The sequence below is a fragment of the Microcebus murinus genome, chromosome 12 (assembly GCF_040939455.1).
Source record: "Microcebus murinus isolate Inina chromosome 12, M.murinus_Inina_mat1.0, whole genome shotgun sequence".
Lineage (NCBI taxonomy): Eukaryota > Metazoa > Chordata > Mammalia > Primates > Cheirogaleidae > Microcebus > Microcebus murinus.
The window spans coordinates 87151437-87363928 of record NC_134115.1 but is presented as its reverse complement, the minus strand read 5'-3'; the positions used below and the strand labels follow the sequence as shown (position 1 = coordinate 87363928).

The 212492-nt window shown below is 47.3% G+C and overlaps 7 protein-coding genes, 1 long non-coding RNA gene and 1 other non-coding gene across 38 annotated transcripts; 3 read left to right on the top strand and 6 right to left on the bottom strand.

The window, feature by feature from the left end:
* The first annotated feature begins 3628 nt into the window (after positions 1 to 3628).
* On the top strand, positions 3629 to 31049 carry ZER1 (zyg-11 related cell cycle regulator). 4 transcript variants are annotated; one of them, XM_076009104.1, is made up of 16 exons: positions 3629 to 3757; positions 13707 to 13958; positions 15267 to 15417; positions 15653 to 16089; positions 16386 to 16562; positions 17349 to 17463; positions 17621 to 17767; positions 18051 to 18218; positions 21811 to 22026; positions 22724 to 22765; positions 22911 to 23030; positions 24346 to 24461; positions 24801 to 24989; positions 25938 to 26035; positions 27309 to 27411; positions 29401 to 31049. In XM_076009104.1, exons 2-16 carry the CDS (start codon positions 13801 to 13803, stop codon positions 29456 to 29458), a joined length of 2295 nt encoding a protein of 764 aa, XP_075865219.1. In that variant the 5' UTR covers positions 3629 to 3757; positions 13707 to 13800; the 3' UTR covers positions 29459 to 31049. The 4 variants fall into 4 exon arrangements, with proteins under 4 accessions (XP_075865219.1, XP_012627606.1, XP_012627609.1 ...); XM_012772152.2 differs by having other exon boundaries at positions 18051 to 18224; XM_012772155.2 differs by having other exon boundaries at positions 3629 to 3991.
* On the bottom strand, positions 8279 to 36438 carry LOC142874324 (uncharacterized). The gene is made up of 3 exons (XR_012922147.1): positions 36219 to 36438; positions 9580 to 9859; positions 8279 to 8748 (listed from the first exon to the last, which is right to left on the bottom strand). It is a non-coding gene; the product is annotated as an uncharacterized LOC142874324 (long non-coding RNA).
* Positions 36439 to 36506: 68 nt separating this feature from the next.
* Positions 36507 to 39660, top strand: ZDHHC12 (zDHHC palmitoyltransferase 12). Of its 2 annotated transcripts, none has more exons than XM_012772157.2 (5): positions 36507 to 36668; positions 37953 to 38089; positions 38455 to 38532; positions 38733 to 38896; positions 39037 to 39660. In XM_012772157.2, the coding sequence occupies exons 1-5, from the start codon at positions 36569 to 36571 to the stop codon at positions 39356 to 39358; spliced, it is 801 nt and encodes a 266-aa protein (XP_012627611.1). In that variant the 5' UTR covers positions 36507 to 36568; the 3' UTR covers positions 39359 to 39660. The 2 variants fall into 2 exon arrangements, with proteins under 2 accessions (XP_012627611.1, XP_012627610.1); XM_012772156.3 differs by having other exon boundaries at positions 38730 to 38896.
* Positions 39661 to 39773: 113 nt separating this feature from the next.
* PKN3 (protein kinase N3) lies at positions 39774 to 51030 on the bottom strand. Of its 3 annotated transcripts, none has more exons than XM_012772149.3 (22): positions 50667 to 51030; positions 48570 to 48810; positions 48238 to 48383; positions 47647 to 47758; positions 47449 to 47576; positions 47085 to 47268; positions 44870 to 45016; positions 44680 to 44789; positions 44432 to 44575; positions 44004 to 44079; positions 43753 to 43921; positions 43495 to 43597; positions 43312 to 43379; positions 42940 to 43003; positions 42721 to 42812; positions 42093 to 42269; positions 41398 to 41460; positions 41180 to 41256; positions 40598 to 40740; positions 40409 to 40516; positions 40204 to 40284; positions 39774 to 40091 (listed from the first exon to the last, which is right to left on the bottom strand). In XM_012772149.3, the coding sequence occupies exons 1-22, from the start codon at positions 50688 to 50690 to the stop codon at positions 39879 to 39881; spliced, it is 2670 nt and encodes an 889-aa protein (XP_012627603.2). In that variant the 5' UTR covers positions 50691 to 51030; the 3' UTR covers positions 39774 to 39878. The 3 variants fall into 3 exon arrangements, with proteins under 3 accessions (XP_012627603.2, XP_020145102.2, XP_012627604.2); XM_020289513.2 differs by having other exon boundaries at positions 40248 to 40284; XM_012772150.3 differs by lacking the exon at positions 50667 to 51030 and adding an exon at positions 49625 to 50239.
* Positions 51031 to 56779: 5749 nt separating this feature from the next.
* Positions 56780 to 68887, bottom strand: SET (SET nuclear proto-oncogene). 2 transcript variants are annotated; one of them, XM_076009101.1, is made up of 8 exons: positions 68659 to 68887; positions 62542 to 62599; positions 61734 to 61876; positions 60763 to 60866; positions 60544 to 60657; positions 59463 to 59633; positions 59204 to 59350; positions 56780 to 58515 (listed from the first exon to the last, which is right to left on the bottom strand). In XM_076009101.1, the coding sequence occupies exons 1-8, from the start codon at positions 68768 to 68770 to the stop codon at positions 58492 to 58494; spliced, it is 873 nt and encodes a 290-aa protein (XP_075865216.1). In that variant the 5' UTR covers positions 68771 to 68887; the 3' UTR covers positions 56780 to 58491. The 2 variants fall into 2 exon arrangements, with proteins under 2 accessions (XP_075865216.1, XP_075865217.1); XM_076009102.1 differs by lacking the exon at positions 68659 to 68887 and adding an exon at positions 64143 to 64576.
* A 12326-nt stretch (positions 68888 to 81213) lies between these two features.
* Positions 81214 to 99174, top strand: DYNC2I2 (dynein 2 intermediate chain 2). Its single transcript, XM_012772148.3, has 9 exons — positions 81214 to 81522; positions 88903 to 89151; positions 95437 to 95546; positions 96195 to 96352; positions 96934 to 97043; positions 97469 to 97636; positions 97852 to 98084; positions 98400 to 98557; positions 98831 to 99174. Exons 2-9 carry the CDS (start codon positions 89005 to 89007, stop codon positions 99067 to 99069), a joined length of 1323 nt encoding a protein of 440 aa, XP_012627602.1. The 5' UTR covers positions 81214 to 81522; positions 88903 to 89004; the 3' UTR covers positions 99070 to 99174.
* LOC142874667 (U6 spliceosomal RNA) lies at positions 87254 to 87362 on the bottom strand. The gene has a single exon (XR_012922322.1). It is a non-coding gene; the product is annotated as a U6 spliceosomal RNA (small nuclear RNA).
* On the bottom strand, positions 99164 to 167289 carry SPTAN1 (spectrin alpha, non-erythrocytic 1). Of its 23 annotated transcripts, XM_076009085.1 has the most exons (59): positions 167187 to 167289; positions 164231 to 164281; positions 156417 to 156656; positions 154761 to 154886; positions 150315 to 150455; positions 149812 to 149958; positions 148310 to 148443; positions 147991 to 148135; positions 147760 to 147914; positions 147001 to 147136; positions 145730 to 145831; positions 144432 to 144569; positions 143723 to 143833; positions 143072 to 143149; positions 142770 to 142925; positions 142331 to 142535; positions 141640 to 141821; positions 140753 to 140996; positions 140443 to 140565; positions 139676 to 139893; positions 137548 to 137640; positions 137065 to 137199; positions 135928 to 136076; positions 134817 to 134876; positions 133476 to 133674; positions 131113 to 131217; positions 130306 to 130329; positions 128822 to 128857; positions 126171 to 126218; positions 125375 to 125466; positions 124916 to 125060; positions 124620 to 124801; positions 121871 to 121970; positions 121533 to 121730; positions 121307 to 121453; positions 120160 to 120263; positions 119852 to 120014; positions 119451 to 119465; positions 117470 to 117601; positions 117104 to 117241; positions 115994 to 116098; positions 113072 to 113280; positions 112085 to 112205; positions 111743 to 111864; positions 111249 to 111381; positions 109036 to 109134; positions 107391 to 107550; positions 106689 to 106765; positions 105696 to 105905; positions 105005 to 105301; positions 104423 to 104535; positions 103641 to 103658; positions 102434 to 102496; positions 101245 to 101299; positions 100596 to 100792; positions 100362 to 100415; positions 100134 to 100280; positions 99899 to 100046; positions 99164 to 99635 (listed from the first exon to the last, which is right to left on the bottom strand). In XM_076009085.1, the coding sequence occupies exons 2-59, from the start codon at positions 164261 to 164263 to the stop codon at positions 99510 to 99512; spliced, it is 7533 nt and encodes a 2510-aa protein (XP_075865200.1). In that variant the 5' UTR covers positions 164264 to 164281; positions 167187 to 167289; the 3' UTR covers positions 99164 to 99509. The 23 variants fall into 23 exon arrangements, with proteins under 23 accessions (XP_075865200.1, XP_012627594.1, XP_075865201.1 ...); XM_012772140.2 differs by lacking the exon at positions 102434 to 102496; XM_076009086.1 differs by lacking the exon at positions 119451 to 119465.
* Positions 167290 to 176391: 9102 nt separating this feature from the next.
* Positions 176392 to 209962, bottom strand: GLE1 (GLE1 RNA export mediator). The gene is made up of 16 exons (XM_020289512.2): positions 209789 to 209962; positions 201187 to 201408; positions 199227 to 199337; positions 195408 to 195556; positions 195097 to 195157; positions 194596 to 194850; positions 188694 to 188925; positions 188011 to 188123; positions 187812 to 187881; positions 183774 to 183916; positions 183478 to 183668; positions 182139 to 182268; positions 181162 to 181266; positions 179855 to 179937; positions 178918 to 178981; positions 176392 to 177846 (listed from the first exon to the last, which is right to left on the bottom strand). The coding sequence occupies exons 1-16, from the start codon at positions 209885 to 209887 to the stop codon at positions 177778 to 177780; spliced, it is 2097 nt and encodes a 698-aa protein (XP_020145101.2). The 5' UTR covers positions 209888 to 209962; the 3' UTR covers positions 176392 to 177777.
* Positions 209963 to 212492: the final 2530 nt, after the last annotated feature.

Genomic DNA, 212492 nt, shown 5'->3' with positions numbered 1-212492 from the left:
AGGCGTGAGCCACAGCGCCCGGCCTTCCAGCTTTCTTTTAACTACTGTTAATGTGGTTTATCAGTCAAGATCCAATTAGGATAAATAAACACAGTAATTTAAATGGAAAAAGGTTAATGTAAAGATCTATTAATAATAACAAAGGATTGGAATTGCAAAGGATTGATTAGTAGGAAATAAAGAGAATTCTAAAGAACACAGGAATAACAGATATTAGGAGCAGCCAATACCCTTAGGGCTATGATCCAGACCTCGTTGGAAAGGACAGGGCCAGGGCCATGGCTCACTGAATGGCAGTAAAGTCATTGTGGTGCTGCACTGTTGGGACTTTCTGGAAATCCTATCTCTGGAACTTGTTGGAACTTGTAGGTGTGGTGCCATGTCACAGAACTTTCCAGAAATCAGCCTTCTAAGATGCTTAGGAAAGCTGATTACAGGGAGGCATCTCACCAGAGGCTCCCCTCTAAAAATAATGCCTAAGTTGAGTGTCGGGAGAAGTTTGTGGCTGTTGGCAACAAAGTAATAGGCAGGTACTCCGTAGAAGCATGTCTAGCCAGGACCCCATAACTAGGAAGAAAAACCCCTTCCGTGCAGGAAAAACATGTAAAGGACCCAAATCCATTTTCTCAGAGCAGGCAATGAAGAGTTAATTTGGAGCTCAGGGACAATATATTGATAACTGGAACACAATGCATATCTTTTTCCGTCCTTTGACTTTTATTTAAACAGCTTTGAGATAAATTCATATACCATATAATTCACCCATCTGAAGTGTATAATGCAATGGTTTTTGTATATTACATTATTAATTTTTTTAAATTTTAGTAAAACACATATAACATAAAATTTGCCCTTTTACTGTTTTTAGGTGTACAATTCAGCAACATTAATTACACTCACAATATTATGCAACCATCACTACTATATATTTCCAATATTTTTCATTATCCCACATAGAAACTCTGTAACCATTAAGCAATAACACCCTATTCCCCATCCTCACAGCCCCTGGTTATGTCTAGTCTACTTTCACTTTCTATGAATTTGCTACCTTATACAAGTGGAATCATACAGTATTTGTCCTTTTGTGTCTGGCTATGTTACTTAGCACATTGTCTCTAAGGTCTATCCATGTTGTAACATATAAAAGAACTTAATTCCTTACAACTAATTAATCACAACCAGTTAGAGATTCTTTTGTTCCTTCTCCACTCTCACTGCTTCACTTGACCAGGAAAAAAAAAAAAGAACTTAATTCCTTTTTATGGCTGAATAATATTCTATGATATGTATATGCAACATTAGGTTTTATCCATTCATCTGTTGATGGTCATGTGGGTTGTTTTCATCTGTTAGTTATTGTTAATAGTGCTGCAATGAACATCCATATACAAGTATCTGTCCCTGCTTTCAATGCCTAGGAGTAGAATTGTTGAGTCATATGGTAATTCTATGTTTAGCTTTTTGAGGAACTGCCATACTATCTTCCATAGCAGCTGCACCATTTTACATTCCCTCGAACACATATGCAGTTTCCAATCTCTTCACATCTTTGCCAGGAATTATTATTGTCTTCTTTTTTTTTTTTTTTTTTTGTGGAGACGAAGTTTCATTCTGTTGCCCAAGCTGGTCTTGAACTCCTGGTCTCAAGCAATACTGCTGCCTTGGCCTTCCAAAATGCTGGGATTACAGGCATGAGCCACTGCTCACAGCTGTATGCTTCTCTTTGATCTAATGACTTCTTTCCTTTGGGTGGACTTTTTTAACAAGCATGTCTTACTTTGGTAATTTGAAATCATCAATAATTTTTTTTTTTTTTTTTTTTGAGACAGAGTCTCACTCTGTTGCCCAGGCTAGAGTGCCGTGGCATCAGCCTAGCTCACAGCAACCTCAAACTCCTGGGCTCAAGTGATCCTTCTGCCTTAGCCTCCTGAGTAGCTGGGACTACAGTCATGCGCCACCATGCCCGGCTAATTTTTTTCTCTATATATATTAATTGGCCAATTAATTTCTTTCTATTTATAGTAGAGACGAGGTCTCACTCTTGCTCAGGCTAGTTTCAAACTCCTGACTTTGAGAGCAATCCGCCCGTGTCGGCCTCCCAGAGTGCTAGGATCATCAATAATGTTTTTAAAGCATTCAAGATTGTGAGAAAGTTATACATGGTCAGATTGAAAGATTATGCAAAAAATTAGTTATTAGAATGGAGGGGGGTAGAAAAAAAGAAGAAAGGCCAGTTGCAGCTCACGCCTATAATCCTAGCACTGTGGGAGGCTGAGGAGGGAGGATCACTTAAGGTCAGGAGTTCAAGACCAGCCAGAGCAAGAGTGAGACCCCATCTCTATATCTGTATATATAAAAAAAAATAGAATGGAGATAAGGGCCCTTTCAATGAAGGGTTCCTCAAGATAGTAGCAGCTTGGACTATTAGAAAGTTCTTTCTCATCTTGAGCTGAGATCTAACTCCTTGTAGCAGCAACCGAATTACAATCAACAAATAATCTAAGGCTGGGCACAGTGGCTATTCCCAAGGGTGTGGCAGGAGGATCCCTTGAGCCCAGGAGTGTGAGATTACAGTCCGCTATGATCAAGTCACTGCACTCCAGCCTGGGCAACAGAGTGAGACCCTGTCTCTAACAACAACAACAACAAAAAAAATGCAAAGAAAAAGAAAGTAGTTAATATCTTAACTGAGACGAGAAGGTAGAGAAGGAGCATGCTGGATATAGATGGTAGCAAGAAGAGTGTTTAGTCACAAAGGAATTATTTGAGCCCATGGGAGAGAGGGGAGTCATTGTAAGAACCAAAATGGCTTTAAGCTGTCAGGTTGGAGAATGGAATGAGGAGGTAAGTTGAGGAGAAGAAGAGGTGGAAAGGGGGACCAGGCAGGTCATGAAAGTCTTTGTCTATGCTAAAGGTTATCAGAGGGATGCCCTCATCAGATTTATAGGAAAAATCACTCTGGGACCGTGGAATGGTGGAGGTTGTGAGGGGAAGGAGCAGGAAGTTCTGTTAGGAGGCTGTTGCGGAAATCTAGAGAAGAAATGACAGTAGACAGAAGTTAGCACCACTAGGGGAGGAGAGCAGGGGCTGGTTTAAGAAATCTTTAGGACTTGGTGATTGCACGAGGGGCTGAGGGAAATGCAGGGGTCGACGCCCACTCCCAATTTCTCATGTGAAAGCTCGGTTGCCGAGGGGGCCCATTCTCTAGATGTAGGTGTAGGAGCACGTTTAGGGGGAGGTAACGACAGCGTCTGGCCGTGAGTGTGGAGAACCCGAGAGATGTTCAGTAGGGCGCTGGATGAAGGGGGCTGGTGCTCGGAGTCAGTCCTGTCCTTAAGCAGCCTAGACTCCAGCGAACGGCTGCGCCAGAGTGGGAACCCAGGGTCACACGAGCGGGCTCCTCGGGGGCCAAGGGACGCCCCTGGAGGGCGCGTGCTCTGAGCGGGAGGGGGGGCGGGGGCGGGCGCTGCGCTCGCCCTTCCACCCGCAGGCCGGGCCGGGGGCCGGGAGGAGGGCGCCCGCGGGGCCCCGGAACCTTCTGCCGCCGCTGCCCGCGTTCGCCGCGGGAGTCGTCGGGGGAACCCGTTCGCTGTTGCTAAGGGGCGGCCCCGGAAGTGACGCTCCCGGGGTTTGTTGACAGCGGAGGCGGCGGCGGCTGCAAGCTCCGAGCTGTAGGAGCCGGATCGGGGGAGGGGCCGGGCCCGGGAGCCAGCACCAGGCGACCCACAGCCCCGCCGGCAGCCCTAAGGGCGAGGTAACGGCCGCGGGGTCCGCGTCGCGACCCCCTCCCGCCCGGGGCTCCAATCCCCAGAATCCCAAGCTCCGCCCCGCCGACCCGGTCTCCCCCGGACCCCGGCCCTAGCCTGACGAGATCCCCAATCTCCTGAGGCGCTCTGGCCCCGGACTCTCCCGGGCTCCATCCTCTGCTCCTCCTCGCCTACGAAGCATCCTATCTGCCTCCCAACGCAGAGGGCAGACCCATCCCAGGGTAGGTCCCGGACCCCGGGCCAGGGAATGTACCTGCGTCCCCCTCCTTCGCCTCCTGCCTCCGGGGCCTAAGCATCGCCGCTGCAACCACTTGCAGAGGTCCATCTAGGCCAATGGTGGGAGGGTTCCCTTCTCCATCCCTGCCGCCAGGTCTGAGAAACGTGCCTTTAAAACTGAGCTCCCTTCCTCCAGAAAAAAAATGACGCCCTGTCGGATGCACCTACAAGATGGGGGATAGATGTAGGGTTGAAAGCGCCAGCCTCTGCCCCTCCTACCTGTTGGATGAGCTTTAAGTTCCCCCAGAGCAGTGCTTAAAAGCTCAGGGACGACTTGGATTCTGAATCAGCTCCCAAAAGGGATGACAAGGTGCAGGGAAATCGAACAGGATGGGAAAGGAAGGATGGTATTGCCACCTGAGGGCCAAGGGAGCCCGATAGGTGAGTTGAAAGTGAAACAGACTATGCTGACCACTACAGCTTTGTGGGTGGAACTTGACTTGTCTGCTCTTTGACCGAAGGAGTCCAAGATTTCCAGCCTTTGCCTGTGCTTATCAGTCCATTTGTTTTTTAAGGGGGAGGAGGGATGCCTGATGCCTTGGGAAAATCCTCCTATATGATATTTCCCACAGAAAGTTTCTCTTCAGGGTTCAAACTGGCTAGGATAAGCATGGAAGACAGCTTTGAAAAGGGGCACAGGAGGCTATACTTAGAGCAGGAGGTGGTTGCCAGATATGAAGGGCCTCTCTAGTTTGGTTCACTTGTTCATTTAGCAAATAATGAACATATAATATGTAGGATGGTAATAAGTGCCATGGAAAAAAATAAAGCAGGAAGAACCATAGGGAGGGCCAGAGAGTGGGAGTCCCCTTTGTATAGAAGAAGGTCAGAGAAAGTCTCTAATAAGATGCCCTTTGAACAGAGATGAGTGAGGGAGCAAGTCATGCAGCTGCCTAGTGTCAGAACATTCAACAGCAAGTGCAAAGGTCCTGCGGTGGTGTGCCTGTTGACTTTAAGAAACACCAAGAGTGGTGCTGGAGCAGAGTGAAGGAGGGGAAGAGTGGTTGGCAAGGAAGTCATAGAACAGTAGGGAGGATGTCAGGGGCTGTCTGTGTGATGTAGGGTCATAGGATATCTAATGGGGCACCCTTTCAGAACTGTGCTTGTTGAAGTGTCTGGTGGTTGGAGAAAATACAGATTTGTTTTAGATGACAAGTGGCTATTGTGCTCTGGCCTTGTGTTATAAGTACCCTTTTTCCGTCTTTGTAATGACCATTGATGGAATAAATAAAAGAAGCACGTCCATAGAGCAGGATTTGATGTGCTGCTGCTTCATGGTTGTAAGTGTGTGGGCAAGGGACCTTTTTCTACCTTAGTCCTCACTTCTATACAAGAGGACTGTTGAGCTAAACAAGATCATACGCTGATTTGCTTAGTGCAGTATTTTGCACAGAGAAAGTACTCAATATATAGCAGTCATGATGATGAGGATGGTGTGACAATCAGGAATGTTTTCGTGTTTCTGCCTCAGAGTCTTTCCTTTTAGCACCAGCTGGTGCTGTCACCAGCTCTGGCTACTTCCCTGAGCTAGTAAGATTTGGGGAAATATTGGGGAGACAAGGTAGAAACTTCCTGACACCCCTCAGTGGTAATAGTGTTTGCATATTCTACAGGGATCATGGTGGCTTTTTTTGATAGCAGTGGAAGGTGATAGGAGCTTTTTTAAAAGAATCCAGCAAATCCCCATTCTGCCACATAAAATAGGCAAAATGATGGTGTTCAAATGAATGTGGCTTGGAGACAGATTGGGAAGGGCAGTGTATGCTGGGCCTAGATGTGTGGGTGGGGTGTGCATGGCGAATGTGAGGGTGGAGATTATTGATCCTGAAGTGCCTGGCAGAGGCTGAGGTTTTGCAGCCTGCCTTATGGGGAGCAGAACCATGGTTGCTCTACTTCCTCACCTCCCAAGCCCAGACTATATCATCAGGCCTGGGTCACAGGCTGAGCAGGACAACTGGGCCAGAGGATTTGAACATGAAAGGTCAGAACACTTAGAAGCTGAGAGCCAGCATGTTAGAGCAGGCTGTTGTGGGTAAGGGCCCCAGACCAGTGACCTAGAGATCTTGTTCAAGCCCCAGCTCTGCTGCTGGCTCACTGTGTGAACTCAGAACTCAGGTAAGTTCCATCCTCTTTTTCTTTTTCTTTTTTTTGAGACAGAGTCTCACTCTGTTGCCTGGGCTAGAGTGCCGTGGTGTCAGCAACCTCAAACTCCTGGCTCAAGCCTCAGCCTTCCAAGTAGCTGCAACTATAAGCATGCACCACCATGCCAGGCTAATTTTTTCTATGTATTTTTAGTTGGCCGATTAATTTCTTTCTATTTTTAGTAGAGAGGGGATCTCGCTCTTGCTCAGGCTGGTCTCAAACTCCTGACCTCGAACGATCCTCCCACCTCAGCCTCCCAGAGTGCTAGGATTACAGGTGTGAGCCACCACGCCTGGCCAAGTTCCATCCTCTCTGGACCTCAGTTTTCCTGTCCATACACTGAAAATGATGGCTTTCTCCTACCTCCTGCTAAATCTGAAGGCTACTGAGAGGATGAAATGAGACACAGGTTGTGAAAGAATTAGCTGGACTCTCAAGCACTCTACAAAAGGTGAAGAATGGTTCTTATTATCATTAGTGCCACCTGTATTCTGCAGATACATTTTGAAGGCACACCAGGTGGAGGGCTGCTCTTGGCACCATTGGTTTTTTGCTTGGCTCAGTACCTCAGCTGTTCTTAGTCCTGAAATGTTCATTCAGAGACCCCTGTCAGTTCATGTATTTGGGGACCAATGTCTTATATCTAGTTCAATAACCAAAGCTGATTTTCCAGGTTCAGAAATGAGAAAGGTCTAAACATTATCTTTAGGAACATCACTGATTCATAATTATTGGTTACCACCTTCCTGCTGTTATTTCATAACATCTCCCCAGCAACCCCACAAGACAGGTGCCATTCACAGCACAGTGTCAGATACTGACCTTGATAAATATTGAGGCTGGAAAATATTGGCTTGTAGAGCTGAGGCTCCCTCACCTGCAACTAGCCATTCACACACTCATTATGTAATTGAGACCCCAGGAGTCACAAAGCATCCCTGCCCTCAGGAAGCTTCCAATCTTGTGGCCAAAAAATGTCATATGCCCAGGGCATGGTTGCCAGCAATACCAGATCATCTGTGCTCAGTGCAGACACTCAGAGCTGTAAGGAATCAGCGGAGGCTGGTGCAACAGGAGGGAAAGCTGAGTCTTGGAGAAACAGTTCCTGCCCATAGCATAAAGGTAAAGAGCCCAAGCTTTACAGTTGGGCACTTACTGTATAAGTCATTGCATATCTTTGAACCATAGTTTCTTCATCTGGGAAACAAAATGATAACATGTCCATCATGGGTTATCTGTGGCTTCAAGGAGAATATGCACAGAAATCTCAAAACACTGGGTCTTGAACTAATGAATACATGCATACATATCTGTTTGCACACATACAAAGTCTGTGGCAAATTATGTAGCCACTCAGCCTCAGCTGCCTCTTCTGGAAGTTGTAGATTATAATAACTTCTGCCTCATTTGGTGTTGAGAGAATGAAATGAATTAATGCTTATCAAGTACTTAGCAGAGTTCTGGGTATCTACTTGGTACTCAGAATGGGTTGATCATTAATATATTTGATTACAAGAATAGAACCCAGGCAGTCTGATTCCTAGCCTAACTCAGCCTCCCCAAGGCCTCTCTGCCTCCGGGTGGCACCAGCAGCCACCTAGCTGGGATGTGCATCCCTCCCTCATTCCATTTCTGCATCTTTCTAACATAACCTGCCCTGAAGATTTAGTCTCTGCAGATTTTTCAGGCTAGGTGACACCTGGTCACCCCTGCCCCCTGGAGACCCACACACTTGCCCTGACTCCCCTCACAGCAGTCTCACACCCCCAGTTTCTGGCCCATGATCTACTCCCTCCTGGAAAGCGTCCAGCCTCTGTAAATAGGGCATTTGTTTGGGTTTTCCCCCCAGCTCCTGGGTTAATCTTTCACAGGGTGGGCATTGCTCCAAGGCTCAGAGCTTCTGGCTCCTCCAGCTGCTCTGTACCCTGGGTGTCAGGACACTGGTAAGGTCCCATCTTCCCTCCTCTGGACCTCAGTTTCTCTTTCTCCCTCTGTTGTTTCGCCGGATGGACTGAAGACAGAATGATTTGGTGAGAAGCGTGGGTTTGCTTTAGGTTTGCATCCCACTCCTGTCAGTTTTGTGATCTCAGGCAAGCTTCTTATTAGTTGTGTGTACCTGTGTCTTCATCAGAAAATGGGGTAGCAATCTCTATCTCATAGTGCTATGGTGAGGTAATTCTAGTGACAGCAAACCTTTGTTATGTTAAATGCCAGGCACAAATCTGCATGGAGGGGCTGTGGAAGATACAGCTGTGTGCCCACAAGCAGACACAGGTCCTGTCCTGCCAGAAATCATGGGCTGGGGGATGGGTCAGCAGACAAATTGTTATGCAAATGATTAATTAGCTACAAGTAGAGGCTGTGAGGAAATATCTTTTCATTGGTTAAATAAGAGAATGTATGAAATAAAGCCTGTAAGGAGCTTAGGGCCACATCTGGAAGTGTCCAACATGGAAGTGGTACAGTGGTAGCTGCTGCTGCTGTTTTTCTCCCTCTTCTCTTCCCCCTCCCCCCTCCCCCAGGATGTCGTAAGTTCAAGCTGGATCCAGTTTTAGAGAACCTGCAAGAAAAAAGATGGAGAAAGACACAGGCTTCTTCCAATGTGGTGGTCTGTCGTAATCAGAGGCTCTCTGTCCCCAGTTGCCAGAATTCCAGACGGCCAGTGCCCACCCTGAGAATGAGAACCCCTAAGGGGTAGAGTGGGTAGAGATGGCTGCCTCTGGTAGGTGCCAGGCCTACAGCTGAATAGGCACAAGTGTTGGAGTGTTGCAGCCCTCAGGCCTCTCTGCCTCAGTGCCAAGATGAGGACAGCTTCTTCCTCCTCCAGCTCACCCCAGCCCTGAACAGCAGGGTCAGCCCTGCTAAAGGGAGGTTAACAGATGGTACCATCTGCCCACGTTGTCTTTTGGGGGCTTTGGGTGGCCTTGGTGACTGACATGGTAGTTTCTTCCACCTGGGCAGCAGGGTTAAGGCAGAGTAGCTACCTGGGAAACTGGGCTCAGGCCTGCAGGAAAGGCAAAGCCCTGGTGGCTCTTTCATTCAGAGTTGTGAGGTTCATCTGCAGCCACTGGGTGGGAGAATACAAGATCGTGCACTCCCTCCCAGGCCTCGTGCGGATCCCAGCCTGTGAATCCTTCACTGTCTCTTCCACAGGCCTTTGTTAGAGGCTTACTGTGTGGCAGGCCCCATGTGGGGTGCTGAGTGCTTCCTTTGTTCATTTTCAGTCACGGAACTGGGCCCGTGCTGCCCACATCCCATGCACCCCCTCTCCTTTCAGCCTGGGTATTTCTTTCCTTCTTCCCCAGAGTGCCTTTCCCTTCTCTTCCCACAACGAGAGTTAAACTAGGACTTATCTTTTGGGTCTCAGCTGAAACATCACTTCTAAAGATACCTGCTCTGACTCCTGGGTCCAGGGCAGGTTCTCCAGATGGGCACTCAGAGCCTCAGGTCCCTCTTTCTCCTTCAGAATCCTCGTCACAGTCACGTGATATCCATTTGCATGCTTTTCAGGTGAATACGGTGGATGTCTGTCTCCCTCCAGAGCTGGTTTGCAAGGACCTGTCTGCCTTGCTCACCGTTGGACCCCCAGTGCTCAGTAGGTAGTTACTGAGTGAACAGGCCCAGGGATGCCAAACAAAACAGGCTGGTTCTGCCCTCATGGAGCTGGCTATCTGTCAAGGAAGCGGATGATTAAAGCAGCATCAGTACAAAGCGTTCGTTGCTGTGGTAGGGCCTGTGGGGCACACAGCAGGAACACCCTGGCAGGTCAGGGATGGCTTCCCAGAGGAAGTAGCTTTAACACTGGGACCACAGGCATCAGTTGAATTTGGATGGGCGCCATTGAAAGAGAACAGACTTTGCAAAGGTCTGAAGGTGACCTGTGCCTAGGGCCCATTGCCAGTGCGGTGAAGGAGCCCAGGCTGGCTGGAATAGGGGGTCAGTGGGGACCAAGTAGGCCAGAAAGCTGGTTCTAATTCTGGAGGCCCTGCTAGACGAGATTGGACTTGTCGCTTTCCAGCAGGGCGAGGTCTCCGCGCCAGTAGCACTCCCTCTGGCTCCAGTTTCCCAAGCAGGCGAGGCTGCTGGGCTCTTAAAGATCTGGAAGTAAATGAAGGCAGAGGAAAGCCATGCCCTTTGTGCCCTCCCTCAAGGGTTTCACGTTGCCAGTGGGACAGGTAACACAATAGGCCTTGTCGTGGGAAACCCAGACCTGGGAAATAATTACTCCATGCTTGACACCATGCTAAGCCCTTTTGATATTATTCTGTGTAACCTTCACACAGTGCCGTGGATAGGGGCCTGTGTTGCCACTGTTTTACTAGAGAAAAACATACTGACGCACAGACACTTGCTCACGTGGCAGGGCTGAGACTTGAAGCTAGGCCTGTGTGACTCCAGAACTCATATATAGCACAGTCACCAGTAAGTGGTGGTGCCACACTTAAACTCCAAAGCCCAAAGTGCCCTGTGGCCTCCACTGGCTGTGCTAAGCTGCCTGAAAGGGTCACATGTGGACATGTGGACATGGAGACTGCAAGAAGCCAGGGCAATGCTGGGCCTCAAACGCCTTCAGAACCCTGTAAGGCATGATGCGAGGGGATCCAAGAGACCGGGTTCAAATGCCAGTTTGAACAGAGTAGCCTTGTCTCTGTGAGCTTGAGTTTCCTCACCTACAAGATGGGATCATAACCGCCATTGGTTATGTACTTAGTCTGTGTCAGGCCTGGGACTAAGCATTTTCCCAATACCGTCTCCCTTGCTGCAGCATCCCTGTGAAGTAGAGATGATTATCCCCACTTTCTAGATGTGGAAACAGAGGTCAGGTAATTTACTAGTGAATTGTGGAACCGAGTCAAAGCCTAAATCTGTCGGACTACAGAGCCTGTAATTTTTTAAAAAACTAATTTTTTTAATTAAAAAAATTTTTCGATACAGGATCTCTCTCTGTTGCCCAGGCTGGAGTGCAGTGGCATTGTCATAGCTCACAGCAACCTCAAACTCTGGGCTCAGGCAGTCGCCTTGCCTTAGCCTCCCGAGTAGCTGGCACTACAGGCGTGCATACCACACCCAGCTAAAAAACTTTTTTGAGGTATAACATACATAAAGAAAGATGAACAAAATGTGAGTGTAGAGTCTGATGAATTTCCACAAGTGAGCATAGTGTCCAAGCACTCCCAGAAGCCACTTCTGCCACCTTCTAATTCCAGCATACCTGCAAAGGTAGTCACTGCCCTGATGCTAACACCATAGATTAGTTTTGCCTGTTTTTTTCCCCACCTCTGATGTAGACCCTGGTAGGAAAATGTTGGTTTGGGATTAATTTATGACTGTTCGTCATCTTATAAATGGCTTATTGTTTCCTCATTTGAATGTGAAGGTTCAGTTTTCATTCTCTGTAGCCACTTATCTTAGCTGGAGTTATACTGTCAGTTGGATTATCACTTGACTGATCCCTGGCCCCCTTCTAAATATGAACCTCTTTGGTGTCCTAACAATTTTCTTAACTTCAATTATAATGTACATTTGTAAAAGTACGTACATCATGATATACAGCTGCATGGTTATTCACAAGTGAATACGCCTGCATATCCAGCACTCAGATTAAAGACCTGAGTGCTGGGTGCTAGGTGCTCATTGTCACCCAGAAACCCCCTTGCAGTCACCCCCCAAGTAACCACAATCCTGATTTCTCCCACCACACATGAGATTCCCCTGTTTTTGAACTTAATAGAGTAAAACTTAAATGGATTGCTACAGTATATATTATTTTGTTTCTGGCTTCTTTCACTAAACATTTTGAAGTTCATCCAAGCTGTTAACAGTGTATTGTACAATCTCATTGCAATGAGTATTTCATCAGTGAATACACCATAATTATCCATTCCAGGCCGGGCACGGTGGCTCATGCCTATAATCCTAGCAGTCTGGGATGTTTAGGCAGGTTTAGGTTTACTCAAGATTAGGAGTTCAAAACCAGCCCAAGCAAGAGTGAGACCCCATCTCTACTAAAACAATAGAAAGAAATTAATTGGCCAGCTAATATATATAGAAAAAAATTAGCCGGGCATGGTGGCGCATGCCTGTAGTCCCAGCTACTTGGGAGACTGAGGCAGGAGGATTGCTTGAGCCCAGGAGTTTGAGGTTGCTGTGAGCTAGGCTGACACCACGGCACTCTAGCCCAGGCAATAGAGCCAGACTCTGTCTCAAAAAAAAAAAAAAAATTATCAACTCCAGCGTCAGTGGACATTCAGGTTCTTTTCTGTTTGGTGCCATTACAAACAGTGCTGCTGCGAACATTCTAGGATACATCTTTTGGTGCACATTTACATATATAACATATATAACTATGAGTGGAATTGCAAAACATGTTCAACTTTAGTAAATAATGTTCAATATTATTTGTACTCCCAGTTCACACTGATTTATACTCCACCAGCAGTGCGTGAGACTTCTCATTGTTCTTTATCGTCACCAATGCTGGGTATTGCCTATGGTGTTGCTGTCATTGTTTTCAATTGAGCCGGCTGGTGGGTGGGAAATGGCATCTTATTGTGGTTTTACTGTGCATTTCCCTGAGAGTAATGAAGCCAAGTGCTTTTCATATGTTTACTGCCCATTTCACTATCCCCCTTTATGAAATGCCTGTTCAAATCGTTTGCCCATTTTTTTTTTTTTTTTTGAGACAGAGTCTCACTCTGTTGCCCGGGCTAGCGTGCCATGGCGTCAGCCTAGCTCACAGCAACCTCAAACTCCTGGGCTCAAGCAATCCTGCCTTAGCCTCCTGAGTAGCTGGGACTACAAGCATGTGCCACCATGCCCGGCTAATTTTTTATATATGTATTTTTAGTTGTCCAGATAATTTCTTTCTATTTTTTTAGTAGAGATGGGGTCTGACAGTTGCTCAGGCTGGTCTCAAACTCCTGAACTCAAATGATCCACCTACCTTAGCCTCCCAGAGTGCTAGGATTATAGGCGTGAGCCACCAAACCTGGCCCAGAGTTTTTAATTGTTCCAATTTAACAATTTCTTTCTCTTTATGTGGAATCATTGCCTACTCTAAAGCCATAACAATTTAAAAAAAAAAAAAAAAGGTACACTCCTGTATATTCTTCTTGAAAACTTGTTTTATCTTTCACATTTAGGTCTATCATCTAACTCAAATTAATTTTTGTATATTCATAAGCAGATGTTTCTTCACTTCAGTGCATATCAGTTTTCATTTTCTACCTTATGGTTAGTGTTTTTTTGTTTTTTGTTTTGAGACTGGGTCTCACTCTGTTGCCTGGGCTAGGGTGCAGTGATGTCATCATAGCTCACTGCAGCCTCAGACTCCTGGGCTCAAGTGATCCTCCTGCCTCGGCCATTCCAGTAACTGGGAGTACAGGCCTGGCCCTACTAAACTGCTAATTTGAGTATGATTTCCAGAGCCTCAGTTTCCCTACTCAGAGAGTAGACATAGGGCAGCCAATGGCTCTGGCCCTTACGTGCATTTCAGTTGGCTTCTTTCCCATTTCCCAGGCTGCAGCTCTGCCAATGATCTTGTGAGTGTTGGGGAATCACTGTTGCCCCTAGGGGCCCTTGTCCTGGAGTGTCCCACCTGCCTGCCCCCAGCATGGCGTCCGACACTCCTGAGTCGCTGATGGCCCTCTGTACTGACTTCTGCTTGCGCAACCTGGATGGCACCCTAGGCTACCTGCTGGACAAGGAGACTCTGCGGCTACATCCAGACATCTTCTTGCCCAGCGAGATCTGTGACCAGCTGGTCAATGAGTGAGCAAGGCCCGGGCTGGGGGCAGGGGCGGGTCTTAGCATGAGCGTGTGTGGAGAAATTGGGACTGTGTGTGTACCACATGGGAACAGCTGTAAATACAAAAGTGTGAGGGTGTGTGTGCACATGGATGTCCATGGCTATGTGAAAGAGTGGCGTGTCCATAACCTTAAAGGTATATATGTGTGTGTGTTGGTATGTGTGTGGAGGGCGGTGCACATAAGGGAATGGGTATGTGTACATTCATAGGCTTATGCAGCACAGAGTATGTCTGAGTGTGAAACTGCATGTGTGCAGTTAGGGATGTGATAGTGTAAAAACCTTCGTATAGATGAGAGCGTTATGTGCCATTCCACGTGTGTGTGTGCATATCTGCATGCTCATGCACTCGCCTGTGCCTGTGAACCAAGTAAGCATGGATGTGAATGGGTCTACATGCCAGTGCCAGTATAATGGATCCATGACCAGGGATGGAATCTTCCAGAAGATCTTTATGTGGCTCCTCCAAGGGACTCCCCATGATAGGCGCTCTTAGAAGCATGCAGTGTGTTCACCTGACACTGGGAGCTCAGTCCAGATGCCCGGAGGGAAATTATTAGTCCAAATGCTTGCATAAGAAAGCGAGAGCCTGCGTGGGACCTGAGGGCAGAGCTGGACTGCTCTGAACATTTGCTGTGGGTCAGGCACGAGGTTGGACACTTTACAGATGAGAGTTATGTCCATTTTACAGATAAAGAAACTGAGGTCTGAGAAGTTCAGTTTCTTGTGTGAAGTTGTCCAGGTAGGGACAGCCAGGATTTAGATTCCAGAGTGTTTGAATCCAAAACCTTTTCCAACAGACCAGGATTCGTGCATGAGTTAGTACCTCAACAGGGCTTACCTGTACCCAGCTGGGAACCCCAAACCTCTCGGCTTAATTTTTCCATTTGAAAGGGTCCCAGGAGGGGCTTAAGGAAGGTGATGCATATGCCTTGGGGGTGGGGCTGCTGCCACTCAGTGTGCATGGAGGGTGTGGGACAGGCATGTGCATTTGGAGAGTGGGCATCGGTGTTTGTGTTTGTTATGGGAATATCTAGGGTTCTGGAGGGAAGAGTTCAGGATTTGCGATTAATAAGAGGCCCTGCAACTCCAGGGGGTCACCCAGAGAGCTACCTTTAGATTCCTAGTTCCTGGGCACCCTTAATCTCACCTGTAATGTAGTCAGGATCCAACCAGCTACTATGGGGAGGAGGAAGAGAATGCTTCAGGGAGGGAGGGTTTGTGAATTGAAGGGAAGACCCTCCCATGAGCCAGGCCTACTCCTCTCCCAGGTATGTGGAGCTGGTCAACGCTGCCTGCAACTTTGAGCCACACGAGAGCTTCTTCACCCTCTTCTCAGACCCCCGAAGCACCCGCCTCACCCGCATCCACCTCCGGGAGGACCTGGTTCAGGACCAGGACCTGGAAGCCATTCGCAAGCAGGTGAGCCCTAAACCACCAGGCACCAGGGCTGGCCACACGGGCTGGCCAGAGAGGGCCAAGCACTGAGCAGGGGCAGGGCCGGGGCCTCCAGCACACCCCTCCCTAGGGTCCTCCATTGCTTTCTTCAACTGTGCAGACCCCCTTCCCAGCCCACCCGGAGCCCAGGGCAAGGCCTGGGGTGGCAGTGTGGGAAGCAGTGGTGACAGTGGTAATGACGGAGCTATGCCTGCCACAGGACCTGGTGGAGCTGTACCTGACCAACTGCGAGAAGCTGTCTGCCAAGAGCCTACAGACACTGAGGAGCTTTAGCCACACCCTGGTGTCCTTAAGCCTCTTTGGCTGTGCCAACATATTCTATGAGGAGGAGAACCCAGGGGGCTGTGAAGACGAGTGTCTCGTCAACCCCACCTGCCAGGTGCTGGTTAAGGACTTCACCTTCGAGGGCTTTAGCCGCCTCCGCTTCCTCAACTTGGGCCGCATGATCGATGGGGTCCCTGTGGAGTCCCTGCTGCGACCACTCAACTCGCTGGCTGCTTTGGACCTCTCAGGCATTCAGACAAGCGACGCTGCCTTCCTAACCCAGTGGAAAGACAGCCTGGTATCCCTCGTGCTCTACAACATGGACCTATCGGATGACCACATCCGTGTCATTGTCCAGCTGCACAAGCTGCGGTGAGCTGCTGGCCCAGAGCTCACCAGGGAGGGTGGGCAGGGAGGTGGGTATTGTCAGTCCCATGAGATTCAGGAGCCTCTGGCCAGGCAGAGGGTAGGGATGGAAGAGACAGTCCCATTCCTCAAATCCAATATTTCAGCTGGATTTGGGCTATTCAGGCTTTTTTTCCAGAATGTCCTGGAGCAGTTGTGGCAGGCATGGGCCTTCCCCTGCTACGGACTGAAGGAGCAGGGGTCTCCAAGGCAGCCCCACCCTGTACCCAGCTCCTGACCCGTGCCCTCACCCCAATCTCCAGACACCTGGACATTTCCCGAGACCGCCTCTCCAGCTACTACAAGTTTAAGCTGACTCGGAAGGTGCTGAGCCTCTTTGTGCAGAAGCTGGGGAACCTGATGTCCTTGGACATCTCTGGCCACATGATCCTGGAAAACTGCAGCATCTCCAAGATGGAAGAGGAAGCAGGGCAGACCAGGTAGGGACCCACCCTCCACGGTTGCTAGCAGGGAGTCATTCAACAAGCCTTTGAATTGCCAAGTGTTGTGCTGCATGCTAGAGATAAAGAACAAACCAGGCTCTGCCCTCTCAGAGTCTGTGTGAGCTGGTGGGGACACAAAGCTGTGGTGGGAAGTACAGGGCTCTGGAGTTGCCCTGAGGATCAGAAACAAAAGAGGAGGAATGGCATCTGGGCTGTCTTGAAAGCTCATTCTGAGTCTGCTAGGGAGGGGTGTGCCAGTACCTGGAACAGCATGTGCAAAGGCTAGAAGGTGGGAATGTGAGGAGCTGCTAGGAAATTACTAGACGCTCAGACTGACCAGAGCACAGTGTGGTGGTTATAAGTGGTGAGGCTGGCAGCATCTATCACCTGTCAGGCATTGCTGTAGGTAGACTGGCTCCTGGGTTGGTTGGTTGGTTGATTGGGAGCTCTGATCAAACTTTACCAGCTGTGACTGGCCATAAACCCTAGCCCCAGCCATGCTTTAATGATGTTTAAGTTATGGGTTTGCCCCTTCATGACTGTTGGTGAAACCTAAAGGTGACACATCCTTATTAGAGTGGAAAATAATATTTTCTAAAGATGGTTGCAATAACACTACATCCCACATGTTCCTCTACAATGTGACCTTGACCCCTACACATAAAAGGGATGAGGTTGGCGGGGCTAGAAGAGAGAATATTGAGTAAATGCCAAGCTACCCCCAGGGAGGCCCAGCTCAGGCCTAGGCCCCAAGCCACTGACCCCAGCCCCCTCTTTCTCCAGCATCGAACCTTCCAAGAGCAGCATCATGCCTTTCCGGGCTCTGAAAAGGCCACTGCAGTTCCTCGGGCTCTTCGAGACCTCCCTGTGCCGCCTCACGCACATTCCGGCCTACAAAGTGAGAGGCAGGAGGGGAGGAATCAGGGAGCCCTGGGAGAAGGGAAGTGGCTGGGCTGGGCGACCAGTGTGTCAGCTCTGGAGCTACAGACTGGGCTGGGATGTGGAATCCCACCCCCTGGCCTCTTCTGGGTTGTTCTGAGAATGTCCCATTTCAGGTAAGTGGTGACAAAAATGAGGAGCAGGTGCTGAATGCCATTGAGGCCTATACAGAGCACCGGCCTGAGATCACGTCCCGGGCCATCAACCTGCTCTTTGACATCGCACGCATCGAGCGCTGTAACCAGCTGCTGCGGGCCCTGAAGGTTAGTCCAAACCCAGGGACCCTCAGCTTCTGTCCAGCCCTACCTGGAGGGTGCTGGACTTGGCTGAGCTATGTCCCCAGAGCCCCTGGCCCCATAGCCCTTGAGCTATTCAGCACTGGCCATGTTCAGGCCCTACCCTAGTCCCCACTCCTGTCTGGGTGAGCAAGACTGGCACAAGCCCTGCCCTAGAGAACCTGTTCAAGCCCCTCCCAGAGCCCAGGCCTGTCCTTGTACAACTTTCACGGCACTTGCCAGCCCAGGCTCCTACCCTGTCTTCACATAGCTGGTCATCACAGCCCTCAAGTGCCACAAGTATGACAAGAACATCCAAGTAACGGGCAGTGCTGCCCTCTTCTACCTGACCAATTCCGAGTACCGTTCAGAGCAGAGCGTCAAGCTGCGCCGGCAGGTCATCCAGGTGGTGCTGAATGGCATGGAATCCTACCAGGAGGTGACGGTGAGCCCCCTGCCCACCACGGCCTGCATGCTCTGGCCCAGCTGCCCCTTGCCTATGGCCCTGTACTGCCACAGGGGCTCACCTGGCTCTATGCTGCCTCCCTCCCAGCTCCCCTGTCCCCTGGCACTCAGGCCCAGCCCCACCTGCAGTCCACTATCCCAGCCACCCTCCACCCTCTTCCACCTGCTCCACGTGGAAGCTCAAGGCCCTGGCCTCCTGCCTCTGAGCCTCTGCCCCGGCTGCCTCTTCAGCCCTTCTGCCCCATAACACTGTTCTGGGGGGTATTTTTTCTAATAGCTGCTTTTTAAAAAAAGTAATAAAAAATTTTACCATAGAAAAATTATAACTACAACTGGGTGTGGTGGCTCACACCTATAATCCTAGCACTTTGGGAGGCTGAGGCAGGAGGATCACTTGAAGCCAGGAGTTTGAGACCAGCCTGAGCAAGAGCAAGACCCCATCTCTACAGAAAAATTGCCCAGGTGTGGTGGCTCATGCCTGTAGTCCTAGCACTCTGGGAGGCCAAGGCAGGAGGATCATTTGAGGTCAGGAGTTAGAGATCATTCTGAGCAAGAGCAAGACCCTGTCCCTACTAAAAATAGATAATTTTTTTTTTTTTTGAGACAGAGTCTCACTCTGTCACCTGGGCTAGAGTGCTGTGGCGTCAGCCTAGCTCACAGCAACCTCAAACTCCTGGGCTCAAGCAATCCTTCTGCCTCAGCCTCCCAAGTAGCTGAGATTACAGGCATGTGCTACCATACCTGGTTAACTTTTTTTTTTTTTTTTTTTTTGAGACAGAGTCTCACTTTGTTGCCCAGGCTAGAGTGAGTGCCGTGGCGTCAACCTAGCTCACAGTAACCTCAAACTCCTGGGCTCAAGCAATCCTCCTGCCTCAGCCTCCCAAGTAGCTGGGACTACAGGCATGCACCACCATGCCCGGCTAATTTTTTCTATATATATTAGTTGGCCAATTAATTTCTATCTATTTATAGTAGAGACGGGGTCTCACTCTTGCTCAGCTGGTTTCGAACTCCTGACCTTAAGCAATCCGCCCGCCTCGGCCTCCCAGAGAGCTAGGATGACAGGCGTGAGCCCCTGTGCCCAGCAACATTTCTATTTTTAGTAGAACTGGGGGTCTCACTCTTGATCAGGCTGGTCTCAAACTCCTGACCTCAAGTGATCCTCCCACCTTGGACTCACAGAGTGCTAGGATTATAGGCTTTAGCCACTGCAGCCAGCCAAAAGTAGATAAAATTAACCAGGCATGGGCTGCAGTTATTGAATCAGCCCCCGTGGTTGAACATTTAGGTTGCTTTTTAATCTTTTGCTCCCTCAAATAATGCTTTGCTGACTATACTTAAGTGATTATCCTTATAATATATTTCTATAAGTAGAATTGCAGGAGCAATATGTATGTGTATTTGTCAAGCATTTGGTATGTATTACCGAATTGTCCTCCAGAAGGGCCATGGTGGGGACATAGCCTCTGCAGAAATGGGAATACCCACTTCTCCACTGCCTCGCCAACTCCAAATTCTGGAGTGGTTGTTCTTTCTTCATTGAGATCGATTTTGTAATCAGGCAAAAGGGATGTCTTTTTTGTTTTTGTTCTTGTAATGAAAAAAAAATAGACTAGTTAGAGACTCCCAAATTAATTAATAAAAACTATTAAAGAAATGGAAATTAAAATAACAAGGTAACACATTTCATCTTAAGAGATGTGGTGATACCCAGCGTCAACACGACAAAGGTGGGGGAAGAGCACTCTCGTACACTTTCCACTGGTGAAGGGTGAATCGTACAACCTTTTTGCTGGGCAACCAGCAGAACTTGCCAAAATTGCAAATGCATTTACCCTTCAACCTAGGCATTCCACAGTTAGAAATGTTCTTAGAAGAAAAAGATATACATACATTCACCCTTGCTTAACTGGAAATCAGAGGAAACTGTTTGAGGACCAGGAACCTGGAAAGGTCACATGTGGTCCATCCACATGATGGGATATTACGGCAGAATCTATACATCCTAACGTAGAAATACGTCCTTTACGTATTGATAACTGAAGAGAAATTCTGGACCAATATATAATAATATCTGTTTTTGTACTTCCTTTCCTCTAATATATGTTTATATTTGCATGATGGAAAATCTAGAAAGATGTACATCAAACTTTTAATGGTGATTACTTCTCAGAAATGAAATGGAAGATTTTAACTTTCTGCTCAAATAGTATAATATTATTTGAACTTTTTACAGTAACTATTGCTTTTATAATTTTTTTTTTCATCTAAGCATCAAGCAAGTATGCTTTTATAATTTAAAATAAACTTTTTCTCAAATTTCTAAAATTGAGGGAAAGGACAAAAAAATCAAGAGCGATATCTTCTAAATTACATGATTAATAAAGTATGATGAACTTCCAATATCTAATAAGAAAGGAAGGAAGGAAATTAAATTACAAGGAAATTGTGCTGAGAATGTTATAAAAAAAATCAATAAACCTGCAGACAGTGCAAAGAGAAATTGAGGATGTGGAGCAGCTAGAGTTCTCATGCACTGCTGGTAGGAGTGTAAACTAGTACAACCACTTTGGAAGACAGGCTGGTATTATCTAGTAAAGTTGAAGACATGCACACCTTGTAACCCAGAAATGCCACCAGGCATGCATGCCTTAGAGAAGCCCATGCCCATGGACACCTGGGTGCAGGTATAATGCATCATTCACAGGAGCCAACCCTTGAAGTCACCCAGACATCCATCAGCAGAATGGGTAAAAAATCAGGTTATCATCATGATGGAATACTATACTGCAAATGAAGAACTGAGTGCATTTCAGCTACATATAACAACAGCTGATCTTGCAAACCCATAGAATCACCCATATAGAAAAGCAGGGATAGCCGGGCGCGGTGGCTCACGCCTGTAATCCTAGCTCTCTGGGAGGCCGAGGCGGGCGGATTGCTCAAGGTCAGGAGTTCAAAACCAGCCTGAGCAAGAGCGAGACCCCGTCTCTACTATAAATAGAAAGAAATTAATTGGCCAACTGATATGTATATAAAAAATTAGCCGGGCATGGTGGCTCATGCCTGTAGTCCCAGCTACTTGGGAGGCTGAGGCAGAAGGATCGCTCGAGCCCAGGAGTTTGAGGTTGCTGTGAGCGAGGCTGACGCCACGGCACTCACTCTAGCCTGGACAACAAAGCGAGACTCTGTCTCAAAAAAAAAAAAAAAAAGAAAAGCAGGGATAGCGGTTCCCCCTAGTGGGATGCAGGGGCCTATGATCAGGAAGGGACGCATGGTGACTTCTGGGTGTTGGCAATGTTCTGTTTCTTGACCCAGGTGATGGTTACATGGTGTTCACTTTATAATTATTTGTAAAACTGTCCATTTGGGTTTTATGCATTCTTCTGTATGAATATTTCACATTAAAAAAAATATTTTTAAAAAGAACCTTGTAGCCTCCTCTTCCAGAAAGTCTTCATGGACCACCACAGCTCTGGATGATCTCATGCCTCTACAGAGCCCCTCCAGCTCTGTTCCCAAGTCTGACCCTGAATGTGCCCCACTTGTCTCCTGTCCTGGCCCAGGTGCAGAGGAACTGCTGCCTGACCCTCTGCAACTTCAGCATCCCCGAGGAGCTAGAATTCCAGTACCGCCGGGTAAACGAGCTCCTGCTCAGCATCCTCAACCCCACACGGCAGGACGAGTCGATCCAGCGCATTGCCGTGCACCTGTGCAATGCCCTGGTCTGCCAGGTGGACAACGACCACAAGGAGGCTGTGGGCAAGATGGGCTTTGTTGTGGTACGTGCAGGCAAGCTGTCCTCCACGCCCCCTGTCCTGAGCCCCACTGCTGTAGCTGTCTCCACCACTCTCCACAGCTCTGCTTTGAGTGAGAGCCTCAGAGGCCACCTGGATCTGGCAGTCAGGGTAGGGAGGAGAGTATGCTGAGGCATGAAGGATTTGGGCTGGACCAAAAGAATTTTTTAACAGTAATATCACTTATGACCCTGTAGATTTCTTCCACCTAGAACATGCTGTCATCCTCTCCCAGCACCCTCTGATTTTGCAAGCTCCTCAGGGAAAGACACTGCGCTCTTCTTCCATCCTTGTGTCTGCAGCACTCCCCAGTGAAGGGCCTAGAGCACAGTGAAGAGATGATAAATATTGCTAGTGAAAGGAAGGAAAGAATGAGGAAGGAACTAAAGAGTGTCTAGTCTCCTCCTCTCATTTTCTTGCTGGGGAAGCTCAAGCCCAAAGGCCCACAGGGAGTCAGCGCAGAGCCAAGGCCAGCACCCTGGCCTCCTGATACCAAGTACCAAGGGTCTGTGGAGTGGACATCTTCAAAGAGCCTCCCAAAGGGATACGGAGATTTGATCTTGGCAGGATGTGTGAACAGGAATCAGCTCACTGACCCTCCTCCCTCCATCTTGGGTTCTAGGGGGATGTGGTATTTCTTGAGCTCTGACCTAGTCTAGCAAGTTCTTTTCTCTGCCCACAGACCATGCTGAAGCTGATTCAGAAGAAGCTTCTGGACAAGATAGTAAGTCAGGTCTTCGTGGAGCTACTCTGCCCTTTCCCCAGCCCAAGAGGGGACTGGTTTGGCCCTGGGAGATGTCTATGTTTTGTCAGGGAACCCCCTTCACTGGGTGCTGTGAGTCTCAGTGGAGCCCTGCCCTTCCCCGCAGTGTGACCAGGTGATGGAGTTCTCCTGGAGTGCCCTGTGGAACATCACGGACGAGACGCCTGACAACTGCGAGATGTTCCTCAACTTCAATGGCATGAAGCTCTTCCTGGACTGCCTGAAGGTAGTGCCCCCCCTCCAGTGGCATCAGCCACCTCAGCTGCCCACACAGCCTCTCTTCTGTCCCTAGGCTCCCCAACCAAATCTGTTAGCACCCTTCACCCATGGTTCCCACAGAAAGGCAGCAGGGGCCACCTCACAGGCCCACCAGCCCAGGATTTGCTGCTAACAGAAGCTCCAGAGACCCTCCCTGACCCAGATGGCCTGGCGGGACCCTCTTGAGAGCTGTCCCTCCAAGGGAAAACCCCACTCTTATCTTCTCAGCAGTGATTTCTCAGACTGCCCACAGCTGGCTGTAAGTCCACTGTGATAGGAGCTGGACAGAATTCTGTCCACTAGGATGGTCTGTTCCTTCTAAAAAACTCATCCTCTATTTTCTTTTGTTTTTTGTTTTGTTTTATTTTTTAGAGATAGGGTCTTGTTCTGTCACCCAGGCTGGAGTGCAGTGGCCTGATCATAGCTCACTGCAACGTGGAACTCCTGAGCTCAAGCGATCCTCCCACCTGAGCCTCCTAAGTAGCTAGGACTACAGGCATGCACCACCACACTGGACTAATTTTTTTATTTTTATTTTCTTTTTTTAGAGATAGGGTCTCACTATGTTGCCAGGCCTGGTCTCAAACTCCTGGCCTCAAGTGATTCATCTGCTATTTTCCTCTGTAGTTTCTAAGGAGATTCCCTTAAACTAATATTAATATTTTGTGCTTTGGTAAATAGAACCATGTCTGTACCATAGGTCAGATCTCTACTCAGCCTTTGTCTTGTGGCAAGGAACCTCCAACTTTTTAACCCCTTATTGTGTGTACCCAGCACTGTCCTAAGTACACTGGAAGTTAGGGGGGCAGTATATATATATATATATTCCCCCCTCTTTGTTGAATTGAAATGGCCAGACATCCATGAAAAGTTTTTTGTTTTTTTTTTGAGACAGAGTCTCGCTTTGTTGCCCAGGCTAGAGTGAGTACCCTGGCGTCAGCCTTGCTCACAGCAACCTCCCACTCCTGGGCTCAGGCAATCCTCCTGCCTCAGCCTCCCAAGTAACTGGGACTAATGCCATGTGCCACCATGCCTGTCTAATTTTTACTTGCCCAGCTAATTTTTTTCAATTTTTTTTTTTAGTAGAGACAGGGGTCTCACTCTTGCTCAGGCTGGTCTTGAACTGCTGAGCTTAAGCAAGCCTCCCGTCTCGGCCTCCCAGAGTGCTAGGATTACAAGCGTGAGCCACTGTGCCTGGCCCATGAAACTTTAAAGTTAACAATACCATACACTAAGTAATTAAGTACTAATTGATGTGGGTCCAATGGCTCTCATTTTCCCAGGAATTCCCAGAGAAGCAGGAACTACATCGGAATATGCTGGGACTCTTGGGGAATGTGGCAGAGGTCAAGGAGCTGCGGCCTCAGCTAATGACTTCCCAATTCATCAGTGTCTTCAGGTTGGTACTTTTTGCCTTGTTACCTTTTTGCCTTAGCTGCCACAATGCTCAGAGCTCTAGTCTGTGCTCAGTTACAGCAACTCTTCTTAACCTATGTTTCTATTATAAATATTGCCTTTCCTCAGTAATTTGGTTTCTTATTTATTCAACCCTCCATCAATGGTCCTCTTGTAACTGTATCTAAGTGACCTCAAATCCCTTTTAGAAGTAGGCTGGGTATAAACAAGTGATAAATAAATAGTACCTCTGGCATCTGGTTTATGAGTTGGGTATCTAACAACTAGTATCTGAAGAAGGCCTGAGGGAGTGGGCCCCATTTCTCTCTCTTCCTCCCGGCAGCAACCTGCTAGAGAGCAAGGCCGACGGGATCGAGGTTTCCTACAATGCCTGTGGCGTCCTCTCCCACATCATGTTTGATGGGCCTGAGGCCTGGGGCGTCTGTGAACCCCAGCGGGAGGAGGTGGAGGAGCGCATGTGGGCAGCCATCCAGAGCTGGGACATCAACTCACGGAGAAATATCAATTACAGGTGCGGGGGCGGGGTGGGTAGGGAGTGGACATGCACTGCGGCAGGCCGAGCATCCCAGCCAGGAACAGTCAAAGCGCCCTGCCTCTTTCTGCTCCTCTGCCTGGTTTTTCTCACTCATTGAGGCATAAGGACAAAGAGCATAAGGGCACAGACCTCACCTATATTTTTCAGGCACGACACGTGCATATACCCAAAGCCTGCTCTTTACAAACATTCAATACACGTGTATCTGTGGGGAGAAAGAAGAAGAAAGTTCAGACACAACAGGAGAGAGAACCCCTGTTGACATTTTGATGTCTGTCCATCAGCAGTGTTTCTGTGCACAGATTTCACTACTTTAAGTCAAGCTGGCACCAATTCCTACTGTATTGTGACTGAATGTCCAGTTACCAGGCCTGGGTCTCCTGTGTCATTTTAGGATGGTGTCACTTTCTACATGCCATCCCTACTGATGGGCATTTCAGTTGGAAACCCATATTGGGAGAAACGGGCTCGTGCTTGTGGGTTCGCCGACACTCCAAGCACTATAGATTGTGGGGAGAAGAGAAGAGGAATCCCTGGCCCAGAGGTTTCACACGCACATTCCGGGTTTTGGACCCTGACTCCAGGGTGGCCCATAGAAGAGCGATCACACTTGCTTCTGTGCCCAGTGAACTCTCCCCTCCTACCCCGGCTGGGTCTCTCTTCCTAGCGGAGGTGCCCAGCTTTCTGCCCTACCTAATCTGGTCCTTCCTGCCTCCCTCACATGCTCATGTGCTCATCCTGTCTCCCAAGGGAGCTCCCCTGCGGAGCCCCCAGTGGGGTGAAGGGCCAGGTGTCCCTTCTCCCTGGCATCCTACTGGCCCCTCGGTTGGTTGGTCTTCAGGATCCTTCAGGGAGGAGAAACCTGAGTCAAGACATACTGCCCTGCCCCAGCATCAGAAGTGACCTTGATTTCTCTTTCTGCAGGTCGTTTGAGCCGATTCTCCGCCTCCTTCCCCAGGGCATCTCTCCTGTCAGCCAGCACTGGGCAACCTGGGCCCTATACAACCTCGTGTCTGTCTACCGTGAGTGCCCACTGCCCTGGGTTCAGACACCTGCCCATTGGAACACAGCTGTGCCCTCAGGGAGCCCATATCGGGGAGGGAGCACTGAGAGCTGCTGTCAGCTTCTGTGCCTCAGAGCAAACCCCCCTTTCCCACATCTATGGGAAGCCCCGCCTAATGGCTGCCCTGCCTCATTACCAAAGCCGGCCTGGCAAGCAAGGCGGCCCAGGCAGTGGTCCCCCACAGCTTTCTTCATACCTCCTGCTTCCCTATGAGGGAACAGTTAAAAATCTCATGTCGTGGCTCACGCTGTAACCCTAGCACTCTGGAAGGCCGAGGTGGGTGGATCATTTGCTCTCAGGAGTTTGAGACCAGCCTGAGGAAGAGCGAGACTCCATCTCTACTAAAAATAGAAAGAAATTAGTTGGACAGCTAAAAATAAATAGAAAAAAAATTAGCCAGGCATGGTGGTATGCCTGTAGTCCCAGCTACTTGGGAGGCTAAGGCAGGAGGATTGCTTGAGACTAGGAGTTTGAGGTTGCTGTGAGCTAGGCTGACGCCACGGCACTCTAGCCTGGGCAACAGAGTGAGACTGTCTCAAAAAAAAAAATCTCATGTCAGCCCAGTGCTGTGGCACACACCAGTAGTCCCAGCTATTTGGGGGCTGAGGCAGGAGGATGGCTTGAGGGAGTTTGAGGCCTTGCTGAGCTGTGAATAGTCACTACATAGGCTCCACCCTGGGCAACTAGCTAGACCTTGCCTCTAAAAGAATTTTTTTTTTTAATTAAGAAGAAATCCCTATGCTTTCCTCATGACAGAACACCACTAGCTGGTTCCAAGCTGTCCAGCCACCAGAATGACCAGTGGTGTTTCAGTAAACATACAAATAAATTCAGGTCTCTGAATCAATATCCAGGGGCAGGGATATTCTTAGGAATCTGTGTTTTTACAGAGGCTTCTCAGAGGATCATCATGTTTAGCAGCCACTGGTTTTGGGTGATATTTTCCATAGGACAAGCTCTGAAAAAAAATGCAGCAACCTCAAACCAAAGTAGGAAAAAGCCTTTTCCAGCAATTAACCACCTGCTTCCCCCCTGCTGGATACAGGAGCTTCCAACGGGAGCTGGGCCCCGGGGCTCATGCCACTCCTATCACTGTCCTTCCACCCAGGCCCTGTCTTCAGTTACCCCCCACCCCCCATCCCCGCCCAGTCCTCACAAGGGTGGGTTTCTAGGCCTCAGGTTGGTAGAAGGAAGACCTATCCTGGTCACCTGCTGCCTTCTCCTACCCACAGCTGACAAGTACTGCCCCCTGCTGATCAAAGAAGGTGGGATGCCCCTTCTGAGGGACATGATCAAGATGGCGACAGCACGGCAGGAGACCAAGGAAATGGCCCGGTAAGAGATCAGCATGTGTTTCTGCTTGGAGCCTTGATTTGGTAGAGTGAGGGACACAGCAGGGGCCCTCCGGTGGTTAAGAATGGCTGAAGTTCCCAGGGGCAACTCAGGGTAGATGTGGAGGTGGACAGTGTACTGATGTCCAGCTGGAGCCTCTCCAAGTGTCATCTTGGCCACAATGTGTCTGGGAACTAGATGATCAAGCTCTGAACAGAGCATCATTGCCCTCATCTGTAAGCTTAGTTTTCTTTTATTCTCCCCCAAATCCATCCTCTTATTACTAGAAATTAGCAAGTCAGGTCAGAACTTTTCATTATTTTTGGCCAAAGACATCTCAACTAAAGAGAGGACACAGTGTGGTAATATGCATGCTAGAGACAAGATGGGACAGAGTGCAAGTGAGTTTCTGAGTGTGGAGGTCACAGACCCGGCAGAGTCGCCACCTTCCATTGCTGTGTGGGTTTCATTGCAGTGCCCAAACATCACGGGCTCTGATTCTCGTGTTACCAGGGCACAAGAGAGACTCTCAGGGATGCCGTGTGTCAGAATCAGTGGTAACGGTCTTGCTTTCTCTAGGATCCAGAGTAGGGAGGGAGAAGGGAGTATAGTCACGTTGACCCCAATAGACTTTTGTCATAGTTCTAAACATGGTATAGAGGAAAAAGGTCACAGGGAGGAGAGGCCTGGAGCTCAGAGACTCCCCAGAGGGTGACTCACTGGGCTGGGGGGCGGTAGGGGTGTCAGCGGGTCCTGCCATTATTTTTGGCAGAGACACTACTTAAACATTAATTGACAGACTCATCTCAGTTTGGGAATAGTAACATGAGTGGTTCTTAAACTTAATCTCCCTAAAGAATTGTCTGGAAAGTTTTTTTTTTTAAGAGATAAGGTGGGGTCTCACTCTGTCGCCCAGGCTGGAGTGCAGTGGTACGATCATAGCTCACTGTAGCCTCAAACTCCTGAGCTCAAGTGATCCTCCTGCCTCAGCCTCCTGAGTTGCTGGGACTACAGGCGTGAGCCATGGGGCCTAGCTGGAAAGACTGTTAAAGACACACAGACCCCACCCCTAGGTTTTCTTTTCCAGTGGGTCTGGGAGGTGGGCCTGGGAATGTTCATAGTTAACGGGGATCCCAGGAAATTTGTGAAGTACTAGGTAAGACTGGCCAGCAACCTACTCCAGTCACTTTGAACATTTCTCTAAGGTCTGACATGGGTGTCTGAGCCAGCTGGCCTGACAGTGAGGAACGAATGACCCTGGAGGACACTTAGGGGAAGGCTCTCAGCCTGTCTACAGCTCACTGTCCCAATCTGGGCACTCACTTCCTACTAGGCACTAGGGCACCCTTTAGCACATGGAGGCTACAGTGAGTCCCTTCTCAACCCAGAGGCTTAGTGTTGGAAGGGGAAGTTCACACCTGGCAGCGATGGGCAGCAACTCCCAGCAGTCAGGCTGGGGTGGGTGAGGTCAAGCTCTGAGCTGGAGTGCTGGGGCCTGGCTGCCATGGGTGGCAGGGCCCTTGTGGGAGCACAGCTGCCCTTGCCCCAGCCTGGACCTGCTGCTGGATCACGGCCTCTGGGTAAATCTGATGTGCAGCCAGTTTGGGGACCACTACAAGACTTCCAGAAAGAGAAAGGTTTGGTGTGCAGGGAAAATGAAGAAGGAAGATGTTGCTAAAGAAAGGACCAAAGGGTTTTTAGAAGTCAGGCCTGAGCTGATTTGGGGACCCCCTGTCCACAGATGCCCTGAGACTGGGAGGGAGGGGCACAGGAAGGAAGGAGGGGAGGGGGCGGGGTGGGGCGGTTATGGGAGTCATGGCCACAGGTGCTGTTCCCTGGGCACTCTGCACGTGCCGTTCACCCTAGGCATCCTTTGGCTGGCATCAGCATCACTATTAACACGTGTTTTAGCCCAGCAGCCCGATCACCCAGGCGGGCCAGGCTCGCCCCAGCCGAGCCCACTCTCCAATCCTGTCTCCCCGTTGTCTCCAGCAAGGTGATTGAGCACTGCAGTAACTTTAAAGAGGAGAACATGGACACGTCCAGATAGAGGCCTCCGCCCCACTGCTCTGGACCACAGGCCGGGAGGAAGCAGGCTTGAGCCGCCCAGATGGCAGACCCCCTTCAGGGGCCTCCCACGGGACGAAGAGACACAGGGGACTTTTGCACAACCGACGCTTTTCCTTAACATTAGTGAGATATATATATTATATATATATATTATTTTTTTTGGTTAGGAAGTGTGAAGTTTTGTGTGTATGATTTCTGTACAAAAACAAAAGAAACACTCCCTGAGTCCTGCAGCTTCCTTGGCCATTCTCAGACCCAACTCAAAGCCTCCATCGCTGCCACACTCACTCCTACCCCATCCAGACTAAATGCCTATGATGTTGTGAGTGTGTGGTCCATCTCCAGTAAACTCAGGCCTCAGCCTGGCTTCCTGTTATGAGGGGAGCAGGCCTTTCCCAGCCTACTCCGACATCCTAACCCCGCCCAGCCCGAGAGCCCCGTCTCAGCTCCTGGGCGTGGCTGATGGGGTTTGGGGATTAAAACTAACCCCACTGGGTCTCCCAAATGCCTTGGTGCTCCCAGCTGTGGGCCATCTGGGGCAAGAAAGTGAGCTGTTCCTAGGCCCAGATCCAGGCAGCCCTGCCCCAGAGGACCCTCAAGGAGCGGGGGCGCCCAGTGGCCCAGCTGCTCTTGGGCCAGGCCTGCCTGAGGCCACGCTGCTACGGAGGCTGCCTCCTAGTCTCCCACCAGGTCCCAGGCTGTGGAAGGCCCCAGCCCAGGGGTGGTCAGAACTCAGAGGCAGATTCCACTGCCCATTCTGCCAAACACATCCAGAACCTGTCCCCAGCTCTGGACGCCAGCACCTCCTGGGGCCAGGGGCCTGCTGCCTCGCTCCAGAGCCCTCATCTGCCCGCAGCACCCGAGGGGCCCAGGCACTCCCACCAGCAGAACTGAGCCTGCCTCGCCCAGCCCAGCCTGCCTGGCTGCCCTGAGGACCCCACACCTCTCTCAGAGGCAGGAGGTCCCCTCTCCAGCCTTTCACTCACAGCGGCCACAGCCAGCCACCTCCAGACCAGCACTTGGACTGCTCTGCAGTGGCCGCTCAGCCCTTCCCACCCTGCCCTAGGCTTTACCGTGGAAACCTGCGTGCCGTGTTTCAGAGAAGTGTGAGAGGCAGCTGTGTCCCTCAATACCCTGTGCTTCTTTCTCGGCGTAACTCTGAATTGCTTCACATCAACACACTTGCGGAGCGTGGACATGGGGAACAGAGCTGACCCTGGAGGCAGCCTCCAGGCAATGGCTTTTTCTTCCTGCTTCCTTCCTGGGTTTGTGTTTGGACTCGCCCAGCATTTCTGCTCCAGGTAGAATAGGCCAAGTGAACAGCCCCCCGGAGAGCCACTCGGCCTTTTTCTCCTGGAGCCTCTCCCTCCTGGCCCTGGGACGGGGGCAGCAGCCCTGCATTCCCCCAGCTTAGCAGGTGGCCTGCATCTGTCCTCCCTTCCATCCCATGCTGGAGGCCCCAGCCAGACCCTGGGCAGAGCTCACATCACATCACTTTCCCACCTGGGGCCTGGTGAAATGTCTGTACTTTGGGGATGTCACAGAAATACATTTTTGTGCAAAGTGGAGAAGAGAGCGTCTTTTTTGTGGAAGGGGTGGGGGGTGCTATCCTGGCTTCCAGGCTCAGGAGAGGGGGTTGGGTGGCCTGCTGCAGGGGAGCCTGAGGTGTGGGCCATGCCATTCTGTGGTGGGGAAGGGTGCATTTGGTGGGTTTGTGTGCCCGGCCCACAAGGCCAATCAACTGCGGGCTGGGGACAGATGGCAGAGTGGGCTGGAGTACCTGTTTCCTCCACATTCTCTTCATACCCTGCCCAGACGCGGAGACACAGCTGGCAGCCAGACCCACAGGGCCCTGCCTCTGGCTTGGGCAGGTGGGAGGGACAGATGGTAAATACGAGGTTACTCTGTGGGACAGCGGGAGAAGGCGCCCCCTGCAGGCTGGCGGAGCAGAGTGGGAGGTCAGGGAAGCCTGGAGGGAGCTGGCAGTGGCAACACCCTGGGGACTGAGGGAGGAGCCAGCATGCTTTTCCACCCCCACCCCCAACCCCTGCAAGTCTGGGAGGCTGCTCACAAGAGGAGGCAGCTGAGCTGAATCCAGCAGCAAGACAGGGGCTGCAAGCCTGGACTGAGGAGCCTGGGAAAGAGCATTCTAGACAGGGGGTCCTGCCAGGGAGGAGAGCGAAGGAGCCCCGTGTGGCTGCAGCAGGTTGAAGGAATGAGGGTTGAGCAGGAGGGGCCAAATCCTAAGGTGACCAGACTGGGTTGGCCCAAGACAGTTCTGGTTTACACCTGTGGTCCCACTGTAACCATCCATAGTGTCATCTCTTATTCTCAAAGGTGCCCTGGCTGGAATAATAAACCATATGGTCACGTTCCTTACAGGCCATGGGGAGGGACAGTTGTTGGTGGATTTAATCTGGGAGCATGAGGACCTGATTAAAACTCCTCCCACCTCCAGTGTAGAACACAGCCCCGTCTTCTTGCCCTCTTTTTCCCTGCAGCAGGGCCTGAACCAGGCCTTTCTCCCCTCTGGGTGACAGCCCCCTGCCACTGGCCACCCACAGGACCTGGGTGGAAAGGGCATTAGGAGCAGTGGTTTGCCTTGGAATCCTGGTGGGTGGACCGTGCCTGGGAGGGAACAAGGGCAGTGCCTGACAGGTGCCTCCAATGGCAGCTGACGTTGCTGGACCCTGATCCGTGCGCCTGGCCCTGTGCTAAGCGCTTTATGTGTTAATGCATCCTGCTTCCTCATCATCCTCACAACAACCCATTTTACAGATAAGGACACTAAGGCTCAGAGAGGTGAGATGATTTCTTGCCTCATGGTTGCCACAGTAAAGAGGAGAGAAAACGAGAGTTCCCAAAATGTGCCAGGTGCTCCTCCCCTTGCTCCCAGCCCTGGCACCTGCCATTTCCTGTGGGGGAACATTCTAGTTCCTGCTCACCCCATCACAACACCTACTTATCATGGGGCTGAAATTGCTTTGTCTGCCTCCACCACTGGACTGTGACCAACAAGCTACATAAAGGCTCTGCTGTGGCCCAGCACATAGCACAGAACTTGGCCACACTAAAGCCTCTCATTAAAAACTTGCCAAGACGTGTGCAGTGGCACACACCTGTTGTCTCAGCTACCCAGGAGGGAGGCTGATGCGGAAGGACTGTTAGAGGCCAAAAGTTCTAGGCTGCGGTGAGCTATGATCTTACTTGTGAATAGCCACTGCATTCCAGCCTGGGCAATATAACGAGACTCTGTCTCTAAAAAATAAAAATAAAAAAAAACTTACCAGATTCCCTGGTGGTCTAGGGGTTAGGAAAAGAGAAAAACAAAAAAACTTCCAGGTGAACTGAATTGCTTTAGCCTGTTTGTGATGCTATAACAAAATACCTGAAACTGGGTGATATATAAAGAACAGAAACTGGCCGGGCGCGGTGGCTCACGCCTGTAATCCTAGCTCTTGGGAGGCCGAGGCAGGCGGATTGCTCAAGGTCAGGAGTTCAAAACCAGCCTGAGCAAGAGCAAGACCCTGTCTCTACTATAAATAGAAAGAAATTAATTGGCCAACTGATATATATATAAAAAAAAAAATTAGCCGGGCATGGTGGCGCATGCCTGTAGTCCCAGCTACTCAGGAGGCTGAGGCAGAAGGATCGCTCGAGCCCAGGAGATTGAGGTTGCTGTGAGCTAGGCTGACGCCATGGCACTCACTCTAGCCTGGGCAACAAAGTGAGACTCTGTCTCAAAAAAAAAAACAAAAAAAAACAAACAAAAAAAAAACTAGAAAAAAAAAAAAAAAGAACAGAAACTTATTTCTACAAGTTCAGATCAAGGCGTCAGCAGGAAGGACTGGTGTCTGGTGAGGGTCGCTCTCTGCTCCCAAGATGGTGCCTTGTTGCTGCATCCGCCAGAGCAGAGGAAGACAGTGTCCCGACACAGAGGAGGGACAGAAGGGCAAGAAGAGGACAATTGCTGTGTCTTCACATAGTAGAAGAGCAGAGTCCAAGATCCAAAGGGCCTAAACTAATTCTCTCCAGCCCTTTGATAAGGCTCTAATCCATCATGAGGGCACAAGGCCCCGATTCTCATTACCACCACAATGGGGATTACGTTTCAGCCCAGGAATTTTGGAGGGGACACATATAAACCACATCGGGAGGACTTTGGGATATTCACTACAGCCCAGGGTCCAATCATCTGTTTCACAAAGGAAGAAATTATATCTTGCCACTTAGCCACCTCAAACATGACTACCTCTCCAAAAGTAGACTAACGTCTAAACAAGAAAGCCATTTTACTGAGTCTCCTGAGAACTGGAATCAGCGCAAATCTCTAAGCGAAGCCTGATGTCAGGCAAAGGATGCTCAGGGACACAATCTGAGGAACAAGGTTGTGAGTAGCCAGGGTCATCAAACTATAGTCACACAACATCACCCTCTCCACCGGGCAGACCTGCGCAAACCCCCACCCAAGATGCACCCAGCTGCTTGCCTGTCCTATTACCTCCAAAACTGCAATTGACTTATTTCATGTCTCTGCCCCAGCAAGATGTGAGCTCTCTGAAGGAAGGGGTCAGTCTGGACCCTGGACCAGTTAGGGTGCTTTAGGTGCAGGCAACAGAAACCCACCCTGGATGTCAGGATGTGGCAGAGCTCACAGAACCAAAGGACAAATAGGTCTACCAGGTCTCAGGAGGGACACGCCTCAGGGTGGCTTGGATCAGCCTCCCAGGACCCCACAGCTGGCCTCTTCAGGGTACTGCCATCAGGTGATAAATCCTTCCCAGCTGCTCTCCTTCCTGTGTTCAAGATTCAAGAAAGACTGGCCAGCTTGGGGGCTGTGCCCCACATCACTGGGGGTGGGGAGGTTTGATGCTCTGACAGTACCACTAAGGTTGTGCCAGATAGAGGAGGACTATTCCCCAAAGAATAGTCTAAGTACTAGCACCAGATCAGGGGAGAATAGATGCCAGGTGGGTGTGTGCCCAGTGTCTAGATTCTCTCCTTGACCAAACTCTAGCCAGGCTCCTCTAAGCCCTCTTCTTAACTAGTCCTCAACATTGACCTATAAAAATGACAGACTCGGCTGGGCGTGGTGACTCATGCCTGTAATCCTAGCACTCTGAAAGGCCGAGGCGGGCGGATTGCTCGAGGTCAGGAGTTCAAAACCAGCCTGAGCAAGACCCTGTTTCTACTATAAATAGAAAGAAATTAATTGACCAACTAAAATATATATATATACAAAAAATTAGCCAGGCATGGTGGCGCATGCCTGTAGTCCCAGCTACTCGGGAGGCTGAGGCAGCAGGATTGCTTGAGCCCAGGAGTTTGAGGTTGCTGTGAGCTAGGCTGACGCCACGGCACTCACTCTAGCCTGGGCAACAAAGTGAGACTCTGTCTCAAAAAAAACACAAAAAACAAAACAAAAAAAACCCCTACAGACTCTTAGCACAAATGATCTCATCCATCCCCTCCCAACACATTAAAAGACTTAAAAACTGCCATAACTAGCAGTTACCTCTACACACAGAAGTTGAGTTAGTTCCCACTGAGCCCTGTTCCCTATTGCGATAGTATGTTATTGCGATAGTATGTTACTGATTAAAATCAGTCCTTACCACTTTAGCGTCCAGCCTGTCCCATGGAAACTTCAGAATTATTTGTTGAGTGGATGATGTGCTAGAGGTCCCCACTCAGCACGTTAAGTCACAATCCCATTGCCGCTATCAAGAATGAGTTGCAATGGCAGACACCAACTCAAACACCCACTCAGGTTCTTCAAAGGTGGGAAGTTATTGACTAATACAACCGGGAACCTGGAGTGATTGTTGGCTTCAGGCATAGATGGATCTAGATGGCCCAGACAATGCTGTTAGTGCCACCTGTCGACTGTTCTTAGCGCTGCTTGTCTCTGTTCTTTATCAGTTGGGTCATTCTCTCCTACCACAGACAGGCTCTCCTCACATGATGTAAAGATGGTTCTCAATTGCCCTTATATCCTGCTCCTTATGTGTGAGATCCAAAAAATGCCCCTTTTCCTCTCAGGATCTATATGGTAATCACATGGAATGACTGTGATTGGCCCTGCTCACTCACAGGCCCACACCCTGCCTCCCACCACCCTTGGGGTGAGGGGCAGCCCCTCCAGAACAACATGGGATGGGAAAAGCCAGCTCCCCAACAGAAAAAGGGATGTGGAGCTGTCAACATCGTCAGAGGGGTACGCCGCAGGAACTGGGACGGGCCAATCAGCGCAGGCAGAGATGGATGCTGGTGTCGGTGGGAGGTGCCTGGGAAAGGCAGGGCTGAATGCAGAAGGCCCAGGGACACAGGGAAGAACAGCCTGGAGCCTCCCGCAGGGAAAGTCAGCCTGGCAGGGTGTAGGTGGTGGCTTAGAGCAGGGAAGACAGGACAGTCCTATGCTAAGACAATGCACTTCCATCATTTAATTCCTCCAACCACCTTACTGTCATCCTCCTTATCGAGATAGCAAGTAGAGCTCAGAGAGGTTCAGTAACTTGCCCAAGGTCACACAGGTAGGAAGGGGCAGCGCTGGTATTTCTAACTCCCACCCAAGTTAGGCCACGCACTTTTCCCATCCGTTTGCAATATCTGAAAATGAATCGAAACGAGGTAAGGATGTCACCACTGAGCAACCCTGGGCGAGCCCTGCCCCTCTCGAGGCCTGAGTCATCACGTCTTCGACATGGGCACAATTTTGCCTCCCGAGCTACAGCACGCACCTGGACCTCCGAAGCACCCAGGAAGCTGCACGCATGCGCGAGGCCGTCGGGGCGGATCCCAGGGGAGCGGGCGGAGACGCGCGCCTGCTCCCGGGCTTTCAAAAGTTACCTGCTGGTGGGGGCGGGAGTCGGGGGAGTTACCGGCTGCGCGCGCGCCGGCCCCGCCCTCAGCCTCTGCAGGCACCTGTTGGCTTGAGGGCGCCCTCGGCCGCAGCTGCCACCCAATAGGCAGCCTCCCTGAGCCAGCCCCGCCCACCTCCAGGAGCCACCAATCCCCGGCTGGCCACGGCCCCCCTCGGAGGGCCCGCCCCTCTGGGCGCTTCTTCCGGGTGGGGCCCCGGGCCGAGGCGATGGCGCCTTGGGCGCTCCTCAGCCCTGGGGTCCTAGTGCGGACCGGGCACACCGTGCTGACCTGGGGGATCACGCTGGTGCTCTTCCTGCACGATACCGGTGAGCTGGACCCCGCGCCACCCCGGACCCGCCCGCCCCCCAGACATTGGGGTCCCACAGGGGCCCCCGCCTGATCCCCAGAGATCCTGAGATTGATCCGATCTCTGCCAGCTCCTGAAGCCCCCTCCCCATCTACCGTTCCAAGAGCCACCTGCTCTCCGCCTGATACCCTGTTGATCCCTAATTAATCTCAGCGTCTTCCTGATCACTGCCAGGTGCCCTGTGCATCCCAGGACCCATCTGGCGCCCACTGGGTCCGAGCCCCGTCTCCCCTGATCCTTCCAGGAATTGACTCCCAACCTTTTCATCCATGAGATTAGGAGGATCAACTAGATTCAAGCACTGGCACCCCCCACACACACCCGTCTGCACCGCTACAGCCACTAGCTGCCCAAGTCCATAGGGGAGTAGTCTGTCTCCCATCTTTCTGTGGTAGCGCCCATTCCCCCTCCCATCTTTCCCCTCAGTAGCCCCCTACCCAGCCCCTCCATGCTCCAGCCTCGGCCCCTGGACTGGGGGCCCCTCTCACTTTGCTCCCAAGACCTCAAATTTCCTTCACTGCCTTCGCCCATTAGCCTAAAACCTTGCTCAGATCTCATCAGAAGACACCCTCTCAACCCTCCCCCTCTTTCCTTCTCTGCTCTCTTTTACAACCAAGGGGCACCAGAGTTGTCCACACTCTGCTGATGTCCCCTCATTCCTCACCACCTCCCCCCGACCCTGCTTCCTCCAAATCTCTAGTCACTCCCATAGGCTTAAACCCAGACTGGACCCTTCCTGGCCTGGGCTCCCCTCATGCCCCTCTGCGGCATCTGAGCCCACCGGCTCCACCCTCCTACGTCTCTGTCTCCTGTATGTCAGACCTGTCCAGCCTCTCCCCGTCAGAGAGCCAGAGACCCAGGATCCCTCCTCCCTCTCTACCATATCCATTCGGATCTGGTCCCCTTCATCCCTCCTCTCCCCCTTCCTGCCAGACCTTGTTCAGCCACCATCTTCTTCCTCTTTGCCAGACCCTGTAGCCAGGCTTCCCCCTGACCCATCTTTTCTCCAGCAGTGGCAGGGCTTTCAGAAAACAGATCTTGCCCTATAACCTTCCATGGTTCCCTATTACCCTCCAGATAAAGTGCAGATGAACTGCTGGCCACACATGGCCACCCATGGAACCCCAACTCCAGCCCTTTGCTTGGCCAGGAGTGCATTTCCCCACCACCAGCTGCACCCCAGCCCCACTCCCTCCTGTTCTGCCCCGGCTCCAGCCTCACTGTCCTCCTCTTGCCCCTCCAGAGCTGCGGCAATGGGAAGAGCAGGGGGAGCTGCTCCTGCCTCTCACCTTCCTGCTCCTGGTGCTGGGCTCCTTGCTGCTCTACCTGGCTGTGTCACTCATGGACCCAGGCTACGTGAATGTTCAGCCCCAGCCCCAGGTAACCAGGGCCCCTGTGGGCCTGAACCCCTTCTTCCATCAGCAGGGACCCAAGGCCCCACTAACGGTCTCCATGCCAGGCTCTGTGCTGCAGGCTCTTGGGGGGCATCTCAGTGAATCCCCTTGCCAGCCCTAGAACCCCATCCCGTGATGAGGAAACCACTGAGGCCCAGAGGGGGGAAGCTACTTGCAAACATTACACAGCCTGGCTCAGTCCAGGGCCCTCTGCCCCATCCCACACCTCCATTCAGCATAGGATGGACTCAAAACTCTCCACAGGCAGAGCTAAGTTGGCCCCAAGGGAGATGCCCACCTGTGCCATCTGCCCCAAGAGGACCCCATCTTACACCCTGCCCTCATTTTCAGGAGGACCCTAAGGAGGAGCAGACAGCCATGGTTCTTCAGGCCATCCCTCTTCGGCGCTGTAGATACTGCCTGGTGCTGGTGGGTGATGCCGGGAGCCCCGTGGGAGGGGTCAGGGCAAAGCTGAGACTCCCTGACCTCCTCCCGCCCTGTGCCGTGGTCTCATGGCTCCTCCAAACCTCCCAGATTCAGGCCCTGATCCCTGGCCCTCCCCTCCCCCCAGTGGTGGGCCCACAGTGGGGCAGGCATCAGGCTCCAGCTGTCCTCTGTGCCCACAGCAGCCCCTGCGGGCCCGGCACTGCCGTGAGTGCCGCCGCTGCGTCCGCCGCTATGACCACCACTGCCCCTGGATGGAGAACTGCGTGGGGGAACGCAACCACCCACTCTTCGTGGTCTACCTGGCGCTGCAGCTGGTGGTGCTTCTGTGGGGCCTATACCTGGCATGGTAGGTGCCACCGCCACCACCTGGGGGAGGGTGGGCAGTGTGCACCCACACGTGTGCACAGAGCCAGGGCTCCTGGGGCCCAGCACAGGGAGGGTGGGCTCCCCTGCCCGCCCCTAGCTCCGTCCCTGTCGGTCCTGCAGGTCAGGCCTCCGGTTCTTCCAGCCCTGGGGGCTGTGGCTGCGGTCCAGCGGGCTCCTGTTTGCCACCTTCCTATTGCTGTCTCTCTTCACATTGGTGGCCGGCCTGCTCTTGGCCTCACACGTCTACCTGGTGGCCAGCAACACCACCACCTGGGAGTTCATCTCCTCACACCGCATAGCCTACCTCCGCCAGCGCCCCGGCAACCCCTTTGACCTCGGCCTGGCCCGCAACCTGGCCCACTTCTTCTGCGGGTGGCCCTCAGGGTCCTGGGAGACCCTCTGGGCTGAGGAGGAAGAGGAGGGCAGCAGCCCAGCTGTTTAGGCTCACTGGAGGCAGGGCAGCTAGCTTGTGCCTGAAAACCAGAGGGGCTGTAGCCACTGGGGGCGGCTCTTGGGGACCTGGGGCTGTTCACTCCTGTGCACTCCTGCTTCAAGACAGACTCCCCGCCTCTGGGCAGCTCTGCCTTCCACAGGACGAAGGGGAAGAAGAGGACCTGTGGGGAACACAGGCCCAAACAGACGCCGGGCTCCCCCTAACCCCAGGCCAGGCTGCCTCCAAGCACAGTTTTACAAATTTAATAATCCATAAAGCAAGTCAAGTATTAAAAAGACAAACCAAACCCCTCCTTACTGTGGTGCCCCTGCTGGTCCGGGTCTCGCTGGGAGGCACAGGAGCGGGTGGGCAGCAGGGGGCAGTGACACACTTCATCTAGTAACACTGAGCAAAGCTGCCACCATCAGTCCCAAGGGCATATAAATAGCAGGCAAGGCCTGGGCCTCCGGGCAGCCAGAGCACAGGCTCTAACCATCTGGGCAGGGGGCGGGGGCGTCGGGAGCAGCCCTCAGGTCTCCAGGAATCGCTCTGACACGAAGTCAAAGTCCCGGAAGGCGGCCTGCTGGCGGGCACTGAGGGCGCTGCGGGGCGCAGGTGGGGTCAGGGCAGGCGGCAGCCCCGTGAACTCGCCCTCAAAGTAGCGCAGGTCTGCAGGGCCGCAGAGCGTGGGCACGAAGGGGGGCCGGACGGTGCGAGCGAGCAGCGCTGGCCAGTCGGTGGTCTGGGGGCAAGGGCAGAGGTGCCTGAGGTGGCAGGAATGGCAGCCCCCAGGGGTCAGTCCGTGCCACCCACCCTGCCAGGCACTGGGGAACACGGCTGCCCCAGCCACTCACCCTAAAGAAAGGCTGGATCTTGATCTCCTCGGCATCCTGCTCACCCGCCCCCAGGCGCTTCTCCGGGCACTTCTGGAGGAGCTGGGCAAAAGGACAGGTGCTCACTTGGGGTGGCCCCAGGCACTGCCCGTCTCCACTGGTGCCGCAAGGGGGCTGGGCCACAGGGCCCCAAGGGGGGGCAGCAGGGGGCCCCTGCAGTGCTCACCTTCTGAATGAGCTCGAGCCCCTGCACCGACAGAAAGCGGGGGTATGGGGCATCCGAGTTGACAATGGAGTCAAACACTTCCTCCTCGGTGTCCCCTGGGAATGGGCACTGTAGAGATGGGGGCTCAGCAGGGTGCCTGGGCCACCCACCCCCAGATCTGGAGGCCCGGCAGCCCGCTGCAGTGCGCACCTCGCCCACCAGCATCTCGTAGAGCAGCACGCCCAGCCCCCACCAGTCCACAGCCCGCGTGTACGCCTCCTGGGTCAGCACTTCGGGGGCCAGGAACTCTGGGGTGCCACAGAAGGTGCTTGTCCGGTCCCCGAAGCCAATCCCTGCAAACCAACACGCACACCAATGCCTGCTGGGCGTGTCCCGTTCACAGGAACCTCTGTGCTAGGAACCCAACCCTATGCCAAGCCCTACCCGGCACCTGACGAGGTGGGGACGGTTACAGTGCCATTTGACTGCATGAGGAGGCGGAGTCTCAGCCAAGCTCACATGCCAAGGTCCCACAGAAGGCAAGACCCAATGCCCAGACCCGACCACAGGCTCTCCCTCAGGCCAAGTGTTGGTGGGGCCCTTTAAAAGCCTCTAGGGCTAGGAAGCAGGGGCCAATGTGGCCGGCTGTTCCCTAGAACGAGGGTGGGGGAGTACCAGGGAATCCGTAGGTGGGGACGGGATTTCCTGGGAGATGTCCCCTGCCCACCACCCTGCCAGCCCGTGTCAGGTAGGTAATGCTGGAGGACATGGGTCCTGACAGGTGACCCTCACCTTCCTTGCACAGCCCAAAATCTGCGATCTTCAGGAAGCCCTGAGCGTCCAGCAGAAGATTATCCAACTTCAGGTCCCTGAGTGTAAGGGGGCATGTCAAAGTGGCTTAGAAGGGCTGAGACCTGGGGAACAGAAAATGTCCCCAGAGCAGCCCAGGAGGGCAGCATCTGCCTCTCTCCCGCCTCACTTCCCCCGGGCACCTGCCGGACCAAAGCTACCTGTAAATGATCTTCTTCTCGTGTAAGAACTGCAGCCCCAGGACCACACAGGCCAGGTAGAAGCTGGAGGGGTGGTAGATGGGTGAATTCAGGCCCAGGACAGACACCAGGGAAGCCATGGCCTGGGGACACCTGGATGTCCTAGCCAGAGTCCAGACATGGGAGAGAGACTGGGACAAACATCCTGCCTGGGCCCTGGGCCTGGGGGGGCTCAAGGTTGTCACAAGGTTGCTACACACTTACAACCTATCCTTCCTGGGCCCTTCGGTTGTGCCAGGAACCAGGCCAAGGTCCTGCGTCCTCCCAGCAGCCTGCGGTTGATGCTTATTGTGCCTATTTTTCAGATGAGGATCTGAGACTCCAGGTAAGTGACCTGCCTAGGGTCACGCAGCCAGAGGCAGGGCTGATGTGTCAGTTTAGGTCTAACTCCAGAGCCTGCGCTGGAGGGAAAAAATAACTCCAGCGGCCAGTCCCCGTGCCAGGCAATTTATAAACACTACTCTCGTCTGTGCAACAACCCTGTGAAACAGTCATTACAAGCCCGATTCGGGGCTTCATAAATGGAAGCCCAGGGGCAGGAATGCTGAGGCCTCCTCTGCTGACGGGCACTCGGGAGGCAGGAGGAGGAAGGGAGCAGCTCTGGGGACCCAGGGGAAGTTTTCTGGAAGAAGCAGGCAGGAGGAAGGGGAACCCACCAGGCCTGGGGCTCAGGAAAGACGTCCTCGTGGATCTGCATCATGAGGTCACCACCGGGCACAAACTCAGTCACGAAGCAGGCGTGGCTGGAGGTCTGGAAGCAGGCGAGAAGGGAGAGCAGGAAGGGGTGCCCCGCATAGCCCACTGCCTCCAGGATCCGCTTCTCACAGTACAGGCTGCAGGGGGCATGGGGTCTTAGAGGGAAGGAAACCCTCCCCCAGCTGTACCCTGCCCCCCCCACGACACCACTGGCTCGCTGGGCCCTCACAGTGCTCAGTGGGTAGAGTGGTGGTTTCTTTTTTTTTTTTTTTTTTTTTTCTTAACAGCATGTTTTAGAAACATAGAGTGGTGGTTTCTAAATATCAAGGGCTCACATGGGTCATGGAACCTGCATAACCACTAATGCCCCCATTTTACAGAACAGCAAACTGAGGTGCTGAGAGAAGAAGGAACCTGCCCAAGGGGACATAGCTGCAAGCACCAAAAAGAGGACACAGGCCTGCCTGGTCCCATAGCATCACCACTTCAAAGCCCCAGGAACCTTCAGCTGCCTTCTGGGTGCTCAAAGCCCAGGCCAGCCATCCAGGGTGTCTTCCAGGGCCAACGACCCCCAGCCCGGCTACGCACCTCTCTACCTCATCCCGGCCGAGCACCTCCAGCTTCTTCAGTGCTTTGATGGCGTAGTATTTCCCTGTCTCCTTTAACTGGACCAGGAGGACCTGGGGACCAGGGAAGGGTTGGACTCCAGGTGGGCTGCACAGGGGCCTTCCTCACCCCCACAGGTTAATGTCCTCCTGGTTGATGTGCCGAGACCCCCACCCCACTGCACCCTCCTCAGCCCACTACCTTCCCGAAGTGGCCCCGGCCAAGCACGGCCAAGCAGCGGAAGTCCTGAAGTCGGGGTGGTTTTCTGCAAGAGAGAGGGCACAGGAAGCCCCCAGGACAAGGGCTGTGCCTCCACCCAGAGCCACTCCAAGCCCTCCATGCCCAGTTCCAGGCTGTCCCCAGCTATGGCGCTTGAGGAAGAGCCCTGCTCTTCTAGAGGTGAGCACCCCTAGAACAGCGGATCCCGGAGTCTGGCACGCAGCTGGAGCTCAAAACGTGGGTTCAGCAAGTAAGGACCTGAGAGCCAGCCAGTGTGCACACCCAAGGAGCCACCGAGCCACGCATGAATGGGGACACCAATGCTCAACTACGATGCGCACCAGATGGGGGTACCTGGCAGGGGGGGCTGGTGGAGACGGCCCGAGTCCAGTCCTGGGCTCCATGTGGGGGCGTTTGATGCGCTGCGAGGGCAGAGCGGCTCAGGCAGGGCAGGGCTGGGCTGCCTCCCCTCCTCCCCTCCAGCCTGCCAGCCCCTCCCAGGCGGCCCCAGGGTCTATGAGACCCCCCACCCCTCACCGGGGTCTCCTCGGGGGTCGGCTCCTGGGGCAGGTAGAGGCGCGGGGGCTTGGGTGGGGCCTTCATCTCTTCTGCCAAGGGGGTCTTCTTGGGCAGGAAATTGCTGTGGGAGGGAAGCAGGCACATGGCCAGCACAGGCATATGGAATAGCTGGGGGGACACGCCACCATGCAGAGACAGACAGACAGGGTAGCAGCAGGGATAGACGCGGCCTGAACCTGGAGAGAAGCGTGCAGTCCAGGCAAGGCGGCTCCTCACCTGGGGGAGGCAGGGTCGGAGGCCCCCCGGGGTGTAGTCGGGGTCTGAGGGCACCCTTTGGGGGGGCTGATTGTGCTTGGGGAGCTGCAGGGGGGCAGCAGGCTCATGACCAAACGCCCCCAGGCCGCCATGCTGAGGTTCATCTGGGAAGCCCTCAGGAAGTCCTGGCCTGGGGACAAGGGGGAGCTCAGTCCAGGGCCCCTGGGGGCCCAGCCCCGCTCCCCACACGCAGAGCCCCACGCCCGCCACACCTCTGCATTTAGAGAAAACACGTTTCTGCCTCTGCAGCCGGGGCCGCCTCTCAATGACAGGATCACGGAAGGTCACCTGCAGGGCCAGAGGGCAGGGTTGAGGACTGGCCCCCTCCCACCCCATCTGCCATGGCACTTCCAAGCTCCCAGTTTCAACAGATGCAAGAGCCAGAAAAACGGCTTCAATGTCTTCGTTGGTGCGAGGAGAGAAACAGGCCCAGAGAATACAAGCTCTTGTCCAGGGTCACAGCTGAGACAGGCAGTTAGGACAAGGGTGCAGGCCTCTAGATGCGGCCCCATAGGGGCGAGAGAGGCTGGGAGTCCTTATTCCTGGAGACCACCCTCTCTGGTCCAGTCTCGATCCCTACACCCTCCTCACCCTGTGCACCCAGGGGCCCACCCGGTCAGAGGGCATGGGCAGTGAGCACCTGGGCAAAGAGCCGCCCCTGTGGTACCAGGCTGAGGGACAGCTGGTGACAAGTATTGTCCAGGAAGTCCTCGAGTCTCAGGAAGGCCACGCCACACAGCTGCCGCCAGTCTCGCCAATGCACCCCGATCTCCAGCTCGCGGGCCTACACAGGGGGGCCGGGCTGAGGCTGGGGCACCCCACGATCCCTGACCTGGGCAGCTCCACCCCATCCCATGGTCACCCCAACCATGCAAAGGCCAGCCTTACTCGCTCCAGTGGGATGACAAAGGTCTGGTCCCAGGACTGCTCGGCGACCTGCCCCCAGCCTGTCTGGCCCACAGCGCGGTTGTCCACCTTCAGCACGGCCAGCACCTCGCCTGCAGGGCCAGAGCTGCGGATCAGAGCAGGCCTAGGGCAGGGGTCCCCTGCAGCCCCGCATAGCTCCTTCCCCACTCACGGGCCAGCTCGCCTCCACCACGATGTTGCCGTGCTCTGGTCCGAAGCCAGCCCTCGGAGGGGCTGCCAGCCAGCCCGGCCACCGGAGAACGTCCAGGCACAGCTGTCAGCAGCTGCTCACAGCCCAGGAGGCGGACCTGCAGCGTCCCTGCGGGAGGGGGGCATCGTCAGATACCATCTTCCCACTGCCTCCACCAATGCGCCCTGACGTCCTAGGAATGCCTCCACCAGTGCGCCCTGATGTCCTAGGAATGCCTCCACCAGTGCGCCCTGACGTCCTAGGAATGCCTCCACCAATGCGCCCTGATGTCCTAGGAATGCCACTCTCACCAGGAGGTGGCTGCATCCAGACCCTACCCACATTAGGCTGTAGTAGCCACCTGCCATCCTCGGGCAGAACAACTGGCTCTCCCCTGCACGTGCGAGGGCAGCAGGGACACAGGTGCGGAGCCACAGCATGAGGCAGGATGCTGCCTAGGGCCCAGAGAGCACCGTGGCAGGGACAAGAGCTTGGGGCAGGGAGCAGGAAGCCTGACCTCCTGTGCTGTCCCACCTGTCCTAGGCCTCAGCTTCTCCACTTGAAAAAGGAGAGGTAAGTCCCAACTCTGCCCCACCTCCCCCAGAGGTGCGAAACACGCTTCGCCAACCAAGTAAGTGCATTTTCAGGGTCCCTAGAGTTTTGGGTTTTTTTGAGACAGAGTCTGGCTCTGTTGCCTGGGCTAGAGTGCTGTGGCATCAGCCTAGTTCACAGCAACCTCAAATTCCTGGGTTCAAGGGATACTCCTGCCTCAGCCTCCCAAGTAGCGGGGACTACAGGCATGTGCCACCATGCCCAGGTAATTTTTTCTATATATTTTTAGTTGGCCAATTAATTTCTTTCTATTTTTAGTAGAGACGGGGTCTCGCTCTTTGTTTTTTTTTGTTGTTGTTGTTGTTAACCAGAGCATGTGGACGGGGTCTCGCTCTTGCTCAGGATGGTGTCAAACTCCTGACTTTGAGTGATCCTCCTGCCTCAGCCTCAGAGTGCTAGGATTACAGGGGTGAGCCACCACACCTGGCTAATTTTTTCTATATATATATTTTTCAGTTGTCCAGATAATTTCTTTCTATTTTTAGTAGAGACAGGGTCTCGCTCTTGCTCAGGCTGGTCTCAAACTCCTGACCTTGAGTGATCCACCCAACTTGGCCTCCCAGAGTGCTAAGATTACAGTCATGAGCCACTGTGCCCAGCCGGTCCCTAGAGTTTTATCTCTCAAAGGGTATAGGAAGCAGTGGGAATCTAGCAGCTTTTGAAGATACAAAGTGGACCCAAGAGCACTGTTTAAGGAGTCCAGGCCTGGGGGTTACACTCAGAGAGCCCTTATAAACAAGGCAGGTGTTCAGAGTAGGAAGACTTTAGAAAGACTCAAGGGACTGGGGCATTTAACCAGGAGGTAGGGTAGGGTCGCCGCAAGTAGTTGGATTCCAGGCCTTTTATCAACCTGTTCCCTCCCCTTGCCCAACTCGTCTCCTTGGCCACTTAAGTACCTCTACAGGTCCTTCAAAGCCAAACTCAAGCACCGCTTCCTCCAGGAAGCATTCCTTGATTCCCCAAGGCCAGGTGAGGGGTCCCATGCAGCCCCTGCACTTCCTCTTCTCAGCTCTGCTGCTGGTGGAAGGGGCCGTCTGCCCTGCACCCGTGTTCTGCGCAGGCAGCCGCTGGCCCTCCTGGCTCGCACTATATCTCAGGCAGCAAGCTCAGGCCTGCAAAGCCCAAGCTCTCAGGTTATTTGTTGATTGCTACAAGAAGACACACCTCAGCTCAACATAGGAAAAAACTTTCTAATAGTCTGAGCTGCCAACGACTGGGTACCAAGGCCTCCAGGTCTGTGGGCTCCCTAATGCTAGCACTTAAAGCATTATTACAGTTATTCATTTAAAAAATAGCTACATTTTCCCAGTGCAGACTCTGCCAGGCACTGCGCTTAGCACTTCATGTGCAACAAGTCACTGTACTTTCACAGCAACCCTATGAGGGAGGTGCTATGAATATAATCATTCCCATTTTACAGATGGATAAACAGGTTCAGAGAGGGGATGTCAGTTGCCCAAGGTCCCACAGCTAGTCGGTGGTGATGCCAGGATTAGAATTCCTCCCCGAAGTGCTTCTCCACTGTGCTTCTGGGTCCTCCCCAAAAAGGAAGGAGAGCTCTGAAGTGGGAGGGACTGCCGGCTACCTGTCAGGGCGGTGGGTTTCACAAGTGTCCCCGAGGGTGGGGGGCTCCCAGGCACCGCAGTCTGCAGCTCCCGGGCCACTCTGCTGCGCAGAGGGTGAGCAGGCGGCAGTCCCTCCAGCAGCTGCTCCAGGGCCAGCCGAAGAAGATCCAGTTTCTGGGAGGACTCCTGGAGCTGGGCCTGGGCCTGCAGAGGGGACACAGGCAGGGGCAGGCCCATGGGATACATGGGGTGGCAGTGGCCCAGGCCACCCAGAGATGCCATCCACATGACATCTCCATGAAAGGCGCCTCCTGCCACTGCAGAGGGTGGTGCGAGAACAGGCAGACCCTCAGAGAAGGCGGCAGGTAGGGGCCGGGGCCTGACCTCGGCCAGCGCCTTGCGGTCCTGTGCTCTCCGGCTACCCAGCAGCTTCACCACGTTCTTGGCGCCCTCGGCCACAGCAGCCTCCACGCGCAGTCGGTGCTGCAGCTCTTCTGCCAGCAGCTCAGGGCCTGGGGGAGGAGGACAGCCCTCAGGCCCTGCCCGGCCCTGCCCGGCCCTGCCGCCTTCTCGAGGCCTCACCTGGCTCAGGGGACCCGCTGGCCTCCAAGCTGCTGATCTTCATCCGCAGCAGGGCCACCTTCAGCTGGCTGTCCCGCAGCATCTGCTGGGCGGCTGCCAGGAGCTTCTTCTCCTGCGGGGCCAAGACGTATGTCCCAGCAGACCGGTTCTCAGCCAGAGCGCCCCCGTCAGACCAGGGACGGGAGCCGAGCCTCCCTCGGTAGGCTAGAGTCAAGCTTCCCTGGCCAGGCCGGCTGCAGGGGCAGAGCCTTCTCCATCAGTGACAAGAGCTGGGCCTAAGCCTCCCCCGTCCGATCAGGGCCGGGGCCAAGCCTTCTTGTCAGACACGGACTGGGGCTCCCCACGTCTTACTGGGAGGTGGGACTGGGCACTGGACTGGGATCCCAGTGGACTGGTGCAGGGCCTTCTCTGTTGGTCTTGGGCTCAGGGCCACACCTTCCTGCCCAGCTGGGGTTGGGGTGGCATTTCCCCCAGCAGACTGACCTACAGGTCCATGGCTGGCTGCAGAGCTGCCCCTCCCTAATATCTGACAGCCAAGTCTCACCAGAGGGGGGCCTGGGGCTTGCCTCCCCCATCAGGCCGGGGCCTCACCTTGGGGGTGCCACTGGCACACGTGTGGGTCATGTTCTCAGCCCCCTGCTTCACCTTCAGCTCCACCTGCAGCTGCCTCCGTAGAACCTCCAGGTGCCGAGCCCTGGGCTGCTCGGTCCTCGGCCGGGGGCCCAAGCCCAGAGGGTCTGCCACAGGGAGTGTTCCCATCACCTACAGCCCAGACGCATGGCCTAGCTGTCCCCTCCCTCCACTCCTGGGCTGTCAGCGGGGGCTCCAGGAGGAGGCTGGGGAGGCAAGGCAGTCTCCACCCAGGGCCAGGGCCTGGGCAGCCTGCAGCCTCCCGTCCTGAGGGGTCTCAGCTCCTCACTCACCAGCCTGGCCAGGCCCGGGGCCAGGCAGCAGGATGCGGGCGTGCAGCTCCCGCAGTTCGCCGTGCAGCTGCTCCAGGCGGCGGTTGGAGGAGCGCAGCAGCTGCTGCACGTGGCCCAGGTGGCGGCGGTCTGTGGCCACCCGCCGCAGGTTCTCCACACCTTCCTTGATTTTCAGCTCCTTCTGGATGGCCCGACGGATCGCCTCTTTCTCATCCTCCAAAGGCTGCTGGCCCGGCCCAGGCTGCAGAAGGGCGGAGAGGAGGCATGGGGTACAGCCCCGCCAGCAGCCCCTGCTCCCTGCAGATGGAGAGGACGAAGGGGCCGCACCCAGGACCGACGCACACAGGGCTTGGGAAGCATCTCTGCCCTCCGAATGGAAAGCCCAAGGCCACTCACATAACCCATGCTCCTGTCCTCTGCCGTTTAGAGAAGGGGAAGGGGAAACTGCTAATGGTTATGCGATGCTCACTAGGTGCCAGGTTCTGTTCCAAAAGCGTGGCGTATATTACCTCCTCACTCCGCCAGCAGCCCCACCGCATAGCAGCAGTTACTATGCTTATTTTAGAGAGGAGGAAACTGAGACCCAGAGAGGTGAAGTAACTTGCCACAGTCGAGACAGAGGAGAGGCCACCCTCTTGGGGCTGGTGGGGACAGACACCAGCCTCTCCCTGCCAGCCATGCGGGGCTGGGCTGTTCTAAGTCTGGGAGCCGGAGTAAAATCTGGGAGCCAGAAGAAGCGCAGCGCTGAGAAGGGCTTCACCCAAAATCACCTGGAGAAGATAGCCAGTGGCCTGTGAGGCCAGGGCTTGTTCCCCACATCCCAATGCCACAGGTGGCAAAGCAGAGGAACAGAGAGGGACTGGGCCCACTCCCAGCTTGGCTCCTGGGGGGAAGTAGACGTCTCTCACTGCCTCAGCCCAGGCTGGAGCCAGGAAGAGGAAAACCTCCTTTCCAGAGGCCGACATTTCAAACCAGCTAGTGCCAAAGGTGACCGCAGGCTGGGGTGACCCATGATGCCCCTCCCAACACAGACTCTTGCAGGGACCCCACCTTACCTCTCTGTGTTCCATCTCCTGAGCCTAGTGGAAAGGGTGGCGACCCCAGCTTCAGGGACCCCCCATCCCAGGCCCTGGGTCGCTGGCTGAGCTGCCAGAGGGCAAGGGCGAGGCTCAGGAAATCCTTTGACCGCCCTAGGCAAGAGGGCCAGAGCCAAAGGCCAGAGCAGACAAAGATCCCATGGAGCTAGAGGCCCGGCCACCAAGGTCCTGAGTCACCCAGCCACCCGCTGCAGGGCGGAGGCTTGCAGGAAATCGGAAAATGTGTACAAGCCTTGGCTGGAACAGGGGGAGGCACCTCCGGAGGAAGGGTATGGGAGGGGGTAGACCCAGCCTGAAGGCTCCCTAAGCGACTGGGGTGGGAGCACTCAAGCAGTCTCAGTCTACCACACCTTACCCCCAACACGGCCCAGTGTGTGCCCTGTCTGCTCTGGGCTGGAATCCTGACCACACACACCTCCTCCTCTCTGCTCCCCGCTGGGACCCTATCTTGTACACAAATGTCCCCGCCCACCCCCAGTTGCTCTGGGACAGGACAACCCGTCTTCCTGCACAGTAACAGACAAATGGACACACACAGCCTTAGCACTTTGGGCCGGCGCGCACCTACTGCCAGCTCTGGGCAGAAACCGCAGGCCCCTGGGAATTCTGGAACTCTGTGTACCCGAAGGTTCCCGCCCCCGCGCCTCTAGTGCGCCGGGAAGGACGCCCCAGGAGCGCACACGCGTCCCTCCCCCCCGCCCCCCAGCCCTTTGCTTTCGCGCTAATTCCCGTCGGCCTCAGAGTCCCACCTGGAAGAATCGATTTTAGGAAACTCTGGGGCCCACCCTGGGAGCCCACCCTGCGGATCAGATGCGCCACGGCCGGGTCTGACTCGGGACCCCAGGCTGACCCGGAGTCGGTTCCAGGGCCCGTGACCGACCTGACCCGCGCGCGCAGGGCTGCCCTGCGGAGCTGTCGCGGGGCCAGGGCGAGGGCTGGGAAGGGCGTGGGGCGGGCTGGGGGCGCGGCGAACGAGGCTTCCCGCCCCCGGCCCGTTCACCTGCCGCGGCGCCCCCTGCTCCATGGCGCCGCTCGGGCCCTCCAGGCGACCACTCGGGTTCCGGAAGCCGCGGCCCCTCCGCGGGACTTTCAAACTTGAAACTTCCCGGGAAGCGGCGCTGGAGACGAGGGATCGGGCGCCCCCTCCCGAGGCCCGCGGGCCCTCCGGGCACCTGGCGCCAGCGCCGCCTCTCGGCCGCGCGGGACGCCGCCGCAGAGCCCGCTCCTGGGGTCCGAGGCCGCAGCACGTCTCCCGGATCCGAAACTCCGCGGGATGCCGGGCTCAGTACCGCGTCTTCTGCGGCCGTCTTCAGTTCCCGCTCGGCGTGGCACTGGCCTCTGCCCCGGCACGGGAGCGCGGGAGGGGCACCCCGGCCGGTCCTGCGGCCGAGCCCCGCCGCGCGCTCAGGGGGGCCGGCCCGGGCGGCGACAGCGCCCCCTGCCGGCGCCGGGGCGCGGCCCGTGTCGTGGGTCCACCCCCGCGGGGAATGAGCCCCTAACCCCGGCGCTCCACGGCCCGGCCGCCGCCCCTACCGCGCTGGGGCCCCTCGACCAGGCCCTTCACGTCTCTCTCCGTCTCAGATGTCGTGGGTGCAAAATGGGCTCCTCCCAAACTGTCGTCCCCTCAGAGTGGTTGGCCCTACCTAGATAGTATTCACAAGAAGGGATCCCTCAGGGAAACATAAAGCCTCACCCAAATTATGGCAAATTATGGACGAATGAACTAAATGCCTCTCAGGCTCATCACTTAACTGGACTGAGCTTGCTGGTTCAGCCAGAGCGACGGTTCCAACTTTGCGCTAAAAAGCCCATCTAAACAGGAGAAAAGACACTGACACCTTGTGAAGTAGCCACTGTCTCGGGAAAGTGATGACTAGCCCGCATGGGGTGTGCTGGCAATGGCGTGACAGTCTGGGGATCCTGGTTCTTCACTGCCTCTTCTACGGTGTCCCGGCATCCTGTGCTTACCAGCCTTTGTGCCAGGATCACACTGGAAGGAGCCCCCTCTAAGGGGTCAGAGAGTGACGAAGGGTCAAATATTGACCCTGACTTGGAACAGCTACCGTCCAGCACTGTTACCAAAGGAAGCCACCTGTTTTACTTCACAGTGATCAACTCACTCACGAGGGGCTGGAGAAGGTGAAGCTGGCCAGCTGTGGACAATGCTGGGTTGTCCTGCAGCAGGAAATGGACCAGGTGGCATCAGTGTAAGCAGAGGCGGCTTGGTTCTGTGAGACACGCCCAGGTCTCATAATCAAAGGCAAAATGTGACAAGCTCACACATCAGAGTTGTTGAGGGCTAGACATTAACACAAGCACCTGGCACATAGTAGGCTCTTTAAAATGAGGATTTGATAATCAAGCTGTCTTGAGGTGAAAGTTATTACCCATCATTTGGGAGTAAAAAAAGCTTCAGCTTCTCACCACAGCGCATCAAAAGCCCATTAATCAAACTAGCAAGCCTCCGCCCCTTTTACCAACTCCCCAATGGTGCCACAGTCCAGCTAGCTAATTCACATTTAAAAATATGTATTTGACTTGGTAAGTAAATGTCAATTCTAGAAGCCAAGTGGGTAATCTGATCAGACAGCGGGAGAGTGTTCACTTCTCATCTCAAGGTCCATTTAGCTGGGAAGCTGAATTCGATGGTTTTCCAAGTTTGCTGAGAAGTGTCTGTTTCACTGTTACACTAAGGGAAAGCAGTTCAATGGTAGCAAAATTCATCTAATGCACCCAGGCTGGGCAAACCAGCAGGGAAACAAAGTCCTGCTCTGCTGAATGAGTCTGACCAGATACCTGCATCTTACATACTCCATGAGATTGGAATTCTTAGGGAAATGTAAGTTCATGTTCAACATCCAATGGATAGTGAATAGTTGAAACCAACTCTCCAGCTAATTGGCCTATAAAACTGTAAAACTGGCCTGGTGCAGTGGCTCACGCCTGTAATCATAGCTTTCTGGGAGGCCGAGGCGGGATAATCGAGCAAGAAGGTCAGGAGTTCAAGACCAGCCTGAGCAAGAGTGAGACCCTGTCTCTACTAAAAATAGAAAGAAATTAATCAGCCAACTAAAAATATATAAAGAAAAAATTAGCCGGGCATGGTGGCGCATGCCTGTAGTCCCAGCTACTCGGGAGGCTGAGGCAGCAGGATTGCTTGAGCCCAAGAGTTTGAGGTTGCTGTGAGCTAGGCTGACGCCACGGCACTCTAACACGGGCAACAGAGTGAGACTCTGTTTCAAAAATAAATAAAATAGGCCGGGCACGGTGGCTCATGCCTGTAATCCTAGCTCTCTGGGAGGCCAAGGCGGGCGGATCGCTCAAGATCAGGAGTTCAAAACCAGCCTGAGCAAGACCCTGTCTCTACTATAAATAGAAAGAAATTAATTGGCCAACTGATATAAAAAAAAAAATTAGCCGGGCATGGTGGCACATGCCTGTAGTCCCAGCTACTCGGGAGGCTGAGGCAGAAGGATCGCTAGAGCCCAGGAGTTTGAGGTTGCTGTGAGCTAGGCTGACGCCATGGCACTCACTCTATCCTGGACAACAAACCGAGACTCTGTCTCAAAAATAAATAAATAAATAAATAAATAAAATAAAACTGCAAAACAGTTAACCTGAAAGGAATCTAAAACTTCCTAGCAGGAAATGTTTCCCCTTTCCATAAACACAATGTTTTCCCTTCTCAGTATTGCAACTAGTCCATCTACACTTAGATTTGTCTCTGGGCAGAATCTGAGCTCACTTCACCAACTACACCCTCCACTTTATTTTTGAAACAGAGTCTCGCTTTGTTGCCCAGGCTAGAGTGAGTGCCGTGGCGTCAGCCTAGCTCACAGCAACCTCAAACTCCTGGGCTCAAGCAATCCTCCTGCCTCAGCCTCCCGAGTAGCTGGGACTACAGGCATGCGCCACCATGCCCGGCTAATTTTTTCTATATACATTAATTGGCCAATTAATTTCTTTCTATTTTTTTATAGTAGAGACAGGGTCTCGCTCAGGCTGGTTTCGAACTCCTGACCTGGAGCAATCCTCCCGCCTCTGCCTCCCAGAGTGTTAAGATTACAGGCGTGAGCCACTGCACCTGGCCAAATGTCCTCTTTAAACAATTGGAATAGTTATTCACTCATCTCTTAAAGAATTTGCGAGACCCTGTCTCTACTAAAAATAGAAAGAAATTAATTGGCCAACTAATATAGAAAAAAATTAGCCAGGCATGGTGGCGCATGCCTGGCTAATTTGAGTTTGAGGTTGCTGTGAGCTAGGCCGACACCACAGCACTCACTCTAGCTTGGGCAACAGAGCGAAACTCTGTCTCAAAAAAAAAAACCAGTAGTGATAGATTATCAGATGAACCCAGAAACACAATTGTTTAGGAATTTTTTGACAGTCAAAAATCCATGCCAGGCCGGGCGCGGTGGCTCACGCCTGTAATCCTGGCACTCTGGGAGGCCGAGGCGGGCGGATTGGTCAAGGTCAGGAGTTCAGAACCAGCCTGAGCAAGAGTGAGACCCCCGTCTCTACTATAAATAGAAAGAAATTAATTGGCCAACTAATATATATAGAAAAAATTAGCCGGGCATGGTGGCACATGCCTGTAGTCCTAGCTACTCGGGAGGCTGAGGCAGGAGGATTGCTTGAGCCCAGGAGTTTGAGGTTGCCGTGAGCTAGGCTGATGCCACGGCACTCACTCTAACCTGTACAACAAAGCGAGACTGTCTCAAAAATAAATAAATAAATAAATAAAATCCATGCCAGAGTAAAAAACTCCTCTACTTTTTGGGAGTCAAGCAGCTAACACAAGTGAAACAAGCAGGGCAGATGTGAAGCAAATCTGTCAGCCAAACAAAATGTCTAAGTACTCTGTGGACCATTTAAACTCTACATTTTTGGGAGGCTGAGGCAGGAGGATCATTTGATCCTGAGAGTTAGAGGTTGCAGTGAGCTTAGCGAGACCCTGTCTTAAAATAAATGCTATTAATAAATTTTACAAGCCGGAGATGGGTGAAATTTTTTAAGAGCCTATTAATGGAGGTCAGGGAATCCAGTTAAAATTAAGGCTTTTTGAAATCACTGGAGAAACAAGACCTGCAAGGATAGTCTAAAACAAAACATTCCTTCCTTCCAGTTTTTTTTTAAGATGGTCTTGGCGGGGCGTGGTGGCTCATGCCTGTAATTCTAGCACTCAGAGGCCCAGGCGAGAGGCTTGCTTGAGCTCAGGAGTTCGAGACCAGTCAGAGCAAAAGCGAGACCTCGTCTCTATTAAAAATAGAAAAAAATTAATCAGGCACTAAAAGTAGAAACAAAAAATTAGCCAGGTGTTGCGGCTCATGCCTGTAGTCCCAGCTACTTAGGAAACTGAGGCAAGAGGAACCCTTGAGCCCAGGAGTTGGAGGTTGCTGTGAGCTAGGCTGATGCCAGGGCACTCTAGCCTGGGCAACATAGTAAGACTATCTCAAAAATAAAGACAGGGTCTTGCTCTGTCACACTGGCTATCATGCAGTGGCATGATCCAAGCTTACTACAACCTCAAACTCCCAGGTTCAAGCAATCCTCCCACCTCCCCAGAGTGCTAGGACTACAGGTGTGAGCCACTGCACCCAACCACTTCCTTAAGGTTTTGAAACTAAATGTTAAGGATACCTTGCAAACTACTGTCCTCTATTCCAATTCATGTGGTTTTTAAATTCCCCTCATGAGCCGAGTATGGCACAGCTTTGGAAGAGCACAGCCCCTTCCCAGAGAATTACCTCAATGGCCATTATTTGCTCCTTTTTTTTAAATGTCCTTGAGCAAAGGAGCATGCACACTTGCTTAAGGTCCAGTCCAACAATTCCTATTGCAATTGGGCACAAGGCACACTGGCTACTCTGCAGGAATTTTCCTGGGTGCTATGGTTGTCATTTTGCTTTCTCACAGCCTAGTCCTCTTTTACAAGATTTGCAGAAACAGGATAATCTAGAGAGTGAAGCAACAGTTGGGAGCAAACAATTGCCTTAAAGGGATCCCAATTTGTGACATTTCCCAAAAGGAACATTATATTTGATTGTAACCTATACCCTAACAGCTCTAGAATCTCACCAGCTCATAAAACCACCAGCTGTGCTAAGCTGTAACTTTGTGAAACAATATTACAGGTTTAAGTATTAATATTAGCGCAAGACTAGCAAGACTACAGTATTGCCCCTTATCCATGGGGGATAATTCCTAGGCCACCCCCAGGGGCCACCTGAAGCCACGGATACTATCAACCCCTATGTATTTTTTGAACTCCTGACCTCGAGCAATCCGCCCGCCTCGGCCTCCCAGAGAGCTAGGATTACAGGCGCCTGGCCACTGCATGTATTTTTTCCTATTCACACATACCTATGATAAAATTTACAAAGTATTATGGTAAAATTTACAAATTATAGTATTGTCCTCAAGGTATAGGGCTAAAAACAAATTTACAAACTAGGCACAGTAGGAAATTGACAATTTTAACAATAAACTGTAATAAGTTATGTGAATGCAGTCTTCTCTGAATATTTTAAGACCACAGTTAACCATGCATAACTGAAACCTGGGATGAGAGACAACTGTGATTTTCTTCCTAGGGAAAAGTCCTTTTGAGACTTCAAAATACTATACCCTTTCCCTCAAACTGTTTCCTAAGTTTCAAATAAATCAGAATTTGTCCACTTTATACTGACCAGCTTGAAGTTTTTTCTATAGATACACCTATGATTACTGCTAAGCTATCTGACAAAGTTTTATTTTTGGTTTTATGGAGATATCATCTCACTGTATTGTCTGTGGTACAGGGCAGTGCCACCATTATAGCTCACAGTAAGCTCAAAGGGATGAGGCTCAAGTGATCCTCCTGCCTCAGCCTCCCTAACTGGGACCACAGGCATATGCCACTCCACCTAATTTTTGCATTTTTGATACAGACAGAATCCTACTGGCCTCAAGTGATCCTCCCCAAGTGCTGGGATTATAGGCATGAGCCACTGTGCCTGGCTTCAGTTTTTCCCCTGCCCCAGTAACCATGAATATGAACAAGGCAAAAAACTAGCTTATCGTCTAAATCCAACAGCAAGTAACATTTCTCTACAAAACAAGGAGAATGACCCCAGTCCAAAAAAAATCTTTATGTTCCTTTATTGGAGCAAGATTCCTGATTGGTATACAGTGATGTATTTACTAAACAGAGACCTGTGCAGAAATTACATACTATCCATCTAGACAGGTTTTTGTTACACTTTGCCTATTGATGGAATAGTTCCATTTATAAAGTTTTATACATCAAAAAGCTTTGAATTTGACCAGGCTGTCCATTAATTCACCTCTGAAAAAGTGGCATTTAATTTCAGCTACTATATTTTACAGCATTAAAAAGCTTATGCATTAGGGAGCTTCTCTGCACAATGGCATTGAGCAGACAGAGTTCATACCACCCAGATTCACAGTCAGAGAGCTTTATGCTAGAGAGAGATGGGACTTAGACAAAGTGACTCCTAACCACCAACATGGCCTTCTTACTCTGACAGCCTATTTTCTTGACCACATTTTACAAAGCCAATGAAGACATGCCAGTAACTGCCCCATGCATAACTTGGCATTAGAGCACCAGGTCTGTTTGATGGTGGTGGCAGGCACTATTTTATACCCAGCTAAAAGGCCCATTTTAAAAACTGTCAATTGGAGATAAAAATCAAGGGCACATTTGAGCATTCTGATATCCCAAATAACATATTTTCAGAAACCATGGCAATTGTATCCGTGTTGCCTAGCCGCGGACACATTTAATACATTGATTCAAATCCCTTTACTCAATCCACATAGCCCTGAGGTCATCCTGCAAAGTGCGTATCAAAAAATACGAAGTTAGGGTGACAAAGTTTGACAATGATGCTATACAAGTCAAACTTAGATCATAGAAAGTACATCTATTCTGAGAGAAAAGCATCAAATCCTTTGTGTACACATTTAGTTTTATTGTAACAAAGCAACTTGTACACTTTTAACGTTTAAAACTCAGCATCATCTTTCCTTTCCAGTGAAACAAAAAGAAAATTTAAAAATAAACAGGAACAAAATTACAATAGAGAATGTCAATTCCAAATAATATCCTACATGTTCTGCTGATTCTCCCATCGAGTGGCAGGGCTCAAGTCATCATTAGGAGAGAATTTATTTTAAAAGTGTCATCTTAAACTGCAAGGATGTCCGTTAAACATCACAATTAAACATGCCAAAGGAGAAGCCATGTTGTCAAAATGCCCACTTAACCCACCCAAACATCTCAAACCCACCCTTTGCTGACCTTCTATAACCCCATTTTTTTAAGTTTTTTTTTCTTTTTTTAAACAAGAGAAAGTAGACAGATACATGTTGGTAAATGCTAACTGTCCATATTCACATAGAGACACAGTGTACTCTCTGAGCCCAATATACAGAGAAAGGAGGAAAAAAGCTAGAATTCTATGCACTACTACACAGGGGCCTAGCACCCTCCAGCTTCCAGCAGAGCGAAGGGAGCAGGTTTTTCTTTTTTCCCACAGAGCTCGGTGGTGTTGATCCATACAGTTTTTGTTGAGACAGGAAGGGATAAAAATGAATTTGGAACAGAAAGGGGTAGAGATTCTTTTCCCATTGTATTCTGCAAGGTATTTTCCCCCAAAATAAGTTGAGAACCATGGTGTAGAGAAAAGAGACCTCAAGAACAGGGCCACTGAGCACAAGAGGAAAAAAAAAAAAAAAAAAAAAAAAAAGACTGCAACTTGCTCCCAGGGACTGGAGAAAATTTTAAAAAAGGAAGGTTGGAATCCATCAGTGTTCTGTTAGTCATCTTCTCCTTCATCCTCCTGAAAGAAAAGGTGGGCAGGGCAGTTAATCTTCATGGTTAATTCTAAAATCACTCACTAGCTTCCACAAGGATCATAATGGACCCCACAGAACATGATGACAATATGCTCCAGGGGGACTCAATTTACTCACTAAACCTATGTATAAATCTGCAAACTGACTGAAAGACCCAGTAATATTGTTTCAGATCAATTAGTAATGTCAGCTCTAACCAAATCATCATTAGGTACATTTCAGAACAGATAATCCAAACTAAAACCAATGTATCCCGATTTGACTATTTAAGAATTGTGTATGTCCAAAACATGGAAAGCTTTGTTGTTTAGAAGATAACTCAGAATATGACCAGCTACATACACTTTCACTGAGTATTGGCTAGGGAAAGACAAGGTTGGGTGATCATAAAAACCAACCAGAAAAACAGAACAAGTTAAATCATTAATACATACAACTGTATTAACTCCCCTAAAATAAAAAAAAAAAGAAAAAAAAAAAGTAAATCATTAATACAATGAATGAGCTTATCAAACATTTCCTTGATTCCTGGACAATAAAATAATGTATTATTCCACGAACTCCCACAATCAGCTCCAAGTCAGTTCCATTATACTATATATATAACCCCCAAAATAACACATTGATTTCTTCAAAAGTTATCTTTTTGGGTTTAGCCAAATTTTCTTTTACCTCTCCTTCCTCTCCTTCATCATCATCTTCATCTTCTTCACCTTCATCCTCATCCCCTTCTTCATCAATATCTTCCAAGCCTTCTTCTTCCTCATCATCATCATCATCTTCTTCTCCTTCCCCCTCTTCATCATCCATATCAGGAACCTTAAAAAAGCAAGTTACCTTACAAACCCATTTAAAACAAACAAACAAACAAACAAACAAACAAACAAATGACACAAGTATAACCTTGACTAAATGAACATTCTCAACTCACCAAGTAGTATTGTAATGGATTTGGCCAAATATCATCTTTGATGACCTCTCCTAATTCATCTGCACCTGCATCAGAATGGTCAGTAAACCAGGTAAAGAAGCTCTCTGGTTCTTCATGCTGCCTCTTCCTGCTGGCTTTATTCTGTGTTTGACTGGAACGTTTCGTCAAGTCCTAAAAAATGGAAAGAACTTTTGATACAATTTCTCCACAACAACTCCAGTAATTTAAAAAATAAGACTTTCCCCAAAAGATAGATATCAGCATACTACCTACACTATCATAATTATCTAAGAGCAACTGTAAAATTGTACAGCAGGTAAAAAGAAAGAAGTCTTAGAATCAGGACCACAATATTGTTTTCCCTGGAAGAGAAGGCAACAAATTTGAATTTTTCATAAATTAGTTCTACTCAAACAACCACAATACAGTTATGAATATTTAAAATATATTTTACTGGCCGGGCGCTGTGGCTCACGCCTGTAATCCTAGCTCTTGGGAGGCTGAGGCGGGCGGATTGCTCAAGGTCAGGAGTTCAAAACCAGCCTGAGCAAGAGCGAGACCCCGTCTCTACTATAAAATAGAAAGAAATTAATTGGCCAACTGATATATATATAAAAAATTAGCCGGGCATGGTGGCACATGCCTGTAGTCCCAGCTACTCGGGAGGCTGAGGCAGAAGGATCACTCGAGCCCAGGAGTTTGAGGTTGCTGTGAGCTAGGCTGACGCCACGGCACTCACTCTAGCCTGGACAACAAAGCGAGACTCTGTCTCAAAAAAAATAAAATAAAATAAAATAAAATAAAATATATTTTACTGCTTAATGAAAATGTACATGGATTTTGGGAAATGGCAAGCCATTTAAAGAGTTTAATCGCATTGTAGAAAAAAACTTAGTCATTTATTCCAATTGTTAAACGTACACTATAATCTAATGACAACTGTAAGCTATTGTAGTATTTGGCTTCAACACACTGGAATTTTTAACACATTACATTACCAAAGCACCACGTACAGGTTAAGTGGTTCAACTAAACCAAAATATGTAAAATGATATTTATGTTCAACTTCTTTGGAGCATACCTTTCCAGATTTCCATTTGATTTCAGTGGACTTTGAAGATGGATCACCACTCTCATTCAGATGAAATTCTTTGGAGAGAACTTTATTTTCGAAGTAAGGATTTTCATCAAAATACTGTAATAAATAATCGGAGGATTAGAAATCAATATAAACAACTCTTCTAACCAAAGCTAAAGTCAATTTCCATCATGGCAAAAAAGATAAGTCATGGATACTTACAAAATCTATTCTGTAACCTGATTTAATATCTTCAAATTCTGTCACTTCAACTCTGGTCAAATAATGCAGTGCCTCTTCGTCCTCCTCCCCAAGCAGTGCAGACACTAGACCAGAAAAGTATAGGTCAGTCAAATTTCCAATAAGGAAACATTAACAAACAACTTTGGTGATCCCTTATAAATTTCCCAAAATTTGCTGCACACAGTGGCATAAGACAATAATCCCAGCTACTCAAGAGGCTGGAACAGAAAGATCTCTTCTTGAGCCCAGAGTTAGGAGTACAGCCTGGGCAACATAACAAGCCCCCATCTCGTTAAAAATTCCAAGTCCAGGCCGGGCGTGGTGGCTCACACCTGTAATCCTAGCTCTCTGGGAGGCCGAGGAGGGCAGATTGCTCAAGGTCAGGAGTTCAAAACCAGCCTGAGCAAGAGCGAGACCCCGTCTCTACTATAAATAGAAAGAAATTAATTGGCCAACTGATATATATATAAAAAATTAGCCGGGCATGGTGGCACATGCCTGTAGTCCCAGCTACTCGGGAGGCTGAGGCAGGAGGATTGCCTGAGCCCAGGAGTTTGAGGTTGCTGTGAGCTAGGCTGACGCCACGGCACTCACTCTAGCCTGGACAACAAAGTAAGACTCTGTCTCAAAAAAAAAAAAAAAAAAAAAAAAAAAAAAAAATTCCAAGTCCAAACTCAGTGAGCATCTTTGGTTTTATAAACCTACTATTCACTAAAGGCAAATTGTTCAGTGTCAAGATGTCACTATCTTTCATCAAGCAATTAAATGGAGTTCCAAGTTAGAGAATTACCTCTTCTAAACAGACAAAAAGCATTAATTCCAAGTCTTCTCTCTTCTTTGAGGGTTTCAACCTCTGCATGCAACTCAGCATGCTGGACTAAGTCCTCACCAAGGTTCCTCCAAAAAATAAGCACCCTATGTCCTTTAATAATGCTCTGTCCACAGCATACCTTGTGGATGGTTGACGAATGTTGTTACCCAAAAATTTGGGATTTTGGCGATCAACTCTGACCTCTTCTGAAAAAATGGTTGGCGGAGTTTGTTATATTTCTGTTCTACTTTCAAAATCTCCTCACTGGCTTGTTCATTAAGTCTGAAGTAAATGAAAAGGCATGTTGACAATGATGGTATTTGACAAATAGAAAAACTGATAAACTACAGGATGTATATTTACTCTTATTAGCTTTAGAACTGTACAAAGTACCTATTACATAATATTCTTATCTCCTAAGTTTATAGTTACAGACTAAAAGTTAAAACTAAGATGGCAATCTTACCTGCTTTATCAATAGGCACTCAATAATGAACTGCTCTTAAGAGTGCCCAAACTGAGCATTCTGGTAACATTGTGTATTTACTTCATCTACTCTATTTCCAGGCAAACTTCAATTCTATTTCCCTCAGGCAGGATTTTTCTAGATGAAGCTGCTAATCAAGTAACAAAGTTATAATGCAAGTTAGAGCAACATTGATGCCACACTGCTAAACTATCAGAAGTCCTACACTGCAATTCAGACAATTTGTAGCCTTTGAAAACAAACCCAATCTTTGCAAGGTCAATGTACTTTCATCAAAAACTTTTGTGGGTGTACAAATATTTCACAGAAAAATAATAACACTGAATCTACATAGTACTTCCAACCAAGTTATAATCATCTCCCCTTAGCCAGTCGATACAGATCTGACCAGTTTCAATGATCTGACCATGCTATTAGATGCATCTCAGAAAATTTCTCCAAATTAAGAAAAAAATGTTACCTGTCTATTTCATTTTGTACTTCATCAATATGTTCAATTGCTTCCTGCTGCTCTTTTTCTGTAAGAAAAAGGATCATAAAACTTAATTCTAATTAGAAGACAAATTTAACTAGTTTCTCAGATGTTAAAAAGACTGTCTGGGATACCTAAAATTACATCTTAATAAAGCTGTTAAACAGTGCTTACTACAAAGTATGCTCTCCACATGCTCACGTATATAGTTGACAAATTACTTTTTAATTAAAAGACCATTCGCAAATCACATCATCTGCTAGGTTACTCAGAAAACATTTTCCTGTAGTACTTAAGAGTTCCATTACAAGAGACCAATCAGTAAGATTTCTATTATTCAGAAATCTTGTTTATTATTTAGCAGATTATGCACTTGTAATACAATAGTACCACTTGCTAACTAGAATATGGAAACTAACTCATGGCAATGACACCTTAGGCCACCATCATCTATCCCAATCATAAAACCACTTTCCATACAAAGTTGAAGATTTTCCTCAATACCTATTACAAAGAAGACAACAGACACACCTACAAAGACAGGAAAGGCACTCACTCTGAACTATCCCACCATCCTAAACACTCAACCTTTGCCTTCCTAGAACCCCAGAATTTGAATCTCAATTTTCCAACACATCCAATGCAGTTCAGGCGGGCTGACTTCAGATTCAGCCCCACTCAATTTTGGAGCACACGATTACTGGGAACTACGAGGTCAGAAATCTACGATGCACGGAAGAGAGAGGGAGAAAAGGGGGTGTGCTCTGGAATAGGTGCCCTTTTGTCCTGTAAGGACTACAAGCCCCACAAAGCTAAGTGGGTGTGAAGGGGCCTGATCGCGCAGTTCATTTCCGGTAACCAACCCGGGATTGGCAGCCCCCCTGCCGAGAGCCTTCCCGGCAAAGGATAGGTTTCCCAAGAGCCATTTTAAAGACCCCCAGTCCCCTGGCCGCCGCTCCAAGCTGCTCCGCACGCTGGCGCGACGGGGTGGCCGCCCCACGTGGGGAGAGCGCCCAGGCCGGCCGGAGCATCCTCCCGGCCGGCCCAAGCCCAGCGTTCGGCCGGCCGCGTGCTCCCCCGCGCCCCCACCCCGCCCCAGCTCGAGGCAGAAGCCCCGCCGAGGCCAGCCTCCGGGCGGGGGTGCCGGGGCGGCCGCCGCTGCGGGCCGGGCGGGAAGGGGAGCCGCGCGGGAGGCCGGGCTCGGGGCCGCGTCCGGCCGCACCATGTGGCGGCGGCGGCGGCTGATGGGAGCGAGGCATCATGGCGGAGCACAATAAAGAGAGGCTTCTCGGGAGGGAGGGAGGGGGAGGAGAGCGAGGGAGGGGGGAGAGGAAGGGGGGGTCTCCTCCGCCCGCGCCGAGCAGGCCGCAGCGCCCCCGTCTCGCAGCGCCGGCCGCCGCCACGGCGCCACCCAGGTCCCCGGCCCCGCCGCGCACATAAAAGGGCGCCGAGCCCGCGGGCCGCGGCCCGGCTGCGCCGCCCCCCGCCCGGCGCCCCCCGTGCGCCCCGGGCCCCGCGGCGGCCTGCGGGCCGGAGCGGGCGGCGAAGATGGCGGCGCGGGCCGGCCCCCGGCCTCGCCTGCTCCTCACCTGAGGTCTCGTCGGCCCCGTCGTGGTTGGAGTTGAGCTCCTTTTTACTGACTTTGGCCGCCGGCGCCGACATGGTGCTGCTCCGCGGTCGGGGGGGGAGCGGGGAGGGGGAGAGAAGGGAAGGCGAAGGGGGCGGGCAGGCGGCTTCCCCTCACGCCACACGCGCGGGCGCTCGCTCGGTCCGGCCGCCTCCTCCCGGCGCTCGCTCGCTCGGTCGCTCTCCCTCCCCCTCTCTCGCTCGCGCGCGCTGTCCCCGCGGCCTGACGACGAGGGAGGGGCTGGGGCGGCGTGCCGGGCCCCGGCCGGGGCTCCTGCTTACGGAGGGGAGGCGGCGGCGGGCGGCTCGGCTCTCTCACTCGCGCTCCGCGCTCCAGCTCGCTGCTCGCTCTCCCCAGCCGCCTCCTCCTCCACCACCTCCTCCTCACGGCGAGGGGCGGGCGGCAGAGCGCAGGCGCGCCAGGCTCCGCGCGCACGCCCCGCCCCCGGCCGGAGAGGCTCGCGCCGCGTCGCCATTGGCCGGGGCGCCGGGACGAGGGGGCGGAGCGGCGGCGAGGAGACACAGGCCGGGCCAAGAGGCGGGAGGAAGGAGCGCCGCGACGTACGGGCCGGCCCCCGCGCCGCGCTCCCCTCCCCCGCTTTCCCCTTCTCCAGCCCGACCCGGGACATTTGCGCGCGGCGGGCGCGCGGCGGCCCGAGGGGCGGGGCCTCGCACGGCTGCGCGCGGGCCCCAGGGCGGCGCGTCACGTGGTGGCGGAGTGGCTTCCCTTCTCCACGGGGCGCGGAGGGGCGCCCGGAGAGGGGTGTCCACAGCCCCCAGAAGTGCGGGCCTCGTGGTAGCCCGCCTTAGCCTCGGGATGCCGAGCGCCACCCGGCGCCCTGGCTCGGGAAGGGGGCACCCCCGTCCTGGATTCCAGGTGGGGACGCTGCGGTTGGACGCAAACTCGGGCTTGAGTGTCCATTCTGCTCCCAGGGCCATCCTGGCTTTTAGTCCGTGCTCTGCCCAGCGGGCTATGTATCCTTGGGCAGGTCACCTTTCCTCTCTGAACCCATTTCTGTTATGAAATTATAAACATTGTGTCAGTTGTGACACTTAAGCTGCGCTACACTTAAACTAGAAGTGCTGCGAAGAAGGGGAGGTGCCACATTCAAACGCGGGTCCTTTTTGGGGAAACTCGGTCCCTAGTGCTCCCAAGAAACCACACTGAGTGCTAAGTGCAAGTCCCAGCAGGGCATGGCATAGGCGGTGTTCCGTACCCTTCACCACATCAGAGATGAACCGGGACAGCAAGGCCTGCTTTAGAGGCAATGCCCTGAACCACGAAGTGGGGCACAGGCATTTCTGTTTAATGCTTTCCATATAATGCGATGCACCACACTCTGCTACCTCCCCTCAAGGGCCCCAGTACAGGGATCACAAAAAGCCTGAAATCTCTCCCTGGGTGTTTGTAACCAGAATTTGGAGTTGGATTATTTGCCTTCCAGCACTCACATTTTACAATCAGCTCTTAAGCTCAAGCAGTGTCTTTAATGTTCAAGACAGTCCATGGTGGGTGATTGATAAATGTTAAATAAATGGCATACAGTCAATGGGCAGAGTATGCAAACAACCGTCTTCTTGAAACATTCCCCCAAACCCAGCAATTCATGTAATCCTTCCCCTCCAAACTATCTCAACTGGAAAAGCTCTTTAAAAGAAGAATTATTAACACCAATGATAAACTGGTAAAATGTTTGACAACCAGTTCCCAAGGAAGAGAAACAAAGAAACAAAAGCCCCTGATTTGTAGCATTCGTTGATTTCAGTGATGCTTTCAGCATAGCCAATTTCAAGCTGCTACTCTGAGGTCAGGAAACAGTTGCAAAGAAATATCACAATTGGTTCTAGCAAGAAGGCTCTGCTCTGCCCTGCGACTGCAGCATGTACCATGGGCCACAGGCTGTGATGACCACAAGCATTTCTGCTTCTGCTCCCTTACTCCTCACAAAACACAAGGTAGATTTTAGTATCCTCGTTTCATTGATAAACTAAACTTTGAAGCAAAGTGACAGAACCAAGACTTTAAACCAGGCTGTTGACAAAACCCTTACCCTAAAACAGTGTTTTTCAATTTTTAAAAATGTGACCAACAGTAAGAAGTACATTTAACATCATGACCCAGTACACACAAAACAATATTTACCCTAAGGGTGATATGACTGTAATTTTGTATTAGATTTTTTGTAATGCAGGTCTCACCCCACTAAATTGATTTCATGAATGGAAAGAAACTCAGTCTGAAAAACACTGTGCTGAGGACTGCTGCTTCCATCCACAAAGCCTGCTCCCCAGCGTGGTAACCACTGAGCCCCAGCATCTCCTAAGTGCCTGATCTACCTGCTCCCCACACATCTGTAGGGGTCCCAGGGAACCTTGTAATGCCTCCTGCCTACCCAATGGGCTTCCAAAAAGGCGCTTTTCTAACCTTCCCCACTACCCTTGCAGCCATCCCACTCCTCTTCCTGTCCTTTCCCACAGCACTTCTCCAGATGAATGCAAGGAGCACACGAAAGTGGAAGAGAAAGCAAAAGGGCAAGAGTGCTGAACAAGGGAGTGGCCTGGGCACACTAAGAGGTCATTCACGGTCTCTCCTGCTCTGCAACACCAGCAGCTCTGCAGTCTGTCCTTGGCCTCTCACCTCTCAGAATTCCTCCCACTCCTTCCCTTCCCAGCTTCCTTTGAATAGAGAACCCCACAGCCAGAAAGATGCTGGCAGTCCCCACAGTGCTGCAATGTCCCAAGGGCTGACAGGGCAATCTTCCACTAGGATGGCCTTGAGTGCCCCCAACCCCTCATACACCTCCTTTGAGCCTCCTTTTCCAGATGTGTGAAATAGGAATGTCCACAGCTCACTGCTGTCCTAAGGGCAGTAGGGGCAGAGAAGTGATTGGCACAGTGCTTGGCAGATCATCAGTGCCAACTGAGCAGCCAGAACTGTCACTTGGATTTAGATGAATCACCTCAGAGGGACAGTGAATGGTCTTCCCGTCCCTTCTGGTTCTGTTAATTCTTGTGGGAAGCTAAATGGAAGGACCAGGTGGACTCACCCACATTTTGCTGTCCACAAGTGAAAAGGAATTTACTGCCCATCACTAGAACGCTGATTATGTGCCAGTCGCTGTCTTAGTGCTCTTCCTAAATTAAAGCCTCACAGCAAGCCTGGACATAGGTACTGTTGAAGCCACTTTCCAGTGGAGGAAATAAGCACGGATTGTGTCTTATGTTGCTTGCTGGAGAAGGTAGGTTTAAACCCTGGCAGTCCCCACACTGGGGCATCAGCTGGGCAGGAGGTCTTTGCATCCCATTTGGAAGGCAAGGGACTGAGACCCAGTAAAGTGACACAGCTCCACAGGAGCACGGAGACTAGGACTCCTAGTCCAGTGCTCCTTCCACAAATGTGGCTGACCCTCAAGCCAAATCAGTGCTTCCTGGCTGCTTTTGTATCTTGTACCAATCCAAACTCAACCCAAAAAGGGCCCACCACATCGTTTAGGGATGTTATTAGGAAGACCTAATTACAACAACAGTCAACTTTGTCTCCAGCTCTAGGCTGTGTCTGCGAAATACAACCCCCACCTCCAAGTTTAGTGGTCTAATGGGGGAAGAGCAGGCAGGAAACTGATGATTACAATGTAATGACACCAGGGCCAGGACAGAGAGAAGCTGGGCAGAAGAGGGCTCCCAATGACCAGGAACTGAGTTCACAGGGGAATGCCTGCAAGAAATGGCTTTCTGGCCGAGAGCTGGAGGGTGTGCACAGGAGAGTAATCCTTACAGAGGACAAATGGGTGTACAGGCCCCAAGGAGACAGTGTAGACTCCCAGGAGGGGAGGAAAGGTTGAGAGTACCAGAGGGAGGCCTCCAGACTGAGAGTGTGACCAGGAGCCATTGGGAGGGACCAGGTGGGTGGCCCCGGCGACTCTTAGCACCTGGAGGGCAATGGGGAGGAAAGGGAGGGTTTTAAGCCAGGGACTGGGCCACAGGATTGGCTTTGCTTAGCCCAGATGGCAGGAGGAGGAAGCTGGAAGCCAAGAGGAGGAGGTGGCAGTAATTCAGGCCACAGTTGTGGGCCGCCGGCGGCACAAGACAGAGGTGGACGGGTATGAGTGGGATTGAGGAGGTAGAGCCACCAGGGATCGGGGATTTGGCTGGACGTGGAGGGTGAAGAAGAGGCCTCCGCCTGGCTGGTGGTGCCGCCTGCCAAGACAGGGAGCCCCGGGAGAGAGTTTGGAGGCTGGGAGACAAGCGCAGGGCCAGTGGTGCGTTGGGGGCAGGGATGAGCTCCCACGTGCTCCGGGTCTCCCAGTTTCACCCCTTCCGTTCTTTCTTCACATAAACCTGGTACACCTACCCCAAGCTTAAAACCGTTCAGGGGAGTTTGGGGTCACATCTCAAGAGGAATTAGGGAGCGTTAAAAGTTACAGCGTCAATCTTTGCAAATCCCCTAAATTTCCAATAAAATGTAATGCAGAAGCATACCTTTCTTCTTCGGCAAGCCCGGAGAGGCCGAGGCGTCCTCTGGCTTCGGGGCAGCAGGCGGTCTTGGTTTCTTCTTCTGAGGCGGGAGCGGAGACTGGCGTTTGGGGGCCATGCTGCCAGGAAACGCCAAGAACCACACCGAGGTATGCGTGCTGGGCTGCAAGGAGCTCAGGAAATTGAGGCAGCCCCAGGTGCTGGGGGTTTAAATCTGCTCTGGAGCCGCCCTGCCTGGAGGGGATATTTACATGACAGTGGGACAGACGCCCCATGCCCCCTCCCCCAGCCCCATTCCTTCCCACCACCCTCCAATCAGGATAAACTTCTTTTAGTTGCCCTTTGCCCCACTCAGCAGGAGCACTCTTGGCTTTAGAGGAGGGGGCAGGTTCTTCCTGGTTCTGTGCTGTCCACATCTCCTGGTCTTCACCGGAAACACCAGCAGCCCATCTCCGGTTCCCAATCCCGCAGGTAGGCAGGCCTGCCCCTGTGGAGAACTTGGCCTTTTCTTTTTCTCCTTTGGCCTCCAGAGGATTTAAACACATGGCGCTGCCTCACCTCACCCTGGGACATTCCTCAGTCACCCCCACCCCCACCCCAATGTCTGGCTAACGCCTTCCTAACCTCCCGGTCTCTGATTGGAGGGAAAGGCTTGTCAATCAAGAATTACAAAGGGGGGAAAAAGCAAATACCCTTGAGAAGAGTGGAAGCATCCATCCATTCTTCTTCACATACTCCAGAGAACAGAGATTAAGAGCTAGAGGGCATCTTATCTGGGGAGGAGGAGGTCAGAACCCCCAGTGCCTTTGGGGGCCTGTAGATTGGTACAACCACTCTGGAAAACTGGGCCAGGTCTGCCAGAGCTGACTGTGTGTGCTCCCTTACCCAGCAGTCCTCCCACTATATCCTCAGCAGAAAGGCATACACATGTGCCGATATATGTACAAACATGTTCACAATAGCAATTCCTAATAGCCAAAATCTGGAAACAGTACAAATGTCTGTTGGGGGGTAGGATGAGTACATTGTAAGATATTCATTCAAGGGAATGTTATAAAAGCTATGAAAATAAATGAACTACAGCTACACAGAATGATGTGAATGAAGCCTCCAAACATAATGTTGAGTGGACAACACAAGATACAAAATAGTATACACTGTGATTTCATTTGTATGAAGTACAAAAACAGGTAAAACGAATATATGCTGTTAGAAGCGTAGTGTGTTTTGAGTATGCTTGACTTGAGGCAGTAAGGGGGTGTGTCGCAGGGATGTCACTAAACGGGGACATGAAGGGCCTCTGAGATCCTGGTGACGCTCAGTTCCTCGATGGGGTCTTACTACAACTGTGTATGGATTTATGAGCCCTGGTTTTGTTGGGGGTTTTTTTTGTTTGTTTGTTTTGTTTTTTGAGATAGAGTCTTACTTTGTTGCCCAGGCTAGAGTGAGTGCCATGGCGTCAGCCTAGCTCACAGCAACCTCAAACTCCTGGGCTCAAGCAATCCTTCTGCCTCAGCCTCCCGAGTAGCTGGGACTACAGGCATGCACCACCATGCCTGGCTGATTTTTTCTCTATATATTAGTTGGCCAATTAATTTCTTTCTATTTCTAGTAGAGACGGGGGTCTCGCTCTTGCTCAGGCTGATTTCGAACTCCTGACCTCGAGCAATCCACCTGCCTAGGCCTCCCAGAGTGCTAGGATTGCAGGCATGAGCCACCACATCCGGCCTGTTGTGGGTTTTTTTGTGGGCAGAGAAAGGTCTCACTCTGGCACCCTGGCTAGAATGCAATGGTGTCATAGCTCACTGCAACCTCAAACTCTTGGGCTCTTGCTCTTGCTCAGACTGGTCTTGAACTCTTCATCTCAAGCAATCCTCCTGCCTTGGCCTACCAGAGTGCTAGGATTACAGGCGTGAGCCAGTGAGCCACCAATATTTGTTTCTGTGTGTTGTATCCTATTAGTTACCGTTTTAAAATAATAAAAAAAAAATTTATACCATTGAGGTTTGTGTAATAATTACACTTTTTTTTATTTTTTATTTTTATTTTTTTTTAAGCTAGTCAAGCGTGGTTGTGGGGAATAATTACACTTTTAACAAAATGAATGTCAATACTGATAAAGAGCTGAGCTCTCTCTGGTGGAGGACTCAACCCATGGCCTCAAGCAATCTTCCTGCCTCAGCTTCCCAAAGTGCTGGAATTACTGGCTTGAGCTACTTCATCTCTACCACATTTTTTATTGCTTTTATTTTTTTGGTTGAGTAAATATGCTTTGTTTTATTTAAGCCTCAACAGTGAAAATGTAGGCTGTTCCTATTGTTTGGTCATTATAAACAACACTGTGATGTACATCCAGCAGCTAAATCTTGGCACATATACATAACTATTTCCTTAGAATACATTCTTAGAACTACAATTGTTGAGTGAAAAGTGTGTAAAATAGTAAGGGATTTTAACTTGTTACCAAATTGTCTAGTTGCTGTCCTGCAGTATTTGTATATATTTCACTGAAATTAGCCTCATTCCCTGAACTTCATATTTGGTAGGTGGAAAAGTTTATCTCAGAGTTGGTATTACTGATAAAATTGAACAATTTTTCATATGCTTCTTTTTTTTTTTTTTTTTTTCTCATAGGCCACAAGCAGGAATCATATGCTTCTTGACTGATGGTATTTCTTCTTTTGTAATTTGCCCGTTCATGTCAATTTGCTCAATTTTCTATTAGGGTGTTTATCTTTTCTTTATTATTAAGTGTAATTTATATATTATGTATACATGGCCAAGACGGGTAGATGGCTCAAGGTCAGGAGTTCGAAACCAGCCTGAGCAAGAGCGAGACCCCGTCTCTACTATAAATAGAAAGAAATTAATGGCCAACTAATATATACAGAAAAAATTAGCCGGGCATGGTGGCGCATGCCTGTGGTCCCAGCTACTCAGGAGGCTGAGGCAGGATTGCTTGAGCCCAGGAGTTTGAGGTTGCTGTGAGCTAGGCTGATGCCATGGCACTCACTCTAGCCTGGGCAACAAAGTGAGACCCCGTCTCAAAAAAAAAGAAAAAGACATGCCTGTGTACTGACTGAGATTATAGTCCATGTCAAAAACTGTGATAAGTATGAACAAAACTCTATAGGTCTGGAGAAAATGGAACAAATAAATCTATTGGCAGAATCAAAGAAGTTTAAACTGGGTCATTAAGAATGAATTGATAGAAGGGGATTTCGTTTTGAGATGATGAAAGTGTTCTAAAATCGACTGTGGTGATATTTGCATAATTCTGTGAATATACTAAAAATCATGGAATTGTACACTTTAAATCAGCAAATTGTATAGTATATAAAATATATGTCAATAAAGGTGTTAAGCCGGGCGCGGTGGCTCACGCCTGTAATCCTAGCACTCTGGGAGGCTGAGGCGGGCGGATTGCTCGAGGTCAGGAGTTCGAAACCAGCCTGAGCAAGAGCGAGACCCCGTCTCTACTATAAATAGAAAGAAATTAATTGGCCAACTAATATATATATAAAATTAGCCAGGCATGGTGGCGCATGCCTGTAGTCCCAGCTACTCGGGAGGCTGAGGCAGCAGGATCGCTTGAGCCCAGGAGTTTGAGGTTGCTGTGAGCTAGCCTGACGCCACGGCACTCACTCTAGCCTGGGCAACAAGCGAGACTCTGTCTCAAAAAAAATAAAAAAATAAAAAATAAAGGTGTTAAAATAGGCCAGGCATGGTGGTTCATGCCTGTAATCCTAGCACTCTGGGAGGCCAAGGCGGGCGGATTGCTCGAGGTCAGGAGTTCAAAACCAGCATGAGCGAGACCCCGTTTCTACTATAAAAATAGAAAGAAATTAATTGGCCAACTAATTTTATATATATATAATTAGCTGGACATGGTGGTGCATGCCTGTAGTCCCAGCTACTTGGGAAGCTGAAGCAGCAGGATTGCTTGAGCCCAGGAGTTTGAGATTGCTATGGGCTAGGCTGATGCCACGGCACTCACTCTAGCCTGATGCCATGGCACTCACTCTAGCCTGGGCAACAAAGCGAGACTCTGTCTAAAGAAAAAAAAAGAAGAAGTTGGAGGCCAGATGTGGTGGCTCACACCTGTTATCCTAGCCCTTTGGGAGGCTGAGGGGAGAGGATTGCTTGAACCCATTAATCTGAGAGCAGCCTGGGCTGTATCACAAGACCCCAGCTCTACAAAAATAAAAATTAGCTGGGCATGATGGTGCACCTGTAGTCTCAGCTACTCCAGAGGAAGATCCCTTGACCCTAGGAATTCCAGGCTGCAGTGAACTAAGATTGTGCCACTGCTCTCAAGCCTGGGTGATACAGCAAGATCTCATTTCAAATAATATTTAGATAGCTATATCTACATATTTATATACACTTAAGTCTGTTTCTGGACTTAATTGATGTCTATGATTATTCCAGTATCAGTTCTACATTTTTCTTTTTTTTTTTATAGAAAGAGTCTCCTTCTATGGCTGGGCATAGAATGCAGGTGGAGTGGAGTCATCATAGCTCACAGCAACCTCAAACTCCTGGGCTTAAGCCATCCTCTTGCCTCAGCCTCCGGGAGTAGCTGGGACTACAGATGTGTGCCACATCGCCAGACTAATTTTTCTTTCTTTTCTTTCTTTCTTTCTTTTTTTTTTTTTTTTTTGAGACAGAGTCTTGCTCTGTTGCCTGGGCTAGAGTGCTGTGGCATCAGCCTGGCTCACAGCAACCTCAGACTCCTGGGCTCAAGCAATCCTTCTGCCTCAGCCTCTCGAGTAGCTGGTACTACAGGCATGCGCCACCATGCCCGGCTAATTTTTTTCTATATATTTTTAGTTGTCCAATTAATTCTTTCTATTTTTAATTGAGACAGGGTCTCACTCTTGCTCAGGCTGGTCTCAAACTCCTGAGCTCAAACGATCCACCCACTTTGGCCTCCCAGAGTGCTAGGATTACAGGTGTGAGCCACCAGGCCCAGCTGAGATAACTGATTTAAATGGCACTGTGTATCTAAATTTTAGTTCCCTTCCTAAAAACAAAACTATATACTCAGCTGCATGGTGAATCATTCCTTGTTTCTGAACTTCAGTTGGTTGTTTAATCTGTACAATGGGAACTGTAAGCCCTATATCTTGGAATCACGAACATCCTGTTGCTTCATCTCCACTGTCCACCTGTAGGGTCACACCAGCCCCTAAACACAAAGAGCATGTGCAGAACAGGCACTTTAGTTATGGCTGCTAGTTAACATACTCATTCAGGTGCCAGAGTCGTTTAATCTTCACAATGACCAGGTGCGGTAACTATTGTTATCCTCCCACTTTATGTGCATTTGTTCAATCGGGCACATGCTTACTGAGGACCTATGCTGGATGGGCACTGGCTGGGCCCTGGTGAATTTAGGCACAGGACACAATGGTCCTAGAGCAGGGGGGCTGGGAAGACACAGACCATAGAGCCCAAGACAAAGGTGAATGCAGAAGACCAAGTCAAGAGCCTCCAAGAAGGCAGCCGACCAGGGGTGCTAAGGCAGATAACAAGGAAGGCCTCTCAGTCAAGTTTTCAGTAGGTCTAAGAAGATACTACTCGGCCGGGTGTGGTGGCTCATGCCTGTAATCCTAGCACTCCCAGAGGCCGAGGCGGGTGGATCAATCAAGGTCAGGAGTTCGAAACCAGCCTGAGCAAGAGCGAGACCCCATCTCTACTAAAAATAGAAAGAAATTGGCCAACTAAAAATATATAGAAAAAATTATCCAGGCATAGTGGCGCATGCCTGTAGTCCCAACTACTCAAGAGGCTGAGGCAGAAGGATTGCTTGAGCTTAGGAGTCTGAGGTTGCTGTGAGCTAGGCTGATGCCATGGCACTCTAGCCCAGGTAACAGAGTGAGATTCTGTCTCAAAAAAAAAAAAAGAAGAAGAAGAAGAAGATAATACTCCATTTGAGACTCAAAAAATAAGAAGGAGAGTCAGATGTGGTGGTGCCTGTAGTCTTAGCTACTCCGGAGATTGAGGCGGGAGCATGCCTTGAGCCCAGGAGTTTGAGGCTGCAGTGAGCTATGATGATGCCATTGTACTCCAGCCTGGGCCACAGAGTGAAACCCAGTCTCTGAAAAAACAAACAAACAAACAAAAAAAGAATTAAAAAGAAAAAAAAAGGAGCCAATGCCTCACAGAGCTGGAAGGCAAGCATTCCAGATTCCAGGCAGAGGGAACTGTGGCACAGAGAGGGATAGGAAGGGCATGAGGTTACACAGCACAGCAAAAAAGAGCCAAGATTTGAAAACCTCATGCCAGAGCCCTGACTCTCATCAGTGACTTCATGAATACAAGAGCTGCTATCCTGGGGGGGGGGGTCACATGCAGGATGGTCCTAATAAAAATCATGCTTGCTTGCTTGCTCCTGGGTGGATGGATTCATTCTGCAGCTGTGCTTGAGTTTGGGAGAAGGATTTATCATTCAGGCCCCAGCTTGGAAAGGGGCAGGAGATAATGGAGTTCCACCTGGTTGTCCCTCCCTTGCTTCCCCAATTCCAGCTCTGAGAGAGCTGTTTAATGAGTTTATTAAGGCCCCTTTGTCTTCAGTCTTGAGAGCTGGGGCCTTTCCAGGTGGGGGCCGGCTGAGGGGAGGACTAGGCGGAAGTGAAGCCAAGATGGATGGTGAGAGGGTGGAGACTGGAAGGGAATCTTGGACCCTGAAGGGATTGAATTGTCTTCTCAAATGTCACCTCCTCTAAGAGGCCTTCCTAGTCTGCCCTGGATAAAATTGTTGTTCCCAGAGACACCTTTTTCCTTCTTGGGTACCCTCCCCATTTTAGTTTTCTTCTGGCACTTGGCTCATAGTAGGCATTTGATTAATATTTGTTGAATAAAACAGTTATTTGTGCTCTTCCTTTAAGAGGCATAGGGTTGGGCCTTTTATCATCTCTGCCTTCCCACCCCTCCATCCATCTCCCCAGTGGTGAACACCACCTGGCAATAATGACCCTATAATTCTTGCAAACACCTTTCATGCTGTAATTATTTTATTTGTACAATGGCAACTCTCAGGTAGTAAATTTCAAGAAAGCTGGGCTGCTGGGTAGTACAGCCAGCTCCCAAGCACAGTGCCTGACACCTAGGTGCTGGATAGTCATTTACTGAGTGAAAGAGTAAATGAATGAATGAATGAATGAATGCATAGTTGGTAAAGGCATCCCAAGGCTAAGCTGGGAAGCCTGCCTGGGTGACTTTGAGGTAATGCCAACTAGCCAGAACTCCATGGGACTTTTCAAAGTAGCCCTTCACTAATACTGCTTTAACTTTAAGTAGTCCTGAAATATCTCTTAAGTAGGTCTTAAACTTCCAAGCACAAAAGAATCACCAGGGAAACCCCAGAGCCCACCTTAGAGGTAGTGGATTAGCATTTCTGGGATAAGGGATTCTACATTGCTCACAATTCATTCTTCACAGGCATCTTTTAAAAATACATACACTGCGGAGGCAGGAGGACTGCTTGAACCCAGGGGTTTGAGGTTGCAATGAGCTATGATGGTGCCAATGTACTTTAGCCCTGGAGACAGAGCAGAACCCTATCTCAAAAACAAAACAAAAAAATTGGGTTAATCCCCCAACTGCATGAGAGGCTCTGAAGTCTCCATGCCCCTGTCTGCAAGCTCCTGAGGGCTCCCAGTCCATGCATATAATTAGTGGGAACTTGGGGAAGACAGCACTTATTTGGATGGCCAATCATATATATATATATATATATATGTGCATGTATGTGTGTGCACCTTAGTGTGTGTATGTGTGAATGCATTGAGAACCTACCCTGTGCCTGGTGTTACCCAGAACTAATCCAGCCCTTTTTTTTTTTTTCTTTTTTTGAGACAGAGTCTCACTCTGTTGCTCGAGGTAGAGTGCTGTGGCATCAACCTAGCTCACAGCAACCTCAAACTCCTGGGCTCAAGCGATCTTTCTGCCTCAGCCTCCCGAGTAGCTGGCCCCACAGGCGTACACCACCATGGCCGGCTAATTTTTTCTATATATTTTTAGTTGGGCAATTAATTTCTTTCTATTTTTAGTAGAGATGGGGTTTCCCTCTTGCTCAGGCTGGTTTCGAACTCCTGACCTTGAGCAATCCACCAGCCTCAGCCTCCCACAGTGCTAGGATTACAGGCATGAACCACTGTTCCTGGCTGGGCCCGTTTTTTTTTTTTTTAAGGTCCAGCTTCCCTTTCCGTGGTCTCTCTGATCCCCCAATGGTGTTGGTGGTAATACTTATGTCAATAATTAACAAATAATATGTACTAATAACATGCTAGGGCATGCTTTGTGTGTGTTCCAAGTGTTAATTTATTCAGTCCTATTTCAGCCTGATGAGATAGGCCCTAGTATCCCACTTTTACAAACAAGAAAATTGAGGAACAGAATCACAGAATGATTTAAGAAAGGAGTGTTAGCTTTTTTTTTTTTTTTTTTTTTTTGAGATAAGGTCTTGCTCTGTCACTCAGGGTGGAGTACAGTGCTGGGCCTGATTCACTGTGCCCAGTCCAAGCATTGGCTTTTAAACCAGGGAGTCCTGGATTTTCATCTAGTCTACACCACTCATCAGCTCTGCACAACCTTGAGCAAGTCATTAAAGTCCTCTGGGCCTTCATTCCTTCCCACATTTGTGAAACATAGGTGGTAATAACACCTGACCTATCAAGACATCATGAGGATTTATGTCAAGTGCTTAGCACAGTGAGAATTCCATTTACTAGGAGGTGTTATTATAATTCTTTCATGCTTGACACGTGGTATAGATGTTCAAAAGTTGACTTGTTGGCCGGGCGCTGTGGCTCACGCCTGTAATCCTAGCACTCTGGGAAGCCGAGGTGGGTGGATCATTTGAGCTCAGGAGTTCGACATCAGCTTGAGCAAGAGTGAGACCCCATCTCTACTAAGAATAGAAAGAAATTAATTGGCCAACTAAAAATATATAGAAAAAATTAGCCGGGCATGGTGGCACAGGCCTGTAGTCCCAGCTACTCGGGAGGCTGAGGCAGAAGGATCGCTTAAGTCCAGGAATTTGAGGTTGCTGTGAGCTAGGCTAATGCCACAGCACTCTAGCTCAGGCAATGGAGTGAGACTCTGTCTCAAAAAAAAAAAAAAAAAAAAAAAAAAAAAAGTTGACTTGTTTACTAAATAGAACTGCATGCACCTAAAATAATTGCTACCAGGGTTGTAAAATGGGGAAGCCTTCTTCTTTGACTTTTTGCAAGAGCTACCATGAAGGCATTTGAACATTCTCTGACTGTATATTGACTGAACTTTTTGTATGAAATACATAGAGGTAGAAAGCAAGATGTTCCAGGAAATGGCCTGTTAGGCAGAGTAAAGCGCAGTGGAAATTTAAAAGGGCCTCTAACCTGCCTGTTGGGCCAGAAACTGCCCTACTGAGAGTTAGATGTTCATTCAGTTACTTTTTTTTTTTTTTTTTTTGAGACAGAGTCTCACTGTGTTGCCCAGGCTAGAGTGCTGTGGTGTCAGCCTAGCTCACAGCAACCTCAAACTCCTGAGTTCAAGCAATCCGCTGTCTCAGCCTCCCAAGTAGCTGGGACTACAGGCATACACCACCATGCCCAGCTAATTTTTTCTATATATAGTTTTAGTTGGGCAATTAATTTCTTTCTATTTTTAGTAGAGAAGAGGTCTCACTCTTGCTCAGGCTAGTCTCAAACTGCTGACCTTGAGCAATCCTCCCACCTCGGCCTCCCAGCGTGCTAGGTTTACAGGTGTGAGCCACTGTGCCTGGCCTATGCAGTTATTGTTTATTTGTTGCCAAGCACAGTGCTGGGCTCCGGAGACAGCTGTGGCCCCGTGTTGGTGGAGCTGATGCACGGAGACAAAGACTTGCATTAATACCTTGTTGCGGCTGGGCATGGTGGCTCACGCCTGTAATCCTATCACTCTGGGAGGCCGAGGCAGGAGGATCGATCAAGGTCAGGAATTTGAGACCAGCCTGTGCAAGAGCGAGACCCCATCTCTACTAAAAATAGAAATAAATTAATTGCCCAACTAAAAATACATAGAAAAAATTAGCCAGCCATGGCGGTGCAGTCCTGTAGTCCCAGCTACTCGGGAGTCTGAGGCAGTAGGATTGCTTGAGCCCAGGGGTTTGAGGTTGCTGTGAGTCAGGCTGACGCCATGGCACTCACTCTAGCCTGGGCAACAAAGTGAGACTGTCTCAAAACAAAAAACAAAAATGTTGTTGCTTAATTACAGTCATGAGGAGTGCTCTGGAGGAGAGGAACTCTCCTTGAGAACAAATGACGGGGACTTAGGATCTGCTCCCCTGAAGAAGTAACACTTAGAGGAGGCCTGAAGATTGGGATGGCAGGGAGAAACTTCCCAGATGAAGGAAGGTGCAAGGAGGCCTGAGACTGGGCAGGAAGAGTTTGAACCTCAGAACAATCAATCAGAATGGGCCAGGGTGCCTGCTGCTTCAGAATGGGAGAGAATGAGGTGGTAGAAACACCATGGAGCCACTTGCTCTTGCCATCCAGCCCTTCCTGTCTCAGGCATTTAAGCCTGCTTAAAGTTTTCCCACCCTGGAAATGTTTCTCCAAAGTCCCACCCACCCAAGGTATAATACTCTCTCCCTCACAGCTAAGCTTTTCTTTGTTCATTCATTCATTCATGCACTCCTTTTTTTCCCCACAAAAAAGCTATGAAAAACTTAAACACTACAAACAGAGAGAAATAAAACTTAAATTACCCGGAGGCAACTGCTATTGACATTTAGGATCTATCCTTCCAAGTTTGTTCAAAGACATATTTTTTAAGCATTAAAAAAAAAAAAAAGAAAAAACAATAGGATACATTTGTATGTAAATTGTGTTTTACAAAACTTTAACACATTTAAACATTCAAATACATTTAAACATCTATGTAACAACATTTTTAATGGTCACTTGAGAATCTGTACTATGTGTCAAAAATATGCACCCAAATGCCTACTGTCCATTCATTCTCAAATATTTAGTGGACACCTGTTGTGTGCAAGGACTTCTAGGCTGACTACAGTGTTTTACTGTTATAATAATAATGCTATTAATAAATGATGTGTTGCTGAATATGCCTGGGGCTCAACATTTGTGCAAATCTGTAACTGTTAAATTCACACCTGCCTCTTGCTCCTCCCAATTTCTCTGCTTTCTCCTTTCCTTCCTTGACCTTCTGCAGGCTGGCTTGTGTCCCCACTATGCCACTGAAATTATTCTCAACAAGGCCACCATATATTACCCAATTTCTGTGATTGATCTGTTTTCTGGCCTTATCTTTACTGAGCTATTTGTGGCATTTACTTCCTTGGATCACCTTTCTCTTCCTGAAATGTCCTTCCTTGATCAGGTAAAGCAGGTGGTTTTGGCTCATACTATAGTTAGGAAAGGATAGCCAGAGAGGTTTCAGGCTTTTAAAGAAACTCATAAACTCACTCTCCAGGCAAACAAGGGCTGGCATGTTGCCCAGGTTAGTCTCCAATTCATAGGCTCAAGTGATCCTCCTGCCTTAGCCTCCCAAAGTGCTGGGATTACAGGCATGAGCCACTGGACCCAGCCTTGAGCTTCTTTTTGACTGATTTTTGGAATCCTTGGTGATGTTTGAAAATCCTTCTAGGTGTTGTTTTGTTTTTTTTTTAAACGCTGGTATCCCCCTTCTCTTCCCGTATAGAAGAATTTTGTTTAGTTCTGCTTTCTAGGAAGAAATTTCTATTGCATTTGATTTTTCTCCAGTGTTGCTAATCTAATTGGTCCTCCTGGCCTTGGCTGCAACAGGACTCTAATGAGGAGGACTCTGTCACTGGGCGTTGCAGAGGGGACTGGAATTGGGCATGTTTCCATTTTTGAGATAGGAGGAAAGCAGCTCATAGGACCTGGAATGGAGATTCCTGTTCAGAGGCTCAGAACCTGGCTTTGGGGTCAGGCAGGCCACCTGCGGGGTCTTACTGGGTGGCTTGGGGAAGTTACTTCTCAGACCATCAGCATCCCCATGAAACATATGTATAAATAAAAGTTGTTTCCGGAGGATGACGATTTAATAAACATATATAACGCTCTGGTCTCTTTGCCTGACACGTAGTAGACACTAATTAATTGGTAGTTATTTGTGTTTTTAATTAAGATTCAGTAAGCATTTTTTCTGTAAAAGACCTCATTTGGGCCTCCCAGTTATTTAACCACACTTGGTATCGCGGATATTTTTCATCATCATTCTATTGAGATAGGAATTGAGGATTAGAGGGAGAGCACGTGGCTTCAAAATAGCAGCCAATTCAAGCAGAGCAGTTTTAGGCGCTGCTGGGACCACCCGGCTGCCCAGCCAGCTCTGCGCCCTCAGGCCCCAGACCTCGCAGGCCCGCCGCGACCTCAGCGCCATCTTTGAGCCTGGCACCAGTGCCTCGCTTCCGCACTTCCCTTTGCAAAGGAGCAGTCGCGTCTGCCCCAAGCTTGCCCTTTGTGGGTATAGGGTATCCAAGACCAGTCACGCTTCTTGCGCCGGCCGAAAAGAATCAGTCATCTTTCCTCTCTGGGGATTGGAAGAGGCGGTTTAACCAATTCAAAAATGGCGCCGTCAACCTCACTTTCCTAGTCTTCCGCTCGTGGAGGCGCGGGGGCGAAGGTCACGTCTGCGTGCGTCGGCGGGGATGGGGGCGGAACCGTCTCCACGGCAACTCGCGCGCAGCCCGAGCCGCTAGGCTTGGCGGGAAGAGCGGGTTCTGCGGCGCTGGCGACAGGCGGGGCTGCGAGCGCCAAGGGGCCCGGGCGGCCGGGGCAGCTGCAGGATGAGACCCTGGGCGTGGCGTCCGTGCCCTCGCAGTGGAGGGGCGTCCAGGGCATCCGCGGGGAGACGGTGAGGGCGCGGGCCCCGCGCGGAGTGACGCGGGCGGGAAGGCTGGGGCGCAGCACGGCGGCCGGGCTAGGTTCTGACGTCCCACCGTTTTGTTTTTATAGTTTAGTCCCCAGAAACTAGCCCAGGTGATGTTCTCGGCTCAGTCTTTTCCCTAGTCTTTAAGGAACAACGAAAAGTTAAAAAACCAAGTCCCTGAAGACCCTAAGTTTTGAAGGATTTTGTGTGAAATGGAGTTTGTAGTCACTTCAAACTAACTTTTGTTTAAAAAGAAAGACCAAACTGCATCTTAAGGTCCAGATAAACTAGTTTTCTAGTTTTTTGTTTGTTTGTTTGGTTTTGAGACAGAGTCCGGTGGCGTCAGCCTAGCTCACAGCAACCTAAAACTCCTGGGCTCAAGCCATCCTCCTGCCTCCGCCTCCCAAGTAGCTGGGATTACAGCGCGAGTCACCACGCCCAGCTAATTTTTTGTTTCTATTTTTAGTTGACTGGCTAATTTTTTTGTACTTTTAGTAGAGAGGGTCTCCTTTTGCTGAGGCTGTTCTCGAACTCCTGACCTCAAGGGATCCTCCACTGCCTCAGCCTCCCAGAGTGCTAGAATTACAGGCGTGAGCCACCTGACCCAACCGGTTTTCTAGTTACCTCAAAAGCGCACGGAAGAAGCACTTTGTTGAGATATGGGGCGGGGCTGCTAGGGGTAGGTCTTCTCCGCAGGGGACTTTGTGCAGACTTTGTGTGCTAGGAACTGTTCGGTGCTGGGATTCATCAGTAGACTACAGATCTCCTCTCCTGGAGCTTACTTGGGGGCAGTTGGAGGGAATGTAACACTAACAATATATGTAACAAGTAAATTATAGTGTAGAAAGGTGAATAGTGCCCTGGCCCAAAGAAAGAAAGCTGAGGGATTAGAAGGACTGGGTTGGGGACTGGGAGGGTGGGTTGGAGGGTGAGCCACACCGAGAGGGTGGCATTTGAGCAAAGACTTGGAGGACTGAGAGCTGGCCCACTTCATACCTGGGGTAAACCCCTTCAGGTATGGTAGAAGTCAGGTGCAAAGGCCTGGGGCTGCAGAGGAGTGAGTGGAGGGGAGAGTAAAGAGAGGCAGGTCAGTAGGGCCTTGCAGATCATTTTGAGGACATAGGCTTTTCCTCTGAGTGAAAATGAGCAGTGCTGGGTGCTTCGCATGTCCCAGCGGGTAAAACTGAGGCTTAGCTTGCTGCCCAGGTAGTTGAACCCGTGGAGTGCCCAGGTCCTCACTAACACCAGTGATGTTTCCATTGAAGTCGTACTTCTAAGGGCAGGTTTCTTGCTTCAGGCCTGGCCATCTACAGGACTCACGCCAGGATCTGGTTTGGTTCCCAAGCATTTCCCACTTTGCCTTGCTGCATAGGAATGGTTCCAGTCAAAAACAAAGAGTGGACAGTTTAGTTAAATCTGTCCATTCTTATCACAGGTAACTTTATGATTCTGTTCTATATTCTATTTAAAAAATACTCAGAGTATCTCTTCCTGAAGATTCAGATTTTTTTTTTTAACAGTCCTAAACTAGAGACAGGTGAAGATTCCAGTTTTTAGTAGACTACAGGATGAGAATCATTGATTCCATTTAACACTTTCTTTTTTCTTGCAGAGAATGAGATTTAGGCTTGTTAATTTTTTCTTTTTCTTTTTTTTTTGAGACAGGTTCTCTCTCTGTCACCCAGGCTAGAGTGCAGTGGGATCATCGTAGCTCACTGCAACCTGAAATTCCTGAGCTTAAGTGATCCTCCTGCCTCAGCCTCCCGAGTAGCTGGGACTATAAGTGTGTACCTCCGCACCTCGCTAATTTCTTTATGTAGCAATGATGTCTTGTCTCGATATGTTGTTCAGACTGGTCTGAAACTCCTGGCCTTAAGTGATCCTCCCACCTAGGCCTCCCAAAGTGCTAGGATTGCAGGCATGAGCCACCGTGCCCTGCCCTCAGGTTGCACTTCTAATTCTGGTTCTTTCGTTATTGCCACCACATCTGTAGTTACTTCCTGCAGCTGAAGTCTTGAACCTCTCAAAGTCATCCATGAGGGTTGGAATCAACTTCTTCCAAACTACTGTTCATGTTGATATTTTGAGTTCCCATGAATCATGAATGTTCATAATGGCAGGTAGAATGGTGAATTGTTTCCAGAAGGTTTTTAATTTACTTCACCCATATCCATCAGAGGAATTGCCACCTATGGCAGCTATAGCCTTATGAAATATTAATTCTTAAATAATAAGACTAGAATGTTGAAATTATTAATACTTCTTGATCCATGGGCTGCAGAATGGATGTTAGCAGGCATGAAAAAAATGTAAATCCTGTACAACTCCATCAGAGCTCTTGTGTGACTAGGTGTGTTGTCAAGAACGGTAATATTTTGAAAAAAATTTTTCTGTGCAGCTGGTCTCAACATTGGGTTAAAATAGTCAGTAAACCATGCTATAAACAGATGTGCTGTCATCTAGGCTTTCTTGTTCCATTTCTAGAGCACAGAGTAGATTTAGCATAATTCTAAAGGGCCCTAGGATTTTTGGAATGGTAAATGAGCATTGGCTTTAAATTAAAGTCAGCTGCATTAGCCCCTAATAAGAGAGTTGGGGCTGGGCGTGGTGGCTCAGTCCTGTAATCCTAGCACTTTGGGAGGATCCTTTGAGCTCAGGAGTTTGAGACCAGCCTGAGCAAAAATGAGACAGCATCTCTACTAAAAAAAAAATAGAAAGAAATTAACTGGACAACTAAAATATATATATATATGTGTATATGTAAAAAATTAGCTGGGTGTGGTGGCACATGCCTATAGTCCCAGTTACTCGGGAGGCTGAGGTAGGAGAATAGCTTGAGTCCAGGAGTTTGAGGTTGCTGTGAGCTAGGCTGATGCTACAACACTCTAGCCCGGGCAAAAGGGTGAGACTCTGTCTCAAAAACAAGAGAGAGGCTGGGCATGGTGGCTCACGGTGGTTCACTCCTCACTCTGGGAGGCTGAGGCGGGCAGATTACTTGAGGTCAGGAGTTTGAAACCAACCTGAGCAAGAGTGAGACACCGTCTCTACTGTAAATAGAAAGAAATTAGTTGGCCAACTAATATATATGGAAAAAATTAGCCGGGCATGGTGGTGCATGCCTGTAGTCCCAGCTACTCGGGAGGCTGAGGCAGAAGGATTGCTTGAGCCCAGGAGTTTGAGGGTGCTGTGAGCAAGGCTGACGCCATGGCACTCACTCTAGCCTGGGCAACAAAGCGAGACTCTATCTCAAAAAAAAAAAAAAAAACAACTAGAGAGAGTTAGACTGTCCTTTAAAACTTTTTTTTTTTTTTAATTAGAAGTAGGGTCTAGCCATGTTGCCCAGGCTGTCACAGGCATGAGCATAGCTCACTGCAGCCTCAACCTCCTGACTTCAAAAGATCCTCCCAGGCTGGTCTCAGTGGCTCATGTTTGTAATCCTAGCACTCTGGGAGGCTGAGGCAGGTGGATCACTCAAGGTCAGGAGTTTGAAACCAGCCTGAGCAACCAGCCTGAGCAAGAGCAAGACCCTGTCTCTACTATAAATAGAAATTAATTGGCCAACCAAAATATATATAGGCCAGGCACGGTGGCTCACGCCTGTAATCCTAGCACTCTGCGAGGCCGAGGCGGTGGATCGCTCGAGGTCAAGTGTTTGAAACCAGCCTGAGCAAGAGTGAGACAGTGTCTCTACTATAAATAGAGAGAAATTAATTGGCCAACTAATATATATAGAAAAAATTAGCTGGGCATGGTGGCGCATGCCTGTAGTCCTAGCTACTCGGGAGGCTGAGGCAGAAGGATTCTTGAGCCCAGGAATTTGAGGTTGCTGTGAGCTAGGCTGACACCATGGTACTCTAGTCTGGGCAACAGTGAAACTCTGTCTCAAAAAAATAAAAATAAAACAACAAAGATCCTCCTGCCTCAGCCTCCCAAGTAACTAGGACCATAGGCACACACTACATCACCCAGCTTCTTTGAAACTTTGAAGCCAGGCATTGCCTTCTCCTCTCTAGCTATGAAAGTCCTATAGGGAACCTTCTTCCAATTGAAGGCTTTTTCCTTTTTTTTTTTTTTTAAGACAGAGTCTTACTCTTTTGCCCTGGGCTAGAGTGCAATGGCATCATCATCATCATCATCATCATAGCTCACAGCAACCTCAAACTCCTGGGCTGGAGTTATCTTCCTGCCTCAGCCTCCCAAGTGGCTGGGACTACAGGTGCACACCACCATACCTGGCTAATTTTTATATATATATATATATATGTAGAGAGAGAGAGACTCACTCTAATTTTTCTATTTTTAATAGAGACTGTATCTTGCTCTTGCTCAGGCTGGTCTCAAACTCCAGAGTTCAAGCAATCCTCCCACCTTGACCTCCCAGAGTCCCAGGATTATAGGCGTAAACTACCATGCCTGGCCTTGAAGCCTGTTTTGTCTACATTGAAAATTTGTTGTTAAGTGTGGCCACCTTCCTCAATGTTATTAGGTAGATCTTCTGGGTAACTTCTTGCAGCTTCTCCATCGGCACTTGCTGCTTCACCTTGCACCTTTAAGTTATGGTGATGCCTTTTTTCCTTAAACTTCATGAACTAACCTCTGCTAAAGCCTTCAGAGGCTTTCTCACCTCTCTCAGCCTTCATAGAATTGAAGAGAGTTGCTCTGGATTAGGCTTTGGCTTCAGGAAATGTTGTGGCTGGTTTGATCTTCTCTCCACACCACTGAAACTTTGTCCATATCTAAGCGAACTAAGGCTGTTTCGCTTTCGTATCCTTCATGTGTGCTGGAGTAGCACTTTTTTATTTTTATTTATTTGTTTATTTTTTGATCCCTTCTAGCTTTTGATTTAAAGCGAGAGATCTATGACTCTTCCTTTTACCTGACCACTTAGAGGCCATTGTAGGGTTATCAGTTGGCTTAATTTCAGTGTTGTCTGAGGAAATATAGAGGCCTGAGGAGATCGGGAAATGGCTGGTGAAGGGAGCAGTCAGTATACACATGGCATTTATCGATTAAGTTCACCATCTTATATGAGCACAATTCCTGGTGGCCCAAAACAATTATAATAGTAACATCAAAGATCACTTATCAGAGATCACTGTAACAGGTATAATACTAATAAAAAATTTTAAATATTATGAGAATTACCAAAATGTGACACAGAGACATGAAATGAGCACGTTCTGTTGGAAAATTACACCGATAGATTTGCTCAATGCAGGGTTGCCACAGACCTTCAGTTTGTAAAAAATCACCATATCTGTGAAGTGCAATGAAGTGTAGCACAATAAAACAAGATGTGCTTGTAGTGGCGAGGATTTTAGAGTGTTTGGGAAGGATACCACGACAGGGAGGTAATTTACTGTCTTAAGGTCAATTTAGTGTCAAGAGTCGGACTGACTTTGTGACCAGCCTGGGCAGCATAGTGAGATCCTATCTTTGTAAAAATAAAAAGAGGCAGACTACCTGGGTTCAAGTTCCATTGCAATCACCTCTTTGCTGTGTGACCTTGAGTGAGTTACTTGTCTGTGCCTCAGTGCCAACATGAGTAATTTAAAAATAGATTTTACTTCATAGGGTGGTTGTGAGGATGAATGGGGTGATGGAGGTAAAGCTCTTGGAACCATGCCTGTTCATTCATTCTTCAATGTGTGTGCCCCCTCGGCAGCCGCCTCCTGTCATGTGGTTCAGGTCACATCTCTGATAGGAAGTTATACAGAGCCTTGTGGTTTTTTTTTTTTTTTTTAAAGTGTCATCCTTCCACAGGGGCCACGCCAATCTTCTCTGTATCATTCCATTTTTAGTGTATGTACTGCCAAAGCAAGCGCTTCCAGAGCCTCGTGACCTCTCTTGGAATACTTGACGCCTCCACATGGGTGTGTGAGAGGCATCTCTGTCTAAACCAGGCCCAACAGAACTGCCCTATATTCTCTTCTCCCTGTGTTTGCCCAGCATCCAGGGACACACCGTCTACCTGTTCTCAGGGAGTATTCATGGAGCCACTGGGATTCCTTGCTTTCCTTGATTTCCGGGCCATCATGTCCTTTCCACACTACCTTTCTAACATAGCGATGGCGCCCATGTCTCCACACCTCTGCTCCCCAGCTTCCGCTCGTTACTGAGCAGCCAGAGTGGCCTATCGTGGTATTATGTCCTTGCCCTGCTGAAGGCTGTCCTGTGGCCTGTGCCTAGAGGCAAATCCTGCTCTCCACCCTGCCTCTGCCTCCCGGTGTGCTCCCCTTAACCCCATGGGGCATACTGCATAGTCTAGTCTCTGTGCACGTGGATATTCTCCACCATAGGGTTTGTCCTGGTGCCCCTACCCGACCTATGACACTTTCCCATAGTTCTGCACTTGGCCAGGTCCTTCTTCTCCTTCTCAGCTCAGATGCTATCACCCGGAGAGGCCACCTTTGCTGTCCCATCCAGACAGCCTCTCTAGCTGTCCTATCCTTTCTGTACCTCTGCATGTGCTGAGCACCGAGTGTATTGGGTGGGTTTTTCTTTGTCTTCCCCCACCCCTGTGTAAGTGCCTAGGCTGTAGGGATCTTGCACATTTTCTTTTCTGCTATATCCTATGCCAAGTACCTGGACAGTGCCTGGGAAGTAGATGCTGAATAAGTACCATTTTTTTTCTTTTCTTTTAAGAGACAGGGTCTTCTCCTGTTACCCAGGCTAGAGTACACTGGTGTCATCGTAGCTCATTACAACCTCAAATTCCCAGGCTCAAGTGATCTTCCTGCCTCAGCCTCCCTAGTAGCTGGGGCTAAAAGGCATACACCAGCACACCTGGCTAATTTTTAAATTTTGTATAGAGATGGGGTCATGCTATTCTGCCCTGGCTAGTCTTGAACTACTGGCCTCAAGCAATTCTATCTCAGCCTTCTGAGTAGCTGGCATTACATGCGAGTGCCACTGTGCCCAGCTTAAGCCAGTATGATTCTGATAGCTGTGGGTATCTCCAAGAACGGCACTTTTGCGTCCCCTCTGAATAATTCAACCAAAATTCCTGAGATAGGCTTTCACTGGCCTGTTTGAGTCACATGGCCACCTCTGAACCAGTCACTGTGGCCGGGGGACGGCTACAGTGTTCTGATTGGCTAGCTAGAGGTCATGCCACCCCCTCAGTGGGACATAGGAGGCTTGAGGGGTCATTCGCCAACCTAAACTTCACTGAGCAGGCTCCAGCCCAGGAAGACAGGCTGGTTACAAGAGGAGGGAACAATCTCTGGGCAGACCCAGTGGACAGAGGCCCACTAGCCTGCCACCCACAGCAGCAGGAGTGGGTTGTGCAGTGGGGTGGGGGTGCTGGGCAGGTGGGCTGGGAGTCCAGCTGAGTGGTCATACTGGTTTCGATCTCCACTCCAGAAAAGTTGTCAGACGGCCAGCATCGCCACCGCCGAAGCGTCCGCCCAGGCCCGGAGTCATGCAGACGCTCAGGTGCAGACAGAGGCCCCGGTGCCAGTCAGCATGCTGCCTCCGTCCCGGCTCGACACGCCCCGCCTGGCAGCCTTTCTTCGGCGTGTGGAGGCCATGGTCATCCGAGAGCTGAACAAGAATTGGCAGAGCCACGCATTTGACGGCTTTGAGGTGAACTGGACGGAGCAGCAGCAGACGGTAGGGAAGGGGCTGGTGTGGTGGGGGTGCTGGCCCCTCTGCCTCTCGTCGAGCCTCTGCCCCACTTTCTAGGCCTCATTTTATTCCACCCAGAGAACAGTAGCACCTGTGATCGTAACAGCTGGCTTTCACCAAGTACTTACTTCCTGCCAGGTGCTGAGCTAAGTTTTATAAGAATAAGTCCTTGAGCTTTTACTCCTGTCATTGAAGTCGGTACCATCGTTCTCTCCATTTTACAGTTAGGGAAATGGACACCCAGAGTTGAAGTAACTTGTCCAGGATCAAGCTGAGGTAGTAAGCACAGAGGCTGGTGGAGCCTGGGCCGCCTGACATCTGTGCCTCCCCATGTACTAGGAGGTGAGGGCTGTCTCTGGGCCAGGCCCTGTTCTAAGGACGTCTCCTGTGGGATATCATTCATTCCTCAGAATGACTGTGAGTGCTGTTACAATCTCCACTTTATGGATGGGGCTCAGAGAAGCTAAGTGACTTGCCCAAGGTTAAACAGGTATAAACTGGTCTAGAACTCTGGAACTTGAACCCTGGTCTCTCTGGTTTCACTACCATGCTCTAGTAATATCAGCATCTCCAAGTCTTTCGGTGCACAAGGCCAAGTTCAGAGTCATCACTCTGTAAACTCAGATGTCTCCCTGGACCGAGAGCCTAGGCTTTGAGATCATGGAGGCTTTAATAACTGAGGGCTTCTTGGTGTTTCCTCCACTCGGGGGCTAAGTTCCCTTCATCTGCCCCAGCATGTTGCCCACGGACAACTGCTTGCCAAGTGCTGCAGATTGCTGAGCCTTTTGAGTTCTGATGTAAACATTGTTGTTATTTTTTTATTTTTTGAGACAGAATCTCACTCTGTTGTCCTGGCTAGACTGCAGCATCATCACAGCTCATTGTAACTTCAGACTCCTGGGCTCAAGGGATCCTCTTGCCTCAGCCTGCCAAATAGCCGGGACAACAGATGTGCCACTATACCTGGCTGATTTTTTTTCCTGTTTTTGGTAGAGACGGGGTCTCAGTCTTGCTCAGGCTGGTCTCAAACTCCTGACCTCAAGTGGTCCTCCTGCCTTGGCTTCCCAAAGTGCTAGGATTATAGACTTGAGCCACTGCACCCAGCCTTGTTGTTATTTTTTGATTTAATGTTTTCTTCCTTTAGGAACTGAGATGAAGTAACCATGTATTCAGAAGTCATAAGCCCTTCTCTCATCTCTTCCTTTTTTTGTGCTTCCTGCCCATCTATTTCCAGGGTGACACAGTTACCCTGATCTCACCAAATAATTGGAGGATGAGCATTGATTTATTTGAGAGAAACCATCAAAATTGCTCTGAAAACTAGTTACCAGGCCATACCAAAGTGTGGAGTCATTTTGTGTGTCTTTTTGAGCAGGGCACAAGGAGAAAAACATAATTAACTTTAATATCTCAGCAGGTTGCCCATTCTTTCCCTGCTGCTGCTTGTGCCCCACGTGAAGTTGCACGCAGGGGTGAACATTTACTCTTTATTGTTAGGGCTTCTCCATGTTTCTGTGGATTCATTTGGTCCATGCGTATATTACTTGCTCCCTTTTTAAAAATATTCTTTTCTGATTACAAAAGCAATACATACTCATTATAGTAAGTCCAGTCAGTAGAGAAATATATAACATAGCATGTGCAGACAGTGGAAGTTAACACTTTGGTTCACAGGCCTTTGGAATTTTTCCTGTGCTACAGTGGCTTCTAGTGTGACTGTCACTACTCTTGTCATTAAGAACATGTGAAACAAAAATGGAAAGCACTGTGCATGTTGCTTGTGGCCTTTCTCACTTAGCAGAACGTCTTACAGCAGTTCCTGTAGCAGCGCCCGGCCTTTCCAGCAGCTGCGCACTGTGTCCCACTGTGGGACTCGTCATCCAATGTCTGATGGCTGCACAGTCCAGAGAGCAACTTCACTTCTAGGCATTTGTCCTCTAGAACTTGTGAACAAGGTGCAAGTTTGGATCTCATGTCTTTGAGCAGCCATGTGGCATGCCAGCGCCCTGCTAACCCTTGGGTTTCTCAGCCAGTCCCTGCTGTCGGGCAGAGGAGTGTTTTCGCACTTAGCTATGAGACGACAGAACTGCAGTGAGTCTCCTTCTCTGTGGCTTTGTTCTTCTTATTTTATTTATTTATTTTTTTGAGACAGAATCTCGCTCTGTTGCCTGGGCTGGAGTGCTGTGGTGTCAGCCTGGCTCACAGCAACCTCAAACTCCTGGGCTCAAGCGATCCTCTTACTTTGGCCTCCTGAATAGCTGGGACTATAGGCACATGCCACCAGCTAATTTTTTACTATTTTTAATAGAGACGGGGCATCACTCTTGCCCAGGCTGGTCTTGGACTCCTGAGTTCAAGTGATCCTCTTTCCTCGGCCTCCCAAAGTGCTAGGATTACAGGTGCGAGCCACTGCGCCCAGCCTGTTCTTCTCTTCAGCCAGTTGCTGTTTATTTCACCACAGTGGAATTGTGGCTGACGTTGGGGTTTTTCTGTTTCAACTCCTACTGTCAAGGCAGTGGCCTTGACATCTCCTTATTGTCGTTGGCACTGCTGTAGTGGCTGAGAAAGGCTGGGATAGTGCTCTTCATTAAAAACAATAATTTAAAAATTCTAAAAATAGTGTATGACGTTGCCAAATGCTCAGATATTAGGGATAAGAAAGAAATCACCCATGGGCCTTCCACCAGAACGGTATACCCTCTTGCGTGTCCTTCCTCTCTGTGGTTTTCCACGCGTGGGAGGTGTCCAGTGCTGGGAGTTACTGTGAGCAATCTTAGGGTCAGAAGCAAAGCGCGTTATGTGTTGTCAGCTTGCTACATGTGTCATTTTTAGGTGACACGTTTAATCCTTAAACTTTTTTGCTTTGGTTGGGTTTGTCAAGATGTATTTTATATATAGTAAATTCACCCTTTTTGCTGTACCATGTCTTGGCAAACACAGATACTCACAGGGAAGGTATAGGACAGCCCAGCATGTCCCAGTTCCCTTGGGCCCCTTTATAGTCATCTTTATATGTTTTTTTTTAATACTTTTTTTTTTTTAGATGATGTCTCACTGTGTTGCCCAGGCTGGTCTCAAATTCCTGGGCTCAAGAGATCATCCAATCTGAGACTCCCAAGTACCTGGGATTATAGGTGCATGCCACTGTGCCCTAAGATTTTTAAGTTATAGCTAATCATTACATGATAAATGAAGTTGTAACAAATAACTTAATGTATGTAGTTTTCTTTTCTTTTTTTTTTTTTTTTGAGACAGAGTCTCGCTTTGTTGCCCAGGCTAGAGTGAGTGCCATGGTGTCAGCCTAGCTCACAGCAACCTCAAACTCCTGGGCTCAAGCAATCCTGCTGCCTCAGCGTCCCGAGTAGCTGGGACTACAGGCATGCGCCACCATGCCCGGCTAATTTTTTCTATATATATTAGTTGGCCAATTAATTTCTGTTGTATTTATAGTAGAGACGGGGTCTTGCTCTTGCTCAGGCTGGTTTCAAACTCCTGACCTCGAGCAATCCGCCCGCCTCAGCCTCCCAGAGTGCTAGGATTACAGGTGTGAGCCACCTCGCCCAGCCTTTTTTTATTTTTGAGACAGAGTCTCACTTTGTTGCCAGGCTAGAGTGAGTGCCGTGGCATCAGCCTAGCTCACAGCAACCTCAAACTCCTGGGCTCAAGTGATCCTCCTGCCTCAGCCTCCCGAGTAGCTGGGACTACAGGCATGTGCCACCATGCTTGGCTAATTTTTTCCATATATATATTAGTTGGCCAATTAATTTTTTTCTATTTATAGTAGAGACAGGGTCTCGCTCTTGCTCAGGCTGGGTTTGACTTCCTGACCTCAAGCAATCCACCTGCCTTGATCTCCCAAAGTGCTAGGATTATAGGCATGAGCCACTGCGCCTGGCCTAGTTTGCTTTTCTTTAGATCTATTTTAATTATTTTTATTTATTTATTTTGAGATGGGGTCTCACTATGTTGCCTAGGCTAGTCTCAAATTCTTGGGCTCAAGTGATCCTCCTGCCTCTGCCTACTGATTAGCTGGGATTACAGGCCTGTACCACTCTGTTGGCTATATAGTTTGCTTTTTTTAAATTTTTTTTTTTAAAGAGATAGAGTATCACTTTGTCTTTTAGTCTGGAGTGCAATGGGCTCAGCTTATCTTCCCATCTTAGCCTCCCCAGTAGCTAGGACAACAGGTGCACACCACCATGCCCAACTAATTTTTAAATTCTTTGTAGAGACAGGGTCTTGCAATGTTGTCTAGGCTGGTCTCGAACTCTTGGCCTCAAGCGATCCTCCCACCTTGGCTTCCCAAAGTGCTGAGATTACAGGTGTGAGCCACCGTGCCTGGTCATAATTAGTACATTTTTTTTTTAGAAACAAGTTCTCACTGTTTTGCCCAGGCTAGAGTGCAATGGTATGATCATAGCTCACTGTAACCTTAAACTCCTGGGCTCAAGTGATCCGCTTGCTCCAGCCTCCTGAGCAGCTAGGACTATAGGCACATGTTACCATGCCTGGCTAATTTTTAAAATATTTTTTGTAGGCCGGGTGTGGTGGCTCATGCCTGTAATCCTAGCACTCTGGGAGGCCGAGGAGGTGGGTAGATTGCTCAAGGTCAGGAGTTCGAGACCAGCCTGAGCAAGAGTGAGACGCCATCTCTACTAAAATAGAAAGAAATTAGTTGGCCTACTAAAAATATATAGAAAAAATTAGTGGGGCATGGTGGCGCATGCCTGTAGTCCCAGCTACTTGGGAGGCTGGGGCAGTAGGATCACTTGGGCCCAGGAATTTGAGGTTGCTGTTAGCTAAACTGATGCCACGGCACTCTAGCCTGGGCAACAAAGTGAGACTCCATCTCAAAAAAAAACTTTTTTTTTTTTTTTAGAGATGGGGTCTTACTATGTTTCCTAGGCTGGTCTCAAACTCCTGGCCTCAAGTAATCTTCCTTTTCTGGCTTCCCAAAGTGCTGGGATTATAGACATGAGCCATTGTGCCCAGACTATAGTTTGCATTTTATTTTATTATTTATTTATTTATTTATTTATTTATTGAGATAGAGTCTCGCTTTGTTGCCCAGGCTAGAGTGAGTACCGTGGCGTCAGCCTAGCTCACAGCAACCTCAAACTCCTGGGCTCAAGCAATCCTTCTGCCTCAGCCTTCCGAGTAGCTGGACTACAGGCATGTGCCACCATGCCCGGCTAATTTTTTCTCTATATATTAGTTGGCCAATTAATTTCTTTCTATTTACAGTAGAGACGGGGTCTCGCTCTTGCTCAGGCTGGTTTCGAACTCCTGACCTCGAGCAATCCGCCCGCCTCGGCCTCCCAGAGAGCTAGGATTACAGGCGTGAGCCACAGTGCCCGGCCTTATTTTTTTTAATTTTTTTTAATTTTTAAAATTAAAAATATTTTTTTTTAAGAGATAGGGTCTAGTAGCTATGTTGCCCAGGCTGGCCTGGAACTCTTGGACTCAAGTGATCCTCCTGCCTTGGCCACCAAGGTGCTAGGATTATATATGTGGGCCAGTGTGCCAAGACTAAGATTTTTTTGTTTTGTTTTTTGAGACAGTCTCACTCTGTTGCCTGAGCTAGAGTGTCTTGGCATCAGCCTAGCTGACAGCAACCTCAAACTCCTGGGCCCAAGCAATCCTTCTGCCCCAGCCTCCCGAGTAGCTGGGACTGCAGGCATGCGCCACCATGCCCGGTTAATTTTTCTATTTACTTTTAGCTGTCCAATTAACTTCTTTCTATTTTTGGTAGAGATGGGGTCTCGCTCTTGCTCAAGCTGGTCTCAAAATCCTGAGCTCAAGTGATCCTCCTGCCTTGGCCTCCCAGAGTGCTGGGGTTACAGGTGTGAGCCATCACACTCTGCTGCTGATGCCTGAGCTTTTAAAAAAAAACCTGTGTGTTAGGGGTAAATATGACATGAAATGGACTGTTACCCCTTGTCAAATGTACAGCTTGGTGATGTTGAGCACCCTCACATTGCCCTGCAGCCAACCCAGCCCTCCTGCTGCAGATGCTTTGAAACTGTGGAGCAAGCCTGTGAGGGCAGCCACAGCTCTGGGGTTCTCAGGCCCTGCCTTGTGGGGTTCTGGAAGCATCCTGTTAGGGCAAATGTGGGGATGAAGGGTCCACATTTTCCTTCAGGATTGGGTGGTGGACTTGGATAGCTTCTGAGGATGAGGGCAGCTCCAGCCTGGGGTTTTTAGGTAGTCAGGAGGCCACCTGCTGGGTGGCTTTGAGATTTAAGAGTTGTGGGTGGCCTCTCTTTGCAGGTGTCTTGTCTGCACACCCTGTGCTACCCCCCAGCCCAAGGTCAGGGTCTGCATGTAACCAGTATTTCCTGGAACACCACTGGCTCCGTGGTGGCCTGTGCATATGGCCGGTGAGTGGCTGTAGGGTGCATGAGGGGCAGTGGGTGGCCCTAGGACCCTTTCTGGGCCTCTGTCTCCCCAGTTGAATGGTAAAGGGCTAGGTCCATGAGCTTGGCTGTTCTGGGAGTCTGTCTTCTCAAGCCTCCCTTGGCAGGGTTGGCAATAAGTTGGCAGAAAAGAGCTGGGGAGGGGGCTGAGCACCCAGGACCCTGTCCAGCTGCCAGCACTCCTCACCTGCTCCATCAGCTGTTTCCCTCGTGTGTGTGTGTGTGTGTGTGTTTGTTTTTCTGAGACAAGGTCTTGCTTTGTCTCCTGGGCTAGAGTGCAGTGGCATCATTATAGCTCACTGTAGCTTCCAACTCCTGGGCGATACGCCTGCCTCAGCCTCCCAAAGTAGCTGGGATTATAGGCGCCAGCCACCGTGCCTGGCCTGGTGCCCCACCCTGCCATTGCATGGGCCCATCCTTGGTGCCACTTTTCCAGAGAATGTCATGCCCTTGGGTGCCATGAGGAGCCTCTACCACTTTGATACCCAGATATCTGGATGTGCAGAGGATGTTGACTCGAATCTGTTGGGGGCTCGTGGAGGGAGAGGCAGGGTAGCTGGTTGGAGCCCTGGCTTGAGGCAGAGCCAGCTCAGGCACATCCCCACTGTGCAGGCTAGACGACGGGGACTGGAGCACGCTCAAGTCTTTTGTGTGCACCTGGAACCTGGACCGGCGGGGCCTGAATCCCCGGCAGCCGTCAGCAGTGGTGGAGGTGCCCAGTGCTGTCCTGTGCCTGGCCTTCCACCCGACCCAGCCTTCCCACATCGCAGGTGAGCTGCCCACCTGCCCCTGGCCTGCCTCCTCGAAGAACTCTGCTTGTCTGATGCAGAAGTGGCCAAAGGGGAGCTTTCCATGGGCCCTTCAGTTTCCGGGCCTGGCAAAGGCAGGTCTGCTGTGGGAGACAGGTGGGCCCTGAGCCCTGAGCCCTGCACTCAGTCTAAAGCCCTGGTGAAGGCCTCTCGTGGGCACAGCCAGGCATGGAGCACTAAGGAAGTGGAGGCAGAGTCTGGAAAGGGGCCAGGGCGGGGAGTGCAGGGGCCCAAAGAGGTGGCCACCCTAGAGGAGCTGCTGGTGAGGACAGCAGCCTGTGCAGGTCGAGAAGGGGCAGATGATGCTGGAGGGAGTGGCAGGGCGCTGGGTGGGGGCATCAGTCTGGCCATGGGCAAAGCTCCCAGGGGTGTAGCAAGGAGTGACTGAGGGCCTGGAGGACCAGGACCTTCCCTCTGCAGGGATTGCCTTCAGCCAAGTGGCTGCACGACCCGCTTCTGTGGGTGGGAGAGGGCGGGCGCTCGGCGGAGTCCCGGCTGCTGGGTGAGGCTGAGCTCCTGCTCTGGCCTGCTTGTTCCTGCAGGAGGACTGTACAGTGGTGAGGTGCTGGTGTGGGACATGAGCCGTCCTGAGGACCCACTGCTTTGGCGCACAGGCCTGACAGACGACACTCACACAGACCCTGTGTACCAGGTCAGGTTGCAGATCCCACCTTCTCTCTGAGCAGGGGCCTTGAGGCAGGGCAGGGTGAAGGCACTTGCTCTCCTAGGAAGGTCATGGGGCCTTGGCATTCGGCAGCTGCCTCCTGCATTCTCAGAGCTCCCACGGCCTGAGTCACCCCCAGGGCGCTGTGGCCATCCATTCCCAGCCTCCTACGCAGGTGCTGCCTGAGTGGCTCCCAGCTGTCCTGCCTTTCTGCTGGCTCTCGGATTCTGGGACTGGAGAAGGGACCCAGAACCCTTAGGGTCTGCCCCCTGGTGGGTGAGGCTGGCTCCCAGCCACCTTCGGAAATCTCCCCTTTTTTTCTAGAGGGGAAAGGGAGGGTGGGGGTGGATTCCAACTCTGGGGGCAGATGCTGTCCTTCTTTCTCCATCCTGTACCTACACCTGTTGTCTCAGGTGGTTTGGCTGCCAGAGCCCCGACAGAGCCACCGCTTCCAGGTGCTGAGTGTGGCCACGGATGGGAAGGTGCTGCTCTGGCAGGGGGTCGGGGCAGGCCGGCTGCAGCTCACCGAGGGCTTCGCCCTGGTCGTTCAGCAGCTGCCGAGGAGCACCAAGCTCAAGAAGGTACGTGGGCGCCACAGACACAGGCCCCCAAGGCAGCCCCTGGCCTGTGGAGCTTCGGCCTGCAGGCATCTGCTCTGCTGAGCCAGAGAGCCTAAGGTGGCCGTGGGGGGAGGAGGGGAAGCATGGCCCAGACTAGGTGACCTCCACTGGCTCTGTTGGGACAGTGCCATCTTGTGCCCTTGGCTCTGATCCTGCTGCTGCCGTCTCTCCTACAGCCTGCTCGGGGTGAGATTGAGGTGGGTGCCACAGCAGTGGCTTTCTCCAGCTTTGACCCCAGCCTTTTTGTTCTGGGCACGGAGGGCGGCTTCCCGGTCAAATGCTCCCTGGCGGCAGAAGAGGCAGCCCTCACTCGGATGCCCAGCTCTGTGCCCCTGCGGGCCCCAGCACAGTTCACCTTCTCTCCCCATGGTGGTCCCATCTACTCTGTAAGCTGTTCCCCCTTCCACAGGTAGGTAAGGACTGGGTCTGGGGGCCTGTCTTCCTCCTCCATCAGGCACAGGGAGGGCCACAGGGTCCCTGCCCTGCTGATCCCAGCCTGTTACACCCTGTGACAGAACTGCTTCAAGCCCCATCTGACCCCCGTGTTCAGCTCTTTGGTGGCTGGCCCCAGAGATCCTGCTGTCCCAGTGAGGACTGGCCCCAGGCTTGGGGGCCAGGGAGGCTTTTCGTGAGCCTGACAGCCCAGGAGTCTGGGGGCAGGTGCTGGCCCCTGACAACCAGCACTGATGGCCTTGTCTCGCTCTCTGCCCTGTATCCTGTCTAGGAATCTCTTCCTGAGTGCAGGGACGGATGGCCATGTCCACCTGTACTCCATGCTGCAGGCCCAGCCCCTGATTTCGCTGCAGCTGTCCCACAAGTATCTGTTTGCTGTGCGATGGTCACCTGTGCGCCCCTTGGTTTTTGCGGCTGCTTCTGGGGAAGGTAGGAAATGGGCCTTTAAGTGGTGTTGCGGGCCTGGCTTGTGCCTGGAACCCTGGGCTCTAGGAGGCCACATGTGGGGGCAGGATGGCTTCCTTCTAGAAACCGAACTGTAAACGACCATGGCTGCGTACGGGAAGAACTGGACTTGGGTATCAGCCTTATCTTGCACTGTGGACTCTAGAGTTTTTCGTACCAAGTGCAAGGGTAACTTTGTTTCAAGAGGCTCAGAAGCTGCTGCCCTGGGACTCTTACCCTACAAATCTTATCCTGCAGGTGACGTGCGGCTGTTTGATCTCCAGAAAAGCTCCCAGAAACCCACAATTTCGATCAAGCAAACCGAGGATGGAAGTCCTGTCTACTGCCTTGAATTTAACAGCCAGCAGACTGAGCTTCTGGCTGCTGGTGACGCCAAGGGCATAGTGAAGGTGTGGCAGCTGAGCACAGAGTTCACTGCACAGGGGCCCCGGGAAACCGAAGACTTGGACCAGCTGGCAGCAGAGGTGGCCACCTGAGGGTGACGGGGGTGGGGAGCGCCCACACAGAGGCAGCTGGCATGAGGCTCCTCTGTACCGAGCTGTGCGTTTCTAATGCTGAATGAAGAAAAGCTTTTAGGGGGAGTCAAGTCATTTATTTGTCTTTTATGTGAAAACAGACAGTTTGGGGTGGGGGAGGACAAGAAGGGAATGAGCCAGCTGCTCAGGTTTTCTGAAGTCGGAATGAGGGCAGCTGGCGTCAAGACGTGAATCTGGGTCCCCACAGCAACAGGGTGATTGTGACTGGACCAGAAGCGGTTTATTGAAGCACCATTTTCTACTAAGTCTTATCCCAAGCTAAGCAGGCTTAAGGTTACATTGGAGAATAACACTGTCTGGAATATTTTTTAAGAGCACAAAGATGAGTTGACATGCAGCAGGGCACGCAGCGAGGGGTGGGCTGACCTCCAGGCTGAGGATCAGTTCACGAAGAGCGAGCGGGTGAACTCCACGTAGTCGAAGGCAGTGGGGAGCTCGCGGCCCTTGCCGTCCACGAAGGGCTTCATGTGGGAGACGCAGTAGTCGGCTTGTTCCCGGGTCAGGTTCTAGAGGGAGAGACGGTGCTGTCAGCTAAGCTGCCAGGCTTGCTTCAGACCCCTACCTCCCACGTCGCAGTTCACAGCCAGTTCTACCAACAGTACGGGACTAGTTTCGTTTGTAAATGGATAAAACTCCTGTACCTAGCACAGGGTAGCGCCTGAAACTGGGGACTGACACCTAGACTCAGCTCCACCACAAATGCAAGCACGACCTTTTAGCTTTAGTTCCACCGAGGAAACCCCTTCAACCCATCTCCCAAGGCCCGTACCTGGTAGAGCTCCTCCTTGGTCACATAAGGCTTTCCCTCTGAGCTGAGGGCCCGGAAGGCGCTCTCGATCTCCTCACTGGACTTGACGTTCTCGGTTTCACGGCTGATCATGAAAGCCATGTATTCTTGCAGGGAGACATGGCCATCCCTGGAGGGCAGAGCAAGGGCTGTGAACAGGGAGAGCAGACAGGGCCCAAGGCAGAGGCTGTTTTTGCGGCATGCCCTTGAAGCTTACCTGTTTGGATCCACAGTGTCCAGGATTGCCTCAAACTCGGGGTCAGGTTCCCCTTCCTCCACCATGGGCAGGTCATAGCCCAGGGAGCGCAGGCAGGATTTGAACTCCTGGTGGTTCAGCCTGCCAGACTTGTCCTTGTCAAAGTGCCTGCAGTACAAAGCCCAGGGCTGCTCAGCACACAGCCCTACTGCTGAGCCCACCCCCACCCAGGCGACTGAGGCCACTCACTTGAACATCATGCTGAATTCTTTGAGGGCCTCCTCGGTCACACCTGTGGTGTTCCTGGAAGTCAGAACAGAGTTAGGGATGGGGCCAACCACATAGCAGGTGACATTTTCTTTTCTGCCATCCCAGCTCTCTGGACTGCTAGTCTCTGGGCCGACCTTTGGTCAGATGGCTGAGACCCTTTCTCCTACAGCCCTCGCTGGGGCCAGTGCCTGCCCAGATCCCAGGCTCAGGTACCTGGCCTGGATCTGCTGCTCCAGATTGTGCTGCATGCGCATGCCCAGCTGGTCCAGCTGGTCCCACTGCTGGGCCAGGCCGACGGTGCTGTGCTCCGTGTACTTGTTGTCTAGGATGAGGGCTTCTTCCATGGCGGCCCCCAGGTCCTCAATCTTCTTGAGCTGACTTCTCATGGCTCGAATTTCCTGGTGCTTGCGCTGCAAGGTGGGGAGCAAAGATGCATGAGACGGGGCCTCTGCCTTGGTCACCAGCCCAAGCCTTCCTTGAGCTCCTGCTCCTAGCCTGTCCTGAAACCTAGAACGGGAACATTCTATAATGGGGACAGTGGGATAGAGTGAAGCTGAAGAAATTCAAACAACCTCAGGAGAGGGAAAGATTTTCAATTAATTAGAGCCACAGACAAGTTGGTAGCCCTGTAGGGAGGCAGTATGTACTGAAGACAAAGGGGACTCTATCACTTTTCATGCAGGGCCCAGGTAGCAACTGCCAAAGATTTTCTTTAAAATGATGAGCCCCCTGCTGCTTTACGACAAGGGAAAAGGGGTAACCAGTGCATCTGGTCCCTGACTTGAAACCAAGAAGGGAACACACCTGCTGGGGGGTGGCTGGGTAGAGTCTCAGCTGGGTCAGAAGCCCTGGGGGTACTTACTTTGGTAGCTTCCAGCTGGGATTCAAGGGTTCCTGATTCTTCCACCATGCAGGACCTGAACACAGAGGCAAAGTGAGGAAGGGGCCTGATCATAGCAGACCAAGAGCTCAACATTAACTGTCCTCTGATACAACAATGCCTGGCAACCTCATGTTGCTTTTATGAAGGGAAAAACACCTATCTCATTGGCTATCTTTTTCTACCTGGCCCTGGGAGCCAGCGAGGGCAGGTAACAGTTCTACCATTTCAGCGACAGGAGCTACTGCCTGACGTGGGCCAGGACCCTTTCTCACGTGGCTCCTCAGGCCCAGCCAAGCTAGGCCCTCAGGTGACTGGGGGTGGAGTTTAGGCTCCCCTATGGGGACAGAGCACCTTCTGCAGCTGTGGGGGGGACAAGAGACCCTGCACACCCCTGACCCCCAACAGATGGGAGGCTATGAACCTGACAGCCACCCCCAGAAACCCTGCAGTCTCCCAGCAGGTTCCTGAGGAGGGAGCGAGGGAGCCATGTCCCAGGCTGACAGCATGACCTTCAGACAAGGGAACAAGTGGGGCACTAGGAGCTCATGACCATGTGGGTTTTTAAAGTGGCTCTAACTGTGCCCAAAGAGGGAGATGGCTGTGTCTAAGCCCCAGGTTCGGGCTGCATAATCTAGACACAGCCAGGGCCTCCTTTCCGGGGCCAAGTTCTGAAGAGCAGATGGGCTTTGGGGAGCCTCCTCCCCAAGATGGGTCACAGCGCGAGGTCACAGAAAGCTACCAGTGAACAGACAACAAACGAGTAGGGGTTACGTGCAGGGACCAGTTCACACGGTGCACATGGACTTGGTGGGGTTTTAGCCCAGCCTCCCCTGTACCCACATTTGTCCCCACCTACCCTTTTAAAACCCAGCGAGCCAGGGTTAGCTCTGAAATCTCCCCAATTCACAGTGCTCTAGCAAGGCAAGGCACCAGGCTTCCTCCTACCCCAGCAGGTCAGACTCACAGTCACGCCACGTCCCCCAGGGAAAAGCACACCCCCGGGACCTGGGGGCAGGAGGCGGGGTGCCAGTGCAGTGGGAGGAGGACAGACCCCTCCTTCCCAAGCGGCCGGGCGGTGGGTTAGTCAGAAAGCAGAGCCGCCAGGGGAAGTCAAGAGTGCATTGGTAAAACCACAGTGAGGTAAGAAGAGAAATAAGAGGAGAAAAACCTTCCAGACAGATCATCCCCAACTTCATACTGACAGACACGAATGACGCGACGATACGCTATGCTAGTCAAAGGAAAGAAACCAGTGAATACACCATGGGAGGAGGCAGGAGCACACCGCGACAGACACACGCCACAGGGTCCAAGCTGCTGGTGCACAGGCAAGGGCCACCTGGCGCCAGGCGGGTACCTGGAGGTGGGAGGCCCGATGGCCCAGCCTGGGGCAGCTTACGCTGGGACTGGGCAAGATGGGACAGGGCTGGGGAGGAGCCACAAGGTGAGGGGAGTGTGGCCCCCCATGGAGACAAGAGCAAGACCAGCAGACACAGCCGTGGGGCAGGAGGAGAGCCAGGCAGCCAGAGTGTCCCTACAGCTCAGGCCGGAACTGTGGTCCACATCCCCACCTACTTTGCTATTGGCACACGAAGCCTGACTGGCTTGGACACCTTTCTGTCCTGGCCACTTTTGCAGGCCTGACATTCCTGTCTGTAGAGCCTTAGGATGCAACCTAAGCCTCCAAAGTCCCACCAGCCCTGGCCTTTCCAGGAGAGAATGCAGAGGTGACCCACCCAGACAGAGGCCCTAGGCCTTGCAGGGAAGCCCCAGCTGGGACTGGGTATGATGGCCCCGCTCCTTGCTCCTCTCTGGGGGCTCCTACCCGACTCCGCCGGTCACATCACCACATGGGCATCTTTGCAGACAGTTTTTGTTACCCTTCCCTTGCTGGGGAACATGGTAGGGTACCCTCACCCCTGGGGGTGCTGGTGGCAGGGTCCCCACACAGCCCTTCCTCTCAGCTTTGGACTTACTGCACCGAGCCTGAGCCCTTGTACTGTCACTAGTTTCATGCCCATGACCAGCCCTGGACACACGGGCCAACAGAAACAAAAGAGACCATCGGCCCAGTGGCTGAACAGCCATGGCTCCCCAGGTTCCACGCTCTAGGTCTGGCCTCCTGGCTCGATCACAGTCCCTCGGAATCTCAACAGAAAGGCGGTGTGGCTCCCTCCCCAGCCCGAGGGCCCTGGCAGGACAGTGGGCTGTGGAGCAAGGCACTGGCTCCTTGTGAGGAGACGGGCAAGGCAAGGGGGGGAAGCGCAGCCCGCCCCGGGTCCTCTGCAAGCCAGGCCATGGGACGAGGGCGGGGAGGCAAGCACACGAGACACCACCACCCGATGGGCCCGGGGAAAGAAGGAGACGATATTAACCCGTCGAGGAGGTATGTCCTGTGGAGAGCAGATCCAAGCAGCCGCGAGACAATGTGGCATCCGGACAACAGCGGCAATCGGGAGGTAGGGGACAGAGAGAAGACACAAGAAAGGAAGAAAAACAAAACCAAGAACATCAGTACCCACCCTGTTAGACGCTGTACCCTCTGTTGCCAAGTGGCAGCTGGGGGCTGACACGGCCCTGCACGGTTCTACCTGATCCGGGACTCCTAGGAACTCAATCTCCGGGACAGGTACTGCTGAGACTGCTGCTCTAACTCTGCCCACGCCGCCCGCTCCAGAGCCTGACCCGGCTATGCCAACCCTCCTTTCACCCTCACATGCCTCTGTTTTTTTTTTTTTTTTTTTTTTTTTTGACAGAGTCTCACTTTGTTGCCCCTGGCTAGAGTGCCGTGGACGCAAGCAATCCTCCTCCCTCAGCCTCCTGAGTAGCTGGGACTACAGGCATGCACCACCATGCCCATCTGATTTTTCTATATATTTTTAGTTGGCCAATTAATTTCTTTCTATTTTTAGTAGAGACGGGTTCTCGCTCTTGCTCAGGATGGTCTCGAACTCCTGAGCTCAAACGATCCACCTGCGTTGGCCTCACAGTGCTAGGATTACAGGCGTGAGCCACACACTCAGCCCATGCCTCTGGTTTTAAGCAAAGCTGCCTCGTCCCTGAGGCTTGAGGTGTGGGGACTCAGCCTCAAGGACCTGAAGGCTCTTTAGGGCGTAAACACAGTGAGGACTTGTTCCAGCCCCAGGCCGGCGGGCACCTGGTCTCTTGGATCCACTGGTGGAAGGCGTTGGCGTGCTGGGCGAACTCCTGGCGCAGCTTGTCATTCTCCTCCTGCCGCCGCTGCTCCTTCTGCAGCTCCAGCTCCCTCTCCTGAGGACCAAAGTGAGGAAGATGCTACACGCTGCAGGGGCTGTGACCCCAGCCCTTCCTCCCAGATGGGCTCAGGGTGGAGAGCTCTGCCCCCAGCAGCTGAGCAGTTCGCCTTCCAATCCGAGAGGAGCAGGAAGTAACATTGGGAAGCAGCAGTTCCCCGGGGCTGGCTGGGGAGCGCTGGGATGTTAAGGGGGTGTGGATGTTCTGCGGATCAGGGCACTCAGCGGCTCCCTCTGCCCCGCACCCCAGGGCCTCTGGCAAGACAAGGAGGGGAAGTGACCGATCATAGTCAAGCAGGGAGTTGCTAGACTGACACAAATGGAAACCTCTGATAAACAAAACCATGCTGTTTTCTCCTTCTGCTCCTAAGTTTTGTCGTTCAGCAAGAATGGGATGTGACCAGGGGCTGGGGAGGACGCTCCGGGCAGGCGCAGCGCCAGAGGGCAGGAGCAGTGGGGAGCTGCACCTTGATGATTTTCTGCAGGTTCCTCCAGGTCTCCTCCAAGGCCTCCATGGTGAACCAGGTGTAGGGGTTGGAGGCCACGCGGAAGCTCTTGATCTGGCGGTCCAGCTCGGCCAGCTGGTTGAAGTCGGCCTGGGCAGAGCTGAGGGAGGAGCGGAAGGCGTCATGGGCCTCGCGCAATGCTTTGATTTCCTCCAGGGAGTTGCAGCGCACTGGGTCTGTTAAGTCCTCCTCTGCGTTTTCAAACCAGCTGTTGAAGGCAGAAGCCTTTTTGGCAAAGGTCAGGAAGAGGTCCTCCACCTGGAAATGGAGGAAACTGAGTTAGGGGAGTTGCCAGGGCTTGTCCCCCAGCAGGAGGCGGCAGTGGGGCTGTGCGCGGGGAGGGAGGGAACGAGAGGCATGCAGGCCACGCTGGGTGCTCAGCTCTGCTCTCCGCCTGTCTCCGACTCTGCTTCTCAAAGCCTTCCCTTCCTTCCCTTTGTCCCTTGGCACAGGCAGAGTCCAAGCCTGTCCTGGGTGCTTCTGAGTGAGCCTCACAGGCAGAGGCCCCAAGTGCCTCAGCTTAAGGTGACTCTGCGCCCACATTCGGAAGCTCTGTGCCGAGGCCCCAGCTTCCTCACAGGAGGACGGCAGACGGAAGGTGGCGTGTCTCCCCAGGCACAGGGCCAGCTGAGCTTCACCTGCCCATCCTCACCTTGCGGAAGTGACTCTGAGCCTCCAGCAACTTCTTTTTCCGAGTTGCCGAGTTGGCCAGAAGCTGGCTCCATCTTTTCATGAGGGAGGCATGCCGGGCCTCGATGGCCTTGGACTGGATGTGCTTGGCGGCCAGCAGCTGATCTTTAAGGGCAGTGATGTTGGCAATGCCTTCCTGCTGGAAGGCCTGCAGGCCAGCATCGAAGGTTTCCTGCAACCAGGAGTGACAAGCCAATTTGTGGTGACTGTAGCAACACTAGAACTTGTTCTTCCTTGGTGCCTCGGCTCAGAAGGTGCCAGCAACTGTCCCTCCAAGTGCCCCAGCCAGACTGTCAGCCCGGCGTCCTCCCTGTGTGCTGACGCTCGGCCACACCTGCCCACTCCCCCGCCCTCCTTCAGATCAGAGTACCGCAGCGGCCGCCTCTGGCCTCCCTACCCCCAGCCTTGGGCCCTTCCCCCCAGGGCTTCCTCCCATGCCAGGCTCTCTCCACCCCAGCACCTCTGCCTGGAGCACTCACTCTGCCTCTCCTCCAACCTCTTTTTTCTCCCTTCTTTTTTTGAGACAGGGGCTTGCTCTGTCACCCAGGCTGGAGTGCAGTGAAACAATCACAGCTCACTGCAGCCTTGAACTCCTAGGCTCAAGCGAGCCTCCCACTTCAGCCTCCTGAACAGCTGGGACTACAGGTCTGAGCCATCCGCCAGGCTGACTGTGACCTTTCGGTTCACCCTTCATGATGTAGCCTAGGAAGCCTTGCCGGTCTGCCCTCTCCTGGTGAAAGCTGAGCGCGGCACGTGCTGTGGCGCCGTGCAGGCACCTGGCTCTCCTCACTTCGCCTGGATGCTGCGGGGACCAGGACGGGATTTTGTTCACTGCTGAATCCCTAGGGCCTGACCTCAAATACCTCAGTGAAAGATGCTGACCCATCAGCAGCCAGCTACCAGGAAAGGCTGTTTGCATAGATTTCAATCAATGAACAAAACGGCCACAACTGACCTGTTTGGTGAGGAGTGTTTGCACAGAAGACAGGTCTCGGCCGTAGTCATCTGTCTTCAAGCTGTTCTCCTTTTCACCTAGAAAACCAAGTGTGGAAAATCCACTGCACCTCCTCTCAGTGTAGTGAGACGGATTAAAAAGGAAAAGAAGCCTAAGCCTATGAAAACCATTATTCTGTTTACATTTAAATTCCAGTATTACCAACACCAGTCTCTGAACCCACATTAGCTGGCTTCTCCCTGCACCCCCAGTTCCCCAGCCTGCATCTGTACCATAAAGAAGCCCTTCGGGCTGCCCTAGGTGCAGTTTAGCTGCTACTACATAATAGCAGCTACCCAGGACACGTGGGTCCTGATGTCGAAATCTAGTTCCTCCTCCCTCGGGAGCCGCACGAAGCTAGTGGGACAGCTCTGGTACAGCGTGGTCCCTTTTTGTTCTCGTTATGACGTCTACTGCTTATTCCAGCGTTTACTGGCCTTTGTGTTGATAACCCTGGTGTCAGCCCGGTGTCAGGACACTCTCCTCCTAGCTGGCAGCCAATGGTCTGCCCTGGTGGCAGATAGTCTGATATGCCCACATTTGATCAGTTTCTTCCCTGCAGAAGAAAACCAACTGACTGCGTGGGGAGCAGACAAGGTGTGGTTCTGGGAACATCCTTCCTGGCCTAGAAGAGTCAGAACCGGGGCCTGAGGCCGTGCTCACCGATCCAGGACTCCACCACGTCGGCCTTCCAGTTGAACTGAAGGAAGGCCGAGTTCTCGTCCAGTTTCGCCTTCCTCTGGGCCGCAGCCTTCTCCAGGTCTGACACCTTCCCGTTCAGGCCCTTCATCTTTGAAGAGATGTTCTCCTCATGATGATTGTTCTAGGCCATGAACAGAAGCACATGTCGGTCGGCTTCCTGCTACGCTTACCCGGGCTGCGCCCTCCCTGGGAAGGCTCTCAACCTCGGTAAAGTGAGCTACTTGCTCCCGTCCACTGCCCCAGGGGAAGAATGACAGGAAAGGCTTTTCTAAAAGCAACACAGAATAAAAGCCTTAAGGTGAATACCCTCAATTCTACTCCTAGGCGTTATTCCAAAGAAATAATGAGGCATGTGTTACAATTTTAAGTTAATATATTATTAGTATTATTATTTAAAAAAATTTTTTTCTTTTTTACTCAACCACTGTAAAGTTAACTAATATTACTTTTGACAACAAAAATTGGGGGAAAACCTCAATAATTAGCACTTAAATAAAAGACTGTACATCCAGTGTCTGTCCTGCGGTACTAGATGTTTGTCGTGGCCCTCAGCGACTGGTGGTGGAGAGTGCCGTCCGAGGGCTGTCCCACCCTCAGTCTAGAACTCATGTGCAAGGCCCTGGCTTCACTGCTGCAGAGAAAGCACCAAGACCCTTGCTTGCTTTCTCCAGAAAGGGGTGTTTGAATAAAACACATTAATTTCCAAAATGTACTATACATCAGCCAGGTTTTTGATAACTTATGGAGTGATGTAATCCTATTAAACAGGTATCTTGGTAGCTATTTTATCTAGCTGGTGGCCCTACGTATGCGGAGAGAAAAAGTCTGGAAGGTTAGACATGAAGATCTTAATACGGTCATCTCTGAGCAGTGGCTGTACGGGAGATTTTTATTTTATGTTTTGCTTATTTGCATTTTCTACCATCTCTATAAAGTGCTTGCATTACTTGAGAAATAAACTAAAAGCAGCATTTGGGAGTGTCAGTGTCACAGACGGACCAAAAGGGATGGATGCTTCTCTGTTTGCTAAATTAAGGCAGGAAAAATAAGCACTACAAAGTAACTTTACTAACTGGCTTGAGAAAGCTGGAAATATCCAGCTTGTCACATAATAATCCTCTTTTTTTTTTTTTGAGACAGAGTCTCACTCTGTTGCCCGGGCTAGAGTGCTAGGTGTCAGCCTAGCTCACAGCAACCTCAAACTCCCAGGCTTAAACGACCCTCCTGCCTCAGCCTCCCAAGTAGCTGGGACTACAGGCATGCGCCACCATGCTCAGCTAATTTTTTTCTATATATTTTTAGTTGTGCAGCTAATTTCTTTCTTAATTTTTAGTAGAGACGGGGTCGCTCTTGCTCAGGCTGGTCTTGAACTCCTGAGCTGAAACGATCCAACCTGCCTTGGCCTCCCCAGAGTGCTAGGCTTACAGGCATGAGCCACTGCACCTGGACTGATCCTCTTTTCTTTATGAAACACAGGAGCAGAATTGTTATCGGTCTCCATGCAGAGCTTGGTAGGGTGACCATCTCAGGAAGGGAGCTTTGGGGTCCCATGAGATGCCAGCAAGTGGGTAGCCCGGACTAGGTCTTACCGAGGGGCCAGGCTCACCTTCTTAATGAGGTCTTGTCCATTAGTGCAGACGTCATTCACGCGATCCTTGTGGACGGTGAAGTCTGTCTCAAAAGCTTCGTGTTTCTTCAGTAAGCCCTGGAGTAGAAGTAGCAAGGACAGCTCCTGAGAGCCTGCTAGGTGCTGTGGGCTAGGCCGTGGGGACAGAGGGTGACGAAACCAATATGGTCCCTGCTCTCACACATGTTACAGTCTGGCTGGGGAACAGGATGATAAAGAGTACGCCAACAAACAGGTAATTATAACAGTAGGAAAACCAGGAGGCAGCGAGAACAACTGGCGGTGGGGTGGGCTTAGCAGCACAGAGGGGGCCTTTCGGAAGGGCTGAGCTCTCGCTCATCAGTCTATGGTGCTCCCTTTCATTTAAAGACCATGAGAAAGAACAAAGAGGAAGCTCAAGATAAACACCCAACCAACCAATGATATATTTTTTTTTTTGAGACACAGTCTCACTTTGTTGCCCAGGCTAGAGTGAGTGCTGTGTCATCAGCCTAGCTCATAGCAACCTCAAACTCCTGGGCTCAAGTGATCCTCCTGCCTCAGCCTCCCAAGTAGCTGGGACTACAGGCATGCGCCACCATGCCCGGCTAATTTTTATATATCTATATATATTAGTTGGCCAATTAATTTCTTTCTATTTATAGTAGAGACGGGGTCTTGCTCAAGCTGGTTTTGAACTCCAGACCCTGAGCAATCCGCCCGCCTCGGTCTCTTGGAGTGCTAGGATTACAGGCGTTAGCCACCGCGTCCGGCCTGATGATACTTAATTTTAAGATAAATATGGGCACATCTCAGAATGGACCTTCCAAGTCTTCTTTTCCTTAGCACAATTTAAGCACTGGAGATAATACCCTTTATGTCGTTTCCAGGAAACTAACTATTCAGAAGATGGGAAATCACTGACTTCATCTAAATCCCACCTAAATCACCCTGACTGGCCGTGAGGAAGGTGGCTTGGGGGGCTATCTCCATTCCTTGGAATGCACACTTCGCTTCCCCATCTGGCGCCAGGACTTCAGGAACATTTGACAACGACATTTTACATCTCCTATCAAAAGGAGTGTCTATTCATCCACCCTGTGACTATGGGATGCCTGAGGACTTAATCTGGCCTGAAGGCAGTGAGGACGACACGCGGGGCCCTAAGACACCTTGCAGCTCCTGCCTTTCCCTCTCTGAATGCTGCTGAAGGAAGCTGGTTTAGCTGCTAGAGGATGACAGGCCACCTGGAGGGAACAGAGATGTCCCAGCCAGCCAGCAGCCAGGCCCAGCTGCCAGCGTGCGACCAGGCCACCGTGGATCTCTCAGCCTAGCTGTGCTCCGGCCGAATCCAGCTGCGCCAGGGACCCCAAGTGAATGCAGCAGAGGAGATGCTGCCAATCCGCAGAATCACAGGAAATAAGAAACGGGTGTTGTTTTCAACCACCCCGTTTAGGTGATTGTTATGCAGCAATACTTTGCCCATTTAGGGAGGATGCTGTGGGTTGAATTTTGTTCCACCAAAAGATATGCTGAAGTCCTAACTTTTGGTACCTGTGAACATGGAAATAGGGTCTTTGCAAATGCAATCTGCAGAGTTAAGAAGAGCTTTTTAGGATGGCTCTATTATATTACCAATGTGACTGGTGTCCTTATTAAAAAAGGGAAATTTGGGCAAAGACACACACAGAGGAGAATGCCAAGTGAAGACACAGACACAGAGGGAAGACGGCCGCATGAAGACAGGCAGAGATTGGAGTGATGCTGTCACAAGCCAAGGAAACCTGGGGCTATCAAAAGCTAGCAGAGGTGAGGAGGGATTCTCCCCTGCCGGTATTGGAGAGAGTATCCTGACTTGGGACTTCTAGTCTTTAGAATCGTGAGATAATATATTTGTTGTTTTAAGCCACCCAGTTTGTGGCACTTTGTTACAGCAGCCACAGGAAACCAACACAGAGTACTAGTACCCATGGTAATGACACTGCTCGACTGATAGTGGGGCTCCACGAACTGGGGCTAACGAAGCCATGCCAGTTTTGTCTACTGAGGGCAACGTCCCTAACGTGGTATCTTTAGGCCTAAAACAAACCACTGAGACCTTGGTTGCTGGCTCTGTGATCTCTTGGTAAGAGCAGGGCCATTTAAGAAACCAGCTGGAAATGATGAATAGTGCTAGGAGAAAAGGCAGGTGGCATCCTCAGTCACTCTCTCACCTGGATGGCGGCCAGAGTGTCTCCATAATCTTCACTGGCCACCAGGGTCATTTTCTCATTGATCCAGGCTTCTTCCTCCTCTACGTTGGCTACAAACTGCTGATACTCCAAGGACTCTTCTAGCCGCTGACCCCTAATTATAGGAGACAGGAAAAAAAAATAGCCATAATCTCCTTCACCTTTGATTCTGATAGTTAACATAGGCTTAAAAACATTCACAAAGTGGGCGGGTTGTCAATGGTCAGACAAGCCTTCTACGGAACACAAAGTAGACAGTGTTCCTCTGACGTGAGATTCTGGAATCATACACTGGGTCCCGCTCAGCATGGCCTGTTGTAGGCGGCCCTGGAACAAGCCAAATGTGGCACGTGCGTGCCCAAAGGCCTAGGAGCTGGCAGGAGGGCCTGGTGGCTCCACACAGCTCTAGGCCTGCCTTCAGCTGGCCTTCCACTCGTTCCCAAGAGCAGATGACATGCTCCTGTCTGACCACTCACCGAGCGGCTGCCAGCTGCTTCAGCTCTTTCCAGTGTTCCACAAACTGTGCCAGGCGCTGCTGAATCTCCTCCTTCCCGATGGTGTTGTCGTCCGACAGCTTCTTCCCAGTGTCCAGAACACCCTGACAGGCGAGAACGACCCGATTAATAGACGCAGCTCTGCTGGTGGCCCTGTCTCAAAGCTCCCAGGAAAAGGGCCTCAGCATAAATTCTAGAACTTCCGGTTTGCGCTGAGAGGTCATGAACACTGCAGAGACCCCAGTGAAACAAGAACAAAGGATCTGTCTGCTCACTGGGGTCCACTCAAAGCCCCTGCCCTCCCGGCCAGCACGCCCGGCCCACCTGGATGGCTGGCTCGTGCGCCGCCAGCTCTGCCTCCAGCCGCTTGTGCTTCTTCCTCAGGTTCTGAACACCTGTCAGGTCTCGGCCGTAGTCTTCGGAGCTCACCAGCAGCTTCTTCTCCCTGCACAAGAGACGCCACCGTCAGTCTCTGCACGGACTCATTTTCAAGTGGGGGTGTCAGGTCAACTACAGACCCCATGATGTCCTTGCACCCCTCAATCTCTCTAGGAAAATCCTTGCCAGTTTTCTGGAAAACAAGAACCTCTATTTCTGAAATGAAAAGTGTCTAAGAATCTCCTCTGTCCACGTATGTCTCTGTGAGCCCCTCCCGTGTCCAGATCCTACAGAGGGCTGGGGACACGTGAGGCACCACTGGTGTTGCCCTCATGAACTTTATTTAATCATATATACACACATACACATACCAATCATATACATGTAAATATATGAAAATATTTGCGTAAGTCGTTTTCTTAAGGTTTTAAGGAAGTGAGGAATTAGAGAATTTTGTCCTTAAAAGTGGTTTGTGCACATACAACATCAATTAGAAATAGTAGGTTGACTGACATTTTTGGGGTTAGGGGAAGATTAAAAAAAAAATCACCTCTCCTTCCTTAGAAGAGGGATCTTCCCCAGGAGATCAGACACAGACTCACTAACTGTCCCAGAGACCTAAAGGGCAGGTCTAGACAAGGTCTCGTGTCACCAACATGGACACCACCATCGCGGAGACACCACCGATCATCACCGCACACACAGACAGCAGAAGACACGGGGCCTCCCAGGGAGTACGTGGCAGAGCTGGGACCCCGGCCCAGCAAGGGTTCCAGCCTGCACCCTTTCTGCCTGCGCTTCCCGGCCTCACCGCCCCAGCCCAGGAGAGGCTGGGACCTCCTGCCCCTGCGGCCGGCCATGGTCCCCACGCCCGCTATAAGCAGCGCAAGGGCCTAACATAGGTCCAAGAACAGGAAGCCGCAGCTCACGTACTTGATCCAGGACTCCTCGTCATCCATGTCTCGGAAGAACTGGTGCAGGCGATGGGACTCGTTCAGCTTGGCTCGCCGGGAGGCCGCCATGCTCTTGATCTTCTGGAAGCGCCCGTTGATGGTGTCCCGTTTGTCCTTTACTTGAGAGGTGTCGAAGGCGCTGCTGGTCATCAGGCTATCTGCCTGGCTGTTCAGGTCCTTCAGGCGATCCTGTGGCAAGGGACACAAAGACAGGGTTTAGAAACCTGGACCTTCCGTGAATATCTGCTGACAATAGGAACTCAGGACTTCCTTACTGAGTGTGGAGTACTGATATTCTCAAAGTGCAGTATGTGGACCACTGGTGCCCTATGAGCTACGATAATTTTAATAACAACACTTAAGACATGATTGGGCTTTTTCACTGTGTGGACGTTTGCACTGATGGTGCAAAAGCAATGGTGGAAGAGGGGAAATGCTGGTGTCTCAGCTCAAATCAAGGTAGTGGCGAACTGTACCAGCAGAAACGGCTTCCTCACTGCCACCCACTCACAGTAAAAAATGCTGTTTCACCTAAGAACGTCCTTAAAAAAGCAGCAAAGGTTAATTTTATTAAATACTCATTCTTTTTTACTTGGAAGAACAGGTAACAAACAATGGTCATTCAGACCTGAATTATGGTGTTCAGACCTGACAGATATTTTGTTGAAAATGAATAAAGTAAGTCTGTCACTTCAAAGAAAACTGAGTTTGTTGCTAATGATAAAATGTGAACTTTCATGAGAAAATTAGAGTTCTGGAATTTTTTTTTTTTTTTGAGACAGAGTCTCACTTTGTTGCCCAGGCTAGAGTGAGTGCCGTGGCGTCAGCCTGGCTCACAGCAACCTCAATCTCCGGGGCTCAGCGATCCTACTGCCTCAGCCTCCCGAGTAGCTGGGACTACAGGCATGCGCCACCATGCCCAGCTAATTTTTGTATATATATTTTTAGTTGGTCAATTAATTTCTATTTTTGGTAGACGGGGTCTCGCTCAGGCTGGTTTTGAACTCCTGACCTTGAGCAATCCGCCCGCCTCGGCCTCCCAAAGTGCTAGGATTACAGGTGTGAGCCACCACGCCCGGCCACTGGCTCTGGAAAATTTTTAACCACTGGGAGCCTGACAACTTATAATATATAAAGATTTTTCTGGTGAGACTAGTGGTGATATTAATGAATATGATTTATTTTTTTTTAAATAGAGTCTCACTCTGTTGCCCGGGCTAGAGTGCCGTGGTGTCAGCTTAGCTCACAGCAACCTCACACTCCTGGGCTCAAGCAATCCTATTGCCTCAGCCTCTCGAGTAGCTGGGACTACAGGCATGCACTGCCATGCCTGGCTAATATTTTTGTATATGTTTTTAGTTGGCCAATTAATTTTTGTTTCTATTTATAGTAGAGAAGGAGTTTCACTCTTGCTCAGGCTGGTTTTGAACTCCTGACCTTGAGTGATCCACCCGCCTCGGCATCCGAGTGCTAGGATTACAGGTGTGAGCCACCGTGTCTGGCCGAATGTGATGTTTTGATATTATATAATGAAATATGTCAACATTTAGAAGCAACATGCATAACCAAATGAACCACATATAATGTTACAAAATCATGCATGGGTAAAAGATCCATTTAAAGCCTAAAATGGACCAATGGATTTTAATATAATTCAATATAATTTTCTTTTTTAAAGAGATGAGTCTCACACAGTCATGCAGGCTGGAGTGCAATGGTATGATCATCGCTCACTGCAACCTCCAACTCCTAGGCTCAAGGAATCCTCCCACTTCAGCCTCCTGAGTAGTTAGGACTACAGGTATGTGCCACTACCCCTGGCTAATTTTTTTAACATTTTTTTGTAGAGACGGGGTCTTGCTTTGCTGCCCAAGCTGCGCTCAAGAGATCGCCCACCTCGGTCTCCTGTAGTGCTGGGTTTACAGGCCTGAACCACTGTGCTAGAACTAGTATAAAAAATTGAGCCTGTAATCTTAGCACTCTGGGAGACCGAGGCAGGCAGATAGCTCAAGGTCAGGAGTTCAAGACCAGCCTGAGCAAGAGCAAGACCCTGTCTCTACTAAAAATAGCAAGAAATTAACTGACCAACTAAAAATACATAGGAAAAATTAGCCGGGCATGGTGGCGCATGCCTGTAGTCCCAGCTACTCGGGAGGCTGAGGCAGAAGGATCGCCTGAGCCCAGGAGTTTGAGGCTGCAGTGAGCTAGGCTGATGCACCGGCACTCTAGCCCAGGCAACAGAGTGAGACTCTGACTCAAAAAAAAAAAAAAAAAATTGAGTGATAGGGCTTCAGAGTCCACTTTGCAACTAACCCTTAAGAAACTACCACTTACTTCCTTTGGTATAGTATCAAACAAAAGTATTCACAATTACCTGAATAAAAATATTCCGCAGTGGCTCATTCCTGTAATCCTAGCACTCTGGGAGACTGAGGTGGGAGGGTTGCTTGAGGCTAGGAGTTCGAGACCAGCCTAAACAAAAGGAAGACCCTCATCTCTACCAAAAATAGAAAAAATTAGCTGTGTGCAACGGTGGGAGGATAGATTGAGTCCAGGAGTTTGAGGTTGCTGTGAGCTAGGCTGACGCCACTGCACTCTAGCCTGGGTAACAGAGTGAGACTCGGTCTCAAAAACAAAAACAAAACCCAAAGCTTAAAAAATATAAAATGTACTTAATTTTTAATAATGGTCAGTACTGATAGATAAAATCTGCATACATAAAATCGCTTAGGGGCTCTCACTAATTGTAAAGAGCGTAATGGCCCTGAGACCACAGCGTTTGAGAACCACTGTTTTAAGTGACGGGAATCACTCTCCTTCCTCTAATGTGCTAGCTCTCTTTCGGAGTCACAGAAAGTCGAGTCCCAGACATCTTCAGCCTGGCCTTCCTCTCTCTGCTTACCTCATGGGCAGATATATCCGCCTCCAATAGTTGATGCTTTTTCAGCAAATTGTTCACAGAAGCCAGGTCTTTGCCGTAATCTTCAGATGCCAGCAGGGCCTCGACCTGGCATTGAAAACACAAAACGGAAAAGCTACTATATGGTGCAAACAACATTCTGGAAAATGCAGGCTACCCAGTGGCTATTGTAGGTCCTTGTTGGACAGGTGAATACTTCTTCATCACAAGGTATTACTGTTATTCCTGAGACACTGCCCTGTCAGTCACACGCAGCCTCAGAGCCTACTCATTTAAATAGTACAGCTAAAGGCAGAGGTCCCCAACCCTTCCCTTTGATTCAGTGGCAAAATGCACAGCAGTTCCACTTCAAGAAACTCCCCTAAGGAGAGAAGCAGCAATGCAGGCAAAGACTAATATACAAAGATGTTTACTGCAGCAAACTGATATCCCAGAAAGCTGGGGACACCTGAATGGCCAACAACATGGGAATGGTTGAATTATGGCACGGCTCTATGATGGACTTACGCGTTATTCCAATGTTTAGGAAAAAGTTTTAGTGACTTGGGATAATACTCTTAATACACACTAATGAAAAATTACATTATGAGTTCAACTATATATCAAAATACATTTATACAAGGGTTCATGGAAATGTGTACAGACTGGAAAGAAATACTCTAAAATGTCAAGAGTGGTGGTTTCTAAAAATTTGTATTTCTCTATATTCTGTGTACTTTCCAAATTTTCTACGTGGCAAATGCATGCCAAGCTGGTATTGTGACTCACTGATATTTGGGTTTCCATCTTGGCACTGGCTGGTTAGAGCTGTCTGCCACACTCATGCCACCACCTCCTCTGACTTGCATTCTCTTTGGAGATGTGTGATCCACGGTCCACATCCCACACACAATCGGCTCTCTTCTCTAAACATTCACTCACTTTGCTTACAAATCCCTTACAACACACAACCAATATTTGATAATAAAGATTTCTGTCAAATGGGTTGTCTCATGAACACAGCCTTTTCATAGCTTTGGGCTTGCTGACTGACCCATCATCCCAAATGACTAGAAACCCTGCTGGTGGGGAGGGAAAACCACTTAGCATTACCTCGGAGAGCCAGAAGTCAAAGTCCTTGATGCCAGTGTTGAAGTTCTGCTGCTTGTTGGCTTCTTTTAGCTTCTGGCTCTTCTCAGCTGACTTCTGCACCAGGAACTGCCACTGGTCGGCTAAGGCAGCCAGGCGGGCCTGGGGAAGAGAAGGGAGCCAAAAACATGGTGACATCTATGAGGAATCCCTTCTCAAAGCCTAACTGAGAACCGCTAAGAGAGGGGAGTAGAAAACAATCAGAGGAGAACCATTCTCACTGGCGTTTCCCATCTGTAATGCAGCCGAAATCCTTGTAATCCATTTTATTTTCCTTAAGACCATATGTCAAGTTCTCAAGTTGACAGGATCGGGGGCTGGGGGCCATACCTTGACAGCGTCCTCGCTGCCAGCGCAAGCTCCGCGCTCGATGAGGGAGTTGCCCATGTCAATGACCCCGCGGATCCGGTCGGCATTGGCGTGCAGCTCCGCTTCAAAGGCCTGGTGCTTCTGATGCTTGCTCTAGAAACACCAAAAACCACCTTTTACAACTAGCTCCTGCTGGGTTATTTTCAGGCAGAGGGGATTCTCAGAAAGGAGTAAACACAAAGAACTGGGCTAAGTGTCAATGTTTTTTATGGAAGACAATCACAGAATTTCTGTGAAATATTTTAGGGCTCACTCAATCTGTTGGGAAGTTCAGCAGGGGTTCGGACCAGAGGGGAAAGGAACTGGACTGGCCCAGTTCAAGAGCAGGTGAATTGAAAGTCTTTTTTTTTTTTTTTTTTAAGAGGGTGTCACCAGGTTTCCCAGGCTGGCCTCTAACTGGGCTCAAGCGATCCTCCTACCTTAGCCTCTTGAGTAGCTGGGACTACGGGTGCATGCCACCATGCCCAGCCTTACAAGTCAATTCTTCAAGTAGCTCTACTAGCTATTTGTGAGTGAAGTCCTAGAATCATATACTTTCTAACATTTTGAATAAGACGGCAATGGCCAACTTCAGTTTTGAATCTACTTGTATGTCAGTTTCCATCCATGGCTTTCTAATCACAGACAAAAGCTCTAACAAATAATAGTCACATGGATACCTTATCATCTAAGGCAGCAATCACTATTAAGCAAATATTATAACAATATAAATTATAATAACCAGTGAAATAATATTTGATGGTCAATCATATCCTCCTGTTGACAGAGGAAAATTTTATAGTTCCTACAGACCTTGGCTTTGTTAGTTTATCACTTACTAGCTGTCATAATCAAAACATTGGGATATTGTCAAAACCCAGGCTTCACTGCAGGTGGGAATTTATTTTTGCTAGGAAAAGAGAGAGCTAGAAGAATGAATGGTAGGTAGTAGACTCCTGATTCTGGGACCTCATATGTTTTTTAAGAATTCATGAAGAAACAGAAGGTGCTGAAACGCTACGAGAGACAATTGCAAGGACATAGCTGTGCCACAATTCCAGGAAAAACAATTGGCTGGGTGAGAAATGCAGGGTCTCAGGGGAAAGTGTTATTTGGGGAAAAAACTAAAAGAAAAAGGGAGTACAGGTGGGGAAGAATTCTGCATCAAATGTTTCATTTCAGAGGCAGCAATTGTCAGAGGATGGAGCCTCTGGCAGACGCACTTCAGCACTGGCACGAAGTGTCCTTGGTATGTGCTCCAACCACCTGACCCCAAAGGCAAGGGTCTCAAACAGCTACGTATCCTGACCAAGTCCAATTCCCCTCTGCTTCTGTTCCTTGTTCTGATCATTCTTTGCTTCGAATTCCATTTCTTCTCTTCTCTATGTTCATTTCTTCCACCCACTTAATCAAGTTTTTAGCTACACGTTAACTGAGAAGTCTCCTTTCCGAATCTGTTGAGCAATGTCTGCTTTTATCTTAACCTCCCACCTCATGGTTCGCCCTAGATCTGAAAGCAGATCTGCCTCTCCACAGTTCTCTGGCTGTCCCTCTCCGGTGACCAGCACCTCTGGATGCTAGGCTAGACTCCCCTGGCCTGGGCCACCATGAGCCCATAGCAAGACCCAGCCAATGCCAATACAGAAAAGGCTGGACGTTCCATTTTCAAAGAAAGCACCCCTTGAAAGAAAGCAGTCAACTACTGCCCCCAAATCAAACATCATACAGAACTTGCCTAAGTGATACACTGGGGTGGGGGGAATGAAGGCTTGCAGGCTAATTGCAACAGAGAAAGCCACATCCCACAGGGACACTTGAATGGAGGGTGGATGATTAGAAATGAAAAGGATGGATGCAGAGACACCAGCAGACTGTGTGTGACCACACTAACAATAATCTATACAGAGGAACACAAATACCAGAGCTCATTTAACTATAACTGTTAAAAAAATAAAAAACTTACCAGCAGCTTGGAAAGCTACAAAAATAGATTAAAAGAACAAGAGTTCAGTATACTGACGTGAGCACATGCATCGGCTATTAAAAAGAAACTCATTTTGTTGTCATACTTCCCCTGGGAAGCCCGGCATTTGGGAACAGTAAATAGAAGGGGATTCTATAGACTTTCATTACAGCAAATATAGTTTCAAGGGAGGCAAATGAGGAAGGCAGCTTTTAAATGGCTCTGATGACTGAGCAGGACTTTTCCATGGGGTCTGCTTATTAAATATTTTTCACTGGCTTCACCATGGGTACCAGAAAACTTTTTATAGGTACATCTCCTTTTAAAGATGTCTTAACTGACAAGCTCTGCCCTAATACACAGGGCAGCGTTAGGACAAATGCGCCATCAGCTCAGCTCACCTGGATGTTGGTGGGATCCTTGTAGGACTCATCACTTGCAGTCTGTAACTTTTCACTGATCCAAGCCTCGATCTCATCCACATCCCGGCTGAACTGCTGGAGCGTTTGAGATTCTCCTAGCTTTGACCTTTTCTCAATCATCTGGGCTTTTAGACGTCGCCACCTGAGCGAGTGAAACCATGAAGCCAAATGTGAATATCCCTTACCGTGGAGGAAGAAGCAGGAAGACAGAGCAGGCCGGGGGCCCCCATTTGAGCAGACACATCCTCTAGGGGCTGGTGAGTATGTCAGCACCACAGGACACCCACCTGTCCAAGACCTCATTGCGTCGGCTAGAAATGTCTCCTTTGGCATAGTGGCCAGCAGCGATGAGCTGGTCGGCAAAGGACTGCAGAGCAGCAATCTTCTCTTCCTGTTGACAGACAAAGCATGCAGTCAAGGTGGGCCTGCAGCGGGCCTTGCCTGGACTGCTCGTCTTGAGAAGAGGATGGTTATTTTGGGTGCCTGAGAACTAGCTGGTGACAGGATCAGAATACACCGACACTTTAGAAGCAAGTGTGTAAAAAGCCAAAAGAAAGTTTGATTTCAATCATTACTAGAGTAGAGTTTAACTCAAGAAGCTTCCAGGTCACACCGGGGTGGGGCAGGTGCTAGAATACCAATAGATGCCACACAAAAATTAAGCTTAATAATAGGAAAGGAGGCCGGGCGCTGTGGCTCACGCCTGTAATCCTAGCTCTTGGGAGGCCGAGGCGGGCGGATTGCTCAAGGTCAGGAGTTCAAAACCAGCCTGAGCAAGAGCGAGACCCCGTCTCTACTATAAATAGAAAGAAATTAATTGGCCAACTGATATATATATAAAAAATTAGCCGGGCATGGTGGCGCATGCCTGTAGTCCCAGCTACTTGGGAGGCTGAGGCAGGAGGATCGCTTGAGCCCAGGAGTTTGAGGTTGCTGTGAGCTAGGCTGACGACACGGCACTCACTCTAGCCTGGACAACAAAGTGAGACTCTGTCTCAAAAAAAAAAAAAAAAAAAAAAATAGGAAAGGGCTATCAGATGTTCAACAAAACAGTTTATAAATCACAGAGTTTTACATCTTTCTTGTCGTTTATGTCCAGGTATTCCCTTACCTACCCAGAAATTTGCTCTCTCCCCTTTTCACAATAAAATATTTTTTCCTATGGCATCCTCATTATTAAAACCTCAGAAATACCAGAATTTATATTTAAGGTATTTTTATAAAATTATTTATGTATATATCATTTTTCTTAGACAATACAGGTATTTCTTGGAGATATAACAATGACAATATTGGTAATTTTTTATAGTCAATTCCAGGTATTTTCAGAAAGCTATCAAAGCTCTCTAGCTGAGATAACCAAGCCAATAACTACTATTTATTCTAATAATTAAGAGAAAATCAGATTCAGACTTCACAGTACAGAAACCTCACCTGGACATTAATTGCTTTGTCAAAGTCTTCGTGTTTTTTGATCAGAGCCTCCACACTGTCCAGCGAGTCTCCTTTGTCTTCCGTATTCAGGAAGGCCTCCCGGGCAGCCATCCAGTTCTCAGCTTGCTCGCAGTCCCGATGAAAGAGCTAACGAAGGGGAGAAGCAGGTGAGAAGACAGGGCCTTCTGCAGGGAAACATCTGGTCAGAAACGCAGAGCACCTGTACCTGCAATTCAAGGCACTGATCCAGCATCATCCTGCGCTGAACCCAGGCCTTTTCCAGGTCTGTGCGCTCCCGGTCGAGAATATCGAGTTTCTCCTTGATCTCTGGGCTGGCATAGTGCCCATGAGCCAACAGCTGCTGCCCAAACTGCTCAAATGCCTGGAAAGTGCCAGCCCTGGCATCGATTTCTGTCCGGTGTTCCTGCCAAGAGGAGGGAAGGGATTAGGTAACTGGCAGTAGATGCCCACTCTAATGTCCGTCACCACAAAGGGTGGGGGAGAGGCCTCAGGGGCCCAGCAGAGCCCCCATGTCCCTGCTACGTAGCAGGCAGGTCCACCCACCTGGTGTCGCTCTAGCAATGCTTCAGCTCCAGTGACGTCCTTGGCTAGCTCATCTGAGGACACCAACCCCCGTATTCCATTGATCCAAGACATGAGGTCCCTGGAAACCAGAGCCACAAAGGAACAGCTATTACATTATCAGGTAAGCAGCTTTGTGCCCAGGAAAATTAGAGAACTACATAACTCTCACCTCAGAAGGTTATTTTCGGTTAATTTATTGAATGGGGCTAGGTCTCCAGGCAAAGTGTTTTAAACCCTCTTGTGCTTCTTGTTGATATTTCAAAAAAAAAAAAAAGCCAGAAATTCTCAGAAGAAAAATTAATGGGTTTATAATTAATTAAGATCATTTCACCCTACAGAATAACAGGTTCTAACAGAGGCAATAGCTATGGTTAAGTTTTTTACAGCTTCAAATGAAAAAGCCTTTCTTTAGGATTAAGCCTTGAAGGCCTAGACCTATACACTTAACCCAGCTTCTCACAGGTATGCAAGGGTACACAATTGAGTGTGTAAGGTCACATATCATACACATTCCCTTCATATAGCCAAAAGCGGCAAATCCACAGACAGACGGCAGACGAGTGTTTCTAGGGGATGGAGAAAGGGGAGCGATTAGTTAAGGGATACGGGATGTTACTCTAGGGTGAAGAAAAAGTTCAAACCTAAAGAGAAGTGGTGGCTGCATGACAATGTGAATACATTAAATGCCACTGAACTACACACCTTAAAATAGCTATATGGTATGTGATCTTCAAAAACAAACAAGAAAACCCAACTGCTGGGACCTCCTACCAGAGGCCTTGAAGAGGGGAAGATCACCTGTTTCCTCCTATCCCAGCAGAGGAAATGCAATGCCCAAGATGACGGACATCACACAAGTGTGTGAGCATGTGTGTTTAAGAATACTGTTCATTTGTTTGTTAGAGATGGGTCTTGTTTTGTCACCTAAGCTGCAGTAGACTGCCACAATCACAACTCACTGCAACCTTCAAACTCCTGGGCTCAAGTGATCCTCCTGCCTCAGCCTCCTGAGTGAGTAGCTGACTATAGGCGCATACCACTAAACCCAGCTAATTTTTCTATTTTTGTAGAGACAAGGTCTTGCTCTTGCTCAGGCTGGTCTCAAACTCCCAGCTTCAAGTGTTCCTCCCATCTCAGTCTCCCAAAACGCTGGGATTACTGGTGGTGTGAGCCACCATGCCCAGCTAGAACACTGTTAAAGAGCAAACAAATAATAATAATAAAAAAAACCCAAAGATATATCTGTCAATAAAGGGGTACTATTAAACAAGTCACAAATCACCCACTCAGTGGAATGCTACAAAGACCAGATTGGGGGACATTCTACAGAACTGGCCTGGACTTTCCAAAAATGTCAATACCTTGGCCAGGCACAGTGGTTCATGCCCGTAAACCTAGCACTCTGGGAGGCTGAGGCAGGAGGATTGCTTGAGCTCAGGAGTTTGAGACCAGCCTGAGCAAGAGAGAGACCCCATCTCTACTAAAAATAGAAATTAGCCAGGCATTGTGGCGTGTGCCTGTAGTCCCAGCTACCCAGGAGGCTGAGGTAGGAGGATTGCTCGAGCCCAAGAGTTTGAGGTTGCTGTGAGCTAGGCTGATGCCATAGCACTCTAGCCCGGGAAACAGAATGAGACTCTGTCTCAAAAAAAAAAAAAGATGTCAATACCATGAAAGACCAAAAAAAGAGAGAGAAAGGCAGAGGGATATTGTTCTAGATTAAAAGAGACTAACATAAAACCACCAAATTCAACAATAATCATGGGTTGGACCCTAGACCAAAAAAAAAAAAAAAAAAGGAAGCACTAGTTATAAAATACACAATTGGAAAGAACAGAGAAGGAACGTAAATATTATTGTGTTAGTGTTAGATTTATTGGGTGTGATAATGGAAATATAATTATGTAGGAGAACATCCCTGTTCTTGAGAGACACATGTTGAAGTGTTTAGAGGCAATTGCCAAGTATCTGCAACCTACGTTCATGCAGCTCACAAAAACAAAAGTATGTATTTAGCGATAAGGCAAATGTCATAAAAGTTAAGTGATGACTACATCACGGACGCTCATCATGTTATTCCTTCAACTTCTCTGTGGCCTCAAAACTCTTCTAAATCAAAAAAAGCTGGTGGGGCCGGGCGTGGTGGCTCACGCCTGTAATCCTAGCACTCTGGGAGGCCGAGGTGGGTGGATAGCTCGAGGTCAGGAGTTCAAAACCAGCCTGAGCAAGAGCGAGACCCCGTCTTTACTATAAATAGAAAGAAATTAATTGGCCAACTAATATATATAGAAAAAAATTAGCTGGGCATGGTGGCGCATGCCTGTAGTCCCAGCTACTTGGGAGGCTGAGGCAGGAGGATTGCTTGAGCCCAGGAGTTTGAGGTTGCTGTGAGCTAGGCTGACGCCATGGCACTCACTCCAGCCTGGGCAACAAAGTGAGACTCTGTCTCAAAAAAAAAAAAAAAAAAAAAAAGCTGGTGGAACAGACTAAATTGTATTCTATAATAAGTAAAAAATGTGTCTAAGCAAAAAAATAATGCCACGCGGCTGGGGAGGGCATAGGAGATTTGCAAGTGCACATTCTTGGACAGGGAAGTGGAGATTTTTCTTTGACTTTCCCACATTTGGGAGTTTGAGAATTTTACATTGAGCACATTTTACTTTCATAACACAAATGATCACTACAAAGAAGGTTCTATGCTCTAGAGCTGTGAGTGAACGCTGCTTTGTACCGGAAATCACTGAGGAAGCGCTGCAGGTCGTGGGAGTCACCCAGCTTGGCCTTGCGCTGGTCTGCGCGCTTCCCCAGGCTGTTCCAGGCCTGGTTTAACTCCGTGCATTTTTCCTGTAGGTCCTCTGCTGACTCGGGATGGGACTGGATCAGGCGCTCCGCTGTTTCTCCAAGGGAATTTACCTATGGGAAGAAAGGGGTGAGAAAGCACACGGTAAAGGGGTGCTGCTCTGCAGAATAGAAGGCTGTGCTCTGTTGGAGGAAGAAACATCTGAAGATGACTTTGCATCCTTTCACCTTGTCACCCAGAGCTGCGAGGTCCCTCTCGAAGCCCTCATGCTTGCGCTGCAGGGCCTGGACGCTGGCCAGATCGTGCCCATAATTGTCTGTGTTTAGAGCCTGATTCTTCTCTTCAATCCATTCTTTGGTTTCATCAGCATCTCTATAGGTGAAACACACATTCAGTTTAATAAATACTGAGTACAGTTGCCTTGGTTACAGGACACAGGAAAAATTTAGCTGACGTTTAGTATATTTGTTAGTGGCTACGACCAAGTCTTCTAAAAAAGCCCAAAAGAATATGCATTCATTCACACAGAAGTATTTACTGAGCATCTGCCCTGTGTCAGACACAGTCCTAGGTGCCACGCACAGACAAGATGCAGCACTGCCTCTGAGATCTCAGTCACAGTCCGGGCTGTCAGCGTGAACCAGTCAGTCACCGTTTCCCTCCCCCAGCCGAGGGCTGCCCCTCACCTGTGGAACCTCTGCACTTCATGAGCGCTGCCCAAGAGCTGGCTCCGCTCCTCAGCCAGCTGCTGCAGCGACCGCCAGCGCTCGTTCAGCTCCTGCGGGAGGACGCAAAGCATCAGCTCTGCCCTCTTCTGTCACGCCCACAACCAGACACTGGGACAACGGCTTCTAGTAAAGGCTCAGCCACAGGTAATTTCCTGTTTCCAACCTTCCCAGTTGAATAAATCAATATACAATAACAACGAAATTCTAGAAAGTCAGAACCAAGCCAACACTGGCCACATTTGATGGCTCCAACACCCGAGGAACACCTGACCTGGAATGACCTTTGAAGCAGCAGGAGACGCAGCTAATTTGTCCCCACTCTTGCCTCCTGGCCTGGTGCCTGGCATGTGCCAACTACTTCATAAATAAGCGCTGAGTGGATAAAGCCCAGTGAGCCGACTGGCTCCAGACGCTTGCCGCGGCGCCCTCAGGCCACAGCGGGCCGGGCAGAGCCTGCGCCGCAGGACCCTGCACTGGGGGCGGCAAGGAAGCCGTGCTTGCCTTCCTGAGAACAGGCTCCTGACAGCTCCCACCCGCCGCAGGGCTTGCTCCTGTGCTGAGACCAGGAAAGCCAACCAAGCCACCCCGTGGCCATGAGAGCACCAGTGTTTACCCAGGACACTCCTGAACCCAGGAGAGCGAGACCTGTCATAGCTCACCTGACTGACTAGGACAAGAGCTCCACTGTAGACAGGGAAGGAAAAGACTGAAGGAGACCAGGGGAAAACCAGGCGAGCTCATCACTGCTTCTTACCTTGATGGAGTTAAAGGTGGCCACGGTGTGCACCATCAGACGAGCAGACTATGTAGGGAGGAAAGAGACAGAGACCTGAGCTGCAAGTGCCACTGAAGGGGCCCAGTGGTCAACCACATTACCTTACAGGGGTGCTGCCAACATTCTGAGCAGAGTATGAAAGTTATGAAAGAAACCCAAAGTGTACATTCAGAATCAGCTCAATGATTAATTTCACCTGATAAAGAGTGAAAAAACAGTGGTAAAAATCATAACAGCTGGTTGGACAGGAAAAAACAGCTCAGAGACTAATGATTAGTGTTTTATCCATACTACTTATCCATACTTTTTCTTATCCATACTAGAGGAAAACACCGCAGAAACCATACTAAATTTAACAAATGCTGGCAGCTGAGACTGTTTATTTAAATCATTGGCCCGAGGCCGGGCGAGGTGGCTCACGCCTGTAATCCTAGCACTCTGGGAGGCCGAGGTCGGCAGATTGATGGAGGTCAGGAGTTCGAAACCAGCCTGTGCAAGAGCGAGACCCATCTCTACTAAAAATAGAAAGAAATTAATTGGCCAAGTAATATATATAGAAAAAATTAGCCGAGCATGGTGGGACATGCCTGTAGTCCCAGCTACTCGGGAGTCTGAGGCAGTAGAATTGCTTGAGCCCAGGAGTTTGAGGTTGCTGTTAGCTAGGCTGACGCCACGGCACTCACTCTAGCCTGGGCAACAAAGTGAGACACTGTCTCAAAAAATTTTAAAAAAAATTAAGAAAAAAAAAAGACACAATAAAAAATAAATAAATAAAAATAAATCATCAAGTGCACTAATAATCATTTTCTTTCTTTTTTTATTTTATTTTATTTTTTTTGAGACAGAGATTTACTTTGTTGCCCAGGCTAGAGTGAGTACTGTGGCGTCAACCTAGCTCACAGCAACCTCATACTGCTGGGCTCAAGCGAACCTCCTGCTTCAGCCACCTGAGTACATGGGACTACAGGCATGCGCCACCACGCCCAGCGAATTTTTTTCTATGTATATTAGTTGACCAATTAATTTCTTTCTATTTATAGTAGAGATGGGGTCTTGCTCTTGCTCAGGCTGGTTTTGAACTTCTGACCTTGAGCAATCCGCCCGCCTCGGCCTCCCAGAGTGCTAGGATTACAGGCGTGAACCGCCGAGGCCGGCTGATAACAATCATTTCATTTCAAATTATAGTTACTGGGTTGCTTTTTTACTAGTGTCCCTTTGAACAAAGGGCAATAGCTTTATCAGAGAAAAAATAAACTGGTAAATTAGTTTTCTTCTCCACAATGTAGCTACTTCTAAAAATCTAAAATCCCTTGGGATGTTACAGCCCATCTGAAACAAACTGCCCATGGACCATATTCTGACGCTTATGACCCTTCAAGCATGTGAAGGGAGGGAGGGCTCAGCCTGGACGTGAAGTTCAGTGTGGTAGATGTTCTGGGGAATCCCCAGGTGACACTTCCAATCAATGTGAGTGTGCACAGGGGCCAGAAGGTAGACCGGCTGCCTCCAATCCTTTCCAGAAATGGACGTACTGGTGTTTACAAAGATACCTAAAATACATTTCTGAAAGAATACTGATATTAGAAACACTCTGCTGAAGGGTCAGGTAAGTAAGGGTGTTGCCCATTCATATCATCAATGATGAACGTTTGCTGTATTAGAAAAATTAAGATTGAGAAAAGGAAAGTCGAATCAAAGGAAAAATGTATCCTGCCCCCCCCCCCAATTTGGAGCCTATTTAATGAAGAGAACAGTCAGAGCCAGCAGGAGAAGGAGGTGGAAAGACACAGCTACAAGCAGCCCAGGGCCTCAGGACAGGTCAGACAAGATGACTGGGCGGTGCAAAAGTAGGCACAGGACGGGTGTTGGTAGGAGGCTTTTTGTTTCAGGTTTTCATGCTTTACATTTCTAGAAGATGAACTTTTATAAAGTAGAAATCTGCTCTCTAACTTGCCTATAATTCCAGTGACATATTCCTGAAGAGCTGGATCAAGAGGGAGGATGCTAGAGTTAAGACACAGGCAACCAGTGGCAAAATCACGAGTACAAACACGGCCCACTAAAACCTTCTCCCCTCCATTCCTGGTGAGAGTTATGCCCATTCTGGATGTGTCTGGCATGATGTCTCCTACAGCTGGTAACCGTCTCGTGTTGCTTTGTGTCTCTCCTCTAGATCTGGTATCTTCTTTGGAGCCTTTCTTAGGCCACGGGAGAAAGAGGCCGGGCAGACGGGAATGGAAGGTCTACTCTCCTTCCTATGCTCAGGCGCTCTGTGCTCACGGCTTTTCCCTTGGACTGCAGTCTTACTGGTGGGCCCACCTGACAGTGCAGTGCCCCGAGAGGCATAATCTGGCACTGATGTGGGTCATAAACTTGACCTAACTGTACCAAGGGTTTGAACGTGAACATCTTGCTTCTGAATATTGAACATCACATTTTAAGAGATAACAGATTCAAAGAATATACTAATAATGTCAAGGTCTGAAAGAAACCATTCCAATCAAGTCCAGAAATGACCAAAGGCTCAAGGTAAGCTGAATACTCAGATAAAGGCACACCAGAAAAGGGTATAAAATACTTTATGATTCTATAAAACCCTTGGAAATAATGATATGCAAAGGAGTTCTTACCTTCCATGGGGAGGCTGTCTTGGAATCAGCTTCATCCTATTCAAAGGAAGAGAAGTTTAGGCAGTCATGCAACTGAGCACAAAACAACAAAGCACCTGATCTTTCCTTTTAATCATGCTAATATTTCCCTAAGGGAAGTTCACAAATAAATTAACCAAAATAGCACCTCCCCTCTGTAATTTACAGCTTATTATTACCTAAAAACAAACCACAAGGATGGTTGAGAAAAATTGAGCAAAGAGAAAAAAATTCCAATTTTTTTATACAGAAGAAATGGAGAGAATTGCCTAAGAAAACTATCAACTTTTCTTTATGTCATATTCATAGGATTATTTGAAAAGGGTAATAAACCTAAACGATAGGTTCCGTGTTTCCCTGAAAATAAGACCTACCCATAAAATAAGCCCTAGCAGTATTTCTAAGCATTTGCACAATAGAAGCCCTACCCTGAAAAGAAGACCTAGTGATGGGCGTGGCTACACAGCGTATCTGCACAACCCACACATTTCAACCCATGCATGCGGAGCCGTAAAGAAGGCGAGCAGCCCTTCTCATCTGCCCCATCGTGACAGCTACTATCCCAGAGGTGACCGGAAAGATGCGGACAGCCCCACCAACAAGTTTGGCTCCCCCTGTCAGGTCCCGGCCATCCTATGTGTGCTGCAAGCTGAAGCTTTGAGGGGAAAATAACACATCCCCTGAAAATAAGCACTAGGGGCCGGGCGTGGTGGCTCACGCCTATAATTCTAGCACTCTGGGAGGCCGAGGCGGGCGGATTGCTCAAGGAGGGAGTTCAACACCAGCCTGAGCAAGAGCAAGACCCTGTCTCTACTATAAATAGAAAGAAATTAATTGGCCAACTAATATATATAGAAAAAATTAGCCGGGCATGGTGGCGCATGCCTGTAGTCCTAGGTACTTGGGAGGCTGAGGCAGCAGGATCGCTTGAACTCAGGAATTTGAGGTTGCTGTGAGCTAGGCTGACGCCACGGCACTCGCTCTAGCCTGGGCAACAAAGTGAGACTCTGTCTCAAAAAAAAAAAAAAAAAAGCAGTAGGGTGTGTTCTTGAGGAAAAATAAATATAAGATCGTCTTATTTTCTGGGAAACACAGCATATAAAAAATTTTAGAAAACTAAAGAGATAAAAAAAAAATTTTAAGAGCTGGGCTTTAGTGCACACACATAGTCTCAGCTACTTGGCAGGCCGAGGGGGGGGGAGGGTCACTCGAGCCCAGGACTTTTTGAGAGCAGCCTCATCAACATAGAAAGATCTTCTCTCAGAAAACAAGGCCCCCAGCATTTTTGGTCTTTTGGAGAATGGCAAATAGAAATCAATTTCTGGTATTTTCCCTAGATGTTTATACACAAAAGATCTCTGAGGTTCAGGAATAGAAATCCTAATGAAGAAGCACTTAACTTTATATTCTTCCCATGATCTAAATCCTTCTCATGTTCAAGTTCCACACAGAACACCTAGACTTACCCTGGGCATCATGCCGTACACCTCCTACAAGGAGAGAGAGAAACCAGTTTCATTATGAGAGGAAATACACATTTGCCAGCAGAACTCATTACTGCCAAACCTGGAGACCAGGAGAGAATTACAAAAAGATAAAGTGAAATGTTAACCCAACTGTCCAGCAGAACTTCTTAGAGTCAGTATTTACATGTAAAACTTTTTATTTAAGGAACTCACTAAGTTACCATTAGTTAAGGGCTATACAAGCATTAAACAACTTTCACAACCTTTAACCACTTCGGTTCGGCGCTCACCGGCCGCAAAACCTTGCCCACAGCCAACACTCACAGTCCGCACGATGGCTTGCGCTGTGCACTGACGACGAATCCATTTTGCTCTTGTGTGATGAGGAAAGCTTTAAAGCACTGAAAGCTTGTTTTACTTTATAGGCAGCTTTACTTGTAATGTAAATCAGAATAGGTAACATATACATATATGTTTTGATTATGTTATTTTTAAATGTTCACAATTTTATTTTGATAACTGAAAAATTAGAAAAGTCATATTATGGCTGTCGGCTAAAGTCGCTGTGCACGTTCATCTCTGGCTATCAACTATAGTCGACGTTGGTACCAAAGTGGTTAATGGGCTTATGGAGAAGCGAAGAGCCCTCCACTGTATGGAGGTGAGGGATGTTGGTACAAGAACCTGTCCTACAGCCAAGCCACAGTTGTGTACTTTGAAGAGCTGCTTGTTGGGCTATGAAGGACATAGGAAGGAACCAAGCTGCTTCCTTATGGCAACAAAGCCTTGCTCCAAGAAGATGCTCACCTGTTGTTGCACGGCCTGCACCTCCTCTGCCATTAGACCTTCCGACTCCAGGTCTTCAGCCACCTTGTTAATGTCCTTCAAGCGTGACTCGTTGGCCTTCAGATCCTTTAAAGTAAAAGGTATAATAACTAAAACCCACAATAGCAAGTGAAAGGAGAAGATGAAAATAGTCAGTCATGAACTATGGTTTGAACCTATAAAGACCTGTTCAACATCATGAAACTTCTTTTGGGGAAGAGGAAACCATGTTTTATTTATTTTTTTATTTTTTTGACCCCCCCGGAAACCATGTTTTAAAAATGTGATAGGCCGGGCGCGGTGGCTCATGCCTGTAATCCTAGCACTCTGGGAGGCTGAGGTGGGAGGATTGCTCAAGGTCAGGAGTTTGAAACCAGACTGAGCAAGAGCGAGACCCTGTCTCTACTAAATATATAAAGAAATTAATTGGCCAACTAAAAATATATAGAAAAAATTAGCTGGGCATGGTGGCACAAGCCTGTAGTCCCAGCTACTAGGGAGGCTGAGGCAGGAGGATTGCTTGAGCACAGGAGTTTGAGGTTGCTGTGAGCTAGGCTGGCGCCATGGCACACTAGCTTGGGCAACAGAGTGAGACTCTGTCTCAAAAAATAAAAAAAAGAAAAAAGAAAAATGTGATGAAGCCAGGCATGGTACCTTGCACCTGTAATCCTAGCACTTTGGGATTCTGAGGCAGGAGAATTGCTTGAGGTGAGGAATTTGAGACCAGCCTGGGCAAAAATTTGCAGTCTCTGCAAAAAATTTAAAAATGCACTGGTTGCGGCAGCATATGTCTATAGTCCCCACTATTCAGAAGGCTGAGATAGGAAGATTGCTTGAGCCCAGGAGTTTGGGATCAGGCTAGCCAACATAGCAAGACTCTGTCTCTGAAAAAATAAAAATAGAAAAAGTAGCTGGATGGGCATGGTGGCATGTGCCAGCAGTACCAGCAACTTCAGAAGCTGCAGCAGGAGGATCACTTGAGCCCAGGAGTTCAAGGTGAAAGGCGCTAAGACTGTTCCATTTGTACACTAGCCTGGGTGACAGAACAAGACCCTTTCTCTTAAAAAAAGAAATGGTGATGAAAATTTAATGTAGCCTCAATAGGAGAAATTAGTTCCCTCTATCTTAATTGATTATAATTGGAATACTTTTAAACTGAAGAATGAATAAACAATATGTGGCATATCAATACAATAGACTATTATTCAGCAATAAAAAATAATGGAGTACTGATACAGCTATAAGAAGGATGAACCTTGAAAATTTTATACTAAATGAAAGAAGCCAGTCATAAAAAGTTACATAAGGTTGGGTGCAGTGGCACACGCCTATAATTTCAGCACTTTGGAAGGCTGAGGCAGGAGGATTGCTTGAGGGCAAGAGTTCGAGACCAGCCTGGGCAATATAGTGAGACCCCATCTCTGCAAAAAATTAAAAAACTAGCCGGGCATGGTGGCACGCCTGCTGTTCCAGCTCCTTGGGAGGCTGAGGCAAGAGGAATACTTGAGCTTAGGAGTTTGAGATTGCAAAGAGCTATGATGTTTCTAATGTAAGACTCTGTCTTAGGAAAAAAAAGTCACGTAATATGTGATTCCCTTTACATGAATTATCCAGAATAGGTAAACCGAGAGGCAAAGAACAGATCAGTGGTTGCCAGGGACTGCTGGGTTGGGGAGAATGCCAAATGAATGACTCCTTGATGGGTATGTGGTCTTCTTTTGAGGTGATGTTTTGGAACTAGACAAAGGTGTTGGCTGCACAACAATGTGAATATGGCTAATTACACAGGCATGTACACTTTACAATGGTTAAGTTTCCAGACTGAAGTCTTATATTTTAATCTCAATCCCCTTTCCTGATTGGCTACCCATGCCCCCTTCCAGGCTTGAAACAATCTCACTCTTGATTTCCTAAAGCACTTTCTTTTGACTGTTGTGATTCAGTGAACTTGCCCTTTGCTTTCCCTTACTTGTGCATTTGCCTCACCTCTTTGACGATGTTTTAACCACCTTTGTATCTCCTTAGCTACTCAATAAACATTTGAATGAATAAAAAAAAAAATGGTTAAGTCTGTTATGTGAATTTTACCCCAATCCAAAAAAATTCTTTTATTCCTTTTTAATTTTAGACTCAGAAAAGTTCTTAAAACAATATGTAGGGAAAAGAGCATGTCTTTCCTTAAAACTAACCTGGTCCAAGAAAAGTATCAATTAAAGTAATTTAAAAATACCTACGCAGATGATGGAATATAATCTATATAACTGTCATTCCACTAGTCTGCAGTCAAAAGCCAAGAGAATGAAATCTTTAAACAGTTTTCAGCCCAGCTATGCAACTACCCATACCTTCTGGAAATCATCAAATTTCTTCTGTAGCACCTCAACCTGCTCCAAGTCTGCGCCGACCTCCTCACTGGTCAGAGCAGCTTCCTTCTCGTTGATCCACTGCTGTAGCTCATTCGCTTCTCGGAACAACATAAATTTCTTGCAACTCTTCTCCAACATGCCTTTCCGCTTTTCGCCCAGCTCCAGCAGAGAATGGTATCTGGTGTGATTGGAGAGGTGACAAGGGGGCAAGGAAAACAGTTAGCGTCCTGCAGATACTAACATATGGGCAAACCACCAGACGTCTCCATGATGTGGCTCGAAGGCTAGGAGTTTGTAACGATGATGCCCTGGTGACAAAGTCTCAGCACGCATATGAAGACAAAGACCCCAGGTGCCCACACCACAGCCTCAGGGATAAGTGTACACTGTCTGCTTCACAACTAGGTGGCCAGAATAGCCAGGCACACCCATCCCCAGGCTAATTCTGAACTTGTAACATCACAATCACAAATGAGTGAAACCATGAGTTTGGCACAGAAACACAGGTTCATGCGACTGTAGCTGAGATGAGATGAACTTGCTGGCATGATGCATTACAGAGGGTTTTTTCCTCATCTTTCATAATTTTCCGAGTAGCCCCCAGGTGGGGGAAAGCACACCAAGCTTTAAAATAGCCTGATATAGCATGTTTGTATCTCTGGATCGGTAGGACATTTCTAAAATGATATAATTTTTTCTCAGAAAGTTTTGGCAACTTCAGAAGGAAAATCAGGCAGAATATAGAGTTATCTGTACCATTCTGTTATATAGAGGATTTATCTTAAGAAAAATCGAACAATATTCTATCTCTGGGGAACGAAAATACAAAAGGCTGAACTCCTACTATCTTCGGAGACATGAAAATAACAAATTTAATTTAAAAAAAAGTTAAAAATTTTTTTAAAAATCTAGAATCACCACATAAGCTTTCCAAACTGAAAAAAAAAGCAACACGTTACCAAGAATCGGAGCACTTTAAAGAGAGGTATCGAATTGCCTTCCTACTAAGGAAAACTATGGAATGGCCTTCAGGTTTGCTGCTGACAGTGGCTGGTCCACCACCAGAACCAACAGGAGGGGACCCAGCACCACACTGAACACACAGCTGCGCACGGAAGCAACCGACGAGGTAAGCAGTCACCAGCTGACATGGCTGCAACGCCCCTGCTTCCCTGTGCGCGAAAGCCGCTGCAGACACGCAGTTCCTCCCACCACCTCATCTTTCTGGATGGACGAGGGCCTTGGAGAGAAGCGGCAGAGGGAGAATGGACAGGGTAGCAGCGGACGCAGGGTGCTCAGCAAGGCTATCAGCCTACTCACAGTTCTTCCACCTGTTTCATACGCAGAGATACACTGCCGGCCTCCTTAGTTATGCGTGTCCTGCACAGAGGGGGCACAGCAAAAGCATGCACAGATTAGTGGGATTAATCCACAGGGATGAAAAGCGGCAGCTCCGACTGGTTCCAGGATGGTGGATATGTAAAGTGGGGGAGACTGAGGGGTCATTCAAAAGCTCTCAGAAGCAGTCAAGACTATGAATGAAACCACAGTAAAGAAACAGCAGGAAAATTAAATTAGAGGGTTAGTTCACCTTCATTTTCCTTAAAGTCTAATATACTTAAGGCAGATTTTTCTGTACTGGAAACACTGGTAACTTCACCGAGCAAGGTCAGGGAACTACTGGACTGCCCTTAGAAAGAAATCTTCCTGAGTGCTAATAAGCAATTTAGCCATATATCTGATCTACCTTTTTGTTCTCATATTTATGCCTCAGGCTACTGGTAAGAACACAAACCAAAACCTCTCATGATTATGTCAACAGTAATGAAGTCTATAAGTGCACAAATAACTTTGGGCTTTTTGAAGATCACTGAGGTGAGGAAAATTCCATTACTCTATCTAAACTCTAGTGGGAAATGTATTTTCTGGATATTACCCAAGTGTCCAAAGCTGTTGATTTCATTAACATAGAAAGAAATGCCCTAGTGGAGGGACGCAGGTCAACACAGTGGCCTAGCTATAGGAAAGACGACACAGCCATTTGATCAAAACCAATCCCATTCTGAGAACACAAAGCCACGGGAGAAAGAGAAGCTAAGCAGCTTTCCAAAGGGGGTAGGTATAACTACAGGGGTGTGGAAGATCTGAAAATCTAATTTCAGAAAGCATCTCAAACCAAATTGAAGGCAAAGGTTAAGATGGCAGTGATTATAAAAATTCTGTTTAAAGAAACTCATGAACACTGGTAGAAAAAAATAAAACAGGTATGAGTTAGAAATCTGAGGCTCAAACAGGGGTCTGCAGGCTAGCAGTGACCTGGGGAAGCAGGAGTGCAGGCGGGTCCAGAAGCCTCAGGACATGCCTGAGGCTGGGCCCACTGGGATGCCAGGTAAGCCACCCCCTGCCTTGGGAGCCAGCGTATGGTCCTTACTGATTGTCAATCTGCTCCTGCCGCAGCGCTATGCTCCCTTGCTCCTCCAGCAGGTTTTCCCGGGAGGCTGACTGGGCGGGGTCCAACTTCTTCACATACGCAGCTGGCACAAAACCCTGACGATCATTCACTTCCACTTTCCACCAGTCCTAAGGGAAAAAAGGGAGAACTGAAAGCAAATTCCTTCTCTGAGAGAGGGAGAATCTGAGGAGGCCCATGTGTGTGCACGCACAAAAGAGGGCTCCAATCATTTAAGAGGCCCATGGCAGTATCAAAGTCACTTTGAACAATGCCTGAAAATTCAGTCCCTTCCTGACCCTGCCTGGACAGGGTCCCAGATGCAACAGCAATGCCACCTACAACAAAGTCCCGCCTTCTTTCTGCTCAGACACTCCAGGGCTGTGCCTCCCAACACTGCTGCCACTTGCCACATGGGCCCACTGAACTTCCAATAGGTTGGAATTAAATTCAATTCAAAGACTCAGCTTCAAGTGTTTACTATCACACGTGGCCTAGCAGTTACCTTGGAGGCAGCGCAGACATACAACATTTCTACTATCACAGAAAGTGCTACTGGACAATGTTGCTCTAAAATCAACACAGAAAGATATGAATCACAGGATTCCTCAAACTCTCATGACAAGGGTCATTGAGGGGTGGGGCTAAGGAGGCTCTTATTTATTTGTTCATTTTGAAGATTAAGCATACAAGTAGTAAGAAAGCTCTCAGATTTATATATTATTCAGCTTAGAGAAGACAAAGCTGGTGGGGTGAGGTCATAGCTGTCTTCAATTATCTGCTGGGCTGAGACGGAGCTATACAATCTAGAGTAGGAACCGACAGGTACAAGTTTATAGAGAAGCAGACTTTGGTTCAACAGGTGAAAAATTCTACCTAGAGATATCTGATCACGAAAAAAGCTATCCTTGACTCTCTATAATAGACTTGTGACCTTCTTGATCACATGTAGTACTGGATAAATGCACATTAAGTAGCAGATTGATGAGGAAACTCTAATACCTCTGCGGATTATAAACTAGTCATATACTGGTGAGACATACCTTCCAAAGATACCCAACTAAGCAAATGAGGTACTGCTGATGTGAAACACACACACAATTACACTCTATGCCTTGCCTTGTTGGTGCTATTGAGTAGGGTGAGAATATCTCCTTTTTTCATGGTGACCTCTCGAGGACTCTTCTCCTGGTAGTCATAGAGAGCCAAGACCAGCTCCTTCCCTGTTTCATCATCCATTGGGGCCACTTGTTGCTAAAACCCAAAGGAAAGGCCACACAGTTAAAGGATGTCCATAGTGTGTCATCTAAGCACACAACATCAACAGCTGTACCACAGTTACCAAATCCACATTTACGACAGTTCTTCACTGAAGCTATAAATAAAACCTGATCCAAGGACTTTTTAGCTCTGTGACATCTTTAAAAAACCTCATTTTAAGCTCTCTGTAAAACTTAGTGTCACAAGAGTTAACAATAAAGTCACAAGAATGTTACCCATGATCATAACACTTGCTGCTCATATCTGGGTCCTCTCAAATTTCCCCGCCTCCAATATTCCCCCCCCCAACCCATAACTGCTCAAAACTGAAGCCAAGTTTACCCGGCATGACTGTGCTTGCTCTCGCAAAGCCTGGATGCTGCTGCCATAGGCACTGAGATCCGACATCAAAGCTTCGTGTTTCTTCAGCAGGGCCTGAAACCAAAACCACACGTGGAGCACCCACACACAGAGCCCAAGCCTCCTGTCCCCAGCTGCCTTGCCAATGTCACCCTCACTCAAAAATCTTTTATAGTTTCAAGACGATGTGATCACCTCTAGCACTTGCACTTTGATTGTTAAAAATAAACATTTAGGCTGGGTGCAGTGGCTCATGGCTGTAATCCTAGCACTCTGGGAAGACAAGGCGGGCTGATCGCTCAAGGTCAGGAGTTTGAAACCAGCCTGAGCAAGAGCGAGACCCCGTCTCTACTAAAAATAGAAAGAAATTAATTGACCAACTAAAACTATACAGAAAAAATTAGCTGGGCATGGTGGCACATGCCCGTAGTCCCCGCTACTCGGGAGGCTGAGGCAGGAGGATTGCTTGAGCTCAGGAGTTTGAGGTTGCTGTGAGCTAGGCTGACACCACAGTACTCTAGCCTGGGCAACAGAGTGAGACTCTGTCTCAAAAATAAATAAATAAATAAAATAAAAAATAAACATTTAATTTCAGGGAAATATTGTGACTTATAGTATTATCTTTTCACCCTGCTTTTATGTATTTAATTGTGCAATATTTGAAATATACAAAAGACATAAAGCATATCACACATATTGGCAATTCCTCTACCACTCTTTTTTTTTTTGAGACAGAGTCTCACTTTGTTGCCCTGGCTAGAGTGAGTGCCGTGGCGTCAGCCTAGCTCACAGCAACCTCAGACTCCTGGGCTCAAGCGATCCTTCTGTCTCAGCCTCCCAAGTAGCTGGGACTACAGGCATGCGCCACCATGCCCGGCTAATTTTTTCTATATATATTAGTTGGCCAATTAGTTTCTTTCTATTTATAGTAGAGACGGGGTCTCGCTCTTGCTCAGGCTGGTTTTGAACTCCCGACCTCGAGCAATCCGCCCGCCTCGGCCTCCCAGAGAGCTAGGGTTACAGGCGTGAGCCACCGCGCCCGGCCTCCTCTACCACTCTTAAGAAATAAGATATTTTCTTCCCAGGAGAATTTAGTTAAGCAAAGAAAAAAAAAAGATTAAAAATTAAAAAACAAGAAATAAGACATTTCCACTAAGTTGAAGCTGGCTCCGTCTGCTGCCCCTGGTCCTCCACCTCTGGTGCTTCTTCAGTTCCCACTGACACCATCTTTAACGTCTGCCAGCTCTGCCATCTTTTGGGAGAATCATGCACAGTTCATGTCAATATTCAACTCATTCTGGTTTTTGTGAAGATAGGCAAGAAAAGAAGTAGGTACAGGAACCTATACCTAGACCTTTATGAACAAAATTTAAGAAATTTATTTATTTTTTGAGACAGAGTCTCAACTCTGTTGCCCAGGCTAGAGTGAGTGCCGTGGCATCAGCCTAGCTCACAACAACCTCAAACTCCTGGGCTCAAGCAACCCTGCTGCCTCAGCCTCCCGCATAGCTGGGACTACAGGCATGCGCCACCATGCCCGGCTAATTTTTTGTATATATATTTTTAGTTGTCAATTAGTTTCTTTCTATTTTTAGTAGAGACGGGTCTCGCTCAGGCTGGTTTCGAACTCCTGACCTTGAGCAATCCACCCGCCTCAGCCTCCCAGTGTGCTAGGATTATAGGCATGAGGCACCATATGCCCGGCCAAGAATTTTAATCAAAAAACAGATCACCAGTAAGAAAAACAATTGCACATATGTATATATGTGACTGTATGTTGGTATGTTCGTATGTATGAATATGTGTATGCTGGTGTATATGTATGTTTAACATGGGCATGTGCATGCTGGCAGCATGCATGTACGCGTGTATATGGCAGAGGCCACAGAAGAAACAAGAATGGCCAATGCTAACAGTTGAAGTGGATGACAGGTGATCATCTTTCTCCTTTACATGTGACTGAATTTCCACAATAAAAAGTAGAAGCTGAATTAAAAAAGAGTCACTGTCATGCCGCACCATGCATACATCACCACTTCTAACCTGCTTCTCAATCCAAGCCCTGCTCTGTTACCCTGGCAGGCACAGCGCCCCCCAAACTCAATGTTACCTCAGCAGAGTCCTCGTCCTTGCCATAGTCGGTGCTGCCCACGATGGGCTCCTTCTCTCGCATCCAGGACTCGGCTTCGTTGGCGTCAGCAAAGTATTGCTGGGCCTGCAGAGAGTCCTCCAGGTCCTGCCGCCGCTGGGAGGCTTTGGCCTTCAGCGCTTCCCACTTCTGGTTCAGCTCGTTAAGCTTGGCCTTCACATCCTCTGCAGCAAAATGGCCTGGAAGGGACGACAACAAAAAGTATGTTGACACATGGCAGAAGGACGAAAGAGTGTGTGTGTTCATGGCACTTTTCATTCCTACGTTTTGGTGAACTGTGCCCCTTCACAATTCCAATTTTTATGAGAGGATTGGGTTCTAATCCTGTCTCATTTTTTACCTCCTCAAGCCATGACCTTTATCTAGTCTCTAAGCAGACGATATCCCCGGCTAGCATTAGTGATAGGATCATAAAGAAATAATAAAAGGAGCAGTCCCATCATGGTTCTTAGTCACTGGACTTCCAGGAGCAGGCACTCCCTCAGGCTCTGCACCTACTTCATCTTGTTTAATCCTCACAACTACAGCAGAGGGAGGTGCTGTCATCCCCGTTTCACAGACAAGAAATTCAGGCTCAGAGAGCGTAAGGTCTAGTCAAGGCCATCAGTCGGGAAAGAACGGGACGGCATTCAACCCCACAGCCCAGTCCGCTATGCCCAAGTGGCCATGCTCCTGGCCAAAGGAGGGGAGACACGGACAGCAAAGCCTCACGGGTGGCGATCACTCACCTTCCTCCACCATGGCATTTCCCTTCTGCGTAACTGCCTTGATGCGAGGTTCATGCCCAGCAATTTCTGCCTGTAAAGCCTGATGTTTCTTTAGCAGATTCTGGACCCCGATCAAATCCTTGCCTGAAAGCAGAAACCACTCCCCAGTCATCCAACCATGAAAAAGCGTCAGCACTAACCTGTGTCTCACGGCTTCACCACGGTTCCCACTTCATAACTTAAACCTGCTCACTCTGACACACGTGCCTCTCACGCTGCGACGGCACAGCCCCTTCCCAGCTCCTTTCCTGTTTGACAGAGGCAGACTGACCTCTGTTGGTGGACGCAGCAATGGGCTCCTTCTCTCGAATCCACGTCTCCTCGTCCTCCACGTCCCGGAAGAGCTGCTGCAGACGCAGGGAGTCGGCCAGCTTCTGCTTGCGCGCAGTCATGGGCTCCTTGAGAGCTTCGTAGCGGGCCACGAGGGCTTCCTGCTTCTTCTTGATGTTCTCAGCGTCAAAATGGCCAGCATCTTGGAACTGGCGAGCCTGGATGGTGATGCCATCAATGCGGTCCTGGGAGAGGGAAAGGACAGTCTTGAAATCTCGGACCAGTGATGAGCGACTACGTTCTGCACTTTTCTAGGCTGACTTTGTTACTTTGGGTGTAGTTTTATCATATATGAAGAAAAATTATCATGGCCCTTTTCCCCACTCCTGAGAATATTCTTTCTGCCATCTCCTTCCCTATAAAAGCTCTGAGGGAAGACAATTTAATTTGAGCAGGAGCACATGCAGTACATAGAGCTATCTAAGAAAACCAATACATTTTATTCCTCCCCAAACTAGCTTGGTCTTGAAATTATTTGCCATTCTTCCTTCCTATAGTATTTTTCCCCCTTAAATCAAGATACAGTCTTGCTGTGCCATCCAGGTGCAGTGGCATCATCATATTTCACTGCAATCTGCAGCTCCTGGGCTTAAGTGATACTCCTGCCTCAGCCTCCCAAGTGGCTGGGACTACAGGTGTGTACCACCATGCCTCGCTAATTTTTCTATTTTCTGTAGATATGGAGTCTTGCTATTGCCAGGCTGGTCTCAAACTCCTGGACTTAAGTGATCCTCCCGCCTTAGCTTCCCAAAGTGCTAGGGTTACAGGTGTGAGCCACCTCACCCAGCCCCCTGCTATAGTTTCTGTGTTCACTTGCTCATGTTCTACCTGGTGAGCAGCCACATCAGCCTCCAGCAGGGCATGCTTCTTCTGAAGGTTCTGGACATTAGTAAGATCTTTGCCATAGTCATCTGAAGCCAAGTGACCTTCTACTTCATACAGCCACAGTTCAATATCCTCGACATTGCGATTAAATTGCTGTTGCTGGTTAGCTTCACGAAGTTTTATTCCTATCCAAGGAGGCAAGTTTAATTTTCTGTTGTTTAACATCCTTCTACTGACACTGCTCATAAACAATGGCACCCTAGTGAAGGACTGTGGGTCAGAATTTTAGTTCCTCTTTCATTTCTATCACAAAAGTAAAACATAAATTGCAACCTCTGCTCTACCTTCTAGAGGTGGAACTGGAAGTATGAAAAGCATTCTAGCCTCCATAAGATAAGGATACTTGAGAATTATTAAATGTCCTTGGCTCACAACTCAACTTTGATTTTCAGTGACAAGGCACAACTCACATCCTTCTCTCTCAGCCCCCCTCACCCACCAGCACATTCAACTCCACCAACTGGCACATTCAACCACATTTACCAAATTAGCAAAGCATCAAGAACCCAGGACAAGTAACTCCTACATGCCCAAAGTCATCCACCTTACCTTACTAGGATGGCATATGTCCCTAAAACACTTAACTAGTTCCCCAAACATTCCTGTCACCATACAATGTAACATTTTTTCTTACCTTTCAGTTCAGTGGCCTCTAGCAGTTTCTTCCACAAACTGATGACTTCATTCATACGAGCTGCGACCTCATCCTTGGCATAGTGGTTGACGTCAATCAGCTTTTGCCCAGCCTTCTCTAGGGCATCAATGCGGCTCTGGTTTGCTGAGAGCTCAGCCTCAAAAGCCTGATGCTTTTGTACCTTTCCTTGCAGGTTGGATGGGTCCTACCAATGAAAGAAAGAAGGGGATTCTACCTTGAACCTGGGTATGTCAAATTACCTCCATATTTACCTTTATGGGTGGATGTCTAAAAAAGCTTACATTAGCCCAACTTTTGAATCAGCTTAATTTTTTTTTGAGATTTTTGAATCCTCACTTTCTTTCTTTAGCCATAATTTATTTGTGAGAACCGTGTTTAGCTTACTGAGTGCCACATGGCAATGCTAATGGTACATTACTTTATAAGCTTCATCTGTGGCAGTTTTCATCTTCTCATTGACCCAACTCTTGAGCTCATCCGAGTCACGGAAAAACTGCTGCAAGTGGAAGGAGTCAGCCAGCTGGGCCCGGCGACACATGGCTCTCTCGTGAAGGGCATTGCGGCGGCTCAATAGCTGAAAAAAAAAAAAAAGGATCCTTGTGAATCTCTAGTTCTTACTCCTAAAACGATTTCCAGCTCAAGAGATTTAATGGCAACATCTGTCTTAGACGGGATACCCAAGTACAGAAAGGAAGGAGCATGAAGAAGTTGGAAACTTACAGCATCTCTGCGAGTGGCCACATCTTCCATTGCATAGTGGTTGTTCTGAATTAGCTTGGTTGCAAATTCATCTAGTGCCTACGAAGTGAGATAAGAATTCTTTATTGGTAAGCACACTATTCCCTAAGCTTGGCCTCTGGAGAAAAGTAACTGGTCATAACACTCCAAACCTTAACATATATCAAGGTTTTCCACTCTAAAGTTGGCAATGACAAGATTTCCCCCTAACTTTTGAGTTTCTGCTTGGTGTCATTAGTCAGATATAACAAGATTGTGCTAGTTCCATTCAAGATGAGAGATATTAGATGCAGCACACAATCCTGACAGGGGTCAGAAAGGTGTTAACAGCCTTCCAATTCTTACTTCTAAGATGTGTTTTCAATGGGGAGAGTATCTGATGTTAACTCTGAACTACTTTGAGTGAACGGTAAATTTCAGTTTAGGGGTTTCCGTCAAGCAAATCATTTTATTCTATAAAGTTATGTCTCCAACAAGATGGCATATCGTCATCATGAGATTTTAAGCACTCACAGGAGCACCTTGTACACAGATCCTTCATCAAATCTGTTAGGAAACCTTCTAGGAATAGAAGAGACTTGTGGCTTACTCTAAGGACCACGTGAAGGCATTGACAACAGCAAGGGGTCTTACTGTAATCTTTTCCTCCTGGGCACTGAGGGATTTCTCAAAGTCCTCGTGCTTCTTGAGAAGTGCTTCCACACTGTCCAAGGAATCTCCCAAGTCTTCATTCAATAGGAATGCCTTGCAAAAGGAAACAGATTGGGTGGTAGGGGAGCAAAAAGAAAAACAAAAAAAAAAAAAAAAGGAAAGAAAATGTTCAGAATAATGGCCTATTATTCCTTTGATATTCTAAGGATATTCTTTGGAACACAAAGGATATTTTCGCCAAAATACAAAAAGAAGGAAAGACATTCTATGGCTATTAAATTCCTAAGATCTGTTCTGGAAAGTCTAAAGTCCTTTTAGATTCACTTAAAATCAATCCAGCAACATCATGAAATCCCTGTTCCAGATTATACTGAAACTTCCTTCAAATAGCTTTTGTTGCTTCTATTAGACCTAGATTTTGTATAACGCTAAGTTCTAAGAAAAAAAGTTCTCTGATAGAACATTTTACATGACACTAATCTGAAAAACGGGGCTCCTTCTGAGCACTGTGTCGTCTCAGCAGGCAGAGACACTGGCAGAGCTGACTGAAGCTTGCTCAGTTCTGCCTCTTCCCCGACTCAGAACTGAAACAGCACTGAATTCCTAAAACATAATATGAAAGCTACCCAAGGAGACAACACAGACCTCTCTGCTCACTTAACTGGCGAGGCTGTTGCTGCTCATGGATTACCTCTTGTTTGCTCATCCAGTTGTCCACCTGCTCAGTGTCCCGGTAGAAGAGCTGCAGGTCCATGCACTGCTCGTACTGCTGCCTGCGCAGCTCCCACAGCTCCAGCAGCGCTGCTCTCTCCTCAGAAAGGATGGTCAGCTGGGAGCACAAGGTCAGGGAGGAGAGGTCAGTCCCAATGCCTCCGAGTCAGACTAAAGGGCTGCCCTGGAATTTCTATTCATAGTGCTAATCTTCAGGCCTGTTTCCTGACTTGTAAAAATGGAAAAACAACATTCACTTGTATGTGTTATGTTCAATGTAAGAGTGATGGTCCTGTTCTAATTAGTCTAGAATTAATTTATTGCTACATTATCACAAATGATCTTAGGTAAAAATGCTAAGTAAACTCCCAGGTAGAAGAAAAAGGGATCTGTGTAAAAAGTGACACAGTACAAATGGAGTAGGGACTCTCAACTGAGAAATGTCAATTGAATGGACGCTTTATAAAATATGTTAAATAAATTTATGAATGCCCTAGAAATAATTTTTAGGTCCCGAAATTATTGAGGACAAAGTCTTTCTTTGAAATGTCCCCTCTTAGTTTACGTAATATTTTAAAAAAATATAAAAACTATTACCTAATTGTTCCTCAGGCAATTTTATACTCTAAGATACTATGAAACTTATGATTTCATAGTACATGTATCATTCTATAAAAATTTGTTTCCTCTTTGCTCCAACTCCTAATTCAGGACTCAGCTCCCTACAAAAAGTCCCTGTAAGTAGGAAATATGTCACACATGTCCCAGATAACAGGGACTGTCTCTTGGGTCAATCAGCACACTGAATGTTCATCTTCTTTTTAACTCTCTGAAGAGAAAGGCTGCTCCTCTTCAAGCAGAATCTCTGGGTAAGTTTTCTCAAGATCATGGTGAGTATAATGTCTGGACATTTAAGGATGAATAATAGCTTTCAGAGACTTTTAGTGAAAGAATATAATTTCCTTCACAAAAGCTCCTTTTCAGCTGGGCTCGGTGGCTCATGCCTGTAATCCTAGCACTCTGGGAGGATCGCTTGAGCTCAGAAGTTCAAGACCAGCCTGAGTAAGAGCGAGACCCTATCCTACTAAAATAGAAAAAATTAGCTGGGCGTGGTAACGCACACCTGCAGTCCCAACTACTTGGGAGGATGAGGCAGGAGGATCGCTTTAGCCCAGGAGTTTGAGGTTGCAGAGAGCTAAGATGACAACACTGTACCCTACCAGGGTGACAAAGTAAGACTCTGCCTAAAAAAAAAAAGCTCCTTTTCTCCTCTCTTACCTTTTCCTTCACTTCATCTGAGGCATAATGGCCAGCAGCAAGCAGAGCCTGTCCAGACTCATCTGCAGATTTAAAGCTATCTTCATGAGCATCAATTTCACCCTATGGGGGGAAAAAGGGCACAATTTATGCCCAGCATGTTAGAAAAGAAAAATAAGGTGTTGAATTTTAAATAGTCGTTACAAGTCAGACTATCACATGTAAAATGAATAACACAACGAAAGATTAGGTCAGGCTTCCTAATACCTCATCAATCTAGGTCATGATTCACTGATGAATTTCTTTTCCTACTGGCTTTGCACCCCATCTCTGTCACTGTCAAGGTTCCACACACTCACCAGGCTCTAATCTCCCTCTTCTGTTTCACTGATGTTTCTATCTTCCTTGTTCCAAAGGGATTTGTTCACTAGGATTTATAGTGCCTGGTACGGTGAGTCCTTCCCCAAGCTCCACCACGTTCTTCAAAACTAGCTCAGCTATTTTTTCGAATTTTTTTCTTCCAAATCAGTTTTAGAATTAGTTTATTTCATTTCAAACACACACACACCCTTACACCTGGTGGGCTTCTGACTGGAATTGCACTGTCTATATCCTGGTGAGAATTTGCACCTTTACTTCACTGCATCCTTGCACGAGATAAGTCATTCCATCTATTAAGTTTTTCTTTAATGGCTTTCAACAAAGTTTTATAGTTTTCTCCACAAATGTCTTGCACAACTTAAGCACAAATATAAGTACCTTATATTTGCTGCTGAAATTACAAGCAGTATTTTTAAAAATTATGTTTCTGTTGCTAGTGCAGAGGAACGTGTTTGACTTTTGTGTGTTGATTTTATATCTAGTAATTAAAACCTCTCAGTAGGCTTAATGGTAAAAATAATTTAAAAAACACTGTATAACAGTGTCTTCCAAAATTACTTAGAAAACCCTTTCTTTTTTAAGGGAATGGCTATTAAGATCTCATAACTAGTTTTCTATGGAACATACTTTGGGAAAATACCAGAGTATGGAATTTAGATTTACTCAAACCAATTATGAAATTCAGCATTTAAACAAAGACATTTTTAAAGATGACATAGATCAGAAGATTGAATATTCCTAAATAAATAAATAAAAATAAAGATGACACAGGTTGGCTGTACAAAGTAGGCAAGACCAGTGACAATCCTTATGATGAGAGCCACATTTCACCACCTCCAACTGCAGGCCTTGCCACACGTACTGATGCATAAGCTAATGCCTGTACTTCTGGAAGAGCCTGGAGATACTACCTTGTGCTCTTGGTGCCTATCCAGCAGGGCTTCAGCCCCTGCCACGTCATTGGCAAGTTCATCTGCATTGATGAGGGCTTTCATCTCAGTCACCCAGCTGGTGAGGTCACGGAAGTCTGCAAGGAAGCGCTGGAGCCTAGAGAACACCAAAGGTCAGTCATTAGATGTTTCCAGTGGAGGTCCATGGTGGAAAATAGCCTCCCTAAAGCCCTGAATTCTATGTTCTCAAAAGTCTAACAAACCATACAAACTCCAGTTCTGAGAAATATAGAATTCTCTCAATCTAGACTGTAAAGGAAAGCAAGAGAAGGCTGAAATCAATCCTTTAAAGCTTAGGTTCTGTGCATCACCGTAGTGCACAACTTCCTTGCTATTCCCAGGTTCCGTCACTGGTTAGGAAGAAACATTTTTTTCCTTTTCAATCCTTGACTTAATTTTAACAAGATATTTCACATGATGCTCAGACACCTATGGAAATATTTCTACTTCTCTCAGTCATAATGCAGTGAAACAGAAAGGAAGGATTTATAAAGTTATAAATGCTACATATATACCACACTTTAGACACTATAAAGTTGCCAGTCCCCAAACAAAAGATATGTAACAAAAAGTGATCTGTATTTTCTTAGTAGGTGACACCTGGCAAGGTACACAGAAACTTTCTCAGAACATAGAACTGAACCTCAACTCTGTCTTCCCCTCTTCTCTAAAAATATGTCACATGATACCAGTTGTTAAGCACTGGAGGATTATGTGCACCTGTATGAATCATTGAGCCTCGCATGTCTCTCTGCTGCCAGAGTGCGGATCTGCTCCCAGTTGGTAATCAGTTCCTCTCGCTTCACTTGAATCTGAGTAGCACTCAGAGGGTGGGACTGCTGCAGGCGGTCAGCTTCGGCACACAGGGCTTTGACCTAGAAACACACTGTCAGAATTGTCCTCCTGATCCTTAGTAACTTATTTATAAAATCAGCTGCTCTCAAAACCCACCTTGTCCTCTAAAGCGGCAAGATCTCTCTCCAGACCCTCGTGCTTCCGAAGCAAGGCCTGAACGCTTGCCAAGTCTCGGCCAAAATCGTCGGAGGCCATTAACTGCTCCTTTTCTTTAATCCAACTGATGGTCTCATCCACATCCCTGAGAATAGAGGTCCCAGTTAATTGACAGCGATGACAATTGTCTAGAACTGTCTAGAACATCCCATGGAGCCAAGACCCAGTCAGCTCCAGCATCTCATTGGCATAAGCCCTGTATCTCAATACACCCATTCAGGGAGACACCCATTCCCCAAAGCCCTCTCTGGCTTGCTACCTGTTAAAGCGCTGAACCTCAGCTGCCCCAAAGAGCTTGCCCTGCCTCTGAAGAGCCAGCCCCTTCAGCCGCTGCCAGGCTGCATTTACTTCGTCCTGCTTAGTCTTGATCAGCTCCTCCTCGGGGTGCTGTTCCTAAAGAGAGTAAAAGAGACTGGATTTGGTCTATAATCCCTGGCTCCTCCAACTAGTGACCCTTGGGTTTGTCACCTTGAATTATCTGTGTTAGTCAATCTTCACCATTCTGAATAAAATCACAGAAGAAGAAATACTGGTCTTCTGCGTGAAATGATGTGAACTATATAACCCCAAAGAACTCCTATTTCTTATAAAAAGGAGAGATCCATTATTTATCCCTTATAGTGTGGTTAGTCTATAAAGTGGTTATGTACAAAAGTACCAGAAACTTTTCTGTTAACAAACATTTTGGCTGCAACTTTGTGGTAGCTTCATCAATGCACCCATCTGCCGCACCTGCTTGGAAATTTGGTATTTCAAATGCTCATGAGGCTGTTAAGCATTCTTGCTCATACACATGATCTTCAATAGCTCAAGGGTTTGTTCCTGGTTTCATACCAGAGATATGTATTTAAAAGTATCCTTTCCCACCAACCACATTTTGAGTTTTTGTCTTAATTAAAAATAACATGTAGAGTAATAAAGTGAAGGATTTCAGGGTTCTTGGATTCATTTGGGAGACCATGGGCCTGGCCTGATTGCTCCTCAAGTACAATACTGGGATGGCTCAGCGTTTGGGGAGGTAACACAACTGTCACTATGGAAGGGTAAGGTATTTCTGAGGAATGATGGCTATTCTTTCTCTTAATCACTGACCAGAAAAAGGGAACGAGTACCAGCCCTGAAGATTTATAAATTTAAAATTTGTACCCCCAATCGAATTTCCCTAAAAGTACCAAATACTCTTTAGTTCCTACCACTTGATGTTTTTAGAGCCCTTTGAACCCTGCAGTGGAAAGAGACAATAAAAAAGCAGCTATGGAGCTGCACACATAGGCGATGGGGAAGGGCTGTCGTCCCCTCCTGCTGGGAAACAGAGCTGCAGTGGAGAACCTATTCATTATAAGGTTCCCCAAGGCTCCGAAGAGAGCCCAGGAAGCTTCAAATCAAGAAGGAAGGGGAGAGCAAGAAGGCACTGGCAGACATCTGCCAATGCTAAGCCGGCATTCACCACCACACCCTTGTCTGAGAAACCCCAGAGCAGCTTCAGCAGCCCAATAAAAGTTTCACTCAGCCCCACCCAAAAGAGGGTGGAGGAAAAAGATCAAATGAACTCTGCCCTTCCTGCCCAAGGCAACGAGTTAAAAAGCATTTTCTAATTTAGAAGTAATCAGCATTGTGCCTTACTTTCATCTAAACAAAACTCTTAGATATGGTTAAAAAAATTTGCTCACTCACAACTTAGGGTACCAATTATTGAAATTTTCTTCAGAATATACCAGAAAGTTAACACAAGGATGTTGTAAGAAGCACTTTGCTATTTACCTGAATGAGTTTGGCAGCAAACTGGTTCACTTCATTAACTCTTTCTTCGTGAGCAGCCATATCTGTTTGAAACTCTTCAAATTTCTTCTGTAAAACCTCCACATGCTCCAGGTCCTGGCCCAGCTCTTCAGAAGTCACAATTGCTTCCTATTTAGGGACCATAACAGAGCCAGAGTCACAAACCAATACTTGGTAACAATAGCTCCTAGAAACATGAAACAGACGTGTTACAGGTGGGGCCATGATAGCATAAATGGATATGGTTTTCTGTGTAGTTTGTGATTTTAGTTCCTTCCAAAGCTAAGATGTTGAGCTCACAACATTTGTATCTCAGAGACTCCAGAGCAGAACGTGCCTAGAGAGCAGCTGGGGCTGCAGCAACCCTACTTCTGTCCCCCTCTGCTTATACTGGCCACATCTGGGCTGCTGCCGGCTCTCCCTGTGCACGGCATAGAGTGAGTCTTTTCCCTATCCTCAAGCAAACCTTCTTCCCCAAAACACACCTTGTCATTAATCCAGTCCATCACATCCTCGCATTCTCGTAAATACTGCACCAGCTTCTGGGCCTGTAGCAGTTTGACTCCTTTCTCCCGCATCTTCTCCAGAAGTAACTCCCACTGGCGGTGCAGCTCCATCAGTCGAGTCTGGAGGTTTAAAATCAGATTTTTAATCAGACCACAGCTGGCTCTGTGGGATCTGGCTCCTCCACAGAGTTCTGACAAGTTAGAGACCTCATGGAGCTCCGAATAAAAATCTTTTAAAAGGAAAATTCCTAGACTGAGATGAAATGGTAAATATAACTGAGAGTAGAAAGAAGTATACATTTCACAGTGTTTGGTAGGTCTTAAAGTTCAAATAACAGACCTTTCCCAGGTAGATTTATTCTAGTTTACATCAGGAAAATTATTAGTGTATGTTATTAATTATATAATTAACATTATTATATAATTAATAACAATTATTAAATTACTAGAGTAGGATTTCTAGGCCAGAAGACCATTGGGGAAGGGAAGATGAGGAATTAATATGGAAACTGAGCAGAAATTACTGAAGGGTGTACACTGAATTCACAGAGGTAAGGAAAAACCAAAAGAAGAGGTCCTATAGGCATCACAAGTGTAGACAGTATAAGGCACAATAGGAAAATCTTAGCATAAAAGCAGGAAAGATGGGGTCCTGAAAAGTAATCAGCTATCAAAATAGATTCTCGGCAGAAAAAGTTTTGGAGCTTCTGTGAAAAGATATAGTTTATGGAACAATACATCCAAAGTCAGGTTTATTTCAAATTTCACCCAAGGGGCAGCCACAGGGCCAAACATATTCACTTCCCAGCATCTTTGGGTTCTCACAGCCCAGGCCCAGTAAGGACGTGGCAAGAACTGAGGGAAAATGATAATCAATTCAAGCTTAGACGATGCATTCCAGTATTCCAATCCAACCTCAATGTCTTGATTATGCCTACCCAAGATACTGGGAGTTTCTATATAACAAACAAAAAGGTTTAAACACTAACACAAAAGAAGTCTGAGATCCACCCATTGTTGAGATGCCACTCCTAGCAAAATAAAAACTTGAAAGCCACGAAACAGTCAACATGGGTGGATTCTCTTAGAAACAAGTGTGGATGTTTCATTTGAAAGGAAGAGGAGGGTGATAAATGCACACACAATTCACCCCCAACACTGTTGGTTAAAACTGCGACCCACCACTGAGAAAGAAGTGAAAGGCATTCCAAGGCAGGGGAGAAAGGCAACCAACAACAGCAAGTCATACTCCACCTACTCGGATGTGGGACCCAATGTGGGTGGCGGTGACTATGGGGCGCCACGCCGTCCGGTACGGTGTGAAAGTCTAAACCAGTGACAGACAGGTTATCCAGGACACAGACACAGCCTTCACATGCCACCCACCTTCCTCTACGCTACTGCTGCCTAGCAAGCTAAGGTACTGAGATATGGGACCAAATAAATTACCAGGCCAGAATCACCACAGGATCTGTGAGCATGAACGTAAAGATTATTTGGACCACAGGAAAGAATAAAACAAAAAACAAAAAAACCCCACAATAACCTAAAAAAAGAAAGTACAGATGAAATGAGAGCTCTTTGCTCAAATTAAAAATGAGACCACAGAAGACTAGAGAGAAGCCTCTCTCACTCAAGTCAACTGTCAGTCTCACAGATTTCATTTTCACACACTCAGGTAAAGAACTAGGGCAAAGCCTGTTCCAATACTGGAACAATTTTCCCATTCCTGGTATGTCTGATCTTGTAACTATTGCCAGTTAGAGTCCAGTTTCACAGGCTCACTACTGTTTAAGGGTGTGAGTGGGCAGGGAGGCAGGTGCATTCAGAAACCCATGGAAAGCCAACAGGGTGGAGAAGAAAGCCTGGTTCTGACTCAGGTGGATTTCTCAATAGGGGCATGGGCAAGCAGGAGCCTTCAGAGAAGCACTTGGCAGAAACATTAAGGAAAGAATACTGGAATAAAATACAGGTTGGAAAAATAAAGCAAACAATTGTGACTGGAGAAAGAAAGAATGAAATTATAGTTTTGTCATCTGTGAGCTGGGTGACTTTGGGCAAGTTACTCAAATTCTGAGACTCAGTGTCTACTCTTGTATAATATGGAGATAATGGCCACTTTGCAAGCTTACTGTGAAGATTAAAGGTTAACAAAGTGTCTATTAACAGTATTTTTTTAATGTTTCTGTTTTGTTTGTTTTTTGCTCGTTTCCCTCACTGGGAATCGAAACCAGGCATCAGCAGCAAGAGCACCGAATCCTAACCACTAGACCCCCAGGGATGATGTTGCTCTAACAAGATCTCTGAACAGGAGAGAGGGTACTAACAGACACGCATGAAGTCAGCCTTGGGTCCTCTCCTTTCCCCTTAGATTAATTACTACAGCCAAACACTTGATCTGTTTCTCATGTTCCCCATCTGCAACCTGGTTATGCCAGTACAGAGCAGCCCATCCACTCTGGGAAAAGAACTTCTATCAAGGAAATAGTAAGGCATGTTGATTGCATTTGCTATTATTCAAGATTGTATATAAATAGTGGGGGAATATACAATCTTATTATATAAGATTATATAAAATAGTGGGGGAATGGACAGATAAGTATCTGTATTTAATTGCAGAGACACTTAGTGCATTGCCTAAATGGGTTAAATGTAATTATACAGTTGGTCATATGGCATTTGGAATTCACTTTTATTTTCTATTTACAATCATTCTAGTAATAGTTAACAATTATTAATCATAAGCTTAGGGCTAATTGCAAGTCTTCAATATGACACTGCAGAGTATAGCCGAGCAAACATGAGACAACAAATATTTATTGTTGAAAACGACAAGACTGTATCTTCAAGAACAAAACCTCCAAACTATCATGACAGAGTAGAGGACAAAATACTTCTAGCCAGGGCCCAAGGACATAGCTTTCATCTAAATCTTCAAGATTGCTTTGATAGGTAAAGGACTGGAAAAGGCTGGCTCTCAATGGAATGTGGATTTAGATGACAAAGAACCAAACAGAACATATAGTTAGACATGAAGTGTATCAAAAGTAGATCAGAGCATCCAGTTACGAGAAACTCCATGTGTATACCTCATATCATAAAGAGGTTTGTTTTCCCTTTTTTTTTTTTTTTTTTTGAGACAGAGTCTCGGTTTGTTGCCCAGGCTAGAGTGAATGCTGTGGCGTCAGCCTAGCTCACAGCAACCTCAAACTCCTGGGCTTGGGCAATCCTACTGCCTCTACCTCCCAAGTAGCTGGTACTACAGGCATGTGCCACCATGCCCAGCTAATTTTTTCTATATATATTAGTTGGCCAATTAATTTCTTTCTATTTGTAGCAGAGACGGGGTCTTGCTCTTGCTCAGGCTGGTTTCGAACTCCTGACCTCGAGCAATCCGCCCGCCTTGGCCTCCCAGAGTGCTAGGATTACAGGCATGAGCCACTGCGCCCGGCCTGTTTTCCCTTAATATCTTGTTATCGGAAATATGAAACAAAGCAGAGAAGGATCAGTTATTGCCTTAAACTGGCCAATGAACTGGCACCAAAATAAGCCAGACCAAAGACCTCAAGGACTCCTACCTCGAAGTCAATCCTTTCACCAGGGGCACTAACAGGTGTCAAAGTCATTCCTTAGAGCTTGACCTTGAACTGGCTTGCTGCCTAGACCTCAGTAAACCCCTCCTAGGGCAAGCCATCTAAATTCAGACAGCATGCTTTCCAACAGAGAACTTTCTTTATAGCATCTGTGATTGTTTCTAGTTATCTTTGTATCCTGATCTCTAAATCTACCAATTTCATTAACATGCTCTCCCATCTAATTACCATCAGGGAATATGTTAAGAGTTAATTTACGCAATCTTCTTTAAAGTATAATCACATTCTAATTTGTTCTACAAAAAGAATATTAACTTCCTTGCTGAGTATGTAAACATTTGTTTATATTCACGCTAAGTCATATTACAAAGGCAAGATCTGAGTAACTCCTTTAGAAGACTTCACAAGCTCTTTTTTTTTTTTTTTTTTTTTGAGACAGAGTCTCACTCTGTTGCCCCGGATAGAGTGCCATGGCATCAACCTAGCTCACAGCAATCTCAAACTGCTGGGCTCAAGGGATCCTTCTGCCTCAGCCTCCCAAGTAGCTGGGACTACAGGCATGCGCCACCATGCCAGGCTAATTTTTACTATATATTTTTAATTGGCCAGTTAATTTCGTTCTATTTTTTTAGTAGAGACGGGTCTTGCTCTTCTTGGTCAGGCTGGTTTCGAACTCCTGACCTTGAGCAATCCACCTGCCTCAGCCTCACAAATTCTTTTAAGAAGCTAGAAAAGTCTTATCTTTTTAGAAACCCAAACTGACACGTAAGTATGAATCCACATTCCTCCACCCATATGAATGCCATCCACACTAGGCACAACTCATACTCACCCGTATGGTTTCAGATGCAAAATGCCCTTCTGAGATCATCAGGTTTCCAGTTTCATCCAGCTTAACAATGGCTCCTGAGTTGGCCTGCACTTCGGCTTCAAAGGCCTGATGCTTCTGAAGCTTTCCCTGTTGGACCATGAAGTGAGCCACAGATGCAACCACACGGCACCCAGTGTTTTACTGCCCCATTCCCCAATGTTCCTCCATTCCTCAATCCCACTCCCTCTAGTTATGGATACACCACTCGGTGGTATCTCAGCCCTTCTCTGTTTCCTCAATTCCCCAAATACTCTGCATTTCTACTGACCCCTGAAAGCTTGGCCAGTGAAGACCACCAACTCTGTAGATGGAAGATGCTACAAAATGTTCTATTTTTTTCCCTTTCTTAAGGGGTTGGGGGTTGTGAGGAGGGGTGCTCAGTTTCCTTGTTTTTTTGTTGTTGTTGAGACACAGTCTCACTCTGTTGCCCCTAGTAGAGTGCAGTGGAGTCATTGTAGCTCACTGCAACCTCTGATTACTGGGTTCTAAGTGATCCTTTTGCCCCAGCCTCCTGGGTAGCTGGCACTACAGGTGCATGCCACAATACCTGGCTGGGTTTTTTTTCTTTTTGATAAAGACAGGGTCTCACTCTTGCTCAGGCAAGTCTTGAACTCCTGAGCTCAAGCAATCCTCCCTCCCCAGCCTCCCAGAGTGCTAGGATTACAGGCATGAGCCACTGGGTGCCTGGCTGCTACAAAATATTCTAATTTTCTTGTCTATCAGGAAGTTAGCCTTTCTGTGGACATCTAATCCCTTCTAGAAATACAGGATCACACTGATAGTTTCCCTTGTATGACCTATCCATGTTCACTCACATACGACACTTTTTTTCACGTGCTTTAGAGGCCACACTCTGATCCTGCCTACATTCTATTTCCCAACACCTCTTTTTCATTAATTAAGTACTGAGCTGAGAAGGGGCCACACCAAACCAGTGTTCATCATTTTCTCGTCTTAAACTACTTTGGTGTAGCAAAAAACCACATGGGCACAACTACTGCTCCACTTGCTACCAAAACAAAATTTTTAAAAGTCTTTCACCAAAATCAATGAGAAGAAAGGCTTTCCCCTTTTTCTAAAAAAATAGTTTTAAATACATACTTTAAACCAGGCTTTGCTTTTGTTAAGATTTACTAATAAAGTCTCATAAAGGGACTCATATCTATGAATTTTTCCCAGCAACATTGTTAGCATGCCTTTCTCAATAACATATGTTCCAGGAGTTAAGTCTAATCTCTCCCCCACTACAAGACCCTATTGCAGTGGTCTATTAAGTAAAAACAAACACCCCCCTCCCCCGCATATTCCAAGGCTCAATCCAGACCTTCCTTGAAAAATGTTTAAGGATCACCAGTGGTTTCAAGTCTATGGTATGAGAACCATTAGTTTAAAGCATCCAGAAAAGATAAATTAGTATTTGCAGGATTCCACATTCACGCTCACTAATACACTAATGGCATTTTAGAACAATAAGTCTTTCCTTATGTCTGATGTACTAAATTCCTCTTGTTGCCTAATCTCTCAATGTCATAATTAAATAACTTTCTTTTTCTGATTTTTGGGCAAGAACATTTGGGCTCTTGAATTTTGCAGGAATTTCAGGGAGACCAGACGAACCTGTAAGTTGGTTGGATCTTTATAATTCTCATCAGATGCAATCTGAAGTTTTTCCTGAATCCATTTCTCCAGTTCCTCAGCATCTCTTTGGAAAAACTGGAATCGATAGGAATCTTCTAGCTTCTGACGCCGAAGGGTTGAGAGCTCCTTGAAGCGGTGGTATCGGTCTAGGACCTGCTGACGCCTCTCCTGGATGTCCTCTGCTGTTTCCAGCACTTTGACCCCGCTTGGGTCCATTTTCTGAAAACAAAGAATGCCCTGAGATGAGTACCAATAGACATCAAAATAAAGTCAATGGAATGAGCCTCTTTGAAGGAAAGATTTATCAGATAACTCTACCAGACAAATGAGTTGAGTGGGTAGTGCCAGCTAAGGATTTAACAATGAAGCCTGGACTCCTCTATAGCAGGTGCCCACAAACTACAGCCCACGGGCCACATGCGGCCCGCTGAGGACATTTATCCGGCCCAGCGGGTGTTTTTGCCGCCGCTGCCTGTCCTGCTTAGCAGCCGACTTGTCCTGGGCCCACAGTGCACATGTGTGGAATGTGCACCACACTCTCCAATGGCCCTCCAACAGTCTGAGGGACAGTGAACTGGCCCCGTTTAAAAAGTTTGAGGACCCCTGCTCTATAGTAATAAAAACGGCTGTCCACTCCCCTGCAAAGGAGGATGCCTAGCCAACAGGGCAATGAAACCAACCAAAAAGTATGAATGAGAGAACTATGGTTCGTATTGTTAATTCTACAAGGCTTTAAGGATTCAAAGGAAACTCCAACTTTGGTACTCAAAGAATTGTTTACAAGCCCAAAGGTCCTTCCATCTGGTCTCTGCACTTCTTTGTGTGGAGATCAGAAAGAATTAACCCTTACTTAAATCAGCTTTTCTGTCTTTCTAGATTTTGGCCTGTTATTTAATGAAAGGAAAGATTATAAAATAAGTGAGTCCAACTAGCAATAAACAATCAAATTTGCCCAGACAAAGTAGCTGATTGCTCAGTTACTCCAAAATGTCAACCATACAAGTCTTCAGACTATCAAAGAGCCTGGGCAAGGAACAGGCTGTTTCACCAGAATGTACACAACTAAAAGAAAACCAAATCACAGTTTATTTTGGTAAACAAAGAAAGGTGTTGTGAAAGATTTACCCTATTTTACTTCTACCTGCTATTTTGGAGAGCAAGAAGACTGCATCAGTTCAGCACCAACTTAAAGTTAACCACAAATGCAGGCTAACGGGGTAGGCAGTACTTCCCTGCAGCACTCCATTTGCCCCAACTTTAAACTCTTAAATTTCTGGGAAGTCTCACCAAACTTTAATGTCAAAAAGACAACCTGACCTATTTATGTGAGAAACCCAGCATATGCTACTTGATCTTATCAAGAATAAGCCATTTTATCCTCTAACCAATTAAGGATCACAGAAGGAAACAGGTATAGGTCAATGACAAAAATCTTCTAAACCTGTCAGTAACACGTGACCTTCCATGTAAAAAGTCACCTTCCTTCTCCACACCTCAATTTCCCAGAGTGACTATAAACAGCAGGAAAAACGACATGGTTACAAGCCCCTACTGACATTAAAATCACAGTCTACAGAGAGGCTTCTGGGTTTGGTAAGGAAACAGACCAGATAAGCTTTAGGGTCCCTTCCAGTACTGTTCTGTAATTCATAAATGGTATAAAATTGTGTTACCCGGGAAACATCTAGGAGCACTTCTGTTACCCTGTCACCTGCTCCAGCTAACAGAAAAGGGTGAGCGGGCTACAGATGAGGAATGCAGCCTGTGAGAGGGCTGCCCACATCCATCTGGGAGGCAAACAACTCTTCCAGCTGACCGGGGTGAGGCCAGAGTTTCTAGCTCACATCCCAGCTCCCTAGGGATTCCAGCGGTTGTGAGAAAGCACTGTCTGCACTCAATCAGAGGTCATCTTCCTAGGGAAGAGTACACCAGGTGATTTTAACCACATCACCATTGGAAATTATTCTCCACATATCAAGCAGTTATTTTTGTTGTATTACTGTTTTTCTACATAGTTTAATTTTTTTTTTTTTACCCCAAAAAGAAACATTCTTTGCCATGCCACTCCCAAATCCTTTATAGCTCCCTTCAGACAGAGAAAACAATCTACCTCTTTAGCAGGACCTTCACAATCTGGCCCAACATACCTGCCTGGTATCTTTCACTTGTCCCTCCTACCCTGCTGGCATATAGAAATATTCTTTCTTCTCCAAAATATAAGGTTCCCTTTAAAACTCCAAGCCATATGCACAAGCATTCTTTGCTACAATGTCCCATGTCTCTTCTCTGCTTGGATAACTCCTCTATTTATATCTCAACACCCAGTTGAAATGAGTAAACTGAAGGCTCCTGCCTCCTCACTAAACTGTACCCTCCTCAGATGTAATCAACTTCTCTGTAGATTTGCAAACCACTTGTATATACTTCCCATGGTATGATTAGACTCAGCAACCTAATCTTTGTATCCCTGATTTCTAGCACACAGGTCATTAAGAAATGTTTGTTAAATCAATGGCCAAGTACATGCTGAGTGCTGGAGCAGCCATGCAGCAGCCCTGAGTTCATTTGGAAGGGGTGGGGAGGGAGCTCAATAATGAATCCTTCACTTCCTAGATTGTAAAGTTGGAATTCTGTCCAGGTAAGTGGTAGATTCGTGACAAGAATGGCAAACAAAGAATGTGCTGACTACAGCTATACAACCAGGCACTCACCCTAATGAGTAAGTCCTAATTACTAATCTTGGACTGACCACATGGCAGTGTGCTCAGAGAAAGGAGCTGCTCTTTTCACCAGGATAGGGCGGAACCTCGGGGAAATAAAGCTCAAGAAGGCACAGCTTTGTATCCTCAGTGGATAGCTGTGTCTAAAAATCGTATTTTCTATTTTTAAAACAGATGTCAAGAGAGCCCTTAAAACCAAAAACTGAGGGTGACCTTGAAAAACTACATGTCTGCTCACAGCAGAGTTTCTGTGATAATATTTAATTACAACAGGCAGTTCTAGTTTACACTGCTGCCCTATGTATGTCGGCATAGTTTGGACAAGTACCAAACACACCAACCATATTTACTAGACGTTAAACATGGCTTCACTCAGTCACCTTCTAGTCACCTGTCTCCTCCAGCCCTATCTCACATCAAACTCCCTCACCAGCCCCAATTCCAGGCCCTGAGCAGGGTTCATTTCTCAGCTCAAAAAGTTCCCTTTGCTAGTAATGCACTCTTCTCTCCCACTCCCAACCCTACCCCTTAGTATCGTAGGCATCTCTCAGTCTAAAGTAAATACCTTGTCCTCCATGAAGTCTCTAAATCATCGATCTCCAGTCCCTACCAGCCTCATTTCTCATCTGTCTTCAGCACCATCACTTCTGCTATGTAACCACTGTGTTCTCCCCACCACACTGAGGAGTTCTTTAAAGAACTATAAAGATGACCGTATCTCACTCTTACTTTCTGACGACAGAACTCAGGACTTGGCACATATTACAGGGCCAATTATATTCTGAACCTGGAAATAAAGAAACTGCTATCACTTTACAATTAAGCAGTCAGGAGAGTAAGCCAGTTGCAGAGCCCAGGGCAACCTGGGATCCTCTAGTTCCCAGGCTAGCATCCAAGAACCAGTGATTCCTAACATGATCAGAGCTGGCATATTCTTTATTGATGTTTGGTTATTTATTTATTGTTGTTTGGTTATTTAATAATTCCTTTCACTCCCTCTTCTCTTTTCCATCCCTACTCTGGAGTGAAAAATGGGAAGGGGATATATTCATCATTTTTTAAAAAAATCAAAATTATTTTTTTTTATAATTGAATCTTCTTATATTACTAAATAAGTAGGGTTAGAATCATTTATTTACATACTTCCTTTGTTCTCATTCCTCAGGAAACAGTTAAGATAGAAAAACACTGGGAAATTACGAACCTAATTTGCTTGCTTACAAAATTTGCTTGTAAAGAAATTTTCCAAAGAAGCTATAGCTATGCATGGAATAATAACTACATTATACCAGCTCCCTAAGTCTTCAGGGTTAAAGTATATGGCGTTGTCCTGGCTTCTATCACAGGATCCACTGCATTTCTAAAACCCTTTAGCTGCTATAGAAATCCCTGAGAAATCATGTTTGAGAGCAGCCCTTTACAATGGGAAAAAAAAAGAATCTCCATCACAGCACTGCAAAGGCTACACCTGAGCAAGTCCCCTGCTTGGGCCCAGCTTGCTGACTGGACCCTACCAATCCAGGGAGGCAGTCCAGCGAGGCCTTGATGAAATTAACCAACCTAAAAGGACCTCTTTGTCGCCCCAGTGAAGTAGAATGAGTCAATTCTATACCAAGTGCTTTGGTCAGGCAATAATGGACTTTTCTTTCCTGCAGATCAGCTGATGTCAGTAGGTGGGAGCTCTGCCAAGCCACGGCTGGCTGTTTCTGGGGAGGCGGGCATCTGAAAGTCACCAATGCATTCCCACTGCAGGTGGCATTCAGAATTTTCATTTGCATGATTACAGGAGATGCCAAAATAGATTATGGGTTAATAAATTTGCCCACTCTCGTCCTGATAGTGAACTGTCTCTAGTTTGTCTACATGAGTTCCAGGTTTTTTTGCTCTTAAAAGGGTCATTTCCAAAGACTACATTAAACACATGAAAATCCTCATAGCACCAAGAACTACTGCCACCCAAAGGTGCTACAACCTCTCACCCAAAACTGTCGGAGTTACTGGAATTTCTTGGACGCTGCCTGTGCACACCACATTCCTTCCGTGACTGAGGCTGTGTGTTGCAAGAACCCCGCCCTGCTCTGGCAATATGCAGCATACTGATAAGGCGGAATCCACAGAGAATGTTCCAGGCTGTTCCCAGCCATATGGGATTAACACCTTTGGGGGCTCAAGAAAGGAAAAAGCTGGGAAATGTGCCACTAAAGAACAAACTCCAACCATACCAGCCTATCATTCCACTAACTGCCTAAAAACCACAAGGAAGGTGACTTCCTAGAAGTGCAATCAACTGACTGCTTATCTCAAAGCAACCAACTGACTCTGATTTTGCCAATCAAGTCTGTGCACAGGGAGATTGAAGGAAAAGAAATGAAGTGCTAAATATTTGTCTACATGTTTAAGGACAGCTTCCCATTTAAGGTAACTGAAGAAAAAGGTCATATTTTTGCAAATATTATTGGAGAAGACTGAAGGTGTAGGCTATTTATAAATGCTGCAATGCAGTAGTCAAAATATTAGCTGCATCATTCAGCAAGTAATGTGAACTGATCTCAGGGGGATAAAACAGGAATTACAACTAAGTCCTCTATTGTAATAAATAAAAAAGACTTGTTAGCATTGTTGTGTTACTGCCAGATATCTGGAAAGGACGAGGAGGGTCAAAAGATAGGAATCTTGGCTAGAAATTTTTTTTTTTTTTTTTTTTTTTGAGACAGAGTCTCACTGTATTGCCCAGACTAGAGTGCCATGGCGTCAGCCTCGCTCACAGCAACCTCAAACTCCTGGGCTCAAGCGATCCTCCTGCCTCAGCCTCCCGAGTAGTTGGGACTACAGGCATGCGCCACCATGCACAGCTAATTTTTTCTATATATTTTTAGTTAGCCAATTAATTTCTTTCTATTTATAGTAGAGATGAGGGTCTCGCTCTTGCTCAGGCTGGTTTCGAACTCCTGACCTTGAGCGATCTGCCCGCCTCGGCCTCCCAGAGTGCTAGGATTACAGGCATGAGCCACCGCACCTGGCCTAGAAATTTTTTATTTAATCCAAAGATACAACATGTCTCAGAATGACTCCTCATATCCAAAACAAACTTATTATACACACTATCAACTGAAAATGGATTCCTACAGGAGACTAGACATGAATATCATTTTCTTGACAAATGCCAACAGACAGCTGTCGGAGGCAGTTCTTGGTACTTAGGGAATTTTTAAATGCCCCACTATACAAGGGGACATATCTGTCTTTGGGGAGTGGGTAGAGGCAGTGGGTAGGAACCACACTGTGTTAAGCAACAGGAAAGGCTGCAGATACAAACATTTTCAAACCAAAGGTCAAATGCTTTGGACTCTGCCAACTTGGCCCTTACGAAGTGAGTGGTTTAGGACATCCTCACATGCATCTTAGAGAGTGGAAGAATTCAGCAATCAGTTCCTCTATAAAACCCCAAAAGAGAAAAAAAAAAATTACAGTGAAGCTGAAAGGAGTCTCTAGTAAAAGCAAAGTACTGGGACTGATACTCTTTCAGTAAGCTACCTGTGCTGGATGTAGAGGCATTTGGAGTACTATAAAATGAATTCTGATTTTCAGGATGGACATCAGATACATTGTTTTACAAGAAAGTGAGTTTTAGGAACAGGACGAACAAATCATTTGGCTTTATGGAAAAATTCATAAACATCCCCCAAAGCAAAAGGTCAGAGAAACCATTCATCAGTTTTATTTTGTTGCTTAGTCAGAGCCCAAATGTGCAGAACCGACAATGCCTTTTTTCCATGGCTTAGAAAGCCAGTCTGTTATCAAATTTTAGATTTGCAAAGCAAGAGAACTATATCCATGGATGTGGAAGGGCTCCCCTGATAACAAACCACCAAAGAATTGGTTAGCACCCATAAAATTATATACCAGTTGATTTTCAGATCAAACAAAATGAACTCAAAACCAGCTTAGCTGTGGATTTTAGTGGCATATCTGATGGTAAGCAGAGAGGTAAATAATACAAAAAGTAAGACTTTTAACACCATGAATAAAAACAACAAATTTTTTGCTTAAACCACATTTCAATCAGGATTGTGGACCCACATGTCAGCCTTCAAATTGATTAATTCATTTCAACTCATTAGTGCAATTCTACAGAGGTGAGCAGGGACTTAGCTTTAAGAAAGCAGAAGATTCATACTGCATTGCATCAAAATCCAGAAACGCAAAGCAACATTGAAAAAAACTTACTTCTGAATGTTTCCCAAATACTATCTTGCTGCTACTTACCTTTGAACCTGTAAAATTCAGATGAAAGGTATTTAAGTGCAACATATTGTTCCTATGATTCAAAATAGGAAAAGATTATAATGTGGCCCATTTTTATAAACCTCATTTAAATAATTAACTGATCTGATTTATAAAAGGGCCTACCTTGGATTTATCACCTATAATCACTAAAAATGTCCAAAATTTATATTTCTCATTTTGGGATATTAATTTTAAGCATTTTTTTCTTTTTGAAAAAGGTCTGATTTAGGAAACACTCAAAAACTGTAAACAATAAAGGGAGCTTTTTAAAAAAAATATGAAAATGTAAGCTCCATTTCATTATAGGCATTGTGGCAGAAGAAATAAGTCAATGGAAGAGGAAACAAACCCAAGTTTACAGTATTTGTCAAATTTTAAAAATACTATTTTTACTATATCTTTTCAGATTATATTTTCCAAATACCTAGGATAATCTGTTTCGTCCCTTGGTTCATAAAAACCAAGTAGCAATCAATAAAAAATCAGCAAACACTACATGCAAACACCAGTCTGGTGATAAGAAATTAATATATTCATGCCTTAAAGAGAAAGAGAGGAAGGTAAAAAACAGGAGGCTTTGGAAATTTTAGAGTAAATTTACTAAGACTTCTGATAACGTAACACCAAAAAAAAAAAAAAAGATCCCAAACAAATCCTAACCAATCTGCTTAACAGAAAGGTCATGCAGGCAGGATTTTTTTCCAACTTCTTTGACACAAATGTGTCTTCACTGCAAGCCAGGCAAAACCAAAGAGGCGACACATTTTCTGCATGCTAGTCAAATACCTGGACTCTGCGTTTACGAAACGATGACAACATGATGGTGGAATGTGGAGTCTAAAGAGGGAGGGGGAAGAGCAAGATAACAAGCTTCTAAGGGCAAACTGAACAAAATCATTTCAAATAAAATGAATACATTTAAATGTACTTAATACACTTGTAAAAATCCAATTCCAGGTATTTTCTCAGTGGTTTCCCTTTAGCCCTTTTTTTTTTTTTTTTTGAGAGAGAGTCTTGCTCTGTTGTCCTGGGTAGAGTGCAATGGCATCATCACAGCTCACTGCAACCTCAACCTCCTGGGCTCAAGTGATCCTCCTGCCTCAGCCTCCCAAGTAGCTGGGACTATAGGTGTGCACCACACTCAGCTAATTTTTCTATTTTTAATAGAGATGGGGTCTCTCTTTTGCTCAGGCTGGTCTCAAACTCCTGAGCTCAAGTGATCCTCCCACCTCGGCCTCTCAGAGTGCTAGGATTACAGGCTTGAACACCTCACCTGGCTTTCTCTTTATTCTAAATCCCACTGGTGATTTAAAATGTGGAAAGATAACCAAGGCTCCCAGGTCTTGGCAGTAAATATCTATCTAGATGAGCTGCCTTGGTCAAGTCACACTCTTTTGGCCCTCAGTTTCCCACTTGTCAAAATAATATGGAATAAATTTTTAAAAGCATGCCCTTCTCCATCCACATTCTGATAAATTGAGAATCCTGGGACTAGATGATTCCTAAATCCCCTTCCATTCAGCAATAAAAGAAAATGATCTCATAAAATCATCATAAACAAGAACTCAAGTTACAAAGATCTGACTTGGGCCTAGTTTGCTAGTATACTTATTTTACAAAATACTAGTTCCTGTTCAAAACTGGTACAATAGGAATATGCAAAAAAGGTGGAAGGGAGGTGACGGTTCACCGCACAGCTGCTCTAGTCAACTGCCCCAAGTGATCAGCGATGCGGTCCTCCTCCACATTCCTGGAGTCAGCATTTGCTACCAGAGCGCTGCATTCCTCTACTGTACAGCCACAGCTGACATGCTGCAGCAGCCCCCGTGCATAACTAGTAGAGTCCTCCCACAGCCAACAGAGCACTGATTACAAAGGAAGACCTGCTCAGCAATGACAGGACATGGGAGACCATTCCTGAGATCAACTTCTTAGGATATGCCGTCAGCCCCACCCTTTAGGATGAAGGCACATAAGGAAAAGTAGAGACAATTCTAACTCACAGAACCAAAAGATATTCTTCAAACAGCTCTCCCCACCTTAACCTCTTGACAGGCTTACTTTGGAGCCTGTGACATATCAGATGTCTCTAAGTAGATGACTACAAAACACTCTGCCAAACCAAAAGCATATCAGAAAAGAAGTTACTAAGTTGATGGTTCACTATGAGCACTGCTTCACACTGTCCATCACACAGCAACTCCTCCTTTCCAGTCTCTCCACCTAGGTCCCTGGATAATAGTTAACACACTTTGAGGGTCCCTTTGAGTAATTATTGGCCCAGTTACTAAAAGAGGCTCGCTGTTAATTTCCTGCACAGAGGCCCTTACTGCAGCACTTTTTTCCCCCTGCAGCATATTTTTTAAACTTTGACTTCAATTTGACCTTTCAAAAATCTAAGGCATTGGCTGCAGTGAAAGGGAAAATAAACGACTGGTTTAGGGAGTTGGAGTCTTGGCTCAATGGCTTCATAGAGCTGACTGTTCCTGCTGCTATTCCTAAGATTTTCAGTTTCCTGGCTGCAAGACTCCCCCACCCTTCCATCTTTGATACATCCTGCTTTACTTATGTCCAATTGCTATGACGACGCAATTTCTCAACACATTATGAAAATAGTTCATATGGTCTCTCTTTTATTCTTCCCAGACAGCCATGATGTGAAGTTTTTCTAAAATACCATGATGAAGACAGAACAAAGGGCCTAAATATTTTAGGATCTATTATATAAAAGAGATCTGACAAGGTGTTGAGCAGTTCAAGCATCATCTCAACCCAGCGTTCCAGGCTATTCAGGATTTTCATTTCAAACACATTCAACCCTTAACTTTAACAAGCCCTTTGTTGAAAATATATTTTATTCTGGTACATGAAAGACTTTAAAAGCAATTTTCTTTGGAAACCATCTAATCAAATTCGCAGGAACGGTTTTCAGACAAAAGACTGCTCTATCATTCAACGCTAGCATGGTTGTAGAATTTTTGACAAATATACTTACCGTCCTCGACTCGAAAGAGCCATTCTCAGGGGAGGGGGGAAGAACTCTAAAGCTATTAAGTTATTTAATTTGGGTCTCATACCAAGCAGGCACCGCATCCACCTATTATTTACAAGCAAATCACAATTGGGGAGGAAAGAAATGTTTATTACAAGGAAAGAAAAGAAGACGGCCAGTCTCAGACCCTTCTGCGTCTAGAGAGAGGGCCAAGATTCGCCACACAGGATGCAATTAAGGTCAAAGAGCCCTTTACTCTATGCTCGGGGCTCTTCCTCCTTCAAGGGTGGGCCAGCACTGCCGTGGAGAACGAGCTGCAGAAGCGGACCCCCGCCGAGGGAAGGGACCGGGGGCGGTGCGGGGAGCGCTCTGCAGGGAGGGAGATGGCGAAGATCCCGACGAGGGAGCCCCCACCCACCTGCCGCAGCCCGAAGGGCCAGGGCGGGGCCGCAGCCAGCCGAGGGTGGCGGGGAGGGACCCGGCGGCCTCGCGCCCCCCTCCCCCCGTCAATGACATTCCAGCCGCCGGCGCCCAGCCTCGGCCGGGCGGCTCCTCGCAGCCCCCGCGCCACAAAGGCGGTGGCGGCCTGCTCGCCCGGCTCCTCGGCGGACACGACGGAGCGGCGAGGCCCGCCCGGCTCACCTGTCCGCGCGCCGGCCCCGCCCCGCCCAGGGGCTGCCCGGCTCCCGCCCAGGGTCTGCCGCCCAGGGGCCCCGCTCCCACCCGGAGCTCCCCTGCTCCCCGTCTCACCGGCTCCTGGGGGTGAGGGGCGTGGGTGCGCCTGGCGAGGGGTGCCGAGGGACTGACGGGACCCGACCGGCTCCACTCGCTCCGCAGCGGGTAGTGGCGGCGACGCGCGCGCCCCGCCTCTTTTATAGGCGGCCACGCGCGCTCCCGCGGCCGGCGGGCGCGAGCGCGGGGGAAGCGCCCCGGCGTCGCACCAGGGGCGGGGGAGCGCGCTGGCGGAGCGCAGGGGGCGGGGCTCCCGCCCGCAAGCCGCCCGACTGCCAGGGCGGAAAGGGCCGAGCAGTCCCGGAAGGAGCCGAAGCGGCGATGCGGGGGAAGAGGCGAGCCTGGGGAGGGCGGCGCTAGGATGGGGAAATGGGGCGCGCGCAAGGGGTGGGGGGAGATGGTGCAGTGGAGTCTCTGCCTCCGCCCTGGCAGGCCGACACGCTCCGGCCGCACCTCCCTCCCGCAGCCCGTGCCCTCCAATCCTGCCCCTCGCTGCCGCCCTGCGGAGAGTCGTCCTCACCGCACCCCTCCGCCCCTGGGAGCCGGTCCAAGACTGCGGCGGAGGGCGGGGCAGGGGCCACCGCTGCAGTGGGGCCGGGGACGCTGCGCGCCCCGGCCGGAAAAAAGCCCAGTCCCAAAGGGTGACATCACCCTCGTGCTTTTCCTGCCCACTTTCCGGAGGAGGAGGCTGGCGTTGGGGACCGAAGTCATCATCGTACTCTGGTGGGGGCTGGGGTGCGGCAAAGGAGGATGACTTGGAGCCCTGGGTTTGAGGAGGTGGGAGGAGGAAAGGCTAAATCCGGATCAGAAAAAATAAAGTCAACTAATTTGAGACATAAGTCTGGCATTCCAAGATTTGGAGAGTTAATAATTTCTTATATTCTTGAAGCAAAAGCTTTCTCACAGGTTGCAAGTAATGAGATGCATTAGTCATATTTCGTAAACAAGACATTAAGGTTCTTTCTGCCACAATTAATTGAGCTTTGGTCGTGTACCAGGCACTATGCTAAGCATTTCATGTGTGTTACCTTTAGTTTTGTTAATCTTTGCAATAATTTTATGAGGTAGACATTATTTCCCCATTTTACAAATGAGCACCTTGACATACAGGTTAAGGTCTCTTGCTCCAGCCCAGGCAGCTACCAGTGGAGAAGCTGGGATTTGAATCTAAGCAGTCAGAACCTTCTTTTGGAAACTATATATACATTTGCCTTCAAGTAGGAAAGGGAAGCATTTTGATGCAGGTGGATGCTGGGTGCTGAGAGGAGAAAAATAAGATTCCCCAAATTTCTGTTCCTTACAGTCCTCACAGTTTAAGGGTCTGGCTCTACACTCTGCATCTAGAGCCCATGGTTAGGAAGGCCTTTTCCTGTCCCCATTCTGGTGACAGCTGGGCCCCAGCCATTGGGAGTAACAACCAGATCATTCCTGTGCAGTCAGGCAGACTGAGAGCTCTGCAGCTCCGGAAGGCCGCAGCCTCCTGGTTACCAAGCACCCCTCCTCTTTAAATAATTATAAAAGCATTGGCCACTGCACCAGAAGTTGGACCCAGGCCCAGCCCTGAGCTTCCTGGTCCTCTGCAGTTTGGCTGCTTCTCCTATGCCTGGGACCTGCAATCTGATTTCTAAACTGCCCTGGCTGTAGCTATGACACTGAGGGAAAATGTCCCTGTTCCCTCACTGCATTGGAGTAGAGAGAAAAGAAGTGGCCACACCCCAGTAGCTGCTTTATAGAATCCGGAGGAAAAATGTAGGAGCCTGAGAGGCATTTCCTGCAATCTTCTCTGTAGAGAACACAGGGCCTGGTAACTCCTCCCTGGGGTGTGCATTTCTGAGAACAGCTAATGGCAGCCATGGCCTCTTCTCCAGCCAGTAGCTGCAAAATATTTAGTCAGATATTCAGCTCTGGGTACAGGATGGCTAACGCAATCACAGCTCTCCAGAATTTCCCAAACCTTCTGCTCCAGCAAAGACTGCATCTCACGGCCGTGGTCAGGAGCTATTAAAAAGGGAGTTGTTTTTTTTTTCTTTGAAATGACCCTGGCCCCATAGTGAAATGGCAGTTTTGCTGCTTTTGCTAGATGCAAAAGAAACTGGACATCTAAGAGAGAACCCTGTATTGATACAGAAACTAAAATCTTATTTGTTGATCCTTTGATCTGAGACATGGCCAAGAAACAGTATCCCCAGCCCTTTCCAGCTCCCACTCACTCACCCACCCTGTTCTGTACTTGGCACTGGAAATGAGCCATTTAAAAAGCCATTCTTCACATTTTCTATTGTCTGCCTACCTCACCTCCCACCAATTTCACCATATGCCTAACACTCTACTAAATGTGGGGAGCAGGGGAAAAACAACAGAAAAGCACAGGATAGCATAGTGGCTTTGTAACCAATCAACTCCATCTTCTTAGTCACACCTCTCCCAGCCTCTTGAAAAGCAGAGGGTAGGATTGAATTCCAAACTCTTTATTCTAGTTCCAGGAGTCCTCTGAAGGTTTGAAATGCCTTCCAAGTTGTTCAAAAAGTAGACTGTTGGGTAGCCAGGCATGGTGGCTCACTCATCCCTAGCTACTTGGGAAGATCACTTGAGCCCAGGACTTTGAGACCAGCCTGGGCAATACAGCAAGACCCCAACTAAAAAAAATTTTTTTTTTCTGAAACAAAGGTGGGAGGATTGTTTTTCTAAAAAAAGAAAAAAAGGTCAATTGTTGGTGGCCGGGCCCTGTGGCTCATGCCTGTAATCCTAGCTCTTGGGAGGCAGAGGCGGGCGGATTGCTCAAGGTCAGGAGTTCAAAACCAGCCTGAGCAAGAGTGAGACCCCGTCTCTACTATAAATAGAAAGAAATTAATTGGCCAACTGATATATATATAAAAAAAATTAGCTGGGCATGGTGGCGCATGCCTGTAGTCCCAGCTACTCGGGAGGCTGAGGCAGAAGGATCGCTCGAGCCCAGGAGTTTGAGGTTGCTGTGAGCTAGGCTGACGCCACGGCACTCACTCTAGCATAGGCAAGAAAGCAAGACTCTGTCTCAAAAAAAAAAAAAAAAAAAAAAGGTCAATTGTTGGGAAACAAGCATTGTTTTCACATGTTCTGGCCATGAAAAGTCACTTGTCCACTCTCCCTGAGAGAGAGCCCCCTGTTCCCCCACCACTACCCCCTCCAAAGTTAACAGGCAAGCACTTCCACTACCTTTCCTCCCTAAAGGGAGCTGATTGGGAAGAGTCATGCTGATTCTGCAGTGTCAGAGTTGGCAAGAAATCATGTAGATCTTCAAAGCACAGTGACTGAATGAACCTAAATGAAATAAGCCAAACACAGAAGGACAAATATATGATTCCACTTATATGAGAGCCCTAGAATTGTCAGATTCATAGAGACAGAAAGTAGGGCAATTGTGACCGACCAGGGGTTAGGGGGAGGAGGGAGGAATGGGGAGTTATTGTTTAATGGCTACAGTTTCCATCTGGAATGATGAAAAAGTTCTGGAGATGACTGGTGGTGATGGTTGCACAATATTGTAAATGTACTTAATGTCACAGAACTATACACTTAAAAATAGTTAAACTGGCTGGGTACAACATAGGGAGACCCCATCCCTATAAAAATTACAAAAATTAGCTGAACATGGCAGCATGCTATTTGAAAGGCTGAGGTGGGAGGCTTGCTTGATCCCAGGAGTTAAAATCCAGCCTGGGCAACAGAGACAGACCTCATCTATTTTTTAAAAAAAGGTTAAACTTTTTATTTTATTTTATTTTTGAGACAGAGTCTCACTCTGTTGCCCAGGCTAGAGTGCTGTAGCATCAGCCTAGCTCACAGCAACCTTAAACTCCTGGGTTTAAGCAATTCTTCTGCCTCAGCCTCCTGAGTAGCTAGGACTACAGGCATGCGCCACCACGCCCGGCCAATATATATATATATATATATATATATATATATATATATATATATATTCTTTTTTTTTTAGTTGTCGAGCTAATATCTTTCTATTTTTTTAGTAGAGACAGGGTCTCGCTCTTGCTCAGGCTGGTCTCGAACTCCTGAGCTCAAATGATCCTCCCACCTCAGCCTCCCAGAGTGCTAGGATTACAGGTGTGAGCCACCACGCCTGGCCTAAACTTTTATATTTTACCACAATTAAAAAACAAAGTAAGGCCAGGCGCGGTGGCTCACGCCTGTAATCCTAGCACTCTGGGAGGCCGAGGCGGGCGGATTGCTCAAGGTCAGGAGTTCAAAACCAGCCTGAGCGAGACCCCGTCTCTACCATAAAAATAGAAAGAAATTAATTGGCCAACTAATATATATAATATAAAAATCAGCCAGGCATGGTGGCTCGTGCCTGTAGTCCCAGCTACTCGGGAGGCTGAGGCAGGAGGATCACTTGAGCCCAGGAGTTTGAGGTTGCTGTGAGCTAGGCTGATGCCACGGCACTCACTCTAGCCTAGGCAAGAAAGCAAGACTCTGTCTCAAAAAAAAAAAAAAAAAAACAAAAACAAAAACAAAGTAAAACACAAGTGACTGCTTCTGAAATCAGGCACATTAGAGAAGTGGCCTGATAGTCTCTGGGAGCATGGGACTCCAGGTGACAGCAGAGGTGAGCTCCTCCCTTCCCTCCCTAATCTGATGTCCTCATCTGGCTCCAGTTATTTCTCATCTGTCCCTGGTGAGACCGCCCTTTAGGCCTGATCGGTTCTATCTGTCCTACTCATCTTGAACACACTATTACTATCAGTTTCCCAAACCATTTCAAACCTTTTCGAAAAACTTCAATAGCTTCTCATTGCCTATAGAATAGCCCAAACTATTTCAATAGACATTCTGGAACCTCTGCAAACTTGTGCCCATTTACCTTTCCACAGCATCATTTCCTACTGCTTTTCTCCACTGACCTGAGGTTAGCCTCTTTTTATTTTTCCAATTCCATGCTTTTGTTCACATTTTTTTCCTCCAATTAGAATGTCCTTCTTTCCCAACACTCACCCCTCATTTCTGCCTGGAAATCTTACCCATTTTGAGCATATGTAAGTAGCACCTTTCTGGAACAGCAGCTTGGCAATATAGATCAAAATATAAAACCTGCATGCCATTTGACCCAGCAATGTTCTATCTAGAAATTCACCTTAAGGAGGCAGGACAAGATATATATTTAAATATATGAATACTCATAAAAACAGCAGAAGCAACCAAGTCATCAACTGAAATGCTTTTGTTTGTTTTTGAGAAAGAGTCTCCCTCTGTTGTCCTGGCCAGAGTGCAGTGCTATCATCGTAGCTCACTACAATCTCAAACTCCAGGGCTCAAGTGATCCTCCTGCCTCAACCTCCCAAGTATCTGGGATTATAGGCATATGCCACCACACCCAGCTAATTCAAAAAAATTTTTTTGTAGAGATGGGGCGTTGCTATGTTGCTCAGGCTGGTGTTGAACTCCCCTCCTCTAGCAATTCTCCCACCTCAGCCACCCAAAGTGCTAGGATTAAAGGTATGAGTCACCACATTTGGCAGTCCATTCTTATTTCATCTATTACTTCTCTAGATTACCTTTAACAGAGTATTTCCCAAAGTTATTAATATTTGACTGCCAGATTCATTTTTAGAACCCTGCAGAGAAACATGGGAAAAAGCTGCCCTAGATGAAACAAATCTATTTTCTGTGCTCCCATAACTTCTAGCTCAACACATCAAGCATTCCAAGTACTTAAATCACATTCATTTTTTTAAAATATTTTTTCTATTAAAATTTTAACTATTTACATTTTTTCTTTATTTTTTTTTATTGCTTTCCATCCTAGTTTGTCCTAAAATTACATTCTTCATTGAATAAGAATTCTAACCCCAATGTCATTTATTTTGCAAAACATTGTTAGAATCGACTTTCCATCCTTGCTACAGGTTGATGGTTTCAAGATAACCTTAGTCACCAACATCCTGTTTTCAGGGTTGTGGGTTCTAGTACAGTTGATTTCATTATTACTTCATCAGAACTGTAAGCATGGTTTTCTTGGGGGGTGGGAGGGAGAGGTATCTTTAAATTATGAAATAATTTCAAATTTACAGAAAAGTTATTGTAGTAGGAAGAAATCCCATGTTCCCTCACCCAGATTCCTGTTTGTTAAACTTTGACTATATTTGCATTATTATTTTGTGTGTATACACACATGCACATCTACATTGGTGCATACACACACACACACACACACACACACGTATAAGAATTCCCCCCACCATTTGAAAAAAAGTTGCAGACATCATACCAACTTACTTCAATGTGTATTTTCTAAGAACAAGAACATTCATTTTCATAACCACAGTATAATTATTAATATCAAAATCAAGAAATTCACTGTTTTGGGAGGCTAAAGTGGGAGGATTGCTTGAGCCCAGGAGTTTGAGGTTGCAGTGAGCTATGATGCCACTGCACTCTAGCCTGGGTAACAGAGCAAGACCCTATTTTAAAAAAAACGAGAGAAAGAAATTCATGTTGATTCTTTGCTCAATTTCAATTGAAGAAAAAGAAAAAAAAAAAAAAGAAATTCATGTTGACATAATACTGTTTTCTAATCTATAGGCCTCAGTTAAGTTTTATCAGTTGTCCTAATGTCCTTCACAACAAAAACAAACACACAGAAAAATCTTTTTTTCTGGTCCAGGTTCTAATCCAGGGCTATACACTGCATTTAGTATAAATATCCTGAAGGTGCTAAAAGAAAAAAACCATTTCTTATCCTAGCACTCTGGGAGGCTGAGGCGGGTGGATTGCTCGAGGTCAGGAGTTTGAAACCAGCCTGAGCAAGAGCGAGACCCCATCTCTACTATAAATAGTAAGAAATTAATTGGCCAACTAATATATATAGAAAAAATTAGCTGGGCATGGTGGTGCATGCCTGTAGTCCCAGCTACTTGGGAGGCTGAGGCAGGTGGATTGCTTGAGCCCAGGAGTTTGAGGTTGCTGTGAGTTAGGCTGATACCACGGCACTCACTCTAGCCTGGGCAACAAAGTGAGACTCTGTCTCAAAAAAAAAAAAAAAAAAAAGAAAAAGAAAAAAACCATTTCTTAAATACATCAATTTGTACAAACTGATATTTTAAAAAAAGAGAGGCTGGCTGTAAACTAGAGAATAAATTCCTGCATAATGGGTTTTTGTGAAAGTACCACATGGTTGGGAGACCACAGCTCTCCTCTGCTTCCTGTAGGTCCACAGGAAATCTGCTGTCAGGAATCGCTAGGCAGGAGAGAGAAAGGGAAGGGAATCAGCAAGTTTGATACGGTACCTGTTAGAAGCTCCGTGGCTCTCATAGAGCTTTTGGTTGTCCTGGCACTGAGCTAGATGTCCAAACCTAATTATGTCACTGCTGTCATCATGAGAAACTTGAGAAGGAGGGGAAAGCTCCCAGCACCTGGGTGGGAAATTCTCAGAACTCCATTCTTCTACACGAGGGCATGTGTAGAGTTTGTGTCCCGCTAGAATTTTCAATTCATCATCAAATTTGCTTTAAGATGCTATAGGACAATGATGTAACGAAAATATGGGCAGTTAGCCTGAGAAATGAGGTCAAGCTTGAAAGGAAGCAAGCAGATGAGTACTCAAATTGGAAACTGAACTAAGTCCTTAGTATCTATGGTAAGGAATCCGATGCTACTCATGCAGATCAGGAGCCGCATCTCTCGGCTAGCTGTCATTATCTCTACCTGTGAGTATCAAAAACCTGGCCTCCCCGGTACTCGCCTTTCTTGGTTTACCATCAAGAATCCATTAGGAATACCAGCATCAAATGACACCGGCAAGACAGCTACCCATGCCCACAGGAGGGATGTTCAAATATCGTAAGAGGTATTTTCTATGGAGTGGTATGAATTGAAAGTGGAAGAGACTTTCCTTAAAGATCATGTTGCCTAGTGACTTTTTTTGTTGCCTAGTGATTTTATTTTGCTTTTTCTGGTTTGGTTTTATTCTTAATTTTTTTATTTTTGTAGAGACAGTGTCTCATTATGTTGCCCAGGCTGGTCCCAAACTCCTGGCCTCAATCCTACCCCCTTGGCCTCCCAGAGTGCTGGGATTAGGGGCGTAACTCACGGTGCCAGGTCCACCTGTCATTTTTTTTTTTTTTTTTTTTTGAGACAGAGTCTCAATTTGTTGCCCAGGCTAGAGTGAGTGTGGTGGCGTCAGGCTGGCTCACAGCAACCTCATACTGCTGGGCTCAAGTGATCCTTCTGCCTCAGCCTCCCAAGTAGCTGGGACTACAGGCATGCGCCACCATGCCTGGCTAATTTTTTGTATATATTTTTAGTTGGCCAATTAATTTCTTTCCATTTATAGTAGAGACAGGGTCTTGCTCTTGCTCAGGCTGGTTTTGAACTCCTGAACTCGAGCAATCCGCCCACCTCGGCCTCCCAGAGTGCTAGGATTACAGGCGTAATTTTTTTGACAGAGGGATTTTCTCATACACAATCTTACATGGAACACCAAGAGATATAGCACATAAAGCAAAAATGCTGTGACAGAGAGGATTCCAGAACTCCATTAGGGCCCCACTTAATGGCTGTGTAAAACGTGAGCTGCACGACCCTGGTAGGCACAATTTACCTCCTAGTAGTATAGATTTTCATGGTTAACAGGACAATTTTCTAGCAGAGGGCAGCTGTATCTTAAAGACTTTTTGAAATCTGCATGAAGCCTCCACATTGACTGGCTACAGGGCTGAGCCCCATCCACTCAACACCCCCATCCTGAAGTTGGTGCTTTCCAAACTGTTCCCTGTCTTGGTACGTAGCAAATCATGTCATTTGTAAGGCACAGGTAAAAAGAGGAAGTGCAAAGGCAACTGGGTCTGGGGAGGGTGTCTGGCAGCCCCACAGGCTAAGGATGCCAGTACACCAAGACATGCCATTTGGGAAACTAAGCCCTGAGGAACTGCCAAGCAAGCACAATTGGAAAATTACAGTGACAAGTCCAATTCTTTTGTTTTGCAGGTGGGGCTACTGAGGTTCAGAGAGGGTGAATGACCTACCTAAGGCCACAAAACCTAAAGGTGAATTGAGCCCAGGACTCCTGGCTCCATCCCCAGTGTCCATTCCACTCTCTACTGTAAAAAAACTTTAATATGTCCATATCTCTTGTTAGATAAAATAGGGTCAGTTAATGGCACATAATTCTAGACAAGGAATGATAGAAACAGAAGCAATTTTCCCAAGGTGAAGGTCAAAAAGAAAAACAAGGAAGAAACACATACCACTTTATACCTAGACGGTGTACTATCATGCCCCTAATGACAGACATAGTCACGGTATAGGACATTGATCACAATGAACCAAAGCTAGACATCAGCTTTGGGTTGTTTTTTTTCCATGCATCTTCGCATTGTATAGCTTTGAGTTTTTAAAAAATTAATCTTTATTACTTATTTTTTAGCACCACAGTCAACAATTTATAGAATGAGTCACTTCAAGCCACTTAAGAGTACCAGTAAACACTCCCCCACAAGACATTTAGCACAAAGGAATAGATCTATGGCTGCTGCCTCGGCAGTATAAAAAGAGAATGAGTCTTTCCATAAAGCAAATCTCAACTCTTATCTCAATAGTCAAGCTCTGGATTTCGGCAGTGGCCTTAAGCAAATTTATCATCATTCATTACTCAGAACATTTATAAAAGATTATAAAGCAGTTATCAATTCTCATACATAATCTTACATGGAACACCAAGAGATATAGCACATAAAGCAAAAATGCTGTGACAGAGAGGATTCCAGAACTCCATTAGGGCCCCACTTAATGGCTGTGTAAAACATCTTTATTTAACCCCAACTAATTGGTTATGGATGCTCAGTTTATGTGTAATGTTGTAAGCCCCATCTCAGCCCAACTGAATTCAAACTGAAAATCAAAAAAAGCCACCTGCCCCAGTCTATCTATCTCTAGCCACGCAGGGAACAAATTCCAAATTAACATGACAAAGAGTGCGCCTTAGTTCAATGTTATGTGTGTTTCCAGTCCTAATCTCAGACACTAAGCTATCCCTGATGCCATCTGGGGCTTAACCTATGCATTCACAGCACATTTCCTCTGGATTTAGAATTTTCACAAGCTGAGAAAGGCAAAACAACCATAACACAGACTTGCATAAGGGTTTGGCCTCAACTACTAAATGATACTTTAGAGGGGACATTATGAGTCTTTACTTTTTCTGGGAATTCATCTGGATAGGGGTGGTGTGGGGTGGATGGGTGGTGAAAACTGTGAGCTCACTCTAGTTTAGAGTGAAATGGTTGAGGTATTACCAACTTTTTGAGAGATACTAGAGACACAAGGAATAAAGGATGAGACTTGGTGCTAAACACCTTTTCTCATTACTTTTGCAAAAATAAGAAAGGCCAATTCCATTTACTCTATCATGTGACCTCTTAAGGAGCTACCCAATCTACTAAGGGACCCCCAAGACTTTGTGGCTCATGAAAATCTCCTCTCCAAGTCACAGGGTATAAATATATAAAAATAAATATTGGCACATTTCTAAATCTGATGTGACTTCTCCCATATGCAGCTGTCTTCAGTTGCTTTATTATTGCCTCTTTGCAACACGATGGCGATAATGGGTGATGGAGTGACATCAGGAGCGCCAGAAGGAGGATGTCAGAAAGCCCTTGGGGACAGGTATCTCCTTGCGTTGCAAACATTTCTGTTAGGGAAAAATGAAGAAAACAAGAAGAGTTTCTGATAACAGTGCTTCCAACACCTAGTGGTTAAAAGAAACTTTAAGTCCTATGGAATGGTGCACAAAAAAGGAAAAGACAGACTGACGGTTCTGTAAAAGACGACCGCTTCTGCATAAACACCACAGAGAACAAGTAAATGGCTGTGATTATGCCTGCTCCACCCTCGTCTCCCCACAGCCGGGGATCACCTTTCACCAGTGCTATTTTCCCAATCAAGCTCCTAGGAGCTGAATGTCAATAGGCTATCCTGGCACACCTACCATGGAGTTCTTACTTGACAAAATTAACCTCTTAACGTTTCCTGGCACTTGGAAATAGGGAAAAGTCCAAATGAATGTGCAGTTTGTTCTTATGGAGGAAAGCGAACACAATTACCAGTAGCCTGGACCTGAGACTAAGAAAAGAACTTTGCCTAGGCCGGGCGCGTTGGCTCATGCCTGTAATCCTAGCACTCTGGGAGGCCGAGGCGGGCGGATTGTTCAGAGGTCAGGAGTTCGAAACCAGCCTGAGCAAGAGCGAGACCCTGTCTCTACTATAAATAGAAAGAAATTAATTGGCCCACTAATATATATAGAAAAAAATCAGCTGGGCATGGTGGCGCATGCCTGTAATCCCAGCTACTCGGGAGGCTGAGGCAGCAGGATTGCTTGAGCCCAGGAGTTTGAGGTTGCTGTGAACTAGGCTGATGCCATGGCACTCACTCTAGCCTGGGCAACAAAGCGAGAGTGTCTCAAAAAAAAAGAACTTTGGCCAAAATGCAAAAAATGTATTGGTGAGAGAAGATTCATTAAATATAGTTTATTCATCTCTTAGGATTGCTTCCTCACAGGCAGTATGGAGAGTGATATGTAGGAAGAAGATGAAATGGCAGCCCTTATATCAAACGTTAAAATGGAATTAAGGACAAAAAGCAGCGTTTGGAAAAACTAAAAGGAAAAGACAGCAATCAGAGCATCTGGAGGTCCAAGACTTGTCAGACACAGACACGGTCCAGGCCAACAACTATGGGGTGTGCTAGTCTAAGAGCATCTTACCTCTAAGAACTGCTTGAGGCGTATGAAGGAACCCATCTGTCCTGCGCTTGTGATGGCTTCAATTCTACATGGAGAGAAAGAACACACGTGAATTACACCTGTGACACATACCTATCTTCTGAAGAGGAGTTAGGTATGTTGTTGATCTCGATAAGGGAGTATACATCAAATGACTCACAGAGATGCCTTCTAGACTAAGGATGCTGTTGCTCTTCCAAGTGGTCCCAACCTTCTTTTCAAACAAGAGGACCAAGGAGGGGAGAACACTATTCTTTCCAAGGTCTTTGTGGATCAGGTTGGGAGGGTTTTGCTAAGGCCTTCCCCCAGTTTGAAATGCTAGTGCATTGAGAGGATGGAGAAGGGTTATTAGAGGTGAATGCCACACCAGAGTGAAGCGAAATGACTAATAAATCAGCTTCTCCAGCTCATTTAATGAGAGGATTTAACTTCTTGGTTTAATTTATGACTACCTATAATCACCACCTCAGATTATCTGGGGGAGTTTGGAATTGTCAAGAAATGCCAGATATCTTAAAAGACCTCTCTAATTCATGTTTTTGTTTCACCAACAATATATAAGAGAAACTGTCATTAAAGTTTAAAAGCATTTACTCAAAGAGGAGAAGGACAAGAGTAGGAAGATGTCATACTTAATACAAGTGTTTATTTGTTTAAATTTACTTTTATGTTTTATGTTTTTTAAGTTTTTTGTAGTGACGGGGACTCACTATGGTCTCAAACTCACAGGCTCAAGCGATCCTCCTGCCTTGGGTTCCCAAGGTGCTGGGATTACAGGCGTGAGCCACCATGCCTGGCCAATTCAGGTGTTTTTAACTTGAGTCAAAAACAGCATGTGATAGCACCCAGGGGTATCTGATACCTGGTTCATGAGTTTTACCTATTAAATCCCCTGCGGTCTATTCAATAAGCTTGATACCTGGGGAAGTAGTCCTCTTTGATGAGAATTATCATTTTCCAAAACTGGACCTGGTACTGCTTCATGAGGGCATGCCCACACACCTGGAGGGAGAGAGACAGGCACTGTCAGAGCAGAGGGAAGATTCACACTCACAGGAGAGCTCCATAAGCACCCAGCCCTTTGCCTTTCACTCCTATCAAAAATCTTAGCCACACTCTACTCCTGGTGCTTCACCTGACTAGCCTTAAATTTAAAAAAATAATAAAATAAAAATACTTCAGCCATGATCTACTGAACTAGCTAACAAGGGAATAAATAGAAAAATCCAATTTTCTTCTAAAGCATTTCTCTGTATATGGCAATATTTCCATATAATTGGACTGTCAGGTCTTAATGAACTACTCTTCTTTCACTATCCCAAATAGAAGCCTTCCTAAAGGTATGGCTTACCTTCCAAACTCAGTAAATAGAGCATACAGAATACCACTTGTGTTTTCAAATGATGCTGGATCATTGTTCATGTATTGTCACTTTAGGAGCTATTAAGGTGACTAAGAACTATTGGCATTATAGGCCAAATAGTCCCAGGTTTGTTATGGAATGTATATCCCAAGCCTTTCTTCTTTAAGAAGTGTCTCTTTTCCATAAAAACTCTTATCCTCCTACTATAATGGTGGTCCCTTGTAGAGAGACAGAACTGTATAGAGCCTTCTAGATGGGGGATATACCTAACAGAAGGTGGCTATTTATATCTTCTCTCCTGGAATTGGGAATTGTAACAGTGGGATGCCAGTCCCATCTCACTAGGTGACTACTCTAAGGCTGAGTGACATAGCCCAGGATAGTTACCTTCTTTGCTATGCACAGAGAAATAGGGAAATTTGGCTATAGGGTAACAATGAGACAATGTGTGGGAAGAGCAGTTATAAAACCATGTGGCCCCACAGAGAGACTACCTTGGTGCCTGGTGACATTCCAGGTCCTGGTTCCAGGCCCTCTTGAGATTCAATTGCACATCCTACCCTTGGTTCTGGGAGTCACTTCTATATCCCTAAAACAAATATCTCTTTTTGCTTATGATAGGGTGTATAATTTCCATTCTATTTTATAATGAAGAAACATCTACACAGAGAAGGCAAGAACGGTGGGAAGAAAAAGTGAAAGTTAGGTTTGTCTTACGGCTTGAGAAAATATTTATGACACTGGAATCTAATGCTGTTCACTGTCAGGCTCAATTTCTATATTGCTTCTCTGTTCATGTCACCCAGGGGCCCAAGGCTGCCTCAACCACTAGCTTTCTCTTATATGATAACTGAGTTATGTACCTCCAAGAAGTCAAAGAGGAGGGTGGCTGTAACATCTGACAGGGGCTCCATGTTTAAGATCTGTGCCAACCAGCGCCAGCCATGATTTAAGCCATGAGGATGAACCTGAGAGGAGAGAAACTTGGTCATCATTTGATCTAAACTCCCAGGGCATCATCCAGCCATTACCAAGTGACACGAACCCCAGATCAGCCAGCCCAAGCACCTGCCACAGGCCAGAAATAACACAAGCTACACAAATTCTGCTTTTAAATGTTCTAATACATTGGTGCTCACATATTCTTTACAAGATCCCTTCAATACATGTGTGTCACCTTTAGTTTCAAGGATTCCATAGGCCAACAATTATTCTTATTGAAATTTTATTTATTGTTCTTGGTACTGTTAGCACAGAACGGGACAGAGCAGATGCACACAAAAAACTTCTTAGATTCAATCAACTTCTGTTTTTTCTCTGTAAGTCTCCAAGTCCATTAACTTTTCCATCCCTCTAATCTGTATTCCTTGAGAAAAGACGTGGGCTGGTGGGTCAAAGCCCCGAACCCCAGCTGTGGCTCTGTCACTGACAGGTGTGTGTCACTCTAGCTCTCTGAGCTCCATCTGTCAAGTAAGGTATGTAATCTACACGGCTTCTAAGGTCCCAACTAGGCCTAAAATAACAATTTTTTGGTGACTCCTTTTCTAACCTTAATGACTGATTTATAACAGACTCTCCTTTGATAGACTCTGTTATAAAACCAGTTTTTTAAAGCCGCAGCTGAGTCAGCCATTGAACAAATGGCTCTGACAATCTAAAAAAATTTCCTTTTAATAAATATCCACTTCTCCAAAGAATGCCTATGAAACTGCCATATACTTCACATTAAGATTTAACTAGACTGACTCTCTATAGGAAGGCCAGTATTTCCTGTAGGTGTAATACACCACTGAGCTCTGGTCCAACCTCTCACTATTGATGGTAAGCCTCTTCTACCTACCTCTTGTCGGTTTCCATAAGGCCACCGGAGCTGAATGATGGCAGCATAGAGACGGATCATCCCAGACATGCGTTTTAGAAAATTGTCCTGTTGCTCCACTTTGGAATCCTTCACTTGGTAGCCAAGCATCCTATGCAGGAAGAACAAGTTCACTATGACAAGGCTAAAATGAGGGTGACAAATCAGAGATTACTTTTTATGGCTAAAACTAATAATATAATATTATTACATTCATCATATTTTTAATTTTATTTTATTAATTTTTTTTTTTGAGACAGAGTTTCACTCTGTTTCCCAGGCTAGAGTGCCGTGGCATCAGCCTAGCCCACAGCAACCTCAAACTCCTGGGTTCATGCAATCCTTCTGCCTCAGCCTCCCAAGTAGCTGGGACTACAGGCATGCGCCCCCATGCCTGGCTAATTTTTTCTATATATTTTAGTTGGCCAATTAATTTCTTTCTATTTTTAGTAGAGATGGAGTCTTGCTCTTGCTCAGGCTGGTTTCGAACTCCTGACCTTAAATGATCCTACCGCCTCAGCCTCCCAGAGTGCTAGGATTATAGGCGTGAGCCACTGTGCCCAGCCCTTATTTTATTTTATTTTTTATTTTTATTGAGACAGGGTCTTGCTCTATTGCCCAGGTTAGAGTGCAGTGGTGTCATCATAGCTCACTGCAACCTCAAACTGCTGGGCTCCCGCATTCCTCTTGCCCCAGCCTCTTAAGAAGCTGGGACAACAGGTGTGCTACCACATTTGGCTAATTTTTTCTTTTCTTTTTTTTTTTTTTTGGTAGAGGTGGGGTTTTTCTGTTGCCCACGCTGGTCTTGAACTCCTGGCCTCAAGTGAGAAAAAGTGCCTCCCAAAGTGCTGGGATTACATACACAAACCACCGTGCCTGGCCATATTATAAAATCTGTAGAATACTTTGTTTACAAAGCACTCACATTGATCGTCAAAACGTGTGCTTCTTATAAGCCCAGTGACATAAACTTGCAGGAGTTAATGGATATCATTACCCCCATTTACAAATAAGAAAAATGATGCTCAAAGAGGTTAAATGATTTACACATTTTTGCAAAGCTATTTGACAAAGTAGGGATAAACTTCCAAAACCCCTGGATTCTAGATCCAGTGTTCTTTCCACTAAACTATGTTGATTATTGGTACCTAAACCCACAAGTCCCAAAGGCTGTCCAGTTTGCATGAAAGACATTATATTTCTGATGGAACATCTAAGGTACATAAGAGGATCTGTGAGGAGGAGGGAAAACAAATTTCAGTTCTATTTATATTTCATTCATCACCCTAGGGATAGTGAGTAAGGAGAAAAACAACTTTACCTCTGATAGTCTTCCAAAGCCATTCCCTCCTTGAAAGCTGGATAGAAAGGAACAGAGTAAGGACACTTCTTGTGCAGATGAGCAAGAATGAGCTCCCCAACTCTGGGGTGGAGATCCCAGATACCAGATGCCACAACCGCGATGGGGAACGCTGCTTCGTGATGAGAAGCCACCTCCTCCTCGCCTTGTTTCTGAGAACACAGAGATGGGTACAATTTTAAATTAATTCCCGAGAAAGGCTGAAATCTTGTGTACCAGGCTCTACTTCCCATACCTCCGGCAACAAGGTATCTCACCACAAATTTCTCTGCCAGTTTGTACTGTACAAAATCCAGCCCCTGTGGGGTAAGTGTGACAGATACAGCACGTCCACCAGATTGAACAGTTTTTCCAGAGAGCAGGCTGTGGATCTTGTCAAATATCTCCTTCAGCTTTGAACCTAGGCACAATAGACAGAAAGTTAATTAAAAGATGCAACCACAGATCAATCTCTTTCTCACCATTATAATAACAAAGCACCTACAGCAATCCGTCTCTACAGCCCTGAAGAAGTCCCGAGCCTAAAAGCTAAAATACTGATGCAGAAGAATAAATGATAATCAAACACACACATGTTGTAGGGGATGCCAAAGTATGCAAGCCATGGTATTATTCCAAAGGAATCTCTCATTTGGAAATGAACTAATTCTGAAACTGACAATAAAACAAAGAGATACATAGCATAGAAAGAGCTGTTAAATTGTGTTGCGGATCCCAGGGGCTGTGGTTGATATCCCTACAGAAGTCAGTTGCATCTCTAGGAAAAACCTCCTAAAGGATATTCCAACGTTATTTTCCCTCCTTCTCTAGGACTTGCTCTCCTCTGTCTCCGGGGACACAGAAGTGGGTTCCTAACAGGTATAGTTATATGGAAGATCCGTGTGCCACAACCCACACCAGCTACTATTAGATTAGAGGTAGTCAAGATGAGCGAATCAGTCCACTAAGAGTCATTTCCTTGAAGAGGCCGGCCCCGCAACAGTCAAGAACAGTGGTCCCTTGCGACTGCCATGTGGACCAAAGAACAGCAATCTACAAAATAAGGATGGAGATGTACAGAGGGAAGATGAGATAAGAGAGGAAAAGAGAACTAAAGTTTCTAGCTCCCGAGTCCTCACCCCATTCCTGCCACTGGGCAGTGTAAAATTCTCCTTTATCTTTAGGATTAATGCCTTTGTGTGTTTGTGCTTTTGTGCTTTTTGCTTAAGTAGATCTGAATTACTTTCTATTATCTACAATCGAAGTTTTAATTAACACGGCATCTCCAGTTGAAAAATAACCTGCCAAGTTCCTAATCATTTCAAGAAATGTCACAACAAAAGTCTCAGAAATATCCTCCCCAACAGTGATTCTCTTCCAGGGAGGAAAAAAAAAAAAGCCAACCACAGTTCTGAGGAAGAAAAGCAGGAGGGAATCAAGAATCAAATAATGAGACACCATAGAAAGCACAGGCCTAATAACCCCCAAACTTACTGAGATGTTCAATTATGTATATTTTCATACAAATTAACTCAGCTCATATTCCTGCGAAGTCACACTCTACTTTACTGACAGTTTCAAAGGATCCCACTGGCAGAGTCCTGCACTCAGCCCCTCTCCCAAGTACTAACCAGGCCGACCCTGCTTAGCTTCTGAGATCAGACGAGATCGGGTGCATCAGGGTGGTGTGGCTGTAGACCACCCAGCCCCTCTCTACACCTCTCCAGTCAGCCCCTAACCCTGTGCCTGCTGTGGCCTCCTACACACCACATCAGCACATCCTTACTGAAACTTTCCTCCAAATCTCACTGCTCATGGATAGCCACTTTTCTTAAACAGAACAGGAATTAGGTCATCTTTCTCTCTCATTCGTTCGGCATTTGCTGAGCACTAACTTTAGAGCCGCTCTGTGTCTGGCTAGGCTATAAGCTATTTTTTTTTTTGTTTTTGAGACAGAGTCTCGCTTTGTTGCTCAGGCTAGAGTGAGTGCCATGGTGTCAGCCTAACTCACAGCAACCTTAGACTCCTGGGCTCAAGCAATCCTCCTGCCTCAGCCTCCCAAGTGGCTGGGACTACAGGCATGCACCACCATGCCTGGCTAAACTTTCTATATATATTAGTTGGCCAATTAATTTCTTTCTATTTATAGTAGAGATAGAGTCTCACTCAGGCTGGTTTTGAACTCCTGACCTCGAGCAATCTGCCCGCCTCGACCTCCCAGAGACCTAGGATTACAGGCATGAGCCACCGCGCCTGGCCTGTACTATAAGCTCTTAAAGGGTTCACAGTCATGATGGAGATGCAAGGACAAAGTCCAGGAAGATGTAGAAAAAAGAAAAACACCAAAACTGGACACTAATCAGATGCAGAGAATGAAAAAGGGAAGCAGTGATGATGACTCCTAGGTTTCCAGCTAAAATGACTGAGTAGATAATGGTGCTACTAATTACCTATGGGAAAAACAGGAGAAAAAAGAGGCCAAAGGAAGATGATGAGTTCAGATTTGAACATATTAAACTTAAGGTAGCTGAGAGAGATCTAGGCAGAGATGTCCCTCAGGTAGCTAGAGCTACAGAATCTGAAGCTCAGAGGAAAGGAATGACCCAGAGAGAGATTCAGAAATCACAGGTACACAGGCGATGTTTGAAGCCGTAGGGGACACAGAACGAGAACTGAGGGGAAGAGCAGATCCCTAGGAAACACCGCTGGGTGGGTAGGAAAGTGAGGAAGGTACAATGGAGAGAGAGAAAGAAAGGCAGGAGGAGAACCTACAGTGGCGCTGCCACGGAAGCCAAAGGAGCAGTTTCCCAGAGGAGGGCTCGTCAACAGTGCCAAATGGAAACGTGAGGAAGATCAGAAAACACTTACAAGACAGAGGATCAAGGAAAACTTATGTTAGGATGTGACTGAAGCCTGTTTAAAGGCCAAGGAAAAGGAGTCTGTAAAATGGAGTGAGCGTAGAAAACAGGAAAGAAAGGTGACAAAGAGTGAGACAAACCTGGGCAGGAGCCCGAGTGGGCAGGGGCAGGGCAGAGGTGAAGGGTAAGCCCAGCGGGAGACTGAGGAAATGCAGCTGTGGCGCAGTGGAAGGGGCAGCGTCTAGGAGCCCACACTGAACGTCCCCATTTTCTGATGAAGGAGGAAGCGAAGCTGTGTGTAGTCAACCAAGAGAAAGGGCTGAGGGTAAGCTGGAGGCCAGTGATGGGTAGGGTGGCTGTTCAGTCCACCTCTTCCCCTTGCTGTTGCTATCAAAAGACACAGCTCTTTCAATTGCAGAAAGTGACACATGTTTATTTACTTATACCTTGCCCTGTTCCAGAAAGAATTTCAGGCAGCAAAGTGTTCTGTGAGTTTTGTCATATTGCCTCTTAAGGGCAGGAAGTGCAACATTTAGACAACGACAAGTGAACCAGGAGAATGACCCAGGATGAGTCAGAGGAGCTTTCCAGCTGTACACTCCTCAGCTACCTGGCAGCTCAGCCTGTAATTTGGAGGCTTCCACCTCTGGAGCTGTATAGAAATGAACCTCTGGCCAGGTGTGGTGGCTCACGCCTGTAATCCTAGCACTCTGGGAGGCTGAGGCAGGAGGATTGCTTGAGGTCAGGAGTTCGAGACCGGTCTCAGCAAGAGTGAGGCTACTAAAAATTGAAAGAAATTAGCCAGACAACTAAAAATAGAAAAAATTAGCCAGGTGTGGTGGCGCATGCCTGTAGTCTCAGCTACTTTGGGAGGCTGAGGCAGGAGGATCGCTTGAGCCCAGTAGTTTGAGGTTGCTGTGAGTTAGGCTGCCGCCACAGCACAGCACAGCACTCTAGCCTGGGCAACAGAGTGAGACTGTATCTCAAAAAAAAAAAAAAAAAAAAAAAAAATGAACCTCTGGTTGTAAAGAAGGGTCTTTTCCCTGGCTAGGTCTCACTGTCCAAATCTCAGTCTCTGGTGAAAAAAGAACAAGTCTTTAAGTATTAACAAGATTAAAATTTGGAAAAGCTAATGTAATAGGACAAAAGCAAAGTTTGCAAGTCACTGCCTAGGGTCCTTTAGTGATACTCTTAGTTAAGAGCCATCCTCAATAATTTGCCATTAATGAGTCAACAAACATAAGATTATTACTTTCGATGTGTTGAAGAGGAAACAGGAGAAAAAAATAGGATGTATATAGCTTATATATACCTGATCCAATGTCAACATTTGTTTCAGCATACTCTTTTTATAAGAACCTTACACAGGAACCACTTATAGAACTGTATAGATAAATAGATTTGGAGTCAAATAATACAATGAAGTGAAAGGCCATATTCTTAACTCCTCTAACCAACCTGCAATAGTGGAGATTTGGCTCACTGGGATGGTGGCGGCCTTCTGAAGATCCATCTTTATCTTTTTGGCCTGCCAGAGAAGAAGAGTGAGAAAGCAGACAGTGTTTTGAAGAGCTCAGTAGATGCTGCATGGCCCATGAGGCTGTCATTCTGAGCACCATCAGGCCCAGAGAATTCCCACCATACGCCCTCCCCATACCTGATTGTCTTTGCTGTTGGTGAGGCCCTCAAAAGCCAACACACACTGTGTGGCACCATCCTGCAGCTGCTGGTACCACTGCATTGTGCTGTCTTGTACCTTCACCTGTAGGTCTGAGGAACAAAAGAGAGACTTAATAATAGCTAGTATTTACTGAACATGTAATATGAACCAGGTACTCTTCTAATCACTTTTTTAATGTATTAACTGCCTTAATTGTCATAATAACTATGAAGTAGATACTATTATCATCTCCATTTTATACATAAGGAAAAAGGCATGGAAAATTAAGTGATTTGCTATGGTCACATCACTATTAAGCAGAAAAACTAGATTCCCACTGATCAGGCTCCAGGGCCAGCATTCTCAAACATTTGCTATGATTTTCATATGTGCTAAAATATGTATGTAATATTAAACAAACAACTAACTATATATATTTATTTAAAATGCTTAGGAGCAGCAATACCTGTAATAATATACCTACTATAATTATGTAGACTTTCATGTCCTCATGCTAAGTGTTAGAATCTGAAATCAGGCTCCACATCAATCAAAAATGAATGTAAAAGTTCCGCCTAACTGTCCTATATCTTAACATAATATTCAGAACATGCTCTTCCTTCTTTTCACATTCAGAAACTTATGCCCAGATAAAGGACCATATCAACACCAAAACCTACCTTCATTCTGTTTCCCTCCTGGGCCCTGGCTGGGAGCTGGGGACTCTTTGTGAGCCTCTGGTCCCTGCTGCATCTGTGATTCTTGCAGCTTTACTTGGGCCTCCTCTTCATCCTGCCGCTTCTTGTCTTCACAGGCTCTGGTGATCTCCTGCCCCAAGTTTGTAAGAAGGTCCCGCATTTCCTGCAGAGCTCGCTCAGCCTCAGCTTGGTTCTCTGCTGTAGGATAGCCACTCTGTTGGAGTGACAGAGACGGTGCTCAGCGGTCATGCCAGACAGAGGTCTGGCTAAGTCATACCCCACACAAGTCTATAAATGTCTAGAACTGAAACTGTTGCAACATAGGAGTACCCACGTGGAACATGTTGATACTGCTCTCCATTCTCCGAAAGGTAGTACCGATTTACAACCACATTCACAGTTCCTAAGTATAAATTTTTTTATGCCTTCACCAATGGCCAGAGTAATTTTTTAAAGTTTTATGACAATATGCTAGATGAAAATGATACTGTTTTAATTTGCACTGCATACACTAATGGTGATTTTGAACTTATTTTCATATTTATTGGATAATTGTATTTCTGCTTTTTTAAGCCGCCTGTCCTGTCCTCTGCTAATTTTTTCCATTAGTGGGATGGAGGGGTAAAGTGAGAGTGATTCATTTATCTTCTCTTTTTGAGACAGGGTCTCACTTTGTTACCTGGGCTAGAGTGCAGTGGGATTATAATAGCTCACTGCAACCTCAAAACTGCTGGGCTCAAGTAATCCTCCTGTTTCAGCCTCCTGAGTAGCTGAACTACAGGTGTGTGCCATGACGCCCGGCTAATTTTTCTATTTTTGTAGAGATGGGGTCTCACTCTTGCTCAAGCTGGTCTTGGACTCCTGAACTCAAGCAATCCTCCCACATTGCCCTTCATTTATCTTTTTTCCCATAAATTACAAGAGCTCTATTTGTATGAAGAACATTAAAATTTGGTCTGCTGTATATGTTACAAATACGTTATCTCATTTGTAATATGCCTTTAACCTGTATGTACTCATATCTACCCATCTTTTCATTTATGACTTCTGCTGTTATTGCTATGCCAACACAGGGCTGCCATACCTTCATATAGTGCAAATATTTACTTATTTTTTTTCCACTGAACTTAATGCTCTCTTCTTTTTACATTTAAATATCCAAGAAATATAGAAGAAGTGACAGTATGGTGCAAATGTCATCTTTAATTTTATTGTTAGTTCTCTTTCCAAATAATCCATTTATTCTCCACCGATTTGAAATGATACCTTTATAATACATGAATTACCTACAAAAATTTGTCTCTTCTGGGTTTTGCTATTCTGTGTCAGTAATCTTTCTGTCTGTTTCTATGCAAAACCAAATTGCTTTAACTGTAGTGTTCAGAAATGTTTTTATATTTGATGACGCAAGTCCCCCATCACTAGTCCTTTTTAAATGGTCCAACATGTTTTTATTAAAATTTTACTAAATTTATTTATTTATTTATTTATTTATTTTAGACAGATTCTCACTCTGTTGAACTGGCTACAGTGCCGTGACATCAGCTTAGCTCACAGCAACTTCAAACTCCTGAGCTCAAGCAATCCTTCTGTCTCAGCCTCCCGAGTAGCTCAGACTACAGGCATGCGCCACCATGCCCAGCTAATTTTTCTACATATTTTTAGTTGGCCAATTAATTTCTTTATATTTTTAGTAGAGATGGAGTCTCGCTCTTGCTCAGGCTGGTTTCAAACTCCTGACCTTAAGCAATCCTCCTGCCTAGGCCTCCCAGAGTGTTAGGATTACAGGCGTGAGCCACCGTGCCCACCCTACTAAATTTATTGATTCAGGCAAATTTGACAGCTTGCTTTATTGAGGTTTCAGGAACACAGTAAATTCTTCCAATTATTTAGTTAGTTAGTTGGTTAGTTTCTTTGTTTTTAATCTGAGAGGTCTGAGCCATTTCCAATTATTTAAGTCTCATCCATAAATCCAACAGAGCTTTGTACTTTTTGTTTTGTAAATTATATCCATTTTGTGCTACTTTATTTCTAGGCATTCTATATTTCATTATATTTGTAGCATTTTTTTGCCAGAATATTTTGAATTTTGGCCATATTATTAAAAGTCTCATTAAAAAATATTAATAGTTTCCAGCTTTTTCTCTTAGCTTTAGAGGTAAATAATTATATTGTCATTGAATAACAGAAATTACATTTTTTCATTTAAATATTTAGATTTCATTTGCTTTTATTGACTTGTATTGGCTAAAACATCTATGAAAACATCGAACAGCAGCAGTGTGGTATATTTTTATTTCTTTCCCAATTTTCATGACATACCTGAAATGTAGTCTTAGGTAGATACATATTTTTTATCATGTTAATGAAGAATACATTTTTATTCTTAGTTTACTATAGTTTTTTCATTTTATATCAGGACTATTGAATTCTAGCGTATGTTTTTATAACATTTGATTAGATAAACTTATGATTTTGATCCTTTAACTTATTAGTGAAATGAATTTCATGAATAGGTTTCCTAACACTTGAGCCAGCTATACACTATTCTTACAATAATACCTCTTTGGTTATAGTGCATTATTCTTTTAAGGTATTGATAAATTTGCTTTCCTTTCATTTAGAACTTCTGCTCATAAATGAGATTGCATATAAGTAAGACTGACATGCAAACTTCTTTTAGCATGCTATTGTGTCAGAATCTGATTACCAGGATTACAAAATGAACAGAGCTCTGCATCGTTTTCTATGCTATCTCCTATACACATGTTCGATAGCTTTGTCTATTAAATCACTGAGGCACTACATTTTAAACCAACTTATCCAAGGTAGTGGAAGAATAAAGAAAAAGAAATCTCATTGGAAGGCCAAGGTAGGAGGATCGTTTGAGGCCAGGAATTTGAGACCATTCTGAGCAATGAATGTAGTGAGATCTCATTGTTACAAAAAAGTATTAACAGAAAAATTAGCTGGGTATGGTGGCACACTTTTGTAGTCCCAGCTACTTGGCAGGCTAAGGCAGGAGGATCACTTGAACCCAGAAGTTTGAGGTTACAGTGAGCTATGATGACATCCCTGAACTCTAGCACAGGCAACAGAGCAAGACCCTGTCTTAAAAAAAAAAAAAAAAAAAACTACTTTGGGGAACTACCTATTATTAATAGTTCATGATTAGCTTTCTCTTTTAAATATTAAAATGAATCATCCTGGTATAAGAATAAAAACAGGCCAGGTGTGGTGGCTCACGCCTGAGCTCAGGAGTTCGAGACCAGCCTTAGCAAGAGCAAAACCCCATCTCTACTAAAAATAGAAAGAAATTAATTGGCCAACTAAAAATATATAGAAAAAATTAGCTGGGCATGGCAGCACATGCCTGTAGTCCCAGCTACTCCGGACACTGAGGCAGGAGGATCTCTTGAGCCCAGGACTTTGAGGTTGCTATGAGCTAGGCTGATGCCACGGCACTGTAGCCCAGGCAACAGAGTGAGACTCTGTCTCAAAACAAAAACAAAAACAAAAAAGAAAACAAACAAAAAAAAAAAAAAATAAAAAAAAAAAAATAAAACAAAAACAAAAACAAAACAAAAAACAAAAAGAATAAAAACACATTTACCCTTCCAATAATGCTAATTAAAAAATAAATAAATAAAAACACAAGGAAGCAAAAGTATACAGAGAATGACCTTCTAGGATGGTATTTAGTGGGATAAAAGGTACACACAAATCGGGAAGGACAGGTGGTGGTAAAACAGTATAAACATTTTTTAAAATAAAAATCTTTATCCCCCATCAAACATCAAATAAATTTCAGATGGATTAAATGAGGGAAAAAGACCCATAACTTCTTTACATCAGAAATGTCAGAAACCATAGTTGTACTATGTACATCACGCAGTTATATAAAGAAATAAAGAAAACCTACATGTTGCTAAGCAGTGATCTCCAGGTTATACTGTCAAGTACAACAAGTGAGGCACAGCACAGTACATATGCTAAGCTACCTTTTATCTCAGGAGATATATATATATATACATCCCCCCACACACACATATTAGCTTTTTAAAGAATGGACACAAGACCCAGAAGCTAATAGAAACAGTCCCTTGCAGAAAGGACAATACAGTGGAGACAAAAGAGAAGGAAGCTTGACTTCTCTAAATATACCTTGTTTTGTAGTTCTGACTTTAGAATCATGTAAATGTTTTACATAATTATAAAACAAAATTAAATCCAGTTGAAAAAAATTCTTAAAAATCAAAAGGAAAATAAAACAAATGAACCCACCCATTTATCAAATTGGTAGCTTAACAAGAGAATTAATTTAAGTGAAATGAAATAGTAATTTTTTTTAAGAGAAAGGGTGGTGTTCTGTTGCCCAGGCTAGAGTGCAGTGGCATGATCATAGCTCACTGTAACATTGAACTCCTGGGCTAAAATGATCCTCCCGCTTCAGCATCCTGAGTAGCTGAGACTATAGGCAAGGGCCACTGAGTCTAGCTTAAATTTTTAAAAACATATAATCTCTAATAGAAATAGAAACTAAGAACAAGAACATAAAATCCATAAAATAAATAAAAAGGCTAAAAAACATAAAATTCAAGAAGTGTACATTATAACAAAAAAGTTACTGAATGAGATACAATATCCAATACTGTCAAGTATACAGTGTAAATGGCAACAGACACTGCTAATAAAGGGTGAATTGGTACAACTTTTGGATGTGAACCAAGAACCTAAAAATTCTTTGATTCTGTTCATCAAATATTTAATGAATGCCTACTATATGTCAAGGCCATACAGTACTTAAAGGTATTTTTTTTTTTTTGAGACAGTCTTGCTCTGTTACCTGGGTAGAATGTGGTGGTGTCAGGCTAGCTCAGTCACCTCAAACTCCTGGGCTCAAGGGATCCTCCTGCCTCAGCCTCCTGAGTAGCTGGGAAGATAGGTATGTGCTACCACACCCGGCTAATTTTTTCTATTTTTAGTTGGCTGACTAATTTATTTCTATTTTTAGTAGAGAAGGGATCCCGCTCTTGCTGAGGCTGGTCTTGAACTTCTGACCTCAAGCAATCCTCCCACCTTGGCCTCCCAAGAGTGACAGGATTACAGGCGTGAGCCACCGCACCCGACCTACTTACAACTATTAACACTGTCTTGAAAACAAGAAAATGTCTTTAATGATTATAGTAATTACATGTTCAAAATACAATGTTGGGGCTGGGTACAGTGGCTCATGCCTATAATCCTAGCACTCTGGGAGGCCAGGGTGAGAGGATCGCTTGAGCTCAGGAGTTTGAGACCAGCTTGAGAAAGAGCAATACCCCATCTCTACTAAAAATAGAAAAATCAGCCAGGCATTGTAGTGGGCATCTGTAGTCTCAGCTACTCAGGAGGCTGAGGGAGGAGGATGGCTTGAGCCCAGGAGTATGAGGCTGTAGTGAGCTACAATCGTGCCACTGTACCCTATCCTAGGCAAAGTGAGACCCCCACCTCTAAAAAAAATAAAATTAAAAGAATTTTGGAATCATAATACTTATTTTTTTAACCTAAGATAGAAAATGTTGTATCTACATGAGTCAATGTGAGATGAGAATAACACATACAGACACAGACACTGCCCACCAATACCCTGTAAGAAAAGAAACATGCTAAATTGTTAACAGTGGTTACTTCTAGGTATGGAGATGACAAGTAATGTTTGGTATTTCCTCCCACAAGCAGGCATTACTTTTATTTTTCCTTTTCCTTCCTCCTCAGGCTTTATTGGGCTTTCATTATTTGAGGGAGAGCAGGCAGGCATTGCTTTTAAATCAGAAAACAATTTTGTGCTCTTAAGGTTTTCCCCATCAAAAACAGAAAACAGTCACTCAGAAGCCTCCCTCACCTCTGAAGTGGCCCGAATGATCCCTGAGATGAGGCTGCACAGCTGGTTGCCTCGCGTGCGGGCGGCGGCCAGGTCGATCTGCAGCAGGTCCCTGTGCTGCTCAGAGGCGTCCAGCTGCTGGCTGAGCTGCAGTACCTCCTCCTGCAGGGCGTACAGGCTGCGCAGGCGGCCCTGGCCTTCTTCCCTCCGCAGCCGCTCCTGCTCTGCTTGCTTCAGGCGCTGCTGCTCAGCCTCCCGCAGCTTCAGGTTGAGAATCTACAGAAAGGGCATTCAAGTCACCTCTCCCTAAGGGCTCCTGGGCTTTCTACAATCCTCAAGTCCTACATGGGCTACCTATTTTCCCAGATGGGCTCTGAGCAGGAAAAGGACTTCCCAAGGTCATTTGCACAGAGGCAGGGTGGAGGCCAGGTGCTCCGTGGTGATGGTCCACCAGAACCTGACTCTTCAGGCAGGTTACAGACAGACACCAAACCCCCACAACTGATTCTCCCAGGCTCTGACCTTTGCTCGGTGACGATGCTCAGCTTTTAGCTTCTCTTGGTGCCCCAAGGCTTCTCTGGAGCTGAATGAAAAATGGCAGGGAGGAACAGTGAGGGATGCTTCCTAAAACTGTCTTGCCTCTCCCAAAAGACTCCCTCTTTGGTCATCTTTCCAAGGTTGGTCATTTTTCAAGGTTAGAAGCCTCTCTGCCTGTTTTATTTTCACATTTAAGGACTCAGAAGAAGTTCAACTTTTTCTCCTTGGGATTCCTCTTGGGAAAGAGTTCCAGTTGACCACACTGACATTCCCAATCATAATTCAGGGAGACTCACCTCTTCTCCATCACCTCCCGCAGGTCCTGGAATTCTTTATGCTGTTTCAGTTCCTTCCGTTCATCAAACCGCTTCAGCTGTTCAGATGCCATCTCCGAGAGGGCCCGCACCTTCCTCTCCTGCTCCTCCTGCCATTGCCGCAGGCCTTCCTGGAAAGAATCAGCACCTGCTCTCTGGAGTACCATCACTTTGCTCCTTTACCCCTGGAGGCTACCCTCCCATTGCTCCTTCACACCATCAGAGACACTCCAGGGCATGGAATCATCTGTTTACTTTTCAGAACCCTCTCTCCTTTGGGTTCATCTTTAAACTCAGCTCTCTAAGAAAGCTCCTCCAAATTGCCCCACATGGTTTATGTAACACCAGGGACTTGGCAACATATTATCCAACAGCCACGCCCTTTTAAGCTTCCATCCTGTGTATTCTTTTTTTTTTTTTTTTGAGACAGAGTCTCGCTTTGTTGCCCAGGCTAGAGTGAGTGCCATAGCATCGGCCTAGCTCACAGCAACCTCAAACTCCTGGGCTCAAGCAATCCTGCTGCCTCAGCCTCCCAAGTAGCTGGGACTACAGGCATGTGCCACCATGCCCAGCTAATTTTTTCTATATATATTAGTTGGCCAATTAATTTATTTGTATTTATAGTAGAGACGGGGTCTCGCTCTTGCTCAGGCTGGTTTCGAACTCCTGACCTGGAGCAATCCGCCCGCCTCAGCCTTCCAGAGTGCTAGGCCTTGGCCTCTCAGAGTGTTAGGATTACAGGCATGAGCCACCATGCCTGGCCTCTTTTTTTTTTGACACAGAGTCTCACTCTGTTGCCCGGGCTAGAGTGCCGTGGCATCAGCCTAGCTCACAGCAACATCAAACTCCTGGGCTCAAGTGATCCTCCTGCCTCAGCCTCCCCAGTAGCTGGTACTACAGGTGAGCGCCACCATTCCCGGCTAATATTATTTTTAAGTTGGCCGATTAATTTCTTTCCATTTTTATTAGAGATGGGGTCTTGCTCTTGCTCAGGCTGGTCTTGAACTCCTGACCTAGAGTGATCCACCCGCCTCGGCCTCCCAGAATGCTAGGATTACAGGCGTGAGCCACTGTGCCCGGACCGCATCCTGTGTATTCTTATGAGGGTTTCATGGTAATCCACAGAAAGCCTTATTCTAATACCATAAACATGCTACCTACATTCCTGTCTCACTGCTTTCCTCATGTTATTATCTCTGCCAGGAAGATTCTTCTCTCCTACTCCAATAAGGAAAATCCCCTTCCTCAGTACCTAAAGGTACCAGATATTTCACTTATTTCATGAGAGCACTTTCGTATGGTTTTTAAGGGCAATTTGACATTTTAACTATCAAAATTTAAAGTGTATATATCCTTTGACACCTATTCCATTTTAGGAATTTATCCTAAGAAAATACTCGCATTTGTGTGCAAAGATATATGTAAAAGGATGCTCACTGCAGCCCAGTTGATGATGGCAATACATTTAAAATGATTTAAATTAACTCAGAAATGATGAAATTATTACATACATACTGTACTGTAGTCATAGTGTAGAAAACTGTGCAGCCCTTAAAGAGGATGAGATGCTATATACTGGCATGGAAATATGTCAAAATATATTGTTAAGACATTATGTTAGTCTTTTCTATTGTATTTATTTATTTATGTATTTTTATAGAGATAGGGATTTGCTATGTCACCCAAGCTGGAGTGCCATAGTGCAACCACACCTCACTGCAGACTCGAACTCTGGGGATCAAGCAAGTGGCTGGGACTACAGGTGCATGCCACCACACCTGGCTAATTTTTTTATTTTTTATTTTTTTGAGACAGGGTCTCACTCCGTTGCCCTGGCTAGAGTGCCATGGCGTCAGCCTAGCTCACAAAACCTCAAACCCTTGACTGTCAGGTGTTCTGCATAGAATTTTTCAAAAAAAGAGAAAATAAAAACAAACAACAACAACAAAAAAACCCCCCTCAAACTCCTGGGCTCAAGTGATCCTTCTGCCTCAGCCTCCTTAGTAGCTGGGACTACAGGAATGCGTCACCATGCCTGGCTAATTTTTCTATATATTTTTAGTTGACCAATTAATTTCTTTCTACTTTTTTTTTTTTTAAGGTTTTTTTTTTTTTGTTTTTTTTTTTTGAGACAGAGTCTCACTTTGTTGCCCAGGCTAGAGTGAGTGCCGTGGCATTAGCCTGGCTCACAGCAACCTCAATCTCCGGGGCTCAGCGATCCTACTGCCTCAGCCTCCCAAGTAGCTGGGACTACAGGCATGTGCCACCATGCCCAGCTAATTTTTTTGTATATATATTTTTAGTTGGTCAATTAATTTATTTCTATTTTTGGTAGAGATGGGGTCTCGCTCAGGCTGGTTTTGAACTCCTGACCTTGAGCAATCCGCCCGCCTCGGCCTCCCAAAGTGCTAGGATTACAGGCGTGAGCCACTACGCCCGGCCTCTTTCTACTTTTTTTCGTAGAGACAGGGTCTTGCTCTTGCTAAGGCTGGTTTTGAACTCCTAACCTTGAGGATCCTCTGGCCTTGGGCTCCCAGAGTGCTAGGATTACAGGCATGAGCCACCACGCTAGGTCTTACCTGGCTAATTTTTAAAAATTTATTTTGTAAAGATGGGGTCTCACTATGTTGCCCAGGCTGGTCTTTAACTCCTGCCTCAAGTGATCCTTCCACCTTGGCCTCTCAAAGTGCTGAGATTATAGGCATGAGCCAATTTTCCTGGCCTGTTATTTTATTTTAAAACTTATTTTAGGCCGGGCGCTGTGGCTCACGCCTGTAATCCTAGCTCTTGGGAGGCCGAGGCGGGCGGATTGCTCAAGGTCAGGAGTTCGAAACCAGCCTGAGCAAGAGCGAGACCCCGTCTCTACTATAAATAGAAAGAAATTAATTGGCCAACTGATATATATATAAAAAAAAAAAATTAGCCGGGCATAGTGGCGCATGCCTGTAGTCCCAGCTACTCGGGAGGCTGAGGCAGAAGGATCACTGGAGCCCAGGAGTTTGAGGTTGCTGTGAGCTAGGCTGACGCCACGGCACTCACTCTAGCCTGGACAACAAAGCGAGACTCTGTCTCAAAAAAAAAAAAAAAAAAAAACTTATTTTAGGCCGGGCGCTGTGGCTCACGCCTGTAATCCCAGCACTCTGGGAGGCCGAGGCGGGCAGACTGATCGAGGTCAGGAGTTCGAAACCAGCCTGAGCAAGAGCGAGACCCTGTCTCTACTATAAAAATAGAAAGAAATTAACTGGCCAACTAATATATATAGAAAATATCAGCCGGGCATGGTGGCGCATGCCTGTAGTCCCAGCTACTCGGGAGGCTGAGGCAGGAGAATCGCTTGAGCCCAGGAGTTTGAGGTTGCTGTGAGCTAGGCTGATGCCACAACACTCACTCTAGCCCGGGCAGCAAAGCGAGACTCTGTCTCAATAAAAAAACAAACAAAAAAACACAAAATAATAAAGTCAAATAAATTAATTAAAATAGTGCTTTCTTCTCCCCAAGAAGATGTAAAAGTCCCATCTTCTCAGTATAAGCTTATTTGACAACCCCAGACCATTTTCAAATTTTGGAGAAGTAGATGGAAGCCAGGAAAGCCTAAGTAATTTTCCTAAAATCACACGTAAAACAGAAGAGCCAGGATTTGAAAGCAGATTTGACTTCACTCTTGACTTCTATTATACTTCCTCCCCAAATGAACAGTGGATATACAGAGTGGTGTACAGAGGGCATTCCTAAGCCCTGGGGAACTGCAGTTCAGTGTGGCTCCCTAGGGTCAAGCCTGCTTCATTTCACAGCGTCACCTACCGTTCCTTTCATTCTGTGTACCAGTTCGTACATTCGGATGCAGCCTTCCACTTTGATCCCCCGGGAAGATTGAAGTACCACAGATTCTGTATGTGGGGACTCCTGTTTGTCCTACATGGAAATAAGATGAAAGGAATTAAGCTTTTAACATGGTAAAGTTGGTGTTAACTCTTCTAGACAAAGATCACATTCCAACTTATGAACAACCACCAATAATAACAATAAAAAATTAAAAAAAAAAAACAAGGTAAGCCAGAAACAGGGCATTTTGGGGTGGCCTGTGTCCCCTTTGTATTCCCATTTGTTTGATGAGCCTGACATTTTGTGTTGAAAATTCTCTATATTGTCTGTGTTTGTCATTTGTGAGTTTTGTTACAACATTTAAAAAGTTCCATCAAGGCCGGGCGCGGTGGCTCACGCCTGTAATCCTAGCACTCCGGGAGGCCGAGGCGGGCAGATTGCTCGAGGCCAGGAGTTCGAAACCAGCCTGAGCAAGAGCAAGACCCCGTCTCTACTATAAATAGAAAGAAATTAATTGGCCAACTAATATATATAGAAAAAATCAGCCGGGCACGGTGGCGCATGCCTGTAGTCCCAGCTACTTGGGAGGCTGAGGCAGGAGGACTGCTTGAGCCCAGGAGTTTGAGGTTGCTGTGAGCTAGGCTGATGCCACGGCACTCACTCTAGCCTGGGCAACAAAGTGAGACCCTGTCTCAAAAAAAAAAAAAAAGTTCCATCAAAAAGTCCCTTGGAAAAAATTCTGGCTGAAAGGTCAACTTATAACTATGAACCTATGTCTAGGAAAAACAGTTTTATTATAATCCAGTATATGTGCTGGAGTGTGAGAAAAAGTGGCTGTTAAATAAAACTTTAAATTATTTTTTTTTTTTTTTTTTTTTTTGAGACAGAGTCTCGCTTGTTGCCCAGGCTAGAGTGAGTGCCGTGACGTCAGCCTAGCTCACAGCAACCTCAAACTCCTGGGCTCAAGCAATCCTGCTGCCTCAGCCTCCCGAGTAGCTGGGACTACAGGCATGCGCCACCATGCCCGGCTAATTTTATATATATATATTAGTTGGCCAATTAATTTCTTTCTATTTATAGTAGAGACGGGGTCTCGCTCTTGCTCAGGCTGGTTTCGAACTCCTGACCTCGAGCAATCCGCCCGCCTCAGCCTCCCAGAGTGCTAGGATTACAGGCGTGAGCCACCGCGCCCGGCTTTAAATTATTTTTTAAAAAAAGTAAAGCTAGGAATAAAAACTCATACAGAACCAATGATAAGATCTGTATACTTTAAGAGCAGGTATACATTTTACTCTAACCTTTTTCCAGTAGTCAACACAAAAAGGGAGACCTTATCAGTTAAACATAAGAAATATTCATGAGGAAAAAAAAATCTAATTGGGCCGGGCGCGGTGGCTCAAGCCTGTAATCCTAGCACTCTGGGAGGCCGAGGCGGGCGGATTGCTCGAGGTCAGGAGTTCGAAACCAGCCTGAGCAAGAGCAAGACCCCGTCTCTACTATAAATAGAAAGGAATTAATTGGCCAACTAATATATATATAGAAAATTAGCCGGGCGTGGTGGCGCATGCCTATAGTCCCAGCTACTCGGGAGGCTGAGGCAGAAGGATTGCTTGAGCCCAGGAGTTTGAGGTTGCTGTGAGCTAGGCTGACGCCACGGCACTCACTCTAGCCTGTACAACAAAGCGAGACTCTGTCTCAAAAAAAAAAAAAAAAAAATCTAATTGCTCATAAAATTTATTATATTATTCTTGGTACTAAGAATAGAAGGGAATCTCTCCTTCTGAGTTTTCATCAAGAGAACACTGAACAATGCAGTAAACAGCTGCAATAGGAAGCAATCATTATTTTCTCCAGCATATGGTCACTGTCACATGACGGTATTAAACACTTTAACTTTGCAGCAACCGTAGCTTTTGTCTTGAACTGATTAAAACCTTACCTTGGTTCCATTCGGTGTTGCAGAGGAGGCTGGTGAGCAGGCAGAGTGTCTGACAGGAGATTTGAGAACACATGAGGCTTGGTCTAGGGCTGAAGTGTACCTAGGAGATGGTGAGGTCTCAGAGGGTGGTGGGTTCTCCTGTGTATGCGGTAGGACGTGATCTACCACCCATCCAGAGTAAGAAGATAGTTTGGGAAGAGTCATACATTCTTCTAAAACATCCTAGGGAAAAGAAAAGGGTTACACCCAACTTGCATGTCAACTGATCTAAGCCCAATCTACCATATGCCTTCCTGAACATCTAATAAGGCCTAAATAATAAATACTAGGCCGGGCACAGTGGCTCACGCCTGTAATTCTAGCACTCTGGGAGGCCAAGGCAGGCGGATTGCTCGAGGTCAGGAGTTCGAAACCAGCCTGAGCAAGAGCGAGATCCCGCCTCTACTATAAATAGAAAGAAAATTAATTGGCCAACTAATATATATAGAAAAAAATTAGCTGTGCATGGTGGCGCATGCCTGTAGTCCCAGCTACTCGGGAGGCTGAGGCAGAAGGAGATTGAGGAGCCCAGGAGATTGAGGTTGCTGTGAGCTAGGCTGACGCCAGGGCACTCACTCTAGCCTGGGCAACAAAGCGAGACTCTGTCTCAAAAATAATAATAATAATAATAATACCACGCTTGACTAGCTTTGTAAAAAAAAAATAATAATAATAATAATAATAATAATAATAATAAATACCAAAGACCCAAAGTAATTGTGTTAATATTAACAGAGATGAGCTTTGGGCTGGAGCCGCCATCTTCCAGTAATTCGCCAAAATGACAAACACAAAGGGAAAGAGGAGAGGTACCGGATACATGTTCTCTAGGCCTTTTAGAAAACATGGAGTTGTTCCTTTGGCCACATACATAGGAATCTACAAGAAAGGTGATACTGTAGACATCAAGGGAATGGGTACTGTTCAAAAAGGCATGCCCCACAAATGTTACCACGGCAAAACTGGAAGAGTCTACAATGTTACCCAGCATGCTGTTGGAATTGTTGCAAATAAACAAGTTGAGGGCAAGATTCTTGCCAAGAGGATTAATGTGCATAATGAGCACATTAAGCACTCTAAGAGCCAAGATAGCTTCCTGAAACGTGTGAGGAAAAATGATCAGAAAAAGAAAGAAGGTACCTGGGTTCAACTGAAGCGACAGCCTGCTCCACCCAGAGCAGCACACTTTGTGAGAACCAATGGAAAAGAGCCTGAGGTGCTGGGACCTGTTCCCTATGAATTCATGGCGTAATAGGCATAGCACACTTGTGAGAAGCAAAGAAAGGACCTTGAACTACCGGAACCTATTCCCTATGAGTGCATGGCACAGGAGATAAACTTAATAAAAGCCACTGGACTCTAAAAATGTTTCTCTTCATTGTGTAGAAGTGTGGTGGCCCCTTCCCCAAAGAAATATTTAAAGCAAATTTTAATTGTGTACTAATTTATATTAAAAAAATATTAACAGAGATGAAAACAAAGTACAGTGCTTTCTTGATAATGACCCTGAGTTTCCTTCTAAAAAAAATCAGGCTAAAAAAAAAAAAAAAAAAAATCAGGCTAAATAACCCTAACCACACAAAAAGTAACAAAACACAAAGACTGTCATTAAAACATAGTTGAAAGCAACCTAAAACACTGGAATAAATTAGAATACAAGATAAATTTCAAAGGAAACGATCATATACACAACCAGCGGAATATGAGTCATTTAAAAATACAGTTATCCCTCACTTGACAACGGGGATACATTCTGAGAATTGCATTGTTAGGCAATTTCACCACTCTGCAAACATCACAGAATGTACTTTAACAACCCTAGATGATATATATTTTTTTATTTTTATATTTTTCCATATGGAAAACAAAATGTCCTAGCACCTCTATCTATCTATCTATCTATCTATCTATCTATCTATCTATCTATCTATCTATCTGTTTTTTTTGTTGTTGTTGTTTTCTTTTTGAGATTTGTTGCTCAGGCTAGAGTGAGTACCGTGGCATCAACCTAGCTCACAGCAACCTCAAACTCCCGGGCTCAAGCAATCCTGCTGCCTCAGCCTCTGGAGTAGCTGGGACTACAGGCATGTGCCACCACGCCCAGCTAATTGTTTCTATATATATTTTTAGTTGGCCAATTAATTTCTTTCTATTGTTAGATAGGGTCTCACTCTTGCTAAGGCTGGTCTCCAACTCCTGAGTTCAAAGGATCCTCCCACCTTGGCCTCCCAGAGTGCTAGGATTACAGGCATAAGCTACTGGGCCCAGCCCTAGCACCATTGTTGAATATCAACCATTTCCCCGACTTGACCTGCAATGCCACATATCAAGTTTCTATGTATATTCCATTATCTTATGGGACCACTGTGGTATATGTGGTCCTAATTACATTATTGACTGACCAAACTGTCATTTTGTGGCTTAAGACTGCACTGATTGTGAGTCCTATGTAATAACATAATTGACATTCAATTTTTAGTGGAAAAACTAGAGTATAAATACTATTACAAGTATGTAAAATAAAAACAAATGCCACTACACTAGAAAACATGAAGGAAATACATCAGAAGTTATGCTTGAGTAGTAAGTGATATATTTCTCCTTGTTCTAATTTTCTGCACTTCTTAGTTTAATGAACATATACTTTTTAAAATTAAAATATGACGTATTTTTTCAAAAAGCATAGAAAGTGGTAACTGATGTAAAAGCCAATGGCTTAAATGAGATTTATAATACAAATCTATAAAACAAATTCTAGATACTCTCTAGTCTACTTGTGGCCAACTTTATACCAGTTAACTATTATTTCTATATGGTTGGCATACAATGCTTTAAATCAGAGCCTATACCATTTAACTGTAAAGTACATGGCAAATTTTGGCTACGAACTTTATTCAATGCCAATAAATATTACCAGGAAATATGCAGAAACAGTTTAATAATGATTAAGAGCACTGAGTTTAGAACCAGCCTTTCTAAGTTTTAATTCCATCTCTGAATTTCACTTACCTGTTTTACTGCTGGCAAGTTACCTAACCTCTCAGGCCTTAGCTTCATCACTTTTGAATTTTTTTTTATTAGAGACAGGGTTTCATTCTGTCACTCAGGCTGGAGTGTGGTGGCATGATCATAGCTCACCACAACCTCGAACTCCTGGGCTCAAGTGATCCTCCTGCCTCAGCCTCCTGAGTAGCTGGGACTACAGGCTTGTGCCACTGTACCTGGCTAATTATTTTTATTTTTATGTTTTATTTATTTATTTTAGAGATGGGGGTTTCACTATGTTGCCCAGGCTGGTCTTGGACTTTTGGCCTCAAGCGATTCTCCCACCCCTGCTTCCTGAGTCTCTGGCACTACAGGTGCCAGTCACCGTACCCTGCAGCTTCATTCCTTCTAAAATGAGGTAATAAAGGATCCACCTCAAAAGGCTTTGAGAGGATTAAACAAGTAATACATATAAAGAACTTAGACCCATACCTGGCACATAATAAGTACTGAATAATTGCAAACTAATATTTTGTCTAGATCAGTGGTTCCCAAGCAGGAATAATTTTAACCCCTACAGAGTATTTGACAATATCTGGAGGGAGACATTTTGGTCATCAGAACTAGGAGGGTGCTACTGGCATCTAGTGGGAAGAGGCCAGGGGTGCTGCTTAATATCTTACAATGTACATGCCTGAAACAGCAGCCCCCACAAAAAGAATTATCCAACCCAGCCAAAAATGTCAATAGTGCTGTGGTTGAAAACCCCTACTCTAGATCACAGGTTGACATCACATGTTCAGTAAATAGATATTCAGCCCATGGTAAACAATCTGGACATAGAAGCAAATATGCTGATATGCACACTTTATACACTAATGAGGCTGATTTTAAAAATATATTAGAAATAACGTTGAGACAACACTTTTTATTCATTCCTTACACTAGAATTAATTCTAGGAGCAAATTTTCAAGTATGAAATGTAAAGCCATATATACGAATAACACCATAAATAAAGAAAAACTCAATTAACCAACTACAGAAATATAAATGCAATATATATCACAGTTAAGGGCTATTATCCCAATACATAAAGAACTTGCATAAATTAGAAGAAAAACAGCACCAAAACCCTCAATAGAAAAATGTGCAAAGACATAAATAAGCAATTCACAAATAAAGAAATAAAACAGTCTCAACTATATGAAAGGATGTTCAACCTTACCTAAGACAGAAGTGTATAGTAAAACTACACTGAGATCTTATTCTTACCTATTAAATTAGCAAAAAATTAAGAAGTATAATAATGCATTGTGCTGATAAAGCTGTAGGCAAATGGGCATGATTATACATTGCTGATTGGAAGGCAAATTGACATATCCATTATGGAGGGGAATTGGGCAACAAAACTACATCTACATTTACTTTTTGATCCAGTGATCTCACTTCTAGGATTTTATCCTGAAGACATACTTCCCACAAAATGAAAATGCTCATGTATAAGATTATTCACTGTAATACTGTTGTAACTGCAAGACATTGGGAGCAACCTAAAAACCCATACATAGGCCGGGCGTGGTGGCTCATGCCTGTAATCCTAGCACTCTGGGAGGCCAAGGCGGGCAGATCATTTGAGCTCAGGAGTTGAAGACCAGCCTGAGCAACAGTAAGACCGCATCTTTACTAAAAAAAAAATATAGAAAGAAATTAGCTGGACAACTACAAACATATATATAGAAAAAATTAGCCAGGCATGGTGGCGCATGCCTATAGTCCCAGCTACTAGGGAGGCAGTAGGATCACTTGAACCCAGGAGTTTGAGATTGCTGTGAGCTAGGCTGAGGCCACAGCACTCTAGCTCGGGCAACAGAGTGAGACTGTCTCAAAAAAATAAAAACTCATACATAGTAGAGTAGTTGAATTAACTGTGGAACCTCCATACAACAAAATACTATGCAACTGGGAAAGAACTCAAAAACTGATATGGAATGATTTCTAGGCTATATTAGGTAAAAAAAAAGACAAGTACAAAAAAGTTATCTATTTTGTATAGAAAAGAATTGACACAAAACATGTATCAATATGTTTATTTAAGCAAAAATCAACATAGAAACAAGAAAAACTAGAAACCAATGAGACTGCTTACTTATAGGGAGTGGATATGAACTTGGAAGGGGTCAGGGAGTAACCCTTCACTAGCAAACTTTATTGTATAGTTCTGATTTTGTAATCATCTTAATGTTTCACATATTCAAAATAACCAAAATCAACGAGGGTTGGAGAAAAAACTTTAAATGGGATATAAACAAAAATAAATGAATAAAGTAATCATATTGGCTAAGGTGGGAGTGGAGGTGGAACTAACCTAAATAACTTTTTGAACACAGTATTTTAACCACAAACTTTCAGACTAGAAATAAAAAAAAAAAAAACCTGAATTCTAGTTAGTAGATTTGTTTCATGGAGGCATTCCATATTCTAAAATTCAAAAACTATTTTCTATGTATTCTAGGGTTGAGAAAATATATTGTGGATATGGGAGCCAGGTTTCTGATTGTCAGAGAACTGAAAGGGGAAGAGTAGAATGAATCCTATGGTGGAGATACTATTATGAACTCATGGTCTTTAATGTATATAGAAACAGATATAAATGTGGTTTGCATCCCTAGAAGAAATAATGAGAATATCTAGTGCCAGACCCTGGTTTCTAAATATAATTTTACACTAAACAAAACCAGTGGTCTTTGCAGAAAAGGCAGGTTCCAGAGCTGAGGCTGGAAAACATAAGATAAACCTGGAACTTCTTGTTGCATGAGAAAGTAAGGAAGTACTGACAATGACCATGAGGCCCTTTCCCTCCTCCCTTGGCATGGAGGTGCTGGCAAGGCAGTGGATGATTTGGGAAGGTGGGTGGAGGTATGGGCAAGTATGGAGGAGGCTATCAGAAGAGACAACCAGGGTGGTTGGGAGATTGCTACAATGAACTACATAAGTAAATCGATTGAGCAAATAAGTAAATATATTAAGAATAACTAATCCCAGCTCTCTGGGAGGCTGAGGCGGGTGGATTGCTCAAGGTCAGGAGTTCGAAACCAGCCTGAGCGAGACCCAGACCCCGTCTCTACTATAAATAGAAACAAATTAATTGGCCAACTATATAGAGAGAAAACAAAATTAGCCAGGCATGGTGGCGCATGCCTGTAGACTCAGCTACTCAGGAGGCTGAGGCAGAAGGATTGCTTGAGCCCAGGAGTTTGAGGTTATTGTGAGCTAGGCTGACGCCACCACACTCACTCTAGCCTGGGCAACAAAGCAAGACTCTGTCTCAAAAAAAAAAAAAAAAAAAAAAAAGAATAACAAGAGCCAAATTTACAAACATAGATGCGGGAAAATTAAAAAGAACCCTGAGCGAGGCATGGGATTGGAAATGGTATTTATATGTGTGAACCCACGGTTTCATAATATATATGTACATACAAATAGAGAAATAGTTATAGATAGTATATAAGTGCAAATGCGTGTACATATATACATACATAGATTTCCTAGCTCCATCAACTGAGAATGCTTAGAAGCAATGGTACTCAAGCAACAATGAGCACCTGAACTAGATCTTAGTTTCTACACAGTACTGTCTTCCACTTCAAAAGAATCAGGCTCAGCCAGGCGTGGTGGCTCACTCCTGTAATACTAGCACTCTGGGAGGCCGAGGCGGGCGGATTGCTTGAGGTCAGGAGTTCGAAACCAGCCTGAGTGAGACCCCGTCTCTACTAAAAATAGAAAGAAATTAATTGACCTCTAAAAATATATATACAAAAACTTAGCCGGGCATAGTGGTGCATGCCTGTAGTCCCAGCTACTCGGGAGGCTGAGGCAGTAGGAATCTCTTGAGCCCAGGAGATTGAGGATGCTGTGAGCTAGGCTGATGCCACGGTACTCACTCTAGCCTGGGCAACAAAGTGAGACTCTGTCTCAAAAAAAAGAATCAGGCTCTTTGGAGAAACAGCCTTTTCTAGGGTTGGCCCCTGGGACACCTTGTTGTGTCAAAAAGGAAGGAAATGTCAATGAATGATAGAAACATGTCAAATGAACACAAGAGCCAATTTAAAGACGCTCCCACTGGGCAAACCTGGGACACCTTTTTTCTTTTTTTCTAATTTTTATGGATACATAATAGTCATACATATTTATGTGGTACATATATTTTGATACAAGCATACAAAATCTCGGACATTTAAAATAAAATAAATAAATAATGCAATGGATTATAACTCACTGAATCAAATGGGCACGCATAAATTCATACTGATGTAACTAAACAGTGAAAAGAAAGCTTCTCCTTATAGCAGAATGCCAACTAACAAATGTATTAATAGAAGGAATGGTGGATATAAAGAGACCTGAGAGATAACAATGTGACCAGGTGATCAAGGTTAGCAACACAAAGTGTTGGGACAGGTTGATATCTGTGTCCCTCCTCATGTGACTTACTGAGAACATGGCATCATTCTGTAGTATTCCATTTAAGAATGCATAACCTGAGGCCAGGTGTGTGCATGTAATTCTAGCACTTCGGGAGGCTGAGGCGGGAGGATTGCTTGAGGTCAGGAGTTGGAGACCAGCCTGAGCAAGAGCGAGACCCCATCCACAAAAAAAAAATAGAAAAATTAGCTGGGCATGGTGGTGCGCCTGTAGTCTCAGCTACTCTGGAGGCTGAGGCAGGAGGATCACTTGAGCCCAAGCGTTTGAGATTGCAGTGAGCTATGATGATGGCACTTTATTTATTTATTTATTTTTACCTATACCAAGGCACTGCATTTTAGTAGCCACGCGACAGAGTGAGACCCTGTCTCAAATAGAAAAGGAAACTCTAAATGTATAAGCTGTGTCTGATGGTTTGAAAGCACCAAACCTAGGCTGGGAGTTAACCTATGGAATGTAAGGTCTGTATACTTTAAAACTGTCAACGACATAAAAGTCGGGAAAATACTTTAGAATTGTTTCCCACACAAGTCTGAAGAGACAGGACAACTTCCTGCCTGAAGCTAACTACCAGCAACTCGGGGATAGGAGCTCTGCTTTAACTGTCTCCACATCATCCCACCTCCAGAACAGGGCTTTGCAAATACTAGGTACAATGACCACGTCCCGATTAACTTTACAGGTCAGCCAAATGTCATCTAAAAACTTGATCACTTCACCGGCAGCAATGGGTAACGTCGTGTTAATCATGCGCTGCTAAATCTGGAGTTCCTAGCACAGGAGACGCAGTAAATTAACTGACCCTGAAAGGCCAGGATTGCTTTGACAACATAAGAGGAAGCGCCGAACTCTGGCTGGGGGTAGCAATGAAGCCTTCGGACAGCAGAGCGCCTCTGAAGTAAGGGGAGATCTCCGAACGGCTAGAATAGGCTAGAAACTCTATAGCACAGGCAGACACACAAACAGGAGTCAAGAAATAAATGCAAGGTGTTAGAACGCACGGCATCCCGGGCGCAGGACGCGCCAAGGGCTAAGCAAGAGCAAGGTACCGTCGCGAGGGGCCAGAGGGCCTACCCCTCCGAGGCGACCGCTCACCTCGCCCCGCAGCAGCCAGTCGCGGTGGTAGCAAAGGCGACCTTTGTTGGAACTGCGCAGAGCCTGCAGGGTCTCCCAGCAGCGACCCTCGGACGGCATGGTCCGCCCTCTTGCAGCTTCTGAGAGGCGCCGCTTGTGACAAAACAAGCCCTCGAATCGGCCGCCGGCGAAGGGGCGCTAGCTTCCGCTTCCGGGGCACGCACGCAACGCAGCACAGCCCCTCCCCTATCGGCCCCACGCCCCACCGCCGGCGGCGAGCCTGCCCATCAGCGCGCCTGCGCGCAGGGTCCGGCCGCTGGGGCTCGCCCTGCCGGGGGAGCGCTGGCCTGGGGGGGTCTCTGTGTTGAAGAAAATCGTACGTGCATTGAGGATTCGGGCAAACTAGAGCCCTTATACACCGTCCATGGGATTGTAAAATGGGGCAGCTGCTGCGGAAGAGTCTGGCAGTCCCCCATGTCTACGCAACGACTTGTACATACATGAACGTTCATAGCAGCGTTATTCATAATAGCCAAAAAGTGAAAGTAACCCGTGTGTCCATCAATTGGTGAATGAATAAAATATGGTGCTATATGTAGGGTTCCCCAGTTCCCTCCAATTTCTGTGTCGTGACTATCACAGACTGCCTTGATGTTCTCAGGCACTAATAAACGTAAGTTTTTGCCCGAAACACTGAAAGAAACTAGCCGTGCCCCTGAGACGAATCCCTCAAACTCTCATGCAAACTCCATACCTTGATCCCCCATCGCTGTGGACATACCTGGGCAGAAGACCCTTTCCCTCTCGCTGTCAGCCTGGAGAACTGCTGGGGCACTCTGTATGTAAATTCCCCTGGTAAGCGCTTTGGACTGATCACCCTGGCCCTTAGTGCTTCCTTGGAATCCCAATCACCCCATCTCCAGAGGGTTTGGGGCATTCCCTTGTGGGGAATTCCTCTGCAGCAGCTTTTGGGGCAATTCCAGTGTGGGTTGCCAAGAGAGAAAACAGTATATCCATATACTAGAATATTATTCAGCAGTAAAAGTATACAGTACTGATAACATGCTACAATGTGAATCCAGAAACATGCTAAGTGAAAGAAGCCACATAATGGATGATTCCATTTACATGAAGTGTCTAGAACAGGCAAATCCACAGAGCCAGAGACTGTGGTTGCCAGCTGGAAGATGGAAATGGGGAATGACCGCTTATGGGTTAAGTTTCCTCTCCAGGGTGATGAAAATGATCTAGAATTAGATAATGGTGATAGTTGCACAACTTGCTGAATACGCTAAAAACAACTGAAATTTATAGTATGTGAATAATATCTCAATAATGAGTCACAATTGCTCAGGGACCTGACTTTTTTTTTTCATTTTCTCCCTTCATCCAAGTGTTTTAATTATTATGGGTAGATAATAGTTATATATCTTTATAGGGTACATGTGATGTTTTGATACAGGCATACAATGTGAATTAATCAAATCAAGGTAATTGGGGTATCCAACACCTCAGTAATTTATCATTTGTTAGGAACATTCCAATTCCACTCTTTATTTTAAAGCATACCCTAAATTAATTATAATCACTGTTGTACTATCAAATACGGTTCATTGTATCTAACTATATTTTTACACCCATTAACCATCCCCACTTTCTCCCTGCTACTTTTCCCAACCTCTGGTAACCACCATTCTACTCTTTCTCTGGCTTTTTGACCCTTCTATCCCCATTGTTCTATGGGATCTCAACATGAGGTAGGAAGGATTCTCTCTGGAGTATGAACAATATGAACATTTTTCATTTTCTGAGTTTTTACAAACTCCCTGGACTTTTTGTGATAGAATATTTTACAAAGAAAAATAGAACATTGTTGGAAAAGTCCCAGCACTGGACTCCAAGAGAGGTGTTTCTCACACCAGAGTTACATAGCAGTGCCCTGCACTGAGACGGTGTTTCTCTAGTTTGGCAAAAATAATAATCAGTTGTACAGATATATATGCATGTTGGTGTAAATTTGCTAACTGTCCTTTCTTGGAAAGGTCTTTCCAATATTATAATTCAAGTCCATTTCTATTAAGGGTATGAAATTGGGCTTGGTTTTGTGGCAATGGTAGCTAGTAGAGTTTTAATGATCTTCCTTAGCAAGCTGGAATCTACAAATGTCCACAAAATGAGTGGGAGGGAGATTTCTGATCTTTAAAATCCAGGCCGGGCCCAGTGGCTCACGCCTGTAATCCTAGCACGCTGGGAGGCGGAGGTGGGCAGATTGCTCAAGGTCAGGAGTTCGAAACCAGCCTGAGCACGAGTGAGACCCCATCTCTACTATAAATAGAAAGAAATTAATTGGCCAACTAATATATATATAGAAAAAATTAGCCAGGCATGGTGGCGCATGCCTGAAGTCCCAACCACTTGGGAGGCTGAGGCAGGAGGATTGCTTGAGCCCAGGAGTTTGAGGTTGCTGTGAGCTAGGCTGACACCACAGCACTCACTCTAGCCTGGGTAACAAAGTGAGACTCTGTCTCAAAAAAAAAATAATAAAAAAAAATCCAGATGACTGGGTGGGGACCACTACTTAAGGACACAGAGGAATGCTCTAGAATTTTGGAATTGAATTAGAGTGGCTGAGAAATGACAAGACTGGATTACCCAGAAGGCCAAGAACAGCTGGAATGGAAAGGGTAGCAGTCAGCACAGTACCCATTTGTTCTCTTCTCTAAAG

Bases quoted from the DNA above. Each gene is read 5' to 3' on its own strand.
- DYNC2I2 (XM_012772148.3), top strand. From the start codon at position 89,005: ATGCTGCCTCCGTCCCGGCTCGACACGCCCCGCCTGGCAGCCTTTCTT. The intron at 95,547-96,194 runs GTGAGTGGCTGT...CCCACTGTGCAG, and splicing joins GTGGCCTGTGCATATGGCCG to GCTAGACGACGGGGACTGGA. The intron at 96,353-96,933 runs GTGAGCTGCCCA...TTGTTCCTGCAG, and splicing joins CCAGCCTTCCCACATCGCAG to GAGGACTGTACAGTGGTGAG.
- PKN3 (XM_012772149.3), bottom strand. From the start codon at position 50,690: ATGGAGCAGGGGGCGCCGCGGCAG. The intron at 42,270-42,720 runs GTGCGTAGCCGG...TGCCCCCTGCAG, and splicing joins GGCCGGGATGAGGTAGAGAG to CCTGTACTGTGAGAAGCGGA. The intron at 40,092-40,203 runs GTGAGTGGCTGG...CCTTGCCCCCAG, and splicing joins AGATCCAGCCTTTCTTTAGG to ACCACCGACTGGCCAGCGCT.
- ZDHHC12 (XM_012772156.3), top strand. From the start codon at position 36,569: ATGGCGCCTTGGGCGCTCCTCAGCCCTGGGGTCCTAGTGCGGACCGGG. The intron at 36,669-37,952 runs GTGAGCTGGACC...TTGCCCCTCCAG, and splicing joins GCTCTTCCTGCACGATACCG to AGCTGCGGCAATGGGAAGAG. The intron at 38,897-39,036 runs GTAGGTGCCACC...TCGGTCCTGCAG, and splicing joins TGGGGCCTATACCTGGCATG to GTCAGGCCTCCGGTTCTTCC.
- SPTAN1 (XM_076009085.1), bottom strand. From the start codon at position 164,263: ATGTTGTCATCGTTTCGTAAACGCAGAGTCCAG. The intron at 143,150-143,722 runs GTAAGACCCCTT...CTCACTTCGTAG, and splicing joins CCCAGGAGGAAAAGATTACA to GCACTAGATGAATTTGCAAC. The intron at 105,302-105,695 runs GTGAGGATGGGC...CTCCATTTCCAG, and splicing joins CTCAGAGTCACTTCCGCAAG to GTGGAGGACCTCTTCCTGAC.
- SET (XM_076009101.1), bottom strand. From the start codon at position 68,770: ATGGCCCCCAAACGCCAGTCTCCGCTCCCGCCTCAGAAGAAGAAACCA. The intron at 62,600-68,658 runs GTATGCTTCTGC...TTTTTCTTACAG, and splicing joins GGGCTTGCCGAAGAAGAAAG to AAAAAGAGCAGCAGGAAGCA. The intron at 58,516-59,203 runs GTAAAAGAAAAT...CTTTTCTTTCAG, and splicing joins ATGAAGGAGAGGAAGGAGAG to GAGGATGAAGGAGAAGATGA.
- GLE1 (XM_020289512.2), bottom strand. From the start codon at position 209,887: ATGCCGTCCGAGGGTCGCTGCTGGGAGACCCTGCAGGCTCTGCGCAGT. The intron at 188,926-194,595 runs GTGAGGGAGGCT...TCACTCCAACAG, and splicing joins TCATTCGGGCCACTTCAGAG to AGTGGCTATCCTACAGCAGA. The intron at 177,847-178,917 runs GTAAGATGCTCT...TTTCCCTAACAG, and splicing joins GCCTCAAGCAGTTCTTAGAG to AAATGTTTGCAACGCAAGGA.
- ZER1 (XM_012772152.2), top strand. From the start codon at position 13,801: ATGGCGTCCGACACTCCTGAGTCGCTGATGGCCCTCTGTACTGACTTC. The intron at 16,090-16,385 runs GTGAGCTGCTGG...CCCAATCTCCAG, and splicing joins GTCCAGCTGCACAAGCTGCG to ACACCTGGACATTTCCCGAG. The intron at 22,027-22,723 runs GTACGTGCAGGC...CTCTGCCCACAG, and splicing joins GCAAGATGGGCTTTGTTGTG to ACCATGCTGAAGCTGATTCA.